The 288,358-nt window shown below is 41.1% G+C and overlaps 3 protein-coding genes, 1 long non-coding RNA gene and 1 other non-coding gene across 7 annotated transcripts; 3 read left to right on the top strand and 2 right to left on the bottom strand.

Moving 5' to 3' along the window:
- The first annotated feature begins 12,722 nt into the window (after window positions 1–12,722).
- On the top strand, window positions 12,723–32,457 carry LOC131486224 (uncharacterized). The gene is made up of 4 exons (XR_009249248.1): window positions 12,723–12,777; window positions 18,777–18,859; window positions 19,743–19,825; window positions 31,917–32,457. It is a non-coding gene; the product is annotated as an uncharacterized LOC131486224 (long non-coding RNA).
- On the bottom strand, window positions 29,190–29,295 carry LOC131486419 (U6 spliceosomal RNA). The gene has a single exon (XR_009249328.1). It is a non-coding gene; the product is annotated as a U6 spliceosomal RNA (small nuclear RNA).
- A 17,613-nt stretch (window positions 32,458–50,070) lies between the features above and the next one.
- SLC9A2 (solute carrier family 9 member A2) lies at window positions 50,071–150,676 on the top strand. The gene is made up of 12 exons (XM_058684570.1): window positions 50,071–50,567; window positions 89,339–89,802; window positions 97,285–97,535; window positions 116,647–116,864; window positions 117,264–117,466; window positions 127,904–127,993; window positions 128,556–128,626; window positions 134,871–135,032; window positions 143,318–143,414; window positions 145,504–145,635; window positions 147,422–147,512; window positions 149,075–150,676. The coding sequence occupies exons 1-12, from the start codon at window positions 50,270–50,272 to the stop codon at window positions 149,443–149,445; spliced, it is 2,448 nt and encodes an 815-aa protein (XP_058540553.1). The 5' UTR covers window positions 50,071–50,269; the 3' UTR covers window positions 149,446–150,676.
- Window positions 150,677–156,901: 6,225 nt separating this feature from the next.
- MFSD9 (major facilitator superfamily domain containing 9) lies at window positions 156,902–173,627 on the bottom strand. Of its 3 annotated transcripts, XM_058684574.1 has the most exons (7): window positions 173,381–173,512; window positions 170,860–170,990; window positions 168,393–168,480; window positions 167,160–167,203; window positions 166,712–166,841; window positions 163,965–164,174; window positions 156,902–160,710 (listed from the first exon to the last, which is right to left on the bottom strand). In XM_058684574.1, the coding sequence occupies exons 3-7, from the start codon at window positions 168,460–168,462 to the stop codon at window positions 159,920–159,922; spliced, it is 1,245 nt and encodes a 414-aa protein (XP_058540557.1). In that variant the 5' UTR covers window positions 168,463–168,480; window positions 170,860–170,990; window positions 173,381–173,512; the 3' UTR covers window positions 156,902–159,919. The 3 variants fall into 3 exon arrangements, with proteins under 3 accessions (XP_058540557.1, XP_058540554.1, XP_058540556.1); XM_058684571.1 differs by lacking the exon at window positions 170,860–170,990 and having other exon boundaries at window positions 173,381–173,625; XM_058684573.1 differs by lacking the exons at window positions 166,712–166,841; window positions 167,160–167,203; window positions 170,860–170,990 and having other exon boundaries at window positions 173,381–173,627.
- Window positions 173,628–197,327: 23,700 nt separating this feature from the next.
- TMEM182 (transmembrane protein 182) lies at window positions 197,328–252,220 on the top strand. The gene is made up of 5 exons (XM_058684575.1): window positions 197,328–197,652; window positions 197,891–197,990; window positions 199,697–199,795; window positions 234,778–234,915; window positions 249,954–252,220. Exons 1-5 carry the CDS (start codon window positions 197,521–197,523, stop codon window positions 250,172–250,174), a joined length of 690 nt encoding a protein of 229 aa, XP_058540558.1. The 5' UTR covers window positions 197,328–197,520; the 3' UTR covers window positions 250,175–252,220.
- The last annotated feature ends 36,138 nt before the right edge of the window (window positions 252,221–288,358 follow it).

The following is a 288,358-nucleotide window of genomic DNA, read 5'->3' on the forward strand; positions in this document are numbered from 1 at the left end:
GACCTCTACTTTAGTCCTTGGGTTCTTGTTCTGAAATCTGGCTCAGTTCTGAAAACTAGCAAGTAATGGTCATGTTTATTTGGGTAGTGTGATAAACTGAGTAATGACTCCCAAAGGTATCCACATCCTGATCCCCAAAACCTGTGAATGTGTTACCCTTTTTGCCAATATGATCAAGTTAAGGATATTGATACTGGGAGATTATCCTGGATTGTTCAGGTGGACCTAATATAATCGCAAGGGTCTTTATAGAGGGAGGCAGGAGGGTCAGACTCAGAGGAACAGATGAGAGGCTGGAGGATCAAAATCAGAGAGAGATTTGAGGATGCTATGGTGCTGGCTTTGAAGATAGAAGCGACCATGAGCCAAGGGATGCATGTGGCCTCTGGAAATTGGAAAAGGCAAGGAAATAATTCTCCCTTAGAGCCTCCAGAGAGAACTAACACTGCCAACACCTTGATTTTGACTCAATGAGACCCATTTCAGACTTCTGACTTTTAAAATTATAGGAGAATGAATTAACATTTGTTCAATCCATTAAATTGGTGGTAATCTGTTACAGCAGCAGTAAGAATCTAATACGAGCAACTTCCATCAGACTCCTGAATCATTCGTCCTTAATATTTGGTTGGAGATATTGAACAGTACCTTTGTTCATTGCCCCCCTCCCCCCATCAGACCCCAAAGCAAGATAGATTCCCTTCTAAATGCCTTCTCTGTAGCTCTCTGCAGGTCAGACCCACAGCCTGCCACTCCAGTCTTCGTGCTCATCACATTTTTTCCGCTTGTCTCTCCTGGTTTGGGATCATTTCCTCCTCACTGTCATTAATGAGTCTTCCCTCATCAGGCTTCCCTGTAAAAGATAATGACCACTGAGCTTCTCAGTGGTGCTGTTGCCCTCTCAACAGGACATTCTTTATTGTTTAGTAGATGGAGTGTCTTGCAGAAGCTCCAACAGAGAACCAAGTTGGCTGGTGGTTGGTTTCTGGCTTTTCATGATAGATCCATTCAAACATTGCCAATTCTTTGAGACTTTTGATCCCCGCCCCCCCCCCCCCCGGGCTTTTATCACTTGCCATAGAAGTTTGGGCATTTTTACCTGACTTAATATGGAACATCACTCTGTCCAGGATTTCAGGAGCTAACCTGCTAGCTTCCTAGCACCATCTCCCAAACTCTTGCTAGGATGTTAAATCCTGAATGACAGGAGAGTGCTCCTATATTTATCAACCTCTTTGATCAAACTTTGTGCACCCCTCACCTCCCTGATGCAGCACCCTCGGGACCTGGTCCCATGCATACCCCACTAGCTCCTACCAGCGCATGAGGTCTAGGTCCTGCTGCTCACTTGGGGCGTGCTCGCTTTCCGCTTTCTGCAGTGTTGAGAACTAATACTAGTTACTGGTCCAGTGGCCATGAGGAGAGATGAAGGTAGCTCATGAGGGAGCACATGTAGTCTTACAAAGCAAAGGCCTCAATACCATCTACAGCCGAAGGTGGGGCGGGGTGGCATTGGCACTTGGGAGAGAACAGGGGGCCGTTCCAATAGGCTCAGAATCCAGAGGATCTGCCACTCAAGACGTTCAGGTTCACAAACCCTGATGTCTCAGAGCCAACGTTTCTTTATCGGGACCCCGACCTCGGGGATTCCTGGGATTGAGAATTCAAACTCTGCGGAGCTCTGCTATTTCTATTATTAAGTTCTGAGTCTGAGCCGCAGCTTTTTCTGCTCTCTAGCTGCAGGAGGTAAGAATGTCTTTAGAGCCTTCCAAGGAGGCTTCTGGTTTCATATTTTGTATTAAATTGGTAATTACACTCAGCATTTCACTACTTCTTCCTAATTCACGAATGGCATTCAGAAATTGCCATCTAATCTCATTTTCCTTATAATTACTACTTCCCTATGCCCCTGAAATACCTAAACTATTGCCCCTGCCTGTGTGTCTCCTTCCACTGGTATAAAGTCCCAGTACATGACCATTGAAAGTTTTTTTTTTTTTAATTTTTTTTTTCAACGTTTCTTATTTATTTTTGGGACAGAGAGAGACAGAGCATGAACGGGGGAGGGGCAGAGAGAGAGGGAGACACAGAATCGGAAACAGGCTCCAGGCTCCGAGCTGTCAGCACAGAGCCCGACGCGGGGCTCAAACTCACGGACCGCGAGATCGTGACCTGGCTGAAGTCGGCCGCTTAACCGACTGCGCCACCCAGGCGCCCCTGAAAGTTTTAATAGCTACACAATAACAGCATGCCAAGGGCTATGCCACCATCATGTATGAGGACTTTATTGCCAACTGATGGGTGATACAGCTCCAAAGTCTCATTTTGAGTCTAATTCCTAGGACCAATCCTGGCACCAACTGTCATATGCCTGGTTCCCTAAGAAATGGACTCTGAAAAGCAGGTTTGCATATAGGAATCTTAAAGAGTGTTCCCAGGAACACCTGTGAAGGAGTAAGAAAAGATAGGGACTGGGCGGAAGGAGATATTCAACTGTGATAGAATTGCAACCAAGGCCTTTGCCAAAGTCACGAGGGAATCTTAAGCTGAGATAGCTCTTGAGAGATGACCTGAACTAAAGCAAGAGGGCCAGGCTGTTATACCTCCACTAAGACCCATCACTAGAGGTGGGCTGCCCTGAAAAGAGGTCATAACCTTGGAGGAGGCAACTTTCTTAACTAAGGGTATTTCTCTGGAAGGAATAACTGCAAACCTTCAGCAGGTGATAGTCATGCCTCTGTCCTAAAGGAGGTTCTGAAGGGTGCACACATTGCCTACCATGTCCACAAAGCTCTCAAACAGTCTAAGAAGACGAGCGAAATGGGGAAATGAAAGAAATCGCCATCCTTGCACGTTTTAAGCTTTGAAAATGGCACTAATATTTGTGATCTCCCCTAGGAATATAGTGTTAATATCAGTTGGCAATTTTGCACAGGAGGAGAAGCACCTATCATGCTCTTTCATGATGTAGTGGCCCCCACTTGATGAATCAGGGAGCCAATTGTATTTCAATTGTTCATTCAGGATCTGGAAAACTAACCACAGATAGATTCGTAGATCTAGTGGGTCATCAATCATTGGAGTCTGACAAAAATTCCACCTCTTGCTTTACCTCACAAGCCCCTATTTTGACTAGTTTTCCACTGTGGAATTTGAAATTCGCAGGAATGAAAGTTGTCTCAAGGACCCATGTCCAACAATTCCCAACATTTTTCTTTCTCTCCAACACAATCATAAGAAGAATATCTACAACTTTCTTTGGGAAATATTAGGTGGAAGTTTAATGTGTGTGTGGTTTCGATTTCTCACAGGACACTCAAGTGTACCTGGTCTCCCCTTTATTCAAGGGCCTCTGGGTTTGTGAACTGAGTTAACTCTGAAAATTAGTAAGTGGCCATGAATCTACTGTGGTGATCTAATAGACTCGGAGTTTGAAGGGATCACAAAGGAAATTAGCAGGTTTCCCTACTAATTTAACCTAGGAACCCAATCATCAATCAACGACTGCCAAAGACCTCTGAAGATCAGACTGTTCTCGTAACGACACCAACCAATCTGATGATCACGGTAACGGCAGCTACCCTGTGTGTGGTTAGTAAGCACTGCTCTTTGGTCTCTGTCATTTCAAGAGTTTATCTGGAAGCCCATCTGAAAGCCAATATCTCCCAAACATATCTATGGCCTATGGAAATGGTCATTGCACTGCTTTTTAAGGATGCTGGTGTTCCCTTCATCATGGTGAAGAGAAGAACTTCAGAGTTTTCTTTCAGGGTCAGAGCTATGGATGGGGTAAAAAGTAACACAAGTACGTCCACAACACTGACTGTCTTTGGAATCCTTTCGTAGGTACCAGTGAATTTCTGTCCTCCGAACTTCATTCAGTGTAGACCATGAATGAATTCAGATGTCAGCCAATGCAATGAACAAATAGCGCTCAAGCAAGTACATTGAATCTAGAATCTCTGGAAAAATGCATCTGTATCAAAGTCATCTTGATCTAAAATTGTACTTCTTCCTCCCTAATCTGGAACCCTGTGAATTTATGGCCATGGAAATACTTTTCACATTTAATCGATGTAAACTAGAATATATCTTGTGATTACTTAGGGAGGAAATCTCTTAAGATTGGCCCCCTGTGCGATGCTAGGACATGATAAAATCCTGTGGTGATAAAGGTGGCTCTCCTTTGCAAAACACCTACCCCAGTTAGATCATTGTATGGTCTTCAAACCTAGTAGGCCTTTATCATGCAGAATGGAAGGAATTGCCTCTTCTGTCTAGGAGATTCAATGGAGTTTTGTAGTTTGGGGCATTTTGAAAGACTCAAATATTCCTTACTATGCCCATTCAAATTTTCTGCATCTCACTCTTTCCCTAGCAAAGTCTATGGTCTCACATAATAAAACTTGTGAGTTGTGAATTCAAGTGACGTGTTCATTAAATAATTCATATAGTTGTTAAAAATAAGACAATAGGCCCCACGTAGAGCCGCTCATGCTAAGCCCCACATCACCAAACTGAGACTTAGCTAAATTACACTTTCAGTTCTCCCAGAAATGGAATCTTATATCACTTAACCAGGAATCCCTTGATCAGCACTAATTAGGTAATCTGCCTGACAGACCCCTGCTCTCCCATAAAGCAAAGTGACCGTACTAGAACCAATTTAATTTTTTGCCTAATATAACTTCTTTGTTCCTGTTCCCTTCTGCCTGTAGAAGTGTTCCTTCGTACAATTCCTTGGAAACACCTCTCTATCAGCTCGACTGGATGCCACCTGATTCATGAATCATTGAATAAAGCCAATAAGATTTTAAAAATTTACTCACTTGAATTTTGCATCTTAACACGGTCAAGGAGTTTGTACAATTTTCAGCTGTGTTTACTGTTGTAGGTCTTTATGTCCAAAACATTTTCTTAGGACAGAATATGTTGTATTCAGAAAATTTAAAATGTAAAACCTAACCTTGTTTTCCTTTACATTCTCCAGCACAGTTGGAAGTAGCAGCCCGCCTATTATGGCCTTCCTCAGATCTTCCCCTCTGCCCTAAGGCAGTGCCCACTTAGTCCTCCAAGGCCTGTCTGTAATGGGCATGTTATTCAGGGTGAGCACTGATGGCCTTAAAAGAAATTCTTCCAGGGACACCTGGGTGGCTTGGTCAGTGAAGCATCTGACTTCAGTTCAGGTCATGATCTCATGGTTTGTGTGTTTGAACCTCACGTCGGGCTCTGTGCTGACAGCTTGGAGCCTGGAGCCTGCTTCGGATTCTATGTCTCTCTCTCTCTCTGCCCCTCACCCGCTCATTCTCTGTCTGTCTCTCTCTCTCTCTCAAAAATAAATAAACACTAAAATTTTTTTTCTTAAAAAAATGTTTCCAGCATTGCATGAAATGGACTACCAGAACCCCATTTTCTTATTCCTGTCAATTCTTTCTGTTTCAGACCAGGCCAGACAAGTTTCTTATTTAAGCAAAGGCTTGTCCCTGCACCCACTGCTGGTAACAATTACTGAATAGGTTTAGGATCTCAGTCATAAGCAACAGAATCCACTATCTAGTTTCCAGGAAATACATTAACTGACATTCAGCAGCTCATAGTATCATTGGGAGAGAAGGAGAAATGGGTCTGGTGTTAAATGTCCACATAGAATGCCTAAAGTCACCACAGAGCTGGCCTGTTTTTTTGTTTTTGTTTTTTAAATTTTTTTTAAATGTTTGTTTATTTTTGACAGAGAGAGAGAGAGAGAGAGAGAGCATAAGTGGGGGAAGCGCAGAGAGAGAGAGGGAGACACAGAATCCAAAGCAGGCTCCAGGCTCCGAACCATCAGCACAGGGCCCGACCCGGGGCTCGAACTCACGGACCGCGAGATCATGACCTGAGCGGAAGTTGGACGCTTAACGGACAGAGCCACCCAGGAGCCCCAAGAGCTGGCCTGTTTAAAAGTTGCTGTTCCTGCTTGCTGCCTTCATGGACAGCAGCATCGGATGCCAGAAACACCATTGTAATCCCCTGCTATTGGCCCTGCTGTTGCTTCTGTATCAGGGACTGGACTTGACAATCCCTAAGACAGGTGCCTTACCTCCACCCTGACTGGCAAACAGGAGGGTGTGCAGAACCAACTTCCTTTGCCCCTTCCAACTCCAATCCAATGGCAGTACACCTGTTTGGAAGAGCCCACATGCACCTGGGTTACAGCAAGAAGTGCAGATCGAATTGTATCTAGGACACAGGAGGGAAGATATCATAAGGGAATGTAACCCAGTATACAAAGGATTTTCAAAGGATGATGTATATCCTCAAGTATTAAAAAAATAAAATAAAAAGATCCATTACATCTTTACAGCATGAAAAAAAAATTACCACATGGTGATAGTTGTAGAAAAGCAGAGTATACTATAAGAAGTTGGCTTCATTCGTGTGCTTATTTATGTATTTATTGTTTGTTTCTTCTGTCTGTAGTGTAAACCTCTTGAGGCCTAAAAGTTTCCTGTACATGGATGTATATGCCGGCTTTAGCTAGGACAAGAGTCTAAACCAGAATAAATAGACAGTAAACAAGTATTGAATGGATTAAGAAATAAATAGATATATTTCTATCTAGCTAGGCTTCTCAATATATGGCCTGAATGTTGCACACCAATGAATATAAGGCTTACTATTGTTTGTTTGTTTGTTTGTTTTTTAACGTTTATTTATTTTTGAGACAGAGAGAGACAGAGCATGAACAGGGGAGAGTCAGAGAGAGGGAGACACAGAATCTGAAACAGGCTCCAGGCTCTGAGCTGTCAGCACAGAGCCTGACGCGGGGCCCGAACTCACGGACCTCGAGATCATGACCTGAGCCGAAGTCGACGGCTTAACCGACTGAGCCACCCAGGTGCCCCGGCTTACTATTGTTTTTTAGAGTCTAAAATGGTGTTTGAAATATAATAGCCACTCAGTTAATTGCACTTAATATTTTGAAGTTGAACAAATACTATTGTTTGACTTTTAAGGAAATAACTTGCCTGAGACTAACCAGTTAGTAGAGACGTGGTTTTCCTGTTAAAAATGCAAATCCGCTCCTGACACCTGGGTGACCTTCAGCAAGTTACTCTATTTCTCTGTGCCTCAATTTCCTTATCTATGAAATGAGAGTAATAATAGGAATCAACTTCATAAGATTGTGGGGATTTTTAAAATGTTTTTCAATTTATTTATTTAGAAAAGGAGAGGGGGAGAGAGTATGAGTGGGGGAGGGGGGGCAGAAAGAGAGGGAGACAGGATCCCAAGCAGGGTACGCACTGTCAGCTCAAAGCCTGACATGGGCTTGAACTCATGTACCGTGAGGTCGTGACCTGAGCCGAAATCAAGAGTCAGACGCTTAACCAACCGAGCCTCCCAGGCGCCCCAAGACTGTGGTGTATTTAAAAAAATATACTAAAACAATGTCTGTCATATAGTGGGTATTCAAAGGCTATTTATTATTTTTACAAATAGCCAATTCATTCAATTATCATGTATAGAGATGTTATTTCTGCAGCTGTAGGATCTCTGGATGTCAGGGATCTTGCTTGGGTTTTCTTTTCTTTCTTTTTTTTTTTGTTTTTAATATTTTTTTTTAATTTTTTTTAACGTTTTTTATTTATTTTTGAGACAGAGAGAGACAGAGCATGAACGGGGGAGGGACAGAGAGAGAGGGAGACACAGAATTGGAAGCAGGCTCCAGGCTCTGAGCCATCAGCCCAGAGCCCGACGCGGGGCTCGAACTCATGGACAGCGAGATCGTGACCTGAGCCGAAGTCGGACGCTTAACTGACTGAGCCATCCAGGCGCCCCAGTTTTTAATATTTTTTTATGTCTTTATTTTATTTTGAGAGAGACAGAGTGTAAGCAGGGGGAGGGGCAGAGAGAGAGGGAGACACAGAATCTGAAGCAGCTCCAGGCTCTGAGCTGTCAGCACAGCGCCTGACATGCGGCTCGAACTCATGGAGTGTGAGATCATGACCTGAGCTGAAGTCAGACGCTTAACCGACTGAGCCACCCAGGTGTCCCTCTGGCTGGGTTTTCTTCTGTAGGATTTCTCTAAATCCACGGAATAAACAAAGGTCCATTAACAGGTCTGCCACTGAGTCATCAGCTTCTTGAGGGCAGTTACCAAGACTTAATTCATCTTTATTTCTCTAAAGCCTGGTACGTATCTAACACACTTAGCAAAATGATTTTCAGCTTTACCTTAAACATGCTCAAATAAAGGAGTCACACATATCAAGTTCTTGCTTCAACAGTGTTGGTTAACTATAAGCGTTTTGTTGGTTTTCTGCGAGTGTTTGGTTTGGTGTAAGATAAGGAAACGAGCGTGAGTTTCTCTGAAACTTAGATATCTCATACAAAGGGGAATAAGGAAACCAAAAAATAGTAATGATAAACATGACTCAGAAAGAGAGGCAACAACCCAAATTCAGAGAATGGAGCAAGCCATCCCTGCACAGACCTGTAACAAGGAAAGCATATACGTTGGGTTACAGGGTGGGGAAGTGTTTGTTAAAGGAGATTGGAAAAAATGAGAACGCTGTTTCTACACTTGATCTTAGCCAAAAGGCCGAGAAGCGATGCGCTGTTTCTAATATTAGTGTGATGTCAAGAGAACTTGTGCCTCAGTATTTTGCAAATAGTCCAGTTACACACACCCTTTGTAGAGTATGAATGCAGAATACATTTGGACAGAATCTGATGAAAGCTGCCTCAGATACATAAACACATAAACATTATGGCTGCTGGGGCTTATCTGAAAGTTCCTGTATGTAACAGGAATTGTAATGACCAAATGTAGGTAAATAGGTCCCAAGAAAAGAAGGTGCCAAAGTGTTTGGCGGGGAGGCAGATACAGACTAGTGGTTAAGAGTGTGGGTTTTGGAGCCCAACTACCTGGGTTTTTATATCAGCTTTTACGTTGATTAGATTTATGATGTTGGGCAAGTGATCTTCATTTTCTCATCTCAAATACGATGATAGTGGTCATGTGAGCTATTAGGACATGGAAACAGAATTCTTGGAAAGTATTTAAAATACTGCTTGTCAATGGTGACAGCTCAGTACATGTTAATTGCTATGTTTATTTGCAAGCAAAATATGAACCTCATTCAAACATCCTTCGGCCTTTCAATAATACTGATAACTAGTACACTGTCATTTTTAAAAGTATTCTCCAATCTAAAGTGAAATGCAATGGACTCCTTCTGTCCAAGAGAATGATAGAACCACTTTCAGTAAAAGATGCAGTAGAGTTCGGTCAGAAAGTAGTTTTCTGTTGGGCAAACTCTAAAAACCCAGACTTTTCTTGGCTCCTTACCTTCTACCCATCCCATGTAATGACATTGTTGCCTGTCACTTAAACATATTTTCACACTTCCAAATGTCAAGCGTTCACGGTTTGGGTGGGGCTTCCATAACTCTGTAACTTTGAATTTGTAAGTTTGGACTTTCAGATTCCACTTTGACCTACTTGATCTTGAATAGGGAAATCACAAATCACTGACTAGATATGTGAGTCTATCCCTGGAACTTCCCTTCTGCTGCACTGAATTATTATCTACCCTATTGCCAATATCACTGTCTTAATTTCCTGTCCTCTTGATTCCTTTATAAGGACCCAAGATTCCATCTGACATCAGTTCCTCTCAACTTAAAGAACTTTTAATATTTTTCTATATACTCAGGGTCTCTGAAGTCAAATTCTCTAATTTTAGTTTAACTGGAAAAAAAAAGTCATCATTTGCCTCCATTGTGTAAGGACATTTTCATTGAACAAAGAATTCTAGGTTGACATTTTTTTTTTCTTTTCAGCACTTTAAAGACAATTCAATTGTTTTCTGGAGGTTTCTTTAAAAAAATTTTTTTTTTAATGTTTTATTTATTTTTGAGACAGAGAGAGACAGAGCATGAACGGGGGAGGAGCAGAGAGAGAGGGAGACACAGAATCGGAAGCAGGCTCCAGGCTCTGAGCCATCAGCCCAGAGCCCGGCAGGGCTCGAACTCACGGACCGCGAGATCGTGACCTGAGCCGAAGTCGGACGTTTAACCGACTGAGCCACCCAGGCGCCCCTTTCTGGAGGTTTCTAATAAAAAGTCAGCCATACTTTTATTGTTTTATCTTTGTATTTAATATGTCTTTTTTTTCTATATTCTCTTTTAAGAATTTCCCTTTACTACTGATTTCCAGCAATTTTACTATGGTTTATCCACTGTGTATGTTTCTCTTTATTTTTATGCTGCTTAGTTTCACTGAGATTTTTGGACTTGTATATTCATTTTTTACCCAAATTCAAGAAACTTTTAGCCATATTTATTCAGATATTTTCTCTGCACTTCCCTCACCTCCTTCTTCTTCAGAGTCTTCAATTACACAAATATTAGACTGCCTCATATTTTCCCATTGACCACCGAGGGTCTGTTTTTGTGTGTGTGTGTGTCATTCTTTTTTCTCTTGAAGTTCAGTTTGGATGATTGTTGACTTGTTTTAGAGCTTAGTGATCCTTTCTTATACAGTGTCCTATCTCCCCTTCAGTCAATTTTATAATTTTTTTCCCTGTGAATGTATTTTTCACTTCTATAATTTCCACTTCTTTTTTTATAAAAAAATTTTAATATTTATTTATCTTTGAAGGAGAGATGTGATGAATTATATTGAATTATATATATTGATCAATTATATTGATTGATTTCCTAATATTAAACCAACCTTGCATGTTGCTCATAAACCAAACTTGTTGTTACATATTATCTTTTAACTGTTGATGAATTTTTATTTTTGTTTATTTTGTTAGAATTTTTACATCTGTGTTCACCACAGACGTATGATAGAAATTTTCCGTACGTAGAAATTTTACATCTGTGTTCACCACAGACGTATGATATATGATACATATAATTATAACTCACTCATATGTAGCAGAACATTATCACAAGTATATTATTATATCACAAGTATATTTGTGTATATATCACAAGTATATATCACAAGTATATTATAGATATTATATCACAAATATATTATCACAAGTATGAACACATCTGTGTTCACCACAGACATATGATAGAAATTCTACATACATAGAAATTTTACATCTGTGTTCACCACAGACGTATGATATATGATACATATAATTATAACTCACTCATATGTAGCAGAACATTATCACAAGTATATTATGCTTCAAAATGAAGTTGTGTCCTTTCCCCTTCTCTCCAGCAACACCAGCCTAAATCCAATGTCTACCTCAAGGTTCAGTCGAACTGTTCTACCTCTTTCATGAATTTGATCTCAATTCTTCTATCCACAATGAATCATTCCATCCTTTATATAACAGTTTAACTTTGTTATGCTTTTTCTGTGTTGTGGCACTTCTAGCATGTCCAGGATGTTTAAATATTTCGTCCACAAGACTGTGATCCTCTTAAAGGAGCGACCTTTGTTCATAAACGTGGCAAGCTCTACCACCATGCCTGGAACAAAGCAGGTGCTCAATACATGTGTGATGAACTGGTTTGTGCCTTGTTTTGCATGCTTTTCATTCAGATGCTCTGTTCTTCACTGGCTGAACTCACTTTCTTTGCCGGATGGACTCCTTGATACCCTCTTGCTTTTCTCTGTGTAGCTGGAATTCAATAATGAGAGTAACGATGGTGATGGTGATGACAATAATATAATCGGCACAAAAGCAAAATGACTTCTTCTGACCTCAAAACTCAGCACTTCACAGACATGGAGTGAAAGACCATCGGTAAAACAAAGAACTAAAAAAAAAAGAAAAAAAACTAGTTCTTTACTTTTCTCTTGTGAAAAGGCCAGATATGAAGAATATTCAGAGACAAATGTCCTAAACTACTTAAAAATAAATTTCACATCTCTCTTGCTCCGAGGGCCCACCACAGTGTGCTGGTGTCTGAAGTCATCTTTTTATTCAAGGCTCCCGGAAGGTTTCAAAACCAGTCACCGTGCAAGGTCTAGATTCTTTTTTCACGCTTTCTCTCTTTCTTTTCACATGCAATCTTCTTTCTCCGCAAGAAGGGATCTGTTTCCCTTTTTAAGGTTTTCTTGCCAGCAATCAATTGGATAAGGCTGGTATAAGCTGAGGGAGGCTTGAATGCCACTAGCCAAAGAAAATTTTCCATAGCAGGTACGGACTGCCTATGAAACTTGTTTTATTTTAAATTTTTGTCCCTCTCACACTAAAAATCATCAGCCACCTGTTATATTTACCAAAATTTTCATTTTCACATATATGTAATTCTCATAATAACTCTGGAAACTGAGCCCGGTAATGGTATTTAATGGCCTTATGGGCTAAAAAAAATTCCGGTGAACACAAGACGAAAATTAAAATAATACTCATTGCAAAATATATGTAAGGAAATGCAGCAGAATTATGATTTCTTAATAAAATACTGATCATTTTTCTTCTGAAGTAGCAACTGTCACATTAATGAAGCATTTTTTTTTTTTTTTCCCAACGTTTTTAATTTATTTTTGGGACAGAGAGAGACAGAGCATGAATGGGGGAGGGGCAGAGAGAGAGGGAGACACAGAAACGGAAACAGGCTCCAGGCTCCGAGCCATCAGCCCAGAGCCTGACGCGGGGCTCGAACTCACGGACCGCGAGATCGTGACCTGGCTGAAGTCGGACGCTTAACCGACTGCGCCACCCAGGCGCCCCTTTTTTTTTTTTTTTTTTTAAATACCGGTGCTCTAAGCATGGAACAAGTCTTCCTATTGGAATACACATCTCTGTCTGGGAGGTAGGTTTTATTTCCATTTAACAAATAAATTAACTAAGGATCAGAGCAGTTATCACCTAACATGTCTAACATCACACAGTTGGTAAGTGGCAGAGTAAGAATTGGAACCCAGGTAATTCAGTCATTTGAGATGAAGGTCATTAGTGTTTTACTTTATTTTTCATTTTGTGCTAGAATTTTGGTTGGTTGCTTGCTTGCTTGCTTAGTGTTGTTTCCTTCCATTTTATACAGCAAGTACATCCTACCATGGAGTTCTACCCCATCTTTGGACATCTCCCAAACTCTACTCTTCTCTGATTATATGAGCAGTACATTTTGGCTCCCAATGGACACATCCCATTACCTACCTGGCTTTTCAATATTGCAAATCCTCCCCGTGAAACCAAACAATGGACTCTTCTGTTTTGAGCTTCATTATTATATGGTCTGCATTATCACTGGCCTTATTACGGTTATTTCTGGCAATAGCAAGGGTTGTAGGGAGGAAGAATGAGGGTGGAAATCCCCAGTTAAGGTACATGGAAAACTTGTTCAGCTCATAGCAAAGGAACTGCCTAGTTTATGGTCCACATATGTTCCCAAGAATCAGACTCAAATAGCCCTCCAGACAGCCTCTCAATACCATTCTGGAGCTGATCTCAGTTAACAGAATGACTGAAAATTGTGATCAAGTACTCAAAATCGCCAGAGGAGAGTCACTATTCAAGCAGGTATCATTTAATATCAGTAAGAGAGAAGTATTTGAAAAAAAGAATAGAAGATTTCATCAGGTCCATAGATCTTCAGAGTAAAATGGAAAGATATTATATATATTAAGACCTAAAGAAGCACACTAATGAGCCCTCTGCATTGTGTTCAATTTCCCGGGGGGAAGGGGGTCATTCCCAAATAATTAGTCCCTGTGTAACTAATTCTATCTCTGGGACTACCTGACTGCTTCTTTCTGAGTAATGGAGTCATCCAACCAGCCACCACAAATACAGTCAGGTATAATAACTGTCAGGGTCAGAGACAAGGATCAGTCATGTCCTGCTTGAAATCTCTGGACTTTAAGAAGCTTACCAGGTTGAGAAGGCACTCCCTAAAATTGTATAGGAAAATAATTCCTGAATTGTGTGAAATGCCATAATTCCTTTCTTTAAAAATAATTTTTTTTAATCTTTATTTATTTTTGAGACAAAGAGAGACAGAGTGCAAGCAGGGGAGGAACAGAGACAGAGGGAGACTCAGAATCCAAAGCAGGCTTCAGGCTCTAAGCTGTCAGCACAGAGCCGGACATGGGACTCAAACTCACGAACTGCAAGATCATGACCTGAGCCAAAGTCAGATGCTTAACCGACAGAGCCACCCAAGTGCTCCTACCATAATCCTTTCCTTAATGGATACCTGTCTTTCAATGATGAGAAGACTTAAAACTTAATGTAAGAAATATTTGTGAGACCTAATCGTTGGTACTGATATCTTTGAATTAAGAAATCTGTATATGATTGATACTTTATGTATTTGTATTGTTCCAGACTTTCAACTGATAGAGACAAGATTAGCCTTACAAATGCAGTATAAGATGAATATTTAAGCATTTGAAATAGTCCCATGATTTTTAACTAGCCATCTTAGTAAGATTACAAATAGCAATGGAATTATAACTCTGATTCATCAAATGTGAACTGACTTTAAAGGGTTAGAGAAATAGCTGAGGGTTTGCATTTTAAATTCATAACTTCAGTAAATTTATTATAGGCTGCTTCTGCCACCCAAGAGTGTTCCCATGAAATCTTTCCTGAGCCGGCATAAAGTGGCATAAAGTAAAGAGCAATTACTATTCATTTACATGGAAAAAGTTTCAAGCTTTCGTAGACCCCCCAAAATAACCTCTCTTATACTTTTTCTGATACATGAGGACACACCTTGCCAACAGATGCACAGAACAAATCAAGATGAAGCCCAGGTCACAGACACAGGTCAGAGTTCCGGCAGGAGTGTACCTCCGGGGAAGGGACTCACGGGCACCCCACCTCTCTAGTGGCTCACTGCAAAACCAACAGTGAATGCCATTTTTGCTTCTCAACTTTTTTTCATAAAAGTGAAAATCCTTTTTGGGTTTCTTTTGGTTAGCGGAAGCAGGTACTAGTGAAGGTCTTTTTGTCATGGCAAAGTGATGCAATGGCACCTTTTGAAAATCAGGGGATACCTGTATTAACTTTTTTTAAAACCAAAGTAAACCTCTGAATAGCTTTTCCACGCACAGTACTGCCCTACAGGGCACCCAAACACACATACCTATTGTGAGTTAATCTCTCGCTAAGGTTTCTGCCTGTTTGACTTTCCATTTGGCTCTTCTTCAAATCTTCCTGGAAAATGCCTTCAGGCTTAGGAATGGCAGTATGGGAGCTGGGGACAGAGTCACTAGGTGACCACCAGGATCACGAAGAGTTGCCGGATGGGGAAGCATTGCCAGGCTATAAACTAAGAGAACCAGAGGAGATGTGGGGAGTCATCAGAAAGTTTTCAAGAGACTTCAGCTGACCCCTGACCACAATTTGGAGAACACTAAGGTTTAGACTGGAAGTACATGCTGTACCCTTCCACCATAGGGATCCAGCTCCCAATGTTTGGCCTTGTTATCTCCAACGATAAAGGAATTAAGGCCCACAGTGTGTTTTCTCTCTGAAAGCCAGGGTGAAGGGTTGTGTCTGAGATTATCTTTTGTTAGTCCTTGCTTGTTGGGGTTTTGTCTTTCCCTGAGGGTGAATTCCCTGGCACAATGGCCCCCTCCTTTCTCTATGTGGATGCTTTAGCTGGCAAAAGAACTGAGGTTGAAATTTGAGATTGGCTTTATGGGTGAGGTTCCTGTTTGTTCAAAGCCACCTCCTATCTTTCTCTTCTGAAGCCACCAAAGAAAACTCTGAAAATCCTGGAGTGACCCTTAATTAAGGCAGCTCAGGGAGGAGGCACAGAGTAGCTAAAATAGAACGCCTTTCTTTTTTCTGTATAGCAAATATAGTCTGGCTGAAAGGCTTTTATGGACTAATCAGTTTTCCCTGGTTTGATCTATTATCTGGGTAAAGTGAAACAATCTTTCCTCTGTTCCTTTTAGACAAGGGGCCAGATTTTGAGCTAGTGGGTCCTTGAGCTCCAAATAGCTATGCTTCTGGGAGCACCAGCCATTGTCTTCAAATGGCTGTTCCCTACTCTAAGGAAAATAAGTGTAACAGGGCAGGGCTGGTCCTGGAAAGTGATGATGGGGTCAAGGTCTTCCAATCCAGCTCCTTGTTGCTGTGCTCGTCCCTCCCCTCCAGGCCTCATGCTGCGCAACAACCACCCCTCCCCCCCCCCCCCCCGCCCCACCAACCCCTACTTTATCAAAATACCTTCTTAGGCAAAGTTCAGGATAAGCACCTTACATTTTGGTGTGTTAGATCTCTCAGAGACCTAGCTTTGGAGCCTCATTTAAGGAAAATGAATTTCAGGCATCAAAGTGGTTGCAAAGGGTTTTTAGGGAAAAAGGGGACTTCCCTCTCACTTTATAAGAAAGGAGGACTTCTGAAACAGAAATGTGATGTGCTAAGATCTGTGTAGGACTCCAGACCAAAAAAAAAAAGATTGGTCTGCACTGGTGCGTTAGCTGAACTTGAACTGACTTGAAGCAACCACGTTGAGCACAATCTTCTGAAATGAAAACTAGAAAGCACTTACAAGTGTATCTTTAAGCTTAGTTGAAAGGAATGTGATAATGTGCCATCTCGTTTTGGCCATGCCATTTTAAATTGCCTTTTTTCTCAGGAAGGTCTTTCAAATAGAAGCGATTGGACACGTAGAAAAGTTTAGAGGTCATTTTCTGGACATTTGCACATTCTAAATGTTTTCTTAAGAGCAAGGGTGATCACCTGTAAAATGTACCACCTTTTTGTCTTAATGATTCTCAGTCTTGACTGTGCATGAAAATTACCTGGGGAATTTGTCTAAAGCACAGATTTCTGCACATTCTCTCTCACTTCTCCCCAGATGATCCAACAGGTCTGTGCTGGGGCCCAGTAATCTACGTTTTGAGAAGTATACGATAAATCTGATCTTGGGTAAACCGGAGGGTTCCATGTAACCTGCAGAACTACATAGCTAATTCTGATTTGGATGCTCACCCTCTTTCCTGGCCTTGCCTGTGCTCAGCCCCCTTTTTCTTTCTTTCTTTCTCCCCTTTGCCTGTGCCGCCTCCTCCCCCACCTCCCGAGGGAAGCTAAGCTCTGGGGCACCATGCACTGAATCCCTGGTGGTGACTTAGGTCCTTTGGGGGAGTGTTGGTCACACGGCAAACAAACTCTCACTTGTTCTGCCTTCATTGCTCAAAGATAGGCTTTGTACCCTTGGGGAAATGGCCCTCTAGAAGTATGTCATGTGGAGCTGGTTACCACACTTTAAGGAAAACATAGCAGATCTGGAAAAGAAACTGCAGAGATTAAAACAGTTCAGAAGGTTTCACAGAAGGCACAATAAATAATTAGATTCTATATATCTGGAAAGTCAAAAATTCCCCAGTAGGGCCATAGTCTGAGAACCAGTTGGCACCATAGGGATCACTGAGTGCTAGCTTCTCAATTCAGAGTCACTGAAAAACATGTGCATAAAAGCAAAACAACATGGCCTTATCTCCTAAAGAAAAAAGACTTATCATAGCTTGGAGGAGATCATTTTGCAAGGTAAAGTAAATATATTACCTAACAAGTTATAGATTAAATATAGACGATTTATTATTAGCAAGTAATTCACGCAAAAGTTTTAAAGAACATTCTTGAGACATTGATGCATGTTGGCTATATGAAGAAATAATTAAAGAAAATTAAATGTTCAGACACTAACATCATTAACCTCTCTCTAACATTTGAAAGAGACCAGTATAATCTCATCCAAAGGCATTTCTTTTTCTTTTAATTTTTAAATTTTTTAAAAAGTTTATTTATTCATTTATTTTGAGAGAGAGAGAGAGACAGAGAAAGAAAGAGACAGAGAAAGAGAGAGAGAGCGAGCTCGTGCATGAGCAGGGGATGGGCAGAGAGAGAGGGAGGGAGAGAAAATCCCAAGCAGACTCCGTGCTGTCAGCACAGAGCCTGACACCAGACTTGAACCCGCTTACTGTGACATTATGACTTGAGCCAAAACCAAGAGCCAGATGCTCAACCCCCTGAGCCACCCAGGGGCCCCACTTTGCTTTTTTTAAAAAAATCACTCAGGGTGCCTGGGTGGCTCCGTTAAGGGTCTGACTCTTGATTTCAGCTAAGGTCATAATCTCATCATTCGTGGGTTTGAGCCCTGCTTCAGGCTCTGTGATGTTTTCTACCACGCCACACTTTGTTTTAATCTGGCTAACTCTTACTCACCCCTCAAAACCCTATTCAAATAATACCTCCTCAGGAAGCTGGCTCTGGTTCTCTGATTTGGTTTTGGAGAGCACTGTTATCAGCACTGACCACTGTCTTCGGTCTTCTCCACTAGACTCCATGCTCTTTGAAGACAGAGCAGGATTTATTTTAATGGTGTCTCCAGGGCTTAACAACATGCTCAACCTATTGTAGGTACCAAAAAATAGTTCTTCACTAAATGAAATGGTTTTTCTTAAATAGGGAAGGCAGGACTTCATACTAACTCTCAAAGTCCAGGTAAATTCCTAAAGGTCAGACACAGGAGGGGCCCAAAGTCTCATGACTGAAAAACCATTTGTTTATATGCATCTGCAAAGAGGTTATAATCCCCTCTTCCTGGGGGTCCTTATTCTTCTGTTGGAAATTTACTTACAGGATGCAGTTTTAGTTTGGGTGTTGATATCTAGATTGTAACTCCTTCATCAAGCTAATTTAAAGGAGCCGGACATAGAATTTCCACTTCATAAGGTTATTATTGTCATTAAATGTAATAATAAATGTTTGGAAGCAGAGTTACCCAGTATTAGTGTACCCAATATACATTCATAGCACTTTTGTTAATCCAACACTTCTTTCCTGTCTCAGGCTCTGGAATATAACCCCATGAAATGCAAGGACTGTGTCTCTTTCACCACTGTAACCAGAACACCTGGAAGTGTGATTTCCAAGTAACTGCTCAATAAATATTGATAGATTGATTGAATGAATGAATAAGATGGAATGAACTTTTTTCCTCAATAAAATAGTTTACTCTTCTCCCATGTGCCTTCTGCACACAGATATTTCTCCCTTCGACTGACCTATGTTCTACAGCTTGTTAACCAACTTTACATACACAAATATCCACCTGCTTGATAGCATCCTCTCAGAATTCATTCTAGATGCTTCCTCCTTCATTCTAGGACCTTATCGATCCCTCAATATAAATTATTGCCTCTGCAACTCAAGTCCGGTAATAATTGTCACCTCTTTTACAGCAAAGCTTGCATGCTGCTTGACTTTTTCTCACCCTTATCCAGATCTCAAGTAATGCATTTTTGTTCCTTGAGCTTTGTGTCAACTCATTCTTTTTTTTTTTTTTTTTAATTTTTTTTTTTTAACGTTTATTTATTTTTGAGACAGAGAGAGACAGAGCATGAACGGGGTAGGGTCAGAGAGAGGGAGACACAGAATCTGAAACAGGCTCCAGGCTCTGAGCTGGCAGCACAGAGCCCGACGCGGGGCTTGAACTCACGGACCGCGAGATCATGACCTGAGCCAAAGTCGGCCGCCTAACCGACTGAGCCACCCAGGTGCCCCTGTGTCAACTCATTCTCGATCACACATACGGCACGAGCTTTTGCTCTGTTGCTTCACAGAGAATTTTTACGTTATAAAAGTAATGGCTTTCACATATCAACATATCTCAATAATACCTTATATGTAGATATGACTTACATAATATATTGGTAGGCATTTAGATTCAAATCTTTTCCAAATATTTTCATTGGTGGATACTTAAATAAAAATACACCCTTTCTCTATTTCCTAATTTTAATTTTTTCCCTTTAGGTTCACAACACAGTGATGCAACAATTACGTACATTACACAGTGTTCACACAGGGAGTGTAGTTACCATCTGTCACCAGAAAAGGTATTACTTTGTGTGAATCTTAAAATGACTTTTTATTTTTTTACATTTGTATTATAATTTATATATTACATATTACCTTATGTATTTTTGTATTTATTATGTTTTAAAGTGGTTCTATAATTTGAACTGGTTCTGATGTTTCACTTAGTTTACTTCCCTTATTCTCCGTTTTCCAGTTAAAAAAAAATTTTTTTTTAATGTTTATTTATGTTTGAGACAGAGAGAGACAGAGCATGAATGGGGCGGGGGCGGGGGGTGGAGAGAGAGGGAGACACAGAACTCGAAGCAGGCTCCAGGCTCTGAGCTGTCAGCACAGAGCCCGACGTGGGGCTTGAACTCACAGACTGCGAGATCATGACATGAGCTGAAGTCTGACGCTCAACTGACTGAGCCACCCAGGCACCCCCCCTTTTTTTTTAAATTTTTTTTAACGTACCGTTTTCCAGTTTATAAGGTAGAGTTTCCCATCAGTGAATATCACGTATGTCATAAAATTTACTATTCTTCCATAGTATTTAACCACAATATTAAAAACAGTGTGGGGAGGGGCACCCGGATGGCTCAGTTGGTTAAGTATCCATACTCATGGTTTGTGAGATCGAGCCCCATGCTGGGCTCTGTTACTGACAGCACAGAGCCTGCTTGGGATTCTCTGTCTCCCTCTCTATCTCTCCCTCTCCGTGCTGCTCCCCAACTCATGCTTTCTCTCTCTCTCTCAAAATAAATTTAAAAAGTTTGTTTGTAATCTTTAAAAAAATTGTATATTAATATTATTTGATTCCTATTACTTAGGTATAGATATTTTTAAAGCTGTTATAAGTAATGTCAAATTATTTTAAAGCTGTTATAAGTATTGTCAAATTATTTTTCAAACATTTTCTGCCACATTATATGGTCTTCAGGATTGGACAGATATACCAGTTCCATTTATATTTTCACCTGTACTACACACTGTAACTTTAAAAACAACTTAATAGAGGAAATGAACTTCATTATTGCTTTCACTTGAGATCTTTCACTATGAATGGAACTGAACAATTTTCCATTTACTCAGACATCTTTACTTCCTCTTACTCTTCACATACTGTGTCCATAATATAGTGGAAAAATATTTTAGCAACTTTTATGCGTTAAAAATAATCACTACAGGGGCATCTGGGTGACTCAGTCGGTTAAGCGTCCGACTTCGGCTCAGGTCATGATATCACAGCTTGTGAGTTTGAGGCCTGTGTTGGGCTCTGTGCTGACAGCTGGGAACCTGAAGCCTGCTTCAGATTATGTGTCTTCCCCTCTTTCTGCCCCTCCCCCACTCATGCTCTGTCTCTCTCTGTCTCAAAAATAAATAAGCATTAAAAAATTTGAAAAAATAAATCACTACAGATTTCGACAAACAAATGTTTAAAACAATCTTTTTTAATGATACCAATTCTAATCAGGCAGTGTTTGCAGAGCTCAAAGCTCACTTCAATGAGAAGGATAGCCACTGCTCAAGAGAGAAGTCATAAAAATCAAGCCATGGACCCGTACTTGTGACACAAACTAATACGCTAGGTCTTAAGTTCTGTTTAACAATCAGCATCTGTTCATTACAGACCAGGGGCGGAGGCAGGAGAGACAGTTTCTATTCTAGACAAAACCCAGAGAAAGGGAGGCCACTTATCTGGGTAGCACAAAGCAAATCAGACTCTGCTCCTTTCCCGATTCCACCTTTGTTTGCTTATTTAACCAGGCAAAAGTACTTAACCACACAAAACAGCTTCTACTGTATTGACATAAAACTCATTTCACATGACCCACAGATAATCACTGGCAACCTTCAGAAGGGTTACCCGCTCACGACTCCCATCGTTTCCTTGAAACTAACTGTGGCCACAGCCCTACTTGTAGTTTGTGCAATTTTATAACATTTTAGAACCAAACGACCCTTCATTTGTCAAGCAGTTTCCATGAAATAGACTTTAAAAAAATCATTTCTAAAATCTCCTTCTCAGTGTTGGACAAGAACCTAGTTTGATGACCAGAGCTGAGGACCTCCTAGGGCCCTGGCTCTCAGTCGTGGCTGTGCACTGGAGTCTCCTGGAGCTTTCAAAGACTCCAGTGTTGCCCCCTGTGCCAAAAGTTCTGATGTAATTGGCCTGGGATGAAGCCTAGGGATGGGGATTTTTAAAAGGGCCTCCACCTCACTGCTCAGGGGAAAGCAATGGCTAGAGAGTTTCGCTGTCACCTGCTTACAAACCACCGATGGTGAAAGGTAATACTAACCCAGCCTACTGTATTTCTCAAAAAAAGAGATCTGTGGGATTTTTGTTGCTGTGGCTGACTTGCTTCTTTGAAGACACGACTCCAAGGTATTTTGCGATACAGAATTAACCTGACGCAAGTTATCGAGCCTCTTAAAAGCAGTTCTTCGTGCTTAAGACTTTGCCGGAATGCAGTCCAAGGCAAAACCTACCAAATGTAAACAGGACATTGATGTTTTTGCCACTGAGGCCGGGCACATATCCGTTGTCGGAGCGTATTTCCACGCGTCCTCTTTTCCGACTCCCCTCCCTTCCGGTGCCACGCGGACCGCCTCCTTTCTGCGCCTCTTCGTTCCTGCCGCCTGGCAGTGGTGCCTGATAACATCCAATACGTGGTTGTTGACTGACTGCATTTTCCCCTCGTTCTGCCGGCTGGATAGGCTGCTCTATCAGTAGCAGTGCCACAGTGACCTCTCTCGATGAAACCAGAAAGTGCAGTGGGGAATTCCAGAAGGAGCTCTTGGAACAACAGTCACGTTGGGGGTGGAATGTGAGCCGGTCCCAGTCTCGGACGAAACCGAGGAGGAAATAATGTCAGAGGAGCTTGGAGCAAATGGGAAGCAGAACAGCACTATGGGTCTGTCTCTGTGAGGAGCCCGTCCTGGCACTTTCGTTAACTCGTCTGATTCTTTTGGTTCTTCGTGTCCAGAGGCCGGAGACATAAGCTTAAATTCACTCTCTTAAATGATTTTACTAGTTTTCCAACATGCAAAGATTGCAACGTTTTATGCTACAGATTGATTTTTCAGGAGCCACTAAGGCGTTCCAATCAAGGCAATTAAAAAGAACCCACACTGCATTTTAGAAGACAAAGTCACAGGGCTTTAGGGTAGGTTTTAAAAAACCTTCTTGGGGCGCCTGAGTGGCTCAGTCCGTTAAGTGTCTGACTTTGGCTCAGGTCATGATCTCACGGCACATTAGTTTGAATCCAGCATCGGGCTCTGTGCTGACAGCTCAGAGCCTGGAGCCTGCTTCAGATTCTGTGTCTCCCTCTCTCTCTGCCCTTCCCCCCCTTCTCTCTCTCAAAAAAACAAACTTAAAAAAAAAAATTAAAAAAAAAAAAAAAAACCTCTTCTCACTTTTAGTCTGTATTTGTTCTTATTGTTTATGTCCTGATGCATGCTTGGTGTAAACTCAGAGGGAAGAAGAAATGAAAGACACTGCCTTTAATGCCACAGTCAAGGTGACAACTACTTAAGAAATTAGAGGTGAGAAAACTTGATCCCATGAAGCAAGTACAATGGGATTACTGTCACCAAATCATAAACACTTATGCTACCAGGGAGCAGCAGGCTAAGAGTTAACGTGGAGACTAGCGCTAAACTAAGTGTTCACTTTCAACCTTTGCACCGACCAAATCAATTAACATTCTGCCTAATTAACTCGGCTCTCAGATGGGGCTGCACGTAAAGCATCCCATATGGACAGTGGCCCCATTTCCCCCTCTAACAAGGTATAAAATTGTTTATCCGCATACTGATAACTTAGAGGTTAAAGAAGAAACAGGAGGTAGATAGAGTGTTTATTTGAATAGAAATATGATATTAACACAAATGTTCTTTAAACAAAAAGATAATTTTAGTGGTGGCAATAGAGGAAAGGGTATACGGCAGGCAGGTGAAGAAAGAGAACATTTTCTTCCCCGAATGAAGAATGAAAACGTGCTGGATTCTCACTCCATTGAGGGTCTGGGGGATTTGACCATGGGACCACCTTCAAAATGGGCCTATGTTGTAGATCTCCTAATAACGGTAAATAAACCTTTAGCCACAAAACCATTGTAGATGGAATCCAACACAAAGAATTCCCTATCAAATTACCAAACTATTTTTGTAAGACTTCAGGGTTAGCATCTTTATTTTTCTTCACACACCCTGTCTCCAAGACTTTTAAAAAGTGCTAAAAATGATACAAAACCCAAGAAGATAACAATCATAAAGCAGAAGCAACAGAATAAAGGAAACTACAGAGAGGGCCAGAAAATGGAGCCAGAAAAAAGCCTAAACGTTTGCATAAACCAAGTATTGATGTGCTCTCTTCCACGTGTCTGGGCGACAAATGTGGCTCGAACCTGCCAGCAGCCACAGTGAAGACAGTAACCTGGTCAAGTGCTCCCGCACAGACTCTAAGAAATAAACGCATTTCACAGAAGATTCTTCCTGGCATTTAGACCCGAACAACAACCAAAAAAACCAAACGCTTATGTTTGGTCTCTTTTTGAAAAAGAAACTACATGATAGAATAAACAATGTCCTCAACAATATCTTTTTTTTTTTTAAGTTTATTTATTTTGAGAGAAAGAGAGAGAAACAGACAGAGACAGAGAGAGAGAGAACACTAGCAGGGGAGGGGCAGAGAGGAGAGAGAAGATCCCAAGCTAACTGCACAGAGCCCGATGCGGGGCTCAAACTCAAGAACTGTGAGATCGCGACCTGAGCTGAAACCAAGAGTCAGACGCTTAACTGACTGAGCCACACAGGCATCCCTGTCCTCAGCAATACCTTGACACAAAGTTTCATGGGACTTTTCCTTAAAATACTCCTCTGGATAGGGTGCCCAGTTTAATTTGAATTTCAGATAAACAAGCGAGACATACTCTCACTAAACAATTACTCATTGTTTGTCTATGATTCAAATTTAACTCCCCCAACTCACGTTCTTGTGAATCCTGTAAGAAAATTCTACTCATGTATACAAGCATAGATGTTACATATGCCTCCCTTTTATTAAGCCTTTTGTTTTTAACATTTTTAATTTTTTTTTAACGTTTATTTATTTTTGAGACAGAGAGAGACAGAGCATGAACGGGGGAGAGTCAGAGAGAGGGAGACACAGAATCTGAAACAGGCTCCAGGCTCTGAGCTGTCAGCACAGAGCCCGACGCAGGGCTCGAACTCACGGACCGCGAGATCATGACCTGAGCTGAAGCCGGCCGCTTAACCGACTGAGTCACCCAGGCACCCCTTGTTTTTAACATTTTTACTTTAACGAATGCAATCTTTTCATATCTACAAAGTTTTTAAAAGCTATGCATTGTTTAACTGTTTGGAGGTACCATAATTTATTTATTTATTTTTTTTTTTAATTTTTTTTTCAACGTTTTTTATTTATTTTTGGGACAGAGAGAGACAGAGCATGAACAGGGGAGGGGCAGAGAGAGAGGGAGACACAGAATCGGAAACAGTCTCCAGGCTCCGAACCATCAGCCCAGAGCCTGAGCGGGGCTCGAACTCACGGACCGCGAGATCGTGACCTGGCTGAAGTCGGACGCTTAACCGACTGCGCCACCCAGTCGCCCCAAGTACCATAATTTATTTGACAATGTTTCTATTTAAAAAAAATTTTTTTTTGATGTTTATTTTTGAGAGAGAGACAGAGTGTGAGAGGGGGAGGGACAGAGAGAGGGAGACACAGAATCCCAAGCAGGCTCCAGGCTCTGAGCTGTCAGCACAGTGTCCCACACAGGGCTTGAACCCAGGAACCCTGGTTTGGGGTCATGACCTGAGTTGAAGTCAGCCGCTCAAGCCACTGAGCCACCCAGGCTCCCCGACAATGTTTCTATTGATGAATACTTAATTTAAATTGTTTCTTCTCTATCTTCTTTATAAACAACTTTGCCAACACCATAAATCCCTTTTGTAGGTATGCATTAAGACTGCTTTTCAGTCTTGGAAGGTCAATTGTGGGTTCAAAGAGATTACTTAGTCTTAAATTTGATAGAAATTGTAGGGGCACCTGGGTGGCTCAGCTGGTTGAGTGTCCAACCTCAGCCCAGGTCATGATCTCATGGTTCACAAATTTGAGCCCTGCGTTAGGCTCCATGCTGACAGCTCAGAACCTGGAGCCTGCTTCAGATTCTATGTCTCCCTCTCTCTCTGCCCCTCCCCCGCTCATGCTCTATCTCAAAATAAATAAAAAACATTACATTTTTAAAAAAATTTTGATAGAAATTGCCAAATTGTCCCCTAAATACATTATATCAGTTTACATGCTAACCCACAGAATAGGAGAATGCTTTCCACACCCTTAGTAACAATACTCACTATGGATGCTGTAACTTTTTTTGCCAGTCCTATACCTAAAAGAAACTACATCTCCATGCCGAATCAATTTGATATTCCTCAATTAAGAACGAAGTTCTAGTTGACATTTGTCAATTTTGGGCTGCCAGCTCCCACTGTCAGTCCTTTTCATCCTTCCCAGGCACCCAAGGATTAATTACCCTTTGGAGAACTGCACCTCCCTGCATCTTTGGGTTAGGATGTAGAGTGTAAGTCTTCCTATGGAAACTGTGGGGTCCAAATCACCCAACTCCCCACTCAGAAAAGCTAGGGGGGTCCCATGCAGGGGACAGTCCTTGGGACATTTGGACCCTCTGGGGGATGCTGATACTTGGGAGAATGACCCACGAGCAAGTGCGCTGGTTGAAGCCATAGCCATCATGGGGGCAGCTGCTGTGTCAGTGTCCCTTACCTATGCTGTGACTCTGACTGTGGTTCTTACCACACAGCACCTCAGAGCTTGGTGGCCATGGTCCAGTTTGGAATATAAGCTGTTAACCACTCTGAGCGCCAGCTGTCTCTCCAATGCATCCATTTCCTCTTTGAGGAAATCAGTGTATTCCTTCTGCTTGAAACCAGGAATGCTGGCACAATTGCAGACAGGTTCCATCTAATTTTCCTCTAAATAGTGAATCTGTTAAATAGTGAGTCTTTCCAGTGCATGAAAACGATTTGATCATGGCTTATGTACAATTTCCTCAGGAATTCACCTATGGTATTACGCAAAGTACTCAATCTAAGTTACAAAGGGAGAATGATCAAAGTGGACCCATCTAGAAGGCAGTAGTATCGGCTCTCGTTAAGGGGGCTCCTGGGTGGCTCTGTCGGTTAAGCATCTGACTTCGGCTCAGGTCATAATCTCACGGTTTGTGGGGTCCAGCCCTGCATCATGCTTTGTGCTGACAGCAAGGAGCCTGCTTGGGATTCCCTCTTTCCACTCTGGAACATAGGAAAGAGAACTGAAGCTTGTTGATCTCCGGGTTCCAAGGTCAGTGGCATAAGAATACTTTTCATTTCAGTTGATTAGCTAGTGCGGAGGATCAGAACGTGCCATCCCCAAATGTGCAGCTTTGGTACGACGGAGAATCAAGAGATGCAGAAAGAAGCCTTTTCAGAACTTCTCTTATCTGACTCAAAGCAGAAACTTCTGAAAATGAAAACTGCCCCAAATCCCCTCTCCCAGAGAAGCTCTATGGTCACGCAGAAGAAGGAAAATCAGCACTGAAGTGGACCTGTGCAACCAAACCTTGCTAAAGTGGCCCTTCCTTTCCACTGGTTTCTCCCACATTGCCTTCCCACAGTTGGAAGTCCCTAGAAGCCAGAAACCCTTTCCCTGTGTCTTGTCACTTCCCTACAAATTTGTCCTTCTTTGTTAAGATGCCATTTAGGTGCAAGTTCAAACCACCTCTTTGAATTACCCAGCACTGAGTTTCTCCCACATGCATGCATGCTGCCCACGTTAACAAGCTCTGTTCTTCTCTTGTTCATCGGTCCTTTGTCAGTCTATTTTCAGGCTCCAGCTGGAGACCCTTGGAGGGGATGGGGAAGAGGCTTTTTTCCCTTCCTTACACTAGCACCAAAGACAGTACCAAACAAAAATATCTGCGCCTCGTGAGTAGATGCAGCTGCCCATGGTCCGATGTTCTGAGCCCAGGTGCAGAGCCCAGGTGAAAGCCATTCGATTCAAGGAAACCTGAAGTCTCGAGAGTTCTAAGTGTGTACCCCGTTGGGCAGGAAAGCGTCGAGTGAGTCTCAAGAGTCTACTTATTGCATGCCAGCTTGTACAGGAATGTCTTGCCACCATAATTGTAGTCTCCTGTATCCTCTGTGGGCTTCAGCGTTCTTCTTACTCCAGGAGATCTCACTGTGGCTGCCTCAGGACCATCTGTAGCAGCCATTCATTTCACAAATACTACGTGCCCTCCATAAAAAGCACTGTTTCCTTTTGTTATTAAATGGTGTGTATGGAGAACACCTTCCCTTATCAAATGGTTACAAAACACTGCAACTTCCCTCTTGAAGTGTAGTTTGAGTTTTCATTATTTCTCTTTGTTTCTCTGTATGTGTGTCTCTTTCTTTCTCATCTATGTATATATCTTTGCCATCCCCTTTGGCCAGAACAATCTTTTACGGATGTAGCTGTATAATTTATGTACAATACATAGATCTTAAGGACTCATTCTGAAGAGTTTTGTCAATGGCATACACCCATTTAACCACAACCTATGGAAATAGAAGACATTTCCAAAACCCCAGAAAATCCTCTCAAACTTCTTTCTGGTCAGTTCTGCACTATTTCCTGTCAGGGAAAACAACAACAACAACAACAACAACAACAACAACAACAACTCTAGTTTCTAGCACATAGATTTGTTTTGCTTATACTGAAAGTCATATGAATTGAATCACACAATTCGTGTTTTTTGGTGGAAGGGGCTTGATATAATGTTTCTGAAGTTGATCCAAATTGGTGTGTGTGTCAGTAGTTCATTTCTTTTTACTACGAAGCATTCTACTCTATGAGTTTACCATAATGTGTTAGTCCATTCACCTGTTGATGGTTATTTGGACCATTTCGAGTTTGAGGCAATTATGAGTAAGGCTACTATGAACATTCTTCTCTACGTCTTTTTGTGTACACATCGTCCTTACTTCTTTACTGTTTACTTTATGTAAAGTAACTGTTTAACTTTACAAGAAATTGCAAAGGAGTTCTTCCGTGTGGTTGGACATTCCTCGACATCTACCCACAATAGATGAGACTTCTAGTCACTTCAGATACTCACAAATGTCTGTTTTGTTAGGTGTTTTGAGAATAGCCCACTAGCACCTGTGAAAGGTATCTCACCATGGTTTTAATTTGCATCCTCTTATGGTTAATGACGTTGAGCACGTTTTTATTTGCTTACTGGCTATTTGCATACCGTGTTTTGTGAAATATTTGTTCAAGTGTGGGGGAGGTGTCATTTTAAATTGGGTTGTTTGTACTTTTTATTATGAGGGGTTTTTTTTATGTGTTTTGCAAATTTGCATGTCATCCGTGTACAGGGGTCATGCTAATCTACTCTGCGTCATTCCAATTTAGTAGATGTGCTGCCAAAGTGAGCACAGTTCTTTATGTATTTTGGATTCGACTCTTTCGTTAGATGTATGTACCATAAATATTTTTTCCAAAACGATTATTTTTTAATGGACAATGGCAAGCACGGTTCATAACTATCTCTGGAATACCCAAACATTCAAGTAGCAGATAGACCAGGCAGTTACTGCCACCACAAAAGTTTGGTATTAAAAACTATTCTAGAACATAGTGACTTCAAACAATAAGCATTTATATAGAAACCAAGGCTACAAGTCAGTTGGGGTCAGCTGACCTAGGCTGGGGTCAGCTGAAGCACCTTGGCTGCATCATTTTGCTCCCTGGGTCTCATACTCTCCTCCTGGAACCAGTGCTTTGGCACAGCCATATTCTTTTCATGGCGGTGGCTGAGGCACAAAGAGACCAGCAGAAACATGCAAGACCTCTTGGGTCTTAGACTCAGACCAACACTGTGTTACTTTCACATCTACCTGTGGACCAAAGCATCTGTCATGGTTGAAATCAGAGCTGAGGTGGGAAACGTGCCCTGCCCATGGTTAGTAAGCTTTGCAAAATTACTTGACAAGTGGCATAGATACAGGGAAAAGTGAAGAATAAGACTCAGTGAAATCTGTTGCAAACATGTAAAAGTCGTAAGTGTGTAAACACATTTTAAAAGAATTTATGATGGAAAAGAGACATTAGGAATAATCCATCGACCATTTTGCCCTCATAACTGCCTTGCTGAGTGTTTGATTTCCCTCCCTCAGCCCAACTTATTCCATTTAGTATTCAACTAGTCCTAAAACCATTTATTTACGAATTCAGGAATTTATTCAATAATTATTTAGAATATTTCCTCTATGCCAGGTACTGGGTGCCAGGTTCTAGAACCACAAGAGTGATCAAGACAGACAGAACTTATGAAATTCAGTGTTGGATACAGACAACTGAGTAGGAAATTTCAGTTCAGTAGGATGCTTTAGGGGGCCATCGGAAGGACAGCTTACCCAGAGTCATGGTGTGAAGGTTTTACAAAGAAAATGAGATCTAAGCTAAAGCCTAACCAACAAATGGAGGGCAAGCTGACTTAGAACTGACAGTAGGTAGATGCAGTTTGAGTGGAGTTTCAGTGGAGAGGTGACCGTGGCCCAGAATGAAGAGTGGATGGAAGACATAGGGAAACAGGAGGCAGGGAGGCTACTGCAATGTCTAAGCTGGAGGAAGCAGGGCATCAACCAGCGTAGACGCAGCAGAGGTGGAGATATGTGGATAGATTCCAGTGATATTTTGGAGCCCCGGGGGAAGGGCTTGGAGTTTTACTCTGTCTAGGATGAGGGAGAGTGAGAAATCAAGAATAGTGCCCAAGTTTCACGACTAATCCAACAGATGGTTTTACACTTAATGAAATCAGAATTAGAGGAAAGGGTCATGTTGGACTGATAGGGGGAATAGATAAAAAATTTTATTCTAAAATATTGAGTTACCTGTGTTAAAAGATAAGCTGAGGTATGTTAAATATTTTCAGAGCTTATTTAAGCAAAAGTCAATTCAAATCAGGTGGCATCCAATCTAAAAGACAGAGAGAGAAGCTCTGAGGAACCTTACAAAATGGAAGACTTACATGGGCAGAAAGGAGTTGGAACAAGGAAGGTGGGAAAGAGGCACATTAGCATGTCCAAAGTTATGGCAGGGTTACTTTCCTTTGGGGGATGACAGGGCTTTCTTTGGCAGATTTTCTAATTAGTGCCGGTTAGGTGATTCCTGATGGACTGGTTTAAGATTCCATTTCTGGGAGAGCTGAGACTGTAATTAAATTAAGTCTTGCTTCCGTGACATGGGACTTAGCAGAAGTGCCTCTGTTTGGGGCCTACTGTCTCATTTTTCACACTTGTGAGATATCCAGGAGGCACTGTTTTGCAGTTAGAGGTAAACATGAGCCTGAAGTTTCGTAGAGAATTTAGGGCTGGTGGTAGATTTATGTGTCATGGGTATATCAGACTTGGACACCAGCAGAGAAGGTGAAAATGCTCATGGAGAATACACGAAGAGGGCGGAATGAGGAAGGATATCAGCCAACAGCTCAACAAGGAAAGGGCGGGCAGGCGAAGGGATCTTGCCAGGGAAGCTAAGAATGTGCAGCCAAAGCCATAGGAAGGAAGATCATGGAGGAAGGAGTGTATGCCTGCTTTCAGGGAGGGAGAGACTAAATGGCAAAGAACAAGAGAAAAATCAATATGGTGATGGTCCTGATACGACCCAAGGGAAGGAAATTTGAAACTCAGATATAAGAATAAAATTTGGGTAGGAATTGCCCCCCACCCCCACCCCCCAGTAGGACAAGATAAAGAGACAGTATGGAAACAAATGAACGGTTGATACGGTGTGGGTGAGAGGGTTCTTGATGGTTCCTCTCTCTCTCTCTCTCTCTCTCTCTCTCTAAGGAGGATAGAGTGGTATGGGAAGGAGGTGAAGCATTATTCTTTAGGAAAGTGAAGGTTTGAAAACAAAAACAAAAACAACAACAAAAATTGGGAGAGAAAATGAAGAAAACCTCATTGTTCTCCCGGCAGCGTTAAGGTCCCAGGAGTGGTGGGGGACTGTGAATTTGTCATGTCTCACATCTTAATGACTTGGCTGTTTTCCACCAGACTTGGGAACACACAAAGAAAAAGCAGACATTTGGTTTGATTTACTCAGGTGGAGGGGAGACACCAAGAACGTGCCAGACACATTTCGTTCAGCGGCAAGCTGATCACCTCTTCACCGCTAACGCCCCTCAGTGAAGAACAACCAGAAGAATTTTCAATTTAAAAATAAATCCAAATATTTGTCTTCATATTATCAATGCTGTGGTATATTCTGAACATATTGAGAAATTGAAGAGCATGCATTTGTGTCTGCTTCTTTTGATTTCTGTAGTGTCATATAATATTTTAATATTCAGTGTTCATCAAAGTGTTTTAGATATGATACTGTTTCTTGAGGGAAGTGGGGATACTTTATACATTAAGCACACAGAACAAAAAATGTACTTACCTTGCCTCCCTTTGTGAAGTGCGGTGCCTGCCAGAAGAACAGCGGAACAAGAGATTTGAGGATATTGGATTTCTTTTGCTCAAAACCAACTCCTTATTTTGTATTTTTGAAATTTTTCTTGGAATTGATTGAAAAAAATCAGAATTTTAGTTACTTTTTAAAATGTTTTATTTATTTTTGAGAAAGAGAAAGAGAGAGCATGAGCAAAGGAAGGAGCAGAGACAGAGAGGGAGACACAGAATCCAAAGCAGGCTCCAGGCTCTGAGCTGTCAGCACAGAGCCCAATGCGGGGCTCGAACCTGCGAACCGTGAGACCATGACCTGAGCTGAAGTCAGATGCTTAACTGACTGAGCCACTCAGGAGCCCCCAGAATTCTAGTTATTTTTTATTAGCTTCCCCAAAATAATCAACTCTTTGGTCAATAGTAAAGAAAGAAAAAATGGGTTTCCCATAACAATGCATGTTCAGTTGCTGTCTCTTGTTGATATTCTTATGTTTGTTTCCAGGTGACTTCAATGGCCATGGTGAATTCATTTGCTGATCTTATTCTCTATGTCTGATACCTAGGGACATATCCTGTATATATGCTAATTTACCGTGATACTTCAAAAATTTTTGAAAAAAAATCATATGGACCAATGTTTGTTATGTTAAGTCATCCAATTAAGAGATACACCTTTAAATGGGTGTCCTTTCAACCACAGCCTTTTGGATCAAGGCACAACCATGCCTGATGATCAAGCCGATATTCCCACTTTGTAGAGTGTAATACATCTCAGGACAGAAACACACTGAGATATTGATGGAAAACAGGAGCGTTCCTTTAAATTAATAAGTTACAATAAAGCATCTTTATCAACCACAGTCATGAGTTATTTACACAGGCAGCAATTTAGGTATAAAAGGTAGAACCCAAGTACCACTAGAGGAATGTAGGTCTACTTACAGAGAAACTACATCATCTGATGAAAAGATGTATACCAGAAGGCTCCTCTTAGTACAGCCCGAATAGAGGAACAGGTTTTACAGCTTTGTTTGACATCTATGAATTAAACAACAGGTCTTAAAAACAGGTTTATAAAAACTGGTTCTTAAACAGTGGAAGCCGGATTGCACCGTAGGCATTCTTGAAGAGTAACCTACCTCTCACCTTGAGTTGAATATACACAAGGGGAATAAGCCAGACCATTTCATATATTTTGGTTGGCTTCACAACATATCTATGACTCAGGCAGTGAGTCATGGCAATTGTTAAGGATGATTTAAACATAAGCCAAAAAGTGTGTTCTTGTGAACGCAGCTTGACCACTCATTTCAGGTAAATGAACATGTCCTTTTTTCCCCCTTGATGGCTAAGTTCCAGGTTTTCCTTGTCATTTTTACAAGCCTGGATCCTATAATATCACCTCTCTAGGACTGTGGCAAGGGAGCCTCATGATAGGAAGAAGCTGAGAAGAATCCAAGGGCACTTCCTGACCAGATGAAATACAATAAAAGCCTGGAGCCAGGGGACATGGAGTGGATTATAAAGAAAATTATAAAGAAAAGCAACACTTCCTTTGTTTAGATGCAGAAAAGTTGTGTGGCTGGAGAGAGAGAGAGAGAGAGAGAGAGAGAGAGAGAGAGAAGTTAGATATAGTTTTGTTGTCATCAGATTGTCATTGAAATGTTTTAAGTTTGTTTATTTATTTTGAGAGAGAAAGAAAGCATGAGCCAGGGAGGGGCAGAGAGAAAGAGAGGAAGAGAGAATCCTAAGCAGGCTCCTCCTCAATGCAGAGCCCATGCGGGGCTCGAACTCATGAACCGTGAGATCATGACCTGAGTGGAAGTCGGATGCTTAACTGACTGAACCACTCAGGCACCCCTGGATTGCCATTTAATTCTTACACATGGCTTCATATATGTGTGCATGTGTGTACCTGTGTATCTGAGAGGAAAGACAGATTAGAGAGAGGGAAGGGGAAGAGGCAGACGGACAAGGAAGAAGGAAGAGGAGAAGGAAAGGAAAAGAAGGAAAAACAGAAGGAGGAGAAAAGAGAAGGAAAATAGAGATATATCAGGAGAAAAATCTATGAAAAGCACATGGCAGAGTCCCTGCCAATCCTAAGGTGTGATTTCGGTTTCCTTACTCTCTTTTGCAGAGATATAAAGAGGAGGACAAAACACATAAACATATAGACTTGTATTTAAGCATGTGTATTACACCTGCAAATACAATTCATAATATGGACTTTACATACAAGTAGAGAGTCGTACAGAAATGGGAGCATGACTGTCCTACTTCATTCATCCAGATGACTACAAAATTTTCCACTTGTCAATAGACAGCTACATGAAGTTTGAGAAAGAGTAAGGACATCATTAAGTGAGTAAATACAGAATGGGGGAAAAAACTGGGTTGAGATTTCTTTCCTGACTTTATTTCCTCCCTATCAACAACTATGGAGATTCTTATCACAGCTGACCTTTGTTCCTATGCTTTTACCAAGTGGGAACACTCGTCCTTGGGCACTGAAGCCTCCATTCTACAGCTGTTTTCCCTAAGAGGTGCAGGCAAGGTTATGGGTCTTGAAAATAGGGCACAGAAGGCAGCAGGTGCTGTGGTCCATACAGGCCCTTATTGGCTTTCCCTGCCGAGAATCCAGGCCATGGCTGATGTAGGGGTGTGTGTATGTGTCACGGAATCAAGTTCTTGGATTTAGCCAGATTTGATTTCAACTTCTGAGTGAGCCTGTATTTTCATGGCAGGTCAGCAATAACTTCACAATTCTTTCTCTGCAGATAGAAGGTAGACCAGGCTGTTCTGTATTCTTTGGGATCAGAAAATTCATTTTACCTTCTCCTCTGTCCTTAGCTAATTCTGTCCTCTGAAATCTCACCCTCTTTGATAAAAACATAATATTTCATAATGACAGTCCAGTAGTATGGAATCTCATTATGGTCTCAACAACATCTGTGATTATGTTTTATTCATGTAATATCTTTATTTAGATGACACATTCATAAGGAAAATTTCTAGTTAATCCCAGATAGATACCCAGAAATGTTCAAGGTATGTTAAACTGGTTGGACCATCATGCTACCAGGATTATTAAGCTGAATGGGAAGTGATCAAGCTACAAGTCAGGAGGTCAGAATTCTTTTTTTGGATATGGCACTGATTTTTTTTTTTTTTTATTAATTCAGTGCATTTTTTTAAGAACTCATTCTCTTCTGTAAATGCAGGCGTTGGACTGTGTGTGTGTGTGTGTGTGTGTGTGTGTGTGTAGTTTTTTTTTCCCATAAGAGGAAGACCCAGCTCTTTCTTTTTCAGACCCTTCCTTTTCTGGTCAGATACCCAGAGACTTGTTAGTGAAAGAAGGGAAATTGGAGATGCTATTCCTTAGAACTGACATATTGGGGAACTGGGGTGGCTCAGTTGGGTCAGCGTCTGACTCTTAGTTTTGGCTCAGGTCATGATCTCATGATTTGTGAGTTCGAGCCATAGGTTAGGCTTTGAGCTCACAGCGCAAAGCCTGCTTGGGATTCTCTTTCTCCCTCTCTGTTTACCCCTGTCCTGCTTGCTCTCTCTGACTCTCTCAAAAATAAATAAACTTAATTTTTTTTTAAAAAGAATGGACATATGGACACTTCACTTATGTGTCTCCTTCTACTATTTAGCATTGTGGGGACTGTCAACCCCCATTGCAAGCATTACTGAAAAGGCACCTGACCCCTTCCGTTTCAGTGATTCGACTGGCTTCAGTTTATTCATCTGGCTCATACCTGTGATGTAACAACTAAACACAAACATCTGGGAAAACAGGGTCCAGGCCAGTGTAACTTTGCACAGGCAGCTGCTTTGGTGGCCATAGTGTATGTTTTCCTATTAAATGTTTGTTGGAAGTCCTTTCTGCTAACGTTTGGTTTCAAGGACTACACAGGGTTCCTGGATAATTGAACCGTTAACTCCTTAGTGTGGTAACTGCATCCATGTTTTTGAGTAGTTGGAAATGAATCCGATTAGGCACGAATTTAATCTAAAACTCAAACCTGCATAGGCCTGAATTTAAATCTAAATAGGCCTAAAATTTAGTTTAGTAAAACTTAAACTATTTTATTTGCAGATCTAATTGGAGTTAGCGATTCTTTTTTTTAAATGTTTACTTATTTATTTTGAGAGAGAGAGAGCAGGGAAGGAACAGAGAGGGGAGAGAGAAAGGCTCAAGCAGGTTCTGCTCTGTCAGCGCAGAGCCCCACAAGAGGCTTGATCTTACCAACCTTGAGATCATGACCTGTGCTGAAACCAAGAGTCAGAAGCTTAACTGCCTGAGCCACCCAGGTGCCCCTCGAGTTTGTGATTCTTGATGTCCAATGTATCTTTTTTTTAAATGTTTATTTATTTGTGTGTGTGTGTGTGAGAAAGAGAGAGAGAGAGAGAGAGGGAGAGAGGGAGAGAGGGAGAGAGGGAGAGAGAGAGAGAGGGAGAGAGGGAGAGAGAGAGAGAGAGAGAGAGAGAGAGAGAAAGCATGAGCAGGGGAGGGGCAGAGAGAAAGGGAGACACAGAATCAACTCAAAGCAGGCTCCAGGCTCCAAGGTGTCAGCACAGAGCCCCATGTGGGACTTGAACCCATGAACTGTGAGATAATGACTTGGGCAAAAGTCAGATGCTTAACTGACTGAGCCACCCAGGCACCCCGATGGGCAATGTATCTGTACATTCAAAGGAAAATGGTAGGTTCAGAACACAATATAAACTGGTGCTTTGGCCAATCACCCTTCACGCCCGTTATTTTTATTTCCTTCTGGTTATTTCCATAAGTGCCTAAGTAATTAGAAAAATGGAAGTAAGAGCACAAGCTGATTTTGAATCATTGAAAATTTAAGTCCCTTAAATCTACAAAGGCAAAGAATTTCATTTCCTCACCACATCCGTGAAGAGGTTATATTTTCACCATTTCAGACCAGCATAATTTATGTACGTGAAATGATACCAAGTCTAAATATATATTCTTGTAGTGCCTGGTTGGCTCAATTGGTTGACTATCTGGCTCTTGATTTTAGCTCAGGTACAGTTTGTGGGACTGAGCCCAGCATCAGGTTCCCCTGTGACAGCGTAGAGATTGCTTGAGATTCTGTCTCTCCTCTCTCTCTGCCCTTTTCTCCACTTGCATACTTTCTCTCTCAAAATAAAACATTTAAAAATTATATATATATATATATATATATATATGGATTCCAATGAATCCTAAGAATATACATATATATGTATATATATGTGTGTATATATACGTACATATATACATACATATATATGTATATATATACACATATATATACATACACATATATATGTACGTATATATGTACGTATATATACACACATATATACGTACATATATATGTGTATATATATTCATATATACATACATATGTACGTACATGTATTCGTATATTCATATATATGTACACATATATGTACATATCTATGTATATATATGTAAATATATACATATCTGTGTGTGTGTGTATCTATCTATCTATCTATCTATGTATATTCTTAGGATTCATTGGAATTCAGATAGGACCCAAGTGTTATTGAGCAGTATCAATGGTCATCAGGCACTATGCCATGTGACACTGAAGCTTCCAGGGCCCTCCAGGGACTATGTAGGGAGGAGAGTTGATATTTATTTAGAGTGTGCTCTATTCAGACTGCACTGGGTACTTAACCATACATTTTTGCAATCAATCCTGACAGCAGCTCTCCAAAGTAGACACCATTACTCTAATTTCATATATGAAGAAATAAAGAAATGGAGGTCTGTGAAGTTGTAAAAATGTACCTACATAGGGCCTGTCATAAGTATCATACACATTCATGATTAGTGTGGTTTTTTTTTTTTTTTTTGCCACTCACACATTTGCATGTGTATATCACTTTTTTTCAACTAACTCTAGGATAGAAAAGGTATTCACACTTATAAAATGAAAGAACAATTCAAGATAGAAATATGATCAGTAAGGGTATAAACTTTATGTGAAACCATCACAGGAATGTTAATAGTAATAAACACCGAAAAACAATTAAGTCTAATATTTGGTCAACTACTCTAGAGAAGGGAATATTTATAGAAGGGTAATTTTACTTCCTCAATAGAATTCTTAGGAGGGGCACCTGGTTGGCTCAGTTGGATGAGTGTTCAACTCTTGATTTTGGCTCAGGTCATGATCCCAGGGTCCTGGGATTGAGCCCCTCATCAGGCTCTGTGCTCAGCACAGAGATTCTTGAAATTATCTCCTTCTCTCCCTCTGCCCCCTCCCCATGCTCTCTAAATAAATAATAAATAATAAAAAAAAGAGTTCTTAGGAAATCTCAATGCAACATGACATTGCATTTTTAGGAATTTGCATAGTGATTATGCACATGTGAGTCATTTATATTGATGAAGTCATCCTGCCCTTCATCAACGAATCTCTCTTTGCATGTTTTTAGTCTGTTTGTCTATTTTATCAGTCACACACCGTTACAATACATAAGAGAGTTCTATTGTTACCACTATCATCATTATTTTAATATAGGAAACTACTTAGTGTATATGTTGTTATATATACCTGTTAGTTGGCCTAAGTTATACTTATCTGTTTAAAGCTATTACATTATTTTTCATAAAATTATTCTAACCTAGAAGAGCATTCAGTATACTAGATGCATGTCATAAAATATGCATTTAAAATTAGTGTCAGGGAGTAAAACTTTCTTGATATTGGAAACTTGATTTCTGTGGAAGCCATGTCAAGTATCTTTGCAAACAGTGTATCTGTATAATCTCAATGCTCTAAACCCAGAAGGAGGAAAATGTTCTCTCTCTGACATTGTGGCATAAGCAGGAAATATATACTGTTTTCTAAAATTGTGAAACTTGAAAGGCAAATAGTGTATTAATCAACTTAGAAGTGAAGCGCTGTCTGGTTCTGCATGAATTTCCAGTTTTCTTTCCAAGAAGGGATACAAGGAACCCCCTTAAGTGAGATGGTAGGAAATGTCTTTGTCCTGGTTTCTTATCATTCTTATTTACCAGGTTCATCCATTTTGTACCTCCCACTGTCACAACAAATTTGATATCGAGTTGTTGTATATTTAAGGTTTAAAATACAAGGCTTTGACTCATTTGGAAACGTTTAAGAGGACTTCCCATGTCCTAGCTTCAGAGATCAGCCGTGCTCAGTTCTGGAACTCAGGTAGGTTGAGATGATTGTGCTATCAGTTTCATTTTAGGAGAGGAAAGGTTACTTTTGAATTGAAAATGTTTCATTTGTTGAAGGAGGATTTGCAAGAACTCCTTTGGAAAGAGTGACCTATACAGAGAAGCAAACACATTGCTATCCACCTGATCTGTTGTACCTAATTACTTTTATACTTTTCATTGAGGTTTTCACATAAATGGATTCTTTAATTTCCTTTCAAGTTAGTCAACTGATATCTTTTCTTTTTTTATTTTTTAAAAAAATCTTTATTTTTTTTTGTGGGGGGGAAGGGGCAGAGAGAGGGAGACACAGAATCCAAAGCAGGCTCCAGGCTCTGAGCTGTCAGGACAGATCCCAACCTGGGGCTGGAACCCATGAACCAGGAGATCATGACCTGAGCCAAAGCCAGATACCCAACCAACTGAGCCACCCAGGCGCCCTGTTAATTGGTATCTTAAACCAATGCCTTAGCATTGTCCCTCCCAGGGGTGAGCTGAGGGTAAGTTTCCCTCAGGAGGTTAAGTAGAGCAGGCACTGATTTTGGAATCAGAAGAGTATATTCTGAGAATCAGGACTCCGGGGACTCGACTTGAATGTATGCTTGCCTTCAGCCTTTACTCAAGATGATTCTGTTCATTTGCCCAACAACAGATTTTGACTGCAGACAAGTCTGACATACCAAGCAATGTTGCTTTGAGGAACATATTCTATGAGATACTGTAAGCTTCCATTATTAGCTAACCATATGAAAAAGAAAAAAAAAAAAAAGATATTGTGGAAAACTCATCAACTGCTCCGAAGCAGACTGGTTCCACAATTCCAGAAGTCAACTACCAGAGTGAGCTGTCCTTGGCATTCCACACAGTCATTTTCACCTCAGGAGGAAGCCATGAGTGAATGTTACAATCTGGGAGGATGCTACCCAGACTCCTGAGTAGAAAAAGCCAGTTGCAAGTGAGGACTTGCATATCTTGGGGCTCAATGTCCTTCTCTTTACAAGGATGAGAAAAGCATGTAAGAAAGACCGAGGGAGAGTTTAGATGAAATCGCAAGGAGCACACAGTTGACAGAATGACAGACAGAATGAAAAAGAATTCTGTAAGAATTAAGTAGGACAGGACCAGGCAGCAATCAAGGCCATTCGTTGATTTTTTTCCACTCATTCAACCACTGGCTGAGCATCTACATGGTGTCTGCTCACTAGAAACTCACATTCCTAGAGGGGGAGAATGGGACAGGAATAAATGAATACAGGGAAGAGAGCCATAGATGATCACATAAGCAACTAATTAAGGGACATATAAAGTCTTCTGTAAGGATTTTTCTCTGTATAATATTCTCAGAATTCCAGAATTGACAAAACTACCTCTAAGTAATTTCTCTGACCAAGAAGGAAGTAGGCTCCCAGAACAAATCAGGGCTTTTTTTTTTTTTTTTTTTTTTTTTTTTTTTAACAGCCTGGATAAATTCTAGCTCAGATTAAGCATTGGAAATTATTTGGAAATACTTTATGGTATTTAAATCTTGCTCTAAATTTGTACAGTTCTTACCATGCATCTATATGCTCATATTAGGGATAAGTTGTTATTTAATACAAAATAGCCCATTTTAGTCAAATACAGAATTCTGAAGAAATTCCAGGCCATGTCCCTGTGCAAAAATCAATTGTGATCTATATTGGTTTGTAAACTTGAATCTATAAGGAAGGTATCTCATGGGCTATTCATTTGCTTCTAGAGGAGGGACTGCCTTTTTTTTTTTTTAATTTTTTAAGTTTATTTATTTATTTTGAGAGAGAGAGAGAGAGAGAGCACAAGCTGGGAAGGTTCAGAGACAGAGGGAGAGAGAGAATCCCAAACCAGCTCCACACCATCAGTGCCAAGCTCCATGTGGAGCTCGAACTCATGAACTGTGAGATCATGACCTGAGCTGAGATCAAGAGTGGGACGCTTAACCCACTGAGCCACCCAGGTGCCCCGAGGCAGGACTGTCTTTAAACTTGAATTACCATTTAAGATTTGTGCCAATCCATGAGAAAATGAGCTTCGTTAGTTAAAATACCTCCTATTGTACAATGATGAAAGTCTGTTACAAAGTCTAAAATAATTCAGTTGAATGATCATTTGTTGAATGAATAAATCAATATCTGAACACATTTCACAAATTACATTCACCTTTTGCAGCCCTTTTTCATAAATCAAAGTATACACGAAAATAAACAAATTCATTAATAAATTCAAATATTAAACACTCCACACTTTGGTGCCCTCCACATCTTTCTGGTTCACTCTTTCAAATACCCCCAAAGGTATCAATCACTGGCACCTGTAGTCCCTCAGTCCTACCTGACTTAAATGCCGTTAGACCATTGTACCGCTCCCTTGTGTATGCACTCAATCACCTCCCTCTGTCCTACACGCCTGGTGAAACCACAACGTAGGCGAATCTGATCTCTGCCCACTACATGCCTGCACCTATACAAGAGAATGAACGTACAGAAAACACACAATTTATCTGACTGGTCCTTTTTATATGCCTGGTTGTAAGCTTCAAAGGAGCTCTAATTCTGCTTGTAATTCATAATTTATATGCCTACATGCCATTCACTCTTCCAATATCCTTGAACCAATATTTTATATTTTCACTTTTCTCCTTAAATCTTCAATGCTTCACTCCCTAACCTCATTCTCACTGAAGAACTGAAGCAGTGAGACCAGAACGCGTTAATTTGTGCTGTCATCACAACTGCTCACCGACCTGTCTGTGTCCTCTTTCCTGTTGCCGCAGATAGACTGTCCTTGCTCCTAGCCACGCCGGATCCTTCCATCTGCACACTGGAAACCATCCCTCACATCTAACCAGGATAGTGCATCAGCGATTTTTCTGTTTCTCTTCTTTCCCCCGTCTCATGGGATCATGCTCATTACTAGGAAAACATGCTGTTGGTTCTCCAGGCTTTACAAATGTTTCTTTCTTTGAACCTGTTTCCGTCTAAATATTGTCCCATTTATTTTCTTCCCCATACAGTAAAATCCTTGAAATCGATGCTTCTACTCACTGTCTCCAACTCCCGCTTCTTCAACCTGTCAGAATTTCACAGGTACTGCTGTACAAAACTTGTTCTTCTCCGGGTCCCCAAACCTTTTGGTTTCTAAACCAAAAGCCCTGTCTTCCTTCTTATCTTACCCACGAGATGATAGATGCAGTCTTTGAAAAAGAGTCTGTCTCACTTCATGTGATCAGTAAATGTTAGCTATTGGTATTATATCTATTCTGTCATGGGTATATAATTCTCAAGGGAAAGATTCATATGGTCTATCTCTGTATTTCCTGTAGGAACAAACACTTAGCACACAGTAGAGTCGCAAAAAGTTAAATAAACACTAGAGGTTTGGTTGTATAAATAAATAAATAAATGGATGGATGGATGAATAAAAACAGAAGTCAAAGATAGGCAGGGCATAATGTAGCACACATGAAATTTTAAACTAATGTTATCTCCTTGAGATGTTTTCAGGTTTTTTTTTTAATTTTTTTTTTTTTAACATTTATTCATTTATGAGAGACAGAGAGCACAGGCAGGGTAGGGACAGAGAGAGAGGGAGGCCCAGAACTGAAGCAGACTCCAGGCTCCAAGCGGTCAGCACAGAGCCTGACGCGGGGCTCAACCCCACAAGCTGTGGGATCGTGACTTGAGCCGGAGTCAGACGTTCAACCAACTGAGCCACCAAGGCACCCCAAGATGTTTTCAGGTTTTAAGACTGATAAAGAGAATTATAGAAGCCAGGGACTGTTGGGAGAAGGGAGATTCAGAGGTACACACACTGGATTTCGCCTTGCAGAAGCACCGAGAATCCAGAGAAACAGTCCTTGGTGAACTGACTGGGCCAGAGTTCACATTGGTTGCAGCTGATGAGATTTCCTCAGAGTGAACTCTCATTAAATAAGACCTGCACAGGTCACGATCTCGCGGTCCGTGAGTTCGAGCCCCGCGTCAGGCTCTGGGCTGATGGCTCGGAGCCTGGAGCCTGTTTCCGGTTCTGTGTCTCCCTCTCTCTCTGCCCCTCCCCCGTTCATGCTATGTCTCTCTCTGTCCCAAAAATAAATAAAAAAACGTTGAAGAAAAAAAAATAAGACCTGCACAAGCATGCCTTTACAGTGACCTTTGGAGAGACAAATTAAAACTCAAAAAGCTTTAAGGACTGATTTCAGATCAAAGAGCAAGAGGAAGTGACTGAAGACGCTGGGATGAAGATGGGTGTTTTAAAGTCTGCTTTTCTCTATTTCCAGGTTAGGGTTTGGGCAGATTTCCATCTCCAGTATGGTAGCAGTTGATTCACTTCCAGAATGCTAAACGAAATATACATTTGCAAGGGGATTCCTCATTCCCAGCTGCTTCTACAAGCATTTTCGCCATGATCCTGAAGAGTAGTGGTATACACTACCCCAAAACATGCCACTTTGGTATGTTGATTATTTTGAGCCGTGGACATTTGAAAAACAGCAGACGCAGGGGGAGGCTTTCTCCGAACTCCGTTTATCTGCCTAAAGACAGATTCTCCAGAAGGAAGTTGGCTGCTATACATCTTCCTAGGAGTTTCAGCAACCAGGAAAGATGGACTGGTCACAGGAAATTGACAGGAGACACACTGTGTCATGAACTGTTGGTGGTGTTTTGGAATGGTGGGGGCTCGAAGCTGACAGCCAAGAAGGAATTCTTGAAGATGTTTTTGGTGCAAAAAAGGTGATTTTTTTTGGAGCACGGGGACAGGACACGCCCAGAAAGGCTGCCCTGGGGTTAGGAAGAGTGGCTGGTTATAAGTTATGGAGTTGGGGAGGTAAAGGCAAATGCAGGTTTCCAGAAGGACTTTGATATGCTAAAGAGGACTCCTAAAATAACTGAGGCCTTGCTATTAGTCATGCTAAGGTAGTTTTCCCTCCAGTAAGGCATTAACATGAAGACAGTTGGGGGTTCCTGGACTAAGGTTATACTCCGTATATGCCTCAAGTATTTGTCAATGGGCTGCAGGTTATAAAGAAATTTAATTTCACCTGCTATTTCCTCTTGCCTTTGTTCCCCACATCACTATGGAGGGGAGGGTGGATATTAGGGGCTCCAGAAAAGTGAGCCTATAGGTTTCTGGAGATTAGGTTATTGATAAGATTGCCTTTTTCTTGTCATTTACTAAGACATTTGTAACTGATGGAGACCCGTGTTCTGCATGACTGTGATCTCTATCAGTTAACCACCATTTGTTTTCTTTCCTTTCCTTTGTTCTTGGGCAGCCAGGAATGCCTGAGGAATATCATACATATCCCACCTGGGGAGGGGGCGGTGCCAGCTTGTACTTTGTGCTCAGCTTGCCTTTTGCTCACTCATCACTATCATCTCCCATCTATTCTTCTAAGGGCCTATTCATCTTTCCTAAAAATCCCTTACCCTCCCCTAAAAGGTTACATCTTCCCTCTACTTTCCCTACAAAGATGGCATTTCATCCTGGATTCTAAGCCACCCTGGAGAGATACTCATTTTTCCCTGGAGAGCTCTCATGTATGCACATAACAGGCACACATGTTAATAAGCTTCTGTTTTTCTCTCGTTAATCTCAGCTGAAAACTCAGAAGGATACAAAAAAAAAAAAAGGTACAGAACGACTTTTAGTAGCAGGTGCCTAGCAACTTCAGAGGTTTACTTTATAAATATTTGTTGAATTGGTGAATGGGTGTGCCTTATATGTAATAATGGGATACTACTCAGAGGTTTCTGTGGGTTGTCTTTGGTTTTTTGATTGCTCTGCACCTCAGAATCAAGATATAGCAAGATAAAGGAGAGGGAGGCTCTCCCCCCACACCTGACATCACAGGGCCGAGGAGGGTGACATAGGATGTAGGTGTGTATCTCTTTTACACAAATGTGTTGGATTCAAACCCTAGATTTTATTTAAGCCTTCTAGAAAGAAATGTAAAGTTTATTATTACAAGACTTTTTTTTTTTTTACAAAAGAAAAACAAGGCTCTGCAAACCTTAGTGGTTGAATATCTGAAGACAGAATCTTCTTTTTAAATATACTAGGAGATTTCAATATGAAAAGTACCACGCTTGTTTATTTACCTTCAATTTGCAGCTTTTCAGACACCAAAACATTTCTCTGCTGAAATGAAACAAGTATCTCTGGCTAAAAAGAGAGAGGGAGAAACATTTAATTCTGTGCACATAATGAAACATTCACACTGCTGCATGATCCTTGCTAGGGCGGCTCTTTAAGAAATGGGCTTTAGGTTTTTGCTGAGAAGTGTCTTTAAACAAACAAACAAAGCTAGTGCAGGCTTCAAGACTTGCAAATATAATAATAAAATTATCAAGTCAACACTCTTATGAGGGCTGACTTTATAAGCAAAGATTTGGAATTGAAATATCATTACAACATCAAGGGTTTGTAGTTGTACAATGCAGATTTCAAAGAAGGAGAAGTTAAAATATGAATATTATAAAAATATGTAAAAAAAAATAAATAGTGTGAAATGTCAGTACTAACTCTTTTCCCTTACTAGGGACTCTGCGGCACCCTAGAGCTGAGCCCTTCGCCGCCCCCTGTCCCCGGAGCACGGAGCACGCATGCGCAGCAGACTGCAGCCCACGTTGCTGTCGCCAGTTTGCCAGTGGGGAGAGGACGGGCGCCACGCTGTGGTGCAGGGGAGCCACTGCCACCTGCAGACGGATCCATTCCTCTGGTCAGCCTCCACTCTACCTCTGAAAAATCGGGGTGATACACAGGCTTTCTGGAGTTGTCTGCTAGGCTATAGAGATCCCCGCCTTCTCCTTCACACAGAAGTTCCTGGGGTTCAACTCTTACCGACTTCACCGAGCTCCAAACTCTGGGTAGCAAGGCAGCCAGTTAAATCCCAGATCCTCCCGAGCTTTCCAGGGCGAGGAGGGGATTTAAGAGCAGCCTTGCACTAGGATGATCCTCATCTTCCCTGCAGGACTCACATTTCTATTTTTTAAGGTGCACTTTCTCTTGAGCTAAATTCCAAAGTCCTTTGTGAGTGTTAGTGATACCAGAGGTACTGTCCAGTTTGATGACTGGATGGTTCAGGAGTTATTTCTGTTACAGGATTATAATATTCCAATCGACCGCGTCGGATCAAAGGGCAGAGAAAAAGCCTCACCGGTTTCTCGGGGAGGAGTCATATGCTCCTATGTGAAGGTCAGTCTCAAATCAGGTAGTTACCCTGCATGAAAATATTGTTTAAATGTTTATTTATTTGTTTTGAGAGAGAGAGCGAGCAGGAGAGGGGCAGAGAGAGAATCCCAAACAGGCTCTGCACTCTCAGTGCAGAGCCCCATTTGGGGCTCGAACTCACAAACCGTGAGGTCATGACCTACCTGAGCTGAAATCAATAGTCAGACATTTAACCCACTGAGCCACCCAGGCACCCCAAAGTATGAAAATATTTACATATCCTGTCGTGTGATCAGATTTTCACATCATTTGGGTAGAAAGAAAAAAAGGAGATGTGAGATCCCAAAATATGAACCAGGGATCATTGAAGGGAAACATTTCATGTGGAACCCATCATATCCTTCCTTTGACTGATACAGTCAGGGAAAGGACTGCAGCCTATACCCCTAAAGCAGGAGAGCTGGCCTTCATCGGATACATACTAAGTGGTATTTATTCTAGGCACTGTGCTAGGAGCTAAGGATAAGCAAGTTAATCAAAGCGATCCCCCTTACCTTCACAGAGCTTTTGGTCTAGTGTGAGAAAAGTAAAATGATTAAGTGCTAAGACAGAAAGCTATAGAAAGACATCAAAGGCATAAAATGGGATTCTAATTAGTCCAGAAAGGTAGGTGTCAAGTAAGACATCCTTGAACCAGCTACCTTCAAGCAGAGACCCTAGGAAGAATTAACAATGTGAAGGGCAGAAAAGAGGAAGAACAGAATGTGCAAAGGTCCTGAGGTGAGAGGGAGCCTGGAACTTTGGTCAGAGTTCACAGTGCATTGGTGGTGATGGGATAGAGTAAAGTAGTAGGAAAGGCAGAGGTCAAATCAGGTAAGCCACTTTAGGATTTTAATCTTTCCAAATGGCACTGAAAAGTCACTGAAGGATTGTAATTTGATAGAGATATGATCTTACCTTCAGTCATTTCATGTGTACAGTAATAGGTGGTGTTACCACTTTCAGGGGTTGAGTTGTGACTCGTAGGCCCCTTTGAAAAATGGCTCAGCCAGGCCCTGCTCAGCATGGGAGTATAGTTTGATACTTTGTTATTTGCTTTAGGAGAAGGATGAAAAGATTGTTTATAAAACTAAGTCCTTCATCTCCCATTTATAGAAAAGAGTACTTTTCTAAATGTAAGAAAAAGCTGATAATCTTTAACTACAATAACACAGATTTATACAAGTGATACTAGAGTCTGTAATTTCTACAGTTGTTATAGGCAGTCAGATCCCAGAAACATAGATTTGTCATTCGTTTTCTTGTTTATGATGCACAATCATTCTTCAAAGCATTCTGTGATTCAAACTTCTAGAAATTATTGTCTGAATGTGCCCTTGCCCTGCTGTTATTTCACTAAACTTGTAGAACTGGCCCGATTTGCTTACTGCAAAGAAAACTTTATTCTGCTGTGGCTTTTTTGGACAATCTTTAAATTAGCCTCCACTGTTCTATTTAAAACCACTGGAGAAAATAATCTGCCATTCATGGCCATCTAGTCCTCAGGTGGAGGGAGTGCTGGCACGGACAGGCTGACTTAAATTCCTCCTAAACCATTATTTGATTGGTAAACTTGGGTACATCAGCTTGCTTGCTTGTTTGCTTTTAAGTATTTCTTCATCGACAATTCTTTGCTTACAAAAGGGGTACAAGAATGTAAAATGGATAGAAGAATGTCTACCTCTTCGAGGTTTTGTGATAATTGACAAAAAATACAGGTAAAGTGCTTTGCATGCAGCTCCCCACATAGAGCTACACAGTTTTACAAACGTATTATTTGCTGCTCCTTTCTTCCCAGGCATATGAAGCACATACTTTTCAATGAAAATTTAGAAGGCAGGCAGATTTTTGAATGGCTCGTTGATTCTCTTTAAGAAGATAGGACATCCCTACATTCCAATTCTTGTTACAATTTTTGAAACACTAATGCTTTATATTAACTGAAGTACTCCTAGAATCCTTCTCTTATCCTGGACTTGTCCTGCATAACTTTCAAAATCTGAAGATGACTTATATGCTCTATTCAGGTGGAGACCTTTTTTTTTTTTTTTTTCCTTTCTTTCTCCCGTGTATCCTCTGTTGACCTCTCATAGATTCCCTATGTTAGAACTTGGGGCGGGGGGGGATCTGCTTTAAACTCTGAAATGCCGAGTGCTTAGTAGCAGGAATCATATTTTGACATTGAAAACATTTGAAAAAAAGAAGGATTTTATTTCCTAAATATCGAAGGGAAAACGGTTTCACTTATTTGAATGACGACCGGTCCGCTTTCGACGATGGATCCTTTCAGTTTCTGGTGATGAAGATACTGGGGCAGTAAGACTTCACCCAGGGAAGCGGAAAACTGCCCTGTGAGCAGGCTGCGCTCCGAAGGCAGGGGGCGGTCGGCGCTGGAAGCTCCTGGAGATCCAAGGAGAATCGCGCTCCCTTTCCTCCCCTCTTCTAACCGCAACCCGTCCTGTAATTAGCGGAGCGAGTCAATCTGAGCTAGGCAAATCACTGGCTTTTCACGAAATAATTATATTTGTGTTGCTCTCGGACATGTGCACCTCTAAGCCTGAAAACAGAGACAGCTGTTTTTCTTTTTCGTGACCGGGGGCAGGGAGAAAACAGGGGAAGCGACAGTGGTGGAGGGAGCGAAACCAGTACGGGGTGGACGAGAAAAGTGGGAGCGTGGGAAGAGAGTCTGGCACGGACAGTTTCAGCGCGCAGAATGCCCTGTACGGTACGCGATGTGATAACCCTCGGAAGGGGAACAAAATGAGGCTTTTCTCAACTTTCTGAAACAGCCACAGAGCTCCCCAGTGTGTCCCGGCCTCCGCAGCTCCGGGGCCGGGCCGGGAGCGCCCCCACCCCGCGGGGCCGGCCTCCCCTCCGGACCCCGAGCCTGCGGCGCCTGGGCGCGAGCCCGGCACACCCGGCGTCCCCTCGTAGGAGCCTGCGGGGGAAAGGGCGCGACGCGTGGGTCGCGCCGGCCCCTTCGCTGGAGGGACGCCCGACGCTGCCTCCGGGGCGGGGACAGCTCCGGCCACCTTGCGCGATTCCGCCCGGAGCCGGCTGGTTCCGGGGGTGGGGGGTCCGGGCGCGCGGTGCGGGCTAGAGAGGAGCGCGGCCCCGCGTCGCCCGCGGGCTGGGGCAGGTGCGCGGCGCGTCGGCCCGGTGCTCGCGTCCTCCCGCCCCGCGGCCCGGGCGCCGTGCCCGCCCCGCCCCTGCCCCCGCCCCCGCCCGCGGGCCGCCCGGGGCAGGGCCTGCAGCTGCGGCCGGCGAGCGGCGCACCGGGCATGGGCCGGCGGCCGGCGGCGGAGGGCGGCTGAGGGTGCGCGCTCGGCCAGGCGGTGTGCCCGCTCGCAGCGGGGACCGAACCGGCGGCTGCAGAGACCCCGGCCCCGCGGCGGGCGGCGGCTCACGGATCCGCACTGTGCGCGGCCGAGCGCGCGGCGCTGCCTCGGAGCGATGCGCTGAGCTCGCGGAGGGCCGAGCGCGGGGCTCGCCGGCAGCTCGGGGAGCCGACCCCATGGAGCCCGCGGGCGCCGGGAGGAGCCTGCGGGCGCCGCCACCGCCGCCGCCGCTGCTGCTGCTGCTGCTGCTCCTGCAGGTGGCGGGGCCGGCGGGCACTGTGGCTGAGACCCTGCTGGACGCGTCAAGGGCTATGGGCTCCAGCTCCAGCCCGCCGAGCCCCGCGAGCGTGGTGGCTCCCGGAACGACGCCGTTCGAGGAGAGTCGTTTGCCAGTGTTCACCCTGGATTACCCCCACGTGCAGATCCCCTTCGAGATCACCCTGTGGATCCTGCTGGCCTCCCTGGCCAAGATAGGTGAGCGAGCTGGACCCGCGAGCTGGGGTGGAGGCGATCGGAAGGGGACGCCCAGGTGGGTGGGCGTCCGAGTAGGCGAGTTGGCCTCTGGGTGGTGGCCACCTCCCTGCGGATCAGGGCAGGGGCGACAAAGCAGCTTCTGTTCCACAGGGACCCCGGGAGGAACACTTTCATGCTTTGGTTCTTAAGTGGACATTGGCCTTGAAATAGCCCGAAACTATTAGTCCATACAAACTCAGCGATTTGCTGCTTACTTTTGCCTGGGACACCAAGTGGTACAGCCTCCTGCCAAAGTAGAGACCTGTTTACTGAGGGAGGAGGCGAGTTAGCTGAGGTTTATTGGTCTCCCCCACTGGGAGAGAGGCGCGGGCTAGCACAGAGACTAAAACGGTTAAAGCCCTGGATGCTCTGAGAGAGAGGCGCCTTGGCAGTGACCAAGACCCTGCCATGCACCTGACTAATGAGGTGCATGGAAGAGGACCTGGGACGACTGAGTGCCTGCAGCTGCGACAGGAACACCCTGTCTCCTCCCCTCCTTTGGGCTGAGGCTGTCACTATCCAGGAAGCGTTTTCTTAGGTGACTGAGGCCAGTGAAGCAAGATGCATATTTAAAAATAATTAACCCACTTTTTAAACTGTCTCCTTAACTCTCATTTGGAAAGCAGAAGCGCAGAATGTCTTTTCTCATCTGCATTCCCCACGCCCCCGACACGTAAACTTTTGTTGTGCTCATGGAGCTTTATGCTATTTTTGCTTTATATTTTAAATACTTTTTTATTTTAAAATATGTCAACTACTGTCGTCATGATTCAAAAAGTTATTAGGTCAAAAGACACGTATGCATTATTGCATACGTCTTCTGCATTTGTCCTCGGAAAGAGCCTGTGCTGCACCGTGAGGCAGGTCGCCCTAAAGGATGAGCAGACGCCTTGCCTGTCGGCCTTGGGCTTCTTGATTGGTGGGAGAGATGCCATACACACCCGTGACCCTCATACAAGAAAGTGCTAAGTTGTGTGACAAATTCAGAAAAGATAATATGGCAGTGTCGGGAGGCAGAAGTCACTTGTGAAGTCACGATGTGAAGTCAGGGTGTGAAGGAAGCATTTAAATTGGGCTTTCAAGGATGACCAGGGTAGGGTCAGTCGGAGATGAAAGGGAACAACATTCCAGAGAGGAATGAACAAAGGCACAAATTGGGAGGAAAGCACAAAGCAGGTAGAAGAGATGGTTTGCAGGAGGGTGGAAGTTGTGGGAGGTAAGCCTGATGTCAGATAAAATTAATTAGATTCTATTAATGGTGGCCAAAGGAGGCACATGCTGTTTAGTGACTTTTCAGGCTGCAGTTGCCTGGCTTTGACATTGTTGTACCAGTTCAGTGTTTTAATTCCACCTGAGAAGTGGAAGCAGGGGAAGTGGATTTCCCCATCTATCAGGTAGGGTATACACATTTGCAGGTAAACTCCTTGTCTGTAACAATACACTCAGGTGCTGTCTCCTCACATGGTCCTTACAACAACCCTGCCACGCAGGAAGGGCAGATATTAATACCCTCCCCCGCCCTTGATAGAGGTGGAAACTGAAACTCTGGAGAGCTTACAGGAGTTGCCCACAGATATACAAAGTGGGGAGCCAAATGCAGGCCCTGTTCACTCTGTCCCAGCCTCCATCGCTGGAGAGGTGCTTTTGTGCCCTGTTTCCATTACTGCTGCTCGGTTGCTATTTCTATTCAATTACAAGTCTTTGTTTTGTTCTTCACTCCTGATTATTTTAATCTGATTAATTACACTAATAACAGCTGCTGGTAGGCACTTAAGTTCATTACCTCTAATTTTCACAACCATCGTGGGTAGGTCTGATTACCCCATTTCCTATACGAAGAAACAGCAGCGGGGAGGTTACCTTGCTGGTGGGTGGGGAGCCAGAATTCCATCCAGGTCTGTCTGATGTCTCATCTTTGTGTCTATCCTGGAGGCTTGTTTTGTTATGGGGATTAAATGACACTACCTATGTATAACATTCTTAGAAAATGCTGGACGTGTGGTAAGCGCTGAATGTTGTCACTAGTAGGCGTGGAAGAGGAGTGAACTGAAGCCTTGGGTAGTGCTCTGGCACTGTGTTTCCTTTTCCACTGCGCTGGGTAACCTCCTGCCTTTCTCTGCTCCTTTAGGCTCAGCCTTTCCCAAGTGTTCCTATTCGTGTGTGGGTTGCTCTTTCATACTTGTTGTTTTCTGTCATCATCTATTCATCTCGTTTGACTTTATCCCACTAATTGTGTGGTATTTTATTGAAATGCTTCTATGAGTTCGTAGGTGTATTCATCTGCCCATTGGCAGTATTTTTGTTTTATACCCAGATGTATTTATATTCCCTGGCACTTGTTGTTCTGACCTTTCTGCCCCTCCCTCAATTGTAATCTTTACTGGCTACTAAGTCCCCTTTCTTCCCTGCATCTGGGGTGGCACAGAAATGGGAACACAGACAGATGTTCATGTCTCCCAACCAGAAGGGTCTGACCAGAGAGAGACCTCAGTGGAGACTGCCGTTTGTGGGGTAAAGGGTATATATAGTTCCCAGAAGAGAGAGTATAGTTTCAGTCTCCCAAAGCCAGTTTTCGGGGGTCTTTCCTAGGTTCTTCGTGTATATATATAGTCCAGCCCTGCCTTCCTATTGCAACTCTGCCCTTAGAGAAGCCTGGAAATGCCCAGATATCCACCCCCATGCCCCTCCTCCACCGGCCCTGCACTTTTTGTTGGATTTGAGGAAAACTGTCCTTGTATTGTGGGATGCCTTTACAGCCCATTAAACAGTATCTAGTCATTCAAATGCTATCTTAACTTTTGCCCTGGAAAAACTATTATTTGGGGAGACTTATATAACTTAATTTGCTCATATTTTGGGCACGATGATGAATTGAGCTGTGCAGGGAGACTTGAGAGATTACAGATGTGTTAACTCATGCAAAATGCCATGGTTTCTATTTGGAGCACTTTTATGCCATGTACCTGGTGTACCTGAACTTACCTACTCAGAGAACATGGAGAAACATTGCTGGTGATTAATCTAAACAAAGGTAACAGGTTGCCCCAAATGGAGGCTCCTAATAACATTTGTAGGAGGTTTAAATCATGCCTGATGGTGAATTCAGAATTGTTTGCTATATTGCAGTACAATATAACCTTAGAAATATTGCAGTCAGAAGTGAGCAGGTGCATTTGCGGGAGAGTGTTGAATGATTCAACTTTTCACTGTTTTACCTGATTATTAGGGAAACTCAATTTCTGAATTATTTGGTTAAAAAGAAAATCCTCTCATCATGATGATGATGTGAATGTTATGTAAAGGGTTAAATAAATCAAAGAATGTAGGAAACTTATTATACTTTTGAACAGTTGTTAAATTTTGCAGTTTTAGAATTTTTCACTTGGATCCAAGTTAGCACATGTGAACTTGTATTATTCTTTAATTTTTAAGATCTATATTTGGAATAATTGTTGATTTTTTTAACAGTTATAAAATGCACACCTTGCTTGGTAAATCCTATACACAGCAATGGAGTTCTACAGCTTAGAGTAATAGGTAGCCAAAGAATTAAGAAGAGGAAGAACTTCCAAGAGTGTTCTAAGATTGTCTCCTCTGATTTCCTTGCCCATGAAGTGGATCAGTGGATTTGTCCTAAACCAGGTGAACTTGGGCATGTGTTCTACCATTCTTCGGAGTTCAGGGACAGAGTACTGGGTCCCTGCTGTTTAAAGCAACACAATTCCATTCTCTTGTCCCCTCACCTACCTAGTAGTCTTGTTGAGCTGGCCTGTTTGCCTCTTCCAGGTGTCAGCATGAATCCTGCCCTTTTCATCTCCTTTGCCCTTAAACTTAGGGTTAGGATGCAGAATTTTCCACTTGCCTCCACCCCGTTGTCTTGACATTAAATTACTTGTAGTATTATTTTAAGGAAAAGTCAAAGCAGTTTGGTCCCTGAAGGTTTCTCCTCTGGGATCAATTCTGTCCTGATTTGAAATATGAAACCAGATAGTTTCTGCAGTTGTTATCTGTCTGTATTACCTGAGATCTTGATCTCTTAGAAAAACCTATCATTGCCCTTGATCTGTTTCTCTTTGTTGTATTTGTTTTTCCTGAAGTGTATACACCAGCTGGTTGGTCAGTGGATGAAGCTCATGATCTTTCCTTGTTTCTGAACCACATCTTACTTCGAACACACTTGTGGAGCTCAGTCTTCCTGATGGCGTGCACTTGTTCCTAATAAAGCTAAAAGAAGAATTTTGATTTCTTTTTGTCTGAAAGCTTCCATCTCTCTCCACTTTGGGTTAACCATACATTTCCTGTGTTCTGTGTGAAGGATGACTGCAGCAGCTTGTATTGTTTCTAAGGATCATTCAGGTGCCACCTGGAATCTTATCACTGCACTGTAACGCAGAAATATTTTCATGTCTTTTAAAAGAATAACAGGTAATTTTTCTTTCTTTACCTTGATCAACAGTCTCCGAAGTTTATCTATTTTATACTTTTTCAAAGAATTAGATTTTGTTTGGTTTCTAGTTTACCAATTTCTTCTCCGTATTACTTAGTTACTCCTACTTTATTGGCATATATATATTTTTTTCATTCCTGAATTGAAAGTTTAGCTCATTAATTATTGAATTTACTTGTTTTCTAATATGTGTATTCCCACCTAACAATGATAATTAATCCCTGAAAAAAACACTTAGAGTTGAAAACATAATATTACTTTCAAAAATTTTAATGATAAATGTTTTTATGAGCTCCTATGTTCTAAAATAGGCATGCCCTTATGCTAAAATGACATCAGTCTTAGTAAAATGCACAAAACTATTTCAGTAGTTTATTTTAGTTATTACAACTCCTAAGAAGCCATTTCTCTTCATCAGTTCCTCCAAAATGTGGCTATTTACTTGTTTCCATTAAATTCAAAGCTGTGATAAACTAACACTCAAGACTGTGTTACAAAGCATAGTCATGATAACTATGTTTATGTAAATTTATCTGTATTGCAAATTATAATAACAATAAAGAGCATGGCAAAGACTAAAGAATTCAGGGAGGTGATGCAAATGGAATTGCACTTTCCTAAGCAACTGCATGAAATCATTACTGCTATTAATTGACAAACCACCTGTATTCTGAAATGAGAACTTAACATATCAGTGATAAAGCTGGAAAGATGACTGAAGTATCTCATCAAGGGCACCCAGCCACCGATTTAAAAGCTATAAAATCCAATACAGTCTTTATGAAGTCAAAGAAATGCCTCATGTGCTGAAATAGGAATAGTAAAAGAAACTCTTCTTAAAGATGGTTTCTCATGATCCAAATGGGTATATCTTAGAAGAATGGCAATGTATGTATTTTTTTTAACGTTTATTTATTTTTGAGACAGCATGAGCAGGGGAAAGGCAGAGAGAGAGGAAGATACAGAATGTGAAGCAGGCTCTAGGCTCTGAGCCCTCAGTCCAGAGCCTGACATGGGGCTTGAATTCACAAACCACGAGATCATGATCTGAGCTGAAGTCTGACACTTAACCGACTGAGCCAGCCAGGTACCCCAGCAATATATGTATTTAAGGCTAAAAGTATATTGTTCTGTCCTACTTCCGTTGCATTGTATAGTTTTGATATGTAGAGTTTTCACTATTGTTTCACTATTGTTTAGTATTGTTTAGTATTTTTAAATTCCCTTATGATTTTTTTATTCTAGCCCAATAATTATTTAGAATTATAGTTTTTAGTCAGTAAGCATATTGAGATATGTGGTTATTTTTTATTTATTCGTATTTTATTTAATTTTGGTTAGATATGCCTGATAATTGATTTTTGATATTGATTGAGATGTCCTCTGTGGTTTAACATGTGGTCCTTTTTAAACTGCATTTTCCATGCTTGCTTGAAAAAGATTATAGGGGTGCCTAAGTGGCTGAGTCAGTTGAGTGTCTGACTCTTGATTTCAGCTCAGGTGATGATCCCAGGTTCATAGATTGAGACCTGTGTTGGCCTCCATGCTAAGTGTGGAGCCTGCTTAAAATTAGCGCTCGCTCTCTCTCTCTCTCTCTCTCCCCCCCATTCCTCCACTCTCTCTGTCTCTCTAATATAAAAAGAAAGAAAAAAAAGATTATATATTCTCTATTTATTGGATGTAGGATTCTATACAGGCACATGTGCACATATGAAGATAACATGCCTCCACACAGAGGATTAGATTACATTTTAATTATGGTGTTCAGATATTTAATAGAATTGCTGAGTTTTGGTTATTTTATCTATTAGGTTATGGGGTACATTAAAATCAGTCTCTAAGATTGTGATGCCAATTACTATTTGTAATTTTGTTAGTTTTTGCTTTATATATTTTGATGCCAAGTTATTAGGTTCATACAAGTTTAATATTATAGCTTCTGAGTGAATTCTTTAATGATTAAATTATGAGCTTCTTTATTTTCAATAATATTCTTGTGGCTCATAGTCTGTTTTTTCTCTTATTACTATTGCTATTCAAAATAAAACTAGATTTTGCACATGTATTTTTTCTGTATCTGTTTTCACATCTACATTTTCCGGACATATCTTTTCCCTTAACATTGCAATCAAATCAACTAGATAATTGTTCTTCAGATACATTTTGTTAAACTACATACACATTGGGGTACATGTGCTCCTATGAATCAGCACTCCCATATTCTTTGGATAAATTCTTAGTAGTCCTATTGCTGGGTCATAGGGTAATTCTATTTTTAATTTTTTTAAGGAACCTCCACACTGTTTTCCAGAGTGACTGCACCAGTTTGCATTACCACCAACAGTACAAGAGTGCATACACTGTATGTTAGCCAACTTGACAATAAATTATGTTAAAAAAAATTTTTTTAAATAAAGTCCGTACTTAAAGCTCAAAAAAAAACCCTACATATAACTGGATTTTTTTATATTTAATTTAAATTTTAAAAATATTTGTAATTTAAAAAATTGCAGTTACATTTATTGTAAGTTAAGATATATGTGAGCTTATTTTGTTCTTTGTTTATTGTGCTTTTATTTGGTATATTTAATTTTAGTGTCATATTTTGGCCTAGTCAATTTTTTTCATTTATTTTTAACATATTATTATATATTCTGTTTATATTCCTTTTGTGCTTACTTTTCAATTTTAATTTGATTACCTGATTTAACAGGAGCCAGGGCAGACTGCTTTGGCTCACATCCCAGTTACATTTTCCTACATATTTTGTGGTTGTGAGATATTGGGTACATAACTTAAAACTCTCTGGGGTCAGTTGTCTTATTGGTTAAATGGGTATAATGAAAGTACCAGTGTCATAAGCTGCTATAAAAAATAAATTAGTTAATATATGTAAAATCTTAAAACAATTTTTGGAACATGGCAAACAGTATTTACTATTATGTTATTGTTTTATACTGTTCCTTAATAATATTTAAACTTTAAAATTTTTAACTGCTATTTGCCTGTTTCAGAATTGTAATTTTTGGTTTAGAATTCAGACCTGGTTTATATTTAACTTCTTCCAAATTAAACTTTAATTTTTAGACCTGGTTTGTATTTAATTTCTTCCAAATTAGTTTTTAATTTTTATAAGCAGTATTTACATAGATTTGCAAACATGCTTACCAATTTTTTTATTGTTACTTCTTCTCTCTCCCTTCCACATTGTTTTCTTTTTACTGAAGTGTTTTCTTGGATACATACTTCATTCAGGGAGGACCTTTGAATGATAAATTCTCTTGATCTTTAACAATGTCTTTATCTTGATTATTCTCTTGAATGATTATATAACAACATAGGAGTTGGAATTATTATCACTTATCAGTTGGAAAATATTGTTTCATTACTTTCTGTCTGGTTTTGTTGCTAAGGAGATTTATGTTGTTACTCTCATTGCCCTTTGGATTAATCAGACTTTGCTGTCTGTGTGTATTTAAGATTTTTCATTTGGTTATTTCTGATATTCTGCCGCTTCTTCAGTATGTCTAGGTATTGACTTATTTTATTTTTGTTGCTTGGACTTGTGCTTCCATGTTTCTTAATGCCGTTTGATGTTTTTCATCTCTTTTCTATTTCTTGGTGATTTTATCAGATCTTTTTTTCCAGTACCACATTATACTTTCACAGATTAATCTGTGCCTAACTTACTCATTGGATTTTTCATTTTTTTTTTTTTTCATTTTTTTTTAACGTTTATTTATTTTTGAGATAGAGACAGAGCATGAATGGGGGAGGGTCAGAGAGAGGGAGGCACAGGATCCGAAACAGGCTCCAGGCTCTGAGCTGTCAGCACAGAGCCCGACGCGGGGCTCGAACTCACAGACCGTGAGATCATGACCTGAGCCGAAGTCGGCCGCCCAACCGACTGAGCCACCCAGGCGCCCCTGGATTTTTCATTTTAATTATATTTTCATTTATGCTGCCTTGGTTCTTTTTCCAGTCTACCTGCATTTTGTTCATACTATTCTACTATTTAATTAACTTATACTCCTCCTTTGGAGTATTTTATTTAAACTGTATTCATTTTATAGTTGTTGTTGTGGTTTTTGTTTTTCCTTTTTTTTTTAGATTTTCCTGTTAGGGCACTTGGGTGGCTCAGTTGGTTAAGTGTCCAGCTTCAACTTTGGTTGTGATCTCACGGTTTGTGGGTTCGAGCCCTGTGTCAGGCTCTGTGCTGACAGCTCAGAGCCTAGAGCCTGCTTTGGATTCTGTGTCTGTCTCTCTTTCTCTGTCCCTCTCCTGATCATGCTCTGTCTCTGTCTCTCTCTCTCTCTCAAAAATAAAATAAACATTAAAAAAACTTAAAAAGGTAGATTTTTCTGTTATTTTTAGTTGTTAATTATGTTTATCACATTTACCGATTTTCCCTTTTGGATATTTATTTCCTCATATAGATTATATTTTTTATTGTGAGCTTAGCTTCAGCAGGGGATGTTTACTTGGAAGTGGTTTGTTTCCCTTAAGTTATGAATGGTTCTAACAAAAATGGTTTTGAGTTTTCATGCTGGGACCCAGAATTTCAGTGATTGGTTTTTAGTGCTAGCTTGGTTTTCCTATATTATTCAAGTGGACTTTAAACCTGTGTGTGGGGTCAATCTGGAATTTTATACTTCACAGGTGAATTTTCCCTCTGCCCAAGGCTATAAAGAGTTGATGTATTTCCTTCAATTTTTCCTTGGCTATAGATATCTTTTAGTATGTGTTTATTTGGCACAAAGTAGCTCTCTGAGACTCAGGAATTTATGCATGAATCCTTCCCTTACTGGTCTGACTTCGGATTTCTTGGCTTCATATAGGTATTCAAATGCTAGGTCCCAGCACGTAGTGCAGGTAACTTGTGTGGAATCCAATCCCCCAGGTTCACTGTGGCTTGAAATCCTACTGATGTCTCTTTCTTGGACTTCTCTTGTTTCTGGCCTCGGAGACATTTTCCTTTATTTCAGATGTGGCTAGATATTAATCTTCTGTGTTTGAAGTACGAGATGGTTTTATCTGTGTTCACATTGTTGGATGGTTCAGTGACATTTTATATGGCACTTTTAAAAGAAAAGCGTGCTATGTAGTGTTAAAAGTCCATGGATATGTTCTGCCCATAGGATATCATAATGGACTGTCTTCAATGTAAGGTGAATATAATATGTTCTTTTCCTAGTTTTTCTATCTGCAGGATGGGAAGATGTAACTATTCTCCTTTTCTCTTCTATATTTTCATAGTTGGGTAGAAGAGAAATAGTTCAGCAATTGAAAAAGTGTTGGACTTGAGGTTTGGAAAATATGTCCCCAGATTAGAAGCAGGAAGACCCGGTGGCACTTTGAGTTCTGCCATTAACTTTGTTGTATGATCCTCCCAAGACTTGGTTCTCACATTTAATTAGTAGAAGTAGGGATATGTATCTGCCCCACCTGTTTAACATTTCCAAGGGATAATAAGAGATACTCTGTAGGGGAGGAAGTAATTTATAACAAAGATTTTACTTTTATAGCAAAAGAAACTTAAGCCAAGAGAAGCATGTGTTTATTATATTAAAGGGACGTGCAGACATGGGCGTATTGTCATTCTAAATGAGGCGTGCACAATTAGAGGTTACTCTCTTGCAATTACATCTTTTAAATGTGATGAATCATAATTGATGTACTTCCTGCAACAATCCTACACATTGTTCATCACTGTTCCAGGGCTTTCTAATCTTGATTTGTAAAATTCATCCCTTGTTTGAAGATGTATGCATTCCTTTCCCTCTTCAATAACTCCAGGGGAGGTATGGGAATTCCTTTGAAAGCTCTCTGGGTGGTTGTGACATAACCATATTTTTAAAGGTGAGTTTCATGTTAATACTTGGTGTTGGCATACAAAGGCCCACATGTGAAAAACAGAAAAGTCAAATTCACGATTGTCTTTAGAAATTTCAGCGGCAAATGGAACAGATTACACATGCCCAGCCTGCCTGTGAAAGTGCTCTAAAGCAGTTTAAAATTTTTGTTATCCATGGAAAGTTTCTCGTGGAGTCACAAGGCCATGGGACGATTCTTTTGCCGTGTTCCTATGACTCTGCCACAGGCAATTCTGCTACTCCCTATTACTAAGCTTCTTTCCTAGGGATCCATGGGCTGGGAAACCTGATCAATGTAATGCAGCTGAGCAGAGTCTTTTATTGTGGCACTGGAGGGTGGAGATGGGTGGGCCTACATAATCCCTCTATCACAGGTTTCTTTAATAAAACAATAATAGCCAACCAGGATGAAGCATTATTCCATGCCAGGTATTTGGGCCAAGTGTTTTATACCCATTGTCTCATTTAATCATCACAACAACCCTGGTTGGTAAGCCATCATTATTATCCCTAGTTTTAAAAAATAGATGAGGAAACAGGTTTAGAGAGCTGAGGTAACCTGTCCAGGGTATCACAACTCTTAAGTGGTAGAGGTGGGATCCATGGTCAGCGTACCTCATTGCTCTACTGTGTTTTGTTCCGGAGAAGAGTATTACGTTCTAGGCATCTGTCTGTAGTCTCCAGAGCACCTAGATGTGCCTTATCTCATACACTCTTAACCTTAATCTTGATGGTCTCAGATTTTCACCGTAAAATCGGACCACAATGATTACATCCTGCCTACTTCACAGGATCTTTGTGTGGACCAACTGGAAGCACATTTGACTCTACAGCTGACATTGGTCGGACCTCACCGCAACTCTGTAAACTGGCAGGACGGAAGGAGCTCCAGAAGGCAAGGGGGCATAACTCATAAGTGGTGTCAGAGCTAGAACTTGAGTCTGGAATTTCTGAAGCTTGGTCTAGCTTTTTCTCCCATGCATAACTTAGAGAATATAGAATTCCAATGCTTTTGATATATATATTTAACATGTTAAGATTCATAGGTTAAAGGTTCAACCCATAACTTGGGCTACCATATACATTTTAATAGGCCAAAGTTCAGCTTCAACAGGTTTACAGGAGACAGGGTGTTAAATGTGTTTCGTGGTTGCACGTGCATGCACACGTGTTGAACTGCATGCACATGCATGCACACGCAGACACATTTGCACACGTGAACGACATTCATTAGGATGGAAGCTCTGTGCAGGAAGGGATTTTGTCTCTTTGACGTGCTGCCTAGAACAGTGCTTGGCACAGAGCAGGTACTCAATAAATAAGCACTGAGAAAAATAATAAGTAAATAGTAGTTAGAGACACTTTTTGTTTCACCTCAGCTTAATCATGTGGTAATTAAGGTAACTGTGCCTCCTGGTTTGTCCATGATATCCATGATTTGCGTCCATTATCTGAGAACATATATTAATAGTCTGCCCCTCACTCTCAAATATGTTAGTTCACGTGGTCATTTATGTAGTCACTCTACATACAATGCATATACTGTAATTGCACATACTTTGAGTGGTAACTTCCGCCCTGTTGTCCAAAATCTGACCTCTGCCACTTACTAGCTGTGGAGTTTGGGTGAGTTAATAATCCTCTATAACCTCAGTTATTTCATCCATAAAATAGGAGAATGAGAATAGCTTCCTTGTGAGGTTGATGAGAGTGCACGTAGAAAACTTGCCACCTTCAGACCTTGGAAATGTGGTTAGCCCTTGGATAAGAACCGATGTCTTGCTTCCTCCTCCAAAGCATAACGGTATCGCGCCACCAAAGTTTGTTTCGTCCAGTTATTCTGTAGCAAGTTGTTAGATTGTCTGGATGGCCCTGTCTCCTGCTGTTGGTGTTATGCACGGCTTCTCTCTAAATCATAACCTTGCAGTTTTCAGTGTTGCATAAATGTAAAAAAAAAAAAAATCATCTGTCTGCTTTTGTAAGTTAATTCGCAATAGAGAAGAAAGGCCACACCCCCCCCCCCCCCCCCTTGTTTGGTGGCAGGTTCCTCTGTCAAAGACTGAAGGGCGGACAGCCAGGCGTAGTAGGTAAGGGGCATAGTAGGTGGGAGGCAGCAGAGAGGGCCTTGCACACAAGGCTTGTGGTCCGGTGAGACGTTCTGTGTAGGAGCTGGCTCTCCCCTAGGCCTTCCTCCTGACACCCTCTGAGCTTCTGGGTCTACTCCGTGTCCTCAGGGTCCCCAGCAATGTCCATTCACACACAAGCAGGGCAAACATGTTTTTCAGCAGGTCATTCCCAAGTCCCTTTGTACTTTTTTCTTTTTTCTTTTTTTAAACTGTGTTCCTTTAGGAATCGAGGCAGGAAGGAGTTGTAAAACAAAGTCCTGCCCAAAGTAATCATGAATATACCATTCACGTCTACCTGTCTTCTTAGGAAAATGGCATCATTCTTTGTGCATCCTCCGTGACCTGTCCGGAAGGATACAAAGATGCTGCCATGGGCTCAAGGAGCTGATGTCTTTAAGAGAACTAGAAAATATGTGTGTGTGCCTGCGGGAAACAGCTCCCACCCCAGTCTCTCTAGGTCCTGTTGTGCACGGCTTCCTTCCTTTAGCACTTTTGTCACTATCTGACATATGTTTATTTATTTATTAGTCGCCTGTGTGTGCTCACAGTCCCTCCCTCCTCAAGTACAGGCTCCAGGGATGGGGGCCTGTGTCTTTTGTTTTTGTCTACCTCTGCAGGGCTTAGGCGGTTCACAGTCAAAACTCATGATGTCTACATCCTCAGTACTGTTTTCTGTTTTCAGCTGCTTCACATGTATAAGCCTATTTTGATTCTCACAAGAGTCTTCACTTGGCTTTGTTTTACTGCTGACATGTATTCATGTGCTTTCATTCGAAGCGTGGTTCGTGAGTGCTAATGGCTTTGCTAAAGGGATTTGGTTGATAAGATAGCCGATTTATATATGTAATGACTTTACTCCCTCTGCAGTGATTTTTTTTTTTTCTTCTTTTTCTTTCCGTTTGGTCTTGATGTCTCAATTTTGTGTTTTGAGGCCACTGAAACCAAGGGAGTTTATTGCTGTTTCTGAATCTGTGAACAAGTGTGTATAACTGGCAGGACTCCGGTCTTTTATTTTTCCACTAAATATGTTAGTAGTACTGGTTATTATTTTCCTAAAGTGTAATAATTATGATGATGCTTGGACCATAGAATTCTTAAGAATTGAAATCCCTTTGGTCTTTGCAATGATAAGCAAATTGAAAGACACATGGATGTGCAGAGATCACCGAGTTGGTAATCAGAAGCTGGAGAGGAGGCAAAATGAGCAAAAATATGCTGATTCTGGTAAGTTGAGAAAATAGCATCCTTTTACCAAATAGGGTAGTTTCTTAATTTAGCTTTGGCCACCGGTGTGCACGCAGATCCCCTCCGTGTATATAACCAGTGACTGGAGTTAAGTGTTAGCGACCACTTAATTGAAAAATGCAATTAGGCAGCAATTACTGGCAATTGTGGGTTCCTCTACTATACTTTGATCTATTTATTTTAAGCAAGTGGTACGTTTGTTTAGAAGGCAGGCTCTCAGAGGAATAAAAGCCAAACGGAACATAAAACTCCAACACAAGGTGGTTGAGTGGGTGCGGTAGGCTCCCTGGATAACCGTGCATAACTTAATGATGGGTGGGCAAACAACACAACCAAAAATTGGCATAAATCATTTACCAACACACGGGTTGAAAGAATCACAAATCTTGGGCTTTAACATCTAGCTGGGGCAGTAGGAAAAAAAACTGCTTTCAGCCATTGGCCTGCATGGCAAGTCTTGCCTCTCTCTAGGTTAGAGTACACTAGGGTCCCTGTCACCACTCCTGGGTCTTGGATCCCGGTGCCCCCTCCCTGTGCCTCTCCCTCCCAGCCAGATTTGCAGAAAGTCTATTCGGATACAGTTGGCAAACCTAACTACTCCCTGGATACTGTCATTCCCCCTACATAATGCCTATACCCGGGAGAGTTTTTTCCCCTCAGAAAGATCTCTTTCAGTCTACCCCTTCCTTTTCCGAACCCCTTCCTCGAAGGGTGTTACTGCAGTGGAGAAAGAAGAAGAAGAAAAAGGGGTGGGCCAAGAGCCACAAGGGGGTAGAACTTGGTAACGTTAAAGATACTTAGAATATGGGGCTGTCGAATCCGCTTCAGAGCTGTAAAATCTGAACCTGCAGTCCTGACAGATGCAGGACAAGTTCTGTGACGACTTTATGTGTACTTCATGAGAAACATGAGTCGAGGACTCTGCTAAATAAGAATTCTTGGCGTGTCCGAGGGCTGCTCTGAGCATTTTAACAGCGTGGATCTTGTTTCCCACCTGGCGATATTAGAAATTCCCCTGGCATCTGTGGATTACTTTACTTGGCATAGGGAGGCACATATTTCACACCCAGATATAAAATATGTGAAAATTCTTGGGACACTGGCCAGTGTCATTGTTATTTCCTGGTGCAGAGTTGCTGCCTTGGTGGGCGGTAAGGACGCACCCAAATCAGTTATAATTTCTGGGCCATGTGGATGGTGTGGTATGACTACTCCATCTTGGTTGCACTGTGCTCATGGAACGTTTTGCAAAATTCATAGGACCCAATCTGAGCATGCTGATAGCAAGAACTGAACATCTTCGGAATTCATTTCCCTGGCCTAGCCTACCTGTAGCTTCAAAAAGGAGACTGTGGGGGCACCTGGTTGGTTAAGCTTCCGGCTCTTGATTTCAGCTTATGTCACAATTTCAGGGTTCGTGGGATCAAGCCCTGTGTTGGGCTCCATGCTGTCAGCTTGGGATTCTCTCTATCTCTTTGCCCCTCCCCTGCTTGTGCATTCTCTCTCTCAAAATAAATATGAAAAAAAAAAAGAAAAAAAGGAGAGTGTGACCCGTTAACAGAGTAATCTAAGATTGGCCTCTGCAATAGGAAGTAACCAAGATGGTAAACTATGTAATTGGTTTGATCCTCTGAAAGCCATTGAGTGGTAAGCAACCTAACATAAAATTGAAAACCGCAAATAACTCAAATAAAAAGCAAGAAGTATTATTTACAGAAAAGCACAGTGTTCATTTATTTATTTCTCCTTTCTTCGCTGGCTTTCCTCACTCTCCGAGCATAGTTTCTTTCTTATCTTGGAAAGGAAGAAATTGATTTGCTTTTGGCAAGATAACTATGCAAAATAATTATGATGTATGTCCTTTACATAGATGCTAATAAGCTAGTCTCTTGCATGACCGTCTCCTTCAGAATTCCTAGAAAAATAGTGAGCTTTTCTGTCACAGAAGCTGCCTTCGAGCAGCCAGGGCACGCGATTGTCACTTCATTAGAATAGATTTTATAGAGGTATTGGAAGACTGGAGATACGCTGTAACGCACAAGCTGAGGAGCCGTATCAACAGAGTCATTAACTTTGCACAGTGCTTCGTGTCATTAACTTTGCACAGTGCTTCGTGTGCTCGCTACTGTGGCCCAGCCTCTTTTACAGCCAGGAGAACTTTCTTTGTGATCGGCCTGCCCAAAATTGATTTGGGCTGCCAAGCCTGGAGAGACTCTGGCCCTTTTCGCTTGGTCTCCGGGCCCTGGAGAGCCAAGGGATTCAGTGCCAGGAAGATCTTCCCAGGCCACCTGGTTCCCGCTCAGCCCAGCACATATTTCCTCCCAGACACCTTCATGTGTGGAACCAAAAACTTCTCTATCATTTGAAGGGATAGCTTGCTGTTGTTTCAATTTGTGACTTTCCTTGAAATCCAGAGACCTATATAGTCTTTTATTTTTTCCACGTCGGACTTCCGAGAGCAGCACCTCCAGCCGCATCTGCCTTGGGCCCCAGTAAATGTGTCTTCTGTGTGACATAAAACTCTCAGCATCGGATGCAGTGTCTTTCGTAAAGCAAGGCAAACCACAGGGCTTAGGGATGACTTCACACATGTATCTCCATGTGTTACACACACCACACACACACACAACTTTTAAGTCTGTCATGAGCAATCACAGGTAGCCAGGTAAAAACTAAATATGAGATTTCTGCTCATGAATATTTGCATAATCGACACAGCAAAAATACTTTTCTGACCCACTGGTTATAGGCTAACTCTCTGGGCCCAACTTCTTGTAGAAAGAAAAATCTAACTAACACTGAGAATTGATCTTAATCTTGCTGATGGCCCAGGAATGCAAATAATGGGTCTGAGACTAAAGAAAAGGCCTTAATTCAGGTGATAATGAGGCAAGAGCACAAGTCACTTCTTGTGCTCAGCCCTGGCTCAGGGGTCAGATTAGGATTCAGTGGAGGAGAAAGTCCCAGCCTGCAATGTATGCCTCAGCATACACTGAGGGAAGTTCTCTCAGCCTGCAGAAGTCACCAACTCCAAGTGTGGCACTTAGGACTTTTCAGGGAGCTCGCCTGTTGACAGAAACCAGCCATGGGGCCCGGTGAGAAGAGGGAGGCACCTCACCCCCTGAGTTGCTGAGCACTGGTCACTTGCTTAAGAGATGGGAAGCCAGTCCCATAAGCCATGGAATCTGAGTGCTGAGTTGTGTTCTCATTGCTGCAGTTCCGATTTGAAGTCAGGAATCTAAAAAGAAGACTGAAGAGAAAGACAATGTAAGGTTTCTCACCCCAGTCTCCATTGCAGTCTTTTTTTTTTTTTTTTTTAATTAGAGGACAAGTGGGGAAGAGGGGCAGAGGGAGAGAGAGAATCTTAAGCAGGCCCCATGCGCGCAGGAATCATGCACGTGGGACCCTGGGATCATGATCTGAGCTGAATGAAATCAAGAGTTGGACACTCAACCGACTGAACCATCCAGGTGCCCCTCCATTGCAGTCTGAGTAGCCTCTGAAGATAGGCTTTTGGACCTGCCGTCTAGACGGACAGCACACAGTGTGGCCTAGTAGTGCATATGCATGCTGTGTGGGCTGGATGGGTGGGGATGCCCAGCATGGGGGAGGCTGGCAGGCAAGCTGGAGAGCCAGCACTCGCTCTGACTAGAGGAATCCCCTGCCCAGTTCCAGCTCATTGCCACCTTGCACAGACTGGGGGACAGAGGGCCCAGTCTGCTGATTTTTCAAGATAAACTAAACAGAGGAATTTGTATGTGGAAACTCTCATTTACGAGAGATTAGCTCGATATTCAGAAATACAATGAGCAAAACCAAATCGGTCTATAGGCCACGATGGCCCATGAGCCGCCAGTTTGTAACCTCTGGCCCAGCCTTTTTCACGTTGCATGAAATTTTGCTTCCAGTATTTCTACCTGCTTATATTTAAGGGAGGTGAGTCTACTGATTGGGATTCTTATGCACTCAGGATCCGCTGGAATTTATCAAGTTAATAATAGTCAAAATGAACACCGTCCTCAGAATATGGTTGTGTTACCAAAAGAGAAATAAGTAAAAATGGTGACATCCCCTTACCATTGATAAAAATGGGGAGGCTGTCATGGAATCCCTAAGTAAAAGGCATTCCCGTTTTACACCTTGAGTAAGGAGCGCAGGCGTGAGAAGCAGTGTTGGGAGGGATGCCAGGCTGCCGGCACGTCCCTCTCACCCTGCCTCTGACATTTAGCTATGTCACACAGCAACTTCATTATCTGTGAAAGGTAAACTCTATGGATACATCAAATGTCATCCCGACCATTGTTAAAACAATGAAAATGTTACTTACCTTCCCCCAAATGTCTCTGTTTTGCCAATTTAAATAAGGCTATCTGGTCTTAGGGTCTCAGTGGATGATGAGGTCCCATATAAGAGGCACTTTCCTTTAAAAATATGTCTGTGAACAAGATCGGTGAATTTAACAGTTTTAACGATAATAAAGATAACCATTCTTGTGCTCTTGTTCACTGAGCATCATTTACAATAAACCCATAGGGGTATTGCTGTAATTGACATATGTGCTATGGTAGATTGGGATAGCATGTTAGCGTGTTATACTTTGGTCAGCCATCTCCTTTTGATATTTTGCTATGAGTGTTTTTGTAAAAATTAGTTATTTTTCCCTTTGCATCGCAGAAAATCCTGATTTTTTTTGCTTGCTATTTTTGGACAGCCCGTGCTTTGCACATTTTATGGTTCTTGGTCATTTCACCACAAACATGATTGCCACAAACATTTTGCTATATATCTAGTTGGGTGTAAGGCAATTTGGCTGCAAAAGAGAAAATCACAGAAAATAACAGGGACGTTCATGTTTAATGGACATAACAAAACATGAAAAAATTAATAGAAGTGCCATTAGGATATTTGTAATAAAAGATCAAGCCATGAAAAGTGAAACAGGGACATGTAAAAGGACATAAATAAACATGAAAAATGCAATAAAATTCATTGTTAATGTCTTCCTTCATTTAGAGAAGTGTCAGTTTTCCAAAGACTAGGATACACATTTGTAACGGAGCTTCGTACTGCACTCTGAAAGGCTTCTACACTGCTGTTCATCCTTGACATATTGTCACATGTCTGCTCATAGACGTTCTGGAGTTCTATGGGAAATGTACAAGACATAGTGTTGCTGTAATGTATTTGTAACTGAGCTTTGTTATCATTGTAACTGATATTTTCTAGTAGAGTATAGTATGCGATACAGCTTTGGACTGTCTTATTTCACACTTCCAGTAAGTTTGGTTACCATCTCTTCTATCAAGTCGAGTTAGAAGTTATCGCCTGCTATTTTAAAACTACCCTGTTTGCTCATCACCGTATAGAACATTATGAGGTGTAGCCAATAGTTATATAATGTAACAATGGGAACTGTCAATGGAGAAATGAAACCAAACTGTCAATCAGTCATTCTATCTTTTAGAGCAGAAGTCCTTTTGGTCGATTAGTTGTGCGGTGAAAATGTTTGCGAGTGGAAATGCTGTGGCAGAGACGTACACAGTGAAAATACCCAGACATGCTTTATTTCACCACGCTGAGAGTTGCCTTCAGCTGATAGTAGTTGTTTTGGGTTATGTGCATGGTGCCAGTGCCTATCAGCAGAGATCAGTTTCAGCTACATCTTTTCACACTTGTTTGCTGAGCAGGGTTTATGTAGCTATTACCAATATTTCATTTTTCTGTGCCATAATTACTTCATAAGAATGAGTAGGAAAGTGAAAAATGAAAGTGAAGATGTATTTTCTTTTTTTTTTTTTTTTTTTCAACATTTTTAATTTATTTTTGGGACAGAGAGAGACAGAGCATGAACGGGGGAGGGGCAGAGAGAGAGGGAGACACAGAATCGGAAACAGGCTCTAGGCTCCGAGCCGTCAGCCCAGAGCCTGACGCGGGGCTCGAACTCACGGACCGCGAGATCGTGACCTGGCTGAAGTCGGACGCTTAACCGACTGCACCACCCAGGCGCCCCAAGATGTATTTTCTATTGTGGTAAAATAGATGCCACATAAAATTTACTATATTAACCCTTTCAAGTACAATTCAGTGACATTAGGTCAAGTCACCATGTTGTGCAACCATCACCACTGGCCATCTCCAGAACTTTCCTGTCTTCCTAAACAGAAACTCTGCCCATTAAACACTAACTCCCTGTCCTATATCCTCTGTCCTCCCAGATCCTGGGAGCCTTTATTCTACTTTCTGTCTCAGCGAATTTGACTACTCTAGGGACTTCATGTAAGGGGAATCATACAGTGTGTGTTCTTTTGTGTCTGGTGGAAGTGAAGATTTTACAGCATAACTCTTACAACCTTAAGGAAATTGAGTTGAAGGTAGAACTCACCATCAGTGATGAAAGCATAAACCTTTAGGGTAATCAGATATAAACCAGTTGGCTAGGTGTTCCGCTGGTAAATAAAATAACAAAACTAAAGATTAAAGAAAATGATAGAAAAGCTGGAACTAAGAATGTGGGTGAGGACTGTGATAAAAGGCGAAGCCCATGATCTGATCTTTGTTTTCAAGTGCTTGACCCCCAGCGACAGCATGCTTATCTGGTTGTCACTGCATGCTTGTCCAGAGGCATGGAGTAAAACCCCTAAAGGAGCACATCCAGATCAAAGGGAAGGTGAAGCGCTTTTCTCTTTATTGTCATTTTTTTCAAATGTTTATTTATTTCAGAGAGAGAGAGAGAGAGAGAGAGCAAGTTGGGGAGGGGCAGAGAGAGGGGGACAGAGGATCTGACGCGGGCTCTGTGCCGGCTGACGGATGCCCAATGGACTAAGCCATCCAGATGCCCCTCTTTACTGCCATTTTGGTCCACCTGCTACAACCTATGAGATAATGGGAGGGCAAAATTGAGTAAAACTCGCTACCACCCTGAGAACCTGCTCCAGGGGGTGAAACAGACCCTCAGGTGGGTCTGTGAACTGTAGTGCAGTAAGTAGTCTGTTAACAACATCTGCACAGTGTGACTATGGACAGAGAGCCATGTGGGTACTCACTGCCCTCTGAAACATTTTGTAAATGTCTTCCAATGAAGAGCATGCCTTTTTCTTCATATCATTGCCTGTGTTGGGTGTTACTACTTGCCACTACCTTGAGGTGAATCCAAACTGCGGATGACAAGCCCTAGGACACATTACTGTCACCCTGTCTTGGTTTTCTTGCAGCGCCTCCTATGGGCCACACTTGGTGCCCACACTATTGAGTTTTGCACATGCCATTCCCTCTGCTCAGAAGCCCCTCCCATGCCTCTTGGCTTTGACAATTCCTACCACTGTTTCCTTAATGAGCCCTTCTCCAATGGGGCAGACAAGATTAAAGACCCTGCAGTGGTTCCACTGTGACTTACATTTCCCTTTCCGTAACAAGCATGGCATTTGTAACCACTTCTTTGGTGTCCTTTGTCCCTGTAGATGGTAAACTTCATGGAGACAAAGACATCTCCATCTTGGTTATTGCGATGTCTCTAGTGCTATGCACGCTTCATGATGGTGAGTGCTTGGAAATGCTTGTGGGTCAATAAATGAAAGAATAAGTAATCATGGGAGTTATTTATCAGTTTTTAGGAACGAAGAATATTTTCTTTGCAATGATTTTCCCATAGCATACATGGTTTCCACCTAATGATTTATAGTCTATTCAGTCATTTCCCAAACGTATGTGTCTTGAGCACCAACTTTGGGGTTTTTTAAGTGAACAGGCCAACGTTTCTGCCAACTAGGCACTTTTTTTGCAGGGTAATTAAAACTTGGCATTTGGAATCAGATGATCTTTATCAAGTTCAGAAAGTTCCTTCTATTAGTAGTTTGCAGAGGGTCTTTATCATAAGCAGATGTTGAATTTTTGCTAAACACTTTTTCTGCATCAGTTGGTATAATCATGTAATTTTTCTTCTTTAGTCTCTTGATATGATGTGTTACACTGATTGGATTTTGAATATTAAGGCACATTTGCCTCCCTGAAATAAGTAAGCCTCCTTTGGTCAAAAGACAACATATGAGTCTTTTTTTATATTGCTGAATTCTTTGATAATATTTTGATAAGGATTTTTGCATTTATACCATAATCCCGCATTCAATTTCAGCATCACCAAGCAATTCTTGGATACCAGCTAGGTATCCTACAACTCAATTATGACACTATCTACTGGGAAGCAACATCAGGTTAAGGGCTCAGTCCCACAAGACTGCTCTCTTATCAAACAAAGGTTTTAGGGGCTCTGTAAACCAGAAAAAGGGTTGAAGAACAAATATGTATTTATTATTATAAATTACAATATCACAATGCTCATAAAGGATATTGACCTGTTGCCTTAGTTTTTGTACTCTTTGTTTGGTTTTGATACTAGGGTCTAGTAGTTTCAGAAGTCAACTGAAATGTTCCCTCTTCTTCCAGTTTTTGGAAACAATTATGTAGAATTGGTATTATTTTGTAGAATTCACTAATACGACCATCTGGGCTAAAGAGTTTATTTTTTTAAGAGTTTTAAATCATAAGTTCAGTTTTGTTTTTGTTTTTATTTTTTGCTAGTTGTAGGGCTATGTAAATTAACTCCATGTGAGGTAAATTATGGTTGTTTGTGTGTTTTGAGGCATCAGCCTATTTCATCCAGGATGTGAAATGTGTATGTAAATCTGTTCATAGTATTCCCACATCATCCTTTTTATGATGGCAGGGTCTGTAGTGGATACCCTTTTTTTATTCCCAAATTATTGGTAAACACTAATACCAGTCTTGCTAAAGATTTGCCAATTTTATTGACCTTTTTGAAGATTCACCCTTTTTTTTTAAACAAGCATTTAAATGTTTATTTATTTATTTTGAGAGAGAGAGCGTGTGCAAGTGAGGAGAGGGACAGAGAGAGAGGAGAGAGACAATCCCAAGCAGGATCTGTGCTGTCAGCGCAGAGTCCGATGCGGGGCTCAGTCTCCCAAACTGTGGAATCATGACCTGAGCCAAAATCAAGAGTCAGATGCTTAACTGACTGAGCCACCCAGGTGACCCAAGATTCGGCTTTTTATTTCACTATTTTTTCCCCTATTTTTCTGTGTTTGATTTCACTGACTTCTGCTCTTTATAGTTTCCTTCCTTCTGTTTATTTTGGGTTTATTTTGCTTTTATTATTATTGTTATTTTTAATTTTAAGGGTTTATTTGAGAAAAAATCTATTCAAATTGGGTGGTGACAAACCAGAAGTCATTAGGAGTACTCAACTGGCAGGAACCAGGGGCAAGACTTTCATGGAGAAGAACTGGAAGTAAAGGAAGAAAATTACTTGATTGGCTCTAGTTTAAACAATTGCCTCTATTTGGGAGAGACTTGTTGGCTGTGTTTAGTTGTTTTGATTTTTAAAATTTCCTTTTTATTCAAGTATAATTAACACATAGTGTTATATTAGTTTCAGGTGTGCAATTTAATGATTCAACAATTCTGTACATGACTCAGTGACTCAGTGCTTATCATGATGAGTATACACCTTTTTTTTTTTTTTTTTTTTAAGAGAGGGGTCAAGTGAGCGAGGGGCAGAGAGAGAGAGAAGTGGGGCTCACCCGGGGTTTGTGTTTTTTTTTTATCCAAAGCGGGCTCATGCTCACCTGAAGTGGGGCTGGAGCTTACCCGAAGTGGGGCACAAGCTCACCCAATGTGGGACTCGAACTCAACAACTGTGAGACTATGACTTGAGCTGAAGTCAGATGCTTAATGATGGAACCACCCAGGTATCTGATGAGTGTACGCTTAATCCCCTTTACCTATTTTACCACCTCCCCTCCCCCCTGCCACTTCCCTTCTGGTAACCACCAGTTTGTTCTCTATATTTAAGAGTCTTTGTTTGTTTGTTTGTCTCTTTTTTCTTTGCTCATTTCTTTTCTTTCTTAAATTCCACCCAGGAACAAAATCATATGGTATTTGTCTTTCTCTGATTTATTTCACTTAGCATTATACCCTCTAGATCCATCCATGTTGCTGCAAATGACAACAGTTCATTCTTTTTTATGGCTGAGTAATATTCCAGTGTGTGCACGTGTGCATGTGCTTCCATATCTTGGCTATTATAAATAATGGTACAATAAACGTAGGGTACATCTATCTTTTTGAGTTGGTGTTTTCTTTTTCTTTAGATAAATATCCAGCAGTGGAATTACTGGATCATACGGTAAATCTATTTTTAATTTTTTGAGGAACTTCCATACTGTTTTTGAGAGTGGCTGCACAAGTTTGCATTCCCACCAACAGTGCATGAGTGCTCCTTTTTCTCCACATCCTCGTCAACACTTGTTATTTATTGTGTTTTTTTTAATTTTTGCCATTCTGACAGGTGTAAAGTGGTATCTCCTTCTGGTTGTAATGTGCATTTTCCTGATAATTAGTGATGTTGAACATCTTTCCATGTGCCTGTTGGCCATCTGTGTGTCTTTTTTGGAAAAATGACTACTCATGTTCTCTGCCCATTTTTAAATTGTATTATTTGTTTTTTGGTTATTGAGTTGTATGGGTTCCTTATATATTTTGGATATCAACCCCTTATCAGATACATCATTAGCTAATATCTTATCCCATTCAGTAGGTTGCCTTTTAGTTTTGTTGATGGTTTCCTTCACTGCAAAAGCTTTCTATTTTAGTGTAGTCCTAATAGTTTAATTTTACTTTTGTATTTCCCTTGTCAGAGGATACATATATAGAAAAGTGTTTCTATGGCCGATGTCAGAGAAATTACTGCCTATGTTCTCTCCCGGGAATTTATGGCTTTGGGTCTCACATTTAGGTCTTTAATTCATTCTGCGTTTATTTTTGTGCATGGTGTAAGACAGCAATCCAATTTCATTCTTCTGCATGTAGCTGTTCAGTTTTCTCAATACCATTTGTTGAAGAGACTCTTCTTCCCATTGCATAGTCTTGTCTCCTTTGTCATAGATTAACTGACTGTAAAAGCCTGGGTTTATTTCTGGGCTGTCTATTCTGTTCCATTGATCTGTGTGTTTACTTTTGTTCCGGTTCTGTACTGTTTTGATGACTACAGTTTTGTAGCGTGTCTCGAATTCTGGGGTTAAGTTAAGTTAAGTTAAGTTTATTCCTAGATATTTTCTTCTTTTTGATGCATTTGTAAATGGGATTGTTTTCCTTAATTTCTCTTTCTGCTACCTCATTTTTAATGTATAGAAATGAAACCAATTTCTCTATGTTAATTTTGTATCCTGTGACTGCATTCATTTATCAGTTCTAGTAGTTTTTTTTTTTTTTTTGGTGGAATCTTTAGGGTTTTCCATATATAGTAGTATGTCACCTGCAAATAGTAAAGCAAAAGGTTAGATTATTAATTTGAGACTTTTCTTACTTTCTAATGAATGTATTTGGTGGTATAAATTTTTTCCTCAGCAAAACTTTAGCTTTTGATATTTTGTATTTTCATTTCCTTTCAGTTCAGAGCACTTTTTGATTTCCCTTGAGACTTCCTTTTTGACCCATCGATTTTTTTTGTAATAGTGTTATTGAGGTATAATTTATATAGTATGTATTGAATCCATTTGGAGTATACAACTTGATGGCCTTCAGTATATTCACAGTTGTGCAACCATCACTCTAGTCAAATTTAGAATATTTTCATTATCTCTAAAAGAAATCCCATATGCTTTAGCTATGTCTGTGTGATTTCCCCATCCTGCCCCACCGTAAGGAAATCCCGAATCTACATTCTGTCTTTGTAGATTTGCCTCTTCTGGATGTATGATATAACTGGAGTCATACCATATGTGGTTTTGTGATGAGTTTCTTTCAATTGGCGCATGTTTTCAAGGTTTATCTATGTTGTAGCATGTACCATTTTATGGCCAAATAATACCCTTCCCCCCCCTTTTTTTTTGCCACATTTTGTTTATCACAGACATCAGTTGATGGACATTTGGGTTGTTTTCACCTTTTGGCTATTATGAATAATGCTGCTGTGAACATTCCTGTATAAGTTTTTATGTGGACAGGTTTTCATTTCTTTAGGGTATATACCTGAGAATGAAATTTCTAGGCCCAGGACGTCTGTGTTTAACATTTCAAGGCACTGCCAGGCTGTTTTCTGGTGTGGCTGTACGATTTACATTCCTGGCAGCAGTATATGAGGGCTTCTATTTTTCCATATGCTCATGAACATTTGTGATTACCTGTCTTTTTGAGGATAGCCACCCTGGTGTCTGTGAAGACCCACAGATTATTTAGAAGAGTATTGAATTTCCAAATTGAGATTTTCCTGTTTTTTTATATGTTACTGATTTCTAGTGTGACTCCTTTGTGATGAGACAATGTATTCTGTATGATTTCCATTCTTTTAAGTGTATTGAGGCATATTTTCATGGCCCAGGATATGTCTCTCGATACATTTCTGTGGATTCTTGAATGTGTATTCTGTTGTAGTTGGCTGGAGTCCACTGTAGAATTAGATCCTATTGGTTGATGGTCTAGTTATTCTATCAATTATTGAGGGAGGGAGGGGTATCAAGATCTTTAACTATAATTGTGTATTTATCTGTTTCTTCTTTTAATGCTATCACTTTTTGTTTCACATATGTTGTAGTTCTGTTGTTTGACACATGCATTTAGGCTTGCCATATCTTGGTGAATTGACCCTTTTATAATTATATAATGGTCTTTCCTGTCTCATAATTTTCTTTGCACTGAAGCTTACATTACTGGGTATTAATATAGCTACTCCCACTTTCTTTTGGTTAATGTTTAATGATATAACTTTCTATTATTTTATTTTTAACCCAGCCTATATCCCTGTATTTGAAGTGAGCTTTTTGAGGACAGCAAATAGTTGGGTCATATTTTTAACCTATTCTATTAACAGTTGCCTTTAATTGATGTGTTTAGGCCATTTACATTTTATGTGATTATTGATATGTTTGTGTTTAAGTCTGTGACTTTGATTTTTTGTTCTCTTTTTCATTTCTCTGTTTTCTTTTCCTGCCCTCCTGTGGGTTATTTGAACATTTTTTTTAAAACTCCATTTTTTATTTATCTATAGTGTTTTTGGGATTACCTCTTTGTATAGCCTCTTTAGTGGTTCCTCTAGGTATTATGTTATATATGTGACTCAATAGAAGTTTAATGGTGTAGTCATTTACCAGTCTGAATGAATGTAGAAACCTTATCTTCCATTACATCTTTTTACTCTCTCCAACTTGTCATATAGTTGGCTTAAACATTACCTCTATATACATTGAGAACCACATCAAACGGTGTTGTAATTTTGGTTTCAGTGGTCAAACTTAATTTAGAAAATTAAAGAGGAGAAGGCAAATGCATAGAATTTGTCCATATTTTTTATTCTATCTGTTTTTCTTTTATGCTTCAGATGTTCTAAGATTCCATTTTTGGGGCACCTGGGTTGCTCAGTTGGTTAAGCATGTGACTTGGGCTTATGTCATGATCTCGCAGTTCAAGAGTTCAAGCCCTACGTCGGGCTCTGTGCTGACAGCTCAGAGCCTGCAGGCTGCTTCAGATTCTGTCTTCTGTCTCCCTCACTCTCTGCCCCTCCCTCACTTGTACTCTGTCTCTCTCTCTCTCTCTCTAAAAAACAAACACTAAAATATATGTATGTATGTATGTATGTAAACACACACACACACACACACACACACACACACACACACACATGTTAAGGTTACATTGTTTTCTTTTTGAGAATTCCTTCAGCCAAGACAGGTCTACTTGCAACGAATTTACTTAGTTTTTGTTCAGCTGACAAGGTCTTGATTTTCCCTTTATTCCTAAAGGATATTTTCACTGGATACACAATTCTGGGTTGGCAGTTCTTTTTTTCTGTACACGGATGATGTCTTGTTACTTCCTTATAGTCTCCATGGTTTCTGACAAGAAATCTGATGTCATTCTCTTTTCCCTCCTGTAGAGAAGGTGTCCTTTCTCTTTGGCTGTTATCATAATTTTTTTCCAGAAGTTTGACTATCGGGTGTCATGCTGTAGGCTTCTTTGGGCTGGTCACAATTGGGGCTTACTCATCTTGATTCTGTAGGTTTATGTCTTTTGCCAACTTTGGGGAGATTTTAGCCCTTATTTCTTTGAATGCTTTTGTAGCCCTTCTCTCTCTCTCTTCCCTTTCTGGGACTCGGATGATGGGAATGTTAGATCTTTTGCTATAGATCCACAGGTCCCTAAGCCTCCCCCAATTACTCAGATTGAGTAATTTCTGTCATGCTATCTTAAAGTTGACTAATTCCTTCCTGTCTACTGCTTTCTGCTATTGAGCCTACACAACTGAATTTTTTTATTTCAATTATGTTTTTCAGTTCTAAAATTTATGGAAGGTTGTCCTTCATATCTTCTCTTTCTTTGCGCAGACTGCCTATATTTTTTTCATTTGTTTCAAGTGTGTTTGTAATTGCTTATGAAACATGTTTATCATGGCGGTATTCACATTTTTGTCAAATAAATCTGACATCTCAGTCATCAGGATAGTAGTATCTGTTAATTTTTTTTTCTTTATCATTCGGTTTGACATCTTCTTGATTCCTGGTATAATGAGTGGCTTTCTGCTGCAACATGAACATTTGGCGTATTAGTTATGAGACTCTGGATCTTATTTATACCTTCTGTTTTAGATGACTTCTTACGATGAGCAGTTTGGTGGTGGGAGAGAAAGGCACTATATCGTTACTGACAGGTGGGGATGGACTTTCAGGTCTCTGCTTTGCTTGCTTTGATTACCTGGGGAGGATGCTTCTCATTACTGTATGGGGCTGGCGGTTCCGGATCCTTACTAGTGCTCCCCTGATCCTTCCTTGGCTGGGAGGGATTAGGAGTACCTCCTTGCTGTTCCTCTGGTGGCCTCCACTTACACCACAGGGGTGCGGTGGCTTCATTTCGGTTGTATGGAAGTGACCTAGTCTTGACTCCACTAGGTCTTCTTTGACCCACCTCAGTGGAGAGGGTCTGGGATGCCTCATTACTGCAGATGGCAGAGGTCCAGGCTCTCCACATAGCCTTTAATGGCACCATGGAAGAGAGTTACCATTCCATGATGAAGAAAGTCCTACCTCCCTCCTTTTTCTTTTCTGATACCATCTCAATAGGGAGGCTGGGGTTTTCCTTACAGTCTAGTAGGCACATAATCTAGGCTCCCCACTCAGACTTTGCCAAGACTGGGACCAGTTTCTTTTGACATGTTGGCAGGAGTAGAACAGCTACGATCTAAAAGTTTTCTGTTTTGCTATACTGCTTCTTTCCTGGTCCATAGTATAGACAGGGCAGACTTTTGCTGGGACTTTTGTCGTCTGTGATTGTTGGCATTTCCAGGCTAGTGGCTTCTTCAGGTCTGGGATATGAGAGGCAAAAAGAAAACCCAAAAAACTCTCAGCCATGTTGTTCTTCAGATCTCAAGGTCCCTAGCTGGTTTTCCTTCTTCTGTTCACTTTTCAGAATATCCTTATGCTTGTTTTGTATATAATGTCTAGGGATTTTAGGGTTTTTTACTTAGTTGGAAGAATAAAGAAACGTTCATACTCCATCTTTCCAGAGGCCGAAGTTAGTTCTTTTTCCTTAATCTTTATTTTCTTACTTTTTTCACAGTCTTTAAAAGTTGAATTTGTCTATTTAAAGTTTGCCCATTTATTTTAAGAGAGAAAGAGAGGGAGGGAAGGAGAGAGAGAGAGAGCACCTGAGCATGAGTGGGGAAGGGGCAGAGAGAGAGGGTGAGAGAAAGAATCCCAAGCAGGCCCTGCACTGCCAGCACAGAGCTAAAAGGTGAATTTAAAAGGATATTAAGTTCTAGCTTAATATCCTCTACTTTGAGGTCATTGATTACAATATGTCACTGCTTTTTAAGAGAGACAATTGCAGCATAGAATTTTATTGTGTGTTTTATAGATTCTTCTTTTTTTCTAATGCTAAACTATTTAACCTATATGGAATTTTCCAAAATGCTCAGATTCATCTTTGATTCATCAGTCTCACTAAGAGAAAAACATCTAGACTTACGGAATACCCAGATGTGTGGGTTTTCCACACCAAGCAATGCTCCAATTCTCTGAGGACACTAACTGGGTGTACTACAGTTCAATTCACTTCTGACATTATCTACCTGGAGTTCGCGTCAGAGCCCACTCGTTAAAGGCTCAGCGTCATAAGACTGTTCATGGCAGTTGTGAGTGCCTGTGCTTCTTACTGACCAGCTATAAATCGAGTTTCTCATGATGCCCTCCGTGAGTTCAGTCATTTGCTAGATCCGCTCACAGAACTCAAGGAAACAGTTATGCTTACTGGTGTATTACATAAGAAAGGATATGATAAAGGATACAGATGAATAGCCAGATAAAGTGATATAAAGCAAGATCTGGAAGGATCCCCCAGTGCAGGAGCTTCTGTCCCTGTGGAGTTGCAGTGTACAACTCTCCTGCCAGGTAGACTTGTTCATCAGTCTGGAAGCTCTCTGAATACCACAGTTGAGGGATTTTTATGGAGCCTTTATCACATAGGCAGGATGGACTATTAACTCTGTCTCCAGCCATTTTCCTTCTCCAGAGGATGAGGAAGGCGAGCTGAAAGTTACAAGTTTCTACTCATGGCTTGGTCTTCCTGGTGACCTGACCTCATCTTGAAGTTATCCAGGAGCCCACCTTGAGTTGTCTTATTAGAACCAAAGACACTCCTATCACCTAGGAAATTCCAAGGAATTTAAGAGCTCTGTGTCAAGAAGTGGGGTCAAAGATCAAATATTAGAACAAAAGATGCCCCTAGCACCATTATCACTTGGAAAATTACAAAGGTTTTAGGAGCTCTGGCCAGGAGCTTGGGATGAAGACCAAATATATATATTTGTCTCATATCACAATATGACAGTCACATCCCTCCTCCAGGCCAGCAACATGCCCTCTTGGAGCACTTATCAAAATATGTTCAGCATTTGGCCTCCTCTTATACACACCACCACTTTAATGGAAACCATCATCTCCTTCCTGAATTCCTGAGAGACTGGTGTTCTTGCTTCCATTCTTCAACAGCGGTCATAATGACCCTATAAAACTGTGAATCTGATCATGACATTCCTCTGCTCAGATGCTCCCAGTGGCTCCCATTGCACTAATAAAATATCCAAAGCCTTTCCCATGGCCACAGGCTCTGAGTGTTCTATTATTTTGCTGCTCTCCATGTCATTTCCTACCCTGTTCTCCTGACTTCCCCTGTTCCAACCACGGTGGTTTTCTTGCTCAGGGTGCCCTCAACACAGAGCCCTTGTTCTTCTCTGTTCTGGAAAGTTCTTCCACCATGTTTCACATACTCAGTTCACGCAGGGTTTTGTTCAGATGTCACCCATCAGAGAAGCTCTCTTTGACCAGACTGATGCCAGATACCACCTTGTCCTGTCACTTTGGATGCCTCATCTTTCTCTGGCTTTCTTTGTAGTGCTCATCACTACTTGCCGCTCTGAATTTACCGGCTGATGTATTCATTTCCTGTTTCCCTCCATTAAACTGCAGCCTTCCAGCACAGGGGCTTTCTTTCTTTCACTGCTGCAGTCCGAGTGCCTCATATGGTACCCGGCACATAGTAGAGTCCTGGTATATGTATATTGAATGAAAAATATGATCGGATGGTATTGATAATTTTTATTGCTTCTGATTTTTCCCTGTCACATATAATGTTGCAATATAGTTTTGTTCTGTTATGTATGTGTTCTTTTTACATTACTACATGGTTGTGCTGAGTGGCTCTCCTCTCAGACTTTTCCTCTATAAGATTATGCATACATCCCTTTGGAGTTTGGGCTCTTCTTAAACTTTTTAGTCACAGGTTTGCATCATTGTCTTCTTTATTTTCACTGATGGTTAATCACATCCACCTGGTGTAAAACTCTAGGCAGCTTTCATCCCTCATTTTTAAATTCCAGTCTCTAGTCTCTTAGGAGGGGCTCATCCCTGTTCACGCCATGCGTGGAAGACAAGGATGGTTCTGAGACACCCTCAATAGCTCCCTCTGACCCAGAGAACAGAGGCAGATCTTCAAAGATCGGCTCTCCAGGCCTTCTGTAGTGTGGCCATTCCTTGTTTGGCTCATCTCTTCTTTGCTGTTCGCGCTTTGTATCTAGGTCGGGTGTGTTGCCCCTCCCTCATGGCACCCAGTCTTTCTCGTGCCTTCTTTGTGCTTCATTCCCCTTGAAACCTACATATCTACAGCTAGTTATCTTAACACCACCTCCTCCAGTTTCTTCCTGAGTCTCCTCCTCTGTGATTTTCTTCCCTTCCTTATGTCTCTAGAACTTCTACAGCTCTTCTTTCTTCACGTTTATCACTCTCTGTCTTGTGTTATAATTACTTATGTTCGTGTCTTATCTTCTGTGCCAAATCCAAGCTCACTGAAGGTAGCCCATTCATGATCCATGATACTGGTTCCCTCACAGCCTCGTGCAGGGAAGGGACTCAACAGTCTGATTAAGGGTTTAACTCCTCCTTCCTTTTCGAAATTCTTCATGGACTGACTGTACTCATTGTGCTTTTCTTTTCTTTTCTTTGCAAGTGGTCATGTCATTTGGAAAAATTAAATACCATCTAAGTTCTGCTTTGGAATAATCCCAATAAATTTTTAATGTTTCATTTATATTTTATTTGTTTTCAATTATTTTATTATTATAAGTCCTTTGCAGACCTCCTAAGTGGGGCATTTTTAAAACCTCTATGGAGATACTTCAGGTTCAGCTCCCGACCACTGCAATAAAGTAAATATTGCAATAAAGCAAGTCAAATGGATTGTTTGGTTTCCCAGCGTCTATAAAAGCTATGTTTACACCATCCTGCAGTCTACTAAATGTTCTAAAAAAAAGTGTACATACCTTAATTAAAAAATACTTTATTGCTGCAAAAAGCTGACCATCATCTGAGCTTTCAGCAAGTTGTAATCACTGATCACAGATCACCATAATGAATATAATAATAATTTAAAGGTTGAAATGTTGGGAGAATTACCAAAATGTGATACAGTGACATGAAGTGAGCAGATTCTCTTGGAAAAATGGTGCTAGTCGACTTGCTCAAGGACACAGAGCTGCCACAAAACTTCGAGTTGTAAAAACCAAAACGAACAAAAAAGAAGTGCAGTATCTGCAAAGCACAGTAAAGCAAAGTGCAATACAACACGAGTTGGCTATATATTCATAGCTGCACTATTTTTTGGTGGGGAGAAATTAAATGTACCTTTTGGCCCCGGCATCCATGTGTCAATAAGTTACTGACATAAATCAGTTAATTCTGTTTTATTTATTGAATTTCATTGTTTATTTTATGTGTTTATTTATTTCCATTCTTTTATTGTTTATTTTTATTTATGAATGCAGTTTGATTCTATTTTCAAGATAGTTTTTTTTTTAATGTTTATTTATTTTTGACAGAGAGAGAGACAGAGCATGAGCAGGGGAGGGGCAGAGAGAGAGGGAGACACAGAATCCGAGGCAGGCTCCCGGCTCTGAGCGGTCAGCCCAGAGCCCAATGCGGGGCTCGAACTCACAGACCATGAGATCATGACCTGAGCTGAAGTCGGACGCTTAAACAACTGAGCCACCCAGGCGCCCCAATTCTATTTTTAGAATTAAAATCTGTCACTCGGTCTTTGTCCACTGGCACCAATCTGGCAGTGACAGCAGCTTGTTGCTGTATCAGATCAAAATGATTCGCATTATTTCCAGTTTCTCAATGTTTAGTGCTTACTGCCATTTTGGTTTTGAAATTGTGTCTTTGCTTGCTTGCTATGTGAATTGGGATACATAAAACCAGCATTTTTAGCTTTGAATGAACTTGCTTATTTCTCTTAATACTTAAAAACAAGTTTAATATACTCTATATTTACCTATATATCCCCCAGCCAAGTAGGCATGGCTTATTTTAGACTATTTATGTTAAATCCAATGTTTCCCAGAGTTGCTTCAAGAAGGATGACCCTGGGACACGAATTCGGAGTCAGGCTGCCTATGCTGACTTTGTTTCCAAGGGTACCTGTCCCCTACTTAACACGAGCTTGGAAAATATTTGTGGATCCAATAAATGTCATTATTTTTTCTTTAAGCTCTCGTAAAATATGGAACATTAATTGGATAGTTTTGTTTGTCTGGGCCTGGAGGGTAGGCTTTCTCTCCTGTAGGCTTTGTCCCTGCTCACCTATGCTAGTTGCCTCTTTCCCTCCTGGCTGTGTCACTTGCTAATTAGAACTGTAGGTAATTTTGGTTTGGGGGTGCCTGGGTGGCTCAGTCAGTTAAGCGTTGACTCTGAATTTCAGCTCAAATCATGACCTCGCAGTTTGTGAATTTGAGCCCTGCATCGGGCACTGCCCTGGCAGTATGAAGCCTGCTTCGGATTTTCTGTCTCTCTCTCTCTCTCTCTCTCTCTGTCTGTCTGTCTCTCTCTCTCTCTCCCTCTCTTTCTTTCTGCCCCTCCCCAGCTCACATTTATTTACTTTTTCTCTCAAAGTAAATAAATAAAAAAAAAAAAGAACTGTATGTAATTTTTGAAACTTATTTTGTATGGTTTTTTGTTGGTGGTGGTTCTCTGGGATTTAGATTTTTACATTGTTGCTCTTCTGTGGATCCTGCTATCTGGAAGCTTCCTGTGTTCTCTTCCCAGGATTTGACAAATAGCTTATAAGCATAATGAGAAAATACAGTGAAGTAATTGCATTGTACTTCTTTCTACATAGATCTTTAGCTCTTAAAAAAAGCTCAGTTAATTTCAACACTTGTATGCAAAGAGAAATTAAAATAGATTCACTCCAAGAGAGGATTGTCTTAACTATGCATTTTGTATGAGACCCTAATCCTGTTCCCCTTCTTGCTAAGTGAATTTTGAAAATTTAAAGCATCCACCCTCACAGACTCTTATGTGCTAGTGATAAAAAGTGAATGACACAATTACAATGCCCCATACATTACTAAGTAGAATTTAGCAGGAAATACAAAGAACAAACTAAAACAGGGACAGGTAAACCACAGCCTAAGGGCCCAGCATGGCTCCTGCCCTGGTTTTATATGGCCTGTGGGTCAAGAAAGGCTGTTATATTTTTAAACAAAATCAAAAGAAGAATGACATTTCGTGACATAAAAACTAGTAGGACATGTCCACAAAGAAAGCCTCCCTAGAACATACTCCTGCACTTAGGTATCATCTCTGGCTTCCTTTGTACCACAACGGCAGAGTAAAATATGGCCTGCAAGCTGAAAATATTTGCTATCTGGCCCTCTGTGGAAAAAAATTAGCTGACCCCTAGACTGAGCAGTAGATTGTACTTGGAGTAGCACACGTTCAACCTCGTGAAAATCATCAGAAAGTTCATTTGTTTTCCTTTTTTTTTGTTTTCCTGATTACTGATCTGTTTCTCCATAGCATTTGATGAGATAATGACTCTGCAGAGCAAATTCTGTCCATTCAAATTCATGTACCCTCCAAAGAATTGAGGGTGGGGAGAGCCACAAATGAATTCACATTGGCAAGTGTTGATTTATTTGTTTTATTCTGTGAACAGTGAAATTGAAGATGACTTTTGTTTTGATTAGTTATTTTGGTGATAGGTGTCTTGACTCTTGTCATTCATAAACCATAGACGCTTAACACCCAAAACCTTCTGTGCCCACAGAGAGTGTCTTAGAAAATTCAGTGTCTCTGCTTGTGTTTACCCAGAAGCACAGAACGAAGATGTCTTATGGGCACCCTTCATTTAATCCCCCCTTGCTTGTGGAACAACTGGGCAGATTCGGGACTACTGTCCAGTTTCAAGCAAGGGTCACTCAGACCAATTCGGAATGACCAAAACATTCGTAAAAGAAAGGGAAACAGTGTTTTAAAAATATAAACACAGGCTCTTTTACTTTTATTTATTTATTTTTAAATGTTTATTTTTGAGGAAGAGAGCATGAGCACAGGAGGGGGAGGGGTAGAGAGAGAGGGACAGAGGAGCCACGCTAATAGGAGCGAGCTCCATGCGTGGCACTCACAAACTGAGAGATCACGACCTGAGCTGAAGTCGGACGCTCAACTGACTGAGCTACTCAGATGCCCCTAAAGGCAGGACCTTTTAAACAACAGTTCTTGATGTTCGCTGTTCTTTTCTGATGTTTGCTGCTACCAGACTTCCCCCTCCTCATGCCCCAGCCCCATCTCTTTTAGCCCTCTCTCCCAGTGGCCCTTTCATCTAATGGTATTCTGCTGCCTTTCTCTGGCATCTGCTTGGTCATTTTCTGCTCCCCCCGTTCCTGGTTAGGATCCATCATGGCGCCAGAGCGTGGCAGCTGTTGGCCTGCAAAATGCATACAAGCAGCCTCTGTTTCTTCCTTTCTTTCATCTGCCTTGTTTCCCACCCTCCATCCTTAGGAGTAGGACCTCCTTTCAATACAGTGAGAGGAGACGACACTCCACATGGAAACACTGGGTTTTCTGGGATTGAGTGGCAGGAAGAGGAAAGCAAGAGGCCAGAAGAAGAGGGAGCTACCACCAGGAAGAGGCCTTGCGTCTGTAGGGGATTGTAGGCCTTCTGTGCATTTCTTTAGAACTTTTTTCTCTTGTGTTTTGATGTAGAAGACGGGGAGGAAGCCAAAATTGGGGGGCATGTGTGATATCATAGGCACAGTGGTGACTCCATGCAGCCATCAACTCATGATTGTTCCAGTCCTTAAGGTGGCAGGTACATTTGTCGCCAGATAACCAAACAGGCCTGGGCCTGGTTGTGACCTGTCCACAGCCGCAGGCAGAGTGGGAGCACTAGATGTGAAGCCACGGGCCATTGTCAGACAGCAGCCATTAAGGCTCACAGCACACACGGCGCCTTCAAGTTGGATCTTCCTGTCCTGCATTCCAGAAAGGAGCTGGTTTCCCTTAGAATCAAGGGGGCCAGCAGGGCTATTGTGGGCACATCCTTATCACACAGGGGGAAGTTGAATGTAGAAGCAGGAGTCATTGTGAAGAGAGGTTACAAAGATACGGTTTTCAGGGGCGCCTGGGTGGTTCAGTTGGTTAAGTGTGCAACTTCAGCTCAGGTCATGGTCTCACGATTCGTGGGTTCAAGCCCCGCGGTCGGGCTCTGTGCTGACAGTTCAGAGCCTGGGGCCTGCTTCAGATTCTGTGTGTGTGTCTCTCTCTGCCCCTTCCCACTCATGTTCCGTCTCTGTCTCTCTCAAAAATAAATAAACGTTAAAAAAAATTTTTTTTTAATTAAAAAAAAACAAAGATACGGTTTTCAGGGGACTTTCTTAAAATTCTCTGTTCAGCAGAGGGGTCAGCAGGATAGAGGTTATGGGTAAAGAGTGGCTGAACCAGTTGAATACATTTATTCACCAATTATTGGAGCCTGCTAGAATATGAATAATAAAATGATCAATGCTGGAGGAATGATTTGAATCCCAGTGTAAAGATGTTTACTTCATTATTTAGAAATTAGTTCTTTACATCTCTTCAAGTTGTTCATTTAGTGTTTTGCTGTCGTGTAGAAGCTATTTCGTGCTATGACTTTAGTACGGTTTGTACTAAGGGATTTCTTGTTAAAATTTTTGTGATTCAGAGCTTCTAAGGACTCATTCTGTCATTTCCATATTGCGTTCCTATAACAGATCACTTCCACGTGCCGCGTTAATTCTACAGTGTGTGAGATGTCTTCAGGATGGCTCGCTGTTGCCTCGTAAATAAGGGCTGCCCTTTCATGTGTGAACTTGCTCCTCATGTTACCCCATGTACTGGTACAATTCACATTCCTCTCCTTTTACTGCTTGCAGGCCTCCCCCCGACATAGTCTTTGCAATAAAGCTACACTGGGCTCCACCATGAATTAGGAGATGGGTATTTCCCTCCATTTCTTCTCTTCCTGGGAGACTCTTCACGCTTCCTCTGTGTATTTAAAGTCTGTCCTTTAAGGAAGCCCTGCCTGATGTTGCTTCCTCCATGATGTCCTTCTCTGCTGCTCCCCTAGTGGCTGTTTGGGGCCTTATCACACAGTGTCTTACATCAGAGGAGGTCATAAACGTATCTCTTCCTTTGCCTCATTTGGAGACTCTCTGAGACTGGAGATCGTGGTGTGTTTACACCTCTCGTGTCGTAACTACCTGATGTGCCTTTGGAGGGTTGATTTGGTTGTTTCAGACCTCTGAAAAATGAAACATACTTAGCATTCCAAGAGATAATCAGACATTAAAAATATTAAGTAAGTTAAAGCTCTTCTCAGTACCAGAGGGCACAGTGGTAACCCAAAAGCTGCCATGTGATGTGGCCACCGTGGCAAGACCCTGTATCTCTGTGAGCCTCGGTTTCCACGGAAATGAATACATTTAAAACGGTGAAAATAACTGCCCTACCTCCTCCTTGAAGTTTTATTTTTTATTTTTATTAAAAAATTTTTTTTAATGTTTTACTTATTTTTGACAGAGGGGGAGAGAGGGAGAGAGAGAGAGAGAGAGAGAGAGAGAGAGAGAGAGAGAGAAAGCGTGTGCATGAGTGGGGGAGGGGCAGAGAGAATGGGAGACACAGAATCCGAAGCAGGCTCCAGGCTCTGAGCTGTCAGCACAGAGCCCGACGCGGGGCTCAAACTCATAGACCGAGAGATCATGACCTGAGCTGAAGTCGGACGCTCAACCGACTGAGCCACCCAGGCGCCCCATTGAAGTTTTTTTGAAATGACCTGTCACATTTGAAAATGTGTTGGAAATCGCAAAATCGCTTCAAATGTAAAATTGCGTGATCTCGTTTAAGAAAACTTAATTGGAATTTAGACAAAGCCGTGCTGTGTATTATGTATGTATCTCATTCAACTTCTAATGTAAAGTTGCATTTGTGCCTCCATGTACTTTGTGAATAGTTTTAAGGAGATCATCTGACTTTGTACATCATAATCTGTAAAGCCAGTCTGTAGCCAATTATGCTGACCTGGGAGGTTTTGAAATAGAACCTGTTGGTTCTGGCAGAGAGAACCAGTATACCTTCTCCCTAATTCATGCACAACCCAAATGCCTTGTCTTTATTTTTTCCTTCACAGGCTTCCATCTGTATCACAAGTTGCCCACAATAGTGCCTGAGAGCTGCCTCCTTATAATGGTTGGCCTGCTGCTAGGAGGGATTATTTTTGGGGTCGATGAAAAGTCCCCCCCTGCCATGAAGACCGATGTGTTTTTCTTGTATCTTCTCCCACCCATTGTGCTTGATGCGGGCTATTTCATGCCCACTCGCCCGTTCTTTGAGAACATTGGCACCATTTTCTGGTATGCTGTGGTAGGGACCCTCTGGAATTCCATTGGCATTGGGGTGTCTTTGTTTGGTATCTGCCAAATTGAAGCCTTTGGCCTGAGTGACATCACTCTGCTCCAGAATCTGCTCTTCGGCAGCTTAATCTCAGCGGTGGACCCCGTGGCTGTGCTCGCTGTCTTCGAGAACATCCAGGTCAACGAGCAGCTCTACATCCTGGTCTTTGGAGAGTCCCTGCTGAATGATGCAGTGACAGTGGTGAGTAACAGGTTCATGCTGTGTCGCTCCAACACCGCTGGTCTATCTGTGTCTGGTAGTGACAGCTGAGGTGAGACCCCGAAGGTGCAGCCTGCCTGCACACTTGTACGGCCCTGTGCTTAGGAAGTCCCCGCGCTTGGTTTCATGCTGTTCCTGCTGTCTTGAAATACCTTGTAAAGATTTTTATTGATTAATGACTTTTTTTTATTTGTTTTTATACAGCGGGCCCCTCATTTTCACTTTGCACTGGGTTGTACAAACTGTGTTGCGGGTCCCTGCTTGGAACAGAGGAGCGTAAGAGTGATTGTGACCTCCCTATCTCTGAGGATTTCTCATTTGGCATTTTCCAAAAAAAACTTTTTGAGGTTTATTGATTTTGAGAGAGAGGCAAAGAGAGAGAGGAAGTGGGGGAGGGGCAGAGAGAGGAGGAGAGAGAATCCCAAACAGGCTCCACACTAACTAAGTTGAGTGTGGGGCTCAAATTTAAAAACCGTGAGATCGTGACCTGAGCCGAAACCAAGAGTTGAACGCTCAACTCACTGAGCCACCCAGGCACCCCTCATGTGCCATTTTCAAAAGTGATGGTTTTTGAATAGAATTTAAGGACTTCAAGTCCCAGAATTCTATGTGAGATGCGACGCTGCCAGTATACGATACACGCGATAGAAGTGAAACGATAATACCTGCTGTGTACCGTTCTGTATCTGGGCATGGTTTATTTGTCATTTCATGATTTTAGGCCAACTTTTCATCACACATCACTCAGCCAGCTTATTTCTGGTCCTCGCCACTTTCCTTTTTTTTTTTTTTTTTTTTTTTTTTTTTATTGTATTCATGCACCAGGATAACAGCTTTATTGGTGTTAATTCACTTAATCATCATGACAGCTTTATGAGGTACATATTGCTTTTTCTAGTTCATAGATAAACTTAAAGAGATTATTTTCCACAGTCACACAGATGATAAATGACAGGGTCAGAATTTAAACTGTGGTCCTCGCCACTTTCCTGCAAGTGGGTATTTGTTCTGAAAATCCTAGTTATTTTTTATTGTCGCTAATTACCCCATAATTAGAGTCCGAGGCTGTTGGGATCTTCATGGTAGCACAATTTACCTCCGCCCTGCTTTCGGAGCCCAGGCAAAACACGGAGAAGTGACCGGGAAGTGTCTCTGTCCACCCAGCAAAAGGCCTACAAAATGCCCCTTCAGCAGCAAAAGACACTCAGGTGTCCCTGTATCAGTAAACCTGTTAGTGGGCACCAGTGAGGCCGTTTTATGTCAGCCACCAATCTGTAGTGGTGATGGTGACAGTTGTCAATGTAGCCGTTACCCTTTTGTGGATGTCTGCTTTGTGCTTGGGTCTTTATGACAACCTATGCAGTAATTATTTCTTTACCTTTGATAGGGAAGAAAGTTGAGGCAGAGAAGGATTAAATCCTTTGAAGTAACTTGCGTAATTTATACCACCCTCTTCATTAGGTCCTTTCATTAAAATATTATTCCCGATTCATTTAAAAGTCACTACAGAAACCTACATCACTCGCCATTAGCCTATATTCAGACCCCTGAACTGAGTAAAATATCATTTTTAAGGATATCCGCTAACTCCATGTGGACATTATTAGGTAGAAGGTAATTTATTGAGAAGGGAATCCCATTTTTTAAAATGTTTACTTATTTTAGAGACAGAGATAGAGAGCGAGTAGGGGAGGGGCAGGGAGAGAGGGAGACAGAGAATCCCAAGCAGGCTCTGCACTGTCAGCAAAGAGCCCGATGTGGGGCTTGAACTCACGAGACATGAGATCATGACCTGAGCTGAAATCAAGAGTCAGACGCTCAACTGACTGAGCCACTGGGGTGCCCCAGGAAATCCCATCCTTTAGAATGGCTGCTAAGATGTGTATTTTAAGGCAGCTAAGTTGCCTCACGCAAGTAACAAAATACACTTCCTTTATTCCATTGTTCATTAACAGTGATCAGTGATTAACTTACCAATATAAATTGTAATTGGGAAGGTGCCATAGCAATGAAGACATTTTGTGATTTATTCTAACTTCTAGTTTGATATGTACACGTTACCCTTGTTGAGATAGATTGTGGACATTTTAATGAGGATTTCTTGGATCTCTTTTGCATATAGAAAATTTTATAAAGAAATAATAACACCTTGCTGTACTCATTCTTGGGCAGTATAGCAATGTCAGCTTAGTTTCAGAGTGATACTACACTGCTTTCTCTTCTCTTATAAAATCTGTCATTCAGACAACTCAGTGTCCATTCTTTGAGTTTGTCGAGAATCAGATATGAGGAAACAATCTGGCTAAACCACCATTCAAAGTGTGCGAAGGCCCCAGGCTTTCCAGAGGCACATCCCGTGCTTCCTATCAAGAGGCACCAAGCCATCAAATGTGATTTTATGGACAGAGAGGGCAGTGGGCCAAATTGAGGATGTCATTCCACTACAGGAAGGAGGGCAAGGACAGAGAAAGGGCACGACTGCTCTTTAGATGTGAAAGCCCTTGTTACAAAGCCAACACCTGTAAGTCAGGATGACTATAATGGTTTCCCATGAATGAGCCTTCCTCAGATTATATACCCTGGGCTCCAAGCTGAGGACCCTTAAAGCCACACCCACAGGATAGCAGTGCATGCCCAAGGGTTTTGCCTACCTAAAACCGAAGAATAAACTACCAGGTATTATTTTCACTGAAGTGGCTGAATAGTGGACTGCACTGATGTGGTGTTAGGAATGATTAGAACAACGTTGTAAAAATGATCATTTTGCCTCCCAGTTAGGTACCCTCAGAGTATAGAAGTGGAGATGTTTTATGGAAGATTCTTTGACATTTAGTCTTATCTCCAGGAGTGTTTTAAGGACTCTTAGGGTAGGGAAAGGCATGAAAAGTATGAATCCTGCTGTGTACAGTGAAAATGATGAGTCACTAGGAGTTGCAACTAGAAGGGTAAAGATTAAACAGAGAGAACTCGTGTTAAAAAGGTAGTCTGGTTGATGAGTGAAATTATAGGTCAGTGCAATTAATCCCTTCCCCAAATCACGGTAGGTTCACTACTGAGGTGGCAGAGATGAGGGGAGAAAACCTACCCTAAAAATGTCCCCATTCAAAGAGAAATTGATGATAACATATGTTGCAGTCCAACTGTGCCACTGTCTAAGGCTATAGTAGATTGGAATCAGCTGGAGAAATGACAGCCAAAGGAACAAAGGTGAGATTTTTCGTTGGGAACTTTGTACTTTCCCTTATGGTAAATATTTTAGGAAAATCTGTCAACATTTTCCTTATTAGGCAAAGACAGCTCAGGCTGTCAGTTACCAGATCATTCCTGCCATTCCTAGTAGTCCATAATCCAATGACTTGTGCTCAAATGGTAATTTCCAATATCACCTCTAGACCGTGTTAATGCACCCATTGAATAACCTAATACATTTTTCAAGAACACTTAAAGAATTTCCTTAATCAACCATAACAAGGCTTGGATAAGGATAGCTCGTTCTTTGGAACGAGGCTGGGGATGGGCTTTAATGGCCCAGTCGTTATGTGCAGCGCCCTGGAATTTAACTTCAGGAAGCTAGAAGGTAAACAGCAACCACTTGGTACTCATTGTTGCTCTTGCGAGTAACAGACTATATTTCAAATTCCTTATGCAAAAATGATTATTTCTTGCATTTCACATAAAAAAAAGTGACCTGGAAACTATTTTTCCAGAACAGAGCTATTCTGGTAAAGGATCCATATTTGCATCTTTGTGTTCTGTGATTTCAGTGAATTATTGCACATTTTAAATCAAAGGTGACAATAGATCATTTCTAATTCTTCTATATGTAAGTATTTTAGGAGTCTCCTGCTCTAACAGCTGAGCTAGCAGGGTGCTTATGTAAGAATTTTTAAAACCCCAGTATCAAGTAGAAAGATTGGAAAGTACTCAGCTGTCAGATTAGCCCACTACAAAATACAGGCAACACCCGTATTTCAGTCTTCGAAAAGTACAGTTGTCAGATTGAGGTCAGCTTTGCACAGACCAACTAGCGACATAATTGTAGCCGTCATATTTATATATATGTTTATATATTTTACATACACGTATAACATATATATAAATATAGTATATAATAAAATCTCCAAAAGCACTTTTCTACATAGATTCCCCTGTGATACAACTAAAGTATTTAACTGGAATGAACTAACTATGGGTTATGGCCAGTGGTAACTAAAAGAATTTTATCTTGTGCTGATCACTAGGTATCAGGTTCAGTGTAAAGCAGGTGGGAGGTTATGGAAAGCTTTCTGGTTGTCAAGGCAACGTCTCTACCTAAGACATTTCCCTGTAACATTGCCCTGGTATCTGAGGCAGTAGATTGATCCAACTGGAGCTTCTGCCCGGGTGTAGAACGTACAGTGCCTGTGACTCAGCTTTGTTCTGTGCAAAACCTAAAAAGCTATTGAAACCAGAAGGTCCCTTGGATGGATTTGATGGATTGAAATGGAGGAAAATGCCTCTGGAAAAACTGTGACTATATGCTAGTCATGGGCCTGCACCTCCTTTGGAGGCCTCATAAATGTGCTCGATGGGGTGGGGAGGGGAGATGTGAGAGAGGAGAAGGAGATTCGGGTTCTGTGTGCAAGGACTCTCTGGTTTTGCTGGGGAAATGAAGTAGGCACCAAGAGGCAACACCTACAATGCAAGATGGTGCATCACCAAAGCCCAACTGGTTTGGAGCTCATCTTAATTGTAGGAGGGCAGAGGATAAGGTGATTTGCAGGGGCTGTAGACATACAGGAAGGCTCTGGAGAGGAGTAGCAGCTTCAGCTGGGCCATGGAAGATAGATAAAGATTGCCCTGGGTTTACTTGGTAGGTTTCTGCCAAGAGAAACCACAAGAAGGAAACCAGGGGCAGTAATGGATAAATATGGTATGTTTTGTGGAGCTGTGATGAGACCCCCTTCCAGACTGAAGGGTGTTGGAAAGTGGTAAAAAAAAAAAAAAGAAAAAAAAACCTGTTGTCAGGTGTATTGAGCCTTCCCCAAAGTCAGGAAGTCAAGGATTTGATTTGATTTGATTTGATTATTACTACTTTTTTTTAATTTTTTTTTTTTTTTTTGAGAGAGAGAGACAGAGTGTGAGTGGGGGACAGGTAGAGAGAGGGAGACACAGAATTCGAAGCAAGCTCCGGGCCTCAAGCTGTCAGCACAAAGCCCGACGTGGGGCTCAAGGTCACAAATTGCGACATCATGACCTGAGCTGAAATTGGACTCTTAACCAACTGAGCCACCCAGGCACCCCAGGAAGTCAAGGATTTTAAACTTGAGAGTGACAAATAGAATAACAGTATTTAAAGAAAGTGAGTCTTGGGGCCCCTGGGTGGCTCAGTAGGTTAAGCATCTGACTTTGGCTTAGGTCACAATCCCATGTTTCTTGAGTTCAAGCCCCACATTGGGCTCTGTACTGACAGCTCGGAGCCTGGAGCCTGCCCTGGATTCTGTGTCTCCCTTTCTCTCTGACCCTCTTCCACTCGCTCTCTGTCTCTCTCTCTCTCTCTCTCAAAACTAAATAACGTTAAACAAATTTTTTTAAAAAATAAAGGAAGTGAGTCTTGTGTTGGCTGTATGGGGCATTTGAGCAAGGGAGAGCTGAGATTTGCTGGTGTAGGCGGGAGACAAGGAGAGCAGAAGTCATGGAGCCTGGGGATAGAAGTACAGTGACCAAGTGGCCTGGGGAGCTTGTCTATGCAGAGATGGCTGGCCAGGAAACCTACCTCTCTCCTCAGGAAGCATGTGACCGTCACCCTTCAGTCTTGGCTGTTTGGAGACATGGGGTATATATAGCACATCTCTGAACCTGCCTCAGGAAGCAACTGTGGCATGTTGATGCTGATGGAATCCTGTATGCAGCAAGCCTCTGGTTGAAAGTAGGAAGCAGCCACTGCTTGAAGTCAGTTTCTTTTTCAGCAAATGATGATACTCTCAACATATTCAAATCTTTGGGGGCATGAGTTGCTTTTTTTTTTCTTCTTACTCAAGTCATTTCTTGGTGGTCCAAGACCAAATGTTCTTGAGTGTCATACCTGTGAATGAGCAAAGCTCCTAATTTCTTAGTAATCTGCTTTCTTCAAAACCAGCAGACATTTATTGTCCCCCTCCAGGCAGCATGGAAGAAGCAAATTATAATAAGGAATGAACCCTGACCACAAGGAGTGTATGATCCAGCGGAAAAGAGGGAAAAATTACACAAAACCTGTAACACGGTAGACTAAAAAAGGACCTTAAGTGAGGTGAAGAGTGGAATAGACTTTTTTCCAGATCACACTCTGGTTCGCTGGGTCAGAACTTGACTCACTCTCCCATGGTTGAAGCTTGAAAAACTTACCAGGAAGGTCAGAAGACCTAGATTCTCATATTGCCTGTGACATTTTGTGTGACCATGGACAAATGGGTTCAATTTTAGCTTCTCAGAAACCAAATAAGGGGATAGTACGGCCTGTACTGTAAAAGGCCTTCATCCCAATGTCCTGACAGCCAGCTTCCCTGGAGATTCTGGCTGTAAATAACGCAATGAAAAGAAGCAGGGCACCTGCTGGAGTATTTTACTTGCTGGCTTTGTAAAAAGTGTGGCAGGGCGTAAGCCATCACTTCCTGTTTCATTTGGCCCAGTGACCCTTAGAAACATGTTTGCAAGCATATTCCCTAGCAGACATGAAGTGCCTGGCATTTTTGAAGCTTAATTAAACTGAGACTATGTAAAGACTGGGTTTTTCAGAAGCCAAGTAACTGGGTAAGCTCATTACTTTAGAAAAGGGATAAAATATATATGAAATTACAGTGCGCACACACACACGCACACACACACACACACACATGACACAGGTGCCTCTTGACTTCAAGAAAGTTCCTTTGGGTCTCCTCTAGCTGATGTGCATGTGTGGGCGGGGTGAGGAGGAGGGGTGAGAAGGGAGGACCTCAGTGCCCTGGGAGGAAGATACCTTTAGATGGGGTACCTGGACTGCTGGGTGGGGCCCCTTCCAGGGCAGGGCTTCACCAGAGAGCCTCACAAAGTAACTAAACTCACAGCAACACGGACAAGCTTTCTCTGTGATGTACTACTTGTCCAGCATCGGTAATACAAGCAGAGCCTCTTGGATGGCAACCACATCTCATAAAATTATCTTTTAGATGGTATCTTAAAAAATAACATTTTAGGAGCAAGTCACATCATAATTGTGAAGTCTCCTCTCCCTCACTTTTAGAAATCTCTTTCCTGACAATACACTTTTACATGGCTTTCTGTTCAAAGCTATTCAACACAATATTAAAACATGACATAGAGAAATATAGTTATTGCCACTGGTCAGCAACTTTGGTACATAGAAGGAATGTCCTTGTTGCAAGGCCAGGTGGATTTTTCTGTGGCTGCAGTTAAACGGGGAAGTTGGAAGGGTCTTGACCATGCGCTCTCTTTCTCCCACAGGTCCTGTACAACTTGTTCAAGTCTTTTTGCCAGATGAAAACCATTGAGACCATTGACGTGTTTGCTGGAATTGCAAACTTCTTTGTTGTGGGAATTGGTGGGGTGTTGATTGGCATCTTCCTGGGATTTATAGCGGCATTTACTACTCGGTTCACGCATAACATCCGGGTGATTGAACCACTCTTTGTCTTCCTGTACAGTTATTTGTCCTATATAACAGCCGAAATGTTTCACCTCTCAGGTATCATGGCGTAAGTATTTAACTCTTTGTTAAAAGCACTTACTGATGAAGTTTCATTAAATTTATGTATTCTAAGCCAAGAGGCAAAGGTTGAATCCATTTTATAAAACAGGGTTCCTTAAATTCTTTCCAGAAAGATTAAAAATAGAGTCTCCTTACTCTTAGTTTCAAAGAAATGAAGAAATTCAGCCAATTTTATACTAAAGCAATCTGGTGCTAGAATGGAAAACGACTAAAGAATTCTCTTTTGGGTCTCATATGAAACATGACAATAAACTGTTGGGGTTGATTGTCAAGCACCAAGAATTTTCCCAGTTTGATGCTCACTCAGAGGTTGTCCACGTGGGAGGCTCTAAACTTACTCCAGCAAGCTCAGATTGCCCAAACTGCATCTGGAGTTCTGGAATTGCGTATGTATATTCATACGAATGATATTGGCAGGAGGGAACTTTCACTTTGCGTGCTCCATTCGATTTGAAGTAATAGGTTTAAGTCATTCAAAGCAAAATTCAATGTGGAAAGCATGTAATCATGTCATTTTAGCTTAGCTTTTTAAAAAAGAGGTATGTTTATAAGGCAAGAAATGTATAAAGCAAGAAGTTCTTTATTAAAGATACAGTTGGTGTATCATTCACCGACAAATTCTGAAGGACTTTTCTCAAGAAGCCTTGCATGCGGGCTAGAGAAGGGTGGTGTTTGGATCAGGTTCTAGCCTTCACAGGGTCACTTTGAAGGAGGCTCCCTGTTGAGTGTGGATATTTTTGTAATTTCCAAAAACAAGCCTACTATGGTCACACCCTGTATAGGGTTGGTGAGAAATGCTTAGTAATGGAATGGCTCTATATGGTTTCATTTTGATAAATACTCATTTATAGCTAGGCATGTGCTGGGCTCTATGCTTGGCCCTGCTACATTTTGAGGTTTGTAGACCCGAGACTGGTTCTTGAAGTTTCATCTTGCAGCCAGATTTAGATGTTGCTTTGATTAAGGACTGTTTGTTTTTCACCTCCTATCACCGCTGCTATATTGGAAGCAGACTAGGTTTGTGGTGGAAGAAGTCAGGTGCCTCTCCCCGAGGAGAGTGGAATCCATTATAATGCAAGCCATGAGTTAAAGGTTGTGTGGTTTTCTGTTTCACAGAGAGCCTAAATAAAGCAACATATTAATCCAGTTTGACCCAGTAATGAAATGTTCTGTATCTTCCTGGTTGCTATTCATATCATTTGTATGACTTCCAGTTTCCTCACTGTTCTTTGACCAGTGTCATTGAAAGTGTGTGATCAGCTAGTTACAAGGTCTCTAAAGAATGATGGGGGTGGAACTCTGTGTCTAGTATCCCAACAGTGTGCTAACAGCAGTTTGTGTCAGAACCTTGAATATCGTTTGCCCACGTGCACAAGTGAAAGTTCTAGAACACCCACACAATTATCTAAATATGTTTGACATTGGCAGGGACTGAGATGGGAAGATCCAGGGTGCTGGGGGGATAGTTGACGTGTTGCAAGGGGTTGGGGTCCTGGTGCATCTTGCCTAGAAATGTCCGTGAGGCCCAGGGTCCACGGTGGTTGGTTGGTTCTCCACCAAGGCCCCGACCTCCTGCGAAGATGAGATTAGGGGTTTACTTGCTCTGGGAATTAGGAAATCAGGGACAAATAGGGCCACATGTCCCTGGGAGATAGCACAGGGAATCCTCTGCATGGTTTGTTGGTGGAGGAAAAACATCACCTCTGTTTCCAGCTTCAGTGTGGAAACAGCTTACTGTACAGAAAGGTCCTTTATTACATTTAAACAAATTTTGTCATTGCGTGTAGTGCACTAACATAATAAGTTAACTGTTAAATAAGACATGGCAGGAGATTTAAACATTTTTGGATCTGGAATTACCATACACACCTGTTACCCTATGATAGCCAATGAAGTGACAGATTGATGTTGGAGTGTGTTTGTTCTCAGAAGGACCACCCTGTTTTCTAATGTGGGGTATTAGTATGCTATTCAGGACTCGCCCATGCGTGATGCTTCTGTATGGTGTACATCCAAGGTGTGCGTGTCGCCCCTTTGAAAAGTGCACTGTGTGCTCTTCCCCATTGTAAGTACTACCCTTACCTTGGGACGTCGGTCCAGGGGATCCACTCTAATGATGCAGTTAAAATTGCATATCCATGTGTGCTGCTTCTATAGAACTAGGGATTTTTTTTTCTGCATTTAAATTGCACAGAGTTTAAGAATTCCCATCATACTTCATGCTAATTGCACTCTTCTGCCATTTAAAAACAAATTTTAAGGTTAATGGGAGTGAAGGCATGTGACATGCTGAGCATGCTCAGTGATTTCCCCTGTTTTCTTGAGAGAAGTGCGCAGCCACGTAGAAAGGAAAATAGGCACTGAGGTTAGGCAGCTGGGGAGCAGAGAGGAAGGTTAAAGCCCCTGTCAGTATCTGTAACACAGTGTAGCAAAGTGCATCTGTCCTGCTTGAGTTTCGCCTGGTTTCCTCCCTCTCTCCCTCTCTCCCTTCCTTCCGTCTATCTCTCCTTTCTCTTCCCTCCCCTTCTGATTGCCTTCCAGATGCTGTAACCCTCTGTGCTTGCACTTTGTCTTGGGTGGGCTGTTAGGCAGCAGCCTGTCCAAGATTGAGATCACTCAGTGAGCAGGAAGTTAACACAAAAGTCTGATTAAAAAGAAACATCCTTCCACAGAACAGAAGACTTGGGTCTGAGCTCAAAATGCAGTCAGTCTTTTAGGTAGGAAGGCCCTGGGTAGGAATTCAGCACCTTGGTTTCTTTGGAGAGATGTTGGGAGTGATGTACCGTGGGCATTCAAAAGCTCCCCTTGCAGCTGTTTATTTTGTCATGGAATTGTGGAGATATCTGATTTTCACTGACAACAAGTACGTGAAATAACACGAGGTGGAGTTCTATCTGCCTTCTCCTCCTCTGTCTGACAGAGCTATTTGGAGAGCTGATTTCTAGGCATCCCTAGGTCTGGTTTCCCCTTTGTGGTCTCTTCATACTTTCATGAAGCTAATTTAATGTTAAGCAATTAATGATAGTCCTGTCTTCCTGTGTGTTCGGGAGGGTTTTCGCTGCAACCCCTAGGAGGGTAAATGAAATTCCTTCTTTCCTAATATTCTCTTGTTCATTTCTACACCGGAACAGATTGTTGCAGTAGGAAAAGTGCACGTGCGTGTGTGTTTCATAGGCAGCTCCACAGCACTGCAGCTAAAGTTAAGAGGAAGTATCCGTAGTCCCTTGAACTGGGAATTTCATGTCTCAGGAGCACTGGACACCTTTGAGAATCACAGCAGCATGGTAGGGCATATAGAGGAAGCGGAATAGCTATTGGCTTTAGAAATGCGTGTCTTGGTTTGTATGTTTTGGGCTTTATGTTCAGAAAAATGCTCAGAGATAAGACACTGACAATTCCATGTTGTCCCCTTCCCCTTATCCAAAGGCACAAACGGATGTGTAAGATGATTCCACAGATCAGATCCACAAAGAAGTGAACTGAAGTAGGACTTTGTTCTCTTCCTGTGGACATCAAGCACCTCTTTCGGTCCTCACCTCGTGCCCACCACGTCCCCCGTGCTCCAGTCCATGAGATGCTAAAAACACACGGTCACGAAGGAGGGGATGTTAGTCTCCACAGCAGCTTGCAGCCTGCGGGGAAGTGCTGATTTCTTTTTGAGGTGCTCCAGGAATTTCAAAAAATGGCTAAATCCTCCTTCAGATAGGAGAATAAGCACCCAGTATTTCTTAGTTGATTTTTTCTTTCATGGATTCATAATTCCTTAGTCTTCCTTCTCTTGAGGGTACTTAAAATGTTTTCCATTTGGGGGCACCTGGGTGTCTCCGTCGGGTAAGCGTCCAACTTCGGCTTGGGTCTGATCTCACCATTCATGAGTTCAAGCCCCACATCTGGCTCTGTGCTGACAGCTCAGAGCCTGGAGCCTGCTACGGATTCTGTGTCTCCCTCTGTCTCTGACCCTCTCCTGCTCACACTCTGTGTGTGTCTCTCTCAAAAATAAACATTAAAAAAAAATTTTTTTAATGTTTTCCATTTGTTGTTTCAATCATTCTAGCAGCATTGTGGCAAAGACTGTAGGCAATAGTAAATATAACTCCTGTCTTATGAATGAGTAAACTGAGACTCAGGTGGTGAAAAAACATGGCTGCAGGTGAGTCTTTGTAAGCTGGTCCTGGACCCTTGGACTCCAGTTACCAGGCCAGTCCAGCATATGTCCCAGTATACACTTAAAAAAACTGCACATTTGTATGACAATTTTTAAGTGAGACTTTAACAGGGAATTTCCAGAATGATAAGCTCAGAAATGAAGTCTAGGAGTGGGCCAAGCTAGCTGGACTGAGGAGTCATTGCTGAAGATGTGAAGGCCGTTTTTTCTCTCCTCATTTCTCTGTGTATGAGTTGGTAATTGTCATTTTTTTCAAACATTGAGAAAAATAGGAAAGCATGCCTTTGTTTGCCATTTTATAGCGACTGTCCTGGTTTCTCTTGATCAGCCTGCCATTGGTAGCATTTAGAAGACCGTCTCTTTAAGATACAGTCATATGGAATCATAGGCCAGTGTGCCAGAATGTTCCCGCTTGCAGAATATTCATGTATTCTGCTCTTCTCCAAATATGGGGCAAAAATGAACTCTTGACATTGCAGGACATTCATAAAACCTTACATATGTACGTATATACATATATTTGTATGTATGTGGAAGACAAGCTCCTTTTATTAATTTTCCTAGACTTGTCTCATGTTAGTGAATGTTTTCCTTAGTGTAAGAAGGTGACTTGGAGCTTTAATAAATCAATCTGGATAATGCAACCAGGATAAATAGTGCCCCCAAGTAATCTGTTATTACACACCCTCCGGCCTGGCCTCCATGCAAATCCATTTGGTCTTAAAGCCTGTCTAAACAGAGAGCAAGCAGATCACATCAGCTTATTTCTAGTTTGAACTTCAAATCCACTCCCATCCCAGCGCTCATACCTTTCCCTGCGCACACTCAAAGAAGAAATGGCCTTTGAGAATTGACTTCATCCTACAGCTGGCACTTTGAGTCAGTTATTGGTTTCAGTGCAGGCCAGCTGGAGCTCTTGAAGCATCACAAGTAAAGAATGGGTAGGGGATGCTCTAAGGACAGCCCCAGGTCCCGGTGCCCTGTGGCTCCCATGCGTGCATACTGCAACGCATGTCTGCCTCCTCCTTAAGTTGTGTTGTTCCATAGCACTTTCCATCTTGCATCCCTCTAACATTTCGGAGTATAGAGACGGACAGAGACTCATTCTGCAGCACCTGGGTGGCTCGGTCGGTTAAGCGTCTGACTTCGGCTCAGGTCATGATCTTGTGGTCCGTGGGTTCGTGCCCCACTTCGGGCTCTGTGCCGATAGCTCAGAGCCTGGAGCCTGCTTTGGATTCTGTGTCTCCCTTCCTCCCTCTGCCCGTCCCCTGGTTGCATTCTGTCTCTCGAAAATAAACATTAGAAAAAACTTATTCTAAATAAGCAAGGTCTGGCTACAGTCACCCTGCTGTACGCTAGATCCCATAACTTACTCATCTTATAAGGGAAGTTTGTACCCTTTGGCCACCGTCACCCATTTCCCTCACTCCCTCCACCTGCTCCCCACCCCCTCTGCTCTCCACTCCTGCTAACTACTAGTCTGCTCTCTGTTTCTATGACCTTGGTTTTTTTTTTTTTTCGATTCCACACATGAGTGAGATCGTGCAGTATTTATCCAGAGTAGTGTAAGTTCTTCATGAAATTGCTTGGATTTATTTTTATAGTTTAAACTGTTTCACGAAACAGAGTCAAACTGACGAACTGCAGAGTTTGCTTGGTTTTTCAGAAGAAGGGGCAGAACCAGTGGGCTGTCACATTTTCCCTGAGTGCTGTCCAGTGTGGTGACTACCAGCCACATGTGGCTTTTTGAGCACTTAAAATGTGGCTAGTCTAAATTGAGATGTGCTCTAAGTTTAAACTAGACACCAGATTTTTAAAATTTAGTGGGAAAAAAAATTGTAGAAACTCTCATTAATGATTTGTATATTGATTTCAGCTTGAAGCAACAATAAATAATATAAATAATTGTTGCGTGAAATCAATATATTATGAAAATTAATCGCACCAATTTCTTTTTGCATTTTTAAAATACTTATTTATTTTTGAGAGAGAGAGAGCATGCACACGAGTGAGGGAGGGGGCAGAGAGAGAGAGAGGGGGACAGAGGATCCAAAGCAGGCTCTGCGCTGACAGCAGAGAGCCTGATGTGGGGCTCGAACTCACGAATGGTGGGATCATGACCTGAGCTGAAGTCTGACTCTCAACCGACAGAGCTACCCAGGCGCCCTTCGTTTTACAGTTTTAATCATGGCTACTAGGAAATTTAAGCTCGCATTATATTTCTATTAGATAACAGTGTTCTCTAGTGCTCGCCATTAGTTTTTGCTGTTTGGATATTTGAAGACGTTGAAATATATTTTTCTTCCGTCTGACACAGTAGAATAAAAAAAACAGGGCAAGAAAAGATGGAGGTAAGAAACAGAACGGAAATGCATTCCCTTCATGGATGTTTATAAATCATGCTGTTTATAAAGAAGATTTCTTTGAGAGTAAGGAAGGTCAGAAAGCAAGAGAGGAATAACAAAAGAGAGGGCAGAGGGTTCTCCTGAGGTGGCTTGTGATGATTAAGAAGTCAACTTAAAGCCCCTGTGAGGAAAGGAAAATTGTTACCCTGAGGTCCACATTTAGAGGCTTTGAATAAACTCTTCAAAACATGGCCAAGGGGAGTGATTGTTCCTGAGAAAAAGTTGTTATCGCTGTAGGAATGAGCGAAGTCCATTAAAACAGACTCCCTGGGGTTGGGTACTTTATGTTTTTCACAAACTGAAATTGTAAAATTCAGTGTTCAGAATAATGTGTTTTCATGCCTCATCTTCTTATACGTAGAAACATTAAAAACATTATCATAATCATCTGTATGGGGAATATCATTCATAGAGGCCATGAGTTCTCGACTACAAGAGTGGTATATGATTTCGGTCACACAGTTTGTCATTCAGCATGTTCAGGGAGGGTAAGAATGCAGCAAGTGGCCCAGGGGAATATTTCGTGGCAGTTCCCGAAAAGAGTATAAAAATTAAAAAAGAGGGGTCACAGTGAATGTCACCATAAGTGTGTTTCGTTTTGTGAAGTGCACTTTATGGATTTCTCTTTTGAGAGCAACCGAATAGAATGATAGAATTTGAGGCCTGCCTTCCTCACTGGAGGGCTTTGGTGGCTCCTTTAGGCGTGTCGTTTTCACACATCTTTATTTTAGGGAACGTGGTTGGTGTTTGCCTGCTACATTTATTTACATTACATGAAACTTTAACAGTTGGCTCCTGAATTAAGAACCCCATTCCCTGAGATCTCTGATGAATAGAGGTTCTCGATAATAACCAGTGATCGGGTAGTACTGGGGTTACTGTCACTTTGCTCTTTGGACTGTTTCAGTCTTGTTTGTGTTTATGTCGAAACAATCACAGCACCACATCGCTGGGTTACTCTTGGTCCAGAGCTCGCTACTTCACGTGGTGCTTTCCACTTCCATATTCTCAGCTATAAGCAAATTGCAATAGTAAGGCTAAAATTATTTTCTTATTATTTTTTTTAAGTTTATATATTATTAAGAGACAGAGAGAGACAGAGCATGAGCATGGGAGGGACAGAGAGAGGAGGAGACACAGAATCCGAGGCAGGCTCCAGGCTCCGAGCTGTCAGCACAGAGCCTGATGCGAGGCTCGCACTCACCAACCGCGAGATCATGACCCGAGCCGAAGTCAGACGCGTAACCGACTGAGCCACCCAGGCGCCCCTAAAATTGTTTTCTAGTAATATGTAGGCCAAAATGTAAATGTAAGATGATAAATCAGAAACGTAAATGTTGTACAGTTGCTGAGAAGCAATTGCCTTCTCTGTTTTAATGAAAAATGAAAATGTTGCAGCAAACTGATGCTGAAGGAAAGCATGCAGTTACTTCCCAGCTAGTACTTCTGAGTAGGACACCAGCCTTTGGCCACATGGCTCGAATCAATGTCCCGTTCCCTTCATGAGGGAATTCAGCAATGGGGGTCAGCATTTGCTCTTTCAAGAACAGGACAGGTGCCCTAAGGAAAACCTGTTTCTCTTTCACCTTGCTTTAACAAACCTTAGTGTACTTCTTTTTTTTTTTTAACGTTTATTTATTTTTGAGACAGAGAGAGACAGAGCATGAACAGGGGAGGGGCAGAGAGAGAGGGAGACACAGAATCTGAAACAGGCTCCAGGCTCTGAGCTGTCAGCACAGAGCCCGACGCAGGGCTTGAACTCACGGACCGTGAGATCATGACCTGAGCCGAAGTCGGACGCTCAACCGACCAAGCCACCCAGGCGCCCCAAACCTTAGTGTACTTCTTAGCAGTTGGCTGTGTGGGGGAGGAAGCTAGCCTGAAATGAACCCAGAGACTTCCTCTCTTGGTGCCCTTGGCATGGGGCAGCTGTGAGTAGCTCCTCTTGATGCTCTAGTATTTTCTGTCAGTGTGCCCTGTCCCTCTGTTGCCACTTCCTTTATGCCAGTCAGACATGAGGGCGTTTGATTCCAGGGGATCTGGAAAAGTGGCCAAGAATCTTTTTCCCACATGCACCCTCGCAGTTAATCCCCAGCTATTTAAGGTAAATAGAGTCACCTGGGGTCCTTGTAAGCAGGAGCCCAGCTCACACAGTAGAGGGAGGCTCTGTGTGAGCAAGGGAAACCCAGATCAAACCAGATTATTGGTCACCCAGTGAAAGCCAAAATCAAACCAGATTTATTTGAATAGAGGTTCTTGTAAATCACTTCTTGATGAGGGCAGGTGTAGATTTGGCTTTGGGTTGATGGGACCCCAGGCCAGAACCCCCTCTCTCTTTTTTTCATCTTACTCTGTGTGATGGCTTCCTTCTGATAGGCTAGCCATCTCTAAAGCATCAAGCAGGGGTTACAGACAGATCGGGCTTTATTGCTCTGCGACTCTTGTCACTAAAGCGTTCAGGGAGTTCTACTCTGCCAGCTCCTGTTAGAAGACATTTCAAAGCAAGGACCATGATTGGATCAGACTGTGTCACATGACCAGCCCTGTGGTGGGAGAAGTACCAGAAGAAGGTGTCGTGAAGTTAAACTTAATTCGAGTGTGACCCACCTCTCGGTCTGTGTTGACCACAAGTTATCCAGGAAAGCTCAGTCCTTTGTAGTATAGTGAGGGTTGGACTGGTGACGTATTGAGTTGAGGCCTCAGTGATGAAGAGAAGGGCATTATGTGCCAAGGGTGATGCATAGCAGAGAGCTCCAAGGCGAAAAGCTTTGCTGCCTCCAGGGAATGGAACCCCGGGGTGATGAGAAAGGCGGTAGGTGCTTGGTCTCGCCCTGCTTTGTGCTGTAGGCAGTTGGGAACCTTTGGAAGCTTTGAGCAAAGAGGTGACGCAATTGTGTTTCTGTTTTATAGTGAAGACTGGAGTGCCTCCAAAGCTTTCTTAGGCCATCACACATCAAACTAGTAGTATTTTCATAGCACTCTGGGGTGAAAGCTGGCAGGCAGTCATGGCCTCAGGCTCACTGGATGCCCCCCCCTGGGGCAGAGGATTCGCCTTCTGGGTGGGAGGAGAGGGAACAGCTTCTGGCAGCAGAGTGAAGGTGCCTAGGTGGAGGCTTGCCAGGACAAGAATGTGTGCCGTCCAGGCAAGAGAAGATAGAACCTACACCCAGAACCGAGTAATGGAAATTGGGAGAAAGGAAGGAGAGAATAGGCGGTGAGGTTTAATTCAGTCCGTACATCTCATGTTGGCCCTTGTTTTCACTCTCCAATAACACTGTAAATAAAATGATTCAAGTTTCAACGCTTTTTCTCGTTCATTCTTACTCCACTGAACCCTCCGCCTGTAACCCCTCCTGCTTTCCTCAAACTTTGATGTATTTAGGAATCACCTGGAAAGTTGTCTTACGTATCTACAGAATCCCAGGCCCCAGCTAGAGATTCTGAGTCTGTATAGGTCTGGGATGGGGCCCAGGCATTTGTGTTTGTCCCAGGCTTTCTAGTCATTACAGAGAAGCTATATTTTTATGAAAGAAACGCAAGGCCTTTGCCAACACTCCCCAACTAGAGTTAGTGGACTCCGTGGGTCCCTTGATGCCTTATATGTCACTATACTATTGATAATGATTCTTTATATGTTCTCTCCACAAAATCAACCCTCACTCAGTGAGTGACCTATAAATGTTAGTTGACCTGAGTTGAAAGCCTATAAAGGAGAAGAAACAAAAGACGTGGAAAATACACGAAATGGGCAAGACTACACGAATAACCAGGCATTTGCAATAGTTTAAGTTTGCTTTTCTTTGGTATTTTAAGAAAGATTGTTCCGTTCTTAGACTCGGATCCTTCTTTAAAAACAAATTTTGCTTGCATTTTCTCATATGTCAAACTCTCTCTCTCTCTCTCTCTCTCTCTCTCTCTCTCTCTCTCGGTTGTCAGGTTTTGTAGAAGAGGCAATCCATTATATAGTAATTCGTGCCCTGGAATAATTAATTTACCTCACATGAGTGAGTACTTTATTCTGAGAACATGCAGTGTACCCTGAGTCACCACGAGACCTGGCTTTAATCAATACAGAGAAAGCTTTTTAATTGTCCTTTGTCACTGCTAATGCTTGACACTGATTAGTGGAGTATGCTTTCCTATCTGGCAAAGTCTTTATTGAGAATATGCAGTTATAATTTGGACCGTATTTTTCTGCAACTGAATCCATACGTTTTAAGTTCACATGTGGAGATAGAACAGGGGCCAAGAACTTTGCAACATTCTTTTTATTTGTTTAACTCCAATAAGCAGTTCAGATTACAGAAGAAGTCTCCTAATCTGGGAATGGAAATTTAGAGAATTGACCACTCTTCAGAAACATACAAGTGGGGTACCTGGGTGGCTCAGTTGGTTAAGCATCCGGCTCTTGATCTCAGCTCAGGTCATGATCTCACAGTTTGCGAGATCGAGCCCCGCGTCTGGCTCTGCCCTGATAGCACGGAGCCTGGGATTCTCTCTCCTCCTCTCTCTCTGCCCTTCCCCCACTTGTGCTCCTGCACTTGTTTTCTTTCTCACTCTCTCTCAATAAATGAACCTTAAAAAAAAAAAAAAAAGTAAAAGCACTTGTATTTATAAACTGAAGTCACTGAGGCATGGCATCACCATATGTACATAAACACAGACAGGGTATGCATTCCGTATTGATGCTGGTCCCTTTCGTCCTACAGATCACAGCCATCTAAATGAAGGGTTCTGGACCTTCAGTAAATTAAGCTCAGCCAGGATTATTTGAACATGCAACTCAGTACCATAACATGAAGTGAACCATGGTAAGCGTGGTTGAATGCTAGTCCTGCTCTCTCAAAATCTACATTCTGGTAGAAGGAAATGAACGTCCATGGAAGACTGGCTTCGTGGACTGCTGGGATGGAGTCTTGCAGTACAGAGAAAAGGATTTGTTGGAATTTTCTATTCAGAAATAGTCAAATGACAGGTCCTCTAAATACAAAGTTTGTTTTTCCCCCCAAAGACTCTGTTGAGATAGTATTAGCTGGCCTGAATTTTGTGTATGCTGTATTTAGCATGATGTAGTGATGAAGAAAACCTCAATTGCTGGTGAAGGTAAAAACCACTAATTGTAGTGCTTTAGCTTCTCCGTCTCTAAATTGGTGATAATCACCATACATTTATGTTAAAATGTAATGTGAGGTAAGGTAATAACAAAGCAGAAAACACCAGTGAATTCTATACATACCTTACCTCCATGTGGCCCCGCAGAATGGAGGCCAACACCTGTCAAAACACGGACACATTTTGGGATATCGTATGGGCCAGGTAGGGGCTATGATGGATTTTACAAACAAAATGACCAACCATTGTAGGAAATGAGTTGACTCCAGCCTCTAGGTTCCTGTCCCTCCAAATCTGGTCTCCGCATTTCCTTCAGAGTTCTCTTGATAAAACACAAGATCTGTGCACACCACACCAACATCTCTGTGAACAATTCATCCCTGGATCCAAAGTAGTCATTGATTTGAAACACATTAATGACCTGCTGGACACTATGCTAAACAATGATGACACTTTTTATTTATTTATTTATTTTTCATCATGAAACTAACATTTGGGTTGGGGAAATAGGCATTAAGTATAAGATCAAAGGTAGAATCTCTCATTTTTTCCCCTCCAACCTTTGGAATAAAGTTGAAACTCCTGAGCATAACATATAACCATGTCATTTATCATTATCTGGCCCCTAACTCCTTTCTTTTGACATCGTTATCTCTGGCTAACCAAATCATTCCTTGTTCCCTGAATATGCCAACTTTTTTTTTTTTTTTTTTTTTTTCTTTTTCATGCCTTCGTACATGGCCACTGCTTTTGCTCGGCTTACTTCTTCCTGCTTGGTGAGCTCTTCCCTTAGCCATAGAGATATTGCTCAAATGTCTCCTCCTTTGTGACAGGTAGAGTGATTTCCTTCCCTGCACTCCCAAAGCCTCATTTCCAATCCCCATATCTGGCACTTGCACTGTTGTGTCACGATGCTATCTTTGTGTGGCCCTTTCTCCTCTGAGACTGTGAACCTTTGAAAATAGAAGCTGTGTCTTACTTGCTTTTTATCTTCCTAGACCCCAGCACAGAACTTGACCCAGAGTAAATGCTAAGAAAATGTTGGTTGATCTTAAATTGTTCTTCATAATCATATTAGCTAGCTCTGGAGACTAGGAAAGAGAAATGTGCATGGGAAGGGGGGGGATGACTCAGTGACATAGGCTTATAAAAGTAAGGCTCTATTGCAAATTCTAAAGGCCAATGGTTTTATATTTGATGGAGCTTTAGAGTTAAGAGATTCAACTAGAATTTTCTAAAATGAGCCTGTCTTGGTTATTATTTTGAATTAAAAAAAGTTTAATGTTTATCTTGGAGAGAGAGAGAGAGACAGAGAGTGAATAGGGAAGGGGAAGAGAGAGTGAGAAAGAGGGAGACACAGAATCCAAAGCAGGCTCCAGGCTCTGAGCTGTCAGCACAGGGCCTGACGCAGGGCTTGAACTCACGAGCTACAGGCTCATGACCTGAGCCGAAGTTGGATGCTCAACCGACTGAGCTACCCAGGCGCCTCTGTTTAGGTTATTATTTTGGTGCAGATATTATCTGTCACACTGATGCTCAGAATGAGGATGAGAAGGCATGGATTTCAGCATGAAATCGTCATGTGATCCCATGCTGATGGAGGAAGAAAATCTTAGTTCTCTGTAAGGACATTGCTACAGTGACATGCTTTGACATGACCCTGTGCCCAAGGACACTCCTGGCCACACACTTCAGAGCCAGTGAGGCTGAAGACAGTCAGACACCAGCCTGGACCATTACCGCCTCATAAGTTTCTTGTGCCTGCTTTTAGAAAAATGAAGAAGATGCAAATTTATGGTGCCAAGACTGTCAGCTGCAGATGATGGTCTTTGCAGCGAGGAGAGAAGGTTTCTATTCTTCTCAGCTGCTTGGAGACTGTATTGTGTTTGCCTCCCTAATGGGTCGTTTTGCGTACTTACGAGATGATTACAGTGAGGTGGTTTGACTTCAGGTCAGAGCGTAGCGCAGCAAAAAACCCCTTTGCGATGAAAACACCACTAGGCCTTTGCTTGAGAGGCCACGTGCATTATTAAGCTGTCCGTGACACGCCAGAACAGGGACACTTGGAACTTTTGTCCCCAGCCTGTAGAGCGCATCAATGTCCTAGACGTGCCCACGCTTCCTGAACGGGGAACTACCGGATGCCGAGGCCTCTGGTACCTGCCAGGGCCGTTCTTCTTCCTCCAGTGTCTCACTGTGCAGGTAGGAAGCGGCATTAAGTTACAGTGACATGTCTGGCAGACATGAGCATCACTGTGGTGTCGTGTTAAGGACACAAAGCCATGGAAATTGATACCATGGACGTTCATGTAAAATTCATTCATGTCTTTTATTCTTACACCAAAGCTCTATCTCTTTCAATAATTTCTGAATACAATTTTTGTTCAATTGCTCCCATAATGAACTGGAGCTTATTCTTTGCCTATATATGGTTTACATTTTGCCCAGTGACTGATGGGAACGTGATCTTAGAGGGAAATGTTTATCATATTCACAAAAACAATATTCTCCAGCCTTTTAAAAACCACTTTTGGAATGATTAAAATCTAATGCCAGGAGGGAGAGAGGGAAATAGGGGTAGTAAGAAAAGTGTAGGGATTTCAACTCTGTAGCTGATGTTCTATTTAAAAAAAATAAAGCGAGGGGTGCCTGGGTGGCTCAGTCAGTTGGGCGTCCGACTTCGGCTCAGGTCACGATCTCGCGGTCCGTGAGTTCGAGCCCCGCGTCAGGCTCTATGCTGACAGCTCAGAGCCTGGAGCCTGTTTCAGATTCTGTGTCTCCCTCTCTCTCTGCCCCTCCCCTGTTCATGCTCTGTCTCTCTCTGTCTCAAAAATAAATAAACATTAAAAAAAAAATTTAAAAAAAGTGATTAGAAAGAGCTGGGTAGTAAGTACTTTGGTGTTTATTCTGTATATTTGTATCTAAGCTTAAATGCTTTATAATAAAATCATTGTGAAGCACCCTTTGCGTAGCATTAGACAATTTCAGGAAGTAATGGGACCGTTATAATTTATTTTTGTTACAAATTTTCAACTTGACAACAATGAAGAAATGGTCACTAGTGTGTATTGCTGTGTATATGTCTTTTTTGTATAAAAACATATGCTTTAGATTTTTAATCAGCTTAATCTGGCTTTTGCCTTCATTACTTTCTATTGGGTAAATCTTACTTTTTTAAGTTGGGTTAAAGAAAATCTAAAATATGGAAGCCGAAGATGTTCAGGAGTGTAGTTAACAAGTGGCTTCTATTCGGGGGGGCGCTGGTGAGATGCCCTGTAGACTTGCTCAGAGAGATGCTCCTTGCCATTCCTTTCTCCTCAGGCTCTCCCGCCTGCTAGTGGACATTCCAGCCTTTGATTCAGGTTAGCGTGGCAGAGCTTCTGTTTGCCTCTGTCACCAAGCACACTTGAGCAACTCCAGTCACGCTCATCCAGAAACACGCACTTGACTGTGGCCACCACACATCTGCTCAGTGACGGCCCCCTGAAGATTCTCATCCCCAGACCCTCCTTGAGAATATGGTACCTTCCATGGCAGAAGGGACTTTGCAGGCATGATTAAGTTAGAGCCTTGAGATGGGGAGATAACACTAGATGGTCTGGGTGGTCAGATCTGATCACATAGAACCTGAGGAGAGGATCGTAGGAGGAGGGTCAGAGTCGGAAGGAGATGGCCAAGGAAGTTGGCATGACTGGCTCGTGAGTCCAGACCTGTGAGCGGCCTCCAGAAACTAGAAAAAGTGAGAGCAGTCTCTCTAAAGAGCCTCCAGAAGGAATACAACCCTATCAGTCAGTACCTTGACTTCAGCCCAGTGAAAGTGGTTTTAGACTGCTGACCTCCAGAAGCATAAGATGATGAGTCTGTGTTGTTGTTGCTAAGTTCTGGCTAATTTCTTACAGCAGCCATACGAAGCTCATACAGAGGGGCTTGTATTTGAGACAGGATGAGCAAGGGCTTGGCAGAGGACTAAGACCTCTTCCCCATCGGAGGTAACCGGGCTCACAGAGAGCAAGGGTTACATCCTCAACAGTGCTGTCTTTGAGTCAGACTGCCTGAGTAAAAATCCTGGCACCACCATTTATTAGCAGTGTCATCTTGAATAAGAGGGCCTCTGTCTGCCTTTGTTTTCTCATCTGTAAAATGGGAATGATAACAGAACTTGCTTGAGAGGCTTGTAATGAGGCTAACTGACATAATCCACACAGGGAGCTTGCATAGCACCTGGCACAGCAGGGGTGCTATAAAGGTTGCTTGTTATTATACAAGCCCTCTGCTATGTCAAAGGCTTTGCTATGTGTTTGTGGTTGCTGAATTTTACTAGGTTATTTAATAAGGCACTCTTTCTTTCGGGAACCATGTGAATTATGCATTCCTCCCACATATAAATCTAAAAGAAGTACCCACTCGTTCTGGGGACAGTGACATTGTCGCTAAATGCATGGTTCTTGACCTGATGGGGTCTTTGTTTTCTTTTAATAGGGGCACAAAAATAAATATACATTTTTTGTGTTTAAAAAACAGGTCTTTTTCTTGCAATGAAATATGTTCATGATTACCCGTTTAGGTCTTGATTCAGAGAGCCCTTAGGTTTGTGTTCTTTACCTATCCTTGTGCTCACAGTAGGAGGATTTTCCTAAAATACCAGCCATCTTCTCAAGGTCAGAAGGACTACATGCGGTGGGTGGGGGCAGGGTGCATTCAGGGTCCTTGTTTGAAGTTAGAATGTGGAAAACGTCACAGATCATGGCCAGCAATTGGTTTATGGCATGGTGGAAGGCGGACAGCTCACTCAAATTCTGTCTTCCTTCATTCTAGAACAGCCTCTCTCATAATGAAGTCATTTGGTACTTTCTAGTCCCCATGTCTCTGTATATTTTTTTTATCACTTAATTTATATCATGATACGTGTACTCTTTAATGCTCATCCCCTATTACACTACCCCCCCCCCCACCTCCTCTCTGGTAACCATCAGTTCTCTAAAGAGTCTGTTCTTGGTTTTCCTCTTTCTCTCCCCTTTTTTCCTTTGCTTGTGTGTTTTGTTTCTTAAATTTCACATATGAGTGAAATCACAGGGTATTTGCCTTTCTCTGACTGACTTAATTCTGCTTAGCATTATACTCTTGTAGCTCTATCCATGTTGTTGCAAATGGCAAGATTTCATTCTTTTTTATGGCCAAATAATACTCTGTTGGATATATACATATCCAACGCATACATATACATACCACATCTTCTTTATCCATTCATCAGTTGATGGATACTTGGGCTGCTCCCATAGTTTGGCTATTGTAAATAACGCTGAAATAAACATAGGGGTGCATGTATCCCTTTGAATTAGTGTTTTTTTAACGTTTATTCATTTTTGAGAGACAGAGCATGAGTGGGAGAAGGGCAGAGACAGAGAGAGGGAGACACAGAATCTGAAGCAAGCTCCAGGCTCTGAGCTGTCAGCACAGAGCCCGATGTGGGGCTTGAACTCAAAAACTGCGAGATCGTGACCTGAGCCGAAGTCAGACGCTTAACTGACTGAGCCACCCAGGCACTCCTGAATTAGTGTTTTTGTATCTTTTGGGTAAATACCAAGTAGTGTGATTGCTGGATCATAGGGTAGTTCTATTTTTAATTTTTGAGGAACCTCCATATAGTCTTCCACGGTGGCTGCACTAGTGTGCATTCCTACCAGTAGGGCACAAGGGTTCCCTTTCTCCACATCTTTGCCAACACATGTTGTTTCTTATGTTTTTGATTTTAGCAATTTCTGACAGGTGTGAGGTGATACCTCATTGTAGTTTTGATTTGCATTTCCCTGATGATGAATGACATAGAGCATCTTTTCATGTGTCTGTTGGCCAACTGAGTGCCTTCTTTGGAGAAATGTCTGTTCATGTCTTCTGCCCATTAAAAAAATTTTTTATGCTTATTTTTGAGAGAGAGGGAGAGAGAGACTGAGCACGAGCCAGGGAGGGGCAGAGAGAGAAGGAGACATAGGATCCAAAGTATGCTCCAGGCTCTGAGCTGTCAGCACAGAGCTTGACATGGGGCTCGGATTCACGGACCATGAGATCATGACCTGAGTTGAAGTCGCGCTCAACTGACTGAGCCGCCTAGGTGTCTTCTGCCCATTTTTTTTTTTAAATAGATTGGTTTTTTGGGGTGTTGAGTTGTAGAAGTTCTTAATATATTTTGGATACAAACCCTTTGTCAGATATATATAATTTGCAAATCTTATCCCATTCAGTAGGTTGCCATTTAGTTTTGTTGGTTGTTTCCTTTGCTGTGCAGAAACTTTGTATTTTGATGAAGTCCCAGTAGTTTATTTTTGCTTTAATTTCCCTTGCCTCAGGAGACATATCTAGAAAAAATGTTGCTACAGCCGATGTCTAGTATCTGTGTCTCTTTAGATGGAACCTGGGATGAGCTGTCATTGGGCTCATACTGAATTTTCCTCTGTGGTTGCCATCTGAGTGGTCAGGGGTAGCATTCCAGACAGAGAGATGAGCTTATGCACATGGTGAGGCAAAAAGACAATAAAGAGCAGGGTGTGGTGGGGAAATTACAGTTGAGCCATATGGTGTATGCTGGGTGGAGAGGCTGTGTGGGAGATGAAACTGGAATTGTCCACTGAGGAAAGAGTGTGAAGAGCTTTGGATGTCCAACTTAGGAGCATGAACTTGACCCTAAAGCCCTGCCCTCACCAGAGTGTGCACAGGTGCTCTATTAAAACAGATATATTCCGACGGGGAAATAAGGGCTCTGTAGTCCCAGAGTTTTGGAAATGTTGGAGGAAACAAGAAAAAGGGCTTCTTTCCTCTTGGAGTTTCTCTGAGCCTATAAATACGTTGGGAATTTTCTAGAAGCACATACAGTAGATAGGTAGAAACGAGACCCGAAACTAAGGCTTTGGGATAAAAAAGAGTAAGTGGGTCTGGGAAATATTCAGGATGAGGGGTAGAAAACAATTGGTGACCAATTAGGTGGTGGGGTAGGGGGCACCGAGGAGGTGTGGCAGGGGAGAGAAGGCCAATGCCACTGCAGTTTCAAGTTCAGGGTTTTAGGCAATACCTTAGCATTTTAGGCACTGGAGGCATAGAGATGATGAAGCTGATTTTGTGGGAAGACGACAGGTTTTGAATTTATCGTGGACTTGTTTTTGTGATGCTGGCAGGTGCCCGTGCCCATAGACTACAAAGCTGGGCAGAGCTGAGACGTTCAAGCCATAGGTACTTATGAAGACCTCCAGGGACAGTGGTGGGGCTCCGATGACGCACGTCTCGTTCACTTACACCGGTCAATCAATAACACTATAGTGACTGGCAGAAGGGTAGAGCCGCCATTGAGCCCTTAAGTGCTGACACTCAATATTCTGATTAGGATCCATGTCATGTTTCAATAGGAGCTGCATCTTTTCTTGCAGAATCACCGCCTGTGCAATGACTATGAATAAGTATGTTGAAGAAAACGTATCTCAAAAGTCCTACACGACCATCAAGTATTTCATGAAGATGCTGAGCAGCGTCAGCGAGACCCTGATCTTCATCTTCATGGGCGTGTCCACCGTTGGAAAGAACCATGAGTGGAACTGGGCCTTCGTGTGCTTCACTCTTGCCTTCTGTCTCATCTGGCGAGCGCTGGGTAATGGTGCTTGTTTCGCAAATGAACACTCAGACGAATGGGGCTCGCTTCTTCTTGTCCTCCCTTTGGCTGCTGCTCCTTCCTCTTCTTCCTTGTCTTCTCCCTCGCCCTCTCCTCCCCCTCTTCCCCATTCCTGATAGATGCTTTCCATCCCCAAGTACCTTCGTGACTATGCCGTAAGTCAGACTAACCTCTCTGGGCCTCTCTGAGTCCACGTTTTCTCCCGTTATCCTGGAACAACGAGGACGCGCGCCTGAGAGCGGAGGTGCAGGGGAAGATCATGGGACTTAGATTAGATACCGTGCCCGTGTGCCACAGAAGTGCAGAAAATGAGTCTTCCTAGTTTCACGTCCCGGCCTCACACAGTCTGCTCTCTTTGGTTTTGCTTTTTGTTCTCAGGTGTCTTTGTCCTGACTCAGGTCATTAACTGGTTCCGGACGATTCCCCTGACCTTTAAGGATCAGTTCATCATTGCCTATGGAGGGCTCCGAGGTGCCATCTGCTTTGCGCTTGTGTTTCTCCTACCTGCTGCTGTGTTTCCTCGGAAAAAGCTGTTCATTACAGCTGCAATCGTTGTCATATTCTTTACTGTCTTCATCCTGGTGAGTAAGTTTCTTTGTTCCGGCACAGTCTGTCTGGTTACCAAGAGGAGACCAGATCTTTCAGGCTATCATAATGTACTCCTTTTGCAGGATACAAAGTGGCAAAGGTGGGTTGGAACTTTGGCAGTCGTGATGTTAGGGAAAGTGCTATCTTCTCATGTCACCTGATGGTACAGGACCCTGGGAGAATCCAGTTTGTTCGCTTGTCCCCCCCACCCCCCCACAGGAATTCTTATTTAAGGAAACTCAGCTAAGTGATCTAAGCTTACTACTGGAAACTTATGAACTGAGCTTGCTAACCCTTGTCATTTGTCTTACTCTCTGACCTAGTAAATGTGCTCGTTAAATGCTACTTGTGTGATGACCTTCCCACAGCAATTTGACATTAGTTGACTGCATAGCAGTGTGTCCCTGCAAATGATGGGCGGTGTGAATACATGTTTAGTATCAGGAGGCAGAAAGTGTGGTAGGAAGAACACGGGCCCGTGTCAGGATCCTGACTTCGCCAACCAGTCTCTTTAAGTTAATGAGCCAGCCCTTAGGAGATTATATTTTGCAGATACTCACTTAGTAAATATGTATTGGGACTCCTACGATGTGCCAGACAGTGCTCTGGGGGCTTAGGATCCGTGACTGAACAAAACACAGAAATATCTCTGTCCTTGTGAACTTAGCATCCCAGAGGGGATGGCAGAAACTAGACCCCAGACATGTGAGTGAGTAAATTATAGAGGATGTAAGAAGGTAAAAGGTGCTATGTAAGGAGAAGTAAGGGCTCAGGCGAGGGTGGAGTGGTAAATGACAGGGGGTTGCGGCTCTTTTTAAAATTATTTTTAATGTTTACTTTGTTTTTTTTTTTTTTTTTTTTAATTTTTTTTTTTCAACGTTTTTTATTTATTTTTGGGACAGAGAGAGACAGAGCATGAACGGGGGAGGGGCAGAGAGAGAGGGAGACACAGAATCGGAAACAGGCTCCAGGCTCCGAGCCATCAGCCCAGAGCCTGACGCGGGGCTCGAACTCACGGACTGCGAGATCGTGACCTGGCTGAAGTCGGACGCTTAACCGACTGCGCCACCCAGGCGCCCCTTTAATGTTTACTTTGAAAGAGAGAGAGAGAGAGCGTGTGCGCAAGTGTGGCAGGGTCAGAGAAAGAGGAAAGAGAGAATCCCAGGCAAGGTCCACACTGTCAGCACAGAGCCCGATGTAGGATCAAATTCACAAAACCATGAGCTCGTGACCTGAACCAAGATCAAGAATTGGACGCTTCACCTACTGAGCCACCCAGACGCCCCAGGGGAGTTGCAGTTCTAAATAGAGTCGTCATGGAAGGCGACACTGGATCAAGTGACACTGGATCAAAGGCTGGTAGGGGGTGAAGAAATTAGCTGAGCTGAAGAACATTCTGGGTAGGTAGGACCATAGGTCTGCAGGCAATGTGTTCCTGGCCAGTGTGGCTGGAGGGATGGGGGATGAACACAGAGGATGCAAGGTCTTTGGGTCTGAGCAGCTAGGAGGAGCGACTTGCTCTTAAGTGAGGAGGGAAGGGTGTGGGTGGAAGGGATTGGACTCGATTACATGCAACGCTGGGTTAGGGGTGCTGCGTAAACCTACAAGCAGAGGGATGAGCAGGCAGGGTCCTAAGCCTGGGGTTTAGGAGATAGCTTGGTCATCTGCAGAGAGCTGGTGTTGGAAGCCGTGAAACCGGACCAGTTGCCAAGGGAGTGAACATATATATCAAGGAAGCCAATATACGGGACCAGCAACTGGTCTCTGGGGCAGCCCAACTCTAAGACACTGGGGAGAAGAAGGAGGTAGCCAAGGACACTGAGAGCAAGTGATAATGACAAAGGGGGAAACCCAGGAGGTACTTTTAAAAAAAAAACAACTTTGTTCAACAGTTCATCACAGAATGCTTCCTAGCTGCCTCACTCAGGTCTAAGCTCTTCTTATAGTATCTCATTCGATCCTCATAACAATTCTATGGCACAAAACTCTAGGACTCACTGTTACCCACCCCATATTACAGAGGGGGAAACCGAGACGCTGAGCCTATGCTTAAGTCACTGTCCTAAATTTACACGCATAGTAAAAGGTGGTGCAGAGACCAATTTGGTCTTGACTCTCAATAAAGTACATAATAAGCATTCAGTATTGTGACTCATTGTGCTCCTTTTCCTCCCGCTGATCAGTTCCCCAAAAAGCAGTTCATCCTTTATCCGTTCATACCTCCCAGTGCTGGGGACAGTGGGTTTTCCTGTCTGAGGAATCCTGGAGAAGAATGCCTTGGGCGACCCTTTCCTAAGTCAAGAAGTAGCCATTTTTTGTTACTGTCTTTGTCCTCAGCACCTTCAGACTGCTGGTACCCATCAGTGATCCTGTGCCAGGTACTCAGACAAGGACTTTCCTCTGTGTATTATCTCATCTGCACAACAAATCTTTGAGCACAAGCCCCATGGGGCTGAAAGAGAGAAAGGAAACTGACTCAAGGACACACATAGGCGAATGACAGAAGCTGAGGTTAAGCCTAGGACTCTGACCCCACAGACGAGCTCAGAATGACTGAACTCCATTGACTTCACTCAGAGAAGACATTACCTATCAGATTATGATTCATAACAGTGCCGGTTATAGTCACACATATTAGTTGTGGTTCAAATATCCCATGTTGGCTTGAGTCCCCTTCTTACACTCAGTGAGTCACCTGGGGGTGTACAGGAGAAGCAACCTGACCTTGTCTTTATCTCTTTACTGTGGTGTTTACAGGATTCTTGTAAAAAGTCATCCAATTTGCTACCCCCACAGGTTACCTGAGGCAAAATTGTGCATTGAATCCATTTTGCCTTGAGCATTTTAATCTCTCCGGAGCATCCATCCTGGGGCATCTGGCTCGAGGGGAAAAGTCAGGCGAGAGTGAGTGAACTACTGCCTCTCCTAGGCCAGCTGCCCTGTCCTTAGCACTCCTAGCGAGCCCTGCCAAGGCTTAGTCAGTGCTCTGGACTCCTCCGTGCCCTCAGAACTTAAGGTGTCAAATACAAAAATAGAACCAAGTCAGCCTGGGGTAACTAGGAACTAGGTCATTTGGAGATGAATATATCAGCTGCTATTAATTACCTACACAAGTGCTTCTCAAATACCTATAGTGCAGAACCAGCCCCCTCCCCCGACATCAGGGGCACATGCTTTTGTAAAATATAATGAAAAGGACTAAGGGGTGCCTGACTAAGGTGGCTCAGTCAGTTGAGTGTCCAACTTCAGCTGAGGTCATGATCTCACAGTTTGAGAGTGGGAGCCCCCATCAGGCTGGCTGCTGTCAGCGCAATGCCTGCCTTAGATCCTCTGCCTTGCTCACTCTCTCTGCCCCTCCCCTGCTCACACTACTCTCTCTCTAAAATGAATAAACATTAAAAAAAAAAAAGACTAAATAGGAAGATGTAATTCAGGAGAGGACATACAACATACAACCTCAAATGTTTTAGTTATTAGAGTCAACAGGCAAGATTGCATTTCTACAATCAGAACAAACATAACATAGGGAAAAGGAAAGTATTAGAGAAAAGTGTACAGTTATTCAATGAATGTGTGTATATAGGTGATTAATATAGAGTGCCATTATTATGCTTATAGTATCTTGGCTTTTTGGAACTGTAAATCAACCAAAAGATACAGGTGAACTTGACATACCCATATTTAAAGCCTACACACCCAGTTTGAATGAACAGCATGTATATCCAGACTTAACTGCAATTAACAGAGTTTTTGATGCGACAAATGAAAAAACACTGGCCACAAACAGAATAGTTTAGATGTATTTGCTATATTTGGTATAGTAGGTATATCAAATTAACCCTTCAGTGATGGAGATATTTGGGGGTCAACATTTGGGAGTCTGTAAGCATACACCATGGATAGTCTTCTCCTCTGATTCAGCTTAAGGATAACCTGGCAAAGCTCTCTCTGGTGCCCCTGAAGGAGAGGAATTTCTATAGTTCCATACTTCCCATAATCTTCCTGTCACTGTTGTTTGCCCACCCTTTTGTGTGGACAGATTGGAGACTAATGTATCTGGCTCTTTTTATTTTTATTTTTTAATTTTTTTTAATGTTTATTCATTTCTGACAGAGTGGGAGGGCAGAGAGAGAGAGGCAGACACAGAAACCAAAGGAGGCTCCAGGCTCTGAGCTGTCAGCATAGAGCCAGATGCGGGGCTTGAACCCACAAACCATGAGATCATGACCTGAGCCAAAGTTGGACGCTTAACTGACTGAGCCACCTAGGCTCCCCTGAATCTAGTTCTTAAGAGCCTCTGGGTTATGAACACACACATGCACACACACACAAATGGCACACACACTTCCTTAAGAGAGGATATTTTTTCCAGAATACATCCATAATTAAGGGACTCGGGGAAAGAAGCCTGGAAGAAAATACTTAAGTGGATTATAAACATACCAGAAATAATTATAATATATGCATAAAATTGTGCCTTCTGATTAAGGGCTATGCATTCTTTCTCAAATGACAACTTTTATGTTGATGGATCTATCATGAAACTTCAAAATGCCTTCCCCCCTTATTTCACTATTTCTTATATGATGAGCGCCTCCGTTCTAATACTGTTGAGTTATCAGCACTATATTCTAAAATAGAATTCCACGTGACATGGTTTATTGTGTGACACCAAGATTTATAATGAGAATTTTAGCGTTCCTTGAGTCATGGTGATAATTAGAGAAAGTTGCCTCTTTATGAAACACATTAACATGTTACCAGAGTACAGTCTTGCTTGTGGAATATTGAATGAGTAAAAAATCTGATCCCTTGAGCATGTGAATTCATTTTCTTTTAGATAAGATAGGTAATGATACATAAAATATAAGCTGTCTCTCCTGTTTTAAAATTATATTCAAGATTGGGGATGAGGTAGAGTCCAGGCTGTCCTGGCCAGTCTCTTTCAGTCTCCACTGCAGATAAGTGTTGTTGTAAGTCATTGTTCAGAACTGTAAAGCATCTGAGATTTTACCCTGTTTGCAAGTTAACAAGTTTAACCTGCTTGTCAAATTTCCATGGACACTTGCAGACGACTCCATGAATCAGAGAAGTCAGAGAAGATTCTGACTCGTGACTCAGAGACGAGGGGCTTTCTCACACATGGCCAAAGGAGTAGCCGGAGCTTCGTGTTGGTTTGTGTCAGTGTTCCATCCCCCGGGTTTCCCCACAGAGGACTCAGAATGGAGGTCTGCACGTGTGGTGCGTGGCAGGCGACGGGACACAGGCACTGAGCGTGAGACTCTATCTCTCTTTGTCTTGAGGGGGATATTACCTCATCCCTCAATGTTGCTTGTTGCAAATGCAACCCTGAAAAATGGCCTGGGTAACAGTGGTTGAGGCCCCGCATTATTGGTACCCCCTGCAAGAATGGGTGGGACACTCAGGACCCGAGGTGGGCTGGCCTTTTTCAACAACAAGTATCTCTGCTGACTTAGCCTCTCAAACTGGGCCAATGATGCCAACTATTTTATAGATATTGTGAGGACCTTCAAGTGTGCTTTGATTTGTTAAATGAATGGTCATATTTAAGATATGTATGTAGTGTAACAGTGACACCTTCCATATTTAATTAACATACATCATTACTAAGTGAGTGGGGAGGGGGCTATGAAATTAACAAAAATTCATTCTGGTCCTACAGTAAAATGACAAGATGATCAGGAATTTTTAAGATAAGAAAAAAAAAAGTAGGTGAATAATTTAGGATGTGGGAGAAAGCATAAAGATAGTTCCAAGGGTTTGTGACTGAGCAACCAGGTGAGAGAAGGCAATGTTTAAATTAATACCAGGGGTGGGTATTGGGTTTGAAGGGTGGGAAACCAGATGTTCAGTTTTGGACATGTACATTTTGGATATGAATATTTGCCTATTAGACATCTAAATGGAAATATTGACTAGGCAATTATATATATGGGTCTAGAATTTATGAAAGAAGCTGTCTCCTCACTGGGAGATAGAAATTTGAGACTCTGGTATATACATGGTTTTTAAAGCATGAGTCTGGAAGAAACTATTCAGGAGCAAGCATAGGAGGAATACAGAAGAGGAGGCCTATCCATATTGAGAAGTCAAGAAAATGTTTAGGAACCAGCCTAGGAGAATGAAAAAGGTGAATAGTTAAGTGGGGGAAAGATCAAGAGGGGCTCATCCAGAAGTCAAGTGAAGAAAGTGTTCAGGAAGGAGAGGGTTCTGGTAACTGTGATAAAGGGAGTGCATGGTCAGGTGAGATGGGAGCAGAGAGTGGACTGTTGGATACAGCAAGTCTGTGATGAGTGGACATCTTCACAAGAGTGCTGGGGTTCGATGGTGAGGAAACACCAGTCGATTGGATTCCAGGGAGAAGGATAAAGAGAGATCGAAGACAGGAGACATAAGGCAAGTCTGTTGAGATCTGGGAGAGGAAAGGGGCAGTAGCTAGAAGGGACTGTTTGGGCTTTTGTTTGTGTTTTTCAAAGTAGAAGCTATAGTAGCATGCCTGAATGCTGGTACAGTAGAGAGAAGCATTGATGCCACAGTAAAGGGAAAGACTTGGTTTAGGGGAAGAGACAGACAGATGATGGCCAGATACCGGGCAATGTGGTTAAGCTCAGAAAGAAATGTAAACAGAAGCCGGGAGACTGGGGGGTGAAGAGGGTGAGCACCGTGTGAACACTTTTATGGTTCTTGCCCACTTATCCCATTCAAAAATAAATACTGTGTGTGCAACTGGGTTAACAGTCTCTGTGATCAAGTTTGTAATGTGAGCATGGCCTTACATAGGATATGGGCTACGCATAGCAATGATAGCGCCATTTTTTAATAAGAGTTTCCTCAAGTTGTTCTGGAAATTGTCTGCTAAATCAGCAAAGAAATAGAAGGTAGTTCCCCCCCCCCCACCAACCTCCTTATTATTTTTTTTTTTTTTGGTAAAATTTAATTAAAACCAACCAACCAACTCATTTTCTTCCAAAAGCTTAAACCAAAAGAATGCTCATTACTTAATCAGACAGCAGTTCTTTTTCATGACTTGTTACTGGGAACAGAAGCAGGCAAGGTGGGTGGAAACAGGGGTGGCACCAGGTAGAAAACAAGGCTCACCTCGCTGTCCTTCTGTTTGCACCTGCTATTAAATATTCCCTTCCATGGGGTCTGGCCCTGCGATGTTATGTTCGTTGTGCCAAAGCCGAATGAATGGGTGAACATTTTACTCGTACTTTGTAGATGCGCTTTTCAGTGGTTTGATGGAGGACCAAGGGGTTTCTTTATTTTGTTTTTAACCCACACGGATGGTAACAAGCTGATCAGGTTGCTTCCCAAGTGACCTAAATTAGAAATTTTCCAGTGTGGTAAAATAAGGTGACTTCTCAAGGGTTAGTTGTTGTTGTTGTTGTTTTCCCCCTTTGTTTCTCCCAACCCAAGACCCAGGGCTCCTAGAAGAGAGCATCCAGCTTGGGGAACTTAATATGACATATGCAGATGCCACATACTCTGCCTCCAAAATAGATGGACTGAGGAAGGAAGGAAGAAGGGAAGGAGAGGAACCTATCAAATAATTCCTGTTGACATGACATGACAACTGCAAATACTTCAAAGAGCAGATAGGAGACTCTTAAAGGAGCTGTTTAAGAACAGGTTGTCAAAATATTGTACCAGTGATCCATTGCATATAACCGATAGATTTTATTAATTATAAACTATAAAATAGGTGGTGTTTTTGGAAACTGGATTTGCCCTAAGCACCAGACCGCACTTGCTTCCTGTAGTTGATCAGTTTTCTTTTATTTGTAGCAGTACATTAACTTCTAGATTATATGTCTGGTGGAAGGAGTCCACATGTGGATCGGGGCCCGTGTCCTGTCTTTATTTTTATGTCCCCTATATTACAATGCCTGGGCCCTTGTTTATTTTTTTACTAAATGGATACTGATAGAAAAAAAGCATGCAAAACAACCGCGAGTGTCCTTAGAACACATTAGATAGTTTCTACATGACACTGATTTTGTTGATTTTTTTTTTCCTGGAGTGATTATTAAATCAGTGTTTTCATGGAATCTCAAATTCAATGGAATCACCCATCTCTGTAGCCACGTGTTTACACCTATTTTCATTTATAGAAGTTAAAAATTACAGAATACTTGTTGATTGGAAAACTGTGCATCACCTCTTATATTATTTCAGACTGACAGACTGAAATGCAAATAGAACGTAATGTGTCTTATATACCAAATTTTGTCAAAATCAGTTCACACCCCAGAAAGTTAAACTTAAAAATACCTGAAGCTGGATTGATAGAACACAGTGGATAATAACCTCCTTTAAAAAGTGTGTGTGTTTCTCCCTCTCTCTCTGACCCTCCCCCACTCACACTCTGTGTATCTCTCTCTCTCACAAAAATAAACATTAAAAAAAAATTTAAAAAAGGTGGGGAGCACCTGGGTGGCTCAGTCGGTTAAGGGGCTGACTTCAGCTCAGGTCATGATCTCACGGTTCATGGGTTCAAGCCCCATGTCAAGCTCTGTGCTGACAGCTTAGAGCCTGGAGTCTGCTTCGGATTCTGTGTTTCCCTCTCTCTCTGACCCTCCCCTGCTCATGCGCTGTGTCTCTCTCTCAAAAATAAATAAACATTAAAAAAAAGTTTAAAAAGTGTGTGTGTGTATGTGTGTGTGTGTGTGTGTGTGTGTGTGTGTGTGTGTGTGTCACAGTTTATATTATCAAAAACATTCTCAAAGACATGTGGAAAGGCAAGAGAAAATCAAATACATGGCAGGGAACATATCTCAATATGTGTATCCACCCCCCCCCCCAAAAAAAACCCAGTTACCACCCCCCCATTCATGTGTTCCCCATGCCAAGAAGGGCCACCCATCTGCCTACCATGCAGCAGACTTGGGGATCTTCCTTGAGTCCACATTTTCACCACCTCCTTACCTGGCCTGTTTTAGTGCTAGTATCTCATAATTTTAAGTCTCTTAACTGATTATTTTGATATCTGTAACTTCCTCCTCATTCTTCTTTTTCTAAGTTCTCCTGGCTACCTGTACTCTTCCAGACTAATTTAGAGCCAGCCTCTTAAGTTCTGTTAGTAAAAATACTTTGGAGTATGTTACCGGAATTTTATTGCATGTACTGAGATAAAATTGTCAGGATCATACTGTAATGTAATCCCATCTAGGAACTGTGTCTTTCTAAAACTCAAATATTTTAAATATCCTTTATTAATTTTTATGGTTATTTTTATAAAGGTTTTGTGCGTTTCATGATGGGAGCATATATTTCATAATATGCACATATGGAGTATATAATATATATTTAGTATCTATATAGTATACTAGCATATATTTTATATGTTATTATATACTGGCACACACTAGTATTATATATATATGTGTTCTTTCATGTAAGTGTTCTGTTTCTTTTTTGAAATTAGGATATGGGATAGATTTGTGTATGTTGATTTTGTGTCTAGTGACTTTATTAAACTTTCTTGGTATTTCTTAATGAAAAAAGATCGTCTTAGATATTTTAGGACAAAAACTAGATCGCTCACGAGCAACAAAAATCTTGTTATTTCATTTTTATTATCTCTACTCCTACCTGTTTGTCTCTTAAAAGTTGGCTGGGACATGCCGAACTGTGTCAAATAGCAGATAAGGAGTATCCTTGTGTTATTTCTAGTTCTAATGGAAAGGCTTTTAATGTTTAATGATTAAGTCAGATGTTCACTACAGATTTCTGGCATATTTTTTTTTTTATATTAAGGGTATTTTTTTCTTTTCTTAGATTACTAAATACCTTATGGTTCTGTCCATTTTTCAAGTTCGCAAACGTGCCCAAACCCCTCTGTACCCTTTGTCACTGCTGACTCTTTGCTCGTGTTTGGTCCTGCTACGATATGCTTCCGATGTCTTTTAAGACTGTTATCCAGTATTCCCTCTCCAGGAAGCCTTCCTGGATGGGCTTCCTGGGTATCTCTCATTCTTCCTTTTGCCTACTTTATAACTGATTTTGGTGTATCCTTCTCTCTGTAAAATTACAAAGTCCTAGAGCTGAGTGCCTTAACTTTGTCCCAAATGCCCAAGACCCTAACATTTGTGCAGAAGTTCAATAAAGTGGTTTTAATAAAGTAATGAATATAAGAATTACTGAAAAGTTTTCTATGGATACTGCAAGTAGGTGATTCCTCTGACTTGGGTAATACTTTACTATTTCTTAGAATTTCTTTCTTTCTCTGTTCTTAGAATAACTTACTTAGAGTCTGTTTGCAACGTCTTGTACTTTGTCCATTGTTGTGTTTCTAGTAGAGGAGGGCATCTTTTGTTAGTTATCAAAGCTTGGAAGAATAAAAGTGATTCTTGAATTTTTAACTTAATTTTATAAGAAGATACACTTTTTTTTTTTTTCCTACGTAGGGAATTACTATCCGACCGCTGGTGGAATTTCTAGATGTGAAGAAGTCCAATAAGAAACAGCAAGCGGTCAGTGAAGAAATCCATTGCCGGGTAAGTGTTAATGTAATGTAATGGTTTAAATGATAAGAGAAAAAATTGTTGGATTCGGTCGACCACTTGATATTAAGGTGTTCATTTCCTGAAGGAGAGGGAAATGGCAAAGGATAAAAGGGAAGGGGGGCCAAGGAAGGCATGAGTAGGGGGAATAGAATGAGCACAACCCCATAGTGGCTTCTCCAAATTGACCCGCTAGACCTCTTGGGAATAGGGGCCCAAGAAATCCCCCTTGTTACTTCATTCAACCTGAAAATGTTTCTGCTGGAGAACTATCACTGTATGTCATTATTTTCCAAAATTATGAGCAAAGTGTTACAGTCTGAGAAAACTAACCTGAAAATTGCCTAATATTGATACAATACACATCAATTTGTTTGGAGGTGCATTATTGTTTTGTGGCTTGCAGTAAAAACAAAACAAAATGAGCAAACAACCCAACAACAGCAAACAAAACAAAAAATGATCCGCATCTTCAGAGTTTAGAAGTGGTAGCAGTAGAGTGGAAATTAGTGATTTCAGGTAACAATTAATCAAGAGCCTGCTTTTTCCGTTTTAGTTTTTTGATCATGTGAAGACTGGGATTGAAGATGTTTGTGGACATTGGGGTCACAACTTTTGGAGAGACAAGTAAGAAGGTCTTGCGCCATTATATTCTGAAGTGGCTCTGGCTCACTCTGGAAGCAGGGCTTACTGAGCTGTATTACTTTTCTGAGTTGCACACCTTTCCTGCGCTGTGCCAGCCTCTGTCCTTTAAGATAAAGTTCAACAACCACAGACACCTAGAACAAGATAGAAGCTTACTTTTCTCTTCTGTAAAAAGCCAGAGCTCTGTAGACCATGTAGGCATTAATAGGTGAGCTCTGCTCCACGGACCGCTTGTGGTTCTCAGGACCCTTCTGTCTAGGTGAATCCACCAACAACTTCCGTTTCCAAGGTTGCCTCTTAGACCAGAGTGGCTGCTGCAGCATTAGTCATCATGCACACATTCCAGGCTGCACGTAGGAAGAAAGATAATGAAGAGATGAGGAATATGTACCAGCTTCCTCTGAAATGGAGCTGTCCGAAGCTTTCACAGAATTCTTCCAGTTAACACACATGGCCTGGCCCTATAGGGCCAGGGCTCCATCACGTGGGCAGTTCTCACTGCACAGGAGGCTGAGGAATGTAGTCCATTTGGTTAAAAACTGAGGGTTCTGTTACTGTCTGTTCTCCCACACTTGTTGAGGGGCTTTGTCCAGTGCAGAGCTTCAGAGCACCTGAGGATATAAATAGAATAACACGCGTTTTACAAATAGATTTAAAATACAAATAACAAAGGCTTTTCAATCTACACTTACATGAAATATTGTATGTGCTTATATAAATGTGTCTGTCTCTGTCCGTTTTTGTTTGTTTGTCCTTGTTTTGTTTTGTTTTAACCTTTAAAGTCTCTGCAGTGGATAAAGAAGATTCAGTGCTTCTCCTCAAGGATCTTAGAGTTGAAATGGACAAGGTACACTAGCCAGGCAGAGTTAGGTACAGAATTAGGTACATGCTTTCATATTAACTGAAAACCGGACTTATGGGATCAAGCAGTAAGGATTAGTGTGACAGCAGGGCTGGGGACCACAGAGCGGAGGAGCCAGCCCACCCGACCACCAGGAGCTGATCGTGCACCTTCACTGCCATCTACATGGGTAGGTTGAGTCAGCCATGGCAGGAGTTTGCCATGGAACTAACAAATGCTCTGAACCAGAGCCTTTTTCTGGTTTGTCATAAAACAATTTGTTAACACTTATCAGCCCATCACTGTTGAGGAAAGCCTTTTGAAAGAGACAGACAGACAGACAGATTTAAACTATATTTTGGTAAATTCCTCTGCTGCTTGCCTTTGCTTTCCTGACTTGCTAGATCCCCTCCCTCTCCCTGCTAACTTACGTGAAGTTGACCAACGTACCAATTTATGCAGTTTCACGTAAGGGAGTTTTTGCGTGCTTACTGTTTGTTTACATGTTCCGACATGGTATTGGATTACACGAGAAATATAAACCATGAACTCAGGACTTTAAAATTTTGCAATAAAATAAAGGTAACAACACAGACACACAGCAAACCGGTGTGTGTGTACGTATATATGTGTGTGTGTGTGTGTGTGTGTGTGATATCATTAGGTGATCAAATGAGTTACAGAGACTCTAAGTACGAGAGCAACCTTTACAAACCTGGCTACACTTTTCTATTAATGTAGAAAAGTTCCTTGGACCTTTTAGTGGACCTTGGTGGACCTTTCAGTAACCTTTAGTGTTACTTTATTAAGTAAAGAAAAAATATTTTATTTGTCTGGAGAGAGTGAGTGCCCAGTTAGCCACGTGGGAGCACAAAGTAATAAAGCAAACTGAAATCTCCATCGTAAAAATATGGAGAAAAGTGGCCATTTATCTTGGGCGGGATTTTACATTTTTTGCAGGCGGGAGGTAGATGAGAGAACCTACCTATCTCTGTTGTGACTTTCTACGCTACCCTGCTTTACATCCCTGGGACCTTCCTAACAAAGATGGATCCTTGTCTTTGCCAAGCCAGCAGTACAGACTTTTCTGCCTTTCTCTCTCTCTTGTTTTCTCAGCCTGGTCCGTTTTCCACCTGTATCCTCCCTTTCCACCCGACCACTTTTCTCCCTTCTCTAGGCACCCCTTCCTTCCCTGGAGGGACAGGAGAGTGTAGTAGCCCACAACAGTTGGTTCCTTTCCAAAGGGGCGATGCAATTAAAGATTTATACCACTCCTCTGCCTCCCAAACAGGGGGAAGTAGACATGAGTAGATAGATGTAGGCATCAGGTCTGCAGCCGCTGGGACAGTGGTAGGAGGGATTGGTGGACCTTGTGATTCTGTGGGTTTGACTGGAACAGCAGAGAAAAGTCTGGCTACATCCTGTCTTGCAGGCAGAGATGCTCTGTCTCTGGGGTACGGGAGTCTGCTCCAGACTGATTTCTACATGCTGCCAGGGTAATTGGACCATAAATACTAAAGAGGGCAGAGCCAACTCTGATTTCCTGTCCGAAAGGTGGTATTGTGTTGTGTCTCACGTTTTTATCTGCAGTGTGCATACTTCATTTCAGTCCTGTATATTTCCATGCCTCATATTCTCCGGGTAGATTTCAAATGCTTCTCTGGACTGTCAAGTACATTGTATGTCGCAGGTAGAGCAGGGAAGTGGGTGTGGGTGTGGAGGAATTTGGTGCTGACGCAGGCCATTTTTAAAATTAGCTCTCCGCAGATCCTATCTCTGGTATGTACATGATTGTTGATGTTAAAGATCACATATAAAGAAGTGGATTGTTTCAGGTATGTTGGGTATCTTTCCATTTCGTCTGGAATCCTTATGCTGTAAATTTCTAGTGGTCTTGCCAGAGAATTCTTGAGGCATTTGATGCTTTGAGGAAGGGTAAAGCGCAATCCTTTGAGTAGGAAAGTTTCTCAGACTTGGTAAAAGTTGCCTAATGATGGCGAAAGGAAGAAAGCACCTAGGCGTGGCTTGGCAGAGAAATGAAAGGTGTGGAAATAAAGAAAAGAAAGTACATATTTCCTATGCTAAATAGATCAGATGTCATTGCCCTTGATGTTAATTCTTCTGTTGATCTCCACTGAAAAGCTAAAGCAATAATAAAAATAACAGAAGTTTAAAAAGAGATGTTGCTGTGGGGCACCTGGGTGGCTCAGTTGGTTAAGAGTCCGACTCTTGATTTTGGCTTTGGTCCTCGTCTCACAGTTTGTGAGATCGAGCCCTGCACCGGGCTCTGCGCTAACGACACAGAGCCTGTTTGGGATTTCTCTGTCTCTGTCTCTCTCTCTCTCTCTTCCCCTACTTGCTCTCTCTCTCTTTCTCTCTCTCTCTCTCAAAATAAGTAAATAAACGTTAAAAAAAAAATACAATGAAAAGATGTGTTGCTGATGCCAGGAGTCCTGGCCTAATGGGCCTAACATGAAGTTGAGAATAAACGGAGAAAAAAGTTAGCTGTGTGTTTAGTGTTGTGGCCCCAGTGGAAAGGATGGCTGTCTTTAATTATTCATAGCCCTCCAGTATAGAACAAAGGACTAGTACCAAGAATGTGGGTTCACATTGTTTCCTTTCATAGCACAGGTGTACCTATAAACCTCTTTGGGCTTATGGTGATCACTGTAATGCATTTCTTTCTTTCTCAACAAATATTTATTGCATGCTGTTTTGCTTACCTGTTGGCATAATAATGTTACATAATGAACTGCCCTGATATACAGCTGTCCAAACAACAGTCACATTATGAAAGCATATGAGTCATGAGTCTGAGAGTCCAGGATCTGGGGCTGTGCCGGGCTGATGCGGACAGGTCTTGCTAATGCTTCAGGGGGTTGGCTAGTTGTCAGCTCATCCTGGCTGGCCTTCTTGTATGTGACTGGAGTAACAGAGCTCTGCTTCATGTGGCATTCACCTTTGTCCTGGGACTCATGAGTCACTCCATGCATGTCCTTCTCACGGTAATTGTGAAAACAAAAGAGATAAGCTTCAATATGCAAGTGCAAGCCAACAGGTCTGTTTTAAGCCTCTGCCCCAATCATCATGTCTGCTGTAGCCCACTGACCAGAGCAAGTAACGTTATTAGGGCCAGTGGCAGGAAACAGGACAGCACAGGTCACCTAGGCCATGGCGGAAGGACATTGCCAAGTAATATGGCAGAGGGTGTAGATACAGGGAGGAATCGAGGCAAAAGATCTCGTCTACCATCCATGCTTATAGTGTACCAGGCACTGTCCTAGGCACTGGCGATACAGGAAAAAGTGGAAAAAAAACAAAAACGAAAAGAAAAAGTCTCTGCCCATATATACCATTCTAGTGCTAGGGGACAGAAAGCAAGATAAATAAATTATATAGCATGTTAGAAAATGATAAATGGTATGGAGAGAAATCTATCTGGGAGGTAGAATGGGAAGTTAGGAGGGTGGGAGGGAGACAGCATGCATCTCTAATGGGATGGATGGGAAAGCCTTTTGGAAAAATGGCTCTTAAGGGAAGACTTAAAGGGGGGGTCTGCAACTGTGGGGCAGGGGTGCTCCTGGTGGAAGGAATAGTGGCTACCAAGCCCCACGGGTGGGAGCAGAACTGCCAGTTTCCAGGGCAGGAAGGACACCAGTGAGGCTGGATGTGAGAAGCACAGTGCTAAGAGGTACAGCTCCAAACTGTGTAGGGCCCCCAGGTCGCTGTACATTTACTCAAGAGAGATGCGGCGTTGTTGTATGGTTTGACTTACGTTTTACCAGGTTCGCTCTGGCTTCTGTGTTGAGGGTAGTCTGGAGGAATGAGGTGGTGGAAGCAGAGAGACCAACTGGGTGCCTGTTTCAAGAATCCACCGAGAGGTGATGATGTCTTGCATCAGGGTGGATCCAAGAGATAGGAGGATAGAAGTGCCAAGGCATGGTGGGATTGTGTATGTGTTCTGATGGCGGCACTAACAGAAATTTCTGGTAGAGTGGACCTGGAGTATTAGTTTGCTAGAGTTGTTAGAGTACCACACATTGGGTGGTTTAAACAGTAGAAATTTAATTTCTCACAGTTCTGGGGGCTAGAAGTCCAAGATCAAAGTTACCAGTAGATTTGGTTCTTTCTGAAGGCTATAAGTGAAGCATCTGTTACAAGCCCCTCTCTTTGGCTTGTAGATGGCCGCCTTCTGCCTCTCTACATGGTCTCCCCTCTGTGTGTGTGTCTGTGTCCAAATTTCCTCTTACTATAGAGACACCAGTCATATTGGATTGAGACCTGACCTAATGACCTCATTTTAACTTAATCACTACTGTAAAGACCCTATCTCCAAAGACAGTCACATTCTGAGGTCCTGGGGGTGAGGACTTCCACCTGTGAACTTCCAGGGGCCCACAATTCAGTCCATAACGTGGAATGTCAGAGAAGGAGAAGAATCAAAATTGACTGGGTGGAGCGGTCATTAACTGAAATGGCGAGAACTATAGGAGAAGATGCATTCGGTCTGGGAAAGTCAAGTTGGAGAACTAGATATCCAAGTGCCGATGTTGAATAGGCAGCTGAATATTCATTTCTGGGATTTGGGGATGAGGCTAGAGCAGGATACAAAGATGGGAGTCGCTGGCACAGAGATGCTGTTAAAATCACGAGACTGGGCAAGATGGCTAGAGAGCAAGTGGAGGTAGAGAGGACCAAGACGGAACCCTGAGCACTCCTACCTCAAGAGGCCAGAAAGGAGAAAAATACCCAACAAAAGAGACTGGGAAAGAGGTAGGAGGGAGCCCAGGGGAATGTGACGTCCCGGAAAATGACCTATTAAGCAGGACAGGTCGGGAAAGGTGAGTGCTAATAACTGGCCACTGGATTTATATTGTGGGGTCACCGATGACCTCAGTACAAGTAGCTTCAATGGAGTGCTGGGGACAAAAGCGTAATTTGTGAATGTGCAAGAGAAAATCCGCGGAGAGGAATTGGAGATAGAAAGCATTAAAAACACTTTTGAGTAATATTATTGAAAGCAGAAGCAGTGAAATAGCAATTGTTAAAAAAAAATACGTAGTTTACTCTGTTATTAGTAAATATTAGATGCATGTATAGCATGGCTGGATACAGCAGTGTCATTTATGTATACATATATTATATATGCACATACATTGAGGTCTACACATAAAATACACACACACACACACACACACACACACACACACACACATATATATAATAATCAGATGAGCTAAACATTGCTACTGAGTTTTTCCCCAAGTATAGTAGAAATGATTTTATTGGTAAAAGCAGCCTTGTTGGTTTTTTTTGTTTGTTTGTTTGGTTTTTTTTGTCAGTTTAGTATTAATTACTTGAAGCTCTGATTTCCTTTGTTTCCAGGTTTAAGAAGTTCGATGACAAATACCTGCGGAAGCTTTTGATTCGGGAAAACCAACCCAAGTCAAGCATTGTGTCTTTATATAAAAAGCTTGAAATAAAACATGCCATTGAGATGGCAGAGACAGGGATGATAAGTACTGTTCCTTCTTTTGCATCTCTGAAGTAAGTACTGTTTTGCAAATAAAAGTTAGTATTCCTGTGTATGTCTTTATAGTTTTTGGAAACCGGTAATAATAACAAATTTGACCTCTTTCTGGACACCTCACAGAAGAGTGAGATCCTGGTTAAAATGTGCAGCCTGGAAATGTGTGCCTTGTGTCACATCATGTCAGGTTATTTTAGAATTGACTGGTTAGCAAATACTTTGTCATGTTTAGGATGGGTATGCCTTTATTCTATCTTCTTAATGTAATTCAGTGCTTTTTAAAGGTGCCTCCTTAGCGAGCATTTTGAAATGGAATATCTTAAGGTGTGCTATTATAAATACGCATGTGGATATAGCTATTTCCTCATAGATTATTCATGCATCGTAGTTTAAGGCTTACAAGGAACATTAGTGATCATACGGTATGACGGTTCTCAACCTAGGCTGCGTATTAAAAATATCTTAGGAGCATTTAAATGATACAAATGTCTGGGCCTCACCCACACCAATAAAACCAGGATCTGTGGTGTTAAGGCCCAGGTATAGGTATATTTATAAGTTCTTCGGATATTTCCAATATGCAGCCAAAATTGAGAGCCACTGACCTAGTCTATCTCCCTAATTTTAAAAATGAGGAAATGAAGACTCAGAATGGTAAAGTGACTTACCCAAAATTTTATAGCAAGTCCATAGCAGAGCAGTAAATTACTGCTCAGTTAACAAATGAGGTCATTTTATCGTGTAAACATCAGTCCTTCCCTGCCACAAAAATAACAGAAATTACAGGTTCTGCTGATTTCTTCTTTCACCGATGAGCTTGAAGTGCATTTAAAGAACATGTCACGTAATTAGAATGCTATCAATGGGAGAGTTGAAATAAGACAAGGAAACTCCAAATTACACCCAACCATATTAACTAGGGTTTTTACTAAGACTGTACATCCCCTATTAAAATTATGTGAGTTTACCCAATCCAAAATAAAAAGAAATAGTGATCAAGAATGGCTTGGAGGTAAAGGCATTATATTGCACTAGGAACAGTAGTTGAGCGCAGTGACTGATTTATAGTCCTCCGCTGCAGTAACTCACTATGTGACCTTAAGCTGGTCCATCTATTTCCTTGAGATTGAGTTTCTTCAAGTAGAAAATGGGGCTACACTTGATCTTTGTTTCCCTCTAGCTTTACAAATTAATGATCTTTCTTACTCACCATTCCTTTCACAGTTGTGGCAAAGGATAATTCAATTATTCAGCTTCACAAAGGAGAGCCATTATCTTTGCAATCACTAAGAAATCTTAGTTTTCCTCTCTGTGTATAGTTCATTTGGAAGCTGGTAGTAAGCAGAAGAAAGGCAAAGGCTTAAGGTTACGGAAGTAGGGAACAGAATTAATGGTCAGCTGCATGGCTGTGTAAATGAGTAGCATATTGACCATTCCACAGCTCCTGAAACATTTTCTTTAGAGAAAATGAAAAGCAGAAAGGGAGGTAATAAGGAACTGTATTTCTGACAGTAATGGACTCAGTGTTGTAGTCCAAACCATCCTATGCAAACAACTAGAAAAAAAAAAAAGCACAAAATGTATTTTTAAAACCTGCTGAAAAGCTGGAAAGCACCAGTGCAAAGAATTTCTTGGCCAAGAGTCAACAGAAAAGGGAAGTCCAAGAAGATGGAACGGGCATTTGGTGCCATTTTTTCCCCTGGATCACAGAGAAGTTATCTGAGAGTCTAAAAGGCTAAAACAGAATACAATTGGAATTCAGTACCTACTAAGAAGGAGGGTTCTTGTACCCAGCTTATAGGCTATTACTTCCAAATTCTACCCTTTAACCCTCAAGGGAAAGAAGTCTAGCCTAGAATTCTCTCAATCCATGATTGTTTAAATCATTTGAAATTGGTAATTACTCCAATCCCAGCTGCTTGAGAGAAGTAAACTTAAATCTTCTCCAGAGGAAAATAAGATTATAAAGAGTCTTAAACTACTTCCATGATTTTTCCTATATCGTGTCTATCAACCAATCCAAAGCATAAGAGTAGACAAGGAAGTGTTACTGAAAACACTGAGAAAAAGATACAACAAAAACAGGGAGTAGTAACAGACATAAAGGGGATTCACATAATTAAGTTATCAGGCAGGGACTTTAAAATAAAAATAATAGTATGTGTAAGGAAAGAAAATGGCATTGATGCTTTTGACATTGTTGTGGGGGATATAAATAGAAAAGATCTAAGTGGCATATTTGAGCTAAAGCTAAAATAACTAAATTTAGGATCTCATTTGATAGTGTAAAGGCAGATTAGATACAGCTATCGAGAGAATCGACTGATTGTAAGGTAAGACAGAAGGAATAACCGGAATGAAGCAGAGAGCTGGTGCGGTGGGGTGGGGGTGGGAGGGGAGCATGGAAAATGTTGAAAATAAAGTAAGAAATATATGGGATTATGTGAAAGTTCCAGGAGAAAATGAGAGAGAAATTAGTAGGAATAGTATTTTAACAGTTAATTACTGAGCATTTCCCAGACAGATCAAAGACAAACCCCAAGCAGATTAGATAAGAAAAATACCAAATGCAGGTGCATGCTAAAAAAACTGCTAAAAGTCAAAGACACAGAGAGAATTTTAAATATGATCAGTGGGAAAAAGAGACCTGTATTCTTCAAGTAAAAAAGAAATGCTGACAACTGATTTTTCAACAAAATTCTGAAAGCAAGCAACTGATAATCTATAGAGTTCCATATCCTGCTAAAATATTCTTCACAAAAAGGAGAATGAAAACATTTTCAGACAATTAAAAACCATCATACTAAATTGAATGATAAAAAATTTCAGGCAGAAGAAAAAAAAAATTCAGACAGAAGGGGAAGAGTCTCCGTAGAGAGAAGGGTTGGAGATTAAGGAAAGAATTAAAACAATGGAAATGAGGGGCGCCTGGGTGGCGCAGTCGGTTAAGCGTCCGACTTCAGCCGGGTCACCATCTCGCGGTCCGTGAGTTCGAGCCCCGCGTCAGGCTCTGGGCTGATGGCTCGGAGCCTGGAGCCTGTTTCCGATTCTGTGTCTCCCTCTCTCTCTGCCCCTCCCCCGTTCATGCTCTGTCTCTCTCTGTCCCAAAAATAAATAAAAAACGTTGAAAAAAAAAAACAACAATGGAAATGAGTACTTATAATAGCTAAATGAATATCAGTTGCATAAAGTAATAATGTCTGTGTGGTTTTGAATGTAAGCAGAATTAAAATGAACAACAAATACAGTTTATAAATTGGGAGGGAGGTAAATGGTGTTAATTGTGTTTTGATAACCTTGTGTTGTCCAGAAAATAGTAAAAATTATTTTGGATTTTAATAAGTCAGTGATTAATGTTGTAATCCCAGGTGACCACCAAAAAAAAAAAAAACAAAAAAAAAAACAGTAAAAGAACATAAAAGCCAACCTAACTACAGAAATAAAAGAGCAAAATAAAATAAAATTTAAAAAGGCAGCAAAGTAGAAAAAACAACTATAGACGAGGTAGGACAAATAGAATGCGAATACTAAGATGATAGTCTTGAACCGAAAGGTAATTACATTAAATGCAAACATTCCATTTGAAAGGATGGATGATCAAAATGGATAAAAATATACAACTCACTAAGTGTTGCTTATAAGAGATAGCACTTCTGGGGCGCCTGGGTGGCGCAGTCGGTTAAGCGTCCGACTTCAGCCAGGTCACGATCTCGCGGTCCGTGAGTTCGAGCCCCGCGTCAGGCTCTGGGCTGATGGCTCGGAGCCTGGAGCCTGTTTCCGATTCTGTGTCTCCCTCTCTCTGCACCTCCCCCGTTCATGCTCTGTCTCTCTCTGTCCCAAAAATAAATAAAAAACGTTGAAAAAAAAATTTAAAAAAAAAAAAAAAAAAAAAAAAGAGATAGCACTTCTAGCTACAAGTACAGACCGATTGCAAGTGAAAGGTTGATAAAAAGGTATCTTGTTAAAGCACCTAAACAAAAGAAAGTTTGTAAAATTATATTACCATAAAATGTAAACATTACATTCTGCATAACAGAACCACAAGTAGAAATACACAAATTCATAATCATAGTGGATAACTGTATTGCTCTTCTCCTAGAAAATGATAGAATAAGCAGACAGACTTTCTTTTTTTTTTTTTTCTTTTCTTTCGTTTTTTATTTATTTTTGGACAGAGAGAGACAGAGCATGAACGGGGGAGGGGCAGAGAGAGAGGGAGACACAGAATCGGAAACAGGCTCCAGGCTCCGAGCCATCAGCCCAGAGCCTGACGCGGGGCTCGAACTCACGGACCGCGAGATGGTGACCTGGCTGAAGTCGGACGCTTAACCGACTGCGCCACCCAGGCGCCCCTAGACTTTCAACAGGGATATAGAAGATTTCAATAACATAATAAATAATCAAGTCTTAAAAAGTTTCATATAGGGTATGTTCCCTTACCAGGCGGGAATCAGAACCAAAATAAAATATAAAAGAGCATAAAAAGTAGAATGTCCCTGTAGTTAGAAGTTAAATAAAAATTGGATCAAGTAAGAAATTATGCTATAAATCAGAAAATACTTTGAAAAACAGGATGTATGAAAACTTGTATAAAGCATTTTTAGAGGAAAATTTTTTTAACCTTTAATGAAAATGTTAGAAATACAGTTAATAGGCAAAAAAAAAAGAAAGAAAAAAGAAAAAACAACAACAACAAAGTTAGGCTGAAAATCAATAAATCATACTAGGAAATTAGAAAAAAGGAATGACAAATTAAACCCATAAAAGAACAGAAAATTTGAATAGTACCGTAAATACTAAGGAAATAAATCTGTACTTGAAAGTGTTTCTACAAAGTAAACCCCAAGACCATTTGGCTTTATTTGTAATTCTACAAAATATTTAAGGAGAAAATAAAACCAATCTTCCACAGACTTCTTCAGTAAGTACGGAAAAATGGAAAGCTTCCCAAATTGCCGTATGGGACTAGCATAATTTTGATACTAAACCTGACAAAGACACTTATAAGAACGGAAAATTATAATAAACCTGTAAAAATTCTAAACATAATATTGGCAAACCAAATCCGGAGATCTATAAACGAGATACACATCACAATAATTTTGGTTTATTCTAGGAATATAAGTATGATTTAAGAGTCAAAATCAATCCATTATTTACCACTCTTACTGAATAAAGGAGAAAAATCAAGGGTTATTATCTATCTGTAATAGAGGCCCAGAAATTATATGACGAAATTCAATATCCTTTATTTTTTTTAAATATATAAATAGACTAACAATAGAAGAAATCCTTTCTCAAGCTAATAAAGTTTGTTCACGAAAAATCTATGGCAAATACGATTTTTAGTGTTGAAATGTTGAAAGATTTATCCTGAGATCAAGAACAAGGATGCCTATTATTACTATTTTTATGAATATTGTACCAATGGTAGGCAAGAAAAAATTTAAAAGTTAAGGATAGGAAAAGAAGTAGAACTGTCACTCTTCCCAAACAGCTGGATTGTTTTCAGAGAAAATCCAAAAGAACCTACAGAAAAGTAATTAGACACAATAAGGTAATTTATCTAGGTTTCTTAATACATGGTAAAAAAAAAAATCAGTGGTGGCTTTATAAGTATCAACAAATAGAAGATGACACTTTATAAAAAATGCTTAATTTAGAATGGTATCATGAAACATTCATATACGTCCATGTCAAACATCAAAATGAAATTTAGAGAATATGTGTGAGACCTCTCTGCAGAAAGTCCAAACCAGATAAAGACTATATTAGTAAAAAGAAAGACTCAATATTATAAGACTATCAGCTCTTCTCAAATTGATCTGTGGACTCAAAGCAATTTCATTCATAATTCCAGTGTGTCATTAGACAGTCTGGTCCTAACATTTCTGTGGAAACATAAAGGGCCCAAATTAACCAAGACAAAATTGTCTTTAACATGAAAGAACAAATTTGGAGGATTTATACTATCAGGTAGCAAGACTAAAACTCCTATGATTGAGACAATGTGATTCCTGGGTAAGGATAAAAGAACAAATAGACCAGCGGAACAAAGTAAGAGTTTGGAATAGACCCATTTTCATAGAAGCATTGTTTGTCATATCCAAAAGTTGGAAATAAGCCAAATACCCATCAATAGTAAAATGGGTAGATTGTGCTATATTCATGTAATGGGATATTGAACAATGAATAAAATGAACCAACAATAGCTACATGCAATAACACAGTTGAATCTCCAACATATAACGCTAAGCAAAAGAGGCTAAATTTAAAAGACTACCTATTATAAAAAATAAATAAAATAAAAAAATAAAAATAAAAAAACTACCTATTGTATTTAAAACACTCCATTTATATAGAGTTCAGATTCAGGCAAAAGTATTCTGTGAATTCCAAAGTTAGGATTGTGGTTGTTTTTGTCAAAGAGGGAAGGAAGTAGTGATTGTTGGGGGCGTGTAATATGAAGTGGTTTCTGGGGTTCTAGGTCACGTTCTGTTTTTTGACTTGAGTAGCGGTTGTGCAAGTACACTTGCTTTGTGGTAGTTCATTGAGCTGTGCATGTAAGATTCCTGTACTTTTTGTTTTTGTATTACATTCCAGTAGATACTCTTTGGGTATAAACAAGGGAGGTAGTTGGGCACTTACCACTAGAGTTATACAAACATATGTTGGATAAAACTTGGTGGGAACATTGTACAAGAAATTCAGACACCCAAAAGATTGTTACCTCTTGACTATATTTGTCCTTCTCAAGTCCTGTGAATTAACTTTGCTGATCAAACTCCTGATTAGATACCTGGACAGCTGTCTAAACAACAATGCTTTAGTCTAAGAAGATGCTTCTTAAAAACTCAAGAACAATTGAGGTTGAGGCAAAATTGAATCATTTATATCTAGAGAAGTCTGTCCTGCGGAAGCCTTAAATCTCTGTATCTGTTCCTTTGCTTTTCTCCAGTACCAATGGGCATAGGTAATTAATATTATGGCCGATTTTCAGTAACAGCAAGTTTGCATTTAAAAAAAAAATAAAGGAACTATGCCTTCAATTGGTGTGTCCTTAGCCCATCTTCTATAAGACCTGGATTTCTGTATATTAACTTTCTCAGCTTTATTCTCTTAATTTATCTTCTTAGCTATGCATTTTATTTTACCGTATATTTTTGTAGGCCCTCTCAAAGTCTTTTTGAAGGCAGTAGAATAAAACTGGATAAATACAGTTGGTTCTCGTTGTTGGCAGTAGTCATGTCTTGTAAAATTGCCATAAACGCTGATTTGCCCATACTGAACAGTTGCTCCTAGGGGAAATACGGGCTTAGGTTCTTGTGAGCTTCTGGTCACAACATTTTCATCAACTGATGATATATAACCTCGTTTTATGTACGTTTCTATTTAAAGACGCCTTGTTTCATATATATTACTATTTCATTAACATCCCTCTCACGGCCAGCAGCATTGTATTCATGCCTGAACAAAGCTTACCGAACGTGACTTTTCTCTAGAAGGCACATCACAGCTCTCTTTTGTTTAGGAAAATTGGACAGCACTTCAGATCCATGCTTGGGGGCCATTTTAAACAGTGAAGTCACCAAAAGAAAGCACAAAAATGTGAAAAATGTGTCATTAAATAGACCACAAAAAGGACATTTGTTTACAGTACAAGACCTGAACCAAGAAGGCAGAGTGTTGCCATGTTCAGCCTTATCCAGGAACCTGTGTGTTGGGGCACTCATATTTTCCCCCCACTTTGCACATGTCTGTGAAAAAGTGCCAGGAGTACCGATACTGTGTTTACAAGTAAATGTTAGCAAGTAGGTTACTTTACAAATACGAAATCCTTGAATAATTATGATTGACTGCATATGCATCCATATTGTAAGTGGCGTCTTTGCAAATATTTATAATGATGTGTTTAAAGGACTAAGCCCTAATAGTAAAATGTAGCTAATTAAGTGTCTGTTGGAAAAAACTCAATCACGTATTGCCTTATTTATGGGGTATTAGAAATACTAAAGTGAGACCATTATAAGCTACTATAGTTTTTCTCCCTTAAAATAATAATTGTGTGGGAAAAAATAATTGCGTGAACAGACTGTGAAAACTTGTGCATGATTGAACTTGTTTTGAATAATTTTGGTGCTGAACAGTTTTAGAATTTTGAGTTATCTTAAAATACTGAATAATCCCTAACTGTTATTCTTTAAGCTAAGATTCTACTTAGATGATATTCTATCTCAAAAAAAATTGATGATTCCAACATTTGTCCAATAGTAAAATATATTCTTCTTCTAAACTTTCACAGTGATTGTCGTGAAGAGAAAATAAGGAAGCTCACACCTGGTGAAATGGATGAAATCCGAGAAATATTATCCAGAAATCTCTATCAAATCCGACAGCGAGTGAGGATAATTGATTTAGCCAAGCATTTCCTTGCCTTTGGCTGAGAATATGCCTTCTGATTTCACGCTACCCAGTTGTAGCGGATATTGCCCTACGATTATGCCAGCCTTTTGCGAGTCCCACACCAGACAGCTTCTCTTCTCTGGGTCCTATCTTGTTAGGGTGCCATTCCTTCCCAGACACCAGTGGGAAAAGCTTGGAGTCCCCTGGGAGTTCTGCTACTCTGGATTTGGAGATAAAAGAATATGTTTTAACTAATTGTGAAAAAAGAAATTGATGGCTCTCTTCTGATTTTTTTTTTTTTTAAGAGAGAGATTGACAGCACGTGTGGGGAAGGGGCAGAGGGAGAAGAAGAGAGAATCTTAAGCAGGCTCCACGCTCAGTGCGGAACCTGACACAGGGCTTGATCTCACAACCATGAGATCATGACTTGAACCCAAATCAAGAGTCAGACGCTTAACTGACTGGGCCACCCAGGCATTTATTTTTGTGATGAAATAGCTTTATAGCTTGTAGAAAACTTACAGCTTTAAGAAAACTTATCTAAATTCGTTTAATCTTCCTTGTTATTCATAAAATGCTATAGTGTCTTCCTTTAGTGTATCTCCCGAGTCACTTCTTTCACAGCTGTCCCATTGTTAACACCTCATTCTAACAGTTGGCTAATAATATAGCTAACATTTCGAGAGTGCATACAATTTGCCGTGCCCCATTTCGGCAGGTATTAACTCATTTCTCCAAGTGGGGTGACTGTTGTTTCCATTCTGTAGATGAATAAATTAAGGTACAGTGAGGCGAGGTGGCACACAGATCACATCGCTTGTCAGGAGCCTTCCTCACCCATGTTGGGGTCATTTCTGCACTTTTTCAGCTGGTCTTCCCCAAAGCAGTCCCCATTCCATCCTGCATTACTATGGCTCCTCCTTTTCCCCTAAAGCACCTTTTAAGCAGCGTTCCCCTGTTTGAATTGAAACAAAACCACAGCTGTGGCTTACAGGCTAAACTATTCTCTCAGAATTTGGGATCTCTTATTCCAAGTTCTACAGTCTCTGACCTTACACCTCCTTCCCCTCCCCAAGCCCCCAGGTTCTGTCTTCCTTCCTTGGACTCTGTTCCTCTTTTCTCTGTCTCCACTTGGAATGTCCCACTGGCTCCTGTCAGCAGATCCACATCCTCCGATGTTTAAGGATTCCTCAACAGCCTCCGTATTATTCCCAGCCCTGTCTTCAAGTGGGGTAGCACTAGGAGCTGATAACGTACCACATAGTTTTAGCACTTAATTTCACAATTTTGTATTACTTTGTTAGCCTTTGATGTCCAGCCAGCCAGTAATTTTCTCAAGGCAGGACTTGAGCCTTGTTCTCTCGGTTTTGCATATTTCTTCAAGATTTAATATTTAATAGTTCGGGACACAGGGATATTCCCAAGAAGAATATATTAATACACCAGAAAATGAACTCCATCGCTAATTACAGTTTATTTTAGGAAATTTAGAAAACTAACAATGTGTGCCATGTCCAGCCCTGGTTTAGAAATTTTACTGCTTCAAATACTGGCACATGATTATTGCTGGTGATAGCCCCCAGCCTTTTCAGTTTGGCCACCCAGTTGTAAAAGTGTTCTTAAGTTTAATCACGAGGACACGGCACCACCAAGTGGCTCAAAGTGGTTTGTTTTTATACCAGTAATTCCTGTTCAATAGAGAATTTATTAAGATGAATTGTATCATTTTCTCCAGCTACTAATGAGGGCTAAAAACATATAAAAGCACTTCAAGGTAGACAGAGGCATTTGATGAGTTCCATCATTTTTCTGATTTATGAAGATCACGCTTTTGAATGAAAGATATTTTATTCACACACTTTTATTAGAAAACAAGTGCTTTCAAAATTTGAACGGATGTTAACTTTTTTATGAATGTTAACAACTTTTATGCTTTTTATTCACTTATTTTTCTGCTCTGCACATTAGTTAAGTGCCTCGCTGAGGTGCAAAGCCAAAGAAACACAGCAAAGTTTTGGAATTTCTGGGGCAGCAATCAGGCTTTGTTTGTTTGTTGTTTGTAAAATGTCTCTTTTTTCATTTCAGACTTTGTCCTACAACAGACACAATCTGACGGCTGACACAAGTGAGCGACAAGCCAAGGAAATTCTGATCCGACGAAGGCACAGTTTGCGAGAAAGCATCCGGAAAGACAGCAGCTTGAACCAGGAGCACAGGGTAACTGGCATTTGTTACCATTTGTCTGGGAGGAGGGAAGCTTCCCAGAGCAGAGCCAGCCGCCAGTCTGGAGGCTCTACTGACAGAATGGCTGCTGAGGGTTGAGTCACAGGAATTCTGAGATGGAGTTGATGGTAAAGTCTTTCTAGATATTTCTGGAACACCTATTATGTTCCAGGCACTGTTCTAGGCACTTGGAATATGTTGGTGAACGAAACTGACCAAGCAAGATACCTTTGCTTGTAGAATTCCTATTCTAGTGAGGAGAAGGCAGCCAGCAATGGAATAAATTATCTGTTATGTTAGAGGGCAGTGAGTGCTATGGGGAAAAAAACACAAAAACAAAAAACAAAAAAACAATGCTGAGGAAGGATATTGGGAGCACAGAAAGGGTCAGTTAAGTTGCGGATTTAAACAGCATGGCTGGACCAAGCTTCATTTGCAAAGTCCTATCTGATATCTCCAGGGAGAGGTTGCAGCCCAAAGATGGGCAAGGGGCACGTGCTGGAACTGCAAGGTCACAGCCGCTGGGGGGACGTGAGTTTTCACCTTTGCCCTTGGTGGAGGGCATTGTCAATAGATAAGGAAAGCCATTTTTATTTTTTTATTTTTAAAAAAAAATTTTTTTTTTTTTAACGTTTATTTATTTTTGAGACAGAGAGAGACAGAGCATGAACGGGGGAGGGTCAGAGAGAAGGAGACACAGAATCCGAAACAGGCTCCGGGCTCTGAGCTGTCAGCACAGAGCCCGACGCGGGGCTTGAACTCACGGACCGCGAGATCATGACCTGAGCCGAAGTCGGCCGCTTAACCGACTGAGCCACCCACGTGCCCCAAGGAAAGCCATTTTTAAATGACATTATGATTGATTGATTTAACATAGCAGACGTTGTATCTTATCACTCTGACACACAAGGTTGCATTAATTTTAGGATTGCATTTCATTTTTTAATAATATTCTGTATTGGGTCGTCAGAGACCAAAATGGTAATGTGTGAACAAGATAATGATCTTTTTTTAATGTGTAAAATGTGGCAGCATCGATGAAAAGTTAAGGAAAGTAGAGATTGTGGCATTTGAATGGTCAGCAAATTAGCTATACTAATAACTTTTTGTTCTATCATTTTCGAGACTTACCAAAGTAATTAAAACTCAAGTAAGCAACATTTTTCATATATATTCTCCCCATACATATAGGTTCTGCATATTTTTAAAGTTTATTTATTTATTTTGAGAGTGAGAAAGTGTAAGTGGGGAAGGGGGGGTGAGAGAGAGAGAGAGAGAGAGAGAGAGAGAGAGAGAGAGAGAATGAATATGAATGAGAGAATCCCAAGCAGGCTCCCAGCGTGGAGCCTGACACGGGGCTGGGTCCCACAACCCTGGGATCATGACCTGAGCTGAAATCAGGAGTCAGACACTTAACTGACTGAGCCACCCAGGTGCCTTGTTTCTACATATCTTTTGTATATTCTTATACATAGGTGTTTCCTTAGCTTTTCTTTAAAAAGACTCAGTAGTTTGCACATCTTATTGTTAATGGTCCTATTTTATTTTCATTTTCCTTAATACTGATTTCTATTACATTTTAGAAGAGATTTGGTTATTTTAAGTAAAATAATTATTGCTGGAAGCTTTCTTCCCTATGCCCCCAGCCCCTCACAAGTAATTTTGGAGTAGAAAAGTACAATTTTAATTTTTAACACCAGGGTTTGCCCTAAGAATTTAAACTTCTAAGATACAATAAATGACATCTGCGTAATCTAAACATTTTCTGTGTTTCTCACAGGCGTCCACTTCAGCCTCTCGATATTTATCCTTACCAAAAAATACAAAGCTTCCAGAAAAGCTACAAAAGAAAAAGAATATTTCTAACACAGGTAATGAACTCAGTTGGAGCAGAGTCATGTTACTAATGTTCACAAAATAGAGAAAATTTCCCATTCTTCTTCTTCATTAAGGACAATCTGTTTAATGGTTTGCAAACCTCAAATAATAACATGGTGACTTATTATTAGCATTGTAAGCTTTTTGAATTTTTTTTTTTTTTCCAACGTTTTTTATTTATTTTTGGGACAGAGAGAGACAGAGCATGAACGGGGGAGGGGCAGAGAGAGAGGGAGACACAGAATCGGAAACAGGCTCCAGGCTCCGAGCCATCAGCCCAGAGCCTGACGCGGGGCTCGAACTCACGGACCGCGAGATCGTGACCTGGCTGAAGTCGGACGCTTAACCGACTGCGCCACCCAGGCGCCCCGCATTGTAAGCTTTTTGGATGGAGTTCTGTGTACGTTATAAATAATTTAGCCAATGATTTTCCATAATGATTCCATTTGATACAGCACGAGCCACTATTGTCACCTGTGGTAGTGAACAGATAAATAGAGAGCTGTGAATGTGCGAAGGAGTGTTTAAATTTTTACAACCTGCATATATTTTCATAAGGTCAACCATAAATTTTACTTCTGCCTGTAATCACGAGTCTAATATCTCTTTATTTAATGATAATCTTTGGGTAGACTCCCAGCCATTTTCTGTGAACCCCAGAAGAAATATGTTAAGATACCATGTTATTAGAATGTGGGATATAACACTACCACGTCCTTTATTTTTGCTTATTTACTTAATTAACCAAGAAGAGGAAATTCTAATGCTGGCTGGTGGTGATGATCAGTGAGATGAGACCTGAGAAGAGAGGCCAGGCAGCACTGAATATGTAGAGCTGTGGGCCACGCCCACTAAGACCGGGTCTTAGGGTCCCAAGAATCTCAGCTCCTGGGTGAGCTCCCCGTCAGCTCTTCTACCCACAGTTCTCTAGGACCTGAATTTTGACACCAGCTCATTCTGATCGTGTGTCTTCCCACTGTTTGTAAACGGCACATGGGTGTTTCGGCCCTTTTATGAAACTGCAAAGGAGATAAAGAAGGCTGTCTCTGAGATTCCAGATCAAGACAAGAATTTTCATAATAGCAGCCAATTGCCAATCTGCTTTCTGTGTGCCAGACACGTAGCTGAGCCTTTCTGGGATCGTTCTGATGGGGCAGGTGGGAACACAGCTGCTGTTGCCAGATAGTCGCACTGTGACACCCACATGCACTGATTAATAATATCTCTTGAAGCTCGGTTACTTCACCTGCCGAATGGGTGCTTGTGAGGATTAAATGGGTTAATGCATTTCAAAGTGCTTAGGACAGTTGCCTGGCACACAGTAAGCTCTTCGGCGTTAGTGTGGACAGTCAACATTAACGCCCACAGAGATTATGTATCATGCCCAGGTCTGTGGGCTAGAGGTAGCGAGCCCTCGGACCTCCCCTGCCCAAACCGTGCCTGAGGTGCCTGAGGGCACCGCAAATGCTGGACCCACTGATGCATTGCTGAGTCACTTGAAATTCCTTCCCTCTGAAATGCTTGCCCATGTTGTCCTTCTTTTGCTCTGTGGTAGGTGGCAATAGCAGTGACTCGGACACAGATGTTGGGACTACCGTCCTCAATTTGCAGCCCCGAGCAAGGGGCTTCTTGCCAGAACAGTTCTCAAAGAAAGCCCCACAGCCCTATAAAATGGAATGGAAGAACGAGGTAGACGTCGATTCCGGACAGGGCCAGCCTTGTAACCCCCCAGCACCCCCCAGCAAAGAGGGGGGCACCCAGACCCCAGGCATGCTACGGCAGCCCCTTCTCTCCAAAGGCCAGTTTGGCTCAGTGCGGGAAGACAGTGTGACGGAAGGCGTCTGCCCCAAGCCACCACCCAGGCTGGTCCGGAGGGCATCGGAACCCGGCAGCCGGAAAGCCCGATTTGGAAGTGAGAAGCCTTGATGGAAATGGCCAAAGCAGACCTGGAGTGACTGACCCAGCACAGCTGGGGGTTTTCACTCTGAAACATGACACAGAAGTGGAATCCATTTAATGCCCTCTATGCATCTCAATACTTCTTTGGGTAGCAGAGTCATGCCATTGACTTACAGGATGAACGCTCATCCCAAGAAGAGGAAAATCAAAGAAGAAAGTCCCATAAAATGCCTTTTATGACTTCTTGCTAGCAGTTGTATTCCTTGCAAACCTAAAGGAAAAAAAAAAGTGTGCCTTTATTGAACTTGAATGACAGAACTTGAAATTTTTAACACACCCTTGTTGGTGAAAATTTTAATATATACATGTATGCCTCAAGTTTTATTTATGAAAACATATGTATATCTGTAATCAGTTTTTAAATGAAGGGCGCTAAACATACTCAACATCTTTCTGGGGTGTAAAAGGCAGTGCCCGGAGGATGGTGGGCCATTTGTTCAGAGTCAAGGTGTTTTGCCATCCTGAGCTGATGACCAGTTGGTACAGGAAGAGCACAGCATGGAGCAGACCATGCTCCATGAACTCAGACCAGGGAGACAACCAGAACATCTAGGCAGATGAGGTGGCCTGGCTCCCAGAGCGCGGATTCCCGTGAAACAATGAGTCAGCAGGACTTACTGTGTTCCTCATTCTGTATGGTTGGGGGTGACCTAGGTTCCATCTCTCATTTGTGTTTGGCACAAACAGGCTGTGTGGGTGACACAACGTATGACAGACTTGGTGGCAGCTTTTGATGAAGTTCCAGCGTGCAGGCCTCATGTTGAATGTGGGGGAGATAAAGCAGCGCCTGCTTACACCTTGTGGGCAGGTTTTATATTGTGCAATACTGGGAAGAGGATACAGGAGATTCCCTTTCATGCCCATCTAGGACTACCCGCTTCAGAATTTTCTGTAGAATGTTCTAGAACTTTGAGCCTCCAAGCAGTTTATTCAAACAGTATTCCAATATTTAGCAATTTGGTGAGAATTCAGGTCTTGAAATTTATTCAGGAAGCACTTTGGAGAATGTAGTTCTTTTTTTTTTTTTTTTTTTTTTTTTTTGCACTAGTGTGTAATCTGTTACCTCTGGCCCCTCAATAAAGTAGTGACTCAAATTCTTCGTATAAAAATGGATTCTTCTCATCTGAGTACTTTTTAAAAGTACAGCAGAAAGACAAGACAAGAAGTGGAATATAATCATTAAAGATTAATATTTGAATTTCTGTCTCTTAAACTGTAGATTTTATTGCCATCTTGGTTTTTTGTTTTTGTTTTTTTTTTCTTTCCTGAAAAACTCCCTTTTAAAACTTGACTAGAACAAGACTCTAAATGTCTGGGTTTAGATACAAACCCGGCCACACATTTTGTCCCCTGGGTGCACGTTGGAGATGCAGCAGAGGACACAAGGGGCCACGGTATTGTTGGTGGAAAAACATGAATAAATTAAACGAAGACTCAGTACTCAGAAATCCTCAGCAACACTTCTCCTACCCCCTTCCTTCCTCCCCATTGACATGGAAAATGAATCTTCCACCCTTTCTCGAGTGTTCTACAGTCTTGGAATACTGCTAGATTGCTGGGTGTGAGGCGGAGGGAGAGATAAGGACACGAGGTACAAGTTCATCAAGAGCACCATTTCCTTCCCAAACTCTTCCACGTTGCCCAGTGGAAAGTGGCACAGCCACAATTTGGAAACTGTAGGCTGAGGACTCTGTGCCAAATATCTTAATTTTAAGCAAAAATATTTATATAAGAATACATATATTTCATCTGCAGAAAAGAAATTAAAACTGACTTTTAGAATTTTACTATAGGAATATGATTCATGAAGAGATGGGATGAATATTTTTGAGAATGTCCAGAATAAATTTTTAGAAGTTAATGAGGACTGAAAAAAAAAAAGAGGTTAAAATGGAAAATGACCTTAAAAATAAACTTCTGATTTTTCCTGGTGTCCTAGAATAATAAATAGTATAAGGAGTCCAGTTTTCTAGAACCGAAGGAGAAAACCTGAAAATTTTTGTTATATTTCTTCCTGTTAAGCAGGTAGACCAAGTTCATCTAGCACTGATTAAAAGTCAATAAAGAATTTGGTTGACATTGTGTAAACTTCCAAAAAACAAAACAAAAAAAGGAGCACTTAATGTCATCATCAATTTAAATTTTTTCTTATTTTTTGAATGACAAAAGCAATGAAAAATAACCTTGACTTCATTTCGCTTTTTTCTATACTTTTTTTTTTCAAAAAAAATTAAGTTCTAGACACTATAGGAGAGAATATGATACCTATTAAATATCAAAACAGTCTAAATTTTCTGTAGGACAGACCTATCCCAGACCCTTTGTAAATGATTCCCCTATTTCAAGCAATACTTGATCCAACCAAAGTTCCAGTGTAACTGTAGAATTTTGATGGGTGTTTGGTGATTGTTGTAACAGATTTGACTTGAAACCTGTAAAGTGCAAGGTCAAGGCTTGTTTCTTTACATTTAACGTTAAGGGCTGACTGTTGGGAACAGTTAGGCCAGTTAGCAAACAACTAGAAATTGGCTCCAGAGTTCGATACTTTTAAAAAACATGTGTTTTATGTATGAGCCCCCAGAATATCTGGGATGAAATTGCCTTCGGCTTTTTCTGAGCTTTGTAGTGGGGGAAGGGAGTGTTTATTTATATAAAGAGCATAGAGAAGTAGTTATATATTACATGTCTCAGCATGTTTTCCATTTGTTATCCTGCCCAAATCATGTCTATGTGAAAACTGGCATTTTATAGACAAGTGTGAGAACTGTAATATTTTGTTAGCTCAAAGTTCACACTTGACTTTCTTCTCTGAGGAGTTATTAAAGAGATTTCTTTGTCCAGTTGAAGTAGCTGTTGGCATCACCTGCCAAAGCCTGAACACAGTATGTTGATTTCCCTTTGTTGAGATGAACGAGATTTTGGCTCCTGACTCAACTGTCTCATTATCTGAGATTTTGTGTGTGTGAATGTTTTTTTTGTTTGTTTGTTTGTTTCTGTTTTTGTTTTCTTTTAGAGCAAAACAAGTAGCTTGCTGGTACTTTATCTCTGATATTTTAACCAGGCCCTTTCTTCAATCCATTTGTAAGGCAGTGAGAGCCCCTTTTGGGTAACTGCTGCCTGCCAGTGACCACAGCTCTTTGTTCAAGAAAACTGACGCCTCCCTTCAGAACTTTTTACGATGTCATTCACTCCACATGTGGCTGACACCCTCAAACATGGTCGCCCACCATAGATGTGCAGACCAAGCACCCACGTGGTTAGTTGTGAACGTCTTTAATGTTGCAATGGTACACGGCTTTTTGATCCCTTTTGTTCTCTAATTTTCTACATTTTTTCTCAAAGAAAATTCTATTTTACTACCTCTATAAAGAGTCATTAAAATGTGGCTAGCTCTCTTAACTGTCTGGTCAGAGAAGTAAGTGTTTCTGTGTGTAGAGTGAATATATCTACTGCAAACGGATTACCAAATTTTCAATCTGCACAGCATATTGATTATTTTGAATGGCTCAGCACCTACTTCAGTGCTTTTATGTCACATAGGTTTCATGGGGATCTTTTATCCTTGTATTGTGCGGTGTTGAACTGTCCCTCCATGAGATGCCCAGTAGACAGAATGCCAGACACATTGGCGGGGACTTTTCTGATTTTCACTACTGTAAAAAAATACCTTGAATTAAATATTCAAATGTACATTTCTCCTTTTTTTTTTTTTTTTTATTATTTCACTGGGTCTTGTCCTCAGTGCAAGTGGTAACAACATTTCTAATTTAAACAAGGCTCTCTGCATCTAGTCATGGTCACTGCTTGCCAAACAAATTTTATAGATGTACACCAACAAAGAAGTTTTCCTGGTGTCTGTGAAGTATACAAAAGTCTAAGGGTTAAATCACTATGGAGTGGAAACATTTAATGGAATAAGCGTAAATGGAAATACTTAATCACCGTGGAGAAAATCATGCATCACAAGAAACCAGGACAGTTCCCCAAATTCCACTTTTTACATTTATGTATCAAAACCACTCTCATTTGTGCTAAAATGGAGGCATGATAGCTGGAATTAGTGAAAGGTAAGAATTCAAGAGTATTAAAAATTTCAGTTGTTTTAATTTCAAACACACATATCTTAAACAGGGCTAACATTGCTACCGTGTTAAAGAACCTGATTAAAGGAATGAAGATTTTAACTGGTCCATTAATTTTTTTTTTTTTTTTTTTTTGAGAGTGCCAGAGGGCCTGCACCAGTGGGCGAGGGGCAGAGGGAGGGAGAATCTTAAGCAGGCTCCATGCACAGCCTGATGTGGGCCTTGATCTCGACACTGAGATCTCGGCTTGAGCCGAAATCAAGAGTCAGATTCTTAACTGACTGAGCCACCCAGGTGCCCCTTAATTTTCTGTATGTCAACAGACCCTTTTGTAAAGGGCTCGAAGATAATGCATGCTCTGGAATATTGAATGCTGCTTTCCAAACACAAGGAAACACAAGGAAAACAAATTAGGTTAATGCCATCCACTGTCTTAAAGAATGATTTTTAGAGATGATTTATGCAGGGCTGCGTACCAACAGATCACATTTTTAGGTTTTCACTAACGTTTCGTACCCGATCGAAACCACTTACCTGTGGTTTCGCTTGCTACCACAAGTACCTCTTACCGCTGGGCGTCTAGTTCAAGTTCTTACCTTTAGCTGGAAAGTTACTTTGAATGGCGTCACAACTCAGTATACTCTGTTGTGTTACTCATTCCAAAAAGATGGCACAGGGAAGGTGCTTTGAAGGTGCCCAGGAGAAAACGATCACCCTTACCCGTGTCATTACCACCTGGCACTGGTCAGGAGTTGGCTTGATGCCCAGGCGTCATGACCAAGGCAAGCCGGACCGTGCACCCATTCACATGCACTCCCACTCACAAGGGCCAGGCCCCAAGTCAGCAGCAAATGCATTTATTACATCAGGTTCATTCTGGATAGTTCATGTGGTCTCAATTTCATTGGGTAAACTCAGGAGAGATTTAGGTGGGTAAGCTATCACATAAAAAAATAATTCTCAATATGGATAAGAACCTGAGTCCCAGTGATTCAAAATGTAAGAGATTCTTTGATAAGCCTGAAGAAAGGACATCTCCTATTCCATGTTGTAAACTGCAACTATTAATAGGTACTTTAACTACTTTTATCCCCCGCCACAGTGTATATTTTGGAAAAAAGATGTTTATTTATCAGGATGTAGTATAGTTTAAATCAAGACTGATTAAAACACAGTTTTTCATTCTAACAAGATACTTATAGTCCACTTTTATGCTATAGTTTATGTGTATAATTATTGGTAATAATTAACACCTCCTTCTTTAATGTTTATAATTATCTTTTCCCCTCAAGGAACAGCACAAGCTGTTTGAGAGTGTCCAATTCCAGATAAAATCCACACTATTTCTTACAATGTACTGAATCACAAAAACAGTAGAAATTGTATTGTTTTCATATGCAGCTGTCTGTAAAGTAGTGGGATTAGACAATCCATTGGGAAAAGTGAGAAATCTAAAGTAAAATAATGTTTTAAAATAAGTTAGCATTTGTGTACCTGATTGATTAAAAATAAATCCTATCGATGAGATATCTTAAAACAATTTGCTTACCAACGGTGTGCAGTAAATTTCAGATTATGTGTATATTTGGTATTAGTAGATGGTGTGCAAAGCCAAAAGCTTGTTGTTCTTACTATTAGAGCATGTTTCTACAGTAACTGGAAGTTAACATTTTCAGGTGCTTCTGGATACTGATGTAAAATATGTATCAGGATACAGCAATGGCTCCTAAAAATGACAATTAGAATAAATGACAACACTTCATTATAATTTTAAAGGAGTTGTATGATTAAAGAAAATTATTACTTGCAACTGGCAAGTTCTTCAGGAAAAATAAAGTTTTAGGACAGAAAATTATTTTTTCAGTTCATCACCCTGTTCTGAGAGAAGTCACGTTATACATCATCCTGGCTAGATCTGGCTAGATCTCTATTGTGGAATCTCTTATTTCAGAGACTTCTTTAAAAAAAAATCTTTTTCTAACATTTATTTTTGAGAGACAGAGCAAGACAGAGCATGAACAGGGGAGGGGCATAGAGAGAGAGGGAGACATAGAATCCTGAGCAGGCTTCAGGCCCTGAGCAGTCAGCACAGAGCCCTATGTGGGGCTTGAACCCAAGGACCAGGAGATCATGACCTGGGCTGAAGTTGGATGCCCAACCGACTGAGCCACCCAGGTGCCCCTATTTCAGAGACTTCTTAAAGGCTTAAGTTTCCAGGAGGAATAGGACATGGAGAATTACCATGCTGGCTACACTCACACTCCAAATAAAAAGCCATTCTCTTGTAGCAGGCGCCCAAATGCCTGAAATTTCTCCTAAGTGGATTGACATTTCCCCTCCCCCACAGATGTCTAAATTTCTTATAGAAATGTCCTCAGGAAAAGACGCCTTCTTAATGTTCTGAACATGCAGAGAACAAACTTCCATAAATGCCCACACGTGTTCTCTGCCAGCTAACATAGGAAGGGGCAGAATGTGCTCAACACTCGTTACCAGACTTTCTAACATTGCCTGACCTCCACCTGGACCAGACACGTGGGTGTTGCCCACGGCCCCTTCCAGAATCTCCCTGGAGGTCACAAGCTGATACTCTCCAGGCCTTTCAGAAAATTTTGTGCCCTACCTGCCTCCCTCAGTGCGCATGACCACTTCTCCCTTATGTTCCTCTTGGATTCCCGCCCCAGAGGGACCTTTAACATAAAGCCTGGGAGCATTCTCCAACATGAATTCTTCAGTGGCTACCCCCCCCCCCGCCCCACCCCCATCTGTGAGAATGAAGCTCACTCCTGAGCATGGTACACAAGAACCTCCATGTTCTAAGCCAGACACTCTCAACTCTGGGGCACTTTAGAGTCTGGTTCTCAAGGTCCAGGGCAAGCTCTGGGCATCAGGTGACTCTAATATGCAGCACTGATTCTAGCCCCTTCTGTGTGCTGCAGACATCACTCTTGACCCACACGGCCTGGGTTTCGGAGCCTTGCACGGGTCACTGCCCTGGCCAGGAATGCCCTGCTCCCTTTGTGAATTTTGCTCATCTCTCTGGACTTGAGGGCGAGGTATACCTTCCTTCTGTGGAGAAGGCCAAGTATTCAGAACCCAAAACCCTGAGGCTGAGTCACAGAACTTATAAGTTGTGGCTGGCATAATGGTGAAAGGGTGCCATTTCCTTTATAAACTTCTCAGGCAAGTTCAATGCCCCTAAAATAAGATTCCATATAATACTAAGTTGAATCATGTGAAACTGCGGTTATTTTTGACTTAGAAAAATGGCAATTTCATGTGGCTCAACCTACATACTTCGGAAATTTTACACAAGTTACTCAAGAGCTTAAAAACAAAACAACACAAACTTTAGTTGAGCAGATTTAATTTCCCTGAGATCATATTCCACAAGTCATACAAATACTGTCCATTAGACCAGTGGTTTTAAAAATTTACTGTACATACAAAGCAGCTGGGTATCTTGTGAGAGTGGTTCCCAGCAGCTCTGTGGTGGGGCACGAGTGTTTACACGTCTAACAAACTCCTGGGGATGTGGACGTTGCTGGTTCCTGGAACACACTTTTGAAGAGCAATACGTTGGACCACGTAAGAGGAACTCCAGGCATATATCAGTGGTACTGTGGGTTTGGTCCAGACCATCGCAATACAGTGGATATTGCAATAAAGCGAGTAAAATGCATTTGTTGGTTTCTTATGTATAAAACTTATGTTTATACTGTAGTGTAGTCTATTAACTTTACTAGTAGCATTATGTCTAAAAAAACAATGTCCATACCTTAGTGAAGAATACTTTATTGCTAAAAAATGCCAACCACCCTCTGAGCTTTCTGTGAGTGGTAATCTTTTTGCTGGTTGGAGGATCTTTTCTCAATGTTGATCAGGGTGGTGGTTGCTGAAGGCTGGGGTGGCTGTGGCAATTTCTTAACGTAAGACAGCAAGGAAGTTTGCCACATCGATTGATTCTTCCTTTGCCTTGAACACTTATGGGCCACGGTAGGGTTGTTAACTGGACCGATTTCAGTACTGTTGGGTCTCAAGAAATAGGGAGGCCCGAGGAGAGGGCAAGAGACAGGTGACCAGCCAGTTGGTAAAGCAGTTGGAACACATAACAAGTATTGATTAAATTCACCATCTTATATGGGTGTGGTTCATGGCACCCCAAAACAGTTATGAGAGGAAAACCTAAGTTCACTGATCACATATCACCAGACCAAATACAGTGAAAAAACTGGAAATACTGTGAGAATGACCAAAACGTGACACAGAGACACAAAGCAAGCAAATGCTATTGGAAAAAATGGCGCAAACAGACTTGCTTGATGCAGGGTTGCCACAAGCCTTCGGTTTGTAAAAAACACAGTATCTGTGATGCACAATAAAATGAGGTGCAATAAGACAAAGTATGCCTGTATAATATTTCTCTAAAAAAACATAAGTGTGGAGAATAACGAAAATGTTTCTCTACTCTTCTATACTAAGATCAACCCTGGTTTTCGGGATTTCCAGAGGTCTGGTTAATTGTAAAGCCTTAATAAATTTGTAGGCTTTATTTAACTTCAAAATTAAAGTCCTATGATTTGAAACATTTAATAATGACTATATTAAAGAATGCCTAAGAAACTTGTCTATTTCTGAGTTCACAGAAAGGATAATCTTCGGAGAAATTCTACTTCATTGCATAAACCCATGATTACTTCTTGTCTTTTGAGTCTAACCTCTATGATGATTTGGTGTGCTCCTTAAGGGCCAACACCATTGTATATCATATTTTGGTTTCACCAAAAGCATTTAGCGCTTGTATAAAAGTTCACAATTATAACACTTAATAAAAAGTTAATATTTTCTTTGCAGCCAGATAGGAGAAATGACAACCTTCAAACATCCAATTAATTCTTTCTCATAAAGGTATGAGTTTACCCCACACACAACTTCTAAAAATAGAGAAACATTTTTTTTCTGCTTTACATACTAGTATTAACGTTACAACTGATTAGTGTACTAAAGTATCATTTACAATTATACATGTGTTAGGCTGAGAACAGGAATAAGTTCCTAGTGGACCACTTAAAAAGAATGAAGGGAATATGAACTGTGGTAGTTTGGGTGAGGAAAATAGAAGGGGCTCCAAAGTAATTTTTATTAATGGCGGACATCATCCAAATAGCAAGAGCCTCGCAGATGCTCTTGGGAGTTTGTGCCAACCTTCACTCTGGGCCTCTTGGCTGGACCCTGGGGCCCTACTTTTGGAATGGCAGTTTGGGCCTAGGAAAAGGCACACCAAAACATTTCCCTGTAGATCAGCACAGCTCTTTCGTTCCCAGTCGTGATAGTAAAAAGAGATAAAGGAAATGACTTTTAACATAAGATGCTGTAGAACTAAGATCGCTCTGATGAGGCAGGACACCTGACTCTTACACTGCATGAGATGTCATCTTAAAGGCAGTCCTGTGCTTTGGCTTCTCCACTGGGCTCTACCACCATCCAACTGATGCACCTGCTGGACCACTGGCTTCTGGGAGCAGTTCATGCCCGGATAATCCAGGGAGAACTGGCCAAACGAACAACAACCAGCTCTCTGCAGACCGTGGGGCTTCAGAGGCAGTGGACACAGGGGACGGGGCCCAGGAACCTGTTTCTCCTATTATGGAGCATGACTGCCAAAAACTCGGGGAAATGTCACACACTGTGATCGTTTAATTTTAATAGTTCGAACTGGGTTAGCTATTCATAAACACAACCAAGTTTCTGGCTTTTGACTTGACTCAAAACCAGTATGGTCTCTGAATGATCCTTTTTCTGCCTCCATGAGAAAGTGCAAGTGGTGCTGATAAAATACAGGTTTCTGGGCCTTCCTGAGGCCCCCCGAATCAGTCTCTGGGGCCAGCTATCTGATTTTCCCGGTTTCCCAGGGGGAACTAGAACTCATAACCTTGTTATGACTTGAGAGAGTGACAGGCGAGTTTCAGTAAAGCAGCTTCTTCCATCTCTAGGATTCTCATAGCAGAAAGGCCCCCTCTTAGTTTACGCATTTTGAGATGACACCTGTGTCCCAGTGGATCGCTTTATTAACGTGATACCCTAAGTTTTACTTAGCAGGGAAGCATATCACCTTCTGTTAACCTACCACCATCCCCCTCTCCCAAAGCTGGTAGTGCTTTCCCTGGAAAATTTTAACCCCGCTGGTTGGGTGCGAAGAGGAGACTTTTACAGAACGTTTAATACCTTCCCCTTTGACAAAGATGACTTCTGATCATCCAGCAGGATGGACCTGGACGTCTATCGACGCGGCACACCCGCTGGGGAACCATCCCTCCTTCACAGCCTCGGAGTTGGTTTCTTGCCCGTCCACTTCCATTCTACTCGCTTTTTAATTTGTCTCTGCCCCCACGCCCATAGCGGGGTCTGTTCACTGACATTATGAAAATCGCCACGAGGGCCAGGACAGCCCCCAGGCTGGGGGGCCCGCATGGGCTGACCTCCTGCGCGACCCCCGAAAGGAGGGGGGCGACGATCCGGCCCACGGCCGTGACCGACTGCCCCACACCGATGACGGTGCCGCTGGCCTGCGCCCCTCCCGCAGCCAGCTGCAGGTCGGTGATGCAGGTCCTGCCCACGGCGGTGGAGACGGCCAGCAGCGAGGCGCAGAGCACGGCCACGGCCACCGTGTGGGTGGCGGCGTGCAGCAGCAGCAGCACGCAGGTGAGCGCGCTCGAGTGCAGCAGGACCGCGTGGCCGTCGTGCCGGTACAGCCGCAGGATGGGCCCCAGCGCCAGGCCGGCCAGGGCGCCCAGGGCGCTGCTGTAGCTGATGAGGTAGCCGGCCGCCCGCGGCCGCACCCCGAAGCGCTCCTGCAGGCCCACCATGAAGTTACTGTAGTAGAGCATGGCCGCCACGGCCATCAGCAAGCGCACCATAAAGATGTCCCACATTTCGGAAAATATCAGGCTCTTCATGTCCCGCAGGGTGGAAGCGACCTCCACCCAGGGCGGCCTGGCAGGCTTCCCACTGGCCCTGCTCTGGCAGGGGGCGGCCGCTTCCTGCACTTCGCAGTCTGTCTTTCCCCAAAGTGCGGGGTTCTTACCCACTGGCAGGCCTTTCTCTGTACTGGTGAGCTCGGCATCCCGCCATGGAAACAGCCAAACCAGCCCTGTTAAGATGGCATAGGATCGGTCACAGCAGGCTGCACGCCCTGAATCCCACAGCGCCCCCATGGGGGTGAGCAATTGTAAGGGATTGCTACTCTGTATTTCTGTATTAGTATGTTTACCCATCTGTATTTTTGAATCCAGTTTTTAACTATTCCCACAGCTCCTTCTACCCCATTTTGATCGCAGAATTCTGCGATTCACCTAAAAAACCCAAAACCTACACCTACAAAATGTTCACTTTTTTCCCATCTCAAGAGCTGGTTTCCTATATCATGCAATATCTAAGTTCTCATGCTGTATGTTTAAATTCTTCCCATCATTACCTTCTAATTCTCCACCTATCCACTATCTACCTACCCATCCATCCACCCATTCATTCACCACCCGTATTTCATCCGTTCGAATACTGAATATTTATGCTTCCTAAATGCTAAATTCTGTGCTGAATAGTAGGAATATATTAACCAACAAGACCAGGCCTATATAATCCCTGCCCTCAAGGAATTTAAGTCTAAAAGGGGGTTTGGACAAGCAAAGCAACTGGATTACAGGGTAAGTGCTAAATTAGGGGAAGCACAGGATGCTGTGAACAGAGACAGCCGGGGAGGGACAGCTTGACACCCAGGACCCATCAGAAAGCACCTGCTTGGATCTGCCCCTAGTCAAGGCCATCATGTGCTTTCGTGAGTCACACCTCAAAATCTCTGGGGGTGCCATTCTCACAGACCGTGATGCATGACCTGACACAGCAGCTCCATTCCTATTCAGATAATCCCACCTCCACCCTTGTGACTGGCACATTCCTGCCATGATTGTTTTATTTATCCCATGCCATCCAAGTAGAATGACCTATTGGCATGGCCAATCCATGCCCCCAAATGTCTTAAAACTGAATTCCAGCTTGCCATTCTAGGATATCTTTTCCAAACTCATGCTGTTGGGTTCTCAGTCCTTCCACACTTAAATTCAACTTGGACCAGTGACCATTCAGGCCACTTCATGCTGTTTTCAGCAGCTACATCTGTGTGTGTGGTTTCTCCAAATATAGTACAGGTGGACTATTAGCCAGGGACTAATTTATGACAGGAAACTAACCACACAAGAATGCAGGCCTAGACTTTCCACCTCTTCTGATCTTTAAAAGGGCCCTTAGACATTTCATAGAATCTTGATAAAAATGAGAAAGGCTTGTCCCTGGAAGACTGAGAGGAAGAGTATAATTAAAATAATAATAAGATGATAATCATGACAGCAACTAACATTTACTGAGGGCTTCCCATACTCGACTCAGAGGGGTGAGCTGCTTGTGTGCAAGGCCTATGGTGTTCGTCCTAACAAGCACAGGAGTGTTGTCACCCTGTTTTACGGATGAGGAACTGAGGCAACCCACCCAAGGCCCACGCTAAAAAGTGGCAAAGCAGGAATCTGAATCTAAGTCCATTAGACTTCTGTCTGAAAACAGAAATTGTGGAAAAAAGACATAAAAGGCCTTTCTCAGGCAACAGGGCAGATCAGACAGAGGATACGAGAAGCTGAAGGGGTAAAGAGGGTTGAGGAAAACAGTTGAAGTTGTTGAGGGGAAAAAAAACCAAAAACAAAAACAAACACTGTGCACTGAGTTCAATGCACTGTTAGGCCAAAGCCCCGTGTGAGACACTGTCTGCTCTCCAGCCCCTCACCCCACCTTGCTCTCCTCTGCTATTTCCTGCATCAGCTTGGTCCAGCGACCTCCACATTTCTTAAGAGTGTAAGATAAACCCCTATTACTTTTTTTAGCCATTGTGGTTGAGAACGCTTGCAGGTGAATGTATCCCTGACTGACTCAGACCCATTCACAGGCTTAGGTGAGGGCAAAATATTAAACAGCAGCACCGCTGGAGAATCCAAAACAGAACTCCGTAATCATGTTCTTCGTTTACACACTGACTTCTGACTTCGAGTGCTATCGCATTCATCACATTCCTTCGTGTGGGAAGGTACCTGGCCACACCAACTGGTCAGGTGCTTAAAGTATTATCTAGATTTACACTAATCCATCAGACTTTGCCTCCTGGTTGAGGCTGCAGGTTAAACTTCTGGCAGGAAATCATAAAGTATTCATGTGAGGACTGACACTGAACCCACGGACTCTGCTTCCTGAGTGTGAAATCCTAGCTCAACATGGAATTCATCACCAATGTGGAGCCCTGAATACAAAGACTGAAAATGGTGCAGTAGGTTAGCGTTACATTTAAGAAAAACTGAATAACACACACACACACACACACACACCCCACACACCCATACCCCGTTCACGTGAATTAAAAAAAAAAAGAAAAACTGAATAACGTGAATCACTCTTCTTGCTTATAAAGTTGTTCATCTAAGGCTCATCCACGTTCCAGTTTCTGGGCAAAGAGGTTCATCTTCTTTGCTTCAGGTAACTGACCCTGTATCCAGGGGCTCACAGTCCAGTCAGTATTCTTTGATTCATCAAATATTATTGAATTCAGTTTTATGCCTGGCATGTTCTGGGCAGGAGTGACAACAATGAGCAAACCCCTATGCCTGTGGTGTTTACTTTCTAATGGTATGTGTGGGGAGGTGGGGAGGAGAGGGACAGAAAGAATAGAAGCAAGAAAACACATTTCTAATATAATTTCAGAAGTGCTGTCAGGAAAATGGGAGTTATTTTAAACAGGATCATCAGGGGAGGCCTTTCCAAGGAAGAAAATATTTGACACCTGAATGATAAGAAGAAAGACCCAGTAAAGATATTTGGGAAGAATGCTGTAGGCGGAGGAAAGAGCAAATTGCAGTGCCCTCCTGTGGGAATGAGCCTGGTGTGTGTGAGGTCGACCAGGAAGCCAGTGTGGCTGACGCATACGGAGGGAGGCAGAGTGAGGGGCAGGGCCAGCTCACCACTACGCTGGCTGTATGAGACACATATGTGCTTTTAGCATGATGGAAAGACATGGGGGGGGGGGTCTGTAGCAGGGGATGAAGTGGTCCAACTTCAAATTATAAGTCTACTTATTCTAAGGTGAGGGGTGAAGGGGGTTAAGAATATGCTTAACAGGATGAACACGGAGTCATGTACAGAATGGCTGAATCACTGTATTGTACGCCTGACACTAATAGAACACTGTATGTTAACTAGAGTGGAACAACAAAAATCCGCCTATTTTAAGAACAACAAATTGTAAGGAGATAAAAGTAAATCCGTGTGAATGCATAAACTAAACAGTCTTCTTATGATGAAATGTCAACTTACCAGCATTGAGAATGAAGACAGAAAAACAGATGAAGGCTGTTAGATAAAATCCACCATCTAACTCAGTAAGATATCCACCAACCATGGGGCCCAAGATGAAGCCCACACCAGAGGCTGCATTGAACTGTCCAATTACTAGGGGTCGTTCCTTCTCTGCAACCAGATCAGAGAGCAGAGCTCTTGAAATGGAGAGTGTGTGTTTAAAAATACCTGTAAGGGGACAAGAAACATGCTCTGTGACATTTTTCAGACCAAAAGTATCTTGCATTTCATCTCTATCACTGACAAGAGTTCTAGTCTCCACTCTCTTCGAATGTCTAAGCTCTGAAGTTTGATGCCTCCGTGACTGGACTCCCGGTCGAGCCCCACAGTCCTAGTTGGTCAACTTATCCCTGGTGGTGAAGCCCTGGATCCTCAGCTTCCCCACCTCCCACCCTGACATCCCAGTATCTCCGGTCCTCTCTGTTAGCCAAGTGCAATTCATGGTGGCTTCTCTACAGAGATGTATCATTCTTTATTCATTCATTCTGTGAATAAACATTCACTGCATACCTACTATACATCCAGCATTAACTTTGACCCTTGACACAAATGTATTTATCTTCACAGAGCCTGTGTGTGTGTGTGTGTGTGTGTGTGTGTGTGTGTGTGTATGTGTATAAAGGTGATAATTGTTACAGAGAGAAACAGAACCGGCAAGAAGGATAGGGAGTAAAAATATAAAAATATGATGACACGGTCATCTAAACAACACCAACTGATTTTCTATTAGTGACAGGGTTATGAATTGGTTGACTAAACAAACTGAAAGCTGTGACATGGCTTAATAAGAGATTCAATTATATGTTACAACTTCATATTCCTCCTACTTCTGCTGATGTATTTGACTTGTCTGCGTCATACTTCCATATGCTGAACAGACTGTGCATTCTGGTAACACAGCTTGCCCACAATGTTGATTGATGCATAGCAGGCACTCGATCAATGCTCCTGCAGGGTCTGCCTGAATTTTCTCCCAACTGTGATGTAACACAACAGTTTCCAACGATCTTCTTGAAAGAAGTTTAACTCCACACATCACTCTGCCAGCACACTGATGGTGAGTTCTATACCCAGCTGTGTCTAAACATCAGAGAGGGTGTTTGCCTGATAACCAGCCTCTCTGGGAAGCAAACTTATAAATCCCTTTGGTAATTAGGTAGAGACTCTCTCTAGACCTATTTCCTTGAATGTGAGAAAGGACGGGGCCGGAAGATGATTCCTAAGAGGCTTGATAGATTATGTTCCTGTGATTATAGTACTGTGTTTATTTTGAAATGATACCGATGTCGGGTTCACCTCACACACCTAAGGAAGGAGGAATGTGGTGAGAGTATGCGGTGAGCAACCCAGACTAGCTTTCTGGTACATTTCAGAGGCTGGGCTAGGGGACAGACGGAGGAGGGGAAAACCAAAGGTCTGCTTCTGGTACTTCAACCTCCCTCAGGTTCACCTTCAGGATACAAGGACCTGAATCTACACAGGACATTGCGTGGCACAACCCCGGCAAGGCTTCCCAGGGCTCCGTCACATCCCCGGGCCACCAAGCACTGAGAGGTTCCCATAGCAAGAAAGAACTTTTATGTATAGCTCTCCTGTTGGCAAAGAGTATGACGTTCACCTAACAGAACTATCATTACTCAAACCAGGCTCACGTCATATTAAATAAAAACATTTTAATGACTGTTCACATCCAAAGCAAAGACCTTCATAAACATTTTTTTTTTTGGGTCAATAGAAAGGCGCAGCATGAATCCTGGAGGGTAAACTCAAAAGTAAGTTTTTGAAGAGTAAGAATGTATGTGACGGAATACACATACATTTGGGGTGAAAATCCCAAATAAGGTGATCATTAACTGCATGTCAAAAGGACTTATTTTATGCTCTGTTCCTTTGGGGTGTTAGTTAAAAACAAGCAGCTTCACTGAATACGGGCAGAGATCCAGTGCTGCAAACTCGTCCACAGGGCAGCAGTGTGTCAGTGCTCTATTGAGTAAGGGGAGAAAGAAACACTGAAACTCCAGGGCTCTCACAACTGAGAAAGGCAAAGAGAGAATAAAAAGCTTCCACAGGAACTGCCTACGCACCACACTATGACGGCATTCACAAGTGGTGTCTCAAAGAAAGGACAAAATGTTTCAATGAATGGACAAAATAAAAGCTATTTCGAAAATGCCAGAAACATTCAACGTCAGTTTGGAAACAGAAACCAACCCATGAGCCACTACATTGTCATCCTAGTCTCTCCCTCAAGCAGCAGCCAGATTCACAGAAGGCTGTGGGAAAGCCATAGCCATAAATCTCCACTTGAAGTCAGGAAGCCCAATTTCAAAACCATCAGCTCGCCAAGAGAAAGAACAGTAACCACAGTGCTGGCCAAAGACGTTGAACAAATTCTTACTGATTGAACGCACAGAGATCAGATCGATGGGAAGGAGACAGGTCTGTGCAGCCGCGTGATGATTCACACCGACAGACGGCAAGGGCTTCAGACGGTCATGTGCAAGCTTTGGAGCTCGGCATGAGTTAGCAGAGCCTGGCTGATACGAAGTGCTCCGCCACCAGCAGCGGCTGGTGTTGCACTTATTCTTGCTGTTGTCATTATTCCCTTTTTTACATAAGCTCTAATCAAGAAGGGAAGTCTCTTTCTACAGATACATGTAACTGACTTATTTTGAGTGCACACACACACAAAGGCAAGGACTCACCCACAGGGACTCTAGCAAGGACAAACAGGAACACATTGGTGGATGCTCCAAGAATCAGATAACCCAGGGCACTGAACAGAATGCACACCAGCAAGGAAGACCGTCTTCCAACCACATCACTCCAGCAGCCCTGAGGAAAGCAAGGAACACAGCAGGTCCACCACAACTATGGAAATGCCCCCAAAATGTTTTTAATTATTTTAAAAAGTTTATTTATTTTTGAGAGAGAAAGAGAGAGATCATGAGTGGGGAGGGGCAGAGAGCGAGGAGACACAGAATCCGAAGCAGGCTCCAGGCTCCAAGCGTCAGCACAGAGCCCGAACTCACGAATGGTGAGATCATGACCTGAGTTGAAGTCAGACGCTTACCGACTGAGCCACCCAGGCAGGTGCCCTGAAATACCCCCAAAATGTGACCCAGATATGTTGCCAGATGGGAGATAACTTACCACCAATGTGCTAGAAAAGAGCTGCAAAATGCCATAGGAGGAGCCTACAAAAGACATCCGTAAATCAATAAAATCAGATGGACCCATCACAAAAAATGGATTAATATGGTAACAATTACAAAGAAATTAACAGAAAAACACTGGGGGTGGGGGGAGGACCATTTTTAAAAGGAAATTACCCTTTTTTTTTCAGTTGGAAGAGTAAAGCAATACAATTTTTAATAAAAGACCTTCAAAAATAAAACTGAAGGAAGCAAAAGAGAGACTAAAGGTAAGGGCCACCCGCAGGGACTCTGAGAGAGAGGCCTTCTCCCACTTTGTGAGGATGTGCACCCCCAGCTGAGAAGACTGAACAGAGAGTACTTGGGGGGAGTAGAAATCTGAAATCAGCAAGAATTCTACTGAGTCTTAATCTGCTGTATTATCTCATATGCCTCCAACATTCCAGTTTTATAAAGAACTGACAATGTTTTACAGAGCACTTTTACCCCCATTATGTCAAATAACACGTCCTTTCTGCTCTGCATAAATACCTTCGTGCTGCTGTGTGGTCCAGTATGATTCCACCTTCCAAGGAAGTACAAATCAGGGCATGGAGGACTTACCAAACATTTTGTACACAGCTGTCCCCAAACATTTGCTTATCTAGCCTGTGAATTACCAAGGGCTCTCAGTCTTAACAGTTTCTTGTACATTAGCACAATCCCAAGTCCTATTTTCTGTCTCTTGGGTGAGTCAGTAACTTGCAGATGTGCAGTTTTTATGCTGCACAGGTAGAGGGACCCTAACAACCCCCTAAGATATGCCGGTGGTGGTGCAGGAAGCTTGCAACCAATCTGTCAGGGCTCACCCCAAATCCCTTTGCCACATGGCTTGATTTCTGTAGGTTGTGTTTCTCTGGTTTCTTGCATTAGGTTACAGGCTCCTGCAGGCAGGAGTCTATACCTACCCTTTAACATACACAGCCAGCTCCTTGGAGAGGCTCAGGAAGTACCTGTAATATCACTCGTGGTAAGGGGAAGGGGATAATGCTAAACCTCAAAACCTTTCTGAACACAGGTAATCTAGGAAAAGACGAACTGCATTTGCTCCAGGGCAACATTTTTCAGTATTCTGAAAATCCCTTTTGTCCCCTTTTCAATTTACCTTTGGGTAACTGATTTATTTTTTAGGGTCTTAGTCTAGAGGATTGAAAATTCAGCACTCTGAAAATGTGCAATATTAACTACTCACCTACTATTCCAGCAACTGTTGGACTTGCTCCAAGAGACTTGACATGAAGGCTCAATAAAGGCACGACCATGCTTACACCAAACAAATCCTAAACAATAAAACACTAATTACCTCCGATTGAAACTGCAGCTTAGGTGTTCTCGAAGTGGTAATCCTAATAACAAACTGATTAAAAAAAATAAAAACAGGGGTGTCTGGGTGGCGCAGCCGGTTGAGTGTCCGACTTCGGCTCAGGTCATGATCTCACGGTTCACGGGTTCGAGCCCCGCGTCAGGCTCTGTGCTGACGGCTCAGAGCCTGGAGCCTGCTTTGGATTCTGTGTCTCCCTCTCTCTCTGCCCCTCTGTTGCTCATGCTCTGTCTCTCAAAAATGAATAAATGTTAAAAAAATTAAAAAAGAAATAAAAACAATACCTAAAATTTTCAGCAAACAAGAAATCATAATTGTATCTGTAGCATGCTACACTCATCAGGTTAAAGTTATCAAAGAATCAAAATACAATGATAATGTTATAAGAATTGCTACGTGTAAATGCCTGATCCCCATAACCTAGAATCATTCAACCTCAGCTTCTCTGTAATTGATCCTTAATACGCAAGGAGGCTATGAGACAGAAGTTAAATAAAAAAAAATGTTTGTGTGTAATGAAGTGGGAAAGGAAGTAGGGATAATGCATATTCCTTGGCAAAGCATCCCTTGCTTAATAATATGAATTTCCTCCCAGAATTAAGGAAGGCAACTAATCATGGTTTACAGCCTCACAAGGTAGTATCTGAAAAGAAAGTCTCAGCAAAGCAGGAAGGAGAAAGACAGCTGGAGTAGTGGGGAAAGCCAATGTTTCGCAGCTGGGTCAATGAAAGTGCATGGGATTTGGGGTCAGACAGTTTTCAGTTCCAGCTCCAACACTTCCTAAGCATGTGTGCTTGGAAAGTTATTGAATGCCACCAAGCATCAGTGCTGTCATCTGTAAAAAAATGGGGATAATTTAATACCTGTCCGGTAGAAATATGATGTACATTAAAAGACATAATGGATGGGGGCGCCTGGGTGGCGCAGTCGGTTAAGCGTCCGACTTCAGCCAGGTCACGATCTCGCGGTCCGTGAGTTCGAGCCCCGCGTCAGGCTCTGGGCCGATGGCTCGGAGCCTGGAGCCTGTTTCCAATTCTGTGTCTCCCTCTCTCTCTGCCCCTCCCCCGTTCATGCTCTGTCTCTCTCTGTCCCAAAAATAAATAAAAAAACGTTGAAAAAAAAAAAAATTAAAAAAAAAAAAAAAAAAAAAAAAGACATAATGGATGAGAAAGGTCTAACATGCAATAGAAGTTCACACATTTTTTCTCTTCTCCGGGACTGGGGATAAGTACTGATCCTTCCTGCTAGGTATTCTGAGTGAACAGATAGATTGTTAATTTTTCCTTTGAGTTTTGTTCTCATTCCTACTTTACTTGGTTACTTTCTACAACTGGCTTAGAAGGAGGAAAGTACATTGGGCATACACACAGTTTTCTTTATATTCAACCCGAATTCCTTTTGTTATAATCCTGGTTAAATACAAAGAAAGAAATGCATGAAAAATATTTTTTTCTTTGAGCCACAATGAATCTTTTGCCTGCCTCTTCTCCTGATGGCTATACCTTCACCTAATTTTAGAAACATGAATCTCTAAATGCACTTTTCAGTGGCCCTTTTTCATAGTGACATCTTTAGGTGGCCATATAGTTACTATCCAGTGTTCTTAAATAGCCCATAAATTTATACAAGAACTATGGTTTATTATTTTGATATTAAGATTACTTAAAATTTCTTTTGGGTCTGAGTCAATGCCTTGTGGGGTTTTCTGTCAGCTTTGTGTCATCAGCCTACTGATGTATCGTATCATTTAAAAGCAACAAAATACATCAGTTACCTACTGAATTTTCTGATCTGTCAGAAAAGGAAACTCAATTGTCCAACAAGATTTTATTTTCCAAAAACTTCCCAGTGCCCCTTGTCATTTAACTTTCAAAACGTTATTCTAAATAAAGGATGGAAGAGAAATAACTAAGTAGGTTGAGATTTATGGAAGGTAATAAGAAAACATAGGCTCATGTGAGCCTGAAAAATATTATGTTTCCAAGGAGGCTGGTGTTAGCTCTTTTGGGAAGTTGTGCTGTAAAACTGTCTTCCCTTGTACTATAAAAGGCAACCTCTCTCTTCCCGTGAATCCACACGCTCTTCAAAACCACCCACATTGCATGCGCTTTGAATGTTGCAACTGGTCACGTGCCTGTAACCATTTATAAGGAAATCAGGTGAGTGGGGATCGCTTACACCTTTCATGGGAACAGCTACATCTCTGTCAAAACTGGTGAATACGCTGTCCAGGATCTTTTTCAGGGTAGGAACCCTGAAAGTATTTTGTGATGAGTAAATTGCTAATAAGAGAATAAGAGACCTGACTACAGCCGATTAAATAAAATATGAACCTCACCGTGTATCTGGAGGAGAGGGACTGAAATCACAGATCTTAGCACCATCTTAGAATGGTAACCGAAAAGGGTCCAGAAGGCCTTCTTGGTCTTCCTTCTTAAACAAGTTGAAACCCGGAAGCCCAGATGAGAACTAAAAACAGAACACTTTGGCAAATGACTTCTTTAATCTTGTTCCCTTCCTCTCTTATTAATCCAAAACCATTTTCTCGAAAGTCTTAGGGCTCTTTACATCTCTAAATATATTAAAAGTAATAACTAAGTTATGTATAATATTCCTTAGATGTTACGTAACAAAGAACAATTAGATCCTTCACGGATACCCAAAGCTGCACCTTTTAATTGCTTACATTTTCCATTAAAAAAAAAAAAAATCCCTACTCTCTTTTAACTTTTGGGAAATCTTACATTCTCCCCTGAACATATTAGAGACCTGATGATTCTCTTGAACAAATTATTAAAATTTTACATCAGTCTTGCTAAATGAGACTCACTGTGTGCACAGGGCATACACAACATATGAGAAGCTCTGAATATTCAAATCTGTGTTGGGACGCTGACTGTGATGAATGATCTGTGCATTTATTTAAAAAACTCAAACAATTTTGAATTTTAGGTCATGCTGGTTTCTCTGAATTCCAATCCGGACTTTCCAGGGGAGGGCCCAAATCCTCTTCCTCTGGCAGAACCAGACGGTAGTACCATATGAGAGAGGGAAGCAGTAGCTTACAGTACCCAGCTCCTACCAGAGGGTGGATGGCAGCCAACTCCCTTTCGAAATCTCCAGAACCACTCACACTCAATAGTTTTGAATTCTGGGTGACTAGAATGGAAAGTGGAAGAGGTATTTACACCCTGAAACTGAACTAAGATTAAGGAATGCCAAGCTGAGGCATTCTGGAACTGGAGGCACTAAGCCTGGGGCGGGGTAGGGTGGGCAAGGTTAACTGTAGGCAGAGTTTCTGTGTGAAGTGCTGCCCTCCTGAGTGCTTCATGGCTCTGTGTTTACAGTGACTTGGTGAAAATGCTTTCATCATTGTCTTAACTATTAAGTCAACATTAAAACTTTACAGGCTGATGAACACCTTGCAGTGAGGAGGGGGCAGGGAGACTGCCTTCCTGCTCGTCTCCTAGCTGAGCATGGCTCAGCATCCAGACTCTATCATACTGGGGAGCAGTGGTCTTAACCTGCGTCTGGGCAGAAAACGATAATTCCTCTTTGCCAAGACCTAGTGACACTGGGGACCATTCACGGCCGAGGCAGTCTTCTCCCAGGGACGTTTAACCTGACTAGTTCCTTTTGTCATCAAGATAGAGACTCAGCAAAGAGGAAATCCTACTGGACCTTTGTCCCAATTCTCCCCTAACATGGGTTGGCTCACAACCAGATCAAATGCACCAGGTCTAGACTTGGAAAGAGAGGAGTAAAGAGTTGGATCTCGGGTTCCTGGAGATAATGGCCCATGAACTACCAACACAAGCTTACTAGTAAGACAGTTAAATTCTTCCCAGCAGGGACTATGTATTACAATGATTGGAGCTCTAAAGCATCTACCACATAGCAGCTTTTCTGAAATTCTATCAATAATACATGGATGAATGTATGGATGACTTCCTCCATCCTACACTCATCTTTCTAAGCTTTCCATTCTACATTGGAAATCATAACAACTGCTGTTTATTTAACCAGGACACACACACAAATCATGAAAAAACCAAATCTGCGTTGTCCAATCTTTGTTGAAGGGGAGATGTGTATAATTCACTGTGGTTTGCATTTTTTTTGGTTGGTAATACAGGTGTGCTGTTTCGAAGGGACACATGCACCCCTATGCTTATAGCAGCCCTATCGACAATAGCCAAATATGGAAAGAGCCCAAATGTCCATCAAAGGATGAATGGATAAAGACGTGTGTGTGTGTGTGTGTGTGTCTACACACACAATGGAGTATTACTCGGCAATCAAAAAGACTGTGGTTTGCATTTTTAAACACTCAAGTCTACCAGGAATCCTAGTGTAAATGTGCCTAATTCTCTCCAAGTGGGGTCATCAACAGAGACTTCCGCGACCTGGCCTGACATAAAGGCCTGTGTATTCCTAGCACATTTACAGACACCAGATCAGCTGGACTTCCTCAAGCTTGCCCACTAGCCCTTACTGTCCACCCTGCATGCGCAGTACCTACCACAGCATCTAACACCTGGGGTCACCTTTGAGCCCGGCTGGATCACAGATCACACTTGAGGCTGGTGCTGGGGGCCTTTCAGAGGGCAAGAGGGGCACAGGAGCTGCGAACTGGGCCCTCCAGAAAGCGCTTAGGGGCAATAAAGCAATATGGCCTGGCAGAGCGAAGGGGTTTAGGAGCAAGAGGAGGCTTGAAAAGTAAGGAAGCACCACCAGGCGGATCCCAGGTTCCCAGCCCTGGCTGAACCTTACCACCGCTCGAGCTTCAAGAAAAAAACCACCCCTAATTGGGTTCCAGGTCCAGGACGCAGCCCTTCGACCTCAGCCCCGGAACTCACCAAGAAGCCCACCAGGTAAAGGCAGAGCAGGAAGCGGCGGGCTCTGACGGCACTGGCGCCAGGAGCCCGCGCCTCAGCCCCGGCACCCGGCTCCTGCCTTGGCTTCCGGGTAGCCGAGGCCGGCCCCCCGGCGGAGGCCAGGCCGCGGCGACCCCCAGGCTCCATGCGAACACTGGCTGGGGGGCGCGGCCACCGCAGCCGCTGCCGGGAACCGCCCCCGCACGCCAGCCCCGCCCCGTGCGGAAGCGAACGGCGTGCGCCTGCGCAGAGGGTAGCTCCACGAGGCTGCGCGGCGGTGGTCCGGGAGAGGCGGGCCCCGTGCGCAGCCGCAGTTTGGGCCCGGGACGCGGAGCTGACGGCGCGCGCCTGTGGAGCGTGAGAGACGCGCCAGCTTTGTTGTGGTAATGGTGATGCTTTATGTTTCCATGGACGGGAGGGTTCAGTAAAGAGCTTCACCAAAGAGTATGCCCCCCTCCGCCCCCCCCCTCCCGCCCCGGGTGGCGGCTGCCCAGCCTGGGAGACTCAAGACTTAGGCTCTAGTGGGCTCTGAGTGACGTGGAGTAGGTTCCTCTGGCCCCTCCAAACTTCGGCTTGCCCGTTGGAAAAGCAGCGGAAATAGACTAATCTCAGAGAGCTGTGAGGATCCTGCAAATGCTTCCTGAGCCCTAGGGGAGGTTACAGTTGCCTGGAATAATTAATAATAAGCATGTAATAAATAAACGTGATAAATCAGAAACATCTAATAAATAAGAGAAGAACACGATAAATAAAATAATACGGTGACAAGTGGTAGAAGAAAGGCCCTGTTTCCAGATGAAAACTAAGGCCGGGAGTGAGCTGCTTTCTTTTGGAAGCTTGGGAGAGGTGGCATGTGGACTGAGAAAGTTGAGGATATATATGTGTGTGTGTGTGTGTGTGTGTGTGTGTGTGTGTGTGTGTATATATATATATATAAAAATATGGCGGAAACTTTCTGAACAAACTGAGTAATCAGGGAGATAAGCAGGAGGCAGGATTGATCATTCAGGACCTAAAAGGCCCTGGCAGAGCTTTAAGATTTTATTTTGAGTGCAATGAAAGGAATTAAGCAGTGCATGACGCCAAATAGTGTGTATATCGATCACTTGGCACAGGGACTGACATATGGTAAGTACTTAATATTCATTATGGTTATTAGCCCCTCTTATTAGGAACTTAGTTCCTACTCCTCTCTCGGTCTGAGATTTTGATGAAAAATCTTAATTTAGTTGTGCAGGTTGCTAAATGCCTACATCTGTTGGATTTGATCTTGCAAAGTTTGTCGTGTGAAAGGGCACCGTTCAGGAAAGAATGAGATACTGAAATTTAGAGTGGAGATGTGTGGTTGGAACCAGATGAATCTGACAAGCTTGAGCCCCCCACCCAAGTCACTCTGAGCCTTCTTTGCCTCTAGAAGTAATTTGCCTTCTTGTATCCAAGGAAACTAGCCTTCCTGTGCTTCCTGAAGTTTGCATGGTTAACCCATCTGGGGTAGGTGCTTTGAAGAGGAATACTCCTGTTTCTCAAGACCCATCGAAACCACTCACGTTTCACTAGATAGATAATGAGGGTAAAATCTCAGCATACTCCAGGGGGCAGGTAGACACTGTGACCTCAGAGAAAATTGCTTACACACCAAAAGAATTGAAAGACTGCTAATATATAATCAGCATACCTTGGAAATGTATAGGGTAGGAAATTTTAAGTGTGTCAGATTAAGGAGGGAAAACTATAACACTAGATTAGGCAGAATTCACCAATAGGAATGCACTTACTAGGTTCCAGATGGAATGTGTTTGCTTGGAGAGCCAGAGGTGGCTTTCATAGTTTGACTGGTTGGTTGACTGAAACATGGCCTCAGAGGTTTCTTGGCATAATTTGATTATCTTGGGCTGTCAGAGGTTTCCTGGCATAATATGAAGAAGGGAGTCCAAAGCTTGAGAAAATAAGAGTGTTACAGTGGATTTATGATGTATGACCTGCATGCCTAACCCCCAAATACATCCCATAAGAATGCCTGGAAGGCACTACCTTAATTAGGCATTGAGGACTATGTTAGTGGGAGAAGCACTTACATTCTTTCTTTCTTTTTTTTTTTTTTAAGTTTATTTTGAGAAAGAGACAAAGCATGAGTCCAGGAGAGGCAGAGAGAATGAAGGGAGAGAGAATCCCAAGCAAGCTCTGCGTTGTCAGCATGGAGCCTGGCATGGGGCTCGAACCCATGAACCGTGACATCATGACCTGAGCTGGAGTCAGAGGCTTAACTGACTGAGCCACCCAGGAGCCCCACACTTAATATTCTTGAAGAGGCTTGTGATTGCTCTCTTTTGTAGGCTGGGTGTAGCTATGGGTGATACTGCTTTTGAGGTGATATCCCTAGTTTAAACGGAGGTAATAAGATCCCAGATTATTAGAGGCCAGATGGCACCACTTTGACATCAAAGACAAGGTGGGCGTATTTACTGTAAGAGGTAACATGTACCAGTGATCAGAATGCCTTGGCCTTCAGGAATCTTTTACTATGGCTAGTTGACTGTAATATCCCTAGAAATGAAATAACCTACTAGAGTATTGCTTGTGTTATATAACAGAAAAAACTCTAGATTTGGTACCCAAAATCCTAACTTGATTTGCTATAGGAGAATCACAGCCTCTTACCCAATACTAGACACAAATCAATTCACAAACAGAGCCCCTTGACTCAAGGGGAGTCTAGGTAACCTTAGGTGGAATCTTGAAGCATTCACATGAGTATATATCATAAGTCTTCCTCCAAACTTTCCCTTGTGGAGCCTGCAGCCGTTATTAGAATAGGAATTATGAAAAAGGAAATACCCAGATCTTTGGAGAATTATTAGACACTGGCTTCAGATTGACACTAATTCATAGGAGCTCAAAATGCCACTGTGCACCATCAGTAAAAATGGAGCTGTACTGGTAATCCTGAGTACTATATACTTGATGCAGTGATTTTCTAGGACAACTCACCAGACTCAGTATATAGTCATACACCTATAGCTGAGATTTATTACAGGAAAATGACACAAAGCAAAATCAGCAAAGTGACTTGCATGGAACAAAGTCTAAAGGAAAATAGTAATGAACCTCCAAGTGTCCTATCCCAGTGGAGTCACACAGGATATAATTAATTTCTCCAGCTATGAGTTATGACACGTATGAAATGTGTACCAGGGGAGATCGTTAGAGACTTAGTGCCCATCTATCACCTAACTACCCTAACTACTGTGCAGAGAAGAGTTAACATAGCAGGCCTGTTATCCTTTGAAAGGTCTGCTTAAAATGTTGTCCCTTGGGACAGCTGCATGCAGAAGAATGAGACAGGATCATTCTCTTACACTACATACAAAAATAAACTCAAAATGGATTAAGGATCTAAATGTGAGACATGAAACCATAAAAACCCTAGAAGAAAGAGTCCATGACAAAGTAGCAAGAGTTGCAGAGATGGAGGCTATACACAGGCTCAGTAGCATGGCTTTACTCTTCAGTGCATCTTCAATGCCTGATATGCCAACAGCAAAGACCAACATTTAATTCCCGCTATGCTACCATTCCGTGGGGGATCAGTCTGCTGTAAGATTGACCGTATCAGAACTCTCTTATGGAAGGTGCAGAGATTGATCCTTAGTGGAATAAACCTATTCTACGTACGTATTTGCCTTCTCTGTTCATGATGCTTCTGACAACACCACTGTCCATGGCCTCACAGCATATCTTCTCTTCCTTTGTGGTATTTCACATAGTATTGCTCCTGATCAGTGTACTTGCTTCACTACCAAGGAAGTAAAGCAATGGGGTCATCCTTATTGAATTCCCTGATCTTAGCACATATCACATCGCCAAGAAGAGGCTGGCCTAATTGAATAAATAATGTCTTATTAAAGGTTCAATTACAGTGTTAGATACCCTAAAAGAATGGAGTTCTGTCTTAAAGCATATAGTATATGCTTTGAATTAGAGACCATTATATGGTGCTGTCTCCCCCATATCCAGAAGACATAGTTTAGGAATCAAATTGTGAAAGTGGGAATAACTCCTCTCACTTGCACCTAGTAACTCACTTAGTCCATTAGTGCCATCTCAGCTACTTTGAACCCTGTGTTTTGAGGTCTTTGATCCTAAGAGGGCAGTGCTTCCACTATGGGACCTCACAAAGGTTCTGTTGAATTAGAAGATGTGACCACCACCTGGCCACTTGGGCCTTATGCCACTAACCCAGGAAGAAGAAGGGGTTATTCTACTGGCTAGAGTGATTGACCGATTCTGATTACCAAGGAGAAATTGGGTTGTTGTACAATGGCATGAAGAAAGACTGTATGTAGAAAACCACACAACATACAAACAAACAAAAATAGAACTATTACAGAATCAGACCCTTCACTGATAAAGACTTGCATCATTCCATGAGGTGAATAACTCTGACCAGTTGATGTTTTAGCAGAGGGCAAGTGAAATTCAGCTCAGGCCATGGTCTCATGGTTCATAGAATCGAGCCCTGTGTTAGACTCTACGCTGACAGTGTGGAGCCTGCTCGGGATTCTCTCTCTTCTCTCTCTCTCTGCCCCTTCCCCACTTGTGCCCTCCCTCTCTCTCAAAATAAATAAACTTTAAAAAATATTTTCAAAGTTAAAAAAAAAAGATATAGGACACAAAGAAGAAAGCCATAGATACCATATCAACTATGACCTTATGTCCAGTTACAGATGTGAGGACTGTTATGATTATTTGTATATGCTATCCTTCTGTCTTCTTCTTCCAAGGATAATTATATATGTGAGTGATGGAGGTTAACCTTGCAATTTAGTCTTTAGGTAACATAATATTCAGTGTGATTGTGACTAAAATCGGGGAGCAATTAATATAGTCAGTAATAGATACAGTGAATATTGAGACTGTGTCCTTTTTGTTAGGTGGAAAATTATATGGAAACTGAAATATGAATAGAAGGATGTATTTGGACAAAGGATGGACAAAATTATTGATTGATCTCAGTTCCAAATCCATATATACATATAATTGTCCTGCTCTGTGATACTGGAGCAGAACCCTGTCAAAATTTCTCCTTTACTAGATGGTCTAATGTTAATCTTTTTTAGTAGAAGGTGCTGAGGGACTAATGTGCTTTTCTCTCTTCTTGTTCCTGTGGTATGTGGCAGCCAAAATAGTGTGAAATACTTACTGGTGCTTAGCCCCAGCAAGTTTCAGTGCCACCCAATGCAAGCAGAAAATTCCACTGACATCCCAGCTGGTTTCCAGGTGAACCTCCCAGGTGTCATAGCAAGTAATTTCCTAGCCATTTCCACAGACACATTGGCTGGTGGCTTCCCAGTGAGTTTCATCAGTGTCTCAACCAAGGGCAATAGGTAAGTAGAAGATATAAAGACATCCAAATTTGTTATAGAGAGAAATAAAACTGTCTATATTTCATAGACCACCTGCTCATCTATATAGAAAATACTAAGAGGTCTGTAAGAAATCTACTAGAACTAAAAGATTACAAAATACAAGGTCAATGTACAAATAAGGAATTTTCTTTATATATCCTAGCAATGAATAATTAGAAACTAGAGTTTAAGAAGAAAATCGTTAGGAAAATATTAAATATGAAATAAGGATAAAGTTGACTAAAAATGTGCAGAGAGAAATCCTCTTTGGACCTGTTGAATTCCTGTGCTTCTTAGTGGGCACACCAAGGTGGTAAACCTCTAACCATTCTTTTCTTTCTTTTATTTTTTTTTATTTTTTTATTTTTAAAAATGCTTTATTTATTTTTAAGAGACAGAGAGAGAACGAGCAGGGGAGGGCAGATAGACAGGGAGACAGAGGATCTGAAGCAGGCTCCATGCTGACAGCAGCAAGCCTGATGTAGGGCTTGAACTCACGAACCACAAGATCATGACCTGAGCCAAGGTCAGACACTCAGCCGACTGGGCCACCTGGGCGCCCCACCATTCCTTCATTTGTGTCATTTTCTCAGAGCTGATTATACAGTTGGTAACCTTGAAAGATGAGGTAATGTCCTTTCACTTATCAAAGGTAAAGTTTACTTTGTCCTTACCATCAAGCTGAGTGTTTCTGAGTTGTGATTAAAAAACACTATCTGTGCAGAATCCATATGGGTCTGCTGCATCACTCTCCTGGAATATGGAAGCAAGAGAAATTGGCATAAACATGCTGGTGTTTTTGCTATTTGTTGCGTCATGAGTAATAAAGTATTTTGTCTCTTATGCAGGGGTCTCATGTCTTTTGTTGGCATCTGTGAAATGGTAATAGGCTAACTTAATTTTTAAATGGCGTAAGATCAAACTTAACACCCAGCAAAGACCTATACACTGAGAGATATGAAAATGGACCTAAATAAATGGAGAGATATACCATGAACATGAACTGGAAGACTGAATATTGTTAAGATACTACTCTCATTTGTAGTATACTACATTGAAACACAACTGCTTGTCATTAGAATGGCTACAGATGAAAAGAGTCGGAGGGATATGGAATAATAATTCCAATGGGAATATGAAATGCCATATCCATTTTGGAAAAGAGATGGGCAATTTCTTTAAAAAGTTAAACAGTTAAACATACACCTACCATGTATACTTCAATTATACTCTGAGATATTTACACAGTATATATGAGAGCATATATCCAAATGAGTTTTGTACACAGAGGTCCATACAAACTTTATTTGTAGTAGCCACAAACTGGAAACAATCTACCCATCAAAAGGTGAACTTGCTAAACAAATTGTGGTAAATCCATACAGTAGAGTTCTGCTTAGCAATAAGGTACTATGAATTCATACCACAATATGGATGAATCTCAAAATAATTATGCTGACTGAAGAGATAAGATGAAAAGGAATACCTGTAGGATTCCATTCATGTAAAGATTTCACAGAACTCTTGTTTCACCTCCCAACATGTAAAGAGCTTGGAAGTTGACACTTCCATTCTTACCATAAGTAAAAAAATACGGAGAAATTGAAACAAATAACTTTTAATGGAGACATCTGAAAATTGATATCACAGGGTAAGCCATCACCTGGGAATCTGGAGAGAGCCTAATACAGACACAGTCAGCTTAATACCAGCAGAAGTTGCTGGAACTAGTAACCCGCAGGAACACTTCCATTGTAATTTTGATGAATTATTGGAGGTTGACAGTTGACTGGCATGAGACTTAAATCTTGGGGGCCCAGTCTCAGGGATACCCATACTCTCATGGTATTTACCAACAGAAGCTCCACACCAGATTTTTATGGTGAGGATTTGAGAAAAGTCCCTGTATGTTTTCAACAGGGAGAGGAGAAAATTTAAAAATTAACACAGGAAAATTAACCATTTTGAAATACACTGAGGGCATTGTCTATAACAAAGGTTTATTATCTAAGGTAAGCTACCAGAGCCTTATCTGACTTGAAAAAGGACAATTAAACAACTCTAGCACCCTCTAACATTTTATTTCACACAAAAGGAGGGGGAAAAAAGGGGGGCCAACATATGCTTCCAAAAGTCATAATCCAAAGACTCAAACCCACTAAAGCATTGAGATTTAATCATAAGGTTATAGAATGTTTTCCCTCTCCTACACCTTATGAAAATATCAACAAACCTTCAGTAAGAGTGCATTACAACTGAGAAACATGTAAGACATACACCCTATTTAAGGACTTTCTAAGGAAACCCAAATACAGCAGGAAAAACAAAAAACACGGGAACTGGAGAAAACTGAAGCCTCTGGAACTTACAGCCATAAACACATTAAATACAGCCTAATTCCTAGCAATATTAATATAAAACCTCACTTTAAAAGCCTAATCACTTGAGCTTCTATTCCCCAATACGTACATGCCTGGCTTTTGACAAAAATTTAAAATGCATGCTAAAGGGCAAGAATGAACAGTCTGAAGAGACAAGCGTCAGAACTAGGCTCACATACGACACAGGCCTTATAATTATCAGAGGACTTATAGTGACTATGATTAATACATTAAGGGCTCTTATGGAAAGTAGACAACATGCAAGAACAGAGGGACAATGCAAGCAGAGATGAAAACTCTAAAAAGGAATTGAAAGGAAATGATAGAAATCAAGAACATTATAATAGAAATGAAGATAGCCTTTGATGTGCTTATCAGTAGACTGAACTCAGCTCAGGAAAGAATCCTTGAGTTTGAAGATAGGTCAATAAAAAATGCCCTAAGTGAAAAGCAAAGATAAAAAAATAATGAATTTTAAAAATATATCAGAATATTGAAGACCGTTGGGACAATTTCGAAAAGTATGTGATATGCATAATTGGAATACCAGAGGAAGAAGAAAGAGAATTATTATTTGAAGTAACAATGGTCTAGAATTTCCCAAAATGGATGACAGAGACCATACCACAAAAGACTCAGAGAACACCAAGCAGGATAAATACTAAAAACCCTACATGAGCTGTATATTAAAAATGCAGAAAACCAAAGAACAACAACGACATTCAAGGGAATCTAATTGACATTTATGAAATACTTCATCTAGCATTGCAGAATACCCATTCATCTCAGGTTTGCATTGACATTCACCAAGAGACCACATTCTGGGCCTTAATATATACCTTAACAACTTTAGAAAAATAAAAAAGTATGCACAATGGATTTAAACTAGAAATTGATAACAAAATTACCAGATTTTCAACACCCTTGAAAATAAACAACATACATTTTTTTTAAGTTTATTTATTTATTTTGAGGGAGTGGGGGCAGAGAGAGGAGAGAGAGAGAATCCCAAGTAGACTCCGTACTGTCAGCGCAGATCCTGACATGGCTCAAACCCACGAACTGTGAGATCAGGATCTGAGCCAAAGTTAAGAGACGCTTAACTGACTGAGCCACCCAGGCGCCCCTAACAACATACTTTTAAGTAGCACATGGGTCAAAGATGAAGTCTTACAAGATATTAAAAAATATTTTCAACTAAATAAAAATGCAACTTCACAGAATTGTGAAATAGAACAATTGTGGCACTCAGAGGGAAATTTATAACATTGAATGCACGTATCAGAAGAAAGATCTAAAGTCAACAATCTAAGCTTAACATTTTAGGACACTAAAGGAAGAACAATTTTAATTTCTTTGGAACCAATTTTCTAATCCATATCACATTCTCTTTTCTTGAAGAACTTCCTTTCACATTTCTTATAAATGTAGGTCTGCTGGCACTGAATTCTCTATATTGTATGAAAAGGCTTGATTTTCCTTCCTTTTATTTATTTGTTAAACTTTTTAAAAAGTTTATTATTTTGAGAGAGAGAGAGAGGGAAAGAGAGCACTGTCAGTACAAAGCCCAATGTGGGACTTGAACCCACAAACTGCAAGATCATGACCTGAGCTGAAGTTGGATGCTTAACTGACAGCTATCCAGGTGCCCCGTTATCACTTTACTGTATTTTAAATGATCCTCTTCTGAATTTATCTCCTACATATTCTCAAGGTGCTTCTTGACATCTGTTACCTTTAGATCAATCATACCCTGAGGAATTTAGCCAAGGAGATTTCTGGTAACTTCTCACATACTTCACCTTTTAGCCAAATGCCCTTTAAGTAGACCTGTTGCCAGTGGATTTCTAACTCTGAACATATTCAAGGAGTAGAACTTGTTTGTTTCACCTTTAAAATTTTACTTCATCCCTTAGAATCCTGTTCATAGGTTTTTGAGAAACCCTATTGAATGGATTTCACAGTACATTCCCGTGTTTGTTTGCTTGTTTCTTTCTTTCATGTTTGTTTGTTTATTTATGTATTTATTTATTTTGAGAGAGAGAGCACGCAAGCAGGGGAGGGGAAGAGAGAGAGAATCCCAAGCAGCTCTGCACTGTCAGCACAGATGTAGGGCTCAAACTCAAGAACTGTGAAATCATGACCTGAGCCAAAATCAAGAGTCAGAGGCTCAACCGACTGAGCCACCTAGGGGCCCCCTTCCCTTCACTTTTAAAAAGTATAGAATTCTGGTATGGCATGTGGGTTTTTTTCTTCCAGCACTTAAAATATTTCACTCCATGTTTTTTCATCCCTTGTGTTTTCTAATGAAAAGTTGTTGTAACTCTTAAACCTCTGGGTAATTTGCCTTCTTTTCTGTGGCTGCCTTTAGGATTTTTATCTTTGTCTTTTATGTTCAGCAGTTTGAATACGGTAGGTCTATTTTTTTTTTTCTATTTTGGTATTAATATTGCTTGATATTCTCTGAGTTTCTTGGATCTGTTGTTTGGTGTATCTCCAATTTAGGAAAATTCTCAGCCATTATTTTTCAAATATTTCTTCTGCCCCATTCTCTGTCTTCTATTGCTGGGACTCCAGTGATACATAGACCCATTTATTACTGCCCATCAGACTTTGAATGGTGTGTTCTGTTTATTTTTATTTTTTTCTCTTTTTTCTTTTTGCGTTTCAACTTGGGTAATCTCTATTGATCTGTCTTTAAGTTCAATGTTTCTTTCCTTGGCTGTGTTTCGTATGCTGATGAATTTGATAAAGGCAATCTTCATCTACTGTGTTTTGATGTCTAGATTTGCATTCAATTCTGTCTTATAGTTTACATATCTCTGCTGAAGATGTAAATCAAGTCTTAAATGTCTACCTTTTCCATTATAATCTTTAACATATTTATCTGTTATTTTAATTCCATATTATGATAGATTCAACATCTGGGTTATGTCTGGGCTTGGTTATGATGATTATTTTGTCTCTTCAGACTTTGTTTTTTCTTTTACAACAACATTCTTAAAAGGTAATTCACATATTATACCATTCACCTATTTAACACCTACAATTCGAGAGCTTTTAGAATACTCATGGGATAGTGCAATCATCACCACAATCAATTTTAGGTTAGGGATGTCTGGGTGGCTCAATTGGTTAAGAGGTCGACTCGATTTCAGCTCATGTCATGATCTCAGTGGCTCGTGGGACGATCTCCACACTGACAGAAAGGAGCCTGCTTGGGATTCTTTCTCTCCTCTCTTTCTGCTCCTCCCCTGCTCTTCCTTCTCTCTATCAAAATAAATACATAAACTTAAAAACACAAAACTTACTTTTAGAATATTGTAGTCACCCTGAAAAGACAACCTGTACATCTTAGACCTCACCCTGCAAACCCCCAACCCTCCTAGGCCCCAGGAGGCTACTAATCTACTTTCTGCCTCTATGTATTTGCCTATTCTGGACATTTCATAATAAATAGAATTATGCAATATGTGTTCCATTGTGACTAGCTTCTATTAATATTGATTTCAAGGTTTGTCCTTATGGTAGCATAGATGCCAATAACATTCATTGTGTGGATAGACCACATTTTATTTATCCATTCATTGATTAATAGACATTTGGGTTTGTTCTAATTTGGGGATAATACAGGTTTAATACTGCTATGAACATTTGTGTACAAATTTTTGTGTATATACATGTTTCTATTTTTCTTGAAGTAGAATTGCTCGTGGTAACTCTATGTTTAAACATCGGAAGAACTGTCAAAACTGTTTTCAAAAGTGGCTATATTGTTTTATATTACCACCTGCAGTGGATGGAAGTTCTAATTTCTCCATGTCCTCAAACATTTATTAGTTAATGGTAGTTGTGTGGATTTACATTTTCCTGATGGTCAACACTGTTGAGCATCTTTTTATGTGCCTTTTTGCTGTTTGCGTATCTTGTTTGGAGAAATGTCTGTTCAGGTACTTTGTCCATTTTTAAATTGGGTTGTCTTTTTATCATTGAATTGTAAAATTTCCTTATATATTCTAGATGTAAATCTCTTATACGGATTATTATTATTATTATTATTATTATTAAATCTCCATATGGATATGTGTATTATTAATATCTATCCTATTCTGCAGGTTGTCTTTTCACTTTCTTGATAGTGTTCTTTGATGAACAATAGTTTTTAACTTTGAGGATGTCCAGTTTATTTTTTGTCTCTTAATTGCTTGTGCTTTTGTTGTAATATCTAAAATGACATTGCCTAATCCATGGTTATGAATATTTATGCTCACTTTTTTTCTAAGAACTTTATAGTTCAGCTCTTCAGTTTAGGCCTTTGATCCATAGTGAATTAAATTTTTGTGTATTTTGTGAGAAGGGGAGGAAGGGGGTGGGCCATGTCTCAAATGTCAAGAACTCTTGCTGTTTGTATCAAATTTTTAGTAGATTTTTGACTAAATGTTTCTACATTGGTTTATGTAATTGTCCTTTAGGACAATTTGCTCAGACTGTAAATGGTTGAGTGTTTTAAATAGCTTTTACCAGTTATGCTTGTGTTATTGGGGAATGGGTGCATCGAGTTCCTCAAGCTGCCACTTTGGAAGTGGAACTTAGGCTCCATTTTCTTCTTGCTTTTCACATGTTCTGTAATATTTTTGTTAAATGCTTGGCATGTTGTATAGGACACTAGTTAGTGAGATAAATATAAATATATATGTGTATTTTGCTTATATACTTGGAGGTGAGCACAACTTTCCTTCTGCTGATCCTTCAGTGTGAAGGTGTGTGTTAATCTAGTCAGGAGCTTGACTGAGCTGGAAGTTTGTTGTTGCCCAGTTACCCTCAGTAATTACTTTGCTGGTTACCCTCTCTGTACCATAGACTTCATGGTCTTGAGTGCAGGGGTTCTCAGTTGAGGATGATTTTGCTTTCTGGGGGACATTTGGGACTGCCTGGGAGTATTGCTACTAGCATCTGGCGAGTAGAGACCAGAGATAATGCTGAACATCTTGCACCTCACAGGACGGCACCCACAACAAAAAATGATCCAGCACATAATGTCAGTAGTGCCCAAGTTAGGAAACACTACTCTAGAGCTACCTGAAATTCCACATAGTTTGCTAGAGGGTTTTTCTATTATATCTGCTGTCCTCTTGGCCAGCTTTGCACGGTCCCTCAGAAAGCATATTTCTCTTGGAATTCCTAGGTATATTCCACTGTTATTTCTACTTGGACACATGTTAGTTTGTGTGTGGCTGGCAGGGGAGGGGAGCATTCTCTGATGTTCTGACTATGTCTTAGCCAGGCTCTGTGAACCTGAGGCTTGGGGTGTGGCCTTCACAAGTGTTCACATTTTCATTCTGCTGTATGCTAGGCCTGACACCACATATTCTAGTTCCTCACTTAGGGAGAGAGATTTCTTTAATAGACTTTATTTTTCAGATCAGTTTTAGGTTAATAGAAAAAATAAATGGAACATAAAGAGTTCCTACATATCCCCTGCCTCCACACAGGCAGAGCCTGCCCTATTATCAGTATCCTGTGCCACAGTTTATATTTGTTATAATCAATGAACTTGCATTGACCCATCATGGTCACACGAAGCCCATGGTTTACATTTTGTGTTGTACAGTCTGCGGGTTTGGACAAATGCATAAAGGCATGTATCCAGCATTATACTATCATGTAGAATATCCTCACTGTTCTATCAATCCTGCACACTCTACTTACTCCTGCTTCTCTCTTGGGGTAAAGTTTCTTCTTTGCTTCCTTCTTTCCTTCCTTTCTTTTTACCTCCTTTTTTTTCTTGCTTAAAACACACACACACACACACACACACACAACACACACAAAAGAAACCCTTTTGTTTTCCTCAGCTACAAAAGGTTTTCTCTAATGCCCTAAGGTGACAATTTTGTTGCTCTTCTCCATTCAGATTTAGGCTTTTGTTCCACAGGAGAGTTGTCAGTAGAGTTTGGCAGTGGCTACTTTTCTGATACCTCAGGCAATACTGAGGTAGGAGAGGATGGAGATTCTCCCCAGTCTTTGGAAATACCTGGAAGAGTTTGTTGATGCAAACAAATTGATATGAATCCCCCTGTGTATGGGTAGATCTTTATGCTAGCCACACTTGGCCTGTAGCAATTCATAAGGAATTTGTAGCTAACTTACATGCCACTCAGCATGATCCACTATATATGCATGGGTCCTTTTTCTTCCTGGAGGCACATGTCTTTCCCAAGAGATACAGATTGGTTAGTTGTTTACCTGAGATCTCAATTCTCTCATGGGTTCAAGAAAAGTTATTCATTTAAAGTTTGTCTAACCTTTTGTTTGTAGAAAGGGTGGCAGAATATTCCTTCCAGTTTCTACACTTCCAAGATGAAAATGGAACTTACTCCTTTTTTTTTTTTTTTTTTTTTTTTTTACATTGCTATAATTCTTTGACAACTGCTATTGAACTGCAGTCTGCAAAGAGCATCTAACTCCTGGCTTTAGTTTTATGTTCTGGGGTAACACTTTAGGGTCCCACCCTTATGACCTCATTTTATCCTAATTACCTCCTAACAAGTACTATATCCAAAGAAAGTCACAATGAGGTTAGGGATTCAACATATGAATTTTGGGGGGCACACAAACTGGCATAATAAGAAACCCTGCCATGGAGAGATGCCTCAGTTTCCTTATTGATAAAATAGGGGAAATCATAGCACTTATTACAGTGGGTTATTGTGAAGTTTAAATGCGTTAATAAGCACTTAGAACAGTGCTTAGAACAGAGCCAGTGCTACGTAAGTGCTGGGTGCTATTAATTTGTCACTGTGGTCATTTTTGTTATTTAGCTGTTGTGTTATTTGAGTATCCTGATATGTCCTGATTTTCAAGGGCTTACCCCATACTTCCTATGGAATTAAATCTACATAACTTAAAGGACTTGGCTGAGCAAAACATGAAGAGAAGTCTGTGCAGCCCTCCATGCAGAAACCACCAGCACCTTTAACAGTGCTGCAGACAGCGGCCTCTCCCTGGACAGCTTCTGACTGTATTTTCACACCAATGCAACACAGCTATTTCTCCTCTTTGACACTTGGTAGCACAAAGATCACGTGGATGTGTCTCCCCACCCTGCATTCTCTTACTCCTGGACTGGATTGTCTTTCCTTTGGGGCACAGAACTGGCTTGCAGACGCTGAGCCCATTTGAGCCTCTTGCTTTGAGAAAGTCATCTGAAGTGGGAATGAAAAGACCATCTTCATTTTTACTGAGAAAGAAGACCAGTGGCCAAGGTGTGGAAGGACAAGGCAACACACCCCAGAGCCAAGACAAACATGTCTTTCTCTATATGAAGATTCAAATCATGGCACACGAGATTCATGGAAAGCACTTTCACAACTGAGGGACAGGAGAAGGGAAACTTTTTATTCACAGGTTTCTGACATGTGGAGTGTAGCATGTACCCTCAAGAGAGAATTGCAAGGGAACAAAGGGATGAGTAAATTCAAAGTAGCAATTCTTTAAGATGTATATTTGTATAATAGATACATTCTGATAAGTTATATCTGTTTGATTTCTAGTTTTAGAAACCAAAAATATTTCCCCTTTAGTCCACTGTTTTGTTTTTGAAATTGTTTATTATGTTTTGATTGCAGTTGAAGGCAGGTTTTTAACAAATAAGTTCTCAGTTTTTTACCTCTTTCAGGAGCTGATGCACTTAAGTTCACTAATAGAGTTCCTTATGGAGCTCTATGAAGCTACATAGTGAACTCCCTTTCAAAGTAAAGGATGTCATTGTAATATAATCCCCTTTGTGTGAGTTACTTGTGTAAGTAGCTCTCAATTTAATGGAATACTAACTGCCTAAATTATTGAGGTGAGTGAGGCAATCGATCTTGCTGCAGTTGTGTTCAGTGTAGGCTGTTCATCAGGGCCTTGGTACTTTGGTGGAGCCATCTTAGTAAAGGCTGATCAGCATCAAATACTATTGTGAAAATAGCAAATCTTGTATTTGTATTATAGAATATTTGTATTATATAAAAATTCCTACAACTGACCATAGTGGACCAGAGAATGCAAATTTTACCTGTGGCCAGCAGATGGCAGTGTTCAACCCAATTCAGTTCACCTCCATAAGATTGCTGGCTTATTTATTTGGTTAGTTAAGTTTTTCCCAAGCACCTACCTCAAGCTGGTAAGGGTGTAGCAGTAAACAAAAACAGAACCACTAATAATGTTCAGTGAGTTTATTTGTTGTTACATACTATGTGTAAGATGAGAAGGCCTGTGAATAATCTCTTAAAACTACAGGATGTGGTCCTGTTGTCATCTTAGTGGATGGGAGAGTAGTCAGGAGGAACACACACAAGAACCAAGAACCATTAAAAAACAGAACTTAAAAAAGTCAGTAGAGTCACAGAGACAGATGGCAATGTTTCACTGGCAGTAACAATCTGTTTCAATAATGATCATAGGGAAGCAATTGATGTTTCAGGTCTGTTGTCTTATGTTTAGGGCTGTGGTCCCACAGTCCCTTACTGTAACCCTTAGGGCCAGATGTGTTTAGAAGTCAGAATTTTGGGGATTTTGGAAAAGTAATATGTTATATATTACCTAATACCCCCCATTGTAAGCTGGGGAGCCCTGTAATCAAACACATTCATACTTCTGCAATAAAACACATGAGAAACTCACACTATAATTTATATATACCCTTATGCCCATTAGGTCTGTTTCACCAACAGCTTTTGGTTTTCAGAGGTTTTTGAATGGCAGATAAATATTGTGGATCTATATTATTCCATGACAAAAAAGAATTCAACCTGAAGTCTCTAGAAAACCATTCCAGTTTTTTTTGGAAAATGGATTCTCAGTCTATAGAAGTTTATGAGAGTTTGATTTATATACAGGCATACTTTGTTTTATTGGAGTATACTTTATTGTGCTTTAACGACATGGTGGTTTTTTACAAATTGGTGCTTTGTGGCAACCCTACATCGAATAAGTCTGTTGGTGCCATTTTTCCAATAATATTTGCTCACTGCATGTCTCTGTGTCAGATTTTGGTAATTCTCACAATCTTTCAAACTTTTTCATTATTATTATACTTGAATTGTATATCAATGATAAAACTTTGCAATATCATGATATCATGATAAAACTTTGATGGATGAGGAGTTGCTTCCTATGGATGAACTAAGAAAGTGTTTCTTTTGTTTTGTTTTGTTTTGTTGTTTTTTCCAGATGAATCTACTCCTGGTGAAGATACTGTGAAGATGGTTGAAATGACAACAAAGGACTTAGAATATCACATAAAATTAGTTGATAAAGCAACAGCCGCAGTCTGAGAAGTTGGACTCCAGTTTTGAAAGAAGTTCTACTCTGGATGAAATACTATCAAATAGCATGGCCTGCTACAGAGAAATCACTTGTGAGAGGAAGAATCAATCCCAGTGGCAAACTTTATTGTTGTCTTATTTTAAGAAATTGCCTTCAGGAAACCACCCTGATCAGTCAGCAGCCATCAACATGGGGACAAGACCCTCCAACACACTTAAAAGATAACCACGATGTGAAATCTCAGATAATGATCAGCATATCTTAGCATATTTTTTTAATGTTTTATTTATTTTTGAGAGAGTGTGAGCAGGGGAGGGGGAAAGAGCAAGAGAGGGGCAAAGGATCTGAAGCGGGGCTGGAACTCGCCAACTGTGAGTTCATGACCTGAGCTGAAGTCAAATGCTCAACCAACTGAGCCACCTAAGGACCCCGCAATGAAGTATCTTTTAATTAAGGTATGTACATTGTATTTTTAGACATGATGCTCTTGCGCATTTACAAGACCACAGTATAGTGTAACATACGTTTATACGAACTAGGAAACCAAAAAGTTCATTTGGCTTGCTTTATTGTGTTATTTGTTCATTTCATTGCCATGGTCTAGAACCAAACTCACAATATCTCTGAAGTAGGCCCATATTTCTTTATAAATTTGTTTACCATTTTTAGGTCCTGGGTATTGTCATTCTTGAATATTTTTAAGCTAAAGTGAACCAGAATTAATTTTGTTTTCAAAATGCTTAGTTTAATTAGATATTTTGAGATAATTAAGAGTATTACAGTATCAGGATTAGAAATTATGACCTTAGAAAAAAGAATGTTTGCTCATTATCATGACTTGAGATTTCTGCTAAGTTTCAGTGTATTTACCAATTGAAAAAAAAAAAAAACACAGTTAACTTAAAAAAAAAAAAAAGACATTGGATCAAAATAGTGGGTCAAAGCCTTCCATTGTTTAGTTGTCCAGTCTTTGGTTGTCAAGTTTTATTTAACTTGTAAAAAACAAGAAGGAAACTTACCACCCTAACTTGGAGTGCTAATGATCTTCCTATACTCTAGACTTTAGAAGGTTGATTTTTAAACTTTTTTTTAATTAAAAAAATTAAAAAGGTTTTTGTCAATGTCTTTAAGTGACAAAAGACTCTAAAAGGAAAGTTATTTCCACGAAGTCAGGAGGCTCTCCAAATGAAATTGTGACAGTAGAATGATCAGGATGAGAGGAAAAAGGCAGGGATGACCAAAGAGTTCAGGGAGCTTTTAGAATGGAACAATAAAACCAGACCAGCTTTCTTGGCTGGGGCAGTTACATCATGTCTTCTAATATCTGATTTCACAAAGTGTCTATGTTTGTTTCCTTGTTTATTCTTTATGTTGTTCTCAAAAGTACTTGAAGCAGCTTACATAAACATATATAAAATGACATGTTAAACAAGTGTGTGTGGGAGAGAAAGTCGGGGGCACACAGGAAGGAAACTAAGGAAGGCACCTTGGGAAGGGTGTGGGAAGCTGGCACATCACCTTTGTACATTTGTCTCTGAGCTTTCCAAGTACCCGGGTGGAGACAGAAGTACTCTTGGTGTCATAAGAATATAAGCTCATTGAGGTTAGAGAGCACATTTTATTCACTACCATCATTCTGGGACACAGCAATCTGCCTTAAAACAGGCATTTGATAAATATTTATCAAAAGGATACAATTTATAGTGTCTCTAAGATTAAAAATAACAGCAGTGGTCTATGGAAACACAACTTCTTTCAGTATTCAGAAATTTCCCCCTGGTCTTCATAAGAAGGCACTGTAGATACAGGGGCTAACATTCTTGATAACATTTTGAAGAATAATGGGGCATATTTTATGAGGGGGGGCTTTCATTTATTTGTTTATTCATTATTAATTTGTTCATTGAGCAAACATGTCTTGACCCAAGTTTTCCCAAGACGCAGGGACTCAAAAAGTGTCTATAGAAGACAAGAGTGTAATTAAATACAGGAAAGTGTTATAGGTTGTACAATACAGTCTTCTTGGAGAGTACTGCTAGTACTCAACACCCACAAGAACATGTAACACAGAATAGGGACTTGCTATGTATTTGTTGAGTGGATTAAGGAAGAGTTCATCAGACAGGTGGAAGAGAAGAGAGTTCTAATCAGAAGGGAACAGGATAGGCAAGGATTTGGGAAGATGCTGCAGGTGGCCTAGGGGAGAGAATGATGTATATGGGTGTGGGGAAGGCTAGGGGCACTTGCTGAGAGGTTAGTCTGTTGAAATAAACCCGAGTCCTATCTGGAATGCTAGCAGAGGGAATTTTATCTTGTATTATGATTTTTTTTAAAAAAATTCATCAAAAAATGGTCTTCAGCTAAAGGCAGGATAGAAGAGAAACCTAATGTGGGTAATCCACCGACTCATTTGACACGTCCTCTTTCCTAACATCCCCAATTATCCTCTGAAGCGTTGTTCCTGTTTTTCCATATGGGAAGCCAAAGCTCAGAGATTTGAGTGATTTGCCCAAGCACAAATCATCTTCTATGAAAGACAATTCCCACTCTTCTTAATTCAATGAAATCCTCATTCTGAAAACTTCCAGTGGGGGAGAGCTGGTACCTGCAGCTCCTGCTCTTGTGTCCAGGTTTGTTGTATTCTGGAGGACCGGTCCTAAGTCTGCACTCAGCCACCTAGCCTCCTCATTTAGCCTTGGGGGCACAGAGAACAATTGAGCATCATAACAAAGGGGTAACCTCTAGGGTCTAAACGTAGAAACATAACCCATTAATTATTGAGAATTGCCTTTGGCAGTGAGACTCCAAGCAGATCTCTCTTGGCTTACCTCTGGCCATCTTTCATGTGACCTAGACCATCTCTGACTCCTACTACCAAAAAGACTTTTAGATGCTAAGATTCCTGCTCAAGAGAGTGGACGCCCATAGAGAAAGTGGTTATTTCATAGTCTGTCTACTGAAGGTTGTCCTGTATTCAAGGTATTTAATGTGCTTAGGTTTCTATCTGCTACCTGGTAGATGCTCATGGATATCAGCTGTTATTATTGACCTCAGTTCACATTTTTGAAAATCCAGCTTTCCCACAGGATCAAACCTGAGATACCATGCTTAGGTTTGTGGCCTTGCAGATTCAGTGTGATAATCATATCAACATAAAAATAGATTCAATATCCACCTAAAGGATAGGCAATGGAGTGGTTTTATTATAGGGTATTACAAGTTGGGGTTGGTGCCTGAGTTTGTCTGTTTCTCCTCATCCTTTGGCCTTTCACCAGAAAAGAGTGTGAAGGGAAAAAGAGACCCTCTGCCCAAATCCGTGGAGATGATAAGAACCCAGCAGCTTTTTAGGCATCTTCCTGGTGCATGGACAATTGTTCAGGCTGCTGAAAGAACCTGAGGAAGCTGCACAGGGTGCCTGGGTGGCTCAGTCGGTTAAGGATCCGGCTCTTGATTTGGGCTCAGGTCACGATCTTGTGGTTTGTGAGTTCAAACCCCATGTTGGGCTCTGCACTGACAGCACAGAGCCTTCTTGGGATTCTCTGCCCCTCCGCAGCTCATGCTCTCTCTCAAAATAAATAAACTTAAAAAAAAGTATTTGGAAATATTTTAAGAATCATGCAAAATTAGGGGAGTGGCAAATGACAAGCAAATGGTCCAGTTTTCTAAAGAAAGGAAACACGTTTTGACCCCTGGAGAGTAAGTTTCATTGCATTTATCAGTAAGAGTCTAATGGAGATTCTCAAAAAGAGGAAACACACACCCCACTAAAATCCATCCCTCCAGGTTTCACAAAGAACAGGCCATGCCAGATCAGGGCGCTTTCTTCTGGGACGGATTATCAGTTGGATGGCTCAGAAGGTCATGGACTTGTATCTCAGCCAAGTGTCCTAATACAAATTGATTTTTATTTTATTTTAGTGCCTGTTGCATGTCAAGCACTGTGATAAGCACTGGGGATAATGGGGCTAAAGCAGTTTAGTTTCATGACATGAGAAGTACTCTGTGATATCAAATAGATGCACACAAATGAATGGTGGAAATAATTAGGTTGCTTACTCATAATTGATTTAATAAACACACATTTTTATAATGACGCTTATGCATTTTTGGATAAACCAGAAATGGCGAGAAAATGTCATTAGTTGATGGACCTAACCCAGAAAGATGATTTTTGTGTGTGACAAATACCAAAATTGAGATGAATTATAACAATGACAAAGTTCCACACTCCTTCCTGCTTACTTAAAAAAATCTAGTTGTTTGTATGTGTGTATGTTTGTTAATGTGTGTGTGTTAAAGATTTAGTATTGATGCATAGATGTTTACCATAAACCTTTGGGATATAAATAAATAAGATCTTCATGAAGAAATTCCTCCTCCTCTCCAAAGAGCAGTGCTGGTGTCTACGACGACAACTACACAACCACAACTACACAACCACACTGACGCTGGGAGAGGGGTGGGCTGGGAAGGAGGAGAGTGTGTCCAGGTTGGCCCAAAGCTCAGTTTTAAACCTCTATGTACTTCATTCTAATGAATCATTTATTTTTTCCCACTAGGGCATGAATTCCTCATAGGTCAGGGCCTATGTACTGTAACCTTAATGTCTGGCAAAAATGTCTCACAAGTTCTCAATAAGCACTTCTTCAAGACATATTTTCTCCCCCCACCCCCCCAAAACCCTTAATTTGATCTGATATCGCATTAATTACCGAATAGCATCTGTATTAGTCTCTTATTGTTGCTACAACAAATGAATAAAAAATTGGTGGCTTAAAAGAATACAAATTTACTATCCCTACAGTTCCAGAGGTCAGAAACCTCCCAAATCAAGGTGTTGGTAAAGCTATGTTTCTTCCTTAGTCGGGGAGGGGCCCAGGGGGAATCTGTTCTTTCCTCTTCCAGGCACTAGAAGCCAGCCGCATTACTTGGCTTGTGACCCCTTCAAACCAGCAACTCTTTGACTCTTTTTCTTGCCACATTCCTTTCTCTGCCTACTCTGTTAGAAGAGATTCTCTACTTTAAAGGGTTCATGTGATTAGATTGGGCCTACCTGTGTAATCCAGGATATTGCCACATAACCTATTCACAGATTATGTGATTACAGTTAGGATTAGGGTGTAGACATCTTTGGGAGACTATTATTCTGCTTATCACAGCCTCCGAATCAGAAAGGTGGTGGTATTCAGGTGCTAGGCTCTATGCAGAAGATTATACTATGCCTCACTTCAATCAAATCCTTGAAGATTGTAGCAAAGAACCAGAATAACAGGGAAATTTGGAGTTGTGCCAACCTAAGGGATGTTTAAAAGAATAGGATGTTTAGCTTAGAAGAAAAAGACCTCAATTTAGGGGTCCAGTAGCAGTTCTGGTTTGAGGAGGCTCGAGATGACTGCTTCTTCATCAGAAAAATACCAGGAAATTCTGTCACATGACAGAAGATTGCACACCTGTGCTATGCAATCTCAGGGGACCAAATAGGATTAATACTGGAAACTTTAGGAAAGCAGCTTTTGGCAGAACTTAAGGCTGGGCTGTGTGGACATTCCTGACGTCTTTCAAGACAGCAGGCTAGAGACGGCCTGGCTCCATGCTGTGGGGGTTCTTACAAAAGAGATTTGAGCATTAGATAAGGAATCAGCTGAGGTGTTCTGTTGAATTCCATTTAGCCCTCGCAGCCACTGATTCTGTGACCTAGAATTCCATTCATGACCTTCGGGTACCTCTGACTACATACAGCCGGAACTGACGAAGGCCCTACCTCCCTACTGAAGAGTCATCTTTTGCCCTCCGTGACTCTGTATTTAAGGATCTGTCCCACACCAAGCAGAAGTGGTGAAGGAGGCTGGTAGAGCTGATGCCTCTTCAGAAGATGCACTAACTCACATTATCGTTGAGAATATATATTTAAAAGGAAAAACCAGAAACAGTAGCCATAGAGACAGTACCAATTTTAAAATGCTACACAAGTACTTAAAAATACTGTCTTGTATACTCAGACATGAAAAGAAAACAACAAGAGAGATAAGGCATGGAGAAAGTATAGATTCATGAGGTGGTTTGTATCAGAATCCAGGATGTTTTGACGAAGTTGAACATTTAAAACGAAGGAAACAAAAATAAAGAGTAGACCAGATTCTTTCATCTTCATCCAGACAACAATATACTTTGGGACCCTGTTTTTCTTCGGTTCACTTTGGGGGTGGTTATTTGGAGTAACTTGTACAAGATATTGGAGCTGCTGTAGAAAGTGCTGTTTTTATGTCAATAGTGTGGGTAGCATGAAGGTACTTTTTTGTACTTTAAATAGCCTATGTTACTTTTTTCTTGATCTTTTAAGTATACATCTGAATGTCTAGGTTATACACTTGAGCTGTACTCCATGATACGTTAGACCACTTGACCCGCAGATTATTTTGTATCCCTAAAGTATCCAAAAGGAATTAAGAAATTAATTACAACTTTAATTATATTCAAGAAAACTCTTGGTGGTTCCTTATAGCTGTTCTTTATCTGTCTTCAAAGAGAGTCTTAAGCGTCTTCGGCTTTGGTGTTGTAATGGTCATTCTAGACTGAGGAGCTTGTTCAGACACTTAAGACTTTGGGCCAATACTGCCAATGACTTCATACCACTTCATCTTCTTCCCACTTCTATGGATTACCCAACAGCAAAAATGGTCATTCTAGCCAGCCCCTGATATTCCTCTCTACAGTCAGGGGAAGGTCAGCTATTTTTTGATCCCCACGGGAGAGAGACAGCTCCTCAATCAGTATCCTAAAATAGCTGGCCATTCTCAGCTGCTGGGCTGGAGTCCCTCCAGGGGAGAGCAAAGGGAATACAAATCCACCCACTGGGTACGAGTGAGAAGTCACCAAAACATGAGCTAGGAGAGGCTTCTAAAGGAGATCCTGCCTACTCGAAAAATCTTTCTTATTTTTCTTATTTTTTTTTTAATTGAGAAGCTACGTGTCTGCCATTTTTTTAATTTCTAAGTTTATTTAAAGGGAAACCAGTGGCTTGAAGATGAGACTAAATATTGCCATTTTCTTTGGGGCTCTCTTTGGTGCTTTGGGGGTTTTACTCTTTTTGGTGGCTTTTGGATCGGATTACTGGCTTCTTGCAACTGAAGTGGGGAAGTGTTCAGGTGAACAGAATGTGCGTTTCTTCTTCCAAATACTGATGTACTTGGTAGGGATGAGGGTAGCCTTATGTGTCCTCTTGAAATCAGAGAATAGTGGTGGAGTGCCTATTTCTTCACAGAAGAGATAGGTAGCAAGCTACTGACCATCATTATTTGGGATAAAATCCATTGTTTTAATATTTTCCCGGATGTGATAACTTAGGTTATGTGCTTTGTGTTGATGGCAAATTACTTTCTTTGTGTTCTGTACAGATAGAGAATGTCACTTTCCACCATGAAGGATTCTTCTGGAGATGTTGGTTTAATGGGATTGCGGAAGAGAATGATTCCAGTATCTGGAAGTTCTGGTACAGTAAGTGCAATTTAGCTTTATTTCCCCTCGTCATTAAAATAAGAATGAGCAGCTTCTTATTTAGTATAGATCACTTACAAGATAGGATTGGATTCTTACCTGTAGAATCCTGATAGAATGTCTTCAAAAGATTCATGAAGTGATTCTTTTTCAGTAAGTAGAAATGGCTATATGAATAATTATTTTATTTTCTAACCTAAAATAGGGGTCTGAATATTTATGGCAAAACTGAATTATCTTCTGTTTCCTTGCTCATATTTAAAATACACTCACCCTAACAACAACAACAACAACAACAACAACAACAACAACAAAAAACTAGGTATTACCTATAGTATTTTTCTTGTCTATTATTGCTGTGTCTGTTATTGCTGTGTTGCAAATAAATTAGTTTTATTTTTGGCTATCAACCCTTTAAATGTCAAATTTAAAAATTAAGATATAGAGATCAGATATTTTATATTGGTGGCTTTAAAGTTAAAAAATATCTTTTTTTTTTTTTTTTTTTTTTTTTTTTTTATAATGAAACTTACTTACCAGCAGCAGTGGATGAAAGCACACTCTGTTTGGGCTTTAACCAAGGTAGTGGGAATTATCAAGAAATGCCTGGCTTCTGATGTCTGTGTTCTCTCATAGAAACTTGAGAGTTCCTTTTTGATGTAGAATAGCTTCTTAAAAATACAGTACATTCTTTTCACTGTATTTCCTATATTATATTAATCTCTGAAAGTAAATTCATTGAAAATAACTAGCTTTTATCTTATTGCATTCAACAATAAAAGAACTATTTATTACCCTCAAGGTTATTGTAGGTTGAAATTATTAGTCTCCTTATCCAATACTCCTGTGATATATCAAAATATGGCATTTACACACTAGTCAAGATTATATGATAAAATAATATATAATAAAGAGATGAGATCTTGGAAGACGTAAGCAAGCTGACAGCAAGTTGGCATATGTGAAAGGAACAAAGTAATGATGAAATGGAATTTTGCAAGAAATAGTTGGTAGGCTATCTTGTAGTCCTTTTGGAGAGGAAAATGAGCATGGAATCTGCCAATGAAAAGCATTCAGACTCTGGCAGAGTAAGTCAGACTGTGCAAGAGGAAGATTTTGCCAAGGACTTAGAGAAAGAAAGAATATTTCACTCCTCCTTAAAGGGTACACAGTGAAAGTTTCAAGTTTTCCAACAACATAAAAGTTTTTTTCTTGTGTTTTCTCCAAATACTAAAAATGCATTTAAATTATTAGCTTGTATGACCTATCATTTCCAGCTTTTCCCTAAAAATAGAATATAGGATACATTTTATATTAATCAGAGGTGACAATGGGTAAATCTAAGTTTATTAGAGTTTTAAAACAATTACTTTTTGAATACTATGTGCTAGGCATCATGTTGGGAACTGGAGAATATGGCTGTGAAAATAAATGAAGTGTAGTGCCTTTAATCTTAAGGTGATATTAGGGGCCTTCCCAGCATTGAACTATGTCATGAACTAGATGTTTTGGATGAATCTACTTTCCAAGTTCCCTGAGCTGCTTGATGTGAGTTCCCCCCCCCCCCCCACTCATCAGTTCTCTGAATCTGTTGCTCCCACCCACAGTTTATTTAGCTTGTCTATCCCAGGTCCTGTATGTCTCTTGTTAGGAAGTCTTCACTCAGCATCTCAATAACAACTACCATCATTTGCTCTCCTTCCTAGCCAATCAGCCACCGTCCAAGAACTGCATGCACGCTTACCTGTCACCATATCCCTTCACGAGAGGGGAACACAATTCAACCTCCTATGACTCTGCTGTTAGTAAGTACCTTTGTCTAGAGAATGCCTCCTATGACTCTGCTGTTAGTAAGTACCTTTGTCTAGAGAATGCCTCCAAGAAAGACTTGCTTTTCTGAAAAAAAACTAATTTAACATATATCATTTCAACATTTTCTCTGGAATCAATCTGTTATATGTAAATAATAAAATACCATTTTTAATACAATATTTATAACTCTAATAGAATATAGCTCAGAGTTAAAAGTAAAGCCATTGTAACTTACTTGCTGCTTATAAAGATTTTTTTTAAGTGTGTCCTCTGGTGTGGAAATAATGATGTTTATTAGGAATAACTGCTTCTAGTGGGTTTAACAGACCTAAAGCTAGTCTTATAATGGAAAATATTATAATCCACACCCTGCTTTAAAAACATTGTTTTTGTAATTGTTACACATAAGAATATGATTATGCTACTGGTTTCCTGCAAAATGACTGGACTTCCTTATATGTGATATCTCAACGAAGAATAGTCAGATGTCATTAACTGAGAGTCGTGATTACCGAGTTTCCTTGGTATTTACATCCTCTTTGTCCTATGGAAGGTACACAAACTCAGTTGGTATGGAAAATATATCATATATACTTAAATGTAGTTTTATACAAAGTACAAAAGCTCAATATGTCAACTTGATTCTCAGCTGGTTTCATGAAGTTTTTAACAAAGGGTGTTTCTTGTAATCTTAAAACTAAGAATTGGTTCGTTATTTACCAATGTCATAAATAAAGACAAAAAAATATTTGTTTTTTTTTCAAAGAGAGTAAGCAGCATATTTACTTTTCTGAATAAACTTATATTAGTAGTCCCCAGAGAATCAATAGGAGATATATAGGTAGGGGTGGGGGTTGGGAAGAGAGAATGATGGATGGATGGATTGATGGAGAGATTTTAAAGAATGGGCTTATGTGATTGTGGAGGCTGGCAAGTCTAAAATCTATAGGGCAAGATTTCAGGCTGGATAAGAGTTGCTGTTGTAGTCTTGAATCTGAAGCCTAGAAACTCTGGTAGAAGTTTTTCTTTAGGTAACCTCAGTCTTTAGTCTTAAGGCCTTCAACTGATTAGATGAGGTCCACCCCCATTATGGGTAGTTTAACCACATTAGTGCATAAAATTAATCATTGCAAATTATATGCCTTATAATTTTAAGTTTGTCAAAGGATGTAGCATTTGCTCATATCACACAATTAACATGACACTTTATGGAGTGGAAGTGGGGTCTGAATAGCAAACGAGATAAGCTGTCATACAGCCATGCTTATCCATCATAGTCGCTTGTGCTTAAAAGGGCTCTGGCTTTTGGCCTTGAGCACGAGCGGTGTGAATGTTCCTTCCCATTAATAGCTGCAAAAGGCGCTTCCATTTGTCAAAGCATTTTGCATTGTGTGACATGGACCTTTTCACTGATAAGAGAAGAGATGACATAGGAAAGTGTATAAACTATTCTGTCTCACAAAAAGTTGCAAAAAAGGTATCCCTTCCCTGACGTTCTTACTTTTGTAAAATTGACCAAGAAGTAGCAGAGTAGAACAGGGTTGATTTTCCACAACATTAGGTGTTTGCATAGCTATTAGTGTTCTGTTGATAACTCATGTATATGTTCAGGTACTGTGATGATCGGATAGGTATCATGGGCGCTATATATGTTTAAATGAATCTACATATTTGAAGAGTCTGTAGCTCAAGGAGTTAGCGGAGAACTTGAAACACAAGGTGACGTGATCTAAACATAATAATTATGATGGAGGTGGAGTGTACGTGCATGCCCCAAAAATTATACTGCAATTACAGTTAGAATCATTATGTAGCACTGCATATAATTACTGTGACATTTTTGGATCTAATGACAAAACCATATTCCAATTTTTTTTTGTTTTGTTTTAAATGATCAGACTCCCCTTGGCTCACATATTGTAACTCCCTATTCACTTTAAGCAGCTTTATCAAACATTTTAGCAAACATGACCAAGACGGGAGGAAGGCTGTCCTACAAAGAAACAGCTTATACACATTTCATTTACATTCATAGTAACATACAATGGTATCTGACATTATATTTGGGTGATTTTTTTTTTTATGGTTCCCTTATCCAAGAGAAGGGCCATCGATATCGTGAGAAGGGTTTTATCTGACTGAAAAGTGAGTGTTTCCTAGTTAGTGAGGCTATCTAGTCTTCACCAGACCCCATATGTACTCTTGGGTTTCATATAGCCTCATAATTATCAGGCATTATACATTTGCCAATTTATCTTGGGTAAATTCAGAGTCTTGTTTGTAAAAATTGGATGCATTCCAGCCTGGCAAATATAATTGGTAAAATAGCTTTGTATTTTCCTTAGTTTTTGCAGTTACAGTTAGCCAGTATCGAAATCAGTGAAAATAATATAGCAGTGTTTGATTGTTCTGGAAAGACTATTTTACAATCATTGGATGCTACTGATGAAATTGTTCTGTTTCATAATATGGAGACTGAAACTCAGAGAAACCTTGTGACTCGGTTTTCACACAGCTGATCCTTGGCAAAACTAATGCAAAGGTCCAAGTCTCTGCATTTTATTTATTGATAATCTTATTATAAACTACAGTGAAATGAAAAGGCAAATCTTAGTATTTGCCGTTAAATCTTTCTAAGCATGAGTCTTTTAGTTGGATCTCAACAAAAGAACAATTTTAAATTTATGTTGCCTTTCTCTCCTTTTCTATCTGATCCTGACCTGTGTATACAGTCAGGTCTAATTCAGTGTTTCCTTTATTTATTTATTTTTTGTCTCAAGTACACATTCTAAAATTCAATTATGCTCAACTTTAGTTATTTGAATGGTTGCCCAAGCCTAGAGAAGTTTTGAGGTAGGATTGTATACTTTGACTTCCTTTATTTTTATTTTTTTAATATATTTTTTAATGTTTATTTATTTTTGAAGGAGACAGAGACAGAGTGTGAGCAGGGAAGGGGCAGAAGAGAGGGAGACACAGAATCTGAAGTAGGCTCCAGGCTCTGAGCTGTCAGCACAGAGCCCGATGTGGGGCTCGAACCCATGAGCTGTGAGATCATGACCTGAGTTGAAGTCAGATGCTTAACTGACTAAGCCACCCAGACGCTCCACTTTGACATCCTTTAAACTATTCTATTGCCTTTTGATACCTGTCAGAATTTAGATTTTCTGGTTTGTTTCATGATTAAACTCAATAACAATTCATTTATTTGGTATCATTTGGCGATGATGTATAGAACATAGATTAATTTTCAAGATAATTCAGCACTTGAGTGAATTAATAATTTTCTTGCTATCCCCATAGCCTTTGGCCACACCTATATCAAAGTGCTCATTGCATGTAACTGCAGTTGTTCACCTTAGTTTCTTTATTATTTGTTGGAGCTCCCTAGAGACACAGGATGTAACCTACTCATATTTATACCCCCAGAACCTAGTATGGTGAGTGGTACTTAGTAAGTGCTAAAATATTTCTATGGAATGACTAAGTGCAAAAATTCCTTGGCCTTCTTATTCAGCAGAGTATATTGAACATGATGTCTCCTTTCCTTCATGAGTTGGAACAAACGCATACACAATGGCCTTCTTTGAGTTCTTCAGAATCAGTGTTTGGCCTCCTCCGTTAGGGCCTTTGTACCTGCCGTCCCTCCTCCCCAAATGCTGTTCCTCTTTTCCCAACCCCTCCTCCCTTCACTTCTCTAACAAAGCAGGCCCATTCTCTGAGCTAATACATACTTCAGTTTTCTTTCTTTCTTTTTTTTTTTTTCAATTTTTCTTAAACGTTTATTTTTTGAGAAAGAGAGCATGAGCAGGGGAGGAGCAGAGAGAGAGGGAGACACAGAAACCAGAGCAGGTTCCAGGCTCTGAGCTGTCAACACAGAGCCCAACATGGGGCTCAAACTCATGGACCACAAGATCATGACCTGAGCCAAAGTCGGATGCTTAGCCAACTGAGCCACCCTGGGGGCCCCATATATCAGTTTTCTAAGGAAACCTTCCATAGAGGTAGTTTTTGATATCAGATATAATCTTTAAGAAAAAAAATCATAGAAAAGGAGGTGGTAAAATATCAGTTATATTTAGGGGGAGAAAAAATAAGCAAAGGCAGCCCACAAAGGAGAAAGAGAAAGAAGCCTTGAGAAAGAAGCTGATGAGCAGGCTGTCAACACTGTTCCAGGGGCCTGTGGGCAGACAGGAAGAGTCTTGGGAAGGAGGTGGTGTCCCTCAGTGACAAATGCAGAAGCAGAATGGAACTGGATAGTACTGATAATGCAGGGGTTCCCATGGCCACTCATAGCTGTGCCTACTGAAAGTTCAGCTACAGAGGCCCTCAAAGGCTCTTTACAGGCATCTCTTTCTAAATGTAAACCCACAATGCCCTGCTGGTTTGGCCTGAGACCTGAGGCCTTCTGCTCTGTATCCCATTCCTGCTCACTGCCTGTTCCCTCAGATGGGAGCTGAGGGCCCTGCCCTCTTTCCTGGCAATGCCCTTCCTCCTCCAGGAACCGTTCCATTTTCCTGCACATTTTGTCACCCAACAGTCCTCCTGAGGGCCTAGCCCTATCCCAGGCTTCTTCCTCCTTCAGGAGGAAGAGGTGAGAAAGCAGTGATGCTCATAAAGGGGCAGAGCCACAGAATGATGGGGGCACAAAACCTCATACAGGGTGGTTAGGGGATGGGCAATGAACAAGTTGAGACCTTTGTGAGGAGCCAGCACTTGGACTTGGAGTAGCTCCCAAGAGTACACATTTACAGAGAATACTAAGTCCTTATAAAAACAGTCTCACACACACACACACACACACACACACACACACACACACCATCTTGCTTTGCTATGCAAGGCAAAATAAAATATAAATACCATCATATCTGACAATTTTATTTCTTTAATATTTTAGATTTGAGTCTAAAGTTAAGGCAAACACATAACTACGAAGGCACATCAACACACCTGAGGCACCTAATTTCATTGGGATGACCTCCTGCTTCCAGATCAATTATGCTTCCATAGCTGGGTCCTATTTACGAATTTTCCCATGTTCAATACGGTGAATCTGGATGTTGTCTTAAATTTACCAAATTTCCTTCTGTTCTGCTTTAGTTATATAGCAAAAAAACATACATTGTAAAATATAATGGAAATCAGTTCCTTTTTTTTTTTGTTTTGTTTTGTTTTGTTTTTTGGTCAAAAATGTCAAGTACCTAGATATTTAGAAATACCTTGACATTCACTCAATGTCCTACTATTCATTCAGACATTTGGGATTACACAGCCACAGACACAGCGTGATATTACGGGGTGACTGCAATTCCTGATTTCTGGCTGACTTTTCACCTGTGACCCAGTGAAGGCTCCCCTGCATTCAGATCACAGGGCACTCATAGGGAAGCTCGCCCCGTCTTCCAAAGCTGCAGCTCATGAAGATACAGTTGGCTTTCAGGTCCAGGTCCCAATATCAAAGCTGTAATTAAAAATCACTTTTTCAGGGGCGCCTGGGTGGCGCAGTCGGTTAAGCGTCCGACTTCAGCCAGGTCACGATCTCGCGGTCTGTGAGTTCGAGCCCCGCGTCAGGCTCTGGGCCGATGGCTCGGAGCCTGGAGCCTGTTTCCGATTCTGTGTCTCCCTCTCTCTCTGCCCCTCCCCCGTTCATGCTCTGTCTCTCTCTGTCCCAAAAATAAATAGAAAACGTTGGAAAAAAAAAAATTAAAAAAAAAATCACTTTTTCAGAGGGTGTTATTTTGTGTTCTCTACAACTGATTCATGGACATCTAAGGATTGATTGACAGCTTATGTGACATCCCTGCACTAATGCGGGGAGATTGCCTTCTGAAAACAAGACTGTGTGGTTATTTACCATAGTGTGGCTTGACTTCCCTTCATGGAGGACAGGCTCCAGCCTCTACAGAGGCTTCTGGTGATAGCTATTGAAATGTCAACCACACTCAGAAGTAGAAATATTCTCCAATCATAGAGAATCTCTTGGTGCCTTGGCCGTATTGACATTTGTGGCCAGATAATTCTTTGCTGTGGAGGCTGCTCTGTGCATTGTGAGATGTTGAGCAGTACCCCTGGCCTCTACCCCTGGAACACCCTTCAGTTGTGCCAGTCAAAAATATCTCTTAACATAGGCAAATGTCCTGAGGTGGGTGGGCACAAAATCACCTCTCATGAGAACTACTGAAACATTCTAGACATTCATTCCTAACACTTCTGAGGACCCAAGCTCTTCTTTAGAATTATACTGTAAACATCTGTGCCCAGCTCCAAGTCTGGACTCAAAAAGCATATTAATAATGGTTAGTTTCCTGTTTCCATGCAGAATATACAGCCAAAAAAGGAGCAAGGATCTGGTCTGGGTCTCTCTCATCTTTAAATATTACCATTTCTACTCCAAGTTGTGGATCTTGTCATAGAAAAAATATTTACTAGATCCAGTGGAAAAAAATATCGAATGACTGCTGTAGGCTGGGCACTGTTCTGGAGGCTTTAGTGTCAGCCCTAAACTTATGCTTATGGAACTTTCATTATGGGGGGAGGCAGATGACAAACAAAATAAATCAGTTAAGTACTTGGGGAGAAATAAAAGGGGGTATAGTGTGTGTGGAAGCAACCTCAATATTAAATAAGGTGACAGGCCTCATAGCGAAGGTGATGTGTGTTTTGAGTTGGCCAGCCCTGGTTGAATGGGGGTCTGTCATCCAGCTAAGCTGTCATGGTTCACAATCCTTCTTTTGAGGCTAGATGGATGCTGTGCACAGAGTACTTAGCAGTGGAGCCGGCTTGTGGTAAGGGTTCTATGGCAGTTAGAAGTTGGGCTTTCAGTCAGTGTATCTGTGTTCACTACCTAAAGCCACCACTTCCTGCCTCTGACTTCTTTATCTCAACAAAACTCCCTGCACTTGTTTGTGAAAGGGAAATTAGTATAGTATCAACTCACACAGTTGTTAAAATGAGAATAGGTAAAAATACAAATGCTTAGCAGAGTAGTTGCTATGTAGTTGGTACTCAATAAATGTCAGCTATTTCTAGGGCAATATGCCAATTTAGAGCACCGATGATAAGTCCTCATGAGGGCACGTTAACTCCTCATGGCTTCTCCCTAGTGAAATGCTCCGGCTCTCTGCACTGTGTGTGTGTGTGTGTGTGTGTGTGTATACGCATGTGCATGCGTGTGTGTGCGCAGTGACATCAAGCATTTGGTAGAGCTCTGGCAAAGAATAAGGGCTTCAAAAGTGGCTTTCCTCATCCTAGTACAAGATACTTAATATTACCATCTGTAATGGCCAAGCTTTGTCACTTTTTATCTAGTAATTTTGATTAAAATTCATTCAACAAATATTTATTGAGCACATACTATGTGCCAGGCGCTGGGTTCTGGGGAACAGCAGTGCACAAAAACAGATGGAAATCTCTGTCCTTGTGGAGCCGACAGTCTTGAGAGGGGAGACACACAAGACAAGATAAAATAAGTCAATTTTATAGTATGTTGGAAGATGAAAAGTGCTCTGGAAAAGCATGACACCTGAAAAGAGGCTGGAGACTAGAAGCTGGCAGAAGTGAGGGTGATAAAAACTCTGTAATGTGCTAAGAAGAAAGCTTGGCTCTGAGAAAATGATATTTAGTGGAGACTTGTAGAAAGTGAGGGAGTGAGCTGTGTGATATCCAGAGGAAGTGTGTTCCAGATAGAGAGAGCATGAGATGCAAAGGCCCAGAGGCTGGAACATGGCTGATGTGTGCAAAGAGCACAAAAGAAGCCAGTATGGCAGGAAGAGATTGAGTGAGTGGAGAGTAGAGGAGATGATCAGAGAGATGGTGGGTTCAGGGAGAGGTTGGGCCAGTGTAAAGACCTTGGCTCATGTTCTGAATGAGAGAAGAAGGAGACTGATGGATGATTTCTACCTGATTTGTGTTGTAAAAGAATATCTCCGATTATTGCATTGTTAACAGACTAGTCAAATGTGGAATCAGGGAACTAGTTAGGAGGTTTGCTATATTTCAGATGGCTAAGAAAAAGATATTAAAAGGTGAAAATTTGTTTGAAGCTGCCATGGTCCCTTAAAATTGTTTCGAACCAGTAAGAATATCTATCAGTATCAGTAACAAAACACAACACAACAAAAAAAACTCTTATGTCCAGGGTGCTATATACCTTAAAATATCAGTCCTGGATTCCAGATTTTCCCTTTTTTAAAATTTTAAACAAGTATTTTATTGTAGAAATTCTCAAACATAGTAATTATTAACATATTTTCTAATTGAATGATCATTACTGTGAATTTTGAGAGTTCTTTACATATTCTAGATATAAGTCATTTATTGAATACATAGTTTCCAAACATTTCCTCCCACTCTGTAGCTTTTTTCATCATCTTGAAAAGACCTTGAAAACAAGGTCTTTCACAGAGTAAAAGTTGTGAATTTTTATGAAGTTCAGTTTATGGAGTTTTTCTTTTATGGATCGTGTTTTTAGTGTCATCTCTGAGAACTGTTTACCAAACCCCAGGCTCTGAAGTTTGTCTCCTCTTTTCTTCCAAAAGTTTTATAGTTTTATGTTTTATATTTAAATCTATGATCCAGTTTGAGGTACTTTTTGTATAAAGTGTATGATTTATAATTTTTCAAACATGTGTCCCATTTCCCTAGCACCATTTTTTTTTTGTAAAGACTATCTTTCCCCCATTGAATTGATTTTGCACACATTAAAAAGTAGTAGGTCATACTTGTGTTGGACTATTTTTGGATTATGTATTCTGTTGCATTGACGTATGTGTCTGTCCCTCTGCCAGAGCCACACCATCCCGATTACTTCAGCTGTATCTTGAAGTTGGGGTGAATGATTCCTCCTATTCAGTTCTTTCTTCAAAATTATTTTAGCTATTCTAGATCCTTTTCCTTTAAATTAAAATTTAGGATAGTTGTATCGATATCTATAGTAAGCCTTTCTTGGATGATAGAATTGCCTGTATCAATTTGGGAAGAATTAATTTTATTATGTTGAACCTTCCAAACTGTGAATGCAGTATATCTTTCCATTTATTTAGATCTTTAATTCCTCCACCAGCATTTTGTAGTTTTCAGCTTATGCTGTTAGATTTCCATCTAAGTATTTAAATCTTTTAAGAAATTATAACTGCTATATATTTTTAAATTTTTTTTCAACGTTTTTTAATTTATTTTTGGGACAGAGAGAGACAGAGCATGAACGGGGGAGGGGCAGAGAGAGAGGGAGACACAGAATCGGAAACAGGTTCCAGGCTCCGAGCCATCAGCCCAGAGCCTGACGCGGGGCTCGAACTCACGGACCGCGAGATCATGACCTGGCTGAAGTCGGAAGCTTAACCGACTGCGCCACCCAGGCGCCCCTATAACTGCTATATATTTTTAATTGTGGTTTCCATATATTTATTGATAATAGGAATATAGTTGATTTTTAATGTGTATATTGTATAGTGAGACCTTGCTGAATTTACTTAGTAGTTTTAAGAGGTTTTGTATTCGTTTTTTTGTAGGTTACTTTGGATTTTCTACATAAACATTCATGTCATTGGCACATAGACCAGTTTTATTTCTTCCTTGCTTATTTATATACCTTTTATTTCCTTTTCTTACCTTGTTGCATGGGCTATAATTTCCAGTACCATGGTGAATAGCAGCAGTGAAAGAAGACACTTTTGCCTCATTTCTAGTCTTTAGGAGAAGGCATTCAGTATTTTTTCCTCAAGTATGATGTTTGCTATAGGCCTTTTTTTTTTTTAATGTACATTCTTTATTAACTTGAAATTCCCCTCTATTCCTTATTTACTGAGAGTATTTATAAGTGAATGATGAATTTTGTTAATTTTTTGCATCAGTTGATATGATCACAATTTTTATTCTTCTTTAGCATACTAATATCATATATTACATTTATTGATTTTCAAATATTGAACCAGCCTCTTACCATTGGAATAAACTCCATATGGTCATGATAAATAATTCATTTCATATATTGCTGAATTCTATTTGTTAATATTTTGTAAGGATTTTTTCATTTGTATTTATGAAGGATATTGGTCTATAGTTTTCCTTTTTTTAACTCCTTTTTCTGGGTTTAGTATCTGTGTAAAAATGATTTCATAAAGTAAATTGGGAAGTATCTTCTTCTGTATACAAGAAGAGATTGTGGAGAATTGGTGTTAGTTCTCTTTAAATGCTTATGTTTGATAGAATTCACCAGTGAGATAATCTTGGCCAGGAGATTTAACTTTCAGGAAATTTAAAATTATAAATTCATTTTACTCAATAGTTACAGGGCTATTCAAATTATGTAGTTAACATTGTGTGATTTGTGATGGTTTGTGTTTTTCTAGGAATTGGTTCATTTCATCTAAGTTGTAAAAAATATATATAGAGAGAGTTGTTCAAAATATTCCTTTATTATTTTTTATGTATGCTGTATCTGTGGTGATATCTCATGTTTCATTCCTGATATTGGTAACTTGTGTCTTATTTTTTCTTTGTCAGTATTGTTAAAATAGTGTTAATTTTGTTGAACTTTTCAAAGATCCTGCTTTTGTTTGTTTGTTTCTTTGTTTTCCTATTAATTTTCTGTTTTGAATTTCATTGATTTCTGCTCTTTATTATTTCGTTCTTTCTGATTGCTGTAGGTTTGTCTTGCTCTTCATTTTGAAATGAAAAATTAGGTTATTGGTCTTTTATCCTCTTTTCTAATATAAGCATTTATGGGTATAGATTTCGCTCTCAGCACTGCTTTAGCTGCTTCCTACACTTTTGATATGTTTTATTTTTCTTTTCATTCAACTCTATGTTGTCTCATTTCTCTTGATACTTTATTGTTTGACTCATAGATTATTTAGAAGGGTGTTGTTTAGTTTCCAAAAGTTTGGACATTTCTTTTCAATCTTTCTGTTATTAATATTTAGTCTGATTCCCTTGTGATTAAAGACCATACTCTGTATAATTTAAATTCTTTTAAAGTTAATGAGATTTGTGGCCCAGGGTATGGTCTATTTTTCTCTGTATTCCATGGCACTTGAAAGAATGTACTGCTGTTGAATGGAATGTGTTGTCAATGTCAGAGCTTATTGGTTGATGGCATTTTTGAATTCTTCTATATCCTGACTGATTTTCTGTCTAGGTTTTCTAGTAATTGGTGAGAAGGGATATAGAAGTCCCCAGCTATAATTGTGGATTTATCTACTTCTCTTTTCATATGTAGCAGTTTTTGCTTTACATATTCTGCTCCTTTTTTGTCAGATGCATACACATTTGGTGTTGCTATGTCTTTTTGGTAGAGTCACCCTTTTATCATTATTTAATGTTGCCAATAATTTTCTTTATTCTAAAATCTATTTTATCTGATATGGATAAAATATCTCCACTCCTTAATTCTTTGAATTAGTATTTACATGGTATGTAATTTCTCATTTTTTTTTGCTTTCAATATTTCTATATTATTATATTTGAAGTGAGTTTATACACAGCATATAGTTGGAAGATTTTTTTATTTTTTTTTATTTTTTATTTTTTTATTTTTTTTATTTTTATTTTTATTTTTTTTAAATTTTTTTTTTCAACGTTTTTTTATTTATTTTTGGGACAGAGAGAGACAGAGCATGAACGGGGGAGGGGCAGAGAGAGAGGGAGACACAGAATCGGAAACAGGCTCCAGGCTCCGAGCCATCAGCCCAGAGCCTGACGCGGGGCTCGAACTCACGGACTGCGAGATCGTGACCTGGCTGAAGTCAGACGCTTAACCGACTGCGCCACCCAGGCGCCCCTGGAAGATTTTTTTAATCGAGTCTGCTAAGCTATCTCTTTTCAACTTAAATATAATTTTTTAGAGAAATTTTAGGTTCATAGCAAAATTGAGAGAAGGTCCAGGGGTTTTTCATTTACCCACTGCCCCCACACATTCAGGCTTTGCCCGTTATCAGCATCCCCCTACCAGAGTGGTACATTTGTTACAACCGATGAACCTACATTGATACACCATAATCACTGAGAGTCCATTATTTTACCTTAGGGCTTACTCTTGATGTTGTTCATTTTATGGGTTTAGACAAATGTATAATGACATGTATCCATTATTACATTATCACATAACATGATTTCACTGCCCTAGAAATCCCGCATGCTCTGCGTATTTACCCCTCTGCTCCACCCCAACATCTGGCAACCACTGATATTTTTACTGTCTCCATAGTTTTATCTTTTCTAGAATGTCACATTGTAGGAATCATAGAGCATGTTGCCTTTTCAGATTGGTTTCTTTCACTTAGTAACAATGCATTTAGTTTTTCTTCATGTTATTATCATGTCCTGGTAGTTCATCTCTTGTTAGCACTGAGTAATATTTCATTGGCTGACTTCACCACAGTTTATTTATCCGTTTACCTATTGAAAGACAACTCCGTTGCTTCCAAGTTTTTGCCGTTATGAATACAGCTGCTATAAACATCTGCATGCAGGTATTTATGTGGACACAAGTTTTAATACCAAGGAGCATGACTGCTAGGTAGCATAGCAAGTATATCTTTCAATTTATAAAATACTTCTAAACTCTCCTGCACAGTGGCTAGAACATTTTGCATTCTTACTAGCACTGAGATTTCCTATTGCTCCAATCCTCTCTAGAATTTGATATTGTTAATATTCTGAATTTTGGCCACTTTGATAGGTGTGTAGTGGTATCCTGTTGCTTTAATTTGCACTTCCCTAATGACAAATACTGTGGTGCATCTTTTCATAAGCTTGTTTGCCATCCTTATATCTTCTTTGTTTCTCTTAAGATCTTTGTCTACTTTTTAATTGAGCTTTTTGTCTTCTTATTCTTGAGTTTTAGGAGTTCATTGTATACTTTGGCTCACAGTCATTTATTGGATGTGCCTTCTGCAAATATTTTCTCCCACTCTGTGGCTTGTTTTCTCATTTTCTTGACATTGTGTTTTGCAGGAGAATTTTTTATTATTAAATATAATTTATTGTCAAATTGGTTTCCATACAACACCCAATGCTCATCCCAACAGGTGCCCTCCTCAATGCCCATCACCCACTTTCCCCTTCTCCCCCACCCCCTATCAACCCTCAGTTTGTTCTCAGTATTTAAGAGTCTCTTATGGTTTGCCTCCTTCCCTCTCTGTAACTTTTTTTTTTCCCTTCCCCTCCCCCCTGGTCTTCTGTTAAGTTTCTCAGGATCCACATATGAGTGAAAACATATGGTATCTGTCTTTCTCTGCCTGACTTATTTCACTTAGCATAATACCTTCCAGTTCCATCCACGTTGTTGCAAATGGCATGATTTCATTCTTTCTCTTGGCCAAGTAGTATTCCATTGTATATATAAACCACATCTTCTTTATCCATTCATCAGTTGATGGGCATTTAGGCTCTTTCCATAATTTGGCTATTGTTACCGCTTCTCGGCCTTTTGGCTAAGGTCAAGTGCATAATTTGGCTATTGTTGAAAGTGCTGCTATAAACATTGGGGTACAAGTGCCCCTATGCATCAGCACTCCTGTATCCCTTGGGTAAATTCTTAGCAGTGCTATTGCTGGGTCATAGGGTAGATCTATTTTTAAGTTTTTGAGGAACCTCCACACTGTTTTCCAGAGTGGCTGCACCAGCTTGCATTTGTATTTCCCTGATGAGGACGGACGTTGAACATCTTTTGCGGAAGAATTTTTAATTTTAATGAAGTTGAGCTTATCAAGTATTTTTTTCATGGATTGTGCCTTTGTGTTGTATCTAAAAAGCCATCACTATACCCAAGGACATCTAGGTTTTCTCCTACATTCTAGGAGTTTAAATTTTTTTTAATGTTTTATTTATTTTTAAGACAGAGAGAGACAGAGCATGAGTGGGGATGGGGAAGAGAGAGAGGGAGACACAGAATCTGAAGCAGGCTCCAGGCTCTGAGCTGTAAGCACAGAGCCCAACGCGGAGCTCGAACTCACAAACTGTGAGATCATGACCTGAGCTGAAGTCAGATGCTCAACCGACTGACCACCTGGGTGCCCCTAGGAGTTTTATAGTTTTGTGTTTTACTTTTAGGCCTATGATCCATTTTGAGTTAATTTTCATGAAGGGTGTAAGTTCTGTGTCTACATACATTTCATTGCATGCAGATGTCCACCTGTTCCAGTAGCACTTTCCTTGCTCCATTTGTCCATTCTTTGATCCTTTGTCAAAGATCAGTTGACTATATTTATATGCATCTGTTTCTGGGCTAAATATTATGTTCCATTGATCTAAATATGTCAATTATTTTTTCATTACCACAATCTCTTGGTTACTATAGCTTCATAGTAAATCTTCAACTTAAATAGTATCAGTCCTCCAACCTTGTTCTTCTGCTTAAATATTTTGCTGGCTCTTCTTGGTCTTTTGCTTCTCCATACAAACTTTGGAATCAGTTTATTGATATCCACAGAATATTTTGATGGGATTTTGATTGGGATTGCATTGCCTCTATAGACCGAGTTAGGAAGAAGTGACATCTTGACAATACTGAATCTTCCTACCAATGAACACGGGATATCTCCATTTATTTAGTCCTTGGATTTTGTTCAACAGTGTTTTCTGCTTATCCTCATATATATCTTATACATATGTCGTTCAATTTAAACCTAACTATTTGATTTTGGGGGTGTTAATGTAAATGGTATTTTAGTTTTAATTTCAAATTTATTTTTTCATTGCCACCAGATAGGAAATCAGTTGACTTTTGTGTATCAATCTTGCTACAGCCTTGTTGTTATTAGTTCCTGGAGTTTTTTGTTTTTGTTTTTTGTAGATTATTTTAGATTTTCTTCATAGATGATCATATCATCAATGAACAAAGAGTTTTATTTCTTCCTTCCCAATCCTTATACCTTTTATTTTATTTTCTTGTCTTACTGCATTAGCAAAGACTTCCAGTGTGATTTTGGCAAGGAGTGGTAAAAGGGAACATTCTTGAGTATTAGTGGAATAGCTTCGAGTTTCTCATTGTTAAATATAATTTTAGCTGCAGGATTTTTGTACATACACATTATCATTTTAAGGAATTTCCCCTCTATTCCTAGTTTCCTGAGAGGTTTTTGTTTGTTTGTTTGTTTTGTTTTGTTTTGTTTTTTAACCATGTTTTATTGGATTTTGTCAAATGCTTTTTCTGCATCTATTGATATGATCATGTGATTTTTCTTTTTTAAGCTTGTCGATGTGATGGATTATATTAACTGATTTTCTTTTTTCTTTTTTTTTTTTTTAATTTTTTTTTTTTAACGTTTATTCATTTTTGAGACAGAGAGAGACATCGCATGAACAGGGGAGGAACAGAGAGAGAGGGAGACACAGAATCTGAAACAGGCTCCAGGCTCTGAGCTGTCAGCACAGAGCCGGACGTGGGGCTTGAACTCACGGACCGTGAGATCATGACCTGAGCCGAAGTCAGACGCTTAACCGACCAAGCCACCCAGGCGCCCCTTAATTGATTTTCTTAATGTTGAATCAGCCTTGCATATCTAGGATAAATCTCACTTTATCATGGTGCATAATTCTTTATACACATTGTTGGATTCAATTGGCTGATATTTTGTTGGTAATTTTTGCATCCATGTTCATGAGAGATATTGGTCTTTAGTTTTGGTGTTAGGATAATGTTGGCCTCCTAGAGTGATTTAGGAGGTACTGCCTCTGTTTCTATCCTCTGAGATATTGTAGAGATTGATAGACTTTTTCCTTAAATATTTGGTAAAATTCACCAGGAAACCATTTGGGCCTGGTCCTTTCTGTTTAGGAAGATTATTAACTGCTAATCCCATTTCTTTAATAGACATTTGCCTTTATACGTTGAGTATTGGCAGATTGTATCTTTCAAGGAATTAGTCCATTTCCTCAATATCATCAAATTTGTAGGCATAGAGTATTTCATAGTATTCCTTTATTATCCCATTTTTTGGCTGCTTATTAATTTCTTATTGAAGTGTAGCTGACAGTGTTATATTAACTTCAAGTGTACAACTTAGTGATTCAACATTATGAAGTGATGAGTATGATAAATCCAGCTATTTTTACTGCCCTTTTACTGTCCTTGCAAAATGTACTGATGTTCTCTCTTTCATTTTTGATATTGGTAATTTCTGTCCTCCTTTTTTTTGTTAGACAGATTGGCTAGAGGCTTATCAATTTTGTTGATCATTTCAAAGACCATCTTGGTTTTGTTGATTTTTTCTATTGATTTTCTGTTTTCAAATTAATTGATTTTCATTATAATTATATTACTTCTTTGCTTTTGCTTACTTTGGATTTAATTCACTCAACTTTTTCTAGTTTTTTAAGGTTGAAACTTAGATAAATGATATTAGATCTTTCTTCTTTTTTAACATATGCATTTAGTGCTTTAAATTTCCCTTAGGCACTGTTTTCTCCGAATCCCACATATTTTGGCAAGTTGTGTTTTCATTTTCATTTAGTTGAAAATGTTTTACATTTCTCTTGATATTATTCTTTGACCCCTGTGTTATTTAGAAGTGTGTTTTTAATCTCTATATATTTTGGGATTTTCCAGTTATCTTTGTTATTGGTTCTAATTTAACTCTGCTATGGTCTGAGAGAAGACATTGTTTGATCTCTATTTTAAATTTGTTAAGGAGTGCATTATGGTCTGGAATGTGGTCTATCTTAGTGAGTGTTTCATGTAAGCTTGAGAAAATGTGTATTCTGCTCTTGTTTGGTGAAGTAGTCTATAGATGTCAATTATATCCAGTTAATTGATGGTGTTGCTGAGCCCAGCTATGACCTTACTGATTTTCTACCTGTTGGAGCTGTCCATTTCTTATGGAGAAGAGTTGAAGTCTCCAACTGTAACAGCGGATCCATTCTTTTCTCTTTCAGTTCTGTCAGTTTCTGACTCAAGTAATTTGGCACTCTCTTGTTAAGCACATACACATTAAGGGAAAGCTGTTCTTTAATTAGTGTATTTTTGCTCTTTATATTTAATGCCATTATTGATATGTTAGGAATTAACCCTGCCATTTAAATTTTTATTTTCTCTTACCTTTGATCTCCCACCCCCCCCCCCCCGCCCCAGAGAGAGCGCAAGCAGGGGAGAGGGGCAGAGGGAGGGAGAGTGAGAATCTCAAGCAGGCTCCACGCTCAGTGTGGAGCTTGGTGTGGGCCTCGATCTCACAACTGTGAGATCATGACCTGAGCCAAAATGAAGAGTCAGTCACTCAACCGACTGAGCTACCCAGGCATCTCAGTTCTGTTTTTTTGTTTTGTTTTGTTTTAATTTCTCTGTTTTCTTGTTCCTGCCTTACTATGGGTTATTTAAATTTTTTTCGAATTTCATTCCATTTTGATTTATCTATAGTGTTTTTGAGTATATCCCCTTTTTCTACTTTATCCCACTTTCCAGACCATCCATTGAGTTTTTATTTTTGGCTACTATATTTTTTCATTCTTAAGATTTTCTTTTGTTTCTTCTTTATATCTTCTATTTCTTTGCCAAGATTTAATTTTCTCTTCAATTTAATCCCTATTTTCTTTAAGACATTAAAAAAATATTTTTAACACTTATTCATTATTGAGAGATAAAGAAAGACAGAGCATGAGCATGGGAGGGACAGAGAGAGGAGGAGACACAGAATACGAAACAGGCTCCAGGCTCTGAGCTGTCAGCACAGAACGCAATGCAGGGCTTGAACCCACAAACCGTGAGATCATGACCTGCATCGAAGTCAGATGCTTAACCGACTGAGCCACCCAGGCACCCCAAGACATTTTTATCATGGCTCATTAAAAATATTCATTAGCAAATACTACCATCTCGATTCTGTCTGTTGGCATCTATTGAGTGATGTTCTTCATTTAAGTGGTGATTCTCCTGGTTCTTGGTATGACTAGACATTTTTTTTTTTCAACTAAAACCTGGAGTTTGGGGGTATTATGTTATGAAACTCTAGATGTTTTGTTTTGGTTGGCTTTTTTGGCACAGCTTCTGCAGGAGAAGGGATGGGTACTGTCTCAGGGAAAGTCAGGCAGGAGCAGAATTCCAGGTTCCCCACTTAGTATGTGTTGACGGGAGGAGATGCTGTGCTACTGCTGGGCAGTAATGAGAGTTCTGGCTTTCTACTGTGCTTTCCCTGATGCCATCCTATCCAAAAGGGGCAGGATTCAGTCATTGCAGCCTCTACAATGGCTTCCACTGACATGGAGAGTAGGCAGGGGTGGTCCTGACTCTCCACTCTACCTTCTCTGATACCACCCTAGGTGGAAGGAATGTCTTATTTCCACCTCTTAGGGGTGGAAGTCCAGGCTCCACACACGGTCTCTCCTGTCACTGTGATTGGTAACCTCATTACCCCTGCAAAGATAAAAGTCCTGACTCCTTATTTAGCCTTCTTTGACCCATCCTTGTGTGTGTGTGTGTGTGTGTGTGTGTGTGTGTGTGTGTGTGTATTACAGAGGCAGTAGTGTTTGGAGCACCTTGTTACAGCCTATCAAGGGGCAAAGTCTAGGCTTCTTTCTTGGTCTTTGCTGATCAGAGTAAGGTTGGGAGCCCAAGTTTTACTACTGTAGTATGCTTATTTCCTGAAAGTTTCCTGCCTTACTAGGCAGCCCCTTACCTTGTCCTTTAGATAAACAGTTTTTGTTAGGGTTTTTTGTTTTTTTGTTTGTTTGTTTGTTTGTTTTTTGCCTATGATAGTTGCCATTTCTGGGTGTCCAGCTTTTCCATCTCCTCAAACACCACAGGATAGGGGCTGGATGTTCCCACCTGGTGGTGATGAAAATCTCACCTCCCTTTCTTCCCTGAAACCAACCCAGCACTGTATTGAAGTGGTCCATGTAGTCTGGTGAGGGGGAATGTAGGCTCTTCATTCAGACTGTGTTGAAATCTTCTGTGGTGTTTGAGTGCAGTAGAACAGTTATCGTTTAAACGTTTTCTGTCATGATAGATAGCCCCCTTCCTGGCACTTTGTCCAGGTTGACCTGTGCTTTTGCCATTTTATGGTTCTCTACTTCTCTAGTGTCAAGTATGAGAGGAATGAGGCAAAAAGAAAACCCAGGGAACCCCCCCCCCCACTGTGCCATTACTTGGGCTCTAAGCCCCCTCGTTGACGTCTGCATCTTATATTTATCTTTCTGAATCCTCTTCTGTTTCATAGATAATCTCCAGGGATTTTAGTCCTGGTTGAAAAAAAAGCAGAAGGTCACTATATCTGATTGTATAATGGAGGAATAATTGACTAATGGATTGGGTGTGGGGTGTGAGGGAAAGAGCAGAGTCGATGGTGACCCTGTTTTGTCTTTGCCAACTGGAGGGATGATGTTGCTATTACTAGAGATGCAGAGGGCTGAGGTGGAGCTGATCTTTAAGAGGAAGCTTTGGGAGTTTTCAGATGTGTTAAATTGAGGCTGCCTAGTGCAGACATTATGTGGGCTCTTGGATCACAGAGTCCAGAGTTAAAGGTGGAAGTCTGGGCAGGAAGCGTACCTTTGGGAGTCATTGTGTGGCGGTGTATTTAAAGTCATGAGACAAGATGAGATCATTTGGGGGAGTGAGTGTAGTGAGAAAGAAGGTCAGTCCAAGGACTGAGGCCAAGGATGTTCCATGGTTAAGTTTTCCTCAGAGGAGGAAGTGATAAGTTTTGTTAAATGCTGCCAGGGGTAGAGGCAGGTATGGAGTGTGGTCCGACCCTTGGGTTGAACAGGCTGTCCTCAGCAACTTCACCTCCTATTTCATAAGCTGGACTTCCTTCTTCTGAGGCTCACTACTCTTATTTCCCTTTTCACAGATTATATATATTTTTTGCACTCTTTTTTTTCTTTCTTCCATCTGTAAATGATAATGTATGAATGATGAACACAAATACTACTTGATAAATTCCAGTGCTGGCATGAATGAGAACAAATGAATTTGTCAGTCATTGAGGCCATACATTTCCCAGAGACACCATCATAATTCCTTCAACGCTATTTGTTTCTCTCCTCATTTCTGTTTATTTAAACCCACTAGAATATTAACAGATGTTAAAGGAACATTTTATTTGTGTTATTTTTATTTATTGCGTGAATAAAATACTGATTTCTTAATAAATATTAATGTATAATAGATAATAATTAATTTTATTTATTTTATCAAAATCACTCTTATCACAACAGAATGGCGTATTTCATTTCTGATTACAAGTTAAATGGATTGAGGGGAGCCCATCCTGGTGCTCGCCCACTTACTTGATATTACATATATAGCTCCCTGGACCTGGTGACAACACTACGAGGTAGGATTTATTGCTGCCATCTCAAAGCCAAGGAAACTGAGAGTGTTTAAGTTTCTCACCCCAAAGATCAGGCTCTGCAATGAGCTGCCTGCTTCTCCATAACCACCTTCTTGATAACATTGTAGGAGAAATTATGTTTCATTTACCTAGCAAGCAATACATACTTTGAAACAAAATCCATTGCTTAATTACATAATCTGTTCTTTCACTTTTTAGTTTTGGTGTGGTGAGCCAATGTCGGTTTTTCTTTTACTATTTATTATTCTTTACAAACAAGTCTAGGGGTATAGAAGTAAAACCAAAGTGACTTTTAAATATATTTATTTTAAAATATGATTGATCTTTAGAGTGTTTTTCCTAGTCCACAAATTCATTGCTTCAGGGCTGTGTGTGGCCAAGGCTATTCTTCACACCCACGGAGCATTGATTCAGTATTTTTAAGGGAAGATATTGATACGTGTTATGGGAAGCAAAGGGTTAACTTGTTTCCAGAGTAACGGCTGTTGTTATGCAATAAGAAGGGTATTTGCTGTAACAGTTTGCTATGTTGAGTAGCTAGAGAGGGAAGTCTTCCAAAGATGTATCCTATCACTGCAAATAAATAAATAAAACCAAATCCCCCACTAGACCATGTACAGAGAAGCTGTGGGGATGCTATGTTTGATCTTCTCGATGAATTTCTGCTTAAAATGGGCAATTTTGGAAGACTGGTCCTTTCAAGGGGAGACTTGGAAGTTCAATCTATGCAGTTCATTATCAAAGGGAAATATCTACCATATGCTTGCCAGGACTCTAACTGGAAGAGCTGGAGATGAGACTTGAGATGGCTACCTCTTTATTAAGAATCAAACAGAAAATTAGGGAGGCTGGTTACGTGACTGGCTTCTGAGGCACACACAGCAAATAGTTGGCAGTTCTGTGAGAACTCAAGGCCAGTAAGCATTTCTGACACGTTCCCTCAGATTGACCCCTAGAGGATTCCGAGTCATTGAAAGATGCCCGAGAAGGGTTTATGTACTATACTTGGTGGATGCCGACCTTGAACACCAAAGGTCGTGTTTCTTGCTAAGTGGAGAAAATACGACTGTCAGTCTGTTCATGGACGAGCAAAGTGCAAACGTTTGTTCTGGAGGGAATGGAGGCATTGCCCTGCCGAGATGCTGGCGGCTTGCCAGCTATGTCGTCTGTTCCCATGTGACACTCACCTTCGCTGACTGTGCTAACACTCCTTGTGTGCGGGGTTCCCATCCCGAACCACGCATGTCCTTCTCCAGAGCTGGTCACGTAGTTTTCCAAGGCATTTGCTGGCAGGGACAGGCCACTAGTTGCCTGCTGAATCCTGTCACCCCGGCAGCTGGTGGTGACTCTCATTCCTTCATTGTCTTCCTAGAAACTTGGTTGCTTCATTTCTCTTTTATCCTAATTCCTTGAAAAGGTTTCTTTGTCCATTTAATTTTCGCCACAGGGCAGGCTAGTTTCCCAGAAGTATGGTCAGATTTTTTTTGGTGGTTGCATCATGGTATTTTACTCCTTCAGAAAAGCAAAACCAGGAAAATACAAATTTCTATAAGAAAGAAAAGGGGCTTGTGTTTTTCTGTTTTTATCTTTGTCTTTCTCACTGAACACACTGCCCCCCACAATCCAGACTGTAAACCTCCTGCCAATGGTTTGATTATTGATAGACAGAAGCTTTGTGGGGACAAAAAGCCTATTTTGATTTACGTTAATCAGTGATTTTTTTACGTCATTTGTAGGGAAAGTTTTACATAACATGGGGCAAAAATATTCCACTGGAAAATGACTGTATCCTACATGGACCGTTGTGATCTGCCTCCTACCTTTTTCTCTAGCCACTTCCCCTGCCACCAAAGGTTTGCTCTCTCTCTGCTTTCACACTAAGCTCCTTGCACACACCTGCATTCCGCCTTGGTCTCCTTTGTGCTTTCTGCCTCCATTTTCTGCATGCCAACTGTCCCTTCTAAGCATCACTTCCTCCAGGAAGCCCTCTGCAATATGCCAAGATTGGGTCAAATACCCTTACTCTATTCTTGTGTAATATACCATTCATTGCATTCTTTCCTTGCACTTGGCATAGCCAATAACCATCAGATTGTGCAATTCTCTCCTATTAGACTGCTTGATAACATATATTGTACTTTTATTCATGGAATGTCACCAATAAGTGCTTACCTAGCATAGTGCCTGATACAAGGTAGATATTTTTCGATCAATGTCTGAGCATAGGTAAGCGAAAGAGTGGAATTCAGTTTAGTTGTTAATCACTTCTTTGGTTGGGTGTTTTGTGATAAAAATAGAGGGAACATATCAAATCATTTTATTGCTATGGAATTCATAAACCAACTTTCCTGATGTGGAAATAGCAGAAACTACTTTTGAGTCACATCTCTAAGAAAAGGTTCTTAGATATATAATGTCAATATGATAAAATATCACAAAATTCCCTGGAGAAATGTGGTTCTAAGATGTTAGAGATTTGTGGAGTCAAACCATATGAAAGACAAGAACATGAAGACTCAGGAGTCCTAGGATAATAATAATAATAATAATAATAATAATAATAATAATAATACAATACTTACAGCTAAGTAAGCAAGTCTTTGCTACAATTATTTTCTATTGTCTGTACAAAAGATTTGGGCAAGCAGGTTCAAATTTAATGTTAAAAAACTATATGAATAGGGAAGCCTGGGTTGCTCAGTCTGTTAAGTGTCCAACTTTGGCTCGGGTCATGATCTCATGGTTCCTGAGGTCAAGTCCCACATCGGGCTCTGTGCTGACAGCTTGGAGCCTGGAGCCTATTTCGGATTCTGTGTCTCCCTCTCTCTTTGCCCCTCACCCTATCACATTGTTTCTATCTCTCTCAAAAATAAACACTAAAAAAAAGTATATGAGTAAAGCGGTTCTAAAAATGTTCTTTTCATGGCTTAATATAAAGGATAACAAGACTTCTCAGGTATAGATCTTTTTTAAGGGACTCAGAGAATAAGGAAATGTGTCTCTTTTCTGTCATCTTTAGAGTTGAGTGGGAAAACTTACACGAATCCCTGACGTTCTTAATTAATTTCTATGTACCGGATATTCAGGAGCATGGGAAGGGCAGTCACATAGTCCTTGGTACCTTTACTTAGCCACCAGGTGTTAATGTCTCATTACTTGATTCCTCAGCTCTTCATTTTCAAGGGCCTCTTTCTCCCTAGTAGGGATTCAGGTAATAAAGGCTCCCCAGCCATTGTGGTAGTGAGACGAGACCATGGATTCCTTTCTGTTTTGAATGAGTTTGCTTCATTCTGTCCCCCGGCCCTTAAATATTCCCCTAGCCTTGGCTGCGTAACTTGAGATTTCAGTGGGTACTGAGCGATAAGTTATTGATTATCCACTCATTTGTATTTTTATTGACTGTCTGTTACACTCCAGACATGAAGCTTTCCCTAGCGTTAGAAAAATGAGCAAGACTGAGTCTTTGCCCTGAAGGAACTCACAGTCCAGCAGTGGAGGAGGATGTGAGAAGTGAGAAGACAGCACAGAGTGCTAAGTCCAGGGACTGGCATGTTTTAAGAACACTGACTGAGTAGGGGGCCAGGCAGTCTGCTCAGTGTTTCCCTCTTTCAGTCTTCTTACAACACCATAAGTATCATTATTATCACATTATAGGAAAGGAAACTAAGGCACGGAGAAGCTAAGTGACTTGCTGAAGGTCATACAGCTGGTAAGGGTTATTATTCTACCTCTTTCATCTAGCTGGTTCAGTGCTCTCCTGCCTTTTGGTGGAGGTGAGGAAGTAACTCTACTATGTCCCTTCAAGGAAGGAAGCAGCTTGAACGGATCTCAAGTGACAAGTAGGAAGGTTTAATCATTCTAGTGAGGGGAAACAAAAGCCTAGAGGCATAACAGCATCCCCCCTTCCCAACAGGAAACTTCAGTATAATTTCAGGATTTCTGGAGGATAGGTGAGAGGAACCAAAGTGGGAGGATTTGAACCTAGAAGTTCTGATGGAACTTTATTTGCAACACACACACACACACACACACACACACACACACCCCAAACACAGAGACTAATGGTGTCTCAAACTGAGATCAGACAGCCCTGAGTTCAAATCTTGACCTTGTCATTTAGTGGCTGTTTTAATTTTTGGAACTTTCCTTAAGCTCCCCAGCCTCATCAGTAAAATACAGAGTAGGGATTGCTCTGATGACAGAGGGAAGGACATCTGGAAAGGCTGAGCCACTTCATGGCATATAGCACCTTCGCAATGCTGTTGGCAGCTCCAGAGAGACCCAAGAGGCCAGTGGTTCTCAACCTGGTGCACATTCCATTCTCCTAGAGGCTGGAAGAAATATGATTGCATGTGCCCACCCAGAGAGATTCTCACCTAATTGGGCTGGTTTGGAATCCTGGCCTGGGTATGACATTAGAAACCTGCAGGTGGCTCTGATGCTCAGGCAGGGATAGGGCTGCAAATCTAGGCCCTTGGAGGCAGCAGGGGTCAGAGCAAGACCTGGAGCTGGAGGTTAATCTGGTCCCTTGTATTAGAATCCGAGTGTCTTTGTATACAATACCTCTGTAGGGAAACTTTATTCTATCCCCTTCGGTTCAGGGACTGTGGCCCTGCAAATTATACTATAAAAAGACAGAGGAGATGAGAAAAGATTTATTAGTCTGTATGCATATGGAGGCCTTTATGGAAAAACGAAGAGCTGGGCTGCCTGGGTGGCTTAGTTGGTTAAGCATCTGACTCTCGATCTTGGCTCAGGTCCCAATGTCAGGGTCGTGATTTTCATGATTTCAAGCCCCATGTTGGGCTCTGCTCTGGGCATGAAGCCTACTAAGAAAAAAAAAAAAAAAAAAAAAAAAAAAGAAGGGCCAAAGAAGCAGATAAGCCTGAGAGCTTATATGCCTTTTTAACAAAGAACATGGTGATGTGACAAGACAGAGGAAACGGGTTTGGGCTAGAGGTGGTAAACGGTGGGATGGTAACTAGGAACTATACGGGAGAGACTAATGGACAGGAAGGGTACATTAGTAGGTGTGTTTGCAATCCCATCTTGGTACTGACTTGCTGTCTCTGTCATGGCCATAAAACTCCTCTCGAAGAGCAGACTTCATGTCTCAAACGTTTCTGCTTTAAGCCAGGTGATGAAAACTCCCCCCAGGTTTCTTTCTGCATGCATTGACTCTTACTCGCTTCCAGCTCAGATAATCCTTACCCAAAGTGGCGCATTTTGGGGTGACACATTCTGATTCCCCTTCACCTCACTTCTGAGTGCCTCAGTTCCTCCTGGCTGTGACTTGAGTATTCTGGCTGCTTCTGCGGTCAAGCCGCACTGTGCTAGTACCCCTGTCACTGCGGCCACCACCACTTCTACCTCTGCTACCGCCAAGCCCAGCACCCACAAAGCCTCCCTTCCCACCCCCCAAGATGGTCAGGAGGAGAAACAAGATAGTGACCATAGACGCACCCTCCAACCTGGAAAGCCCACGAAACCATGTGAAGAAACCCACGGTTCTCCTGCTTCGGGGACTGTCCCAAGGTCACAGCCGGCATGGACGGTGAGGACTCTGCCCCGGTTGCTCAAGACACTCCTCCCTCTCGGCCCTTCCTTCACTGCCTGTGTTTACAGTAGGGAAGTAAATAAACTCCATCAGGCCTTTCAATGTTCTTTTTGTTCTGGAAAAAAAAAATCAATGGACCATGCAGAACACGTGACTTGGCACGTCCACAGTTGCAGAGCTCAGACGCGGACACACTGTACAGCCTGTCCTTCTGCTTTGGTGAAGGGATGACTGTATTTTTAGACCTGCCCAATGCTGCCAAGACCAGTAGTGTATGGAGATGCAGGACAGGCTTGCTGGCCTGTGTAACAGAAGCGTCTTGCCTAAAGCAACGGCAACATATGCTGGAGGTTCTCATTTGCTGCTGACGATGGTGGAGGGGCGGGGGGTGGCGCGTTTTGTTTTGGCTTCTTATAAAACATTTTATAGCACTTCACACTGTGTGCTTGAGGATGTGTCGAAACATAGGATTAGCTTTATGAACTAGCTTTGTGAGGTGTCTGAGGCAAGATAGCAAGTTTTGAAACATGAATAACACTTAAGTTTATCTTTAAACTGCAAATACAATATTTACATTTTTGTATACACAACAAAATAATCTATCAAAACACTACGAATTTGGAATTGTGATCGTGTGGGTTGACTTTTCCCTCCCCACTCTGTGTGGAAGGAGGTTTGATGTGTACATTGTAATATTACAAAATCAAGAGGAGGTTTGTTACTATCTTAACAGAACATGCTGTTCCGGCATGCAAAGGAAAAATCCATAAAGATAGACTTTGTTCTTGCTGGGTTCTCAGCTCCTGTAACAACGGCTTCTCACTAAAGCTTGTTTCGTCTCTATCCCTACTGCCCGTTTTAGGCCCCACTTGGATTACTATGGCACCTACCTAACTGGTTTCCCTTCTTCTATTCTTTTTCCTGCCAGTTTGTCTCTGGACAGCTACAGGAGCGGTATTCTGATACAGGTGTGGCTATGATTTCTGATAACTGACCTTCAGGGGCTCCCTAGGACCAGTATGACAAGGACTATCTTGCTTAGTGGCACACAAGGCCTTGACGAGCTTTCTATCCCTCGTTTTCTGTTCCCTTTATCCATATGGGAAGCAGCTGCAGGGAGCTGTTTTCTGTTTGCTGATCCGTGGAACTCTTTCCTACTGTGATTAGACTGACCTTCCCTCTTGCCTTCTGACAGTTCAAATAAGACCCAGTTCAACTAGAATAAGAACTGTAGGGCTTTACTCGTTACCATTCAGCCCTGAAATAGCAGCTTCTCTGGGCTGTGGTCCATCGGGCTCCATGATATTCTGTGCATACCTCTGCTGAGGCACCTATCAACACAGTGTGAAACTTACTTGTTTTTCCATCACTGGACTGAACTTGTGAGGGCAAGGAATGTGTCTTACTCTAGCAGGTTTTGGTGCCTAGAGAGCCATAGAAATATGTTTGCTAAATTAAGTAACTTATAGTTGTCAACAACACCCCCGTTCGCCAAGCAAGCCTGGCAGGGTCTCTCTTTGCGGTCCCTTGTAAGATGCCGGCTTGAATTACTGGATGGATGTGAATGTCTTGGAATGGAACTTCTTAAAAAAATAATCCAGAATTAAAACTTCAGGTTGCTCTATCATCAAAATTAATGGGTTTTAGTGCATTTTATTACATTCTTAGTGGAAAAAAATACTAACCATGTAGATGGAATTCAGAACAGATGCCAATTCTGCCATTAGCTTCCTGTCTGTGGTCTGTGGGAACCTGCACACATAGTGCAAATGTGTACACACACACACACACACACGCTCATACATATGCACACATACTGATGTGCACAGTTAATAGTCCACTTTATTTCATGGCCTTCATTGTCCTACAGTTTTGGGTGATATTTCTGTTTTTTCCCTGAAGGATGCTTAGTAGATGTCTCCCTTCAGTTCCTAATTAATGTCATTTTGGAATTTGACTTTTAGGTATACCCAGGATATGAGCTCCTCTTGGTACATGTTTTAGTCTGAAATTTGAATCTGCAATGCAGTTAATACTCTTTATGTTATGTACTTTTTATGAGTAAAACACATTGTGAACATAGTTTTGCATTCCAAATACACTCTTATTTAACACCCTAGACAGTCTCTAATGACTGGTCTCTTTTCTCCACTAAAAAAGCAACAGGATAGTCCTCAAATGAAAACTACAAAGTATCATTTGTGAGTGAAAATATTATAAAATATGAAGTGACAAACAGGATATAGTGACATCACATTTCAGCATACCCGAGACTGATGATTTTTAATCTAGACCTACGAAGATGGAGTTACTAAGTAAATTGGTGGTGCAAGTAATACTGTCAGGGTAAAAGCTTCATCTATTGAGGAAAATAAGCTGAATAGTCTAGAAGAACCATTCCTGTAACATCTGTTGTTACACTAATTACTACTCATCCTCATTACAACACCTGAACAAGGGGCACTTTGTTAGGTCAGTTCACCAATTTATTTAGAATCAGCAGAACTCCATTGCTTTGAAAATAGCTGTTAATTCTGGACTTTCACAGATTCAGATGATGCTTTCTTTTAATTAATCCAAATTGTGATGATATAGATTACATGTAAATCTATTTACATTGTACATCTTGCTTCATGTTCTAATAGGAATTAATAGAAATCCAATATGGTTTAAGTTAAGCATTGAATTGTCCTTAATGGTTCAAATGGATTTTTAGAGATGTTTTCACTCGGCACAGTCCAAAGCTTTCAAAGACAAAACCTCACAGTTTTTACGGGCTCATATAAGGAACCAGGAAACAAATGAAGTGATCTCTGAGAAACATTCACAATCTAGGAGACTTAAATAATACAAACTACTGACCAAACAAAAACATGCTCCCTGCCAAAATTTAAAAGGTGTAGATATATTACAACTGAACTCTTGTCCATCCTAGATCCATGAAATTAGTAAGATGTCTTTTATGTGTCAACTATATTGTTGACATTTTATTACAGGGTGAGTATTAATTAATACTAGTAATAGCAAATGTATATGAGTACTTACTGCATGCAGCTACTTATATTTTCTCAACTCTTTCTATAAACTTATGTGAAGGATATTATTTTCCATCTTAGAAAACTGTGGTCTATCAGAGTCACACAATTAGTAATTGGAAGGGCCCCAATATCATGTTTGACTCCCAAAACACATAGACTTAATTCACTTTATGTTGAAGGTTCTCTGATTGCCTCAGGTTTAATTCAGACAGTGAAAGAACCCTACCCAATTCCATGAGATGATTCTTAATTACGAGTGAACATTTTAATTCTGGAATCAAAGTGTGCCACATATGCAAACAAGGTAATATAATTAGCCAAGGAACAGGAAGTTCCAAAACATTTTGAAATAGGCCTGAAGTTACGCACTTTCGAATGCTGAAACACAAGTGGAAAAATAAAGCACACAGTGACTGCAGTAAGGAAACTCACTTGGAAGCGATTTCTGTATGCTCACAACTCTCCAGGCGCGAGGTTCCCCCTTCCCTTAAATACAGATCTGTTGTTCCTGCCTTTTACACGGGACTCAGAATTAAAAGTCAGGCTATTTCGTTAGAGCAAATGACAGGACAGGAACTGGCAGCTCTCAGGAACGACAGCATCTCTGGGGAGCACTTATCTGCATTTCTGTCTTGCTCTCTTTCTCTCTCTCCCTCACCAGGTACTTTCTCTCCTTCTTTCAGTCCTTCTGCTCTTCTCTGTAGGGAGGCATGTCCTGCTGTTTCCGCCCTGTCTGTGGCCCAATTCATAATGCCTGCCTTCTTGTTCACATGTGGCTCTTTTGGACCCAATGACCAATGCTTCCTTCAACTTCAACCCTGCTACTAATCACCTCATGTTTCTAGCTTTCCAGTTCTGCAGGGATCACACTGATGAGCCCAACTCATCCTTACAAAACGTTGGTCATGAGGCATGGATCTGAAGTCACCATGTCTGAGCTGTCTTTTGTTCGGTGTCTGACCCCATTTGTTTCTATTTCAGGTATTTAGAAATAGAGTTACATGTTATAAAACATGCCCAATGCCTTCTTGGAGGTTAGGGGATGAGAAAACTTCCCAAGGAAGACGGTATGAGAGACCTTTGTCAAACACAACTTCTTTTTTTTTTTTTTTTTTTTTTGGCTTGTAAGTTTCTTTCTTTCTTTCTTTCTTTCTTTCTTTCTTTCTTTATTTATTTATTTATTTATTTATTTATTTTTTAATATATGAAATTTACTGTCAAATTGGTTTCCATACAACACCCAGTGCTCATCCCAAAAGGTGCCCTCCTCAATACCCATCACCCACCCTGCCCTCCCTCCCACCCCCCATCAACCCTCAGTTTGTTCTCAGTTTTTAACAGTCTCTTATGCTTTGGCTCTCTCCCACTCTAACCTCTTTTTTTTTTTTTTTCCCTTCCCCTCCCCCATGGGTTTCTGTTACGTTTCTCAGGATCCACATAAGAGTGAAACCATATGGTATCTGTCTTTCTCTGTATGGCTTATTTCACTTAGCATCACACTCTCCAGTTCCATCCACGTTGCTACAAAAGGCCATATTTCATTTTTTCTCATTGCCATGTAGTATTCCATTGTGTATATAAACCACAATTTCTTTATCCATTCATCAGTTGATGGACATTTAGGCTCTTTCCATAATTTGGCTATTGTTGAGAGTGCTGCTATAAACATTGGGGTACAAGTGCCCCTATGCATCAGTACTCCTGTATCCCTTGGATAAATTCCTAGCAGTGCTATTGCTGGGTCATAGGGTAGGTCTATTTTTAATTTTCTGAGGAACCTCCACACTGCTTTCCAGAGCGGCTGCACCAATTTGCATTCCCACCAACAGTGCAAGAGGGTTCCCGTCTCTCCACATCCTCTCCAGCATCTATAGTCTCCTGATTTCTTCATTTTGGCCACTCTGACTGGCGTGAGGTGGTATCTGAGTGTGGTTTTGATTTGTATTTCCCTGATGAGGAGCGACGTTGAACATCTTTTCATGTGCCTGTTGGCCATCTGGATGTCTTCTTTAGAGAAGTGTCTATTCATGTCAAACACAACTTCTTTACTGCATCCTGTGTAGTAATCTAAAGGAATTTCCAAACATCGATGTTACATAAAAGCAGTCTGTAAGGATCTCTGAGGGAAGTAATTCACTTTTCCTAGTATTGAACACAGTACTACCCGCTGCATAGTGTTAGGACAGTTTAAATAATAATGTGAATAAAAGCAACCACAAAATAAATGCCATTCATTGATCTCTTATTGTATGTTGCACACTTCCTATGCATTATTAATAATTCCTCCAGTAACTGTAAAGGGTGGATACAGACATCTGTATTTTACAGAAGAGTTAGAGGTTCAGGAAGCTTAAGTAAGTAACTGGTCAGGAAACTTAAGTAACTGGTTATATCCCATGGAAGTGGTAAATACTCTAAAAGCTCTACTTCTTTACCATATTTTGCTGACAATATATTTTTGCATTTCAACAGGCAAGTATATTTTAAAGAAGTTAAGATGAGAAAAATACTAGACTACATTTATGCAGATATCCACCTTTTCTGTTTCACTTCCTTTTCCCTGAAGTTTCAAGTGAACCCTGGCGTCATTTCTTTCAACCTAAAGAAATCCATTTTCGCATGTCTTTACAGAACAGGTCTGCTTTGATAAATTCACCTTCATCCCTCAAAGATATCTTCACTAGAAACAGAATTCGAGGTTGATAGTTCTTTTCTTTTGGCACCTTGAAGATGTTCTACTGTCTCCTGGCCTCCATCATATCTGATGAGAAACTTCCGTCCTTGGGATTATTGTTCTCCTGCATTTAATATGTCATCCCCCACCCCCCCCACCTGCCTGTGACTACATTCAAAACTTTTTCCTTTATCCATGGTTTTCAGTGATTTTGTTATGTTTCTGGGCTAATTTTTTTTTTTTTTTTTTTTTTTTTTTTTTTTTTTTTTTTTTTTTTTTTAGTTTATTCCCTTTGGAGTTTGTTGAGTTTCTGTCATCTATAGCAAGTCTGGGAAGTTTTCAGGCATTATTTCTATGAATGTTCTTTCTGTACCAACATTATTTGCCTCTTCCTTAGGGACTCCAGTGACACAAATGTGATATCTTTTGATATTGTCTCTCAAGTCTCTGAGACCCTAGCTATTTTTGGTTCCAATCACTTTTTTTCTTCCTGTTATTCCAATTGGGATAATTTCTACTGCTCTCTCTTCATGTTTCGCCTGCTCGTTTTCATCTCCATTCTGCTCTTGAGTTCATTTCATGGATTTTAAATTTCAGATATTATATTTTTCACTTCAGTTTAGTTCTTTTTTTTAAAGACTCTATTTCTCTTCTAAGAATTTCTATCTATTCATTTCAACAGTGTTTACCTTAGTTCATAGCAAACGGTTCTAGTAGCTGCTTTAAAGTCTGTATGAGAATTCACACATCTGAGCCGTCTTTGGGTTGGCATCTGCTGACTGCTCATTCCTTTGAGAATTGGTCAGATTATCATGGATGTTAGTATATCAAGTAATTTTGGATTATAGCCTAGACATTTTGAACATACATTGCTAGACTTTGCATACTGTAAAAACTTCTCTGGAGAATATTGATTTGTTGTTTGAAGGAGTGATCCGCCTGCATGTCTGTCCTTTTCTTCTGTGGGAGTCTTTGCAAGGTCAATTCTGTTTTCAAAGCCTTTGCTATGCTGTTTGGGTCTGCCTGGGATAATGTGCCAGTCAGGGCTCTGGTACTTGGGTGGTTTTGATACTGTAATTTGTTCTCAGAGACTTCACTGCACTTCTCTGGGCATTTTCTGTGCATGCACGACTTGGGGAGTAAGCTCATCACTTGTGTAGATTCAAACACAGAATTAGAGATTCTCTTCTCTGGCTCCCTCTCATCTGTGGGGTTTCTCCCACACCCTCAGGCTTCCAAGGCCCACATTTCCAGTTTTTCTGGCTGGAAAGATTAGGTTTTCTGAGTTTTGGCCTCCGGAGCCATGGCCCAGTTCCATGCAATTGAAGCACAAAGCAGTGAAAGAAAAGAGAAAACCTCTCTTTTTTTTCCCTCACTCTTTGAAAATTGAGGGTTCCTTTTTCTCATTCTTATAGCAAAAGTGTTAAATCGTCATTTGGGATCGTAAGTGTCCATGCCTCCCCTCGGATAGCAGTGCAGATCTACTTTTGAGGCCTTAAAGACAGGACTGGGAGAATAAAAAGAGAAGACTTCAACATGGGGACTTTCCCTATACTCTGGCTTACAGCAGCCCCCTTTTCTGCTGATCTAGTGAGAATGATGATCATAACTATGGGGATTTTTGTTTTGTTTTGTTTTGCTTTGTTTTCTGTTTGCACCTTTTACACTTTTACAAAGTTCCCAATCTGACTTGCCTTCAGGTCCAATCTAGGAAGAGAAAAAAAGGAAAAACTCAGAAAACTCTTCGTAGCCAATTTTATCTTTCCTTAAGGCTAGCTAGACTTCTCTCCTTAATCCACTTGCTACTGTTTACATTTCAGACTCCTCAGATAGTTGTTTGCCATGTGGGTCCACGTTTTAGTCATGATCAGGGGAACAACAGAATGGGCTCCTTACTCACTGGACTGCCTCTAATTCACGTTTTCACCCCTAGCACTTGCCTCAGAACCTGTCACATGATAGACAATAAAGCAAATGAAGTGAATACAAATGTAAAAGGTGAGGCTCCCCAATTTGAAGGGAATATTTGTGTGTGTGTGTGTGTGTGTGTGTGTGTGTGTGTGTGTGTGTGTCTGTGTGTGAATGAAAATGTAAACCATGAAGCTTGCCAATTCTCTAGCAAATTCTGGTAGGACCTGGATGGCACATGTTTGGCTCACAGTCTACCACTCTTCCTATGCTCAGATATGATCAGCACTTCTCCACTGCTTGGCTGCCTGTGGAGCCTGAACACAGCCACAGAATATTCCTACACCACAGACCAGGAAGCCACTGTCAAGTGGACAGCACGGCATATGGGGGACAAGCCAGCCTTGTACCCGGGCTTTCAGATGTGTCCACACAAAATGTGCAGCCTGCCTTTCCCATTTAACTGCAGTGGCTTCTCCCTGTACGTTTCCACCTTCCCATCCTCTTTTCTGTAAGATTGCAGGTGACAGATGTGTTTTTTTCTTTGCCAAATGGGCTTGTGGAGAAAAATAAAATCTTTTTTTTTTTTTGCTCTCTTATATAAAGTCTATATTTTCATGAAAAAAGGTAACTTGACTAATGTGTTTCACAGAGCTTTCTCTCATTTATACCAAAAGGTACTTATTTTAGTGTTTTATCCCTTGGGAAATGATGAATTTGTTTAATAGATTGGTAATTATCCTGCTCAAAAATGATCATTAGAATTCCTCTGTATTTGATTACTATGTATCACCAAAAGCACAATCCATTTATCACCAGCTGCATCCATTAATTCAGCCTTGCTGGTCCATGCATAAGAGACTACTCTAACTTCTCATTTTGAGTCTTTCTAAGAAAAATATTGGTAGAAAGTAATATGCCTTAAATATATCGGACTTAAAATCTCAGTCTGTACAAATTTTTATTTTTATTTTTGCTTTCTATTTTTATTACCTGAAGACTACTTTCCAATGGCGTCACAATCTAAACAGAAGTGTACTTTTTTGTTAGGGGATTGGAGTGATTATTACCTTCTAGTGATTATAGTGGTAGTAAGAGGCCATGTTTGTAAATGTGAATGCGTCTTCATGTCTTTGTACGTTTGGTATGGAACGCTATCTGTGACCCAATTAGATCCTTACTCAAAGGTACTCTTTCCAGAATTTTGGAATATCTCCACTTCTAAAATGGAAAATCTGGTCCGGAAAATGAGCTCCTAGAATATACTGAGCATGTGTGCGGTGCAAACACCGAGCACGAGTTGATTGAAGGTTGATATCATTGAGTATGGAGTTATCTAGTAAGGTTTCCCTTGGATTGTAATTCAGGATCTGTGGTTTGGGATTGTGCCCATCCGTGCTATGGCTGAAATCAGAACAATAAAGAGAAAAGAAACTGCCTGGTACAATCTAATTGGTGTTCACAATCTAAGTTTGTTTTTCTTTTCTCCTTCACCCCACCCCCGGGTCTCCAGTTTACCGTGGTTTCTGGGCAGTCCTGATGCTTCTGGGGGTCGTCGCCGTGGTGACTGCAAGCTTTCTGATCATCTGTGCAGCCCCCTTCGCGAGCCATGTTCTCTATAAAGCCGGCGGAGGCGGGTACATTGCTGCAGGTACGCACTGGGCAAAGGGTGTGATTTCCAGCCATGGGTTTCCTCCATATCTTCATGTTCTCCTTTTCTAGTTTCAGATTTCAGGCTTCTAGTAGTGGTAATACAATGATATTTATATACAGTATTTCTTGAGCGCCTGCTACATGCTCCACAGCCTTTCCTCACTGTATCCATATTGTATTAAGAGGGCACTAGAAGGGAAATTAACCTGTTTACTCTCTCTGTAAAATGGGGTCATATCTGTAATATCAGGATGTGGGTGAACTTTCCTGGGTGATCTTAAAAGAGATAACCTCCTGATGATATTACAAACCGGCATCACAGGTAAAAAACATCTCTTTCTACAATGTCCCCATTCAGTTTTCTTAACTGTGGTTCATGGGCATTAGCGAAACACATTCTCTCCCTGGCAAAACCTGCATTTGTTTTAGTCGGCTTTACAACTAGTGTTTTTAATGCCTGCTTATGGTGATCATAGCACAAATAGAAAAATAATCGACTAGGCGTGTCTTGTGAATGTTCCATCTTTTTCATTTAATTGGGAAGTAAAAGCCAGAAGTCTAATCCGAAAACATAAGTGCACAGGTGATTTGTAAAGATAACAGTTCTAGAAAATTAGACAAACTTCACTATAGTAAGACCAAACTGCACATGACTAAGCTATACTATAATGTCAGATAAGAAGGACAGAGTGTTTCTGTAGAAATGGTAATGACAGTAAAGAAACAGGATGGATAGCTTTGTTGTCTCTAAATCATTTCAAAGACAGCTCATCATGTGTTCCCTCATCATTTAATCGATGGTCAATTCACAGTTCCTTTGAGCACGCTTTTTACATAATATTGTACTTAATTCTGTAGAGGGAATAAAAACAAGAATAATCAGATATGGATCCTCCATTCAAAGACCTCAAAAAAAAAAAAAAAAGAAAAAAGAAAAAAACCCATCAAATCAGAGTCTATTTAACCCATTCTGTCATTCTTTTGTCTTATATTCAATTCTTTTCCTCACTGTTTTTTCAAGGACCTTGTTTCCAAGGGCCTGGATTTCTTCACAAAATTTACCTTTATAAAATAAACAATGCAGGGCTCCTGGGTAGCTCAGTCGGTTGAGCATTCATTCGACTTCAGCTCAGGTCATGATCTCGTGGTCCGTGAGTCTGAGCCCCAGGTCGGCTCTGTGCTGACAGCTCGGAGCCTGGAGCCTGTTTCAGATTCTGTGTCTCCCTCTCTCTCTGCCCCTCCCCTATTCATGCTTGCTCTCTCTCTCTCTCTCTCTCTCTCTCTTTCTCTCTCTCTCTGTCAAAAATAAATAAACATTAAAAAATTTTTAAGGTATACAATGCAGTGTTTTTAAATGTTTCCAGAGTTGTGCAAATATTACCACTCTCTGATTCCAGAATATTTTTATCACCTCACAAAGAGACCTCATCATCTCCCATCTTTTTCTCCTTCTGGCCCTGAGTAAACAATCATCTACTTTCTGTCTCTGTGGGTTTGCCTCCTCTGGAAATTTCATATAAATGGATTCAGACAATGTGTGGCCTTTTGTGTCGGTCCATTTCAGTCTCATAACTTATAATGTCCTTTCCTTCATTCATAATTCCGTAAGACTAAACCCCTTATATATCTTAAAACTGACCATTTTCTGAGCCAAAATTTTTTTTTCTCCCTCAAGGAGGGAGGGAAAACCACATTCTACCTTTGCTTCATTCAAAGGTCTAGTGAAGGTTTATATTTTTCCATGGTCTTCCCAGAAATAGCAGCTGTCTGCTAGAGTTTGTAAATATTTGTTTCTTCTCATTCCTTGCTTTTCTTTTTTAATCTTTTCCAATAAGGGAACTATGTACAGTTGACCCTTGAACAATATAGTTTGAACTGTTTGGGTCCACTTACACACAGATTTCTTTTTTTGATAAATACAGTACAGTTCTATAAATGTATTTTTTCTTCCTCATGTTTTTATTAGTGACATTTTCTATTCTTAGCTTACTTTATTGTAGGAATACGATATGTAATACATATACAAAGTATGTTTAATTGACTGTTATCAGTAAAACTTCTGGTCGAGTAGGCTATTAGTCATTAAGTTTAGGGGAGTTAAAAGTTATAGGCAAATTTTCAACTGCAGATAAATTTGGGGGAGTTAAAAGATATAGGCAGATTTTCAACTGCGCATAAGGTCAGTGCTCCTAATGCTACATTGTTCAAGGGTTAACTGTAATAGCGTTAGTTTAGTACATATTATGGATAGCATAGTTGCTTTATACTCAGAAGTGCTCTGATCCTTGGTTTAGTCTGATCGAAGAATTATGTGTCTCTGTGTGTGTTTAGTGCTTTTGAAAAAGAGAAAGTTGGTCATTTTTAAATTGTACAAGAAAATAGTATATTCAGAGAATTATATTTGGCTGAGAACTCTATATATAGGAAGGTAAAGCATTTGATATATACTCCTATGCTTATGACCAGTGGGTTTTCTCTTTTCAATGAATCTTTGCTGTATGTGGGTATGGGGCTGAGGTCCTCCTTGCCAAGTCTTCATGCAATAGCCCCTAGGAATTGAGAGGTGCCCATGGTATTCTGGGACCCATTCTGAAAGCAACTGAACTGGACAATTATGAGGACACGTCCTTTCAAATTTGACTTTTAATTTTCTTCAGGGCAGAATTCTTTAGTGTTTATATAGGGCTATTTGTTTCCCCAAAACACAGAGAGATATTCTGTTGGATGGGACAAAATATTACTGTTCATTTTATTAGCTCGGGCAGAAAAAATGATGTTCCCAGGAATAACTAAAGTTTATGGTTCAGTGGCAATTTCCACAATGAAGCACAATTTTGTTAAGGCAGTTATGGGCTAATAAATTATCCTGAAGCTTGAGTACTTTGATAGAAGAATTTGTAAAACCTTTTAATTGTCTATTATTGACATTCTCAGGTGATGTTAATAAGCAAGTTATCCTTTCAAAGCTGAAGATGGAAACTTACATGCTATGCTATAGGAACACTAGGAAAATATGTACTAAACACTAGGTTTTGGGGCCAGCCGGATTTTTGTGTACCACATTTAATATGGACCCATGCATATAATCATCTACTGAATTTAACAGAATTGAATTTATAATGCTTTCTTTGGTCAGATTTTATATTTTCAAAATGGAGAGATCTCATTCCATGCATCTGGTATTATACAATCTCTTTTTTTTTTTTTTTTATGGGCCTCATCATTCGTTGCCTGAATCTCCCATGCTGGCCTGTGCCAATGCTCTGTGCTCTGCTGGGCAGTTAGTGACAGGTGCAGCGTGGGCCCAGGGTTGCCGTGGCAGCTTTATCAATGCCACAAACAAGATTGCACACTCTCTCTATTTGGACAGATGAGTTTAGGACAGGGGATACCCAAATTCCAAATGGCCATTGCTGGCTGTGTGTGCATGTAGAAAGACTCCTTGGCATTAGCAAGAAGATTGCTTTGGGACATTCCATGCATAGCTGAGTCATGCTGATGTCGCAGTTGTCGGTGTGAGTAAGGAGTGGGGTCCATGGTATTCTTCTTGCTCTGTCAACAGGCTCAGAGCAAAACTTAGAGTACATATGTGGCCACTCCTTGCAGCTGGGCAGATTCCTCTTCAGGCAGTCTCTGGCCATGTGCTCCCCAAGGAGGTTCGGGTATGAACCAAGTGCATGGTAATTGTCAGGATTGCTATATTACAGAACCTGTTTCAGTGAGTCTAATCATACACGCTACAATGTCTAAACAAGTGCTGAAATTTATTTTAATGTTGGCTCCCAGAGAACTTTCAGATCCAAAGGGGGCTGACACTGTTCTTCTTCTAACCCTGTGATACTGGAGGTTATAGGAAAGATCCAGGAGAAGCTAGAATGGGTAGGCATCGCATTACAAAACATTTAGGTTATATGGAGGAAATTATTATACCACAGAATATTCCTAGTGCCTGGGCAAAGTGATATCAATACAGGAATTGTTGTGCCTGAGTAAGACTTCTAAGTGAACAGGAAAGAATAATGACATGGTCTGGAAGTTCGGGGACACTGACATTGGGTGATAAGCCATAAAATGTAGAGATCAGCATCTTAGCAGCATATTAGGGTACAAAGATTTTTACTTTGTAAAAATTGAAATCACCTCTTCCTGAGTGACAAAGTGAGAGTATGTTTTTCTGCTGATTGTAGAGCTAGACTGAGTCCCTCCTGGGTAGAGGTGCCTGAAAAGCTTCTGAATCTTGACTAAATCCCTTGTGGGACCCTCAGGCTGGTGAGACTACGGGGACCTCTTAGAAGTCAGGAATACAGCAGCCTTTGTTTTAGTAGACCCAGGATGTATTAATGGAAGTAAATGGTACCTCTGCAGTGTAATTGGCCCTTTGGAACAATTAGTCCCCTGGAGGCAAAGTAGTGGTTTGACTCCCACCCCATTCTGTGACCACAGAGTTACCTAGACAGCTATTACTGGTCACCAGGGATACAAACTGAGTGAGTTGGGGTGAATTGTATAAACCCTCTGCCACGTGGGATAAATCGCCTGAAGCACATCCCTCCACAGCTCATCCCTGCTCCCTTCAGATCTGGAGGGCAGTGCTTTCTAAAAGCGTAGTGATGTGAACCCTTTTTACAAAGTAGCATAAGAAAGGTGAGCAGATATGAAGGGAATATAAAATTCAGAATCCAAAATACAACATAAAATACTGAATCAGAGTTAAATTGGATTTGTGGTTTGTTTTCCTTTTTCTTTCAAAAGGTCAATGGAATTTGTAGTAGCTCATCAGTTAAGCACATGTATTTCTATATGAGATAAGATAGATGTCATGGTTGCAAACTACAAGATACTTTTTCATCTGAATCCTAGAAAAAATAGGTCATAAAGCCAAGGGGCATATTTCAGATGTTCTCTCTCTCTCTCTCTCTCTCTCTCTCTCTTTTTTTTTTTTTTTTTTTTTTGGCTGACAGTGAACACGTGGCTTCCAGGAAGTACTCAGTGTCATTCCTTGCTTCTCACGTCTTCCTCCAGATAAAGCAGAGCAAGAGAAGAGTATGTGGAGGAAACAGAAGACCATGGGCAGGAAGGGATTAGGGAAGAATTGCTGACGGTCTAGAGGCAGGCGCTCTAAACTTACAGGCATACGCATCTCCCTGCTTGCACCTGCTGTCTCCATGTCTATATAGTGAGAGATCCAGGCTATAAACAGCCACTTAACCCTGGACAAGCAAAGGGGCCTCTGTGTTAGCCTAACAGACCTGGAAGACCGACAAATGCTTGCCAGAATGGCTTTTCTAGAGCTTCTGGGTCTTTCCTAGTGCACCAGAGGTAGGCTCTTAGGAGAGGATCACAAACATGACCTCCCAGTGGGGAACAGAATATTTTACCAAAGTCCAGGACTTAACATTTTATTCATAGCTGTGTTTTGTTGGAGGCGAATGGAGGAGGAAAGGAAGGGGGGACCAATGAAAACTGTAGGATACTGATACATCAGCCAGATATACTTCTTATAGTAGAATTAGTGTCTCTGATTTTTATGAAATACAGAATGACAGCTTGGATTTCTCTTTCGCTCAGTAAAAATGCTTAGTACACGAGATCTGCTTTCTAAGTACCTGCTTCGTACTTGCTGTGACAACTTTCTAGAAGTACTTGCCTTGTCCTCTGGATTTGTGCCTTCAGTTGTAATATTTGGGAATTTGTTCAGGGAAAAGTATTGTTTTGGATACTGATACTATTATAATGTGGGAAGGCCTCCCTTCAAATTTTGATGTGGAATTTTAAATATCCTCTCTATGACATTTCATGTAAACGTCAAGTGCTGGAATAAGTCAACCTTGGTCGATACTACATAGGAAAGAACTCTGAAGAATTTTTATTTACAAGAATACTTTAAAAACTTATTACTTTTCTTTCTTGGATACTTCTTTGAAAGTTTATTTTTTCCCACGTGGCCTTATCAGTTGGAATGTGTGTAACAGGCTGTTAGGACCAGATGTGTCCTGGCTCAGTTTCGAACAGGGCACCACTGTGGTAGGTATATGATGCTGGAGTGAAGGGGCAGGTCCCCAGAGGAGAGTTCAGAAGGGATGAGTGAGACCCAGGTCTGCGAATCTCCACCACCCCAGCCACCTGAAGGCTGGGAAGGGACTAGGAGTGTGAGGAAGAGAGCTCTTATGCTCCTGAGTCTCCACCCTGAGCTTGGTGTGTATGTGTGTCCTCGTTGGAGACTTCCAGGGTGATGGTCCCGCTACTGCCCAGATAAACCTAGGGTATGAGAGCTCAGTTCAGTAATAGTGTTACTGGGACTTTCTGGAAAACCTTGGATTGCAAACATGAATAAATGCTCTCCATAACCTTTTAAAAATGCATCTGTGAGGTTCCTTCTGAGAACTAGAGCTACAGCCTGGCAGATGAATGCTTTTACTCATACGTCATTGTATTTTGGGAGTATAATTAATCACACCAAAAGGGAATTTTCAGATGTGTAGGGTGACAAGATCCTTTCCTGTTTATAAATGGCATCTCTGGTGTGGGGTTAGATTTTGGTATGGTGGGAAGGCAGAATGAGTTTCCATCACTTCATTCTCCTTTTTTAAAGTATGTGTATCATTAACATCTGTTATTAATTTAGCTAGGAGGGACTCAATTTCTTTCCAAATATTCTGTTTTGTTCAACATCCTTCCCCCAAATAGTCACGTTGCTCAGAATAACTAGTAGTGCATGAAAAAGGCGTATTGCCTTTCTTAGTAAAATTTTTAGGTATTTTCTGAGGCCTTTCCCCCCCTTTATACTTACTTGTAGGAAAGAGAAGCACATTAGATACAGACTCCTCCAAATGACCAGATTGACATATGCTAAGAGTCTGTCGTAGAGATTTCTATAACTAAAGTGCTGTTGGGGAGGGACAAGAAGTTTGCTCACTGGATACTTAAAGCAGAAAATGTCCTTAATATATAGAAGGGAAGCAAAAGATATTAATATATAAAAAAAGGAAGGGGCAAAACATAAGAGACTCTTAAATAAGAGAACAAACTCAGGGCTGCTGGAGGGGTTTTGGGTGGGGGGATGGGCTAAATGGGTAAGGGGAATTAAGGAAGACACTTGTTGGGATGAGCACTGGGTGTTATACATAGGGGATAAATCACTGGAATCTACTACTGAAATCATTATTGCACTGTATGCTAGCTAACTTGGATGTAAACTAAAAAATAAATAAATAAAATTTTTTAAAAAGGGAAAAAAAAAGAAAAAGAAAATGTCCTTAATATATAGAAGTGAGCATAAGTCTGGATTCACCTGTTACCCTTTCTGAAATATTCAGCAATGGGCTTGCGGGGTGACTGGTGCCACCTGGTGGAGCATTCTAATAAGACATGGGCACTCCCTCACTTCTGAAATCTCAGAACTGGAAGGCACCATGGCAGTTTATCTTCTTGCCTCTTGGCCAGTCCTGAAATAGCCCAGTCATATGAGAAGCTCTGATGCTTTAAAAGATTTCAGAGAATAATATTTGCTAGCTGTTAGCAGGAGCTCATGCCAAAGCTCAATAAAAACAATGATAATAACCAAACTAGCCCATGCCTGTTATATGCTTGTCCTGTTCCAGACACCTTGCTAAGTGTTTTACTTCCATTCATTCTCCATGACTGCTCTCTGTGGGAGGCACTGGCACCATCTCTATTTTACCAGCAAAGACCCTGAGACAGAGACAAGTACAGAACTTTGTCAAGGTTGCTCAGCTGGGAAAGTGTGAAGCTTTCTAACCTGTGTACCTTTGAGGTCAGGTTTAAACCAGGGCAGTCAGAATCCAGGCCTGTGCTGTTCAGCCGCTTGCTGCTTAGTGAGTGTGACTGTGAGTAAATACTTCTGTGGAGTTAAGCGAAAACCGCTTTCCGGATGAAATCCCTAATGACTTGTATGGATGGATAAACCCTCATGATCGTTCTGTATCAATAACTCTTTCTCGAGAGAGAACAGACTATCGGATACGCAGAATGTTTAATGCCTATGATGATCATGCCAATCTAAGAAAGTAATAAATATTTGGGAAATCTGATAGACATTGTATCGGTTTGGTTGAGTAAATAAAAACATGAGACCAGATAATGAAAGGGAAGGGACAAAGCCATTTGTCTAAGGAGATGTAGCCATCACTTCAAGATTCTATGTTTGAGTTGGAGCATCACAAACCAAAATATTCATAGGGGTGGCTTAATTCATTATCCCCAAGACCTAGAAAGAACCCAAGTGGTCACCCATAGATAAATGGATGAGTAAAATGTGGTCTGTTCCTACAATGGGACAGTGCTCAGCAGTAAAATGCTGGGAATGGCTAGCACATGTACAATGTGGGTGAATTCTCAGTCATCATGTTGAGTATGAACAGCCAGAGACAAAAACTGCATGCGGTCATGCTTTCATTCCTATGGAGTTCTGAGGGCAAAACTCTGCTATAGTGATAGATGCTTTGGGTGAGGGTGTGAGGAGGCGTGAAGAACCTTTCTGTAGTGACAGTGATGAATATGTTCTGTTTTCAATGGACTGTGGCTACACTGATGTTTACATTTATCAAAGCTCATCAAACCATACACTTAAAATTTGTACATTTTTCTCTATCTGAATTATACCTCGGTTTTAAAAAAAAAATGAGAAAGAGAAACAATGAGCCTGGAATGCTTTTTACACATTGGAACAAACTTCAAACCTTTGGGGCTTAATATAATACTTTCAAATATGAGTATGGGATAAGTTAAAACATGTTTGTATGAAAACTGTTTATGAATCTTCTGCAAAAGCCCCTTTTGGGGACTTTGTCAGTCATGCTTCTCAGTGTCCCTATGCAGAACAAAGAAGGCATTCGTTATGTATTTCTTGATTAATTGCTGTGTTTCCTTTTAGAAAATGATAGTAAATACATTGCTTTTTGTTTCATTTTTGTTCTTTCTTCTGGGCATGTCAGATCCACAGTTGCCATGCTATCCTTTGTACTCTTACCCACACTCCAGATTTTTTCTTCATTTCTGTCATTAGCATGAACCCTCTCCCTGCCCTCCAGGGAACTCCACCTAGAAAAGTAACCTCATCTCCCACCAGCTCCTTGGAATATTTTCTCTATATTGTAGAATGTCTTTTGAATGTCTTCAGCCTAGTGTGTTATACCTGCTATCAGGGTGTATCAGGGTGGCCGTTTGTGTTATGCCACAGGCTACTTTGACCTTGTGGCAGTTGACTATTGCAGACCTCATTTTCATCTTCTGAAAATAGATGCAAGAAGCAAGCTGAAGCTATCATCCTAAATTTTTTTTTAATGTTTATTTTTGATAGAGAGGGAGAGACAGAGAACAATAGGGGTTGGGGGGTTGTACGCAGAGAGAGAGGGAGACACAGAATCCAAAGCAGGCTTCAAGCTGTCAGCACAGAGCCCGATGCGGTGCTTGAACCCACGAACCATGAGACCATGACATGAGCTGAATCAGACACTTAACTGACTTAGCCACTAAGCACCCCATCCTAAAATGTTTTGAAGCTTACTTTGTAGTTCTGTGTAGATTCCCTTGCTGAATATTGCCCTGTCTCTAGAATACATGCATCCTCCAGGTAGAGAAAAGGCAATTTTTTTCTAATTCTAATTTACTGTTCACTTCAGCTTTCTACATAATGCATTTTTTTGACTACGGAATTCTGTGACATTTTCAGTGCCCAATGAAAGCTGAAATGAGTTGCCACTGAATTTGTGTGGGAGCATGACACAGAGAGGCCAATGGAAGCATCTTGAGTTTATGATTCTTTCCCAAGTGACCAATAGCTGCTTGTGATTCAAGTTGTTAAAACACATTTCAAGGGGTGCGTGGGTGGCTCAGTCGGTTGAGCGTCCGACTTCTGCTCAGGTCATGATCTCGCGGTCCGTGGGTTCAAGCCCCGCATCGGGCTCTGTGCTGACAGCTCAGAGCCTGGAGCCTGTTTCAGATTCTGTGTCTCCCTCTCTCTCTGCCCCTCCCCACTCGCATTCTGTCTCTGTCTCTCTCAAAAATAAATAAACATTAAAAAAAGAAGTTTTAAAACACATTTCAAGGCAGTTCAGTTACATCTAAGCAGTTAAAGATCAAGCTTATAGTTTTTCAGTAACTCCAAAAGACTTTTGTTTTTTAATACAAATATGTCTATTTCTAAGCAAGGATATAGGGGTTTGACATTTGCCTGTCTTTTTGAAGAGTTTCCATTCTTGTGGCTAACTTTTCCCTAGGACTACATTTTTAAATTTGTTTTTTATAAGATAGTATATAAAATCTTCATAGTATGTCTTATTTTTCCATACTTTTTTATATGAAATATTGAGGACATGTAATTTTATTTTTCAGTCTGTGACTTGGTGTTGGGGAAAATTCTTTTGTATTTTTTTTCCACATTGTGATCATTTCCATATTGTTAATCATTAGCAATTGTGTTCCTGATGGCCATTTGTGACTAAATTTTATGTGACTTTTGTTTCAGAGAAAATGCTTTCCAAATTGAATTTTTGATATTTTTTAATTTTTTTAATGTTTGTTTATTTTTTAGGGAGAGAGAGAGAGCGAGAGAGAGAGAGCAGGGGAGGGGTAGAGAGACAGGAGAGAGAGAGAGAGAGAAAGAGAATCCCAAGCAGACTCCATGCTGTCAGCACAGAGCCCCATGTGGAGCTCGAAGCCATGAACCATGAGATCATGACCTGAGCCAAAATCAAGTTGGATGCTTAACTGACTGAGCCACCCAGATTCCCTGAATTCTTGATATTTAGAGGGAAAAGTTTTCAACTTCGTAAGAGAATCCGTGTGAAATCACAAGTTTAATGGCTCTTCCTCACACTGCTAATTAATAAGGGAACCAACAGGTTCTTGTGACTTATTTGTCCATGATTTTATTATCACAAATCTTCATGGGTTTTGGTACCTTACTTTGATTATGCCTCCAGTGAGCTCTTTTATGAATTTTTGTTGGTCTTCCAAAAACTAGGTATTTTTAAATTTAATTGGAAATAAATCATGCTTTCAAAATATGACCAAACTTAAATCTAACTTAATTTTAGAAGTAAATTATTACCTAAATACTAGCAATATTTTCTATTTCTGCTAAAATCATAGTGGCAGGTGAGCTTGAAATGCAAATCACTTGTTGCTCAAGACAGTTATTAGTTATATTTTCATGAATGAGAGTCCTTTAAGATATCACGGGATAATAATTAAGATTTTTCCATAGTATTTTGCTGTTAGTATTCTCCCAGATGAGACTCTCCACTTGGTAGGTGAACCGGATCAGTAATACTACTGTTCAGTAATAGTCACAAATAAAGTTGCAGAAAGAAGATGTATCTTGCTACGTATATGAACACACATACCCTCCTCCCATTCCCCCATATATATAGAGCATATATATGCTCTTTCTAACACGCATAGCCACAGATTCCCACTACGCTTTTTTTTATTCATTCATTTTGGTTTTTGTTTTGAAATATTTTCACATTTACATTGAACTTGAAAGTCTCTTCACCCAGAGACTCCATTCACGTTTCACTAACCATCTCAATAATGTCTTTCACAGCAAAAGGATCCAGTCCTGGAACATGCTTTGCATTTAGTAGTTGTGTCATTCGAATCTCCATCAGACCAGAATAAATCCTAGGTAGACCTTCATGACTTTGACTCTACAAGAGTACAGGCCTGTGATTTTCTACAGTGTTCCTGAGTTGGCGTGTCTGATGTTTTCCTACGGCTGGATTTAGGCTCTTCATTTTTGGCTGCATCGCAGCAGTGATGCTGTGCTGTTCTCATTGTGTCTGACAAGGTGGTTAGTGACATGAATATGTCATGCCACTGGTGATGTTCACTTTGATCATTTGAATAAGGTGATATTTGCTAGGTTTCTTCAGTATAAAATTACTGTTTTCCCCTTTACAGATTGATAAGTGTCTTGTGGGAAGAGACTTTGAGCCTGTGTAAATATTTATTTCTCATCTACATTTCATTTACTAGTTTTAGCATCCATTTTTGTTTCTTGCCTGAATTATTACTTAAATGATTGCCAAATGGCGATTTCTAACTCAACTATTCCTTCTACATTTATAAGTTAACATTCTGTAAGGAAAAGCTTTCCCGTCTCCCTGCTAATTTATTTATTCATTTATTTATATCACTGTGGGCTCAGATTTCTATTTTATTCAGTGAGGTATAATGTACCATTATCATTTGTTGTTTGATAGTCAGATTGCCTCAGAACTGTCGGGGGAAGTCCCTGAAGCTCACTTCTGAAACACTCCCACAATTCCTTGAGCACATCTGATGTTCCTGACTTACCTGGTACTTTCTGTCCCAGCCTGGATACAACTATTTCTTTGAGATGCTTGGGTCTGATATTTAGAAGCGAAGATCTGGATACTTGGTATGTTCCATGCTACTGGGGTGTTACTGCTCTCAGACCCTCTCAGGGAAAAGAACCAGGTAATATATGTAGGCATATACACACGGGTATATTTTAACACACACACACACACACACACACTTTTACTTCTCTATTATCTATCTATCCATCATCTATCTGTCTATCTACCTAGAACCATAAATTCACACTGATATACTTAACTCCAAACAAATAGAATAGAGTTTATTCTAACTTTCCCCCTTTCCAAATTTGTAACTCCCCTTTCAGGCGGTGAAGAACATGGTTCCAACTAACCTCAATATATTTATTTGTTTCATCAGTGTACCTCTATGTAACAGTCTCCTGATTCCTCTGTTGGCCAGATGTCTCACGCAGACTCCCCATCATAAATTCTTACTTTTCAATGTCTGTTAGTTCATTTTCTTTCTGTCTGTCTCTGTCTCCATGTGCAAGTGTATACATGCACACATACACACACTGGTATAAAACAGTGGCAATTTAATAGGTAAGGAACCTCTGTCTTACCCCATGGGAAGATATAATTATAAACTGGTATGATATGAATTAAATGGACAGTATCCTCAGTTGGTGAACAAGTTAAAGACTGCAGTGATAGAAATGCCTATTTTCATTGCTTTCAGGATGCAAATGCTCTTGAATAACAGCAGTTTTTAAGTATATTTTTTAATATTTAAGTATATTTTAAGTATAAGTTAATTCTTCCTTATAAAAAATCTCCACATGATTACCTGCAATGTGTTTTTTTGAATACTCTAAATTCAGTAATGAGTTTTGTAACTTTTGAAAGGATATACAAATAAGGCTTCTAGTTTTTCACAAAGGCAGTTTTCTTTTTTTTTTTTTAATAAAAATACCTGAAAGCACAAGAGATTCATATGACGGAAGAGAGATGAAGAAACATATCCGCAAATAATAACAAAGGTTTGCAGTGTGTTTGCATAAGGCAAATGGTATGCAAATAACTAAGCCAAACTTTTACATTAGGAGAGAACGGTGTCTATATATTTGCAGGAAAATGTATTGAAATGCACAGAGTTGCTCGACAACACATGGCCTTGCCATATTGTTGTCAACATCTGAGGTACGGCTTTGCGAGGAGTTTGCTCGCCGGCTATGACTTTACTATTTCTCTCTGACATCGCTGTTGTTCGGTGGTTAAATTGCACTCTTCTGTGCTGCCGTATTTGCATTTACATTACAGACCACAGTGTGAAGGATGTTTCCTATTAGTGAAGCATCTATGTTGATTCTTCATTGCTCTGTACTTTGTATCACGATTATGAGAAAGTTTGAGACTCACCTCGGCATATTTATGAGCCCTTCTTCTTTTGTGAGTGCTTCTCAAGATTCTTTATGCAATTGATGGCCCAAGAGAGAGAGGGCACCCTAAATACTGTAGGAGCACAATCAACTGGGGAAGGGTGATTAATGGCTAGGCTCCTAAAAGCTACTGTGTCCTACCAATATGCCACCATCTCTGCTCTCAGTCCCAGGGTTATGTTTACCTTTCAGACTGACTGGCAATTAGAATATGGAGATTTGGTGCCTGATGCTTCTGTTCCTTAATTCAAAAACTAATAGGTCCTTGACAGGTTTGGATTGAACTTTTGAACAGCTAGCAAATGACCTCAAGTATATTTTGCTTAGGGACAGATTTGAACCCTTCAGGCTGCGTCCTGCTCCGGATCTGTCACTAGTGAGTGAGTCAGCCAGCTGACTCACCTGGGTCTGCAGCTCAGAAGTGCTGCTCCCTTCTGCTTTTTTTTCAGTAGCTGCCACATGGAAAAGTATATGCTTTGTGGTGTTCTCAAATTTTAGCATCCGTGAAGCTCTCCTGTCATATTGCTCCCTCCCCACATCCCCACATTCTTTTTACTTCCTTTCTTTTGTTTGGTAAGGCTCTTGCTCTTAAACCTGTGGTTTTATAGTCCACTGAACTTTTTCCAGGCAATGTTTCCTTTATGCTGTGATCCATCTTACCGTATGTATTTCAATTTGAAAGAATCATGTATATTCTTTTACATTAGTCCAGTGCTTTCATCTCCGTTCTTGTCTGGTACTCACTTCAGCTTCTGTTTTCACTGACACAATTACCTGTAGCACCAGTCAGCTGTGTTATAATAACATAACAACAGTTGGAAAGACCTGAGCTGAAAATCAGCTCTGAAAACTGCTAGTTAAAACCGAGGGTTAATGGTACCTATTTTTACCAGTTTATTGTATACTGCAATAAATAATATATTACGGTGCTCACCCCAAACCAGACATACAGTACAGATGGGAAATGTTAGAAGAAATTCCACCAGGCAGGATCTTTGACTCTTATGTTCACAAACGCCTAATACAGAGCCTGGCATACAGTAAGTACTCAGTAAATGCATGACAGCTGTTGCCATTGTTCTTATGTTGCCATAGCTCTCATCTCAATGCTTTGGAAATTAAAGATAGACAATGTGCATATAAAACACATAAATAAAAAGTCTGACACAAAGTAGGTGACTTGGCTAGGATGCTATTTTTAGAGACATATCATCAGGCAAATGATCGGTTAGCGTTCTTGGGAAAACATCTTCATAAAGCCTAAAGGTCTTTCGTTTTGTCCTTCCCAGGCATCCTGTTTTCCCTGGTGGTGATGCTGTATGTCATCTGGGTCCAAGCAGTGGCTGACATGGAAGGCTACAAAAACATGAAAATGAGAGACTGCTTGGAGTTCACCCCTTCTGTTCTCTATGGCTGGTCATTTTTTCTGGCCCCAGCGGGGATATTTTTTTCTTTGCTAGCAGGATTACTATTTCTAGTTATTGGACGGCATATTCAGATACATCACTAATCAAACAGTTGCCTCCCATGTTTTCTTGAGCATATTCAGATACATCACTAATCAAACTGTTGCCACCCATGTTTTCTTGAGAGGTTTTAGAAGAGAGAATTTTTTTTTTCATTTTGTTTTGGTGATCCCAGCATAGAATTAGTTGGTGAGCTATTTAGTTGCTATTTGAAGTTCACTTTTATATTTTACTTGTGATTTCCCCTAATAGGAAGGTCCTAGAGTCTTTCCCAACAGCCACATGTGTCCATCTCACATAGGTGCTATCAAGAACCTAGTTCTGTAAGGAGCAGGTAACATGGGCCTCCCTTTCATTGCACCTGTTAAAGCTCACGCAGGTTACAAAGGCCTGTTAATGGCATAACACCACCACCTGGGCCAATGAAGCTTTGATTGAAAGCTTCCTTCTTGGCGTTCACTTCTGCTGCTATTAAAAAAAAAATCTTTGGAGAATAATTAAGAACAGAATATAAATGTTGTCAGAGAACTTACTCCATTTCTTCTCCACACACATGCGTATCCCCATACACATTCACTGACTCCTGTGAGCCAATTATTTATGACTTAAAAATAGATAGCAGTGTGCTATCAGTTAAACACATTGGCTGGAATGGGCCACAACCAGACTGAGAATGTGTGCTTATTCCACATTCTCCCCAACAGTGGTTTGGTTACTTACTTAATCACCTAGGTTACTTAATTGTGCATGCTTACATAAACCTTAAACTATGTTTAAAAGTGGCAAATCTGCACTGCCAAATTACATATGATGCAGACTGGGTTTTCACGAGCTCAGTGGATTAATTATATGTAACATGGCTGAAAATATGTAACAACCAAGCACCTTAGCTTAGTTCAGAGTTCTGTTTGATATTTTAAAATTCCTATTTAAAATTATAGGCTAATATGTTCAGCATGTGAAAATTTATCGATGAAATGTGCTTTTAATATGCACTAGCTATAAACTTTCAAAATATTTCCACATGAAATAATAGCCTTGCTGTATTAAAGACCATGAAATAGTAACTTTCCCCAAGATTTTCTAGGTTGTAGTTCTTCTGATAATTTGATTCCCTTAATTATTGTCTCTCAGTTCCTTCATCTTTACAATAGGTATTTTAACATTTACAGATCTGCTATTTCCTTTAACCTCCTGGAAGAAAACTTTGTGCTGGTTGGTGAATAATTCTTTCTTACTTGCTAGTGTAGACATGTAGATGTTTTGCATATCAAAGATGTTTGTTTGGCACTAATTTTCGTTGAAATCAAATCCATCTGAGAAGCCCACGTTGCATTTGCATCTTGGAAACCTCCACCAAGGAGCAGTTTGGTGTTGGTGAGGGAACAGAGAACCTGTGTGGTATGAGAGCTTTGTTCTGGACACAGCATTTTGCTCTGCGGCCCTTGTGAATACCTAAGGCAGGACTCAGAGACAAATTAAGAGTGACCACCGAGAAGATGCTGTGGGATAGAGGGGCTATTGCTTTCCATTCCTCGGTTCCCCTGATGGAGAGATCGCCTGTCTTCTTACACATCTATCCTTTCCGTTAACCTGTTTCAGTGGGAGGGATTTCTGGAGGGATCACCACCGTCTGAGGTATCTGCAGAATCATGAGGGCATTTTAATGTTTAGTGACAGGATTCGCATGCAATAAAAACCAAACACAAGAATACAAGACAAAAAAAAAGCTTCAGGGGTTTAACTGGTTTCTCAAGCCATCTGAGTTATATCATAAATGTTTTTTGTGATCCTTGCCTTTGTCTTTTTCTGTTTTCATTTTTATATTGCTCCGTTTACTTTGCTTTTGGCTTGATTATTAGAAAAATAATTATGGGTTCTGTTATGCATATTTGCTGTGATATTAAGTTATGGCATGCCATTAAGTTTTCCAGACGATGCTAGATGTATTTGATTAGTTCATGTCATCTGTAAATACAATTCCTTTTTGTAGAACTTTGGAATGGAGCCTTTTTTCTAGTGTATTATATGTCATTTAAATTTCACATACAAGCTGCTTTCAGTAAAGGTTTGAATATTTATAAATTTCAGATGGTTATCCTCGTTTTCTAATACACTTATGCGGCTACCATATATTTATCACAAGGCAATTGGCTGAGTATCTGATGTGTATGACACTTTTACACAGATACACACTTTGGAAGTATTTCATAGTTGTAATGCATCAATCACATTAATTCAGATGCATTTCCCCATCTACTTACCAGCAATCTGCGGAAGGAAGGAAGGTGAGTTCTGTGTGCTGTGTCTATATGTAAAATATACTTTAAAATAGCAGAAATATGCAGTATATTCTCGTAACACCCTCATGTGTGATTTGGGATAGTGTGTTTGCTTCTATTCGGTGTACTGATTAATTTTCAGAAGCTTCCAAATAATATGTCAAAACCCTTTGTAAGTGTGTTGATTTTGCATCATAAAGTTTCAGTGTAACAAATGAGATGTCTTTTTGGTGCCATCTTGGAAGGAGTGAAGTAAGAGGGCAGTTCCTCACGCCCTTGGACTTGGGGAAAGCTGTTGTCTTTCCATACTGTATTTGCTCTGGGGGTTCAGTTTGGTCAGGCAGCAGGTGGTACATGCACTGGAACTGGCTGGAAAAACTGTGCAGAGAAGCTGAATGATGGTGTTCAGTTTGGGGGTGGAGGGTACGACTTAAAAAAATGCTACTAGGTGTGCTATTCCTGGCCATTTAGTCACTGTTTTGACTAATATATGAAATGTATTTATTGAAGTTGAATATTAAAGCCACTTAGGTGCATGGTGGATGAGGTGTCAGCATTTGGTACTTATCTGTGTATCTATCATCAACACATAAGTGTGTGTGTGTGTGTGTGTGTGTGTGTGTGTGTGTGTCTACCCAGAATTATAAATTTGGATACAAAGAGATAAAGTGAGTGATGGAAATCAATATAATTGAGATAAACAAAATTTTACAAGTCTGTTTCTCTCGGGGGACAGTAATGTGTCCCTGAGTACCACTTTAACTGTTTTACTCAATTGATGATGGTCTCTTCAGTTCAGTACATAATTTGACTTATATTTTCATGAAAAGCAACCAGATTAAGCGTACAAAGAGGCTTAGAATGTCATAAGGATTAGACAGATATGAGGTGCCAGTAAACATAAGCTGTACATACATCTGTAAGAAAGTAGCATTGTGGAGAAAGACCCGTAGTACTGGGCTTACATGGAAAGAAATATATCAAGTAAGAGGATAGTTCCCCAATTTGATTTTGGTGAAAGGCCACCAGGAATGAAGGGGCTCATACAAAAGAGATGAAATAGAAACTACATTTTTTGTTGATTGTCCTAAAGAATTAAATACATAGAGACATTTCCTCGGCGATGACCCAGAGTAGGTACAGAAATTCCAACAAAAACTTAGGAAGACAGTGTATTAGATGTTAAAAACCAAGGAGGGTGAGGAAATATTAAACGTCATACATATTATAATAAGCATAAAGCAAGCTGGCACACTTAACCTGGTTGGCAGGATAAGAGGAAAGAAAGAACAAAGGTCCTACTAGAGCTTAGAGTTTCTGAGCTAGCTCCATCAAGGCAAGTGCTAGGACCTCTGTCTTTGGGAACGTTGAGATCAGCCTGGACCAGTGTGTGAGGGTGGGAAGTATTAGAGAGAGCAAGTCTGAAATGACAGCGGAGGAGTACTAAGAGTCCAACTCTGGCTTCTCAGGGGTCATTTGTCTCACAGGTGTGTCCCCATGGCTGTGAACAATTGAAGGGGCAGTTGGCGGGTTGAACTTTCTAAAATGATACGCCTTAGGATATAGAGAATCATATATTATGTCTAACCAGTCGATTCTATTTATAAGGCATCTATCTGTAAGTAAACACATTAGAATGATTTTGAATTCTTCAAGTAATAATTTTTCTTGTTTGCACAAATGATAGGAATAGTCTCAATTGTTCTTATGAAATAAGTGTGCTTGGGGTAATTGGCATCCTGTATTGATCCCGAGTATTATGTAGATAATGTAGGGGAGAGAAGGCTCACTGGAATAAAATAAATACATACACAGCAAACATTTTAATAGTCTCATTCTTCTGGGAGTCTACGAGTTATTGTGACATAATTCACTGAAAGTGTAGATAGCTCCCCCTTTGTGTGGCAATTGGGTTTTTTTCCTTAGCATTTCTTTGTCCATTTATTCTAAAAAGAGACTGCCACTGTTAAAAAAAAATTCACCAATGCTTACAGATTGTGTCGTCACTGCAAACCATCTAAACAAATAGGTATTTGAACAATATACCTTTAAAAAGAATAATAATAAGAGTGATATATAAGGAACAATGCTTGTTGCCTTATATTTTTGTGCGGCATATACAGACACTATATGAAGTACTGATATATTGTCTTCACTCCGCCCCAACGCAAGAACTTTTCCCTCAAGAATTTTATGGGTTTGTGTAAATTCCTGGAGAGATGTCAAACAGAAAGCTGGATTAACCTATATGTGTGTGTTTTGTAAACATACACCCATGAACCTATGTATGGTTTTATTTCTGCATATATGTGTTATGTATGCATGTATAAATATGGATTTGGATAACGCTGCATATACATTTGTCAATAGACAGGTCTGGGGGCGCCTGGGTGGCGCAGTCGGTTGGGCGTCCGACTTCAGCCAGGTCACGATCTCGCGGTCCGTGAGTTCGAGCCCCGCGTCAGGCTCTGGGCTGATGGCTCAGAGCCTGGAGCCTGTTTCCGATTCTGTGTCTCCCTCTCTCTCTGCCCCTCCCCCATTCATGCTATGTCTCTCTCTGTCCCAAAAATAAATGAAAAAACGTTGAAAAAAAAAAAATTTAATAGACAGGTCTGAACGTACATACACATAGATGCATAATACATGTATGTTTATGAAATATTTTATACATCTATAATATATATATGTACATAATAAATGCCTACGTTTCTCTCATATGTGCATACATACTTCTGCAAATGTCTGTCAGTCTCATAAGGTTTGCCGAAGTGGGGGCTTATTTTATTTTTATGCTGTTGCAAGCCTGTCCCAGGGGTGAGGGGGGGATAAAGGGGAGACTCAGTGAGTGCTCCCATAGCCTCTCTTCCTTGGATCCAGGGCGTATGTGACGATGCATGTGCAATGGATTGGTCGTGTCCGACCCAATGGATGCCTAATGGCAATGCCCTTGTCCTTGAACACCTTCTAACAACTGATATCTAGCAATTGATAACCACTAGTGAATATTTATGTAACACTAATAAGTTTTGCCAAGTAAAAGAGTTCCTTTCTAAAGCAGCATGCCTTGGTTGATACATTTTTTGAATGCCCTTACAGAAGGTTAAGCCAACTGGGTGTCTCATGAACTCCTTATCTGAGTCACCTGTAGGGAAGATCCTCTGGTGACTCAGGTCACACCTCTGGTGTGGTGGGAAAAGTTGTAAATCTGTGTCTGAAGACCGGCATTCCAATCCTGGATTTTAAACTTATACTTTGAAAACTTATTCCACTTTACTTTCACTCAGTAGCTTCATCTAAAATATTTACTCGTTTATTCAGCAAAGAGTAATTGTGAGCAGTCTGAGCTGGAGACTCACATCTGGAAGTCACCACACTGAAAAGCATGGGAAGGATGAGGCTGCGAGGGAGGATGGCTAGAGAGAGGAACTCTCTTTGCGCTGGCGAACCCAGCATTTATAGGGTGAAGAGAAGGTGGAGCCTGAAGAGAGGCCAGAAAGAGATATAGAAGGGTTGATAGGTTTGGGAAGGCCAGTGGGGAGAATGTTTTGAGAAGGGACTAAGTTTTGTACTTTCCCAACACTGTTGGCAAGATGGCTGTGACAGGGAAAGAAAGGGAGCCTCTGGCCGTGGAAGCTTGGAGATTGTTTGTGACAATGATGACAGAAATCTTGGCATAGTGGTGGGGACAGAAGCTGGATCTGATTGGTGTGGGGAGTCACTGAGAGATGAGCACGTGGAGAATGCATGCTGGGCCGCTTCTAGAAAAAGACTGTCTATCTTCAAGGAGGGCAAAGGGTCATGGAATTGGAGAGAAGGGAGTGTGAGGTCCAGAGAAAGCATTCTTAAGACCTGGGAAAATGAGAGCGAGTTTGCCTCTTTTGAAAATCATTCTGTCCAGAGAAGAGGGTGATGGTGTAGGGGAAGGACCATGATGGGGGTGGGGGTGGGGTCATGGGGCATGCCGATGTACATGTGGAGGGACAGTGCACCTGCCTCCCCTTAAAGGGGTCATATATTTAAAGATGCCCAGAATGGAGAAAGCACTCACTATGTTACAGTTGGTAAAACCAACCAACCAACACCTCCCCCCCCCCAAAAAAAACCCCACAAATACAAACAAAATTCCTATTGTACATTTACCAAGCACTAGTTCCAACGTTAGGCATCGGGGTTGCAGAAAGTTGAGCAAATCACCTTGTATAGGTCAAATGTAATACCCTTCACTGCTTATCAGCCAAGATATGAATCAAGCCCCAGGGAGTAAACACAGCATAAATATAGATCTGTTAAAATTTTGAGTAGGAATAGACTGAGTGTGTCAGGATGTTGCTGACTATCCAGAAGATTCCATCATGCTTGTGAAGTTAAATGCTCCCTGACTTGTTTCTCTAGATAAGTATTTGAGAAGGAGATTTCTTGTTCATATCTGATGGCATTAGTTTTATTCCAGTCTAGAAGAATCCTGGTGACTGTCAGAAATCCATCCATTGGTGTGATGGAAAACCTTGGCCTCCTGTTTTAAGGATAATCAAAACACATTCCGGATACCACACTAGAACCCTGGATCTGGGTTCTGCATTATTTGTTTTAGGTTGTCTGTTTCTGATCTGGGAAAATACCCAAAATAAAACAAAAAGTATAGTATGTGAAAGACGGTTGATAAATGATCAGAAAGAGGATTTTTAAAACTGACTCAGTTTGGATTCTAAGACATTCTTGTGTTTCTTAATTCATCAGTAGTAAAATCAGAGTTTATTTTTTAAAGGGAGCATAGAGGGATGCCTGGGTGGCTCAGTCGGTTGGATGTCTGTTCGGCTCAGGTCATGATCTCATAGTCTGTGAGTCCAAGCCCTGCGTCAGGCTGTGCTGACAGCTCAGAGCCTGAAGCCTGCTTCAGATTCTGTGTCTCTATCTCTCTCTGCCCCTCCCCCGCTCACGCTCTGTCTTTCCATCTCAAAAATAAATAAACATTAAAAAAAAATAAAGCGAGTATATAATTTGGTTTTACTCTTCTGTAATTGGCCTGACTGACCACTAGCACAAGCAGTAAAACCTCTCAAGCTCCGAGAAATAGGGGCTGCATCTTATACCTATAGATACTGTAGTTTTTGAGTGGTTAATAGTATTATCAATACAGTTTATGATTTCTTCATGTTTTATTTTATTTTTTGGAGAGAGAGAGAGAAAGTGTGATCAGGGGAGAGAGAGAGAGAGAGAGAGAGAGAGAGAGAGAGAGAGAGAGAGAGAGACAGAGAGAGACAGAGAGAGACAGAGACAGAGAGATAAAATCCTAAGCAAGTTCCACGCTCAGTGCAAAGCCAGATGTGGGGCTTGATCCCAGGGCCCCGGGATCATGATCTGAGCCGAAACCAAGAGTCAGACTCTCAATCGACTGAGCCATGTAGTCACCCCAATACAGTTTATGATTTCTAATACTTTTATCTGTCCACATGATTTTTTATAGATAGCAAGATTTTCCAAATTAATCTGGTTGTTGTATAATGTTGTTATCTTAATCATAAAATGGTGAATCCCAAAGCTTACAATTTCACAACCTATCAAGCTTTCAGAAAAATACAGTTTCCAAGGTCTGTCACTGCCTATTCACAGACACAATAGGACAGGAAGAAAAAAACCCAGAAAAAACAGACATTAAAGAAATCTTTTAATTCTCCAAGCTGTTCTTCTTTACAAGAGTAATACATATTCATTAGACAATTCAGAAAGTATAAACAAGCAGAAAGAAAGACACAAATTTCGCCCATAATTCCACCACTAGAGTCAAGTGGTGTAAATAGTTTTAATAGGTAGCCAGAAGGAGGTCATAGAGAATAAAGTTTTGTAAACTTAGTTTTTTACTTAATGCTATAGCTTGAACATATTTGTGTCTTTAAGTAAAGATTACTACATTCTTTCAATGACAGCCAAGCCAGCACAGCTCAAAAGCATGCCAACCCAGCCTGTGTTCGAGTCTTTAACTTTAGAGAGCCACTGGTTTTGGAGTCACTTTGCTCTTTGTTCTCTATATGGACACAGTTTAAAATGGAGGAATAATAGTGACCATCCACCTAGGTTATTGTGAATTAAATACTTGTGGACAATTGAAAATCGTATTAGGAAAATAAAGAGTATTCTCTAAATTTCCACCAAATGAGAATGATGACAAGATTAAAAATAGTGATTACTCTGATTTTTTGAGCACTTCCTATGTACCAGTAGCTTTTCATACATTATCCGTGTTCCACTGGGGCACTGAAGGAACTGAAACAGAAAGGGTATATAACTTGCCCAATGCTACACAGCTAGGGAGAGTTGGAGATGTGGTTTAAGGTGTTTGAATCTCCATGCTCTTTCTGTAATACCAACTGGCTTCTCCATAAAGTGGATGGGAAATGTTTTTGAACATATTTTAATAAAAACAGAAAGATGTCTGTGAATAGATGTGTGTTGGGTTAGTTGCATGAATGGAAAAGCAAATTGCACAAAGTGACCTACTTTAAAATCCTCCACGGACCATACCCTTTAATGTAGTCTTTGGACTTCAAGCATTAAATGGGATGGTACAGAATGTCAGGGTCCCCGTGACATGCTCAATGACCTTAGTGACCTAGAATCTGGAATGAGGCAATAGGAGTCTGAGGCCACTTTAATGGCTTATGCCACTCTGGGGACAAAATAGAAAGTCCGCTACGTAGAAAGCAGATATTGTCTTACAGAAATGGCTTCCCGTTTTTATTATTGAAAGCCTTTGCTCACAGTTTTGGAGAGGGCACCTAGCTATCTGACAGGGGAAAGACGTTGGGATTCTGAGTCTAAAACCTATCTGTGTGCCCTCAGATACTGAGACTCTCCATTTTTCTCCACGCAATATAATTAGGCAAAACCCCCAGTGCAACGTCCGGTATGCTGCTGACTTTGTTTAACAGAATTCCCACTCAAGGCCAGTTAGGGTATTGGGAATGGAGGCCTTCCAGTTAAGCGAGAGGGCTCTGGAGAGACAGAGAGAAATGGCCAGGGTTAGAATCTGAGTTCCAGGGGCGCCTGGGTGGCTCAGTCGGTTAAGTGTTTGACTTCAGATCAGGTCATGATCTCACGGTTCATAGGTTTGAGCCCTATGTCGGGCTCTGTGCTGACAGCTCAGAGCCTGGAGCCTGCTTTGGATTCTGTATCTCTCTCTCTCTCTGTTTATCCCCCACTCATATTCTCTCCCTCCCTCTCTCTCTCAAAAATAAATAAAGCTTAAAAATTAAAAAAAAATCTGAGTTCCACTATAGCAGCATGATCTTGAGCAATTACAGACTTCTCTAGGCCTCAGTCTCCTCAGCCTCAAAGTAAGAACAGTAAAATATTTGTGGAAGGCAGTTAGAACAGCATCTGTCACAGAGCAGGTGCTTAATAAATGTTACCCACTCTTGCTGTTATTGTTATTATTACAGTTTTGACTTACCATGTTTCTACAATTTCTGATCCCGGATTTCTTTTCAGTTTTCAAAGATCAGTGGACACATTCCACCCCCCCCCCCCCCCCGCCAACTTATTCCTAAATTCACCTCAGGGACATCTTCCATTTCGTTGCCTCTGCTTATATAATATTTCCCAGGAGTGTGATGAGAGCCAGAAAAACTTGGGGGAAGGAGCGACAATAGTGCTATTATGTTCCCTTCAGAGAAAACAGACCACCAAAGAAGAGGAGTCAGCACAAAATTACTTGGGTGGGTTTCCATATGTGGTTGGCCGACCCCTCTCCCCCACCCAAAGAGTCCAAACTGAATTAGTGCCCTTTCAAAATGGGGAATACATTTAAATAAATATGAAAGGAAAACAGAAAGATAATGAAACACTGCTCTCCCGCACATCAGCTTTACTCGTCCCCTCGTTATGCGGCTTCGCTTTGAAACAGATCGCTCTCTTTGCAACACGTAGCCTGCCGCCAGCCACCACATGGCTATTTGGCAGCTATTTAAAGCGCAGATCATATTACTGCACTGCAGTGCTAGGTGCCCGTGTTCCAACTGGTACACAACTGATCTAAACAGAAATCAGCTTCGGGTCTTCTTCTCTGAAATTAAATGTGAAGGCGTGATCTCTAGGATCCTTTTGTCCCTTGCTTTCGCGTGATTTCTTTTTGGAACGGTGTCTTGCTCGCACCATAGGGAAACTTCAGTTAGGCTGACAGTCTGATATACTGTATTATCAGATCTGGTAGCTTTTCCTCCCTTCTGCATTTGCCTAAGAGCTTCTAATCGTGGAGAAGAAAAAGTGCTAAATGGAACGAAATGACCTGTCAAGGGTAGATACCGCATATGTGAACAGCTTCAAAAAGATCCCCAACTTCAAGGCCCTCCAGTCTGAGCTGCTTTTTGTCTTTGCTTTCCTCTCTCTTCCTTTCGAACCAAAGTACTTTGTGCATCATTGATCTTGGAAGATTGTTTCTTGAAAAGAAACCATTTTGCCCCTGCCTAAGCAGCCTCAGACAAGATCTGGAAGTGTGGTTGAGTGTTCAGTATTAGAAGAGTAGATTCAAGCCTTCACCTTCACTATCATACGACATTTATATTTCACATAATGTTCAAGAAAGACAAGCAACCTCCATAAAGATTTGACTAGTACATACATTGGATAACAGTGACTTGTGGTTTTAGGATTAGAGAAATAAAAATGTTTTGGAATGTGACTTGGTTAAGAGATAGGACTCTGTGCAGCTCTTAACCCAGAGAAGAGAAATCAAATCCCTACCCTAGGAATGATCAAAGAGGGATGATCAAAGTTGTCTCAGTTCACATGGATTAGGGTTATCCCTGGGGGAAAAACACAATAGAATTGCCAGTATTTTTTTTTAATTTTTTTAAATGTTTATTTATTTTTGAAGGAAGTTGAGACAGAGCATGAGGGAGAAGAGCAGAGAGAGAGCGAGACACAGAATCTGAAGCAGGTTTCAGGCTCCGAGCTGTCAGCACAGAGTCTGACGCGGGGCTTGAACTCACAACCAGCGAGAGCATGACCTGAGCTGAAGTCAGTCGCTTAACCAACTGAGCCACCCAGGCGCCCCTAGAATTGCCAGTATTTATGGGCAATTGGAGATGAGGACACTGCCTCTACTCATGGCTGATATATGTCATAGTCTTAGGAAAGGCATCACTTCTTTTTTTCTACCTGTGAAATACAAATAGTCATTTAGAGAGCTTGAAAAACAAGGCAGCCAGATCATTTCTCAGGTTGTCACGTGTTACTTTGCGATAAAGTCATCAGGAAAACTGGTCATGCTTTTGATATCCTTTCTGATTCTGGCTCTAGGTGACCTGTCGGTACTTAACTCTGCTGAGTGATCACCTGGTGATCCTCCCTGATGGAGTGTCCACAGTACTCAATAAACAATAAACGATGGCTGAATGGCGGAGTGAATGAATGGATCAAGCTGTTGTGAAATTTTGGCCCAGAGCGAGGTCACTTTTACTGATGACTTAGGAGAAACTGAGGCAGCATGTAAATATTTATATTAAACAAATATTTTGTCACGCATTTATGGTCATTTATAAAAATAAAAGTTATTCCTTTAAAGATCTGGAGCAGAGAAGAAGTTAGCAGACACACCAGATTCTGTCTTCCCCTTTTAACGTACACTAATTAGCAGATTATTCCTTCAGTGCCCAGCAGGAGAAGTTTAAGTGCAAGGCTCAGGTTACATGGTAGCTGAAGGTTCTCACCAGGTAGTGCTAGTTCCTTCACCTACACTGAGCATTGCTGGATTAAGAATTTATTGGGGCGCCTGGGTGGCGCAGTCGGTTAAGCGTCCGACTTCAGCCAGGTCACGATCTCGCGGTCCGTGAGTTCGAGCCCCGCGTCAGGCTCTGGGCTGATGGCTCGGAGCCTGGAGACTGTTTCCGATTCTGTGTCTCCCTCTCTCTCTGCCCCTCCCCCGTTCATGCTCTGTCTCTCTCTGTCCCAAAAATAAATTAAAAAAAAAAAAAAAAAAGAATTTATTTACTTGGAGCTCTTTGTTGAAAAACACTTCGTTAAAAAAAAAAGGTGCTAATAATGTCACAGAGCTGGCTTCTGTTACACTTCCTAGGAAGCAGGTCCCTGGTGAATGCCACAGGACCAGTATAGCTAATTGTGTCAAGGTGGGGCACCTGGCCCAAGGACAGCTAGTCCATCGCCTATCCATCCACTCGATACGTATGACTATAGCCCAGGGCAAAAGTTGGGCAGTTGGATTCTTCTTTCTCTCCCCTTCCTCTTTCTTTTCCTCTAGTCCCCCAGTCGCTGCCCTCCCCGGAATTTAAATGGAGACATATCAAAAGATGTTTGGAAGAAGTTGAGGCAGAAACCCGGAGGATATGTCAACAGTTGTAATGGAAGCAGTAGAGACAGTGATGGGCCATACTCAGTCAGAAGGCTTAGGAGGACAAAGACCATGAGAAAGCACGTGAAGATTTTTGCCAGCAGGTCCCATTACCATCCATGTCCCGTTAACACCAGATAGCTCCATGAAATCCAGAGGCTTTTACTGCTGTGTCCTTCCGAGGCTCCTAGCCTCCTGCTCCAGCCTCAGGTAGCCTAGCTCTTTATGTGTCGTGTTCTTGGCTTTTTGTAACTTTCCCTTCTTGCACCGTGTATTTTGCTCCAACACTCCACTGTTCCATTTAAACTAGACTCAGAGTGTCCCCAGTCTGGTAACACAGACAGCCAACCAAAACGGAAGGGGAAAGTTTAGAGGCAGTCGTTTCCTCCCAGTAGTGCAATTCCATTTTACCTGTAAGAGTAATAGTTGAAGAGTAACAGGAAGTATATATATATATATATATATATATATATATATATATATACTCTCTTCTCTCTCTCTCTCTCTCTCTCTCTCTCTCTCTCTCTCCCCCTCTCCCCTCACTCATGCACATGCTCTCTCTCTTTCTGTCTCAAAATGAATAAATAAACATTAAAAAAAGGTGTGGCACCTGAGGGTTTGCTATATATATATTGCTTGGTTCCCATTGAGAGAATCAAGAAACCTGTAGCAGGGGTGCCTGGGTGGCTCAATTGGTTAAGCATCTGACTCTTGACTTCAGCTCAGATCATGGTCTCACGGTTCATGGGATTGAGCCCCATGTCTGGCATGCTGACAGAACAGAACCTGCTTGGAATCTTTCTCTCTTCTCTCTCTCTCTCTCTCTCTCTCTCTCTCTCTCTCTCTCTCTCTCTCTCCTCCTCCTCTCCCCTCACTCATGCACATGCTCTCTCTCTTTCTGTCTCAAAATGAATAAATAAACATTAAAAAAAGGTGTGGCACCTGAGGGTTTGCTATTCACCCAGTTCCATCTAAGCATTTATGACTCACAGAATATTTGATTTCCAATCTTCCCGCACCCCCCCACCCTGCTTTCTTGTATTAGTGATGTAGGTGTCTTACTACTGTTGCTAATTCTATATGTCTAATCCTCTACCTATTATTTTCAACACCACAATCCTCAGGCTTAATGAACAATCACCTTTTGACAACCATTTCATGCAAATGATCAATCGTACCCTATAGTCCAAGAACTCCGGATTCAGAAGTCGATTGATTGCTGGCATTAAACCCCGATGGTGTGTGAACTAATGGGACTTTCAGCAATTATGTTTCAAGCATCTTGTATACAGAAGTGGTCAAGACAAGGAAACCAGCTCTAATAATGAGTTCAAGAGCTTTTGTGAACTGCCCTGGGAAATAAGCTATTGTTTACAACCCTGGAGCTTTGGGAAAGTGCGTTTTAAGTTTTAACCAACCTACAAATGAATTTTTGAAACACAAACCACTTACAAAGGGGATCCTATCTGCATACATTTTCCATGCAGTTATGTTAAAAGAAGAGCGAAGAAGGGTTTCGAAGGTAGAACTTCTCGTTCTTGGGATATGCTTCTAAACGTGAGTTTCTGCCATGACTTATTATAGACATGATGTGCCCATCCAATATGGTGTTAGAAAGAAAGACTAGGCATAGTTTTTGATACAATGCTCCTTTTATTTCATAGGACACAGACCTACATTTTCTTATGTGCTATACAAAGGTGAACTGTGTATACCAAGTAGTGAAAACTCAACAAAAATGAAAAATATTGACATATTTCATGGGGCTGTGCCCTGGTTTTCCAATGCCCAGCATGAAAGAATGACAGACAAACATCTGGTCTTGATGGATACAGTGGTCACATATTTCATTGGACTGTATCTGCCTACATCCTTTATTCTGCCAAGTTTCCATTTTGTACATAATCAAGACACATTTCAAGGATGTATTTCTGGGCTATGAATTAACCGCTTCATTTCAGTGATTCTCCCCAGTTTTCCTCCAAGTTCCATGCACTGAAAATACTTCCTTTTGTTATTATTATTGTATTTGTTGCTGTTGCCCCTTTTCTATTGGATTTATCTGTCAGATCATACATCACAGACATTTCACAATTCTGATTGGAAAAGGCCTCACCCAACCTGATCAGGTGTGGTGGTTTGAGTATCATTCTTGAAAGGTCTTTGGAAGGTTTCTCTCTAGAATTGATTCTCCAGGAATGTAGACATTGGGCTAGGAGGTCAGAGCCAAAGGCAGGAGCATATACAACTGTGTTCAAGTCCAGCACTTTAAATATAAGCCAGAAGAAGTTGGAACCATTGCAAAACACATTCATAATATCATTTGAGGGACAGCTGGGGTCAGTGCTAAATTTTGAATTATCAGATGCAGAGAGGCAACTCTTGCATAACAATAAGCATAGACTGTCACACTGAACAGAAAATAACCACATTTTCACCTTGGAAAGTATTTTCTAAATAGGACGACAGTAATTGTTTTTAGGGAGCTATTCATGACTTCCTTTTTTTTTTCTCCGTACCCTCAAGAATCACCCAGGAATAAGGTAAACTTTTTATCATAATTTATACGATGTGGCAATTTTTTGAATAGTTTAGAATTTTTATAGCCTGATAACGGATCTGCCAAATTGCACACAGCCATCCTGCACTGGCAGGAAGACGGGCTTGGATGACCTGCTGGGTCCTTCTCATTTCTAATGTCTGTGAGTCTTTTGAAATACATCCCAGAGCTTAATTATGACAGCGGTCTTTATTATTCTGAGCCCCTAACGGCATACTTCACGAGAACAATGTAAGAAGAAAAGGGTTGGTGCCTTTGCCGTGGTTGACACAAAAATTGGAAGATGTGATGATTTCACGGAGGAGCTCTTCTTTCTCAGGCAGGTGGAAGGTTGGAGGGGGAGCGGTGGGTTAGGGATCAGAGTTGCTGGCAGGAGCTCATCAAACTAATTCTGTTATTCTTTCACAGTCTAGTATAAATCAATTATGGATATACTTCTTGTAGAAATAACAGCCATGTTAATTTTGACCCGTTGGATCAGCTTAAACAGCTTGGCTATCATTTCTCTCCCTCACTACATCCAGTCCTGGCTCTGGCATCTCCCTGGAATTGTGCATGGGGACTGGAAAATTGAGTGCCATGCTTTTTTTTTTAAACTTTGTAATTTGAAAAAATTTAAACCTACAAGGCAGTTAGAAAGATAGAGAACCCCCCACACACTGCCACCTACTACCTCCAATGTTAACATCTCATGAAACCACAGATAACTTTCAAGAAACCAACGTTGGTACTATACCACTAACTAAAACTATGCACCTTTTTTTTTTTTTTATCTCGACTATCTTCCCTCCGGTGTCTTTTTCTGTTCCAGGATCTGATCCAGGACCCCACTTTGCGTTTGGCTGTACTGTCTCCTTAGCCTTCTCAATCTAGGACCTTTCCTCAGTTTTCCCTTGTTTTTCATGACCTGGGTGCTTTTGAAGAGTACTGGTCAAGCACCTTGTCGAGTGTCTCTCAATCGGTTTTTTTCTGATGCTTTGACAGATTGGAGCTATGGATTTGGGGGAAGAATACCACAGAGATAATGTCCCCTTCTCCGAGCAGCACGAGGCACAGAATATTAATCTAACCCATTAGTTGTGAGGGTAACATGGGCTCTGCTAAGTCAGTGACATACAGCTTATTCCATTTTTGTGAACAGGGCCTGAGTTAGCAAAGGAGCCTAGCAAGCCTTGTGTTAACAATTTAGTAGACACGTAGTTTGAACAGTATGTACGTGCACTGAGCAAGAATTCAGTGCTTCAAATCCGTGATGGGGTTTGCATTTTTTACTTTCTTGCCCTATGGTCTGTGATCATCAGGAGTTATATAGGTCTAAATACATCTCTGGTAGCACTGTGGCTGCTTGTAGACATCTGTAAGTCAGCCCCTGACCCCACTTGGCCTAGGTTTGTAACTCTAAAACTGAAGGATTATCCATTGATGACCTTTATGACGGCTCACCTAAAGAAAGAAGCACTGGGGCGCCTGGGTGGCTCAGTCGGTTAAGCGTCCGACTTCGGCTCGGGTCACGATCTCGCGGTATGTGAGTTTGAGCCCCGCATCGGGCTCTGTGCTGACTGCTCAGAGCCTGGAGCCCGTTTCAGATTCTGTGTCTCCCTCTCTCTCTGACCCTCCCCCGTTCATGCTCTGTCTCTCTCTGTCTCAAAAATAAATAAATGTTAAAAAAAAAAAAAATTAAAAAAAAAAAAAAGAAAGAAGCACTGATCCAGTCACCATTTTGGGAGTTATCTTCTTTATCTGCATATGCCACGTTTATCTTTTTTTCCCCTTTGCCCTGGGAGGTAGAAAAATCAGAAAGTGTTTCTCTACTCCACAAATTAAGAAACGACCCCCCCCCCCCCAAAAAAAAAACACAATGAAGTCTCAAGGACTTGCTCTGTATGGCTATAGCAGTGCAGAGTTAGAAGATCCAGGCTCTTGGATGCTCAGTCCACTGAGCTGCCTTGACACTCTGTTCACCCAACAAAAGAGGCTCAGGGCCCTGGGCAGGTCCAGAATAGTTCAATCTATAAGCAGGTGCCTCCAACTCTGAGTGTGTTACCAAGTTATTACAAAGCCAAGGGACATTAGTTAATCACTCTGGCTTTTCCACTTGGTGGTTGTTACTTCAGGAATAAAATATTCCTGGGGTCTATTTCTAATTTAATCCCAAGATGCAAATTGTGCCTCACCTGTTTCGCCGAGGTATTATTTATGCCAAAATAACACCTCCTAGATAAGGACCCATTGTGCCTGTTTCCTTCTTTGGAAATTAAGGATAATAATAGCAATCACCTGCACACAAAGCAATTGTGGAGGGTGGGGATTGGGAAAGACTCAATAATTGTAACAGCTCAGGGAAAACCCAAATCAGGAAAAGTGCTATGGAAATGTGAAATGCAGTAGCGAGAATGATAGCATGTCTGCGAATTCACCACCAGAGGCCAGGATAACACAAATGCTGGGTAAACAGTAACTTCCTTCAACAAATACACATCGGCTACATATACCATCAGAAAATGAAGCTAGAAAGGATCCTTGATAAAAATAGCCCCGGCTAAAAATTATTTTTAATAGATCTTATTTTTTAGAGCAGTTTTCGGTTCACAGCAATATTAAGCTGGAGATGCAGAGATTTCCCATGTACACCCTGTTCCCCCATCCACCAGGCACACATACACACAGCTTCCCCCATCATTAACATCCTGCACCAGAGTGATACATTTGTTGTAACTGATGAACCAACACTGACACATCATTATTACCCAGCGTCAATAGTTTACACTAAGCACTCACTCTTACCATATTGTGCATTCAGTGGATTTGGACAACTATGTAACATGTGTTCACCATTATTATATCATGCAAAGTAGTTCAGTGCCCTAAAATTCCTCTGTGCTCCACCTACTCATTCCTCTGTTCCCTTTTTATCCTTGGCACCTCCCGATCTTTCACTGTCTCCATAGTTGTGCCTTTTCCAGAATGTCATATTATGGGAATCATACAGTATACAGCCTGTTCAGATTGGCTTCTTTCACATAGTAATGTGCACTGAAGTTTCCTCCAGGTCTTCTCATGACTTGATAGTTCATTTCTTTTTAGCACTGAATAATATTCTATTGTGTGGATGTACCAGAGTTATTATTATTATTAGTAGTAGTAGTAGTATTTTTATCTATTCACCTCCTGAAGGACATCTTTATTGTGTCCAAGTTTGGCAATTATGAATAAAGCTGCTATAAACATCCGGGTGCAGGTTTTTGTGTGGACATAAGTTTTCAGCTCGTTGGGTAAGTACCAAGGAGCACGATTGCTAGATCATATGGTAAAATGTTCAGTTTTAAAATGTTCAGTTTTAAAAGAAACCTCTCCAGACTGTCCAAAATGTCTTCCACGGTGGCTGTACTCTCTCCCACATCGCTGCGCCACCAGCAACGAATGAGGGTTCCTGTTGTTCTAATCTTCTTCAGCATTTGCTATAGTCAGCTTTCTGGATGTAGGCCATTCCGATACTTGTGTGGTGGTATCTCTTTATGGTGAAAGTTTTTGCACGCTTACTAGGTGCCAGACACGGGGCTAAGTGCTGTAAACAATGCTCTCATTTGATCCTTACAAAAATCTGATGAGGTAAGTGCTATGATTTTGTCATTGTATTTTACACGGAGATAAAGGGAGGTGTCGAAAGGTTACATAACCTAAGGTTAGGTATACCTAAGGTTCCATAAATAGCAAGGACAAAGCCAAGTGTTCAGAGGTGCTCCCACAGGATGTGAAGCTGGATTCCTGGATTCCTGGTCTGCCTTCCCCCCCCCCCCCCCGCCCTCCTTTTACAGAGGAGGACATGGACTCCAGATCTGTAAAAGGACTCACGGGAAGTCATGGCTACTTAGAGTAAGATTCAGGAAGAGAACCCCATCTCTCCCAGCCTTGTCCTCTGCACCACACACAAGGCAGCCGTCAATCATGTCAGGATTGGCTTCTGACCTAAGGCGTGCAGTCCTTGGCTTTATACTGAGGAATCCTGAGGGATGATGGCTATTCCAAGCTTCTCAGATCCGCGGCTTATTATCAATGTACTTAATTTCATGCTCAGATTAAAGACAGAGGACCTCTCTTGAGAGCAACACATAAACCTAGCGTCGCCTTGCTATCTACTTGAAATATGTTGCCTACCCCGCTCGTGAATGCCAGCCACAGATGAGAGCTCTGTGTTATTGCGGTACCTCCCTCCACTGTTAATTGTCTTCTTAGGTAGTTTCCGTTCCCAGTTCTATGATACCCTGTGGTGTTTCTAATTTTTTTCATACGAAATAGAGAATTCTTAAGACATTAGTTCCAACCCAATTCAGTTTTAAAAACAAATGTTCGGCATAAGAAGGTGAAGTTTGTGGATTTTTTTTTTCTTTCATTTTAGGGGGTTGTCATTCCAAAAGTGTCAAGAAGTATAAAGTTGCTCAGTAAGACAAATAAGAGAGATGATTTGTTCTTAACTTGAATTAGAGAACAGAAAAACATAAGTGGTAAAGCATCAACTAACTTCTACAGATAGACCGTAGAGCGATTGGCTGCTGTTAATAGGGTAGAGATTCTGCCTTTGAAAATGTGAGGTCTTTTATTTTTTAAATATTTTTTTTATCAACGTTTATTTATTTATCGGGTTCCGGAGCTGTTGGGACACCACCTTGATGGACCACCAGCACCCCCCGTGGGATGTGGTTTCTAAGGCAGTGGGGAGGTCGGAGCAAAAGACCCACAAAGCACTGCGGCAGAGCAACTGGGTTAGGCCAAGGGGCTGTTAGCATCTCCTGTGGATTTGGTTCTAGCTGCACCCTCGCGCTTTCCAGAGACCCAAGCGTGCAGGCTGATTTTGGCCTTTCTGGGAAGGGGCTTCGGGGGAAGTTGCTGGTTAAAGGAGGCAGCAAGTGGCTCCTGAGATCTCCCCACTGCAGGACTGGCTGCATAATCTGCGGGCCCAGTGCAAAATGAAAATGGGAGCTCCTCGTTGAAAAGTTATTAAGAAATTCCAGAGCAGAGCACTAATCCAAGCACAGGTCCAAGTGTGGGGCCCTGTATGACTGCAGTTATCACTCACCCATAAAGCTGACCCCTGCCCCAGAGTTAGCCTCTCCTCTCGCCTTGTTGCCAAATCTGTATCAGGGGACAGTCCTCTCTCTTAACCTAAATCTTCATTTTATCAGAATAAAATCATGCAGAAATGAACAGGACACATTTGTCTTTATATTTGAGGAGGAAGAAATTCCTAGTAGAATTTCATGGGCTTGTGGGCTACTAATCCCATCTGAGTGAAACTGGTATTAATAAGAAATACTAATTAATGTTTTCAGATGACCTTTTACAAATTCACGAAGTCTTACTCTCTTTTCCTTGACAAACCTAATTATCCAATTCTGCCTCCAACGGTGGCATTGTGTTTACGGTTCCCCAGTGTGATTTGGGTTTTGTAAATTTTAAGTTTCAAAACAGAAAATTATGATGCTCAGTTATCACTTCAGACAGCTAGAGTGTGAGCTTAGGTATCAAAGCACATAACTACATTAGTGTTATGTCATGTAGTACATATGTCTAACATGTTAAGGATGTGCAGAGAAAGGAGGGCTTAATTCAGCTCCAGATGAATTAGGAGAAAGCTTTCCAGAGGATGCCAGGGTGGAAACTCCTATGTACTGTCTCCTTCTATCCCCTCGGCCCCACTTGATAATTCACAGCACACGTGTGCCATTTCCCAAATAGATGACCCCTTCTCATTTGTCAGTGCTCACGTCTCAAGGAATCAAAGTCCCGAAAACACTTTGGAATCTGTTGTAGAGGACACCAGGAGGTCAGCGATGACTTTCAAAGCTGGGATGAGGCAGCTGCACGTTGTAGGAGCCGTTCCGGGGCTTTGTGGGGAATGGACGATGGCTCCTGGGCAACATGGCTGTAAGGGATTTGAACTCTCCAAGGTCTCGCGGCTGTGCAGGTGAGAGGCCATGAGATTGTAACCACCCGTTGATGGAGGAAGGGCAGGGAGAGGACGAATTTGAGATACGTTGTGGATGTGAACAATGGGGAGAGAAAAGTCAAGAGCTGTTAAGGACCCACTGTCTTCTCGAAGGTGGTACAACAGGCATTCATTATTAGTGACACCCCACATAGCATCAAGTAACCCGTAGTAATTGTGCTTCTTTCTGGTAAACGGGGTCTCAACTGATTCTCATCTGCTTGCTTTGCTCTCCTTTTCACTTGGCCATGAATACTCTGGTCCCTAGGATAGTCTTCTCTTTGCCTTTGTAACCGTGTTTGTTTCACACGGTGTAAGCAGTGGGTGCTCACTACATACCATTTTCTGACTGATTAGGATTTCAAGAGACCATCAAAGCTGTTTAAAAAGCGGTGTGAGGGGCGCCTGGATGGTTCAGTGGGTTAAGCGTCCGACTTCGGCTCAGGTCATGATCTCACGGTTCGTGAGTTCAAGCCCCGCGTCGGGCTCTGTGCTGACGGCTCAGAGCCTGGAGCCTGTTTCGGATTCTGTGTCTCCCTCTCTCTCTGCCCCTCCCCCGTTCATGCTCTGTCTCTCTCTGTCCCAAAAATAAATAAAAAACGTTGAAAAAAAAATTTAAAAAAAAAAAAAAATAAAAAGCGGTGTGAGGGGCGCCTGGGTGGTTCAGTGGGTTAAGCGTCCGACTTCGGCTCAGGTCACGATCTCACGGTTCGTGAGTTCAAGCCCCGCGTCGGGCTCTGTGCTGACGGCTCAGAGCCTGGAGCCTGTTTCGGATTCTGTGTCTCCCTCTCTCTCTGACCCTCCCCTGTTCATGCTCTGTCTCTCTCTCTCTCTCTCAAAAATAAACAAACGTTAAAAAAAATTAAAAAAAATAATAAAAAGCGGTGTGGATTTTCTCTGTTGATTTAAACACTTAGACCAAAAGGAGCCAGAGCAATTTGCAACAACCGTGGAGCACATCTGAGTTTGCGCTGATTTCTGCTTGCTTTGCTTTTAGCAACTCCGCCTCATACCCATTGTGAGGGTCTTCACCACTTGCTAGCACCTGTCCTGACCAGTCAAAATGTGTCTTTTCAGTGTGTTTGGAGCACCGTACAGGCAGAAGTATGGGTGTTAGATGTGACTGACATGGAAGACTGTATGACTTTTTGAAATACTGAAACACCACGAAACTCAAATGTAACATAGCTATAGTTCATGGCCAAACTGTGAATCACGCACATCCTCTGTGAGGAGCCCATGTCTGAGTACATTTCTGTTAGTGTCCATTAGGCCACCTGATGGATTGCCAGCATGGTGCTATTATTCTCAGCACGCACCTTCTGAAGTCATAAGGCCAGCAATTCCACAACAGCGGCGTGTGGTGATGGAGGGTCCCCGCGACTTAGTGAGACAGATCCTCTGGCACCCGGTGGGGGGGGGGGGTGCAGTGAAATGCCCAGATTATGAGACAAAAGAAAGATTCTTACGGATGCACAAACTGGGAAAGGGAGAGTAGAATTGTGTTGTGAGGAAAGCAGTAACAAGGAGCAAAATTTACATCGGTTCATAGTGAGAACTAGCTCTCGGTGCATCTCTAGAAGAAAACAGAAACGTTCTGAGCCAGCGTCCTCAAAGTCCTAAAAATAGAGGCTGTAACTTGAAAAATGACCACTAGAGGGCTCATTTCATCTATAAAGAAGTCTTCACGTGGAAAACCCAAAAACTTTCCAAAGGGCTTTTTTGAGTACATCTCAAAGTTGGGGGTGGGATACCACAAGAGAGACTTGTATTTTGGATAACTTTGGAAGAAGGTGTGTGCCTAAGTGTGAGCTCACCACAGCTTAAGATGATGTATTTTGCTGATTGTTGTGGCCTCAATACATACAGTACATATTTTGAGGAGAAATGAAAGACCGTTTACTCCCATATAACCCTTCTGTGCAGGGGATCCAGATTGGGGTGAACGTCCATTGTGTTCCAAAGGGCCCACCCACCTAAAACAGGGCAGGACCCAAAGCAAATGGGGGAGTGTCTCTGGGTCATGTCAGTGCCATTCAGGCACAGAGAGAACGGGGTCCTGAGTTAACGTCAGGCCAACCTCAGCATCACAGAGGGGCCGAAACAGAGAGCTGAGGGATAAAAACAAGAATGAAGCAAGGCGATGTAAAAAAAGAACATTTGACAGACAGTATATAACTGCAATTCCTTTCCCAGAAAGCAAAATATTCCCAGAAAGCAGAACATTCCCAGCGATAGGGGGAGTCAGAACTCAAACGAGCGCTCTCGTTTTAGGCATTCTCTGTTGGTAATCCTTCAATTTTTATAACATTTTCCAGATCTGCCACCGCATGAACTACATAACTGACAAATCTTCAATTCACATTATATTTAAGTGGTTTCCCCCATCACTTCTCACAGTTAAAAATACATTACATAAATTACTATCCTGCCTCGTGAAATACGCGACGGTTCTGTTGTCTGCCTCTATTTCTAAAACATTTTGGCACTTTCTGGGGAAGGCGTCTCCTCAGTTATGCCAGGGGACTTCTTTTTCTTTTTTTTCCCCTCAATTTTGCTTTGTTATTAAGTAACGGTATCATGGAGATCCACGGAGAAACAAACAGTGGTGTCCAGGACCAGGTGCCGCGGAGAAACTCATAGCTGGAAAGGGAGCTAGAATGGTCACAGAGTGACAAGAGGACGGAGGACGTCCCCTTCACTCACCAGTCCTTTGGTGGAGTTGGTGCTGGGGCTCCAGCCCAGCTGGAGGGGACCCAGAACCGGGGTGCTAATCATCCTGGAAGAGCCCCACTGTCAGGTGGGACCAGCTCTGTGGAGAAGGGCTAGGAGAAGCAGCCACTGCCTGTTCCACGCCCTGCACAGCGCCCCTCTCTGCATCCCCGAGGAGCTCTCCTGCAGGGGGACCCTACCAGAGCGGTCCTTTCTCCCCAGCAGGTGTCACTGTGGAATTATTAAATAGGAAAAAGGAAAGGAACTGCATTTTAGTGAGCTGAGCCCCAAATAAAAGACCTTGAACCAACAGATGCTAACTGCACTTACCGTGGTGAGCGTTTCGTAATGTACCTAGTTGTCAAATCCCTGTGCTGTAAACCAGACAGTCACATAATATTATATGTCCACTATACTTCAGTTAAACAACAACAAAAAAAAGAATACTTGAAAAAAAAAAAAAGAAGACTTTGAACCAAAATCGCACGCAGGCTACATAGCAATGACAGAGGGATTGAAAACATTCCCTGCCCCCGACTGCCGCACTGTGTCTATGCTGGGAATTGTTGTCTCTGAGCTTTGTAGTTCACATGGATTTTCAAGTTTTAAGAAGCAGAACAGTTCTCCATATGGATATTAAAAAGATAGATTTATCTACATTTCACAGTGCCACTAATCATATAAATCTTTGTCCTATTTGCTCGTTGTCCGGATAGGTAATTTCGTTTGTTTCTAAATTGGGGAGGGGGTAACTTGATGTCATGGAAAGAACTCAGGAACCCAAAAGTGCGGGCTCAGATGCTCGCTTCTCCAGCCCCACGTGTGTGTTACTTCAAACAATTTACATAATTTAGAGCTTTGAGGCTCAGTTCCATGACAGGGTAATTGTGAAGGTTAAATAAAAAATATTCATGAAAGCACCGAGTACGGTTAGTTAAACCTGAATCCAGATGCATCACTGAAATGCTGTTTAGATTTCATTATTATCTTAATATTTTAATTTCATTTTGAATAGAGTCTGTTCATCCATTATTACCCATGTATGAGTTCTAACCTCCAGAAAGATAACGTGCTTATCTTGTTTGGGCCCCAATGCCTCCTGACCGTCTCTGCTCAGGGGTCCTGCTAGGACATGAATGCAGAATCATTCATTATCTATATGGTCCAACATCCCTTCTGCCTTTTAAATGCTGCTTGATGGCACTGGCCCATTCTCCAAGCTTCGAACGGTTGGGTTCCCCTCAACTTCTCCTTCATCACCGTCTTCCAGATCCTGGTAGATTCCTGAACTGGCAATGTCATTTTCGAATGCCACCCTGTGTCCTTCACCTGCTGCTTTCACATTGCCTGCTGGCAGGATTACTAGTCTGGTTTCTTCCCTCAGGGTCTCCAGAGCATGCTCCTAAATTTCTCCGCACACCAGTTTCTGGGCCCTATCCTCTATCCATGCCATCAGAATTACAGTGTGGGCCCAGGAAGACGTGGCTTTAACGTACACGCTGGAGTTTGTTTGGAGTCACTGTCATATACCTCTCAGACCTCAAGTCAGTTCTATCTTTAAATCCAAAGTGCAGTTCACGGATAGCATCCCCTTCCCAGAGCTATATTTGTATTTTGTTCCTTCTCTGCTGCACATCTTCATGATTTCCCATTTCATAGAGCACAGACTTAGTTTCATAAGTCAGGTGATGTCCTCACAAAGCAAAGTGCTTGGTACCTAGTACATATTTACTTACAATCAACTCCTCTGGGTGGTTGCCTGGAGCACAACCAGGCCCCCTTCTTCAGGGACTGTCCTGATATATAGGAGGGCCACTGGCCCAACCCCTTGCCCATTACTGTTGGCACAGAGTGTGGGCTTCTGATCCAATGTATGCAGATAGATCTTATTTCCAAGGAATATGAAACCTGAGATGGAGAGATATGGAGGTCTCAAGTCAGGGAAACTGAGTCCCACGAAGGGTAAGAACTCTTGCTGCTGAGGTTCCCAGACGTAGCCTAGTCCTGCCCATCCTGGGCCTTGGCTGCCCATGTCTGCCCCATTGTAAGAAATCCTGACATCCTCCAATGAAGAGTCTGCTTTTCCTTTTTATTCAAGACACTCAGAATCAATCTCTCTTGTTAGCAAATAACAGAGCCTGATCTGATACACTGTTGGAGATTCAGTCTGTTCCTGATATAGTTCCTGCCTTCTTCATTCACATTACTTCTCACAATTCCCTGAGAAATTTCTTCTCTAAAACCAGGCGACTCTCTTAATAAATTTCACTCCTTTCTACGTGGAATTTCCTCTCCTCTCTGTCACTCAAGTCTCGCAAAGCCCCTTATGTCCCAAGCCCTGCCTGAGACTCCTTTGGTCTTTGGGGACATCCCATTCCTCCACACTCTTAGACCGCTGCTGGTATAAACCATTTACCGAACGTTTATCACATATGGGTTTGTATTGCTGTCTATCTTTGCGCTGGTACTTTCGTGCATCTTCCCAATTAGCCACAAGACACTTGGAAGCAGAACACAGGTCTTGGACTTGTTTTTTAATGTTTTGGTTTTTTTTTTCTCTTAAATGCTCACACTTAAATGTTTCTCTACTACTCTTATTTTTTAAATGTTTCTCCCCTACTCTCCCACCATGTCTTATAAATATTTATCGAATGAATGGAGGAAACACATACCTGCTTGTATTCATAATTAAAGGGAACAGGGGATTATAGTATTTGTTTTTCCAAAAATGCTTCCAATTATCCATTCCCTCATCAGTGCACTTGTAGCAGGGAAACGCCACGTTCCCTTTGTAGAATGTCCGCTTTGTAATTGCTCCTGTCAGGGTGATTAATGGATAGTGGTTTGTGACCAGGAACCTCTAGGGTGACCTGGTGGTCAGCAGAGGCCACCTTGTCTCAGATATTTCTATCCCTGCATGAGTTTTTTTTTTTGTTTTGTTTTGTTTTTTTGTTTTTTTTAACAAAATTATGGCTTTGGAAAATAACTAAGGTTGCATTCTGGGTACATTTGCATACAGATTCCAGGAGCCTGTCGATAGCTAATTGCCTCCAGGCGGGAGGCCTGATTTGCTTACCAGGCCCTCCAGACTGGGAGATGGGACAGTCACTCCAGGCTGGACCCAGGCCAGTGCCTGGGACCAAATGGCTTTTCTTCCTCGTGGCCGCCTTCTACTTCTGCGTGGGCCTGACTTGCCTTCTGGTAATATCTCAGGCTGAGGATCTCTGCATTGGTCTTGCAGGGCAAAGGGTGGCCGTGGAAGGGGAATGGAAGAAGCGGGGGAGTGCGGAGGGGGATGGGGAATGGGGGTCCCCACTCCTCTGGCGTTTATTTAAGTTCCGGGCACTAGGAGACTTCCTACTCTAACAGGTACATCCTGCATGCTGCTGCTGCAAGTGTCCTTGTTTCTCTTCTTCTGAGTCCCCTCAAGTGTGTCTCAGCTACAAAATGCTCCAGTCACTTGATGGGAGAGCAGCCCCTCTTCTCTGAGGAGGAAAGTAGCAGTAGCTGGATATAAGGGCAAGAAGGCTGCCTGTGTTCTGGGAGCAGAGAACGTATGGCTCTGAAAGGTGACCTTCAAAGACGGGGCTCTCTGGGAAAGCCAGAGGGCCATGTTCCGACGTTCTTCCTCTTCTTCCCTTCCAGTCCTTGGGAGCTACTGGTGGACGAATGCTAGCCTACCAGTATTAGCACACGACTGTACAGCATCGAGTGGTAGCTGGCCAGGGACACACACGGTCAACGGATGTTGTCACTTCACCTCCACAACCACCACAGAAAGCAGGGAGACTCTTAGCGATCCCATTTCTCAGTGGCAGAGACTGAAGCACAGAGAAGGTAAACAACCTGTCCAAAGTTACACTGCTTCTATTTTTAGAAGTATTCTTGGGGCGCCTGGGTGGCTCTGTCGGTTAAGGGGCTGACTTCGGCTCAGGCCATCATCTCACGGTCTGTGGGTTCAAGACCTGCGTCGGGCTCTGTGCTGACAGCTCAGAGCCTGGAGCCTCCTTCAGATTTTGTATCTCCCTCTCTCTCTGCCCCTCCCCCGCTTGCACTCTGTCTCTCTTTGTCTCTCAAAAATAAATAAACGTTAAAAGAATTTTTAAAAAAGGAAGTATTCTTAAAAGAACAATAAGAATTCTTAGAAGAGCACTCCTATAAGTACTCTTACTAATTAACTGTTTCATAATAATCATAGAAACCTGGCTGTGATATGTCAGGAACTAGTTGGTAGCATGTTAGGTAAGAGCCTTCCATTTGATCATTTAACAATTCTTTATCGAGCACCTATTGACATGTAGTCTTCTTCTACAAGCTAAAAGAAATAACCCCCCAAAGTAAGTGTGTACATTATAGTTCGGGAGAAATGAACTTGTTCTCCATCTGTGTCTCTAGATAGAGGTGTAGATGCTATTGTAGGTTTGGGTGGCCAGGCATCATGGTGAGGAGAGCTGTCCCCAATTTGCCCAAGTCTGTCCACAAATGGCTCCATTGCTCACTAGCAGTGTGACCTTAGGCATCCATTTAACTTCCCCGTATTTCAATGGCCTCATCTGTAAACTGGGAATAATTGTCATTCCTAATTCTTTGGGGTTGCTTTAAGAATTAGGAGCACAAGGGGCTGCCTGGGTGGCTCAGTCAGTGAAGCATGTGACTCTTGATTTCAGCTCAGGTCATGATCTTGCAGTTCGTGGGATCAAGCCCCATGTTGGGCTCTGTGCTGACAGCCTGCTGGGGATTCTCTCTCTCCCTCTCTGCCCCTCTGGTGTCTTCTCTCTCTCTCTCGCTCTCTCTCTCAAAATAAAAAACTGTAAACAAGAACAACAAAAAGAATTAGCACAAGATGACCAGACCCACTGTAAGCAATCAGTCAATTGCGGTCTTTATTGTCCTCATCTTTCTGCATCTCTGTGAGTATCTACACTGGCTGCTAATTTCACAGAAGGCACTTCCCCCCTGGAGCTTCCTTTAACACCTGCCTCCCTCCCAGCACCTTTACCACAGGATCATTGACTGCCCCTCCGGGAGGTTTCTGTAAAACTGGGTGTGTTCTCCAGAGACTGCACATTGCTATTATTCATGTTTATTCAGGACCTACTATGTGCCAAGCACACCAGTGTGGCAGTGAAATAGCACAGACTGTTTCCTTCCCTGCTGAAACTAACAGTCTACTGGAGTGTTTAGTTTTCAGTAAACCACTCTCACCCACCAACACATATTGAAAATTCAACAATCTTCAGGAGGCGTTGAGTGGCGCTTCGCCTACTCAGGAGGCGGAGGGGTTAATTTGAGGGGGATAAAAAGCTTCCCGAGGGGCTGATGGTGAAGCCTCGAAAAGGAACAGAGCTGGAGCAAGTTTTCTAGGCAGTGGAATGGAAGGCGCGTTGGGAATCAGGCAGGTAGAAGGCACATCGCCGGCAGGCAGAGCCTGACTGTCACTGCTTTGTGCCTGTGCACGCGGGCAGGGCTGGCCTGGGTGAGCAGGTCGTCTGAATGCTCTGTGCGGTTATTTTCCCTGAGCACTTTGACGGTAGAGAGTCCCCCGGATCTCAACAGTGAGTGATTTACTCCCATTTTAGACCGGAGGGAAATGGGAGACAAAAGAAATTTCTCTGCTCAGCAAGTCAGTATATCTCCAAGCTGGGACTGGCGCCCAGGCTGTGGTGCAGAGCTCCGGCCCTGTGGCTGAGGATAGATCAGCTTCGCACTTAAACAAGAGACCAGAGAGAGGGGCTGGCAAGTCCCTCTGCATAAGTATGTGATCAGACTTCCTGACAGCTGTGATGCAGAAACAGTCCCCCTCTTGAGTTGAGGAAAACGGCAATTTGGGGGAAACTGAAATATATCCAATTATTTTTTAATCACCTTTTAATTACCTGAAGTGGTCTTTTTGGTTCAGAAATAGAAAAAGCATTCTTGGGACGCCTGGGAAGCTCAGTGGCTTAAGCCTTGGACTTTGGCTCAGGTCATGATCCCACCTTTGGTGGCTTCGAGCCCCGGGTGGGGCTCTGTGCTGTAACTTGCAACCTGGATCCTGCTTTGGATTCTGTGTCTCCCTCTTTCTAACTCTGCCCCTCCCCCATTTGCACGTGTGCTCTCTTCAAAGTAAATAAATACACATTTAAAAAATACAAATAGAAAAAGCATTCTTAGCAAGGAGGCTTACAATTGCACTGATCATACTCCCTAGGTTTACTTATGTCCCACCCCCGCCCACCATCAGGAAAAATAAAGCACTAGAAACAAAGAAATCTTTTTGGAGAGAGTATTTTTTGTAGGTATATTTTAAATGGAATTTCAAAAATTCAATGTAAAAAAAATCTTTTTATTATTTCTATCTGTTTCGAAAATTCTCCTTGTCCTTCATATTTACAGCCTTCTGTACACCAGTGATTGCACTCTGCTTGTAGTTCTTGTTCCTAACGAAATTCAAACCAGAAAAATCAAACCTAACTAGTGCCCTATCTCCGGAGAATGCTCTGGTTTGTTTCAGCTCCTGACATATAAATGGGGCTTATTATATGGGTGTAATAAAAAAGTTGAACATGAAATACAATTTGAATTACAAAATGTTAATTTCACTTTCAGGGTTCAGATGCTCTTATATTGTCATCAAAAACGGTTGCTTTTCCCCAATATATATGAAGATGTGTTCAAGGAGTAAAAATTTCAAAGGGAAAAATAGGGGTGCCTGGCTAGCTCAGTTGATAGAGCATGCGATCTTGATTCGGGGTTGTGGGTTTGAGTCCCACTTTGGGTGCAGAGATTACTTAAAATTAAAATCTTTAACTCCCCCCAAATAAATAAATTAATTAAAAATAAAATCTTAATGCTTATTTTCTATCTTTTCATGTCATAGAAATGAATAAAGATGGGAATATATACCTTACAGAGCTAAAAGTATTTCACTGAGAAAAGCCTTTAGCAAGGCAAGATGGGCTCCCAATATTGTTAGATTTTAAAGTGGAATTGTGGACGCTTTGCTTAATTAAGATGTTGGTTCAAAAGCCAACTTTCTTTTGTAGGATTTGATGTATAGTATTTATAACAACACACGTGACATGGGAACGATGTGTATCTGTATGTTGACAAGAATGGTGGTAAGCTCAAGAAAATTTGCCACTTGGAATTATCAATAATTTTCTCTGTAAATTAGTATATTTTTGAAACAAACAAACCAACCTTTTGATCCAAGGGAATTTCCAAGGGAAATGTATAAGTATAAATAACAGTATAGCAACACCCATGTGTCCATTCTCTGGATTCCACAGATAATCAACACTCCTCGAATCTCCTTTCATCTCTTTCCGGCCCCACTTTTTTTCAGGAATATTTTAAAACAATCTCCAATACTATATTATTTCACCAATGCATACTATCTGTCTATTGGCTAATCTCTCATCCTTTAAAAATTAACCTTAATACTATTATCAGCAAAATTAACATTAATTCCTTAATATCATGTGATATCCAGGTTATGCCCACTTATCTTCGCTTAGCTCAAAATATTTACGGTTGATTTGTTTGAATCAGGATCCACGTGAGATGCACACACTGAGTCCATTTTATTGGTGTATCTTTTAAGTATCTTTTGAAGTAGTTTCTGTTTTCCTTCTGTCTGCTGCCAGTACCTCCCTTTCATTGTTTTCCTTCCTGCCATTAATTTGTCGAAGAAAGTGGCTTATTTGTCCTAAAGATTCATGCATTCTGGATTTGTCTGATTGAATCCTCCAGTGCCATTGGACATGAAAACTGATGTTGGATCTGAGACTTGATCAGATTCTGATCATTAGCAAATAAAACCTCAGAGGAGGTTTTTGTTTTTATTTTAATAAACCTCTCCCAGGAAAGACCACCTGGTGGCAGTGTTAGGCATAACATTTCCTTCTTGAGTGAGTCTTTTTCGTTTTAACTGACCTTGCCCCTCCTCTACCTTGAGTTCTGTGCATTTTCCTGATGCCAGCCAGCACTGCAGCACCTGCACATGAAAATGAATAGCTTTAAGCCAGCTGGCAGCTCATATTGTCCTCAGCCCCTGTCCCTGGGGTCTGCTCCGTGCCTGTAGTCAGGATGGCTGGCAAGATCTGACCAGCCTGGTTTGCCTGCCTTGTCATAGAAATCACCATCTCTCCTCTAAAGTTAGTTCAAAAGTAGAAGAAAGTTTTTTTGATTGGAGACTGAAGGTTCTCAATTTGAGTTAAAATAAGCAATAAGACATTCAGGATGTTTCAGCCAATTTGATAGAAAATCATGGCAGCCCAAGATGTTTATTTCAGCTATGACCCTTCCCCCTCCCCCCCACACCCCTCTGCCTTATCTAGCTGCCCCTTCTGCCTTCTCCACAAATGAGAACAATCAGCTTTGTTGGTTTCACCTTCAATTACTAAGACAGTTTCAGGGAAACAAGAAGTGCCGATTCTTTCATCCTAATAGCAAGTAACTCCTGGATAAATTAGCTGTATCTTTCCAGAACTGCTTCATCAGAGTCCAAAACAGTGACAGGCACAGGACAGGAAATAATAATGTTGACTTGGAAGTGAGTTCAACACGAAGGCTTTGGCACCAAATTACTGAATCATATTTAACCTCAGTTTATTCATCCGGAGAATGTGAGCAACTATCCCTAAGTGACATTAGGAGGATTAAATAAGTTAATTGGTGTACCTGTCAAGTTGTGGCAGTCAATTCACATTAACATACAAGCAAGAAACTTCATTACACTGCGTCTTCAGAGTTGCAGTTTGGTGAATTTCAGGCCATTTATAAATTTGAGTGATCACATTGAATAAGACATCTGACACTGGAATGAGAGTAGGGCAGTGTTTAAACTATTGCAATATTAATAAATGAGGAGAATGTAATTCACTAATATGTGACTAGTGCACACTCAAGCTCTAAACCGGATATCTGCAATTTATTTGTTAGTTACAACTGAGTAAGAGCTATTTTACCTGGAGTATTTCCTTCCTTATAATTTAAAGTTCAACCTTCAGCCAAGGCAAGTAACTTTAATTTCAAAGAATTTCAGACTCTTTTCCTGTGATTCTAATTTCTTTCTGCATCTTTCTGGCTATATAGTCATTGTGCATTAGAGCATCCTTGCCGATGAGGTCAGCTCACTAAAGCGATTTATTTTCTTAACAATTTTGAGCATATTATTTAGAGCATTTAAACTGCTTTTAGGGAAATTACTGACAAGCATATTTAAACCCAGACCCAGGTCACTGTAGAAAAAGAAGAAGAAGAAAAATGCTCTGTTCGACATCCAAAAACCATAATTATGGTCATAAATAATCATGTGCTCCTTTAATAAATTATTGGATGTTAAGCCAATATAACTTGTACAAAATCAGTTAAAACATTTCTTGAAGTAAAAAAAAAAAATAAAAAAAATCAATCATATGGTTCTTTCTGTCACATTTTGAGTTTGAACTAATTTATTTGCTGATATACCAGTGATGAGAAGAAAACAGGAATGTTTAAGGAATTAATGATATAGTGCCATGAGAACTCTGCCAACCACTTTAAAAAAGAAGCCAAAATATTAATGGTACAAAATATGTTTATATACATTCAGAATTTTAATGAGATGCCTTTGATATGTTATACGTTAAATGCCAAATTTATCTGTACTTAAGCATATCATACAGGTATTAAAGAGAATGTGGGTAATATGTGTAGGTATAAATTTAAAAGTTTATAATTAGAGAATTTTAGTAAAAATGTATTCCTCAGCCGCACAGGTAAAATCCTTAGAGATTATTCAATTTGTGTCCAATGAAAAACAAAAGTTAAGAAATTTATGGTTAACTAAGAAAAGCTGTGGTGTTTTTTTCCATAGACCCCCCCCCCCCATTTAGATTGTTGCTGGATGATTCTCATTTCTACACTGTAATTTCCAGCTTATCCTAAATATAGACACTGGATTTGAGCCATCCTAATTAAACTGTGAAGTTCTTTTGTAGTGAGCACTGATGCTTCTGAAATCAATTTCAAGGTTTACACAAGCAGTGTATGTCACCTTCCCACTTTTCTTTCACTTTATGAATTTATCTAGAAATGACAAATTGCAAATAATATCTTGGTAGCAAATTTGTAATTTTTTTTGCCCAGGCTTTAAAATATATATATATATATATATATATATATATATATATATATATATATGTAATTCTAACCTTCCTTCTTGCTATAGGGATTTATTCCTTCTTTCAAAAGTTTCCCACCCGAAAGTACCTACCCTCTTTCTGCACCAAGTTTAAGTCTTTATATTATAAATGAAGAAAGTGAGAAAATGTTTTTGCCTAAGGCTACCTGGAAAAACAAGTATGGTATCCTTCTGTTGTTACACAAAATTCATGTCTTTTCTTGACACACAGATGTTAGAGATAATGGGATTTCACTAAGGGAGTAGAAGGTGAGAATCAAACACAAACATTTCAGCACAAACCAACCTGCAGGAGAAGGCTGAAGGCTGGGGTGCAGAATCTGGGTGCTGGCTCAGAGGTTCCTGTATCTGACAAACCTTCCCGGAGCTAGACCCCAGCACTCTGAGACTGAACCCAGGAGCAATATGGTATCAGATGTATCCTGTTCTGGGCAAGCGTGCAGACCCCTCCCACACTGCCCGGTATCTACCTTGGAGAGCACCAGGCTGCAGTTGGCTTAGGGTTATTGAGAACAGCTTTGCCCTGACTTCACCACGGAGCAGGGCAGTATCAATAAAACAAGAAGATTGCAAACCATTCTTAACAAAACCTGAAATCCTCTGTCTGTCTGAGAGTAATTTTAAATGGACTCTGATTTATCCCTTGACTTCAACTTCCAGAATGTAATTTTACTAGAACTCTTCATGATGATTATGTAGTATGGGTAGTGGGGGCTGTCCTTTTAAATTGCCTTTGAAGGGCAGAAAGAAACACACCAAATAGTGTGTTTGCCCCAGGGCTGATGGGGTCAAGGAGCAAAAAGCAAGCACACTAGAAGTTAGAATTGGCCTCAAAGCTTTTCCCAGCCCGGGCTACATATTAGAATACCCCCTCTGGGCTTTTGAAATAGACAATACTTAGGTCCCACCCCTAGACCAACTAAAGCAGTTTCTTTGGTCCGGCATCAATGCATGAGTCAGTTTAAAAGCTCCCCAGGTGATTCTAACATGTATCCAGAGTAGGGGTCCTAAACCTTGATGTTGTCAATAGTCCAGGGGGGTGTATGGATCTCCAGGAATGTTGCAGAAGTCTAAAAATTAGTTTTAATATGCTATTCAGAAACAAAGTAGTTCGGGGTGCCTGGGTGGCTCAGTCGGTTAAGCGCCCACTTCGGCTCAGGTCATGATCTCACGGTCCGTGAGTTTGAGCCCCGCGTCGGGCTCTGTGCTGACAGCTCAGAGCCTGGAGCCTGTTTCAGATTCTGTGTCTCCCTCTCTCTGACCCTCCCCCATTCATGCTCTGTCTCTCTCTGTCTCAAAAAAAATTAAAAAAAAAAAACCAACAAAACAAAAACAAAGTAGTTCTTATTGTAGGTAGCTATCTCAGAGGGGAGAGAAGAAAAAATGGTGTGATGAGAGGTAAAATAAACTACACGACTGAAGGATGGTCTAGTTCTAAAAATGTAGGATCACTGATCTAGAGGGCTGAGTTTTCTCTGTATTGGTCTAACTCATGAAGAGACAAACTAAAACAAAGCAAGGGTTTAAAAAAACAGAGGTTGTGACAAATTTGATATGCAGAATTTCTTTTTTTCAATTGATCTGTTGCTATGACAGAAATGTTACATTTTAGTTACAAGATTGTATGCTATTGTGATATTGTTAAATCAACATCCTGAATATCACCTAAGAAATGGTCCATCCTTGAGCTAAGCTTCTGGCATACTGTTTCACTTTAAAAAAGAAACCTTTTCCAGTTCTAATGAGAATATATAATGAGAATATATATCTCATTGAAGCAGTGGTTCTCAAACTTGCATGCGAGAGAATCATCTGGAAGGATTGTTAAAACAGATTACTGAGCCCCATCCCAGAGTTTCTGACTTCATTGATTCTGGAGTGGGACCCAAGAATTTGTATTTCTAACAGTTTCACAAATGAAGCTGGTCTGGGGCCCATGCTTTTGAGAATCATTGGCCTAAAGCATTAGAAAAGCATTTCATGTGTTTATTTTACATAGTATATATCTTGGCCCAGTTTCTCCAGAAATAGCCTGAGACGAAAACTTACATGCTAATACTTTGCTGGGGTGTGCAGTCCTTGGGAAGCTGGTGTGAGAGGAATAAGGAAACACAAAGGAGGGAAGGAAGGGAAACAGACATGAAGATGTGTATTGTTTAGCTGCTGTGCTGGCCTTCACTTTGTAACAAGCTCAGCTTATTGCCTCTGGGGCGGGGCGGGGTGGGGGGGGTAGTAAAGGCAAAGGAATTAATCTACCAGCTCTCTCTAGTCTCTCATCTTTAATTAATTAATTAATTTATTTATTTATTTTAATTTTTTTTAAAATTTTTTTATTTTAAACGTTTTTATTTATTTTTGAGACAGAGAGAGACAGAGCATGAAGGGGGGAGGGGCAGAGAGAGAAGGAAACACAGAATTGGAAGCAGGCTCCAGGCTCTGAGCCATCAGCCCAGAGCCCGACGCGGGGCTCGAACTCACGGACCGCGAGATCGTGACCTGAGCTGAAATCGGACGCTTAACCGACTGCGCCACCCAGGCGCCCCTCATCTTTAATTTATTAATGCTACCCCAGGGGATGTCTCCCCACCACACACACATACCACTTCTGGGCCTACTGCCCAGAAGTGTCTAGGTAGCCACTGGAGAGGCCAGCCTCTATGGATGTAAGCCCGCCTGAGGGCAGACATGGTGGCTGGCACCATGCATGGGCTCCTAGGTCTAAAGGCTCGCAGCAGGAGTGACAAGTCCAAGATTCAGCCACTGCTAGAGTGACTCCAGCCAGAGAAGAAAGCAGGGGCACCAACCTAGAGTAGCAATAAACTGATGCTAGGAAATGATCAGCGCTTCTCAAATTATTTCCTGTGAAAGAACTTCTTAAACACTCCCAGTGGTTCATGGACTCCTGTCCTACTGTGCCCTACTATGCCAGGCTCACATGTGCTGTGCTACATGTGACTCAGTGCATGAGCCCAGCAACTCCCAGATAAATGTAAACCCTACTCAAGCAGAGGGGGAACCAGAAATAACTGGTAGACCAGGCTGTCCACAGACAAGTCTTTGAGTAGCACAAGTACAGATGATGATGATGATGATTACTCTTTTTAAGTTTATTTATTTATTTTGAGAGAGAGAGACAGACAGACAGAATGAGTTGGGTAGGAGCAGAGAGAGAGGGATAGAGTGAATCCCAATCAGGCTCTGCACTATCAGCGGAGAGCCTGATGTGGGGCTCAAACTCACAAACTGTGAAGACCGTGACCTGAGCCAAGATCAAGAGTCTGACTCTTAACCAACTGAGCCACCCAGGCACCCCATGTATAGATTATTCTTGATCAGATTCTACAGTCATGGGAATATCATATGTCATGAGAAACAGAAATATCAGTTTGTCAGTGACTCCACATAACCAGAACAGTATATAATGCAAAGTTATGAAATAAATGATTTTTAAAGTTGAAAACTTTAAGACAAGTAAGAGAAGAGTGGATTGTTGCTTATTGTGTTCTTTGCATCTAAAATATTGAAAACATTTCTCCTCTCTAACCCTAATGGAAGCCTAATGAGAGGTTAGTGTAGACAGCATGTAGTTTCTGCACCCAATTCCACCATGTGGGTGTGGGTGTGGGGGGATTGCTTCCACACCAACAAGCAATTCTCTGGATATTGCAGGACTTTTTACCTCAATACCTGGGGTTCATTGTCTCCCTGCTTCGAAGAATGAAGAGGTGGACACAAAATGAGCAGCAGGCCAATGTTTATTAGAGTAGAAGATCAGAAAGAAGAATAGTAGGAAAGCTCTCTTTACACAGAGGGAACATTCGAAAGTGAATGCCTGTGACAATAGGCAAGGGACTTTGTTTTATAAGGTTCTGGTCAGCCCTTCCTTCTCTCCCTGTTGTTTCTTCTCAGGTCCTACCCTTATTGGCTTGATAATTCTAGGTGCTGGGTTGTTCATTCCTGACTGGCTGATTTCCATTGTATGAGGGATGGTCTATGGCCATATCATTCTTTGTGGGTCATACATCTTATGGTCTAGTACTTATTTTTAGTTAGGTCGTTAGTCAAATTCCTGAGGGAAACCTGAAGGGAGTAGGTGGGGTCTGTTACATTCTGTTACATTCTTAAAAAGAACCTTATGCCAGAGGGGGTTTGCTGTGTTAGACGCTCCCAGCATTACTCCA

Source organism: Neofelis nebulosa, chromosome 9 (genome assembly GCF_028018385.1).
Source record: "Neofelis nebulosa isolate mNeoNeb1 chromosome 9, mNeoNeb1.pri, whole genome shotgun sequence".
In the NCBI taxonomy this organism is placed as follows: domain Eukaryota; kingdom Metazoa; phylum Chordata; class Mammalia; order Carnivora; family Felidae; genus Neofelis; species Neofelis nebulosa.

What these genes read in the sequence shown, in the direction of transcription:
- SLC9A2 (XM_058684570.1), top strand. Translation starts at nt 50,270, where the DNA reads ATGGAGCCCGCGGGCGCCGGGAGGAGCCTGCGGGCGCCGCCACCGCCG. An exon ending in CCTTCTTTTGCATCTCTGAA is followed by an intron (nt 135,033 to 143,317) that starts GTAAGTACTGTT and finishes AAACTTTCACAG; the next exon opens with TGATTGTCGTGAAGAGAAAA. An exon ending in GCTTGAACCAGGAGCACAGG is followed by an intron (nt 145,636 to 147,421) that starts GTAACTGGCATT and finishes TGTTTCTCACAG; the next exon opens with GCGTCCACTTCAGCCTCTCG.
- MFSD9 (XM_058684571.1), bottom strand. Translation starts at nt 173,545, where the DNA reads ATGGAGCCTGGGGGTCGCCGCGGCCTGGCCTCCGCCGGGGGGCCGGCC. An exon ending in TTTACCTGGTGGGCTTCTTG is followed by an intron (nt 168,481 to 173,380) that starts GTGAGTTCCGGG and finishes TTTATTGTTTAG; the next exon opens with GATTTGTTTGGTGTAAGCAT. An exon ending in AACAGTTGCTGGAATAGTAG is followed by an intron (nt 167,204 to 168,392) that starts GTGAGTAGTTAA and finishes TGTCTTTTGTAG; the next exon opens with GCTCCTCCTATGGCATTTTG.
- TMEM182 (XM_058684575.1), top strand. Translation starts at nt 197,521, where the DNA reads ATGAGACTAAATATTGCCATTTTCTTTGGGGCTCTCTTTGGTGCTTTG. An exon ending in AGTGTTCAGGTGAACAGAAT is followed by an intron (nt 197,653 to 197,890) that starts GTGCGTTTCTTC and finishes TGTTCTGTACAG; the next exon opens with ATAGAGAATGTCACTTTCCA. An exon ending in AGGCGGGTACATTGCTGCAG is followed by an intron (nt 234,916 to 249,953) that starts GTACGCACTGGG and finishes TGTCCTTCCCAG; the next exon opens with GCATCCTGTTTTCCCTGGTG.